General features: G+C 41.1%; 1 protein-coding gene, 1 long non-coding RNA gene and 1 other non-coding gene across 4 annotated transcripts; 1 reads left to right on the forward strand and 2 right to left on the reverse strand.

Moving 5' to 3' along the window:
• Positions 1-40,421: 40,421 nt before the first annotated feature.
• Sobp (sine oculis binding protein homolog) lies at positions 40,422-217,377 on the reverse strand. 2 transcript variants are annotated; one of them, XM_070010952.1, is made up of 7 exons: positions 216,977-217,375; positions 198,977-199,115; positions 196,911-197,096; positions 170,371-170,522; positions 113,488-113,583; positions 61,825-63,777; positions 40,422-42,328 (listed from the first exon to the last, which is right to left on the reverse strand). In XM_070010952.1, exons 1-6 carry the CDS (start codon positions 217,070-217,072, stop codon positions 61,828-61,830), a joined length of 2,619 nt encoding a protein of 872 aa, XP_069867053.1. In that variant the 5' UTR covers positions 217,073-217,375; the 3' UTR covers positions 40,422-42,328; positions 61,825-61,827. The 2 variants fall into 2 exon arrangements, with proteins under 2 accessions (XP_069867053.1, XP_069867054.1); XM_070010953.1 differs by lacking the exon at positions 113,488-113,583 and having other exon boundaries at positions 216,977-217,377.
• Positions 174,639-174,771, reverse strand: LOC138819542 (small nucleolar RNA SNORA48). Its single transcript, XR_011369471.1, has one exon. It is a non-coding gene; the product is annotated as a small nucleolar RNA SNORA48 (small nucleolar RNA).
• LOC138819436 (uncharacterized) lies at positions 216,868-229,901 on the forward strand. Its single transcript, XR_011369434.1, has 4 exons — positions 216,868-217,009; positions 219,260-219,357; positions 227,196-227,334; positions 227,860-229,901. It is a non-coding gene; the product is annotated as an uncharacterized lncRNA (long non-coding RNA).
• The last annotated feature ends 12,178 nt before the right edge of the window (positions 229,902-242,079 follow it).

Here is a 242,079-nt window from a genome sequence, read left to right on the forward strand (position 1 = left end):
ACTTTGGCAAAGGCAAATGCTCTTCCTTAATGCAACATCTTTAGAGATGGCGATGAGGGGAACGAATCCCGGAACGGGTAGAAGAGAACTCATGACTCTTGTTAGCCAAGTATGGATCAGAGAGGGCTGTGGCCTGAGCAGGTCTCAGATGGTGAGGGGGGCTGGGTAGGATCTTATCTCCTGTGCTGGGATCAGCTGCCCTATGCTGAACCTAATCCTCACACCTCCAGAACAGCCATGGGTAGGTCTTCATGGTGACACTCTCCATCAGTATAGAAAAAGAAATATTCCATGCCAAGCTGTGGGGCTCATTTTCATCATCCACATTTTAAAAAGCACACCATAGCAAAAATCTTTGTTAGATACACAAATGGTGGCTGGACACATAGTGTGATGGAGGGGTCGATGCCCCACACAGCGGCTCTCCAACCCAGTGCTACCATTTCCTGTGAAGCCTGTAGGCCAGAGTGCCTGGGCCCAGCATAGGCCAGCTCTGACTTTTTAAAAATCTCACCTGCTGGTTGTCACTGGCTCACACCAGTCATCCTTAGCTGCTCAGGAGGCTGAGACCTAACAAGCAAGGTTTGAAGCAAGCCCCTGGCAGGAAAGTCCATGAGACTCTTATCTCCAATTAACCAGCAAAAAAGCCAAGTGTGGAGCTGTGACTCAAGTGGTAGAGCATCTGCGTTGAGCAAAAAGATTAAGAGACAGCCCCTAAGCCCTGAGTTCAAGCCCCAAGGCCAGCATGTGTGCGTGCACACACGCACACACATTTGCGCACATGCACATACACGTGTGTGCACACATTCACGGGCACACAAATCTCACCATTCATAAAATGAATGCTGCCAGAAAAAAGAATAAGTTGCCTGTTTTTGCACTCAAATGCAGTTAGCAGACACCAGATTATTGGAACCATACTGCAACTAATTTTTATCCCTCTTAGAAAGCTTGTCAAACCAGTCAGCTAAATCACTTCCCAAATGTACAGTGCACCAGGCCATTTCCCTAAACAGACCTTGCAGGGTCAGGCCCGAGAGGTCAGCCTGGCCCCAGGGAGCGCTACTAGAAGGGCCTGGCACTGACAGATGTGTATTTGTTATTCTATTGAGGTCACTTTGTTTCAGGTTGTGTGAATAAGGATGTAGCTTTGCATAATTCCAAATTAAAGTGTGTGCATGTTCCCGTTCCAAACATTTCCAATTACACTTGTCTGTTAAACACTTGAAAAAAAAATCAAGAGAAAATTCTATTGCCTGAGGCATTTTCAGTATATTCTGAAGGACGCATTTCTTTTGCAGGGTTTAGTAAAAGATGTGGGGTTTGTGTTGGGGCGTGTGTGTGTGTGTGTGTGTGTGTGTGTGTGTGTGTGTGTGTGTGTGTGTGTGTGTGTGTGTGTGTGTGACTGTCTGTCTGAGGGCCCCTGTATTTTCTGACATTTTTACATCTACTTGATTTAAAACATCTCGATTTTTTGACATGGAAGTAGACCCCACTCCAGTCTACCTAGCCCCCTCCTACACCAGCAGTGGGTGCCTAAAGGCAGCTGGCAGCCCAGGATGGTTCTAGGGGTTCTCTGCCCACCTCAGCCAGCTAACTGGACATGCCAAACCTGGGATCCTGGCCACCAATGAGAAGCCTCACTGGGGAGCAGGTGGGAAGAGGTGTGTCTGGGCCTGGTTTGGTCCCAGCACAGGCCACCCTGGGCTCCCTATGCTCTCTTCCTCCAGGCTGCCAGCCAGTTTCATGGTCTGTAGAAAAGATGCAGTGGAAAACTCAGAAGGGTGTCTGAGACAACTGGCTAAGCTGGCTTCCTTGAGAAGGGAACCATGCATTTCCTGTGAAAACAGCAACTGTCTTTACCCATGATGCACAAGAATCTATTTTTGTATGTATGTGCTATATGGAAGATTTCTCTTTTAATTAAAATTATGTTTTAAATTGTTTTAGCAGACTTCTGTCAACTCTCTGAAGAAAAGTAGAAACATCCGTTAGTGAGCAGGGGTTGGGATTTAGTTGTTGTCAGAAGGTCCTGAAAGATGAAAGTCTGCTCTCTTTCTACAGAAAGAGATCTTGGTATGCATGAGGAGCAGGTGTGCTCCAAAGGGCTCCTTTTCAACTTGCCCAATGGGGTGGAGCTCACATTTTTATCTACACCTTGGGTAATAAGGATGGGATTGTGAGGAGTAGAAGAATTGGGGGGAGGCCAGTGATGGGGTTTGAACTCAGTGCCTTGTGGTTGGTATGCAGACAGCACTAATGAAGCCACACACACACCCTAAACCTATTTCTTTTTCTTTTTTCTTTATTTTTTCAGGTAGGTTCTTAAATTTTTGCCCAGGACTAGGCTCAGACTGTGATCCTCCTATCTATGCTTCCTTTATGGCTTCCTGATGGCAGATCCAGCTTATTGATAGAGTTAGGGAAATCTTACTCTTTTTTTTTTTGCCCAGGCTGGCCTTGAACTGTGATTCTCCATATTTCCACTTCCCAAATAACTTAGATTACAAGCAGAGCTGCCTAACTTTATCTCTTAAAAAAAACTGCAACATTTTAAGAAGGTGGTATGTGTGCAAATCTGTTGGTCTGACTGTCTTTCCCCCCTATAAACATACTGTTGAGCACTGAGCACTTGGTTTGGCTCTCCTGCTGTCTTGCTATGGGCTTAGAGTCCCTGTGGCATTCAAAGGTCCACACTGAGGGCCCCTGGGGGGAATCCAGCAGATGGTGAGACTTCCAGAGGCATAAACATTCCTGTTTTCTTTTTGCCATGTTAAACCCTGCAGCAGCATCTGCCCAGCCGCCCCCTCCTGGGCCTGCTTGCTCCTGGAGAGCCTGGAGCAGAAGAACCTAAGCAGCCTCAGCTCTCTCTCTGCCTGGCCTCATCCAAGACCAGCCCTTCATGGACAATTGGAAGCTGCATTTTTGGCCATGTAGCATTTACTTGAAAGAAACTTACTTTGTATTTATTGCCACCAGTTAAAGATTATGGAGACAAGTCTGCTAACAATTTGCTTTGTGTAATTTGTCCTAATGCTAATAAGCAACAGCTGGGACACTTCCTGTGGTAAATTCCTTTGTGGTTTGGTTACAGTGGTATCATCCCATGCGGACTCCGCCAAAATTCTGTGTTGAGAAGAGCTCTAACTGGGGTGCTCCCAGCTTCAGGAAATTTCCCCTGGCCAGGCAAGTAGAGGATTTGCTTCCCCCAAACCTGGGACTCCTGACCCACGTATCGCCTATCAACAGCATGATCTTTGATTTCCTCCAGGGAAAGGCCCCGGGCAGGAAGAGGTTAAGGACACCTGTCCCCAGGTGTGCTGGTCCAGAATTGGTGCTGAGAGGGTGAGGGGCTAGGAGGATGAAAGTAGAGACACATCCTTGAGGTAAGAGGTGGCTCAGCAGTCATTGAACAACTCCACTGGACAGCAGATCCTACATGTACCACTTGCTGTCTCTGTTACCCTTTCAGGCTCTGCTCCACAGCTCAGCCATGTGGTCTGTGCCTTAGCCTTGGCTTTGCATCATCCATCCGAGCCCAGGGCACTCCCAAAGCCTCTCTTCTCTAACAGCTCACTTGAAATAGGAGGTCCACATCAAGTGTCATTTGCTGACGACTTTCCCTTCCCTTCCCTTCCCTTCCCTTCCCTTCCCTTCCCTTCCCTTCCCTTCCCTCCCCTTCTCTTTCTTTCTTTCTTTGCCAGTCCTGGGGTTTGAACTCAGGATCTAGATGCTGTTTCTGACCCTGAGCTATTTGATCAAGGCTAGTGCTCTACCACTCGAGCTACAGCTCCACTTCTGGCTTTTTTTTTTGAGTAGCTGGTTGGAGATAAGAGTCTCACAGACTTTCCTGGCCTGGGCTGGTTTCAAACTGAAATTCTCAGCCTCCTGAGTAGCTAGGATTATAGGCATGAGCCACCAGCCCTTGGCCCAAAGGCCACTTACATCAATCAGCAAGGCAGCATCCTCAAAGCTCACAATGCCTCCCTCTCCCCACCTGCCAACTGCGGCTTCCCAGAGTCCTGAGGAGCTGCAGTGTCTGACCCCTGCCCTGGAGGGAGTTCCTTTCCTTAGGAAGTGGCTCACTTGGATAACAGCTTCTCCGAGACGCACAGTTGAATCAGACAGGACATTTGAGATGATGTCAATTTGGAAATCTTTCTCCCTTTGACAGAGATCATTCATACATTTACCAAACCGCATGATCCAAACTGATTCTGGCCGGTGGTTCTGGCATTCGTTCCCGGAGTTCTGACTGGAAGAGGGGCTGACTACTCTATGTTCAGGTGAAGCTCACCAGATTCAACAAATCCATCACACTTGTGATTTTTTTTTTTAATAATCCTACTTTTTAAAAAGACAATCTCACTTGGAGCCAAAGGTGGCAGAGGTAATCCAGAAGGATTTTCAGTATCATTAAGAATACGAACTCTCAAGTGAATGCATGGAAGGCATGGCCCTATGTCTCATGAACGGCTTTGAAAAAACCAAAACACTGCATTGTTGAGACCCTGTATCTTAACTGTCTGCATCTGTGAGAGAATGAGCCAAGGAAGCTGTGCTCCCCACAAAGCCAAGTTCTGATTGAAGACAGCAAAGTAAATGCTGTCTGTTGTGAATTTATGGGAGAGATGCAGGACGCAGTGCCGAAACCCACACCCAGGTTAGGCCTTGTGCTCCTGGGTGTGGACCAGCAAGCATGTGTGTGTGATGACCAGAACGGCAGTGAGAACTGGGAAAGGTTACAGCCAATTGCACAGGGAAACTTGTTTTCTGGAGTGTTGCCTTCCATTAAGAAGAGCTATCTGCTGGGCACTGGTGGCCCATCTTTGTAATTCTAGCTATTCAGGCGGCTGAGATAAGACAGTCATGGTTTGAAGTCAGTCCAAGTAGAAAAGTCCAAGAGATTCTTTATTTCCAATTAACCAGCCAAAAAGGCAGCCTGGAGATATTGCTCAAGTGAAAGAGCACCAGCCATGAACAAGAAAGCTGTAAGAGAATGTACAAAACTCTCTGAGTTCAAACTCTGGTCAGGAACAGTAGAAAAAAAGAAAGAAAGAAAAGAAGGAAGGAAGGAAGGAAAGAAGGAAGAAGAAAAGAAGGAAGCAAGCTAGCTATCTAAGGCCGGATTTGGTGGCTCTACTTCCATCTGTAATAGCTACTTGGGAGTCAAGATAGGAGGATCCTGGTTTGCCCAGGCAAACTCTTAGTGAGGCATACTATCTCAAAATACAAAGCAGTGGTGGTGGTACACACTTGTGAGTCTAGTTACTCAGGAGGCAGATGTAAGAGGCTCTAAGTCTGAGACGATCCCTGGACAAAATCATAGCATCCTATCTATTTGTAAAGTGACTATAGAAAAAAGGTCTGGAAGCCTGGTTCAGGTGGTAGAGACTTTGGGTTCAGGAAATGCTCCATCACTATGACTACTTCTCTCCCTCCTCCTCTTCCTCCTCCTCCTCCTTCTACTTTTTGTCTTCCTTTTTCCAGTTGTGAGCCTTGAACTCAAGGCCTGGGCATTGGCCCTGAGCTTTTTCACTCAAGGCTAGCCCTCTACCATTTTGAGCCACAGCTCCACTTCCAGTTTTCTGGTGGTTAAGTAGGTATAAGGGTCTCAGGAACTTTCCTCCCTGGGCTGGCCTCAAACCTTGATCCTCAGGTCTCAGCCTCCTGAGTAAAGCTTGGATTACAGTTGTGAGCCACTGGTACTAAGCTGCTTATTACCTTTTTCTTTGCTTTACCTGTTCTTGGTCTTCACCCCTGTCCCTTTTTTGTACATATTCAATGTATTTTTCTTTTAATTTAATTTAATTTTTATTATTATTATAAAAGTGATGTACAGAGGGGTTACAGTTACATATGTAAGGTAATGAGTACTTTCTTTTTGGACAATGTCACCCCTTCTTTTCCTCTCTCCCAGTTTTCCCCTCCCATTCCCACCCACAAGTTGAATAGTTTATTTTCAACATAGTGTCCCCTGAGTACCACTGCTGCATTTGTTCACCCTTTGCCCCTCCATTTCTATGTAGTTTCCATTCTTGAGGACAGTTTCAAAACAGGGTACTTCTCTTCCCCACCCCTCCCCGTAATGGTGGCACAGGAGCCTAGACAAAGAATCTCGTGATTGGGTTTTTAATTTTGCAACATAATACCAAACTTTGTGTTTCACCTCTAATGAAATTACCTTTGAAGCTTGGACATGTGTTCCAAGGATGTTGTCATTGCTCAGGTATTTTTAATACATTGTTTTCAGGATTGTCTTTAAGAGGTAGCACACACAAAAATTTTATTAGAAGGCCTCCTCCTCCCCCTCCTCCCCCTCCTCCCCCTCCTCCTCCAACTCCTCTTCTTCTTCTCCCCTCCTCTTCCTCCTCCTTCTTCCCCCTCCTCCTCCTCTCCTCCCCCTCCTCCTTTTCTCCTCCTCTTCCTCCTCCTTCTTTACTTTTTGAACAAGCTAGGCCATTGGGCTCCCATCTGGTAAACAGCAAGGACATCACATTGAAGTTTAACATGATCTGCCCTTGTACTCATGTTCAGCTTCTTACTTGGTACCAATGCTCCACAATGACAGCCATAACTCACTTTTTAACTGGAGCAGGCCTCTCATGTTTGGGGCTGTGATGTATAGACTACTGGGCGGGCAACAGTATTTAGATGTGTCACATTTAGCATATTCGCTATGAAGTAAGCTCATTGCTCTGTCTGTGGGTACAGTAAACCGAGGAGGTTGTGTTTTGCAAACACAGAGATTAGTGCACCTCTAGGAGCCCCACAAACCCAGAGCCAGGAGGAAGAAACTTGGGGGAGAACCGCATGGCTCATCTCTAGGTAGAAACTTGGAGAGAGTGGGGCCTTCTCCAACCATTCCCAGAGGTTCCCCATTCTTCTGTGTGGGGTGGGGGTGAGGGACATCATGGGACACAGCAAATGAAATACTCTCCAAATCACATCCCCTAGGGCTTTCTCTGGGCCCACATTTAAAAGGATGGGTCGTTGGGGTGATTTTTTTTTTCTATCCATCATGGGGCTTGACCTCTGGGCCTAGGTGCTGTCCCTCAGCTCTTCAGCTCAAGTCAAGTGCTCTATCACTTGAGCCCCAGCGCCACTTCCGGTTTTCTGGTGGTTAACTGGAGATAAGAGTCTCACGGACTTTCCTGCTCAGGCTGGCTTTGAACTGCCATCCTCAGATCTCAGCCTCCTCAGTAGCTAGGATTACAGGTGTGAGCCACCGGCGCCCGCCTGGGGAGGGGGTAGATTTTTTAAAGCACTGTTAGTTCCTTTCCTGACAGTAGAGGTGATGGAGCTTTGCTGTGGCAGTGTCTTCTCTGATTTAGGATTTCTAACTTCTGTCTGATCTTCTCTCCTAAACCCAGAGCCAATCAGCGCCACATCCTCATGCTTCCTTTTAACTTTTCCTCTCCAACTCATCCTTCTGCTCTCCACGTTTCTTTCTTTTCCCTTGATTATTTTCCTCCATTCTCCCTGTCTCCCCTCCCTGGCTCAGCTGATTCCTGTCTGGCTTCCATCAACCCATTGTCAACTGCTCCCAGCATGCTTGTCTCTGTCCAGCTTCTTACCCAGTCTCCACTTGCCCTTTCTTTTTTTTTGAGGGGGGGAGTCGGGGGTCTGGTCGTGGGGCCTGAACTCTGGGCCTGGGCGCTGTCCCTCAGCTCTTCAGCTCAAGGCTAGCACTCTACCACTTGAGCCATAGCGCCACTTCCAGCTTTTTTCTTTTTGCTTATGTGGTGCTGAGGAATCGAACCCAGGGCCTCAGGCATGCAAGGCAAGCGCTCTACCACTGAGCCATCTTCCCAGCCCCTCCACTCACCCTTTTTTATTCTACTCCTGTCACTCTATGCTAAGATGTGAACAATACTCATACCTTCTGATCGTCCTGTTCTGGGCTCACCCTGAAGTCTCACATCCAGCACAATCCCCATCCCACTAGGAGTCCCCTCTGTCTCGGCCCTTCCTGTCTCACCAAGGCCTGGATGTGCCATTTCTCCTGCAGTCTGCAAGGGCCCCAGCATCCAGGAGGATTGTGAGCATCCTACCGTTACAGAACACACACCAGTGGCCAGCCCTGCTCAGCCCTCTGAAATGTTATTTTTACAGCACTTTTTAGAGTAGAAGACAGACTAATGCCTCAGAGTAGTAGAGGAGGATCCAATTCTTGACTTCCCCAAATGACACGCTATCTGTGCACAGTATGCTCAGTGTTCAGGTGCTGCTCCAATTCCTAGTGTATTTAACATTCGTGTAGCATTCCCAAATCTAGATTATAATCTCTAGAGTGGTCCATATTAACTGGAGTGTGCAAATACTGAGACCTAGAATCTGAATATCTGTGGTTATTCTTTATGGATTCAAGCTTTTCGCATCAGATTTAATAATGGGGACATTTTTATGTGGACATTGACCTGGATTAAACCAGAAGAAGAGGGGAGGGAAGGAGAGGGAAAGAGAGGGAGAAGAACTTAGGTCATGCCCCAAACATGGGACAATGACTTAACATCAGAAGTATTTCTGGGGTGAGGTTTTGGTTTTAGACATTTACTATTCTCCTGAGATTGTGAGGTATTAAGTGGCTTGAGTCTGAAGATGACGAGAAAGTTCCCAAAGGAAAATGTGGTTTGGAGGAGGGAGAAAGGCCACAAAATTATGGAAAAGGAAGCTGCATGTCTGTTCCTCACCCAGCACAACCACACATCCTCAAGGTCTTTCTAGAAGTCAAACTTGTCCTTTCTCAGTACCTCAAAGTTTTTTTTTCTATTCAAGTGTGGAAACTTGGGGTGGGGAGGGTTGAATTCCTTTCCTATCCATTGTGTCCTAAGCCACAATATTTAATTTCCAGACAATATCCAGCCTTATCTTGGTCACTTGAAGATTTTTTTTAAAAACGAATTCCTCTCATCCTCAAGAAAATTTAAACCATCAGTTGCTTTATACAACAAACATTTCCATTGTATAGTCATTGGTTGAGATTTTTAGTCATTGGTTGAGATTTTTAAAAATTTCTCTCTATACCTACCTGGACGTGATTTTGTATTAATAAAATTAATAAAGATTTTCTACTTGAAATGCATTGGAGGATACATTTACTCTTTATTTTATATACACAAGAAAACCAAATAAATTGATCCAATAAAATCTTTCCAGCCATACTCATCTTTGGCGGCAATTTTTTGTTGGTTTCACTAACAGTGCAACTTGGATTGTTAAATGCCATTGCAATATCTCCAGAGCTTCCGGAAGTTGAAAGATGTGTTGCACTAGCTCTGTGAGGCTGTGTCCGTGACTAGCCCCAGGCTAGACCAGGAGCCATGTGGATAAGTGGAAAGGAGTCGTCCACTCCATGAGTGGAGGGAGGGTGACAGAAATGCCAGGACTTTTCGTTTTGTAACTTGCCAGGGGTTTATTTGCAGAATCTGTCTTTCAACTCAGCCTTAAATTAATCTCTTCTTTATTCCATCTCACCTGCCTCTGTGCCCACTTGGAAAGCTTCCAGCTCTCAGTCCCAGGGGAGACCCAGCTGGCCTGCTCCCTGGGCAGAGGCTTGCTTTCATCCTGCCGTACATGGAGCGGCCAGAAACCCACGGGACAGATAGCTCAGCCCTGTATCAGTTGGAGAGAAACAGGGTTCAGTCCATTCCCTTCCTTCTACCTAGATGCTCAATTCCTGCCTTCTAATTAAAGACTTGAAAAGTGTGTGTGTGTGTGTGTGTGTGTGTGTGTGTGTGTGTGTGTGTGTGTGTGTTATGCACTTCTGTTTGCATGCCTCTGCTGTACATGGGTTAGGGACTAGAGATAAAAATCATCCAATGAAAGTTTGTGTGCCATTTGCTTGTGCTGGGTAACGTGTGTGAGCAGAGCCTGGAGAATGAACATGCCCAGATATCCTAATCACATAGAATGTCACTGAGTACTCATTTTGCATGGACACAGTGGCGCTCTGGAGCCTTAGTTCAAATTTCATGTTTTTAAATTGAGAACCACTTGGAGGAGAGTAGAACTCCTCTATTAGGAAATGATGGGGTTTTAGATACTAGTTATTATTTTTTAATACTAATGAATCTAAATTGGCAGACTATACAGCAGTGAATAGTTCTCATTACAGTCATGAGCAGGAAATTAAAACAAAAATTGTGCCCTTCCTGGACCTTGAACTCAGGGCCTGGGTGCTATCCCTGAGCTTTTCTGCTCAGGGCATGGCACTCTATCACTTGAGCCACAGCTCTACTTCCAGCTTTTTGGTAGCTAATTAGATATAAGAATCTCAGAGGGACTGGGAAGGTAGCTCAGTGGTAGAGCGCTTGCCTTGCAAGCATGAGGCCCTGGGTTCTATTCCTCAGCACCACAGAAGCAAAAAGAAAAAAGCCAAAGTGGTGCTGTGGCTCAAGTGGTAGAGTGCTCGCCTTGAGCTGAAGAGCTGAGGGACAGTGCCCAGGCCCAGAGTTCAGGCCCCACGACCAGACCCTCTCCCCCTCCCCCCCCCAAAAAAAGAATCTCACAGACTTTCTTAGGCTGGCTTTGAATGTTGATTCTTAAATCTCAGCCTCCTGAGTAGCTAGGATTACAGGTATGAGCTGCCAGCAACTGGTGAGTGATTTTCATTGGAGAGAAAGAACAGTAAAGCTTGTCACCTGGGGAAAAAGCCTCTTCTTAATTTTTGCTCTTTGCAAGCATTATGCAATCAGTGTTTCTAAATACTGGGATGATCTGCTCACCTTGTGCTGTTCCTATGTAATTGTGTCACATAATGGGAAATCGTAATAGGCAATTTGGTTTTGTAATTTGGTTTGCAAAGCATGCAAACATAAGATAACTAGGTTACATGCAAATGGGCATTACACAAAGGTACAGAAAGCAAGAGGGAAAAGAGATGGTGTCCAAACTTAGAAACAGCATGAGGATTCTATTCCTCCTGTGCCTCAAAATACAAAGTTTATTAAAGTTATTTATCCTATACTTTAATTTCATCCCATTTTATCCCTGCAGATATTTTCATCTGTGTATGAACACATGTATCACTACTACATGTATTTAAATTTTTCTCATTTGTGATAAGCAAGCTGTGAGTACACTTGTTCTTTAGGAGTCTTTTATGGGCGTACTGTTTTTATAACACACAGTATTTTGGTATAGAGGCTATGATCAAAAGACACCACATCAAAATGCGCTTTTAATTTTTCAAGACTTGTTGTTTCCTAGCCTTTTCCTTTAGGAAAATTCGTTCATTATTTAGAAATCTGTTTTCGTGGGCTTTGTTGTGGCATTTTCTTAGAGACTGGGGGGTATGTTACAGTGAGATGTGCAGGGTATGATCAAATAAATACTTCTGGTCCTAATTTTAATAGCTCAATGGAGTTTTGGGCTTTGGGTTTTTTTTGGTTGGTTGTAGGGCTTGAACCCCAGGCCTAGGTGCTGTCCCAAAGCTCTTTTTGCTAAAGGCTAGCGTTCTACCACTTTGAGTCACATCCCCACTTCTGGTTCTGGTAGTTAATTGGAATTAAAAATCTCACAGACTTTCCTCCTCCAGCTGGCTTTGAACTGTAATCCTCAGCCTCTTGAGTAGCTAGGATTACAGGCATGAGCCGCCAATGCCCGGCTTTTTTTTTAAATAATGCTTTTTAGTACTATGTTTAAGGGACTGGCATGTCACCCCATGTCCCAAAATCTTAAGATTTCAAGATGATGCAGGGTTTTTTTTTTCCTAGTCATGCTATAAAAAGTATTTCTGTATTTTAAATAAAAAATACCTGAGCTTGTGTAATTTTTATGTGGTCAATGTCCTGGGTGTCTGCTGGCTGGAAGGCCACTCTTACTGGCTGGCTGCTGATTAGAGGCACCATACTGGCTCAGGTACTATTTCTTGCTCATCTATGAAGTATCTGTCCTCTGACTCTGACTGTACTATTGCAGCCTATGGCCACAAAGGGGCAGCACCAGGTAGGGAAGGAAGGTGAAATTTGCCTTGGGGGGAGGGGTACAGCAGAGTGTGGAACTTTGGGTAAATTGGGGCCAGTCACTCCTCCACAGTCAGTAATCAAGGGCACGAAGGCCTACCTGTGTGCTGGTCAGACAGAAGCTTACAGTGAATTACAGGGTTTGTCATGTCCTTTGATGCCCATGAGTGCTAGAATCCTACTCCACTAATTCTCATCATGTTAGTCCATGGGACTGTAGTATGAGGTTCATGGTTGCTCAGGTTTTCGATCCTGCTCTATGTTTGACCTGCTAAACTCCTCTGTCCTCTCCCTTGAGCTTAAGCAGTGATTCCGGAGAAGGGTAACCCCATTCTCAGTGACAACAAATCAATGGGGAAAGAGAGAGCTGCCCATGCCAGGCCAGTGTTCTTACAGCTGAGCGCCGCTGGCAAAGAGGCCTAGAGGCAGCTCTTGGGGAGCACTGAGGTACAGATTCCCAACTCCCCCAGACTCTCTGCCCTTGTAACCCCTATGGGCACAGGTGGCTCACACATGTGATCCTAGCTACTCAGGAGGCTGAGATCTGAGAATCGCAGTTCAAAGCCACCCCGGGCAGGAAAGTCAATGAGACTCTTATCTCCAGTTAACCACCAGAAAACTGAAGGTGGTGCTGTGCCTCAAGTGGTAGAATGCTAGCTTTGAGCTGAAGAGCTGAGAGACAGCGCCCAGGCCCAGAGTTCAAGACCCATGACCGGCCAAAAAAACCACAAACAAAACAAAACCCCAAAACCAAACAACAACAACAAAACCATCTAAAAATACGAGCATTACTACTAGAACTCTGCCTCCAACCAAACCATTTCCAAATTTATATTATTCCTACTTTCCTCTGGCACAGGTCCAAATCAGACAGGTAGCCTTTCTGGTGCATCACCCACCACAGGAAACAATCTCCCAAGAAAACCTGTGTGCTGGTGCCCTCTCACCCCTAGCCTGACACACTCCATCTCCAGCCCACTGGGACCACACAGCTCAGCAAACCCAGCTCCCACTCCTACTTGTTCTCAGTACAGGCATGCAAATGGCAGTTCCCAACCTCGGAAGAAAAAGTTGGAAGGAAACCCTGAAGGTTGCATTTCCTTCCATCTTTTTAAAATTCAAATCTGAAGGTTGACTTGGCTACCTGGGATCCTGAACTCTCTCAGCCTAGAAAGGCAAGAGGATGTTTTATGAAGAAGGGAGGCATCCTGTCCTGGAAAGAATTGTGAAAGTGGGGCTCTGGTGACTCATGTCTGTAATTGTAGCTATTCAGGAGGCTGAGATCTGAGAATTGCAGTACGAAGTCAACCTGGGCAGGAAAGGCTATGAGACTCTTATTTCCAATAAACCACCAGAAAACCAGATGTGGACCTGTGGCTCAAAGTAGTAGAGCACTGGCCTTGAGCACTAAAGCTCAGGGACTGCACCCAAGCCCTGAGTTCAAGCTCCAGCACTGGCACCACAACAATGATGGTGACAGCAATAACAACAACAACAACTGTAAAGTGTGACTGAGAGACAGCTTGGCACAGAGAGCATGCCAGGCACGTTTGCAACTGAGACACAGGTAGGTGCACCTAAACCTGTTTGCACATGTATATGAAATGTCTCCTAGCCTCTGAGAAAGAGAGAGAGAAAGACAGAGACAGAGAAACAGAGAGAGAGAGAGAATGGTTTCATTGTAGACAAGCTGGCCTCAAATTCCAGTCCTCCTGCCTTAACCTCCCTAGTGCTATGAAGACAGGTGTGTTCCACTATACCTGGCTTTCTTCTGTGTGTTAATGTTAGCAGATTAAAAAAAAAACAAACAGAAGCCACAAATGAGTTTTTGTCTTGGATTTCTCACTGGCTAGCAGATGGCCTTGGGGAAGTCACTGATAGTGTCCAGTCCTTTCCCAGGGAATTGGACTAAACAAAGTTCACATATTCCCAACACTACCCTAGCCCACCCTCAAAGCCCCCAGGTCAATCACTTTGTAGTAGAATGGGTCATTTCTGAGTAGATCCTCTTTTCATGATTTTAGGAGCTCAAAGCAATAAGACCCATTCGGCCTCTGAAGGGAAGACGCGCAATAGAGCAGTGAATGATGGCATGCGGAAGAGGTCTCTGTCCTGAGAATCTAAGCAGGATTCTTAAGCGCAGAATGGAGTAGATTTTCTTAGATAAGTTACCAGAAAAGAAAATTTCCCGTCTACCATGTGAGTGAGTAGCCATGAAATCTCTGTAACTGCAGCCCAGGATGAGCACCGAGGGTCCTACCTTCAGATCTTGAAGAACTTCCATTCATTTTAGTGCTCAATGAACTTGCACATTTCCCCATTATGCTTTCATAAAAAGATCATTTTTTAAAGTAGAATTGCTTTTCTCCCTGAACTCTTCACCAAGGTTGCTCCACTATCCATCTAGGAACAGCTCCTAACTTATTGTCAACCTATTAGTGGAAGCAATAAAAAATATTTGAAAGATGAAGGTTATTTGACTGAAAAATATTTCTGTCAAATCCCTTGGATTTGGGGAGCTGGAGGAGCCATCTGACAGTAGCTCTTTCTTTTGCTACTTGGATCTGACAGTAGCTCTTTTGCTACTTGGATCTGACAGTAGCTCTTTTGCTACTTTGAGAGTCAGGTTTTGCAACATTGTTTTGTTAGCAACAGTTGATTAACTGTGAATCCCATTAATAAGGTTATCACTCTTAGCAAAAGCTGCAAATGACAGTTTCTTTCTCTCCAGGCTGAAGATAACATCCTTAAAATTTTGCATCTGCAAGTAGTATCTCATTAGCAGAAACCGGGTAAGCAGAAGCCGTACACTGAACAAGCCATTCATGTGTAGTTCGGGCTGATGTTTTTAATCCAAAAAAAAAAAAAATTAAAGTCATGTTAGCATGCCCCTTCCTTCCTTCCGGTCAATTGGTGCTGGTTTGGACTCTGAGTCAGAAAGTGGTAGGAAAAGGGAGTCATGTCTGTGAAGAGTACGTTTATTTACCAAGTCACTGCCGACTCTATTTCCCTCTGCTCCTCAGCCTTGGAGCAGACCCTGGAAAGTCAGTTTCCATAAAGCCACTTCCATCCATCCGCCCTGATGACTCTTACTCGCCATTTTATTACAGGGCTGACCATGCCAGCATGCGTGTGTCCCCACCCTCTCTTCTCCTCTCCCCACCCCTTCTCCTGCTCATGTGTGAGTTCCGTGGCCTCAGTTGCCAGGAGTCTGCACTTGAGATGTATTCCTCTGTGTGCACTTCTATTATTCACCTGCCCCTGCCCCTTCCCCAGGGACAGCGGAGAGAGCAAAATCCCAGAGAAGGACCGGATGGTGCTGAACTCCTACTCAGATGGCCCATTGCCCCATGGGGTGTGATCTAAGGAGGGGACCAGGCACCCACAGGAAGTGCTGCTGGTCTCCTTGGAGAGGGAAACAAGGGAAGCTGCTCACAGAGGGCCAGCACAGGATGGAGGCTCTTGGAAGAAAGAGATCTGAGAACCCGGGGTGCATACCACACAGAGGCCTGAGCCCCAGGGTGGGAGGGGGGGGAGCCTGGTGGGCCCAGCCTGCCCTCCCAGCTGCCAGCCCCCCCTAGCAGACCTGCCCTTCCAGTCCAACCGTCCTTGGTGGTTTTATTTTTTTTTATTTTATTTGTGAACATACTGTACAGAGGGGTTACAATTACATGGGCAGGATAATGCGTACATTTCTTACCAAGCATTGCAGCCTCCTCCTTTTGTTTACCCTTCACATCCCTTCCCAACCTCCCCCCTCCCCCCCCAATGGTTTTATTTTTTTTATTTTATTTTTTTGTCGGTTGTGGGGCCTGAACTCTGGGCCTGGGCACTGTCCCTCAGCTCTTCAGCTCAAAGCTAAGTGCTCTACCACTTGAGCCACAGATCCATTTCCGACATTTTCTGCTGATGTGGTGCTAAGGAATCAAACCCAGGGCCTCATGCATGCAAGGCAAGCGCTCTACCACTGAGCCACCTTCCCAGCCCATGGTTTAATTTTTAATTTTTGTTTTTTTGGCTTGAAGAGTTCCAGAGGGGATGCATTTGACATGTGTCTTCTGGTGTGCATGCAGTGTGTATGTGTGAATGCTTTACCTCATCCAAGCTGCGGGCGCCATGTTCCCTCGTCCCTGGCCTCTCCTGGCCCCTCCTAAGCTGCATCCTCCAGTCTCAGCCTGTGTGAGATGGGCATAGAATTCCCCTCGGGAGGGAGGGGCGTGGCGTTCTCTGGCCGTGTACTCCCTCCCACGTGTCCACTCAAGTCCTTTCCCCCTTCTGGGTGCACCTCTACCTCCTCCCTTCACTTGGCTCTTGAAGCACTTCGTCCCCAGGTTTTTTATTCCCTCCTCTTGCCTTCCACTCCCACAGAGAAGTGAGAACAGCTCCGTACATGTCTTACAGCCTTACATTTTCCACCAGAAAACACGTTTCCTAGGGCCGTAGTGCCTTGTGAAAATTCCTTCCAAACCCGTCTCCTGGAAACAGCGTGGCAGATGAAAGATTTCTTCCTCAAAATGAAACACTTTTAAAGAGGCATCTAGTAAATGTTCTGGAAATCCCCAATGGCCCTCTGTGTGCACTGGGCCAGGGTAGGAGGCTGCTGGGGAGAGGCTCTGGGCCTGGGGAAAGGGCAGGGACACAGGACATTGGGCTTCCATCCTGCCCCCCACAGGCAGGTGTGAGTGCTTGAGCGGCGTGGCTCACCGGAGTGGTGGCTGGCGGCATCTCATGTGCGAGGTGTGGGGCTCCCCCACCTGTCATTCTCAGAGCACAGAATTTGATTTATGACTCGAGAAACTGGTCAGCATTCTGGAGGTGATTCCAAGCTGTGATTTCTCATCTGGATTCCTAGTGTTTGATTATGCAGCTGGGCCACGTCCCTTCTAAAAGCAACTTTATTGATGTGAGCCCAGCCCCCTGTGGCGGTTCACTGAACTTGTGGAGCACAGTGGAGTCTGAGGGGGGAAACTCCTGGGCAAGGCCCACAGAGAATCAGGCCTGGGAGAGTAGCTGGCCCGCTCTGGCTGAGCCAGTGCCAGGAGGAGGCAGCAGAAGAGAGCCGAGGAGGCCAGGCTCAGACACAGCTCCTGGCCCATTCCTCAGAGACCCCACTGGGAGCTAGCACAGGGAGGATAGCTCAGACAGGTCACAAAGCAAAGCAGGGCTGCGCGAGGCCTGTCTGTGAGACGCGTGGTGTACCCGGGATGACAGAAGGTCAGGTGGTCTGGTCTTAAGAGAGGACCCAACTCAGCACAGATCTGAAGGGCAGGATGGGAAGACTTCCTCTGTTCACTACCTTTGGGTCCTCCAAAGAGGGTCACCATGTCCCCTTTATCTCCAGAGCCTGGGGGGGGGGTTTCTGGCATTGCTCCCTCTGATCACTGTCCTGTGGCTGCAAGCCTGGCCCTGCCCTCCCTTAGAGTCTATCCTGTCACTGCAGAGTGGCACTGAGGACCATTGCAAGCATGGCTGGCCTGAGTTCCTTCAAGACCCACAGCCCAAAGAAGAGCACGCCGTCCAGGAGAGTCCTTATCTCCTCCTCCTCCCTCTGCCTAGTTTCTGAGGCTGTTGTGGAGTCAGCTCACTCACCGGGCCTGCTGCCTCACTTGAGGATGGAAGGGATGAGGGCGGGCCTGTGGCTCTGATGGGAGAGTGGGGGGTGACAGGCCAGACCCCAGACTCCAATGCCCTCTTCACCTAGCTCTCCTTACTTTTACCTATGTTGTGGGAGGCCTCAGACTTCTGCTTAACTGGATAACTGGTTAACAGGAGAAAGGATACACACACGTACCCATGCCACCCCACAAGAAAGTGAAGGATGGCCAGATGGCTTCAAGTACCTGCATCAGAGGAGAGAAGGAAGAGGGAGCTGTAGACACTTTTAGAGGGCAAGTGAGTGATTTGTGAGGAGATGGAAGGGCTCACAGAACAGACAATACCTGGGATGAAGCGTGCCTGAGTCTGGAGGTGTTTGGATTCTAGTTGATGGTGACACGCACTGGTTACCGGAGGCAGGTGAGCTCTCTGGACACAGGGTTTGCAGCAAGAGTCATCTTCCCAGCATCCATCACTACTGCGATGAGTCATTACCACCACCACCATCACCACCATATCATCATCATCCTCACCACCATTACCATCATCATCACCATGATCATCTCCACCACCACATCAGCAGTAGCTACACTTGTATTTTATCTAGTGCGTTTAGGGAAAGGGAGTGTAGAATTATCTCCTGACCGGCACTTGGAGCTCATAGGGAAGGGTCTGAAGGATGGAGAAATACCTCTATCTCTGTCTTTATAATCTCTATTTCTAATGATAAATTATATATTGTAACTTATATAAGATATATAACCTTATATATACCAATAATTTATATATAATACACAATTATTTATATGCTATATATATATATCCCCCAATAAAACACACACACACACACACACACACATACACACACACTTCATTTTTATCCCCAGTCACAGGAAATATCTTCAAGCAGACTAAGCTCCAAGCTCTAGGAAAGCCCTTTATATAGAGCCCAAACAAACCCCTTTCTTATTAATCACCTTCATAAAAGGTCACAGGACTTCCTGAGGTACCAGTCTATCCATTGACCCAGACTTGGCCAATTGCATTTTTCACTATTATCCACAGAAGGCAAATCGAATTTATAGGCAGCACTCAGATCCTCCCAAAGAAAGGACTTGCCTTTGAACAATTAAAAAGTATGAAGGGCAGTCAATGTCAAATGAACATCATGGTGAATAATAGTATTATTAATCCAGAAGTTCAATGTATTTGCCAATGGGTGAGACAGTTCCAAGTGGTCACTTGGCATAAAACCACCAGTGGGCCCCATGGAGAACATCCTGGATGAAGGGACTTGGCATTCAGGGAGAGTAGGGTTCAGATCCTATCTTCTTCTTCAAGCCTTGTGGCTTTGAACCAGAGACAGCCTCATTAGCCTTTTAACGTCCAGTGTGAACATGATAGTCAGGAGTGTCATAGGAAGATAACAGACCAAAATTCTTGCGCATCCTCCACGGTCCCAGAGGAGTCACCAGCTCGCAGGGTCTAAGCTGCTGGTACAACCAGAACTCTTCCTATCTATGACTATGAAGTATACAAGTTCCCAGGGAGCATGTGCAAAGCCATCAGGGAAGGGTTTCCCTCTGGATCAAAATTCAGGTTCATTTCCTACTCTGAACTAGTCCTTGCTTGTTAGCCAGTAACTTCCTACTCAGCGTGCTCAGATTTAATATTATTTCTGGGTACAGCTATGAGTTTCCAGATGAGATTGGCATTTCCATCAATGGACTGGGTATAAAAGATGGCTGTCTTAATGTGAAAGACCATGAACTAATCCCTTGAGGGCCTGCTAGATCTCTGTCTCTGTCTCTGTCTATCTCTCTCTCTTCTCTGTGTGTGTGTGTGTGTGTGTGTGTGTGTGTGTGTGTGTGTGTGTGTGTGTGTGTGTGTGTGTGTGTGTACGTGCAAGTCTTAGGGCCTGAACTCATAGCCTTGTCTCTGACCCTTAGCTTTTTTGCTCTAGGCTTGTGCTCTGCCACTAAGCCACTGCTCCACTTCTGGCTGTTTGGTGATTAATTTGAGATAAGAATCTCATGGACTTGGAAGTGGCGCTGTAGCTCAAGTGGTAGAGCGCTCGCCTTGAGCTGAAGAGCTGAGGGACAGCGCCCAGGCCCAGAGTTCAAGCCCCACGACTGACAAAAAAAAAAAAAAAGAATCTCATGGACTTTCCTACTTGGCTGGCGTTGAAGTGTGACCCATAGATCTCAGCCTCCTGAGTAGCTAAGATTACAGGCATGAGCCACCAGTGACCCAGCTAGATCCATTCTTCTTTTGTAGGTGGTGGTAGGGTGTTATGAGAAAGGGTTTAAGCAAGGCAGCCTTAGGAGAATCCATGACATCAGCATGGAAGAGCAGTTCTGAAAAAGAAGCAAGGAGGTTGTCACCTGAGGGAAAGAGGAAGGTAGGCTGGGAACAGCAATCAATGTGTCCCCCAAAGATGTGACATACAAGGCTCTTCCTCTCTCTCTACCCAGTCTCCTGAGAAGCATGGTGGCTTCTCCAATGAAGAGTGTCCTCCCCTGAGTGCCACCTTATTCTCAGGATGTGTGGGTGGCATGTTAGATGTGGGAATAGCAAAATGACAGGGGTTCTTCCAGCTGTTTGGTAGGTTGCTGAGTTCATCTAAAATTGTGAAAGCTCCTCCTCCAACTCCTCCCCCTCCAACTCTCCGTCCTCCTCTTTCTCCCTGTTCTCCTCTCCCTCCCTAGCACATATTCCTCTCCTTGTTTTTCTGTGCTTTCTTCCTAAAGGCAACAGCTTTCATGCCCATACCATTCTCTAGCAATAATTTTAACTACATTCCTTTCTTCTTAAGAACAAATCCTTGAATTCAAGGATGACAGACAAAAAAAGCATGTACTGATAGGCAATACACAAAAGTCTGAGATAAGTCATACCAAACAGAACCCAGCACAATACTGGGCTGTTGACATTTGACATTTTTCACTTACAAAAACACAGTGATTTCATGTATTTCAATCTACTTAAAATATGTTACTACCAAATTGGACTTATCGTAGAGATACAAACATAGGTTAACATTTCATATTATCATTTTCTTTTTCTTTTTTTTTGGTCAGGCATGGGGCTTGAACTGTGGGCCTGGGCGCTGTCTCTCAGCTCTTCAGCTCAAGGCGAGCGCTCTATCACTTGAGCCACAGAGCCACTTCCAGTTTTCGAGTGGTTTATTGGAGATAAGAGTCTCATGGACTTTCCTGTCCTGGTTGGCTTTGAACCTAGATCCTCAGATCTCAGCCTCTTGAGTAGCTAGGATTACAGGCGTGAGCCACCAGCACCCAGCTCATATTATCATTTTAATATTTCATGTTATTATCTCAGTAGATGATAGACTTAAAATATAATTTAATAATTCAAGATTAAGTTTTTAAACAAATTGGGAATAGAAGGATATTTATTAACTCAATAAAGGATATTTCATCAAGGACTGGGCATGGTGGCTCATACCTGTAATCCCAATGCCATGAAAGGCAAAGGTAGGAAGATATGGTCCAAGACTTGTTAGGGAAAAAGTGTGGGATCCTATCTGACTCTAAGGAGACTCTATGAAACCCAAAGAATAAAAGACTAAGGGTGTAGTTCATGTGGTAGAACATTTGCTTAGCAGCCATAAAACCTTGAATTCAAATCCAGTATCACACAAAGAGAGTATTTTATCTAACTTAAATCATAGAATAGTAAAACTATTCTTTTTGGGAAGTAAATTGCTTATGGATGGCGAAAGCTAGGTTTCTCTCCTGGAGAGAAAAGGAAATTGCAGATAATGGAAGGGAAGCCCAGAATGAGCTATACACTTTATATGAATTGCAATCAGAAACAACAGTATGTACGCATATTGAGTTTACTAAATATGCAATAGATAGCTATGATATGATTGTGGATACATGCACCTAGTGGCTTGGTGCTACATGTATTTCCGGCTCTGTTTGCGAAGAGACTGAGAAGCGTTCCAGTTCTAATGAGCATATACATCACCAAGATCTTGGTTTTGAAATTCCATTCTCCAATACAGAGGACTGATGCTCCTTGAAAAACTGATGCTCTTGAGTTTAGGTGGCGTGCAGAGAAAATATAGATGACCACAGGACATGTTACATTACCATAAAGTAAGAAAATAACAACAACAAGAAAGAATGAGAGTGCATCAAAGTGACATAAAAACCAACCAGAAAGGGGCTGGGAAGGTGGCTCAGTGGTAGAGCGCTTGCCTTGCATGCCTGAGGCCCTGGGTTCGATTCCTCAGCACCACATAAGCAAAAAGAAAAAAAGTCAGAAGAGGCGCTGTGGCTCAAGTGGTAGAGCTCTAGCCTTGAGCTGAAGAGCTGAGGGACAGCGCCCAGGCCCAGAGTTCAGGCCCCACAACCGGACCAAAAAAAAAAACAAACCCAACCAGAAAGAGTGCTTATGGCCAAGATGGGAAAATTCTAGCAAACATAGAAATAATGTAGTATATCCCAAAATGCAAAAAAAAAAAAAAATACACAAGTCCATGCACCTGTAATCCTAGCTATTCAGGAGGCTGAGATCTGAGGATTGTGGTTTGAAGCCAGTCCAGACAGAAAAGTCCCTGTGAGACTTTTATCTCCAATTAACCACTCAAAAATGGACATGAAGCTGTGGCTTAAAGTGGTACAGCACTAGCCTTGAGCAAAGGTACTAAGGGACAGTGCCCAGGTCCTGAGTTCATGCCCCATGATGGACAAAAAGAAAAAGAAAAAAAAAAGCAATTATTAGATGAAAAACAAATAGGAAAGAGAAGTTTTCTTCACAGAAGCATTTTACATAATATATGTAACTGTTTCATAAGCTTTATAAGAGGTAGGACATGATACTCTGTCCACCCCTTCATCCTTGCTATTTACACGTACACACACACACACACACACACACACACACACACACACACACACACACACACACACACACACTCGAGATGGAAAAGAGAAGGCTGTTTCAAGGAGATAACCCCTAGCAAGCATTTCCCTAGGTGACCAAGGTTAATTTCCCCAGCAATACATCATGGTGAGGGCTTAGGAACCATGCCGGTTCCTAAGTGTGATCTAGTGTGATGTGATGAGAGGGCATTTCACTTCTGTTATTCCTCTGAAAAATCCATAACCCTAGTCTATTTATGAGCAAACCCCAAAGGAAGGGGCATTCTACAGAATAGCTCTTCTTCCTCAGAACTGTCAAGGTCATAAAAAAAAAAAAGAATTAAAAAAAAATGTCATAGGACACTGAAGAGACATGGTCAATAAATCCATCCCAATGTGGCATCTTGAGTTAAATCCTGGGACAGAAAAAAGGTGGAGAAATAGGTGAAATTAAAATACAAGGTGAAGAAATAGGTGAAATCAGAATAAGGTTTAGAGTTTTTGTTGTTGTTGTTTTTGTCAGTTGTAGGGCTTGAACTCGGCTTGGGCGCTGTCCCTTGGCTCTTCAGCTCAAGGTGAACGCTCTATCGCTTGAACCATAGCACCCTTCCAGTTTTCTAGTGGTTTATTGGATATAAGAGTCTCATGAACTTTCCTGCCTGGGCTGGCTTTGAACCTCGATCCTCAGATCTCAGCCTACTGAGTAGCTAGGATTACAGGCATGAGCCACCAGCTCCAGGAAAAGTTTAGAGTTTTGCTAATATTCGTATACCAGGGCTTACTGGCTTAGTTTTAACATAAGTACTATGTTATCCAGGCTGATAAAAATGGGGAAACTGAGTGAGGAGTAAATGGAAATTCTGTAACCTATCTTGTAACTTCTCAGAAAGTCTAAAATTATTCCAAAACAAAGCACTTACACAAAAAAAATTCTTTAAAATCAGGAAAAGTAGGAGGGTGAACTCAAGATGCTATTCAAAACCTCAAGGGAGATGGAGCTAGAAGGAATCATGTTGAGCGAGGTAAGCCAAGAACGAAGAGACAAACAGTACATGGTCTCCCTGATAAGTGGATGATAAATCCAAAATGTTAGGTGATATGACAAAACTAACAGGACTTAAGAAACAAAGAACTCCCACTCATCTGGTTGAACCACTACCAAATATCCCCATGCTGCTGATCACATATATGGTATATAACATGTGAGCACCGTTATATATTACAGACTGTGATAGACAATTTGCTCCAGGAAAGTTAGAATGAACTTGTGACTTTAAACAAGCATCATTATTCCACAATACTGTGAATTACCAGAAATTAAGTAATCACTTAATCACAATCAAAAAAAAAAAAAAGAACCTTGGGGAAGGGAGGGAGGGAGGGGATGGTAGGGGGAAAACAATGGAGGGGGTAACAATGCTCAAGAGGAAGTGTACTCATTACCTCACTCATGTAACTGTAACACTCTGTATAGTATCTTTACAATAAAAAAATTAAACAAACAAACAAACAAACAAACAAAAAAACCTCAAGGGAAAAAAAAACTGTGTCAGGATCAATAACAGAAAAAAAAACTAAAATGGACATTAATTGATAAGAGATGATTGTTTACATAAAAACACATAAATAACAGACAAACTTATAGTAAATCTTTGGTTAGTTACTGTCAATGGGCACACATACAAATATTTGCCTACATACCAGCAAGAATGTAAATATATAGAAAATATACTCTTTAAAAATCCATGTGTTTTCAAGAAAGATATATTTAATTTTATCTTATTTTTGTGTGTGCTAGTCCTTCAGCTTGCTATCCCTAAGTTTCCTTTGCTCATGGCTAGAACGCTACAGTTTGGGCCACAGCTCCATTTCTATAATTTCTTTTAAATGCATCTAACATAAGTTGCCCAAAGTCTTTACAGAGAAACTTTAATTGAAAAATCTAGTAAATGGAAAGGTAAAAAAAAAAAATCTGGTAAATGGAAAGGTACACCATGTTCATGGATGGCAGAGCAACATTTTCCAGATGAGATATTTTCACTCTCTTTGCCGTCATCCCTGCATGGTACGCCTGTGCTTTGGACACCATCACTGTAAAAGTGGTGAGCAGGTGAGTCTTGAGTTGGTCCTGTAATTGGTAAATATTTTTGCCTCAGCTGAATTCTATGTTTTTAACAGAAGAGCAAAGGAGAAACAGTTGCTCCTTTTAAAAAATTGTTCGGGACCAAAAGTCTCCTTTATTCTGGGATTTGGCCAGCCAGGACCTCATAAATAACCGCTCCAATGGGGGAAAAATGCTTTCATTCATTTCTACGAGTTTATAAATCAGTATGTTACTCAGTTATCCCTGACTTCATCTCATATTTTACTCCAACAGTCTGCTGCTGGGGATAGTGTCCTGCAGGAAAAACTTACATTGTGAAATGTGTATTTCATCGTCTTCCAATATGGAAAAGCAGACTCAGTCAAGGAAGATTGAGTATCCACTGCCAGCTTTCCACTTGGACACAAGCCATGGCAAAGCATCCAGGAATAATCGAGTTGGAAGATGACTCTATCAGGCTGGGCTGTAAGTGTATGGCTGGCAGCTCACATTGGAGACTCCACATGACCTGCTCTAAGAAGTCAACCTCGTCCTGCTTCAGGGTCTGCGCCTCTTGCTTGCAAGAAGCTCTGTGACACAGTCCCACGCCTGCATCCATGTGTATGTCACACCTTCTAATTTGCAAATCACTATCTCACTTGAGTCATATAGTAACCCTGAGACATTTGCTACTTGAAAAGGGGAGACAGGGAAAAGCAACCCACGTAGCTGCTAGGCAGCTAGTAGCAGACACGCAAAAATGTACTTCTGTATTTTTAAAAATCAGTCCTGAACTTTTCTGTTCTCTGACACCCCAACATCTTTGTTTCCTATAGTGTTCTGTCTAAATTCTCCTGCCTGCACTGACCTCTTCAGCCGAAGTCTAGACATGGTTAAGGTGCTCAACAGAAGCTATTTTATTTATCTGAAAGCAGAGAAAGGCCTGAGCTAATCCACACAGGAAGGGGAGGGGTGGGTCTTTTGAAAACTTAATCATTGTGATCCTATTTATAAGAAAAATTGTCTCTCCAAACTAGGAATTTCAAAGTGTAGCCAGCAACCCTCTTCTATGCATATTGAAACACCCATGCACAGTTACCACCTGGCCAGCCCACTGCTGACACCTGGTGGCTGAGATATACAGTTCCTGCCCATTTCCTGCCACAGAATCACACACAGCCAAGGAGAATTAGTGCTAGGAACCACCAGCCCTCCTTTCCTTCTGGGGTCCCCTGATAGCCTCCTTCTCCTAACTCAAAGTGGGGTTTGCTCAGCAGGGTCTGTTGAGCTTGCTGTGGGCTGTAGCTGCCCAGGCCCTGCCAAGCCAGGGTGGCAGACATAGGTCCCTCTAGGGGGCATCTGCTGCCCAAGGCAGCAGCCAGCACCCAGCAGTCTTGAAACAATGGACAGATGCGATAGGATTTGCTAATAAAAACACATATGAACCAGACACCTGAATAATAGGTCTCCTTGTCTCGCTGTCTCTGTTGTCACAAAGTATGATGAGCTTCAGAAGGGGATCTGGGAAACCCTTCTAGAAATGGAGCATAGAGCAACCCCCTTTTGTGAAGACTATTGAAGAAAATAACACTTTCCAGGCAGAAATCTCCAAGGACCTTGCTCCTGGCAGCAAGAGAGTACCTGGTGTTTTAAAGAGTCACCACTAGCCATAATGGGAAGTGAGGCCTGAGGCCTCACTATGGACCTACTTAGTTGTGACACCTAACTGTGGAGAATCTTGTCATCATTATTTATATAAGGTGTGCAATGATTTTAGTTCAAGGTGTTTTGTTTTTTAATAATCCTAGCAGAGACGTCAGTGTGGCTGTGATTAGCTTCATTAGTTAGCTTCCTTAAGAATTCATGGTTCTATCTGAAGGCAGCATGTTCTCCCATTGTACAAAGAATCCATGAGTCAAGAAGCAGGTCATTTAAGAAGCAGGGCACTTAATTTCAAGTCTTCTGTGTTCTCACTTAAAATATTAACAATTCTGGATTTGGTACAGTGTGGTATGTGATCATGCATGCATTGTGATCACATGGTCTAATTAAAAGATTACAAAGTCACTGGCCTGAGATCTAGGGTTTGTGTGCTCATCCAGTTTTCAAGGAACTCTTATGCTCACATACTTTAGAATCATGAAATAAAGTGGAATAGGACCCAAGATTACTGAGGCCCATTATGTATGAGGAAGCTACATGAGATCTTTGCCCGGAAGAAGTCCACATCCCTGATGAGAACAGAGGTCAGTGAACAAAAAGATGGAGGGAGTCCATGCTAGCCAGGAAGGAGAGGGCGGGCAACTCTCCTCTGGTATCACCTGGAAGGCTTCCCAGAGCTGGGGGACAGGAGTGGAGCGTGGAAAGCTGGGTTCCCCAGATACACAGAGCACTGCTGAGAGGGAGGGAGGGAATGGGTCTGCAGACATCACCACTAGCATGTGACATTGTGCCTTCTGTCCCAGGCCTGTCTAAAGCCTGCCCTGACACACAAGCCAACGTCTGTAAGAGGAGAGGGACAAGCTAAGGATTAGCCTGTGGTTTCCATTTGATCCAAAAATGGATCCAACACTGGTAATCCCATCGTCTTCTTTCCAAAGAAGTAAGAGGTCAGGTGTCCCAGGAAGGTCCACGGACTCCTGGGCCACGTCATTGTGGTTCACATGTGGAAAGGGCCAGGGAGCCACCAGTCAGGAGCTTCTACACCAGTCAGCCTAGAATTTTGCGTCAGCATATTACTTTCTCAATAAAGGTCTTTAAAAAAATAATGGTGTTTTTCTTCTTGTTTCTTGTTACCCATTTCCTTTCCTTTTCTTTAACTGTCTAATATTTAAAAGTATTTCCAATAGCATTTGGGAAAATGTGCCAGTACAACACTTTTATTTGCCTATTCCATGGGTGGTAGTCCATGGTCTTAAGTGTGCCTTCTCCTTCTCAGCGTGAGTTCTGCTCCTGTATATGTTGCATTCAAAATAGCCATCATCCAGCCAGGCACCAGGGGCTCATGCCTGTAATCCTAGTTATTCAAGAGGTTGAGATCTACGCATTTTGATTTTAAGCCAGACTGGGAAGGAAAGTCAGTGAGACTCTTATCTCTGATTAACTACCAAAAAGGAAGAAATAAAACTGTGGCTTAAGTGGTAGAGTGCCAGCCTTGAGTGAAAAAGTTCAGGGTCAGTGCTCAGACCCTGAGTTCAAGCACTAAGACTGGCACAAAAAATAATAATAAAGTGGTGAGAAATATTAATAAGGATTAAACTTAAAAGATTATTATAACTGTGGCATTATATTGTGAGGGGCTGTTCATACAGTATGTGAAAACTGTATCTGATTTAGAAAAGAATTCTTTTGCATCATTGATGAATGAACAGTTCCAATCTATGTCTTAGTCATTTTATTTCCATCTTATGCATTAACATATAAAGAAATAGTGCTCACTATATGCCAGAACTAGAGTCCTTCAGCATTTGTCATCAAATACAGTTCCCAGAATTTAGCAAAAAAAAAAAAAATCACCAAATGAGCTAAGCATTAATAGGCTCTGGAACTTGTAATGAAGAGGTGCACATTCCATTATTGCTTGCAAAATGTGTGTTATACATCCTGTGTGTTATACATCCTTGATGACAGTACATTTGTAACAACTTACATACATATGTGCATGCACACAGTTTCACCAGGAGAGTCCAGAGTTAAACACTGATTGCCATACCATCAGTCTTCTCCAAATTTGACATCTGTGGAACAAAGCTCACACCTATTAGGGCAGCTAAAGACTGAGTTAAATTGCTGTGGGGGCAACTGGAAGGAGCACCAGGTTGAGAGCCCACAACGAGCCCAGGTTCTCATTTTGACATTGCCACTCCCGTGCTGCCTGTCGCTGTGAAGCCTTCCTTACACCTTGGCTCCTCTATGCAGTAGACAATATCATCAAGGTCCTTCTGCCTCTCAGATGTCATGATTTATGCCCATATGAGCAGGAAACAATTTTGAAGATTTGGTAGTAGGAATATACTAATCTAAGGAATCATCCCAATTGTAAGGGTACAATCCACGGGAGGCAGATGCTTGGGGAGTCCAGAGCATGGATGGCCATGTACCAGGTCCTCAGGAAAGGGGTCATGGAACTTATACAGAAGCCCACTGGACATCTGTTGTTAAGACCTGTATTTTTGATCTGAGACATGATGGTAAGTAAAATTTAAGTCATTGTCTTTCTATTTTTCTATTGTATGAAGTCTCAAATTGAAGAACCCTCTGGAAATGATGCACTTTAGTGTACAGTGTCATCTTGGATTACACAATGTCATTAGTGATTTAAATGCCCTTTTATGCCTAGACTTTCAATAGTGATTCCATGAAATGTGGTAGCCAAAGGGAAGGTAAAAGCTTCACTCATACAGAGTGTCTTTATGGGTGGCTCATGCCTGCAGTGCTAGCTATTCAGGAGGCTAAGGTCTGAGGATCACAGTTCAAAGTGAGCCCAGGTGGGAAACTCTATGAGACTCTCATCTCCAATTTATCACCAAAAAGCCAGACACAGAGCTGTGGCTCAAGTGGTAGAGTGTCTGCCTTGAGGGAAAAAAAAAAGCTAAGGGACAGAGGGGGGCAGGAGAAAAAGAGAGTAAGAAACAGAAAGAGGAGAGAGAAAAAGAAGGAAAGAAGGAAAGAAAGAAAGAAAGAAAGAAAGAAAGAAAGAAAGAAAGAAAGAAAGAAAGAAAGAATGAATGAAAAAGAAAGAAAAAGGAAAGAAGCAAGAGTGTCTTCCAAACTGTGCAGGTTTGAGGTAACATGATTCTGACTGTGAGGATGTGTGAAATGTACTAAACATGCTCCTCCTGAAGCAAGGGTACGGCTGCCCCGGTCCCCAGTCCCTGCTGCTTCCTCCAGACTCAGCCTTTTCCACTCCACGCAGCAGCTTCTCTCCTCTTGCCGTAAGAACAGAGCCAGCACCTGAACCTCTCAGACCTACATGGCACCCCTCACAGTATTATAATTAAAACACAGAAAGCCCTTTTAAAGCTTACAGAATTCCACTGTAGTCTTTACAATGTTGTACAGGAAATAGTTACGCAGGGAGGGCCCTGAGCCTGGGTAGCTGATTAATTACACTGCACAGGAAGTATAGGCCTCCATCTCTGCCCAATGGGAAAATCCACTTTCAATTCTGACCTCAATACGGAAGTTTCTCTTCCTGCCAAAAGGAGTGAAGTACATGGTCCCCACCCTCACAGCACAGCGGAACCAAAAAACCAGAGCACAGAGAGAAGGCGCCCATGACCAACAAAACTTGGTCTGTGGACAAAGCAGGCAGTTTGATGGAGGTAATTTGGATCCTTGGTATAGGAAAAGAGCTATTATCATGTACTCATGCTGAAAGGCAGAGTAGGGGCTGGGAAGGTGGCTCAGTGGTAGAGCACTTGCCTTGCAAGCCTGAGGCCCTGGGTTCGATTCCTCAGCACCACATAAGCAAAAAGAAAAAAGCCTGAAGTGGCGCTGTGGCTCAAGTGGTAGAGCGCTAGCCTTGAGGTGAAGAGCTGAGGGACAGCGCCAGGCCCAGAGTTCAGGCCCCACAACCGGACCCAAAAAAGAAAAAAAGAAAGAAAGAAAGGCAGAGTTAAGTCTAGGAAACGAAAACTTGCTAGCAAACACAGAAAAAGGTCCCCAAAGTCTAGAAGAGTCTAGACACATCAGATTATACTGCTTATAGGGCTCTTAGACAATGGGGGACACTATACAAAAGTCCACTGGACATTTTTCACTCTGTATTTTCAATCTGAGATATGATTTTCAACTATGTAGTTCTTGGGTTGGGATGTAGCTCAATGCAAAGTACTTGCCTAGCAAGTTCAATATCCTGGGTTCAATCCCCCATCCCCCAAACAAAAAGTTATAAAGTTCTTTTTCTGTAGTCCCAAGTTGAAGTCCTATTTCCTCTGGAAATGGTTTTAGTTTGACAGCTGTCCCAGGGACCTTGGTGCTTAGGATGAGCAGCCCCATCCCCTTCCACGGGAGGAGGTTTGTTCCATCTATGTGCATGTGTGCATGCACTCAGCCAAGGTCCAGTCAGGAAACAGAAAGCTCCCCGGGCTTTCATGAAGGGAAGGCAATGAAGGGAATTGGTGAGAAACAACAGAGGGCCATGGAATAACCTTGGGGGAAGAGGCCACTGGGGAGGCTGCAGCTCCTAGGGTCTTTCCAGAGGGATATAGAGACACTAGGAAAAGGGGCTTCTGCTTAGATGTCTGAGACACAGAGAATAAGGGCAAGAGAGGAAAAGAAATACCTTCTCCCCAGGCTTCCTTTGACTGAATTCAGCCAGGTTCCATCCCTGCCTCCAGTAGGGAATGGTGATCAAGCAACGGAGAGCAAATAGGCCCAAGGCCAAGCACACTGCCACTTAATCTATAACACCTACCAAGAATAGATGTTACAGCCTCCTTATCATAATGGAGACAAAGCCTCAGAGACATTACAGACCAACCAACATAGCTAACAGCACACAGCAGTAAATGGTGGAGCTGAGACAGAAACTTACCTCTTCCATCTGTCCACCCACACTCTGACCACTCTCCCTGTTTGGCCTTATAGTAGTGTGGGGGCAGAGATGTCTACTGAGACAGCATGGCATTTCCAAGCTGCTTCTATGGTGGGCATCTTTAACCTCCTGTTCCTTCTTGTGCCAGGAGCTAGTCAGGGTGCCACATGGTGCTCTGGCATGAGGGGAGGCTGTCATGGGCCAGGACTTCTGGAGGGTCTTGCCCAACCTCCCTGAGCCTCCATTAAAGGCCTCTGCATGCTCTTCAGAAGGACAGAGCAATGGGCCAATGTATTGGCTGTGCCAACTAATTATCTAGCCCTCCTTCTGCTCCCTGGAAGACCCAGCCCTGCTGGACAGGCGCATTTTGTGTTCCTGATGTCAGATGGCCTGTTCCTCTCTCAGTGGAGCTGGTATTTGGTGGATCCTTCAGGCTCCCATTTGGCTCATAAAATACAAACATCTGCTGGGGTTCTGGTTGGCCTGTGGCAGGCCTCAGTGTGGAGAGCAATGGAGAAAAAGGCAAGCAGAGGCAAAGGGGATGGGTGGGGGGAGGGGAGCCTTTCTGAGGGAGGGAGTTAGACACAATATGATAAGGGAGCTTTTACCAAGCCAGAGCCCCAATGCTTCCCTTCCCCTCCTCCTCCCCCCCCCAAAAAATAAAAAATAAAAAAGAACGCAAAGGAAAGTGACGATGAGTTTTCCCTGAGTTGTGTTGGAAAGCCTGAGGTAGAATCTGTGGATGCTTTTCCTCCATTGCTTTGCTTCCTCCAACTGTTCCTTTTCTCACCAGTTGGCTATTATTTTCCAACGCGTTTTGATAATTACTTTATCAATCACAAACGATAAACAAAAGCCTAAAAATACATGAGTGAGTGAATTTCTAGCACCAACAGTACTCTGATTTTTAGGATTTTTTTTTTTTTTACAAAGATGCTTAGGAAAGTATAAGGGCTCCAGTCATTGCCAGTCTAGTTGAGTGACTAGCCTGCTGGGTCCTCCTGCACTCCCATTCTGTGCAGGGCTGAAGGACTTCCATGAGGCAAGAAAACAACAGCTAAGCAAAATAACACCCTATAATCTTGCCTAAGGCCTCATCCTTATTATATCACCCCCGTGCCTCTGATTTGCTCATTAAATCCACAGATGATTGACTCACGAGTTGAGAGAACTTTTTTTCCTACCTACCTCCCCTCTTTAAAAAGTGATATTAGGAGAGTTTGTATCATTTCAATTGTTTAGAAAGAAAAAAGTGCCAGTTACTGAATGAAGACAGCTCATATTTCTGAAACCAGCTGTGGTCTGGTTGCACCCGGTGAGAAGCTGGGCTGAAAGCAGTCCATTAGTCCCCGGTGCATCTCACAGAGGGGCCCAGCTGCAAGGCTCGGCACGAGACCTGGACATGCTCCTGGGCCCTGAAGTGCCACTGAGGCACCGACCGCCGCTTCTGCCTGGATTCTAAGCCCATGAGGGGAATCTCCCTAACCACAGGTCCCATCCCACCTCACCTCAGTCCCTGCCCCAGTTTCTATTTCCCGGAGTAACAGCTGTCTATCCACGTGTGGGAATCCGCTGTGGCTCTTCTCTCCTATCAACAGCACAGGGCTAACAGGTTTACAGACTGCTCCCAACAACCCATAGCAGGTCATATAGGGCTCTCAGACCTTAAGGAAACCATCTAATTTATAGCTGCTCACGTAAAAACCATCAGGAGAGTCATGAAATGATTCTCCATATGGTGCCCAGAAGCTTCCAAAAACTGTATGAAAAAGGGGCTTGGAAGGAGACAAGGAGGGTGCAAGCCAAGTGTTTGTGGCAACCTGGAAAAGACACTCCTCCCCTGTCCCCTCCTCCCTGAGTCCCGGGGTGGCCTGGAGGATCAGTCTGTGACAGTCCCAGGCCAGGCCACAGGGTCACCGACATTGGCTGCTTCGATGTTTCCATTAACCAAGCTTATGTTTTCTAGCATAAGTGAACTCTACAGTTACATCGTGTGGAAGCTTCAGGACGTGGTTTGCCAAATGGAAAAACATTTGGAGGTTGGGAAAATATCTTGCACATAAATTACTGAAGGCAAAGAGAATCTAAAAGAGGGATGAAACCAGAAGCCAAGGAAAAGCCAGGAGGGTGCCAAAGTCAAAATGGAGTGAGCCGGAGACAGAGAAAACAATGTAATGATCTCTCTTAATGACCTGCCTTCAGACAGAAAGACAAGTTTCTAAGCCGTGTTTGAGTCTTGTAAACGCCATGTGCCTATTTCCCTATTGGGAAATAGCTTTTAAATGGCTAGATCAAGCCCCATTTTTCATTCTATCTGAGCAGTGCTCTCCATTGATTATGTTAAGTGCTGGTCACCCTAAGAAGCACAAAAAGCTCATTGTCTTTGACTGTGGCAAAGGCCAGTTACACACTTGTTAATTTCCTGATTTATGACACTGAAGGATGGAACTGAGAGGGTGCTTCCTCTCTGTCTCTGTCTCTCTTTCTCTCTCCTGTCTCTATCTCTCTCTGTCTCCCTCTTGCCCTCTCTTTTTGGTAGTAGTGGTGGAAACTATTAAAACAGAGTCAGACCAGGAAGTTTGTGATAAAGAAAAGCCAGGCTCTCGTCTGACATCCAATCTCTCTCTTGGCTTAAGTAAACTTGCTCCTTCAAGGCCTGCCATCAACAGAGTCCGGCTCACATTTCACCACTAAATCTGAGTCAACAATCTCTAATCTGGACACTGGATTCGGAATCCAGGCTCAGGTTGCACTTGGAAGCTGACAGCAGGGACGAGAACAGAGAAAAATACGCTCTTTGTTTCTGGTTTGATCGTCCCCAATGAGCAAGCTGAGGTCATGTGTCGTTTGCTGTCATCAACAAGATAAAAGTTTGCACCTCTCTGGCCCTGAAATGTCTCTTCTGCCATTTCTATGAAGGCCAAGAAGCTCTCTGTCTCTGGATTGGAGGGCCAAGTTTGAGGAGAGCTTAGATTTGGAGTCCTTTTCATCTTTCTGACATATGATACCGTGACATAGGCAGTCCTTGCAGGGTTGCTATGCAGATATACAATTTCTGAAAAGTTACACCCGGAAAATGAAAACCCTGGGCTGGATTAGCATTTCACAAAGAACAAGGAGAAAATGTGTAGCAGTTAGGTTAAAAAGCTAAAAATAAAAGGGAAAAAAAGGGGGGAGGGGGCAAAGTGAATTGAAGTTTCATGAAAACACTTTTTTTTTTAAGGATCAATATGTATAAAAGCTTCTAATTTAGCTACCTCATGTCTGTCTGCATGAGATCGGACACTGAGAGCCACGTGGTGACCACAGGGAAGAAAAGCCACATGGGGTCCAGGAGTCCTGGGGAATATGACATTAAAAGGGTCCTGCATTAAAAGTGTGACATTCAATAGGGTCCTGCTGTTATAAAACAGCACTTTTTCTTTGTTTAGCCTATGATTGCTTTCCTTGTTTTAAATCTTGTAATAACTCTTCCCTTTGGTTTAATTAAACCTAGAAAGGAGGGGAGAATACCATATAATTGGTAGGTTCTAGTTCCACATGCTTCTTGCCATCTATCTTCTCTCTCCAAAGGTCAGAGCTCACTCACAGACTTGATTTTCCCCTTAAACACACACACACACACACACACACACACACACACACATGTATATATATATATATATATATATATATATATATATATATATATATATATTTTTTTTTTTTTTTTTTTTTTTTTTTTTGGGTCCGGTCATGGGGCCTGAACTCTGGGCCTGGGAGCTCTCCCTCAGCTCCTCAGCTCAAGGCTAATGCTCTACCACTTGAGCAAGAGTGCCACTTCTGGCTTTTTTCTTTTTTTTTTTGATTATGTGGTGCTGAGGAATAGAACCCAGGGCCTGGAGCATGCAAGGCAAGCGCTCTACCACTGAGCCACCTTCCCAGCCCACATGTATTTTTTTATCAAGCATTTCCAACACTATTTAAAAAAAAAAATACAGGGTCTCACTATGTAGCACAGGCTGGCCTCAAACTCACAGCCTTCCTGCCTCAGCCACATGCTAGGATTATAGGGGGAAACAGTAGGCCCAGAATGGAAGTGAGAAATTTTTGTTATATGGGACATTTAAGTGGACTATTTGTGTTTTTATGGGACATGGGGTGGGGAATAATTTGAGGTTTTTCCTTTTTTAAAAAAAAATTGTGTCCATCCTAGTGCTAGAACTTGGGACCTGGGCACTATCCTTAAGTGTTTTGGGTTTTTTTTTTGTGGTTTTTTTGTTTATTTTTGTTCAAAGCTAGCACTCTATCACTTGAGGCACAGCTCCACTTTTTTTTTTTTGTTTTGTTTTTGATGGATCACTGGACATAAAAGCCTCAGAGACTTTCCTGTCTGGACTGGCTTCAAATGGTGATATTCAAATCTCAGCCTCTTGAGCAGCTAGAATTACAGGTGTGATACTGACACCCAGTTGAGGTTTTCATTTTTATCCCAAAGCCCAAATGTCTTCCCATGGAGGAGGTGTATAGGCTGCTTCTCCAGTGTCCTTGTGTGAGCTGGGGCTGTCCATGCGGTGCAAGTTTGAGGGACCCTCACCTGCTGCTCAGAACATCAGAACTTCCAGCACTTCCAACTATAGCCAGTCTGAAGGGAAACCTAGGGCAGGACATTGAAAAGGAGATTTGAAGGACAGAAGATTCTAAGGAGCATCAAGCATTCAGTAACCATTGCTCAAACTGTAAATGAGAGGCAGAGGGACCAAGAAATCTGCACATCAAACCACTTGGCCCATCCACCCAGCTGTGTGCTGGGATCAGGAATGCAGAGAGGCATTAGCCTGGGTGGAAATAAGTACAGAAAAGAGCTGTGGGAAAGTCCCCAGAACACTCACCATGGTTAGGCTAGAAAGCTGGGGATATTTGCAAAGAAGAGTCCTCGTTTAGGACAGGAATTTATTGGAGATCTATTAGGTAAAGAAGAGGCAGGTAGTTAACTTTCTGCACTTTGGGATGTGGGAACCACTTCTGCATTCCATGTTGCTTCCAGGATTGCTCTGGTTACTGTCAAAGGTAAGCTCAGGGACTGGTGGAACAAGGCCTGGTCCCACAAACCCACTCTCTCCTTCACAGATGCAGGCATGCACTCTACCGCAGGAGGAAAGTCCCCGATGTGTCTGTCTACCTCATTGCTCTTGCAGGCTTGGCCACTGAGCCTCCTGCTCAGTTTGCTCATCTGTGAAATGGGAATGATAGTACTACCTCAACGCTGTGAGACATTAATGCAAATTACAGCCAAGTGCACTTAGTAGCTTTGGATACACGTTAGTAAGATCAACAGCGTTGTCCACTCCTTCTTGGAGGGCTCTGATATCTGCTGAGGAGAAATCTAAATCTGCATGTGAGCACCAAGGAGGAGAGAGAACCTTGTCTGACCATAGAGGTCAGAATGCACTGACATCCTCAAGGCATGTGTTCCACTGGCTGATTCTGGTTTCAACTGGGCTCTGAGCTGAGCTGAGCTGTGCTGAGCTGTGCTGAGCTGAGCTGAGTAGAGCTGAGCAGAGCGGAGCAGATACAGGTCTTTCTGCAGCCATCAAAGGAGCACATGATGTGGGGCATAGGGCTCCAACCTTTGCTCTACAGCTTCCTAAGAGGCCTCTGCTGGTCACTTACCCGGTCCAAGTTGCATTTTCCTTTTCCAGAATCCAGGCTCACACTGCCTAAAGCATGCAGCTCTGTAAGAAGTGGCTGAGGTGGTCTGAGTAAATGTGGTGGCCTTGGGCAGATAAAGGCTTAACTCTTCTGTCCATCTGTCCAATAATCTGGTCTGCTCGTCATCCAGGGCTCAGGGACACATCCCCAAAGTGACTGACCGTGGGACTTAGATTCAGCCCCAGCTCTCGGGATAATGAGGCCTCAGGAGCTCCACCACGGCAACTTCGTCACATCCCTTCACCCACCCAACAAATGCCATGGAGCAAGGCCAGTCTGTAGCTCAAAAGACCCAGAACAATGGAAATTGGACAAAATCACTGGTCCCATGTGTCCCTTTCTCTATTTGCCAGGAAATGTGACATGGATGCCGAAGTGCTTCATGCATCTCACTCTCTTCTCTGGGCGGTTGGCACAGGTCCCTGACCCATGCTCCTCAAACATTACCTGTTGACAAAGTGACAGGTATCTACTTTGTCTTGTCCAGAATTAGGTGTCAGAAGTAGCCATCATTTCCAAACATGATATGAGGTCAAAAATGTCTCTGTCTCATGGTATGGACACCAGTGAAAGATATGACTTCTGCTTTTCAGCCAGAACTGGACCCTGTGGGGCAGCTCAGCCTGGAGCTCACTGAGAGGCTGTATCTTGGTCAGAGAAGCCCATCACCCTCATGACTGTTTTTGGGGCTATGAAATGGGGATGATGAGGATGATGGTGGTTCCTCACTGAGTGATCCCCTAACACACAAGCCACTTTCACAGTAAGTCCCTCCCTTACTAGCGCATGGCACATGGTAATAACTGTTCGTATCACCCGCAGTCAAGAAGAGAGATGAATAGGCACTTTCTAGCTCTGTAGGCTAATTTGCCCTCTACTAATGTGTTCAGGAGTCAAGATTCAAGAGTCATGGCTTGGGCTTTTCTGGGTGGAAATGTGTGATAGTCCTGTGACCTGGATTCAGTGTTCAGCAGAGGGACACAGGGGCAGAGACTAATGCTGACCCCTTCACAGTGGACCTCCCTCCTTTAAACACCAGAAATAAAAGAGAAGAAAAGAAAGAAAAGAGGCTTTCTGCATTAGAGATACATAGCTCTGTGTTTCAGGGCTTACCATGCTCTTTCAACATCACACCAGATCATCAATTGCTCTACCATTTTCAGTTTCAAGGGTGTCTAATAGCTCTTGGAGGAGGCAAAGTTAGGCTGGCCACTGAGTCTGCCTCTGTGGAGCCTTGGTGATATAGGAAGACTGTTTTAGAACAGTACCAGAATGGCCTTGCTCCATTTAAACGGAAGGTATAGACCCCAAAGGAGACACCATCAGTTGTACCCCCAGTGAAATCGCCTTGGTTTTATGAAGGGGTAGCTTGGAAAGTGTACCTTGGAGGGAGTAGCTTTGTTAATAGTAACAATAATAATAGTTCATGATGATAATGACTGAGCCTTTAAATGTGCTGGGCCTTACAAACAAGAAGCAAATAAGCCACCATCTAAAAAAAAAGAAAAAGACACCATCTGCACCCTCAAGGACTTTGCAAACTAGTAAAGGGCAGGGACATGGGCAGGGCTGAATAAGCAGTGTGACTTGTGTTGCAGAAATCATCATGGAGGGAGGAAGGACTGGCTCCAAGAAACTGGGCTGCAGGAATTGCCCAGGGATGAGGAAGACAGAGGCAGCTCCATGTACGATGGCACAAGATGGGGAGAGAGCAGGCCATCAGGAATCAGTTCCTAATTCCCGTGGTGTGTGGGCGAGGCTAACAGCCAGGAGAGGGCGTGGACAAGCCTAGAGGCAGCCAGGGTCAGAGCCTCAGTCCTGGCCTCTGGCAGTGCTCTGTGGGCTGCACAGCTGGCACCGAGGCCCTGCTTGCAGCTCCAGCTGCCCTTCCATACCAGGGAACACCCTACAAAGGAGTGTGGCTCTGCAGAGCTGTGACGCCAACCTCCAGTGGTGTGATTACATAAACCCTAGAAAACATCCAGTCAGAATGCTGATGAGACCAGGCAGGGGTCCGTCCTGAGTACAACCCATCCTCCCATTAATCATCAGATAATGCACACCGACGCCATGAGCTTTACTTTGCTCTGGTCTCCCTCGGCAGAGGACTTGGACCTTGTGTTCTATGTGGGTTTGACAACTGCCAAGACAAACCTAGCCTGATTCAAGCCTCAGGAAATGAAGGGTCTTTGGGGCTTCCCCACATCTAATAAGGTGCTTTTTGGCAAAATGCCTCCCAACACTCACCCTCTGGCTTAACCCAAAATGAGGGGTCACTTTAGGATAAAACCAACTGACTGCCATAAATTTAATGGAAGTAAAAATGGCTCTTTATGAAGATGTCAGCAGCTTTTCTCTGGGTCAGGTGTAAGGCCTGTGGTCTGGTCCCGAACCTCCTGGGTTTGCAACTCACCTGACATGTGGCCATGGATGATTACTAAGTGCACTGAGCTCTGGGTTATTTGTATGAAATACAGGAAAAAGGAAGGCCTTCTTCTTAGGCTTGCTGTGAAAATTAAGTGAGACTGCTATTTATATGTGACCCCGTGCTAGCTTTTGCTTCCACAACTGTTCTATTTCTCTTTACGTGTGGTTTTGATGCCCAAGAGAGTGGCACATTCAGCCATCAGCAGAAGGGGCAGAAGAAAAGGGTGCTGATGGCTAATGAGATGCTGCAGACTCTTTTCTTGTGGAAACAAAGGCACCTTTTGTTTCCAGTAGGGTCAAAATGTTTGCTTGACAATCCTGGACTACAGACAAAAGCAAGATTGATATCCTGGATGACTGTCTGTATGGTCAAGTTCAGATACATAATGCTATCAGGGACTTTGTACCAGACAGCCACGTGGGAGGTGCTTTGGCCCCTGGCACATCCTTTCTGGGCCTGCTTCAGCTAGGTTCACATGGTGTCACTATCACGAACATAACATGCACCAGGAAGCTTGTGGTAGAAAGAAACTGGGTCTCTAGAATCTATGAGATGTTCATTCGCCAGGAGCTGCAGGTGGTGTCTAAGATTTTAACCCATTTATCTTTTGACAAGTGAAATCACTAAGTGCAGGACTCTGGACAAAGTTGGTCTACTTTTCTAGACTTTAGTTTTTTTCAGCTGTAGAAACAGAAGACTGGCCTAGATTTACATTGATTATAACTGGTATCCGTGTACGTTCCACTTTTGGAATTTTCTGTATAACTCATGTAACAAACAAACACAAACCTAGTCCTTCCATGACAAGCTGTGACAAAGGCCTCTCCTGGCCCATGGGGGTGAGGCAGGGTTTGAAATGAGTGGGATGTTTAGGGGATGTTTATATTCATCAGACGATGCTTTTGATTCCAAGCTTCAGAACTGAAAAGCCCAGGACACTTGGAAAGGACAATGGCCTTGGGCCTCTTGGTCCAAGAACTCTTTGAACACCCACCAGGCTGTCAGCAACGATTGTGATTGGCTAACTGGCCTCTGGCACAGATGGTATGGGTGCTGGTCTGCAGAGATGCGTGCCCCACAGCAGCTGAGGGAGGGTCAGAATGCCCCTTGCATCTCATCATCTTTCTTCAAATGCCTCTGGGAAGAGAAATAAGCACTTTGTATAATGCGGAAAATAACAACCATAGTCATAATAATGAGAAAAGCCAAATAAGCACATGTAAGTGCATTTTTTTTCCTTCGAGATTTATTTTTGTTTGATGAATCTGACACCAGTCAGGGAGAGGGGAGAATGTTGTGGCCCAGCAGGACAATGGGCACCCAGAGGGGGGCTGCTGCTTCCTGCTTTGGTGAGTTGGGTGATGTTGGGGTTGGTTGATTGGTTGTGGATGTTTTTTTCTTTTGTTCATGTTTATAAATCTCTCCCAGGCCTTGCGAGCTTTCCCTCCCTCCCGCCTCCCTTCCCCTGCCCCCAAATTTCATTTTTAAAAAGCGAGCTTGCTCGCCAGGTGTGTCCCCCAAGCTCTCGCAGCTCTAATAAATAAGGAGCACCTGTAAAACAGTAGCTTGACTTGTTAAGTGACTGTACAAAGGAGAATATAGAAATACAGTATGTACACGCATCCATGGCCCCAGTGGCGCAAGGTCGATGTGACTCACCAGGGACCTGCCCTCCCACGGTGAACTGCCCAGGCTCCACAGCCTGGGGGGGGGGTAACCTGGACCCCTCCAGAGGGAACAATTGCTTTTGAGTTAGTAAACAGATACACTGAATCACAAGGTGATTTTTTTTAAGTTTTCTTCTCTCTCTCTTTCTCTCGCTCGCTCTCCTTTTTTCTTTTTTTTTTTCTTAATTTTTTCTTTTTTTTCTCTGTACTCATCAGACTGGGGTACTCCACAACTGTCTCACCAACTCAGTGCCAGTACACATGCTCTAGAGGACTCTGGACTTGCAGCTACGACTGTACAAGTGCACACAAGTAAATCTACCCTGTTATCCTCCACCCACTGATTGAGGATCCAATTGCACATTTCTCTTAACCATGACAGGAGAAAGCAAACAGTGAAACAGAATCACAGGCAATCTTTCTCACTTTCTCTCGTTTTTCATTGGTTTGTCCATACCATTCTAATTATCACGAAAGGGCTCTGGTAGAGAGAGATTGTCTCACTGACTTCCTGGATCACCGAAAACCATCACGGTTGAAATTTCATCCGAGTCTTTCGTGTCGCCCAGCAAATATTCCCCCCTCGGATTATTTTACACCTTGAGGGTATTTTGGTCTTCAGTTCAACACTCTTGCTCTGTTCCCAAATGGGGCGCTATTTAGGGGAATTTCAAGAGAAAGCTGAGAAGAATAAACATTTACCGAGTTCTCTTGGCATTCAGTCTCTGAAAAAAACCACAGTATAAACTATCCATGCTGCTTCTTACATCTGTCAAATCGAAAATTAAAAGCCATAAAAGTGTAACACTGAAAATATGGCATCAAAAAGGAGAAAGGTGGCCTTTGTAAAAATAACAAGAAAAGTATATTAGCCAATAAAATATTCTAACTCTTCATTTAAAAGTGCATCCTGGGCTGGACAGAGATGAATCTGAAGTATCAGGACTCCAACACCATCCCTCCCCACCATCAAAACGTGAACAGCATCGGTCCAAAACCATACAATGCAAATCACAATTTTTAGTGTAGCAGCAAAACCACAGCAGTTTTTAAAAAGATTTTAAAAAAGATTTTTCTTTTCCAATCCGTATCATCTTCCAGGAGTCTTGAAGATGGGGCGGGGAGAATACCTACATTGGTCCTTGTGGCTTGTTGGTGTTTTGTTGTGTTGTGTGTGTGTTTTTTTTTAAACCAGGGCGAAATCCCTAAGTTCCTCTGGGGAGAAGCAGAGCTGACGGCAGCAGGAAGGCTGGGCCTGCTTGCTGGGTCCAAGACGTGCTGGCTTCTCTGGGCTGGAGGCCACCGAGGGAGGGCTGCTTCCTCTGAGATGCTTAATGACAGGAAGCGTCTTTATTTGCTTGACTTTTAGCCAGAGGGGGTGGTGAGCTGACCAGCTGGTGTCATTGGATGGCGTGTCATGGTTTACTCCGCACCCTCTCCATGCAAGGTACCCTGGGAATGCTCATTCCTGGGAAAAGAGAAAGGGCCATCAGAATGCACTGGGCCAAGTCTTCTGTTGCCCCCCATTCCCTGCCCAGCGGAGGGGAGCTTGGCCTGAGCCAGGGAGCACCCTCCCCAACCAACAAGAACCCCCACAACAAAGGCAAGGCAACATAGCATGATTTCAACATGACTTTCATTCATGGCCTGCTCTGGACAGTCCTGCCAGCTTTGTGTGAGGAAATGAAACCTGAACCCTCTTTGGAATACCATAATGACAGGCTGTGCCACGCCCTCAACAAAGACCACAGCATCCTTTACCACTCAGTCCCCAGGACTGCAGGCTTAACCAGTGCATAGTCTTGCTAGTCCCCAAGGTCACTCTATAGCCAGTCAAGGACACTCCCCTACTCCCACTCCCATGCCTGAGTTCCAGACCACACCCTGGCACTCCATGTTGCAGATCTGGTATTTTTTTGTGTTTAAAAAAGACCAAGAGATTCACTTTGTAGCAAAGAAAAAGTTACAGTGGATACCATAGCGCTTTCTTTACAAGATTCCTGCAGAGGTGATTAAGCTGGGAGAAAGGCTTGTCTCTCTCTGTAAACCTTACCTGTTAAAGGTGAATCATATCCATCCATTCACAACCAAATCAAACAGGAGTACAGGACTAGAGGACAATAAACCAGACAGGCCTCATGTTGATCAAGGGAAGAAGGTGTAAATAGACTGTTTCAAATCTGTTTTTGGGAACACTTGTCTCCACATTCACCATAGACCTGAGGTTCTGCCTTTTTGTCCTTACTGGTTTGATTTACAACCAGAACCTTGGTCTGAAATACAGCCTCCTTAGGACCATTGGGGATTCCCAGGAAGCAACCACCTGGAAGTCTGCCCAATGAACTGTGAGATCCCTGAGGTCTGGGACTGCAGTGTCTTGCATATTGTCAGGGAATCAGGAGTCCAGACCCTCACAGGTGCTTGACACACGCTGGCAAAATAAATCAGAGCTCTTTTCCATAGTCTTCAAATCGTCTTCTACCCTTTTTTTTTTCCCTTTCCAGCCAATAAATGGGGAATCAGAAATGTGAATGGGTGATATGTGAGGTGGACTTGTAAACATCTTTACAACTATTCAGAACACTGAGCAATCATTTCAGAAAGGTGATAGAATTTAGGACTTGAAGGGACCCCAGAGACAACAGACTACACTTTCCTCATTTTAGAGGGTCTGGAAACTGGCTCAGGGTGTTTGTAACATGAATTTAGCACATGAGAGAGGAGGTCAAATGCCCATTGGGAGGGACTAAGTAGAAGCTTGTGTTTTGAACCCTGCTATCCAAATCCTGGTGTTAACGGCAACGATAATAATCATCAGCCAAAAACAAGGTTTGAAAATCTCAATGTGCACGACAGGAAATGCCTGAGTTCCCCAAATCACATTAAATCACCAGATCAGTGTGCATTTAATATGTATATTAAATAACCAAAGTGAAAATGCAAAACACCACAAATATGCGTTGGGGGTGGAATTACAAGGCCATAGAAACCTTTCCATTTGGCATGGTCAGACTTACTTGGAGATGGGGGTATTTATCTCTGAATAAAGAACTCCAGTGCTCTCTCTCTTTCTCTATGTATATCTTTTGAGAATGAAGGACAAAGAAAGAAGAGATAGAAGAACAAAGCCATCACGAAACAAAGGATGGGAAAGGAGATGCAGAAATGACAGCTGGGAGGAAGACATATGGGTAGCTTCTTCTGGAGCTAAGTTTCTGCAGAGGGAGGGAATTCATCCCCACCTCTGGGCCTGAGACCAAGAGTGACCACATCTTGGAGTCCAAAGGGGCCTCCAAATTCTTTCTTTAAAAGGGAAGATGGGGGGAAAAAAGGTGTTTAACATTTTCTTCCAGTGATTGGGAAACAACACCATTTTTAATTGCTCACTTAAAAAGTGCCATTGCTTTTCCAATGAGCTTTTTTTTTTTAAATGTAATACTACCAAAAGGAAAAAAAGAGTATCTCTCAGATAAGTTTCTTTGTATTCAAATCACCTTTGGACAAAGGCCAAACATGTCCGGCATAATCCTGCTTGGAAAAAAAATTTCCAGGCTTTCATAAGAGGCTGGGAAAACGGGATTATAATAAGAGCCATTCTGGAACCTTAACTACAGCATTTGCCATCCCAAACACTATAATAATCATTATTATTCTCTGGTATCTATTATTGTCTGGTAAATAATATGTGTTTTCCCCAAAAGTTCTAAAGGGTGCAGCTGCACGCCGCTCTATTTTTTGCAGCCCCACTCCCCAAAGCCTCCTCACACAGAGCTTATTTTAAGAGAACCACAGAGTAGACCATTTGTGCCCATCCTTTCCTCTCACTGTAAACTTGCCATGCCTGGGACATTCCCGAAGGCCAGATGGTGGCAGTACAAGCCCCTTTCTGCTGGGAACTTTTGAGGAGGGGGTAGTTCTGAAGCCAGCCTCCTCAGTTCTACTGGTTCTGGCAGGTTCAGAGTGGTCTCCTTGTTGGTGACAGGGACAGAGACTTCAGAATCAGTAACAATGAAGACCGAAGTTTGGGCTACACTTTCTTGATATTTGTGATGGGATCAATGGAAACCAACAAGACAGAGAGGAAGTGACCTTTGGGCTTTAGGAAGTTGGTCTTGGCACCTGCCACCCAGAGGGGCTCTATGGAAACACGCGCCCTCTCCACTTCAGTGTCCTCACCTGTACAAAAAGGAAGTGACTCCAGTGAGACAGATGAGAGTCCAGGGCCAGCATGCCCCTCACTGTGTGACCTCAGGCCCATTCCTTCCTGACCTCTCCCCAAGTCCTCTCCCTGAAATGTGGGCTTGGGTGAGGCTTCCAATGATATCTTCTATGTACCACGTGCTGTGGTAAGGGCTCTGACAAAAGCCAGTCTCAAATATGTAGTATCATCAGCTTGGGCAGCTGGATATTAATATGTTGCCAATATATAAGGAAGTCTACTAATGTCTGGATTTTTGAGCCCAACATTTCACTTAATTTTGTTCTATTAATCTGACATGAGCACACATATGCTCATATCCTCTCTCTCACACACACACATAAACACACATTCAGATATTTCTAGGAGAGAATTTTGGAGTGCCCCTGGATGCAAGAGGCAGGATAACTCACCTCTGATGCATACATAATCCCATGCAAACAAGCCCATATCTTGTACCATGCATATGCCATATATAAGCCTAATACCATTATGCATGGTCTTTATGGGGCACAGGTGGTCAACTGTCTTCAGAATTCCAGGTCTGCCTACCCCTTTTGGCCAGAGGAATGACATGCCCTCTTAAGAAATTATCAGCACACAAGAGTGCTGAGTATTTTCCCATTCCATCAGGGAAGCATTGCTAAGAATGTGATTTTCTTATTCATCTTACGTTATCACAAAGATTGCCCAGAGAACAAAAGTGTACCTGTGAATTGATTTTTTAAAATTCTGTAAAATATCCAAGAAACCAGCTCCCAAAGTAAATGTAGATCCTGAGAACAAATAACAACCCAACCTAGACCTTCTGTGATGTGATACCACCTCTACCTAGAAGCTTGCCTCTGTCAATCTATTCCATGTCCCACCTTTTACTGCCTTTCTCAACTACACTAGTGATTTGCATCATCAAGATCCGGTAGGTCTGTCCTGTCTCCCACATTCAGAAGGCAAGCTCCCTTGTTTATCATATTTACTCCCAGGGGTCTAAAACCCTGTGGCATCAACTCTATCAATTCAAGAAATGCCTGTTGCCAAGTGAACTTGCCTTTGTCCAATTACCCCAGTCCTAGCAGAGATCCACTCAGTTGGGCACGACTGCCCATCACTTATCACAGTTAAATACAGCTATTACGTGCTGGCTGTGGCAACGCTGTTTATCTAGGACAATAATGAGTCCCTGAGGACGAGACTACTCTCAGGTAGCCACAGCTATTCTAGGACACTTACAAGGGCAGAGCCCCATGGTCAATGAACAGAGCCGCCTGCAGCAGCTGATAAACCCTGAGTGTGATGCCAGATAGTGGTCCCCCACTAAGTCCATCCAGGAAGGGTACAGCTTTGCCAAAAGGTGCTTCTCACTTCCTTGACAACCATTGCTTTAGGAAGAGTTTTGAAATGGCTTTGAACAGAATGGAAACATTTTACTTTTGCAGTAAATGACATCTTTTTGTTTGTTTAGGTTCTGGATTTCAACTCAAAGCCTTGTGCTTACAAGGCAGGTGCTCTATCACTTGAGCCACAACCCCAGTCCTTTTTGCTCCTTTGAGAGAGGCAGGCATTTATGCCCAGGCTTACCTAGATCTTGATCCTATTATTTACATTTTCTGAGTAGCTAAGATGACAGGCATGCTCAAGCGTTCCTAACTTTTTCATAGGATCTCACAAATGTTTTGCCCAGGATGGCTTAAAACTACCATCTTCCTGATCTCAGCCTCCTAAGTAGTTATGATTATAGGTGTAAGCCACCACACCCATCAGCACCTCTATGCTTAGAGTTCATTAATTAATGCAAATGATTGAAGAATAGCCCTTCTTTCTAGTATGCTGTGATAGGAAGTGATCGCTGGTAATGAGAGGGTGAGGGGCTGAGGGTTAGCTTCTGCTTGGCTTGGGGCAGGGCTCTGTCTGAATTGCAGCTTTGTCTCCATGGTGCCACTCATCCTGTGGCACTGATAAGCCAAGGCTCATGCATATTTAAGAGCTGTTTAACCACATATAAGGCTTTGCTTAATACTTTTTTTTTTAGAAAGTTTGCTCCTTTAGCTATTTCTCATTTTATTCTTTAATCACAACCATACAAGACCCCTCCCCACTGTTATAACTATCTTTAATTTGTTTTACACATGAAATTTTTGTTTTTCTTTGCTTAATTGGTTCTGTATGTTATATGGAGAGGCCTGAATGTCCCAACAAGTGGTCATTGCTATTTCTTAGTGGCCTCTACAAGTTCCTGAGTGACAAAAGAACTTTGAGCCACAGAAGCCCCTCTGAGCCTCCCTACCTGAAATTCTTTCTGGAACCTAAGTGTATAGGTGAAGAAAAAGACCCCTTTTTAAAAATACCGAGGGATTTCAGGCAAACAGTGTATACTTTTCTTAGAAACATACTGACGTAGGTGGCTATGCCCAGTCTCTCAAAAGAAAAACAAGATAAAGACTTACATGATAAGTTAACGTGAAGTAGAAAGTCTGAAAGAGAAAGCCTGGAGGCTTGCGCCACTGGCTTTCAGGACTAAGCACTTCTTCCTGCGGTTAAGAAAGCTTCAGTCTTCAAAGCAAGGTGGCAGATGTGATCAAGCACCTCTTCATGACAATTATGGCACTAGGCATTTTCTGTGCTACTTCCAGTTGAAAACAAGTAAATTTTGTACTTATTTCTCACACGTGTTTACTTCACAGAAACAAGGCTACTGAAGTGTTTAGTACTGTCTCCATTTACAGACAAACTCCTTGCCAGAAAAGTCAAGTTTTTCTAGCTGAAGATCACCAGCTAAAAAGAAGTAAACATAGCTGGAAATCCAGTTTCCAGAACCCCAAAGTCCAGGCTCCTTCAGGAGAGGGCTGTCTGCAGTCCATATTCATGTCCTCCCTCTTTTACCTTGACAGTGGGCAAGTCACAAAGTCAGAACTGTAAGGGGAAATGTGCAGAGCCTAGCTCTCCTCCTTCCTCCCTCCCTCCCTTCCTCCCTTCCTCCTTCCTTCTTCCTTCCTTCCTTCCTTCCTTCCTTCCTTCCTTCCTTCCTTCCTTCCTTCTCTCCTTCCTTCCTTCTTTGCTTCCTTGCTTCCTTCCTTGCTTCCCATCTTTCCTGGCAGAATTAGGGTTTGAAACTAAGGGCCTCATCATATTTGCTAGTCAGGTATTCTACCATACCATCAGTTCTTTTTACATTATTTTATTTTTCAGTCTAGCAGTTTTTTGTCCAGGGATGGCCTGGGACTGTGATCCTCCTTCCTTGCTTCTCTTATAGCTGGGATTACAGGCATGTGTCACTAGTACCAGCCAAAAGAGTATTTTCACTCAAACTTTATCGAATACTCCAACTAGCTGCTATGTGTTCACATGACCCAGCAGGTCCCTGCTCCCCACTCCCCATCTGTCACTACAGCAGCAGGTGTTACTGGGTCCCTGCTGGTGTGGGAGAGGCCAAGGTACAGAGAAAAAGCCAGAGTGATATTCTTCTGATTTCTACCACATCATCTCTCAAGACAAAGTACCCAGATGTTTGAGTTTATTTCTGTTATCTGAACACAGGCATTTTACATGACAAAGAAAAAACCCCATAGGATCAAGGCAGATTTGTGTGGCAAGTAGCAGACTTTAAGATTTTTATGTGAGGTTTGCAAAAGCAGTCTTTCCCATACTCATTCTTTACAACCAGCCCATTAGTAGAAAGAAAACTTCATACCAGTGGAAACACCATTGTAAAAAGTAGCAGCAGGAATATTGACTTCTCCTCTAAATGGTGAAAGAGATAGGGTGTGTGTTTAATGGCCACTTTCTACAGTTTTTCAGTCCCTGAGCCCAGATGTTCAGGTGTGTCTACTTCTTTCCTGAAACCAACTGCAGGATGTGAAACAGACATGCATGTTGGCAAAATGTGACACTGGTCTTTGGCATGAACTAACTCCAAGTCGGATGAGGCCTTGGGTTCTAATCCTTGCTGTACCACTTAGCAACCTTGATCATTTGGTCTTTCCAGTTACAGCTCTTCTACTTGAAAATAAAATGGAATGGGAGATTTTTTTAACGTGGGATTTTCTGGGGTATGGCTGTGGCTCAACCAATAGAGAATCTGCCTAACAAGCAGGAAGCCCTGACTTCCAAGCCTGCTACTGCCAGAAACAACAGCAAGAAGAAGATGCAGGAGAGATTTTATGAGGGTTTCTGGAATGGCTTTTCCAGCATTTGAGTTAAACAACATGTTTCATGACTTTCCCAGAAGCCGTTCTGGGCTGTGGGGCCACCAGGACAATTCTTATAATAGGTACCTAATCTGGGTGCTGCCAGGTAGCTCCCAGGCATTTTACCTTATGATATTCATGGGGTTATTATCTTCATTTTATATATATATATAATCTTCATTTTGTATATATCTATATTTATCTGTATATCTGTATTTATCTGTATATCTATATTTATCTCCATGTATGTATATATACATATATATATGTAACATACACAATGGTTTTGCATGGAGATTCTGAATTAGACTACTCATCAAGTCACAGCTGCTGATTATTGGTCACATGAACAGGTAAACTCTTCACTTCTACATGACTCAGTCTCCTTTATCTGTAAACTGGGTTTATAAATGAAATCCTACAGTATTATTGTCAGTATATAGTATATGGAACACTGTCTACCTAGACAGTGTTCCAATATTAGTTGATATAATTATCTAATGAATAAATGCAGGACTTAGAACCCTGCCTAACTCCATATATCTGGTTAAGAGAAAATTTCTTCAAATCCAGACAGTTTCACTATAGCCCTGTGTGCGTCCCCCAGGGCATGTGGCCTTTCTAACAGGCTGGTAACTACCATTCCTAGGGACATACCATACAGCCAAACTTTACATATCATTTATCCATTCCTCATGGCAATCTTGTGATGACTCACAACATAGTCACCAGGGTTCAAAGAAGTTAAGTCACTTTCTCCCTCACCTAGTAAATGACTCTACTGGGATCTGAACCCAGGCCAACTCTACTGCAGAGCACAGATTCTTTTTCCACTGAACCATACTTTCACCTCTCTGCTCTACCAGGAGTCTATCGTCACCATAAATGGAACTTCATGAAGTCTACCTAGAAGTGAAAAATGATAAAAAGAATGTCCCCAAGGGTGCCCTTAAAAATACCTGCAGGTCCTGGGAGGCTCTAATTCTGCTTCCAACAAAATGTCTGTGGAAGCTAGAGAAAACAAACTACTTGGGCCTTCCTGCTGCTTTTTCATCCTCAGATAGAGAGCTGAGCATCTATGAGACCTCTCTGCAGCATCTTCATGTCTTTGGTCAGGAAGTCCACTGCTAGGAGACTACCAATCAGCCTTTGTGTAGCTCCCAATATTCTTGCCCCCCCCTGCCCCCCTCCACAAATAAGACAAAGCTATCAGGTAACATTTTGCACCAAGCTCTTCCCCACCCCACTGGCCTCAGCTCAGAGCTGTCGGCTGGTCAAGAGGAGGCACCTGTTTCCATGACAACCAGGGTTGCCAGCATCCCTTCATTGTGCGGGGAACCATCTGTGGGCTGATGGCTGTGAGGTTTTCTTCCACTGTCGGCTGTGATGTCTCCTTTTCTCATGGTGGGACAAGGAAGTTCTTCTATTGTCCTGCTACAATGGCTTTACATACTTAAGACACAGACGAGGCACTAACGCCTCTCACCCTCTACCAATAAGGTTCTAAAATGTTTACACTCCACTGCTGGTAATTAGCCTGTCATCAGAACGCCATGATCAGCTTTAGCAAAGCCAGTCTTTCCTCACTTCCTCTCTGTCTGTGAGCAGCTGCTAAAGTAATTTTCCTCACACACAAATTTCATCCTGTCACTCCTCTGCTCCAGGTTACAGTGATGGAGCCTCATGTCTCAAGGACCAATACTTCCACCTCCTGTCCCACTTTGCTCTTCTCCAGCCTCATGCTCTTTGTCCTCTGTAGCTTAACTCTTTGCTTGACCAAGTAAAACTGGAAGGTCACCCAGCCTGTCCTTTGTTGCATCTGTGCCTTGTCACATCTTGCTTCCTCCCTCATTCCTCCACTCCTGACTGCCAGCCACGTCCCTCTTCCGGAAGAACCTAACTCAGAATTCATCTGCTGTAAGGAACACACCAAGGTAGTTCTTGCACAGAGACACTTCTCATTCACATGCTTGACAAATGCCCGTGCACGCGTTCGGCCAGTCCCTCGGCCAGACGCTGTTACAACATGAGAAATTGGTGCCTGGTCCCTCCTCCGTGAGGCCTGGTGTCTGCTGTTATCAGTTTGCAGCTGCTTCATGACGATTCTAAAAGTGACCTTGAGTCTTTCACAACTCTCTAGTGCCTCAAAATAAGGATCTGTGCAACACTTTCTCCCATTTGTGTGTGGGGGGGAGGGGTGGTGTATGCGCGTGTGCGCGCACCAGTACTCTGGGTCTGGACACTGTACCTTAGCTTTGTCGCCACAAGGCTGGTACTCTACCATTTAAGGCACAGCTCCATTTCTGGATTTTTTGTAGTTTATTGGAGGTAAGAGTCTCACAGACTTTCCTGCCCAGGCTAGCTTCAAAAAGCAATTCTCAGGTCACAGCCTCCTGGGTAGCTAGGATTACAGGCATGAGTCACTGGTACCCAGCACTCTTTCCCCTTTATAGTGTTCTCTCTCCTCCATACTCCTCCCTCCCCCTATGTCTTACTAATACAACAACTATGCAAAGTCAGTGTTAGGGCTGGGAAGGTGGCTCAGTGGTACAGTGCTTGCCTTGCATGCCTGAGGCCCTGGGTTTGATTCCCCAGCACCACATAAGCAAAAAGAAAAAAAAGCCGGAAGTGGTGCTGTGGCTCAAGTGGTAGAGCGCTAGCCCTGAGCTGAAGAGCTGAGGGACAGCGCCCAAACCCAGAATTCAGGCCTCACTACCGGACTCCCCCCCCCCCAAAAATGTAGAACTTCGGGCTGGGAAGGTGGCTCAGTGGTAGAGCGCTTGCCTTGCATGCCTGAGGCCCTGGGTTCGATTCCTCAGTACCACATAAGCAAAAAGAAAAAAGGGGCTGGGAAGGTGGCTCAGTGGTAAAGTGCTTGCCTTGTATGCATGAGGCCCTGGGTTCAATTCCTCAGCACCACATAAGCAAAAAAGCTGGAAGTGGCGCTGTGGCTCAAGTGGTAGAGTGCTCGCCTTAAGTTGAAGAGCTGAAGGACAGCGCCCAGGCCCAGAGTTCAGGCCCTACAACCAGCCAAAAAACAAAACAAAACAAAACAAAACAAAACAAAACAGAAAAAATCTGAAAGTGGCGCTGTGGCTCAAGTGGTAGAGCGCTAGCCTTGAGCTGAAGACCTGAGGGACAGCGCCCAGGCCCAGAATTCAGGCCCCACGACCGGACCCCCCCCCCCAAAAAAAAAGTCAATGTTAGGTATTAGTGTAAAATTGGTATATTACCCTCTACTGCCTCCTCTAGTTTAAATAAGAGTAATAGTTTATTACGTTCTATGGGTTGAAATATATGAATTAGGTATAAATTAAGGAGTAATAGCTGGGTGAGGTTGCTCAAGCCTGTAATCCTAACTACTTGGGAGGTGAAGATCAGGAGATTAAGGTTCAAGGCTAGCGGTGGTAGGAGGTGGAGTGAGCTGTAGAGACTCCATCTCAACCAAGGGCTGTGTATGATATGAGGGCCTGTTCTCTTAGCAATTTAGGCAAACACAAATAGGGGCATTGTAGTCAGGCTGGCCCAGACAAAAAGGGCATTTTTGAGACCTTGTCTCAAAAATAACACAAACAAGCTCAGGAACTGGCTTAAGTGGTAGAGTACTGACCAACCAAATGTGAGGTCTGAGTTCAATCTGCAGTATTGCCACACACATGAAAAAGATTGTTAGGAACCAAATATAGTACTTTAAAATATTCACACACAGAGCTGACACAGAATAAAGTGATCAAGCTGATCAGGCAGAGAGAAGGGTTGTCAAAATCAGGACAAAAACACTGTGGCAAATGAACCATGCAACTGGTGGGCAGGGATAGGAAGGGAAACTGAGGGAAAACAAAGGAAAGGGTGACATAGTCCAAAAAGAATTGTACTCATGGGGCTGGGAAGGTGGCTCAGTGGTAGAGCGCTTGCCTTGCATGCTTGAGGCCCTGGGTTCAATTCCTCAAAAACCGGAAGTGGCACTGTGGCTCAAGTGCTAGAGCGCTAGCTTTGAGCTGAAGAGCTGAGGGATAGCACCCAGGCCCAGAGTTCAGGCCCCACGACCGGACCCCAAAAAAAAAAAAAAGAATTGTACTCATTACCTTACTCGTGAAATGGTAACCTCTCTGTACAATACCTTAATATTAACAATAAAATATTTTAAAAGATCAGAAATAATCTGGAACCAGTGATCCTCAATTTCAGTGCAAGGTTATAATGTTTTTCTACCAAAAAAATTTCAGTGTTTCAATTAGTATTTCAGATTCACATCACTCAAACCTTGAGGAAAATGAAAATAGCCCTTGAGGCCAATATTTATGATGCCATTATATTAATTGGGAGGAATGGGGGTGGGGTGGATCTGGGTATATTTTTGGTTTGGCAAAATCTAGAATATTTGGCATTTGGCTAAAACCAAACTTTATTTTGCCAAAGCACTTTGGTCTTAATTTTAAACCCCATATGATTTTAAGAGAAATTGAATCTATATGTTTCTGACTCATTTACACTTAGCTCATGAAAATGTTGTTTGGTAGGTGTTATTAGATGTCAGATCAAGTTCCGGAGCCTTCTTATACCTTTTATCCCATGGTTCTTACCAAAGCATTGCATTTTGCTACACATAAAAGAGTTTGAGCCCCAGAGGCCTGTAATCAGCTTGAGATTTATAACCTCTGAAGTGTAAATGGATTCTGAGTTTGGAAAGAGTTTTCTCTCTCTTTTTCATGAGTATATACACAGGCTCGTATGTACTACGATAAGGCAGGTTCTTATGTCTGGAGTTCCAAGATGGCTGAAAGATGAACAATAAGGAATTCATTTTATACACCAAACTGTCCTTACATACCAACAAACTGTCCTTAAGACACTCTGGAGGAAAATTATAATACTATAAATTCACATGGACACAAACTAAGATAGAATACGTTAATGGGAAGCTTGCTAATTATTCTTAGAATGAGAAATAAGTGGTTTGAGTTAGAACATTTTACCTTTAGAATCCCAAGGAATTTTTTTAATCACAGGCGATCACTCCTGTTTAGAACTTATTATACATTTTTTAAAAGAAGCTGAATCAACTAAAATGACATTTGAATGAAAACCAGAAGAGCAAGAAGAACGTGCTGTCTGCTGTACTGATTTAACCCGTCAGTAAGATGAAGCCCTCAAATGGTGATCAGATACCACTCAATTATAGTACTCTAGTGGGAGAGGGATTTTGGATAAAGTACTTAAAAATAACTTATAAATATTTAAAGTACAAGCATCTAACAAATCATAATGACAAAGTTTTACATTTAACCACATAGATTCCAAGTATCTTGAAATTACTCTAAATAGGGGTTTAAAATATCAAAAGGGATTGTTGATGGGAAGCAGAAATTCACAGAGAAACTTAAGACCGATCATTCTTGCTCCCACAACACCCAATCTGAACCAGTTTTAAAGTATGCATGTGTAGATTTCTCTAGAAAAAAATATCATGTTACAGTCTGAACTTCCAAAACAAGAGTAGAAGGGTGAAATATAGGGTTTCTCCCTTCTCTCACCAAATGCCCTTTAGCCACTTTGCTCCTAGATAATTTGTTATTGTAGGTTGGCTCAAATTTAAGACAGTAACATTTTAGCAACACTTAGAGAACTAAGCCAGCTGCAAGGAGGATAACATTACATATTGAGACACATGTTATATGGGAATGTCATTCATTTTCAATACCAAAAACATTCTAGGAAAACAAGCCATGCAAATGAGGGAGAGATACACTTTTTAATTGTGTTTTTAGGACCTTAAGTCCAAGTCCATATGAATAAAACCATAAAGCGTATTTCTCTCCTTTATGCATTAAACATTATAAATCACATTCTTACTTTCTTTTCACCCAAAACAATCTGTCATCTAAGACAGGTGTGTGTGTGTGTGTGTGTCTGTGGTAGTGGGTAATGAAACAACTGGCGCTGTGGCACAGCCAAGTGTCTAGTTGAAAATGAAGCTGGAAATGCAAAGCTTTCATTTGCCACAGCCTGTGCAGTGCATGGAAAGCACTTCTGCCTGTGTCTCACCATGATTCTGGGTACATGGTACATCTGCACAGAGTGCTTGTTTGTTTGTTTATTTTATTTTTAGATTGTGATAATTTATTCCTGGGAGTGGCAAACTTAGATTGCTGGGACAGTGAGGGGAGGGAGAGAATGAGCGGGAAAAAGGGAACAGCTGACACTAAGCAAAGAAATGTGCATATCACCCAATGTGGAAGAAATAACTGTATTGTCAAAGCTCATAGAATTCATAAACTTTATAGACCATGATAAAGACAATTTGCCCCATGAAGGTTAGAATGTGTTTGTGACTTTAACTAAGTAACTATCTCACAATACTGTGAAATTTATGTAATCACTTAATCACAATAAAAAATTGCTATAAAAATGATTTGAACTGGAAAAAATGGTAAACTTTTTATCAAAATATAAAAGCAGTAACATTTTCTAAAAAAAAGAGAGAGAGAGATTGCTAGGATATCTTGTCTAACTTCTTTCTAACTAAGGAATAATTAGTTATACGCTCAGGGACTATTTTAAAGCACTAGAGTCCAAATCCCAAGGGTTTTCTGTTGCTGATATTGTTCTTATTGTCACTGTCATTTGGTTTTGGTCCAATCATTGTTCACTAGAATCTCTTAAGTGAACCTTGAAGTAACTTGTGTGCATGCTGTCTCTCTTGGTTGATGGGTGTGTGTCTTCAATGCTGATCATATCCTTTTCTCTCAAGCCTAGTGCTCTGGAAATCCACAAATCTAGAGAAGATCTCTACTTGGTTAGTATACAGAGCTGGCATCTGACTGGTATTTACTCCTCTTCCTTGACAACAGGACTTCATTAAACATAGCTAGTGCTGAACTATTTATCTCTTTAACCTGGTTAGTTTCTTCAGGTGAATCCTCCTTATGCCTTTTGAGGGATATAAAAAAGCTTAAACACACAGAATGTATTACCTTAACATCTACCCCCCACCCCCGACACACACACCACTAAAAGATACAAAGGAATTCTATGCAGGTCACAGTGAAGGAATGGAATTGCCACCCCTTCTCCACTCCTTTGGTACCATATCTTCAATAGAAGAGGCTGAGCAAAGGCATGGTATAGGAGCAGAGGTAAGTGTTCCCTATACGGATTAAGTGTTCCATGCTGCTGTGTGTTTGGTCCCTCAGTCATCTCCACTCCTCTGCAAGGCCTGTCTGCATGAAAGTAGGTGTAAGTGATTGAACCATGATGTTCGCTCAGTGTAGCAAGGAATACCCCATTGGAAAGCAGTCATGGAGCTGATTTCCAAAGCCTTTATGGCTTATTAATAACTGGTCAAACGCCTCTCCCTTCCCAAGTGTACTCTCTCAGGTGAAGATGCACTCTGGGGAGATGGGGGGGATGGGCAGCATTCTCAGACATCACCCCCTTAGTGCCCCAGTGTTTACTGATCTGCCCACTTGATTTTAACTGGTCTGTTCTCAGCCTCATTGACAGGGAAGACCATTTTCTCACAGAATCATGCTCTCTCCCCATGCAGAACAAAATCTGATGCTAGGAAAAATGATTGTTTTTTTTTTTTTGCTTCATTTTTCTTTGTCACCATATGCCTTTGCTAGACTTGGTAATTTGAATTTTTTGCATTGTGTCCCTAAGGCACATATAGCTGCAGTGGTGGTTTTGCAATATTAGATACACAGCAAGAATCTCCCCTCCCTGCAAAAAGAAAAATAGGACTGAGATATAGTTCAGTGGTAGAGCACTTGCCCAGCATGCTCAAGGCTTTGGGTTTGAACCCTACAACTGTGTGTGTGAGGGGAAATTGCCAAAAATAAATAGCGACTTCAAGAGAAATTTACAAGTAATTCAGCTTTCTCAGAAGAACAAGGAATAATGCCAACTGAGATATTGCTCATTAAAAATGTAAGATAATCCTTTAGAGATGCAGAGTCTACTTTCTTTGAAGCCAAAACTCTTCTCAAGAAAATGCTTGCATATCTAAAGCACACGAAACTTTCCATGAAACCTGAGAGGCAGTTGCTGAAAGCTATCCATGGAGACCAGCTTTGAGGAGATGCCCTAGAAGGTCTGGAGCTTATAGCAAGACCAGCATTGTGCCTGCTGGAGCCTGATGGGTCTGTCTTGCTAGTGTGTGGACAGAATGTTTCTTCTACTTTATCAGAGTCCCAGCCCAGCTGAAATTTTAGAAGGTTATGGCTATGTCTGAAAGTAAAAAATACCTGGCCACATGTATCATTTCATATTCTACCACATTTTTAGTGACATAAGTATAAGTCATATGCTTTCACATGCAAATTTGCATCAGTGGATATAGACCCAGCAGCTCACTGGATATGAACCGTTGGGTCTTTCTTCTACAAGAGATCACAGCCAGCTCTATCGTGGGCACACCCCACTCACAAATGTGCATGCCACCAATCTGGTGGCTTCCCAGTGGTTCTTTGAAGTACTTTTGTCTGCATCCTTGTAGAGACAGGCTAATCTTTAACTTAGGGACTGCCACTGGTGAACACTTCTAATCATCAAATATAGGAACAATAATTAACTCAGATCTGGCCTAGGAGCTGAGTACATCCCATGTGCGCTGATTCCCTCTTGGTACTGTTTTTCTTGCTTTAAAAACAAGCATCCATCAGCGTTGTTTTTGAATGTATAGATTTTGTTTCCAATCTTCTCCTAGTCAGTCTGGTCTCTTGGGCTTCTCAACTTAGAAACTAAATTGGCAAAAAAAGTTAACTTGTCACCTCCATCCTTTGGGCCTCAATGAAGCAAATCCTTTACCTTGACACAGTTGTTGAAAGGATCATGATTCCAGGACTACACTAAACTCCAAGAAGCCAAAAATTATAGTTGGCTCCTCCAGTTTCCTCTAAAAACGTAAAATTGAATCTCTACCACTGAGGCCAGAGGAGCATCTTTTTATGTATGTTTCTATGGTTCTAGAAATACAAGAAATTAGGGAGCCACAAAAGTGGGAAGCTGTATAGTCCCAAAAGGATGGGGGTGAAAGAGTTACTCTAGCATACATTGTTTTCCATTGATGATTTAACTGAGAGAGAACATACTATTTCCCGGAAAATTGAGAAGGGAGAGTATTGTCTGTTGATTATCTTCAAACATTTGCAAATGGTTTCTCTAAACTTCCCAATGTACCATAAACAAGTATAACGTACAGAAATTCAGAAAATGTACAAATACAAACAGTTATCCCTCAATCTCCCAAGCAAAGACAAAGAAGGGAATATTTCATTTATAAGTGGAATTCTTTGTGGATACTATAGTTTAGGAAATGTTTATACATTGCTTTTCTTATTATTTGGATTTTTTTCTAGTAACAGAAGCTGCAGAATTGGTATTTTAAATCTTAAAAGTTAAAGATTAAAGGGAAATTTATAAACTTTGAAAATTAACTAAACTTCATTAGTTCTGAATCTGGGTGAAACATCTACCCATTGAAAACATTTGTAGTCATATCAACAAACAAGAATGAATAAGGTCAGGTATCCAGGAACTTCATAAAATGGAAGAAAGGGCTTAGAATTTTCAAAAATCTAACAAATACAAACGACTTCTGTGAAGGCAGCTGTAGCTAGGGGTGGCTAATTTCAAGATACAATCAGTTTTGGATCTATTTTAAATGTTTCCTTTTTAAATAATTATCATACAGTATGAAAAAGGTAGACATGGGGAGAGGAATGACAACTACTGACCAATGTTACTGGAAGACTCACCCATGATAAATCCTACAATGAATCACCAGAAAGCACACAAAAAAATGGCTCAACGGCACCTTACTACCACATCTCAGCCTCTTTTCACTTGCCACCAAAGAATATATACCATTAAAGCAAAGCACAAAGGTAATGCAATCCTTAGTTAGTGGATGCTTTCTGCTTTCCCCAGCTATATGAATGCCTGGGTTTCTGAAGGCCTAGAAGAAAAATAGCACCACATATGCCCAGAAGAGTAAATGTAGCTCCGGAATCAGGAAGGGTCAGGGTGTGAATGAATTATGGCAGGCTGAGCTGTGCTGTGAGCTGACACGGAACTACTGAGGGCAAGAGGGGGTGTGATGTACTGGGGAAGAGATGGTTCTTCTCCACTCTTAAATCTCTTGCCCTGTCACCTCCCTGCAGCCAGTAGAGCCTGAGTATTTCTGACTTTAGAGAGAAACTGTAATTTCCTGGGGGACCTATCCTAACAAGAGCTCTCCAGTCTCAAGAGAAATCAGGCAATTTTGTCATGGCATCTTCTAAAGTTGGCTGAAGCCAAGTTAATAGTTTTAGTGATGATGCTGGCCCATGTATGAGACCCTTTCCTGATTATTTATTCAGAAACAGACCATCTAAGGGGCCATCATGTATCTTAGGCTTTTGTAAGCTTACGTTCCCATGCTACTTCTAGGCTGCCATGACTACTCTTACCCCAACCGTGGTAGTAAAATCTTTCACCCTTCCATTTTTCCTTTAACACTATTTGAGTGAGATGCTAGGATGTGTTTTGAATGACAATTCCCTATCCTTTCTCACTTGCACAAGGTGGTCACTTTTTTTGGTCACGTACCTTCTCATTACTCAAAGCTTTGTCAACCAGATTAAATTCCTCGTGTGAACAAATCAGGGGCATTTTCAACAGAAGTGAGTGTGAGGAGACTAAGGCCATCCGTGTTCAATCAGCAGAACTTACCAACATGAAATCAAGAAGGATGGTGAACTCATGGTTTAGTATGTTGCCCTCACTGACCAAGCTATCAGAGGAAAAGAAAACCTCCAACGATGGTTCTGAGAAACTCTCCTTGCACCACTCACATATCCCACTCAAACATCTGGGGCTGAAATTAGGTATCCATGTAAATGCATCTACTTAAGACAGGTGCTGGCCCCTCCACACAGCTCCTGGCTTTTATGTTCGACCCTCAGAAAGCAATGGCTTAGTGCATTATGGTGTGCTGCTGTCAGTAAAAACAAAACAACAACAAAAAGAATTAAAAAGTGAAGAGTTGGGGAAATCGGTGGTAAGGGTTCAATTCAGCTGTGTTTTCTGTGTTTCAAGAACTTTCTCCCAAAGCAAGTGAATTGGATAAAAGCATTTCAGTAATTAAAGTAACCAAGGAACCGATCCACGTATTCTCCTTCAGTAATGTAAAGAAAACGTAACTGGAGTTAGACCACCTGGATTTGACTCACAACTCTGCTTCCTAACCTGGTAATCTGAAAGGTTATGTAATTTGTTTCTTCTTAATCAGTGGAATGAAGAAAACTGTTTTATGAATCCAGCTTCAAATACTACTAAAAGTCAGAGCCTCACACACACACATGAGCAATGCCTCATCCTACCTCATTTCCCCCAGCCTTCCTTCCTCCCTGTCTTGAGGGCAGCCGCACCACCCTAATTCTCCTTCGCTCCCACCCAGGAAGGAGCAGTGTACAAGTTAAATGCTAAATGAATGCTCATTTCTCCTCTTCTTCTCCATCTACAATTGACAACTGAATTTTGGCTGTTCACTTGCCCACTTGGGTAGAAGAGAGTTCACTCTCGGGGACCCAGTACACAGGTCTGAACCGAACACAGGTTCCCCTATTTGTCAACTCTGACCTGGGCAAAATTTCTAAGATACATCTTTCTCCTTGGTAATAATGTGTTCCCATGCCTGTTCCATATGGTTGGCAAGAGAGGACAAATGAAGCCACATCTGGCTACAGAGGCATACATTCGTTTCCTATTGCCCCCTCTGCCCTCCCCCCACCAATGCTGAAGCTTCTGACTCACTTCCAATAATTGGATTCCCCCCCCCCCCCGCCGCCCTTTTCAGGTGCACTCTCTAACTGCTTCTTTCCTTCAGTTTCCACGTGTTTGCAGTGAGCATCGCAGCAGTTGAGTCCCCTGAGTCCCCCCATCCCCCACCCCCCAAAGGGGAGAAGGCAAAGATGGCCAGTGAAGCCTGGAGCCTGCCTACAGTTTAGAGCAGAGCTGACAGAAGAGACACTGCGCTCAGTAGCTAAGCGCCAAAGATGGCTGTAGCACCTTGCCAGGCTACAGTGGCTTTGTGACCTGGGTTCAGTTGGCATCTGATGGTTATCAATAAAATTTGGCAAGTTAGGACAGTCTTGTCAATGAGGCTACCCGCTGCAGGCGGGCTCCAGCTCATGGATCCCCTGGGCCTTCCTCCACTGCCCGGTAACCTCACGACTGAACGGCTAGATTTCCCAAATGACCTCGCCTTCCTTCCCACATCCTCCTATTCCCCAGCAGGGTGAATCACAGAGATGTGACCCTAATCATAAAATAAGAGGCATGGAAGACAAAACGTTTCAATTAAGGTTCAGGCGTCCAGGAGCTTTGTCTTCAGGTGAGCTTGGGCTCTTAATGAGCTGTAAAAAAAAAACAACGTGAACGTGGATGATCACACAAGTGTACGGTAAAACACATGAGGGTGTTTTTGTGTTTTCAAATCGTATTCACACCACTCTGGGATCTCGTATTCACACATCTCTGCCTGGAAAGAAGCAAGGCAAGGTGCCCCGGCAGGAGCAGTGCCCCGGCGGACATACAAACCTTTTACTTATTCTGATTTCTAATTCGGAGGCACCTCCTTTTGAGCGGCGGCTCCAGGTCCTCGGGCCCGGCGCTGAGCATGGGCGAGGAGATGATGCACGGCGCCAGGCCAGTCTTCTCCGCGGGTTTTGGCACTGGCTGGATCACGCAGCCGGTCTTGGGCAGCATGCGCAGGGCGTAGGCGTGGTCCTCGTCCGCGGGGTTATTCAGGTTCGGGTCCGATTTGTCGCCCCCCGCCAGGGCCTCCTCCCCGATCAGCTTCTTGGCCGCCTCCCCGTCCAGGTGGCAGTTGGACGCACAGTTGTTCTCCTTGACCGACTCCAGCTCGCTCACGGCCGGCTCCTCGGGCGACAGCAGCTTCCTGGGCGGCCCGGGCGGCGGCGGCGGGGGCGGCGGCGGCGGCGGCTGCTCCGGCGGCGGCTCCGCGCCCTTGGCGCCCTCGGCCGCGGCGCTGCGCGTGCCGTTCACGATGACGTTGCAGGCCGCGGCGGCCTCGGGGCCCGCGGGAGCGCCCGGGCCCGGGTCGCCGGCGGCGGGCGGGCTGCAGTGGCCGTCCCTGCAGCCGCCGCAGGTCCTGCGCTCCGCCGCGCCCGGCTCGCGCTCCGCCTTGACGTGCGCGTGCAGCGCGCGGTGGATCACGTTGTGCAGCCGGGCCCGGTGGCCCACCGTCAGGTCGATGACCCCGTCCTGTGGGCCCTGCAGCACGCCCGGGAAGCCGGGCTGGCCGCCCGCGCCCGGAGGGCTGCCTCCACGCCGGGTCAGGTCCACCACCTCGCTCCGGCCGGGCTCCGCGGGCGCCAGGCTCAGGGCCTGGCCCGAGCAGCCGGGCGGCGAGTCCGAGGACTTGGACGAGCCCTGCTTGGAGTCCCGGGGGGACAAGGAGCGTCCTCCGGGCTTGCCTCCGGCCGCCGAGGAGTCGCCCGGGGCGCTCGGAATGAAGCTCTCCCCGTTGCTGGAGAATCCGTTGGGGGGCTTGGAATCATTGACGTGGGGGATGGGGATGGGGATGGGGATGGGCACGGGCAGGGGCACGATCACCGGGTATGGCACGAGCAGGGTGGGGGGCGGCACCAGGGGCGCGAGCGACGGCAGCCCGAAATTCATCATCTGGGGCACGGGCATCGGGCCATTTGGCATCATGCTTACCGGCGGGAAGGGAAGACTCGGCAAGGGGGCGCCCGGGGGCGGCGGGGGCAGCAGGCCCGGAGGGTTCCCAGGCATGGTGGGCGTGCTTGGGGGGTGGATGTGGGGCGATAGCATGGGTCGGTGCATAGGACTGGAAGTGGGGCCCAGGTTCCTGGGGCCGCCGGGTGGGGGCCCAATGCCAGGAAGCATGGGGTTGGACAGTGGGCTGTTGGGGTTGGAGGCGTGGTGCGGTGGCCCGCGGATGAAGGGCGGGCGGATCTGCTGCATGATCTGCTGCTCCATGAAGATGGGCAGCGGCACCGGGCCGCGGTTGGTCATCACCATAGGAGGGCTGCGGGGAGGGACGCCCAGGGGAGGTCCGATGCTAGCAGGCGGCTGCACAGAGACAGGAGGGAGGTTCGGAGTCTCGCTGATGGGGATAGACTTGGGCACCGGCGTGGGGATTTTAGTGACAGAGCAGTTGGCTGTGTCAGATGGAGAGACGGTGGTGGACGTGGATGGGCCAGGGCCTTGGCTTTGGACAGCGGCAGCCACCGGGGAGGGAGCCTTCCTCCGAGCATCAGTTAGGGGGATATTCCAAGAGTCTGGAGTGAGCAGCTGCACCCCGGTGCCTTCTGCTTTATTTTCCATGGGCGGGTGTAATGTGCTGCACAGCCCAGCTGGAAGATTGGCCTGTGTCTCTTTGTAGAAAATGTCCATTTTGTATTGGTTGAGGCATTTTGCACTGCAGAACTGAAGCCTTCTTTCCCCGTCCCCAAAATCCAGGTATTCTTTTGTGTGTCTTATGTGCTTACACCAGTCACATACCTACAACACAAGCAATTAAAAAAAAAAAAACACAACAGGTGAGATAAGCGATTTCCTTGGGTAGATGGGAGTTTCAGGTTTCACATCAATGTTGGTTCACACTTTATCATAATTTCTCAAATAGGCTGAAGTGTTTCCTTCTGAAAGGTAAAATTCTGAGATGTCTGTGAAATGACGGGCTTTATAAATACTAACTTCAGAATAGCAATAATCACAATCTCTTTTTTCAGGAAATTGAATTGTTCCTTTTAAAACATGCCTTAAAAAGAGCTCTGATTTAAAAGAAAAAAACAAAAGGAGTGTATCTAGTAGTGCAAATTCCTGCCCCCACAGTCAGAGGCTCACTGTAAACACAAATCTGAACAGTTTGGGAGGAACGGTTTCTCCAGAAAGTTCAGTGGGCATGGCACATAACCCCTTAAAATTCTCCTCAGGCAAAATCACTCCACACTGCTGTGTCCAATAATGCAGTTGGAAGGGGTGTGCTGTGTTAACCAATAACACAGAGCACTGAACACCATTATGTCTGGCTTCCAAGGAGAAACTTGGACTTGGTCATGAAGTCTGTGTGAGGTTTAGCTATTCCCAACCTGTGATGTTGCAGCAAACTAGAATTATTTTTTGAGCTGTTTGCCCACTCTTTCTCAGTAGTCAGAATTTTTGGTGACATTTCTTGGCAGGCAGTCTTATTTAACAACTTTTCAAACACCAGAGAACATTTTCCAAAAGTTGTTATGGTTTTTTTCTCCCTTCTTCATATCTATGGCTGGCAAAAGAAAGACATCACCAAATTTACTTTAAAGTTGGGCTGCAGAACTAATTAAAGACTGAGAGCTTTTCCCAATTGGAAATCACTAGACATCAAAGTTCAAAAAATAGTCATTCTCGGCTTCAGAACCCATTACTTTGGAGAAATTATTGTGATTTCATTAACACATTAATTTTGCAACACCATCAGCTCTCACAGATGGTGAAGACATGATCTACAATTCAAATATGACTCTTGTTTGCACAAATGTCTTTCCTTCATATGGCATTTTAAACAAGAATTAATATGAGTAATCTTGCCATAGCTATAAACAGATAAACAGATGTCAAAATTTTCAATAGCTCTTTCAGTGTCTTCTTTTGACAGAATTTTACACACACAATCTTTTTTTCTTTTTCTTTTTTATTTATTTTTGTCATTTTCTTAGTATTCAAATCATATACCACCAGAAGAAGAATTGAGAAATACAGTGCAATCATGAATTTCTAAAACTCCATTTCTTTCCCAGTAAATCAGTGGTTCCAATATTGTTCTAAATGGGACCCCATTTTTAAAGAGAATGTCTGTTCTGTTGGTGGTGTTGGTGTTGTTGTTGTGTGTGTTTAACTATCATAAAGTGGTATAATTAAAAGATGATAAATTTTAATAATGATTGGTCATATAAACAACATAAAAACAACATATGCTGGGCATTTGATTACTCATCTCATTTAACTCTCAGCTTTCCTTGACTGTAAACAGGGTGGCGTTCTAGTTTGGGAATGTGGGCCAATATTCTCATGGCAGATGTGGGTCTGTGTGTAAACTTTTTCTCACTTAAAAAAATTCTAACTGATATTTACAGGTAATAACCTTCACAGTGTGAGATTTAATAAAATGTACTTACTGACACCCATTAGTTTTCTGTTTGGTCTCGTACAAGTTGCCCTTTCAAAATACTTCTTAAAAGCTTTGAGGAGAGTGATGATTAGAAAATTATTCTTTCAACTTAGTTATCAATGCTGTTGCAGTCACTTAATGTGGTTAAACAAATTGATGAAGCCAGGCACCTGTGCCTCACACCTGTAATCCTAGCTACTCTGGAGGCTAAGATCTGGGGATTCATGGTTCAAAACCAGCCCAGAAGGAAAGTCTTATCCCCAATTAACTACCAAAAATAGCTGGAAGTTGAGGTATGGCTCAAGTGGTAGAGTGCTAGACTTGAGCATGAAAGGTCAGAAACTGGGTCCAAACCCTGAGTTCAAGCCCCAGGATGAACATATACACACCAAAAAGTGAATAGTGTCAATGCTCATATCTGCCTATTGTTCACTACACTCTTTTGAGTTCCTCTTGAATTGCCTATGTGGTCTATCACACCTTAAATTTTTCATCTAGGTGAAGTAAACTAGTAGTGTGCTATTTTATTAAAGTTAACAGTAATGATGTGGCATTTGAATTCCATTGTGAAATAAAACCACATACTTTTATTTAAATATTAGGTATCTGTAGAAAGGCTAAAATATAAATATCCAAGCTTAAAGTAAGGGATAAAATATATCTGCTTTACTCATAGATTAGAAAAAAATCATCAATAAACTAATTAAAATAAGATGCCAAATTTTCTGGCATATTTCTTTTGGATCTTATTCTTCAACCATAAGGGGGAAGAGTTTTCTGAGATCATTAATTGGCTTTTAAATTGCCAAATTGAATATTTTTGCCTCCAGAGGATTCCTATTTCCTGAAGCTAAATAAATATTTTCATGTGGAGTGAAAATAATAATAATGTAAATATAACTTAAACATTCTCCCTTCCTTCCCTTCATTTTCAATAATTTATTGGCAGATAAGGAATGCTCATAGATCTATCCCAATTATGAAATGAGAATTCTTCAGCAAATACTATCTATTTCCACGTAAAAGAATAGCAGGTATTAAAGTTAAAATAAACCCCTATTTTCCTATTAACGCAAAAGCCTAATGTTGGTACTTGATTTTCTGTAGCACCCCAAATGACATGGTAGCATACCACCTCACCTTATTGCATTTCAGTTCACAAGATGGCCTGAAAATACAGCCAAGCAATCTTCCTGATGAAGCAAAAACTTATTAGAAGGGGGGAAAAAAACTGTTGCTTAAGAAATAATGAATCAAGTCTGTCATACAGTACTCATCGTTTAAGATGAGGTCAATGAATTTATGGCACAAATGGCTATATCATGTGAGGCAATAAAACATAGTATCATCATTCATTCTCCATCTAACTAATGACACACTTCTTATAATTAAAGATTTCATCATAAGAGCCTGAGCTGATTACTTAAGATGTGATAATTGGGCAAAAATATACACTGTCTCTATCTCTTTCTTTAATAAAACAACACTTGCATAATGGTGGTTTTCTGGATTGTAGTATGGGGGGGTATCTCTTTTTCTACTGTTAGCTTTACATTTTATTTATTTATTTAATTTTCACTTTCAGAGGCATCTTCCCCCCCCCCTTATTATGGCAAGAAACACCAAATTTCCTCTAGATATTTTCAAAAGCAAAGATGGAGTACAGAGCTTAGCTTCCTGGTCCCTGCAATGTTTTGTTTCTGTTGGAATCTGGCCTTTTTTGGTTCCCCTCCTCTCCCTAACAGGTCCCAGATTGGACAGAGGCTGCTGTTGTTTAACGATGCCAATCTGGGGCCCAAGCAATCAGCCAATGCAATGCCACTGAGCAGGACAGCTGAAATGCTTCGTATCACAAATACATAATGTATCGCCAAGAAGACAAAAAGATCACAGAGAAGATAAACAAATGTGTGCTCCATTCAACCCTAAAACAGTGGTCCTCCAAAAAGATTAAATTTACCTTCCTGGGATGTGTCCAATTTTAAACAACAGGATGAACATTTCCTTTAGTCCATTTAGAGTATTTATATTTTAGTGGCTGGCTGCCAGAGTAGTACTTATAAGCTCAGTGGCCTGATGGATTCACTCCTTTCCTGTGAAATAAATGTGTGGCAACCTACACCACTAAGCTGCTCAAAAGCCACTGCCTCAGCAGAAATATCACTCGTCTTGATACCAACAAACTCAAAGGCAGGACTTCTGGTTCCTATAACTCTTTCCATCTTGTATTTCCCCTGGAAAGAAAGCACGCTATTCATACTGGCAACTGAACCTTCATTTTTATATAAACGTCCGAAGTCAAAGCCAAAGTATGCCATGAGGTTACCCACATGGACACAATACATATATACATTCTACCTGGCTTAAGAGAAGATTCGGGTAACTGGTGGGGGGGGAGAGGGTGGGGGGAAGGGAGGGGCAGGGTTTCTAATTAACACATTAATCAGCTGTCAGCTGTGGGAGTAAAGTTCATCCTTTAATGGAACCTACTGCTGCCTTCTGAGTGGTAATCTGGCACCAGGCAATATTTAATTAAGAAAGTCTATTGTAGAATCCTTTCTTCTCTGGACAAAGACTTTCCCAGCAGTGGAACAGTAAAAAGATATTAGCACCTCCTTGAATGCCATCAGCAATTTGAAAAACAAAAGAAAACATCTTCCTAAGCTCTGACTTTCCACTAATACAACGGCCAGGCAACAGCTCAGGAGCTGTAGCTCCTTAAATGCAATCGTATTTTGTCAGGAGGGCGATGGGAAGGTTAAATGTGGCATTGATCTTGTAGTCTGAGCCAACTCAGAGAATCATGAGCTATTGGAGAATGGTGTGAGGGAGGATTGAGATATAGAGGTGAAGGTGCCTAGGGTTTTAAAGGATTAGAAGTCTGCCCGATCTGTACAGTCACCTCACAGCAGGAATTGAGGATCCTATAGAATGACCACACGTGAGCATCTGCTCCCAGACTCCTCTGGAGTGCCAGGGTCCTAGTGTCTAATGTTCCTTTAGATCCTGACACTGCCTTTAGGAGAGTCCTAGTTCAGTGTACCTGAGTGACAAAATAGGCTATGGATATCCTATGGGGTTTGGAATCTGGAACCGCTGGTGTTAAGTCTGGGCTTCACTACAACCTTATGAATAGCTCAGCTTCAGTTTTTGCATCTGTAAAATGGAGCTAATAGTAACATTGGGAGCCATGCATAAGACTAAGCTTGTTCTTCCCAGGTTATTTTTTTAATCCCCAGCCTGTCCCCTTCATGGTTGTGGGGAGGAGGCTGCTCTGTCAGTGTGAGGAGGGAAAAGAAGACTGCTTTCTTATGAAGCTCTGTGTCTTTCAGAGAAAAACAGGATGCTTCTTTCTGGACAAACTCATGCTGTGTCTCACAGACACCAGGTCTCTGTTTCTCAGGAGCCTCGGCCCCTGAGGTCACAGGAGTGCTGTCTGCAATGAAAAAGAAGCCAGCTGATAGTACCATGTACCGTCCCCACTTCCCATTATCCCGGGAAGCCTCTGCTCAGAGCCTGCGGAGCCCTCTTCTTTCCCATTGCCCATCACTCTCTAACTCAGAAGAAGCTTCACAAGCAGTGTGGCTGCCTGGAGATGTGTGTTAGAACCATTATGATGAGTAATTCCTCTTAAGCTCAACTTCTGTTTGAATAGTGGAAGCCATGGAAGCCATAAACTGTACTATTCATGTTTTATTAAGAAACAGAGCTGATGGATGGCCTGCTTGACTCATTCCATAGCAGAACTGTCTACCAAAAGAGGGGCTAGATAGAGCCAAGGAATCAGAGGTCTTTCAGACAGATGACCCCACCCTGCCATGGTAGAAGGTATATGTAAGGAAGGGCCTCCAAAACCAGAGGTGGGGGTGATGATGCCCACAAGTCCAGGTTTTCTTGCAACGCTGGAACTATGACTGAAGGAATGGAAAAAATGACCTGGACATAAACATGCGAAGCCATACAGAAACCAGGAGAGACTCTTAGAAACGGCAAGGGATTTTTCTTCAGAAAACCAAACTTGTGAAGTTTACCTGTAAAATAAGAAATTGTCCATGGGTTTAGATTCCAACATGATAATACTTGCTCGTGGTTTTGTTTCTTGAAAGGCTTTTTTATTTTTTGAAGTGTTCTTGCTCTCTTCTCTCCCTCTTTCCTTTCTTCCTTCCCTCCCTTTTTTACCCTTCCCTCTCTCTTTAAATAAAAGTTGGAACTCAACAAGAAGTCAAAGAGCATCTTTGTTAGAACAGAAAACCTCATTAGGAAACTGCCCTGTAGAAGCCTTACACAATGATTCAAGTTCTACTTATCTTGTAATTTTCAGGAGGATTCCACAAGGTCTAACCAGGTCACTGGAGCAGATCCTTCTCTAAAGCAGAGTGAAAATGGGCCTGGTTCACAGGATCTCAGTGAGTTTTAACCAATGGATCCTGACTGACCCAAGGCTCTGATTCAACAGCCAGAGTAGGATGAATATTCAGTGACCGCTGGGCTATCCTGGCAGCCACACAGCATGAATCTGAAGAAGGTGCCTTTCCTTTGGCTCTGGGGTCTGTTGCCTATTCGTGTGCCATCATTACAGAATGTCTGCAGAAGTACAACTTATATCTCTACAATAGCAGTCAAATACCAGAAAGACCTGTCTACCTGGTGCCAAATGTCTGCCTTTCTGGTACCCAGTTCTGTGGCTCTGAGAGGACCAGAAATTGGCTGAAGAGAGCATGGTGCCATGAGAGTCAGCCCTGATAGGAACCTGAGGACATCTTCATCTTCTCCTCTAACCCTCCAGAGACATAAGACCTACTATGACCTCAGGTGCTCAGCTACAAAATGAATCCATTACTAGTGACAGAACAGAGGAGGAAGAAAGGAAATCAGCAAGTGACTACAGATACAGAAAGTATGGCACATAGAAGCAGTGGGTTTTTCCATCTGCTGAGTAAGACATAGCATGAACTTTTATCTAGGGCTCACTGTGCATCAGGCATTGGGGGACAGAACTGGTAAGATGTGGTCCCTCCCCCTAAGGCAGTGTAGGATCTTCTACAGGCAACAGAAGGGATAGTGAAAGATTTTTGGTTTTAGTTAGTCATCTCTGTTTCCAGCTGAAATGTAAGAAGAAACAGCGTGTCTATTTGTAATGCTTTTGTTTGGTTTATGCCAGTCCTGGGGCTTGAACTCAGGATCTGGGTGCTGTCTCTGAGCTTTCTTGCTCAAGGATAGAGCTCTATCACTTGAGCCATAGCACCACTTCCATTTTTTGTTTTTGTTTTGCTTTGTTTTGGTTGGTTGGTTTTTGTTTTGGTTTGGATTTTTTTTTTCTGGTGTGGTTAATTGGAAATAAGAGTCTTACAAACTTTAGGGGCTGGCTTCCTATTGTGATTCTCAGATCTCAAGCTCCTGAGTAGTAGGATTACAGGTGTGAGCTACAAGTGCCCAGCTTTGTAATGCTTTTATGTACTGAGCTGTGTTGGTGCAAGTATTGGGCTGAAGGACCATTTGAAATATCTGCCCTCCAAGTGTTCAAATACAGTGACTTACTGCAAGTGGAAGAAATTGGCACATTGCTCTCTCCCTGCAATTCTGTTCCTCCAGAAACAGATATGCACTAAGATCAAAGTTGAACTAACAGATTTTCTTTCTTTTTGGTGATACTTGGTTTCAACTCAGGGCTTCATGCTTGCTTGGCTTGCTTGCTTGATTGGTACTCTATCATTTGAGCCACACCTCCACCTGTGCTTCTTGCTGGTTATTTTGGAGATGTAATATCACGGACTTTTTTGTCCAGGCTATCTTTGAACTATAATCCTCCAAATCTCAGACATGTAGGTAGGATTTCTGGCGTGAGCCACCAGCTCCCAGCTTAAACTAACCATTGTCAGTTTTATGTTTTTGTTTTTGTTGTTGTTTTTTCAACTGAAAGTTACTCTTACTATTTTACTCACAACATCAAAATTTCCTTTGCTTTTCTAATACCATCTTTGGAAACTCTTTTTCAAATAGCATATCTGACTGTTTTCAGATGAATATTTACCTCGCTTACATTAACTCTCTTTGTTTTCCAAATGAAAACAAATAGTCTTTTTGAAATATATCTTTGGTCTCATTTCTGTTTTTCTCTTTTTATTATATAAAGGTATAGTTGCATTAGAAATTTCATTATTTGTGATTATAGGAGCCCTTCCTAGCCTGGAAAAGCTGTAGATTGGGGCTCTGGATATCCTTGTATATAAAGGAGATCTGATGTGCTGGATGTAAAGTGTGCAGCTGGGACCGGTGGTAGTGTTTGCTGGGTGCATATGTGGTAGGATGAGGCACCCAAAGCCAAGTGAAGTGTGTACTGGGTGCCTGGCTTTTGTCTGTGGTCACTGCATTCCTTCCTACATGCACACTTTTTTTTTTTTTTTAAAGAAAATGGTAGTTTTAGCTCCACAACATCATTAATCATACATCAATAGCTGGACTGTTTGAAGTGAGTGCTGCTAGGATGGATGATATCTGAAGCAATCTTTTTCCTGAGGTGTTATATGAACCTGCTTCCCGGCCTCCTCACCACTGGCTGTACCATGGCAATGGCAGCACCACTGGAACACATGAGACAGAGCTGCAGGTGGCCTGGGTCACAGGCACGGCTTGGAAGAATTAATACCCTTTAGCGAACTTGCACTGTATCACTATTGCAGCCCACTATCCAAAGTACAGGGGCTGCTCTTGGTATCATCTCATTCACTCATCAGCTCTACACAGATGGCTTAGAATCTGCCAGGCCTCTAAGGGTTTTACTCACATTGCTTCATTCAATCCTCTTTAATGGTTTCTTACACGTTGTGTTGCTCTATACTCTATGCCACAGACCAAACCTACCTATGGATGCTCCAAGTTCCCCACTTCTGGTGCCCATATCTGCCCATCTTCATAGTTCTCCACAATAAACTGCTGAAAGTCATGGTTCTTATTATAATGCCTCCTGCCAGCCCCAATTTGATGTGATGCTTGCACTATATAAGCACCAGCAACCATGCTCATTCAGCATGCTACATGAATTACCTCACTTAATCTCTACCTTATATGAATACCTGGGTTCTAGACAGGTTAAACAACTTGCTCCAGGTAACAGATGGCAAATCCAGATTCTTAGTGCTTCTGCTTAAAATTCCACTTCATCCACTGTAAAGATTGTTCTTGCTTTTCTATTTTGTTCCTGCATTTCCCATGAAAACTACAGGATTAATGCAGTTGACTAATGTTTGACAAAAAAAATGCTCAGAAAAGTTCCTGGATCATAGAATCTTTACAACTTGAAGGAACTTCACAGGTTGAACCCAATCTATCTTCTACAAGCCTGTTTTCCTCTACACACAGGTCACCTACTAGGTGGCACCCAACCTCCCCCAAACAGGGACATCCATCTATTGCCAGCCCCACAGCCAATGCCTGACTCACACCACTGGTCTTTCTCTTCTGCACAGACCTTCCAGTTGAGATAGTATTTCAGAGTTCTTTGCTGCATGAGACCAACTGTTTTGTTGTATAACAATGCTGATTATTATGCAGTTTAACCATTCTACTGCCTTGTCACCTCTACCTACTGATGCAGTTCTGTTCTCCAGGGTCTCCAAGCATAGATCTAACTCCTGTTCCAAACTTTGGCCTCTCCAAACCTTTTTTTTTAAGCCATTATGTCTCCTCTCGCTTGTTACTTGTAAACATCCCAGTTTTTGCACTCAAGTCTCTGGGAGACTTAGTTCCCAGAGCCTCCATCCTGGACATGACATTGAGAGTAACTGCCATTTTATTTTATTTTTTTTTGGGTCCGGTCGTGGGGCCTGAACTCTGGGCCTGGGCGTTGTCTCTCAGCTCTTCAGCTCAAGGCTAGTGCTCTACCAGTTGGGCCACAGCGCCACTTCCAGCTTTTTTTCTTTTTGCTTATGTGGTGCTGAGGAATTGAACCCAGGGCCTCAGGCATGCAAGGCAAGCGCTCTACCACTGAGCTACCTTCCCAGCCCCGAGTAACTGCCTTTTGCCTAGGCATATATTTCACCTGGTAATATTCCATACCAGCACCACCAAACACCATCTCTGCTTTAAAAAAATTAGTCTCATAATGGGGACTGAACAAAGGGCCTTGTGCATGCTAGCAAGTGCTCTTTTTTGAGTTACAGTCCCAGTTAGTCATAATGCCCGTTTAAAGAGAGGAGACTAGCACAAGGTCCATCAGGATTGCCTTCTCCCTAATGTAGAACATTAGACCCTTGTAAATGCTACCCAAGCAGGCCATGTGTTTTTTAACCATCACTTCTCACTGTTATAATCACTGATTGGCAATTGTTACATGCCAAAGTGTGAAGATTTCATTTGCTTTATCTTTCTTCATAGTTCACTTGAAAGTGAGAAAATAAAGGTTCCAAATAAATCATATAGTTTCTCTAAGTTCATACATCCTAAAAAGAATGGAGCCAAGACTCAGATCTGGAACTTCTACCTTGCTTTAGAATGTTGCTAAATCTACTTTTCCAAATTCCAGGAAATGTGGCCGATCATCTCCAGCATTTGTGTCTCTCTGCCGCTGTGTATTCCAAGACCACTTCTCTCCATCCGCTTACCAAGTAGCAGGACCCTCGATCAAGCAGAATTGTGTTCCAAGTAGGATTCCTCCCAAGTTGCTTCTCTCTCTTCTTACAAGTTTCCAGAATTTTCAACTGGTCTGCATGCTTGATTTATAACTTTCCAGTGCTAGGAATCACACCTAGGTTGTTGCTAGCCTGTAATATTAGCCACTTAGGAGATGGAGGTCAATAGTATCACAAAAGTTCATGAAACCCTATTTTTTAAAAACAAAGCTGGGTATGATAGCATGCCTGTCACCCCAGCTATGCAGGAAGGGTAGGTGGGAAAACTTCAGTCCAGGCTGGCCAGGACATAAACATGAAACTCTGCTTAAGGTTTCTTGATGAGGGCCTTGTCTCTCAATTCATTTTTCCCAATTTTCAATAACTACCTCAGACTTTCATCCTGTACTTTGGAAGCAGTATGGTCTAGTGAGGCAAGGCTCAGAAGCCCCACATCCTGCCCACCCTGAAACTTTGGGTTCTGCTTTTATGACCTTGGGCCCCCTCCCTACCTTCAAAGTCTGCTGTGAGGATCAAACAAACAGTGCCAATAGGAATGCTCCAAAAGATATAAAGTGCCATATAAATATAGGCTCCCAATTTAATAAGCATAAATGTACAGTAATAACACTTCATAGATTAAAAAAAAATCCAGGGTCAACTGGTTTGCCTCATACTGTTATTCATTATGCTGCTATAAAATCTGTTACAAAAGAAAAAGAAAAATCCACTAGGATGAATTTTCCTATGATGTGTACTTCAAAGTAAAAAGTATGCCACAAAATACAACCCAGAAACCCAAATCAGCAAAACATTTAACCTCCCCCCCACCCATTCTCCACTGTGTTTCCAATGGCTGCAGTGTTTGACAGCAACATAATTGCAGTAATGAGGAGGTTTTTCTGGCCAGACTATGGTCTTCAGTTCACTGTGGATGTTTTAGCCCTAGGCTCAGCTTCAGGCCAGCACCAGTCACTGGGGCTAGAGTCACCAATGAAATCCCTTATGCTCAGCCACACACAAATGTGACATTTATGGCATCTGGTGCACTATGTTGCAAGCTCATAATGATTACACACCTGGGGAGAAAGAATACCCTGTGTTGTCCATTGTCTTCCTATTCTAGCTAATTAGAAACTGTGTTTTAGTGACTGCTTAGTAATCCAGGAGGGCTGGGCTGGACTGCTTTGGCTCTCTTTGGATCTACATGTTGATTCCTTTGTCTCTGAGAAGTGCCTTGGCTGTTTGTAGACTATTGGTTTGCTTGCCTGTCTTTAACCTTTGTCTTAGGAATTTAGCCATTCTGTGCTGCTGAATTCTAAATCCTAAATTTTCAAACAGCCATTTTGCCTGGCTGTAAACTAACATGTCCCGAATGCTAGGGTTCTACACTGTACATCTTATGCATCTCTAGCTTCATCAAGCAAATCCTGAGGCCAGCCCAACCTAATCTCACCCAGGCTGAATGCCTGAATGGCTGAGTGGTGTGAAACAAGACAACCTGGAATACAGACACATGCTTGTATTATTTACACAAACCTTTTAGAGCTGCCTTTTTCGAAAGCCTTCAAGTAACTCAATAGTCACTATCATAACATTATTCACCAGGAGTCCATAAAAAGACTGGCCACCAGATCAAGAAAATCTGTGTGTGTGTGTGTGTGTGTGTGTGTGTGTGTGTGTGTGTGTGTGTGTGTGTGTGTGTATGTGTGTGTGTTTGTGCTGGTAATGGGTCCTTGAACTCAGGGCTTCATGCTCTTGCTTGGATTTTTTTTCTCTAGGCTGGCATTATATCATTTGAGCTACACCTCTACTACTAGCTTTTTGGTGATTAACTTTAGATAAGAGTCTCACAGACTTTTCTGCCTGGGCTGTCTTCAAACTGAAATCTTCAGATCTCAGCTTCTTGAGTAGCTAGGATTACAGTTGTAAGCCATAAGTACCAGCTCAGATAATATATCTTGTTTTAGAGAAAAGCAAATTAGGCTAGCAACAGTGATATATTGTCAGTATTTGGGTAAAAACCTCTATCTCCTAACCTTTATTATGCCAATTCTATCATTTGTTGGTCTGTTCTGAAGAAGGAAATTAAATGCAGAAGTTGGCCCACCTAAACTCTTGGCTTCTGGGTCAAGAAACTAGTGACAAGGCTGCCTAGTCCTGTGCACTGAATAAGAGACACAAAAAAGTAGGACTTGGGAAATAACCTAAAAATGTGAGACTGGCCCTTTCTTTTAGTGTTTATATCTAAAAAGTGAAGTAAAAGGAAGGAATGGTTCTACACGGTCATATCAAGTTTGACATGCCTTTGATACAGACTGATGTGTGCAAAAGTGGGAGGAACAGGAAAGGAAAGACAGAAGGGGAGGCAAAGAATGGCATATTGACTCTCTTTGTGTCAGTTCAGAACCCATTGAACACTAACTGTTGGTTGGGTGCCAGTGGCTCATGTTTATTATCTGAGTTACTTGGAAGACTGAGATCTGAAGATTGTGGTTCAAAGCCAGCCTGGGCAGGAAAGTTCAAGAGACTTTTATCTTCAATAAAACAAACAACAACAACAAAAAAACAGAAAAGCTGAAAGTGGAGCCCTGGTTCAGGGGCTTGAGCCAAAGAAGCTCAGGGATAACACTCAGGCTCTGAGTTCAAGCCCCAGGACAGGCACCAAACAAACAAAACAAAACTGATTGTCTACTCCAGCCACAGCCTGTGGCCCAATGACCTCCTTGGCCATAGCTAACTGGACATAAGACACTAATGTAGGCTCTGCCTAAGAGACAGAGAAACTCAGTGAACCAACTAGAATTTCCTCTTTGGGAAGTTTGAATCAAAGTAACACCAGCAGCCTAAGTAGTGGTAGAGATAGTTATTATGGGCACAAGGCCGGAGGACCACAAAGGAAAGACAGAAACCATAGGCCAGCAGAGATCATAAGTCAGAATGGTCAGAAGGAGCAGGAAGAAGCTGGAATCAAAGCTTGTGCTAAATCAAGAAGCACCAATGCCCACTCCTTAGGGCTTGGTTACTAGCACTGTGGTACTTTCACTGCTAAAACAACAGCCTGAGATCCATGAGGAAGTAGCAATGGCTATTCCCATCTTCCTGGTTCCCTTTAGCCTTTTTTTTTTTTTAGCCATTTAACAAAACAGATTATGAACACAATATATCTTGATCAATGTTATCCCTTTCAACGTAATGCCAAGCCTCTATAACTTTAGGAAGAGTAAAAGTCCAACCCAACTTGGCATACTTCCCCAGTTTTAATCCTGCCAAGTGTCACTTTTTGATTAAAGGCAAGGAAAATCTAGGAAGGGGCAGTGATTTCAAGGGCCTATAATAATTCTACAATACTTCCTCCTTGTAGCACATTAACCTGTGCCCTGCTATTAGTACCCAGGACAGACTCAGGCAGGCCCTGTGGCAACTCAGACACAAGGATTGAGAAGCCATGTCTTCTGAAAGTTCAGAAGCAAAAGAGTGACACCAGGCCTTGCCTTTGGGGATGCCAGCCCTACCGTTTCTGAGGATCTCTGCAGCAAAATGTGGATGCTTCATGGAGTCCTTTCTTGTGGTTAAACTCACTGTACCTGCCCTATCCTCTACAACTGCTCCCGTCTCAACTTTCTACTGTATAAAGGGTTTGCCGAGAAACACTCCTTCCCACAATGATCTGCCTCCTGGGAAGGATGTCATGGTAAAGAAGTTTAAAAGTGTTGTACACCCTATGCTCCTCTTTGGAGATTCTCAATGCACATGGCCATGCTTAAGCCTCTGAAACTCTGCAGAAAAGAAACATGCTTTACTTCATTCATCCAGAGTACCCTCAATTGTTCAAAAGTAGAACCTTTTCTTCTAGTAAGAAAGTACTTGTGGGAAATCCTACTTTAGTGATCTGGATATAAGGCAAGGGAATCTTACCACTTTTCCTTTGAGTAAAGCTTTTTCATATGGTTCTGAGTCTTTACGCCCCCAGAAAACCATGCTACCCATAGTAAGTTCCACTGTGAAATATCAGCTGTAACTGAACTGTAGGAGACGGTGAAGGTGAGTCCCATGCTTGGCCCTTCTACAAACTCGCAGATGCTGTCCTGCCAGGAATCAAGGTTACTGGTCTCCTTGTGGCACTTTTCTCAGCCTCACAGCTCCCGCCCCCCACACCTCCGATCATCTTCCCGTGCTCAGAGGTCTAGGGCCTATTACATTTCACCCTGTGGTTTCAGCTTCTGCAGTCACTACAAACTCAATTTCTGTCCTCTCAGTTCCAGTTACCCCACGTAGCCACACAGCCAGAGTGCCCGACAGGATGTCATGAATATTGTTACCTACGGTGTGACCTTCCAAACCCCAAGGCTCCACCCAAGAGCATTTTAGGTCATACCAGTGCATTTTCTGCATGTCAGATGAATTCACCAGAAACCAGCAGCTGCATTCCAGCATGTTCTTCGTGTGCTCTTGAAACACACTACCAAAACCACAAATGGCATATCAAAATTTTCATATTTATACATCAAGGACCAGTCTTACCTATCCTGCTGAATAAAAACATAAAATCAAGAAATACTACCACAATTGGGCTTGCTGGCACACTGATTTTGAAATTTAATTTGTCTACAACTGTTTATTCTAATCTTATGTATTCAGATCATTTTATCTCTTCTGTTGGCTATTCTCCATCACAGGCCTCCAGGAAAATTCATCCCTTTCAAGAGTAAGAGATTCACATGCCCAAAAGGGCCAAAAGAACTATGCTACTAAAAGGAATGGGGTGACCAGCTAACCCTGGATGATATACTGCCCTCCCTTTCTTTGTAGTGCCAGGGATCAAGTTCAGGGCATCGCACATGCTAGGTAAGCACTTTACCGCTGAATTACCACCTTCAGTCCTGAAAGTATGCTTCTAATCAGACACTTGCATCCTGCAACATATACTTCATGGCTCGACACTCCCAAAGGTGCCTGGATACACTTGGCCTTGTGGTTTCTAGGTGCTACTCTAACTTGCCAAGTTCTACCTGTTTTAGTTGGGAGTCATCGGATGCCCTTCTAAGCCTAAAAACAAGTAGTTATTTGCTTATTGGTTTGACTTAAAGCATTGCAATAATAAAGCCTAAAAACAAGTAGTTATTTGCTTATTGGTTTGACTTAAAGCATTGCAATAATTATCTAATGAAAAGCATAAAACTTCCTAAGCTGCCCATATCTGTGTCATTGAACATTTTGAGACCCTGGACTGGCCTGTGATCGTCACACTGAACTGTGGAGTAAGCAGGCTCATCAGCTAATTGTGCTTTTGCTGATCACCAGTGCGATGTGAGAGACGAATTTGGATTCGAATTCCATTACGAGTTTTTAATAATTAAACATTACATGTTTGGAGCTTCATTCTTCTGTATTACTTTTAAAATATTAATCTATTTACATCATCTGGACTTCCCGCAGTTTGACATGCAGTAAATGGGAGTCCCACTGAGATAGACAACCGTGCTCTCAGCTTAAGACATCTTTGATGTTCACTGCCAATATAAATGACACTAACCCTCTGTTCGACCCAATCTTGTACAATTATTACCCCACCTGTGTAAAGGTGGCTTGTTCCATTTTGTTTTCAACATAGTCACACGTTTCTCAATATTACTAAGTTTTAAATAAGCAGGAATCCAAATTAATCTTTTGAGTTTTATCATGCCCTTAAAATCATGGGGGTATCCTGCCCTTTTCAGACTCAGGCTAAGAAATTGTCTATGGAGGGCATGTGAGGGTTTCCTTGGATGTTAACCCACACTGTGGTGAGACTACAGCATAAAAATTCAAAACCCAGGAACACACACGAGATCCTCATTAGGGATAACCCTGTTTCACAGAGCTCGTGGCTGCATGGACTTCCCAGATGCTCACAGATGGATTTCCTTCTGGGTGAACATTGTGGTTTTCTAGCACATCCTTCCTCTTCCCATTTAATCATCTCTGTCAGAATCGAGCACAAGCACTGGTCTACCAACTCCCTGGACAGCCCTCTCTAGTTCTGGCCCCTGTTCACTCTGTCCAGGCTCAAACTCACAGCATCTTGAGCCCCTACATGAAGCTTTGGAAATGCCAGATATAAACTGTGCTACCCAAGAAGGCAGCCTGAAGTCAGACTTAAAGGAATACGTAAAGGATAGTAGGCCAGTCCCGACAGTCAACAGCTGGCTAAATTAAGTGACAGAGCTGACACTACCCGTGTCCAAGGCTCCAGAGATTCCAGACCCCACTGTTTGTGCAGTCAAGGTCATCAGCAGACCACATCTGCACTTGGCCCCTTGCAGAGAGTTCCATGAACAATCTCCAATTTGGTTTCAATTTAAGAATTTCATTCCCTTTTAAGACAAAGCTAGCAGCACAGACCAGCCATGTTATAATGCTGTTTTAAAGAGCAAAACACCATTTTACTTAATGAAAAAAGATGTAGGATTCAAAGTGGAAAATTACATGGGAGCTCCGCTTGTAATAGAAAAAGAGCCTAACCAGCTGCCCACCCCTGTGACCACAGAGGAAACAACATGTACCCAAACCCCCTAGGGGCCTACACACAAGAATCTCCTCCAAAAGTCAGCATGTCTTCCTATTGTTTTACCTCTCAATGTTCATGGATGGCTTATGAAAAATCTCAGCACCACTCTATTTCTGTATCAGAAGGAGATTGTACCCCAACTAGGCAATGCAGACCCAACCCAAGAAATGCATGGTGCCAGAGGTCTGGAGTAGAAAGGGCCTAACACTGTGGTTGAGGCTCCTAGGATGTGGGTGTGTTTTTTCCTCCATGGAAAAGTTGGCTATACTCCTCTTTGAAAAGGACAAGCAAGATTCCTAGAGTCTGTGAGGGCTGCATGCCAAAGATGGCAACTTCTTTGAACCCAGAGTTTCAAAAGCCTTCCTCCCTCTCATCCAATGACCAGAATTGATTTCATCCACCCCCCTCCCCCTTCTCATCCTCCAGAGGCAGGACTGACAAACAGGAGAAGTCAGGCCTGTCCAACCCCAGAGCAGGTGGAAACTCTCCCCTCATTCAGATTTCCCTCTTGGGAAACACACTATCCTTTTGAACAATTCCTGATTTGAAAAAAAAAAATTTTTTTTAAAGCAAGCACATAGTAACAGTGGATGGAAACAATGCAGAAGGAGACTGCCCACTGAGCTTTTCACATTTATAAGACAGACTCCAGGCAAGCAGAGAAAGCCAGGGCTCTCCCAAGGGCTGTGGTTTCCTCAAGGGGATTATCTCAGCCTTTGTCCTTCTATTTTCAAGTGTCTTGGAAAACACAGACTAACAATCCCTAGAAAATACCTAAAAGCTTAATAAGTCTATCGGAAGTAGCCTACTAATATTCAGTCTAAATCTTTCCTTAATTTTATTCCATTACTCCTACCCTAATTATACCCTTTGGGTTGAGCTAAATAAATTCTTTCCTTCCTTAGTGTTTACATCTTTCAGATGTCTGAAGACCATGATCGTGCCAACCACCCAAACCCTCAGACCTCACTAGTGTAAGCCATAGGGGATGTGAAGAAGGGTAACACAAACAGTTCCTATGTGTGGCTCACACGCCTCTGACTGTAGCTACATCTTTCCTGCTTTGTTAACACCCAAGATCCTTACTTATGGAGTGGCTCCATTTTGACTTTTTGAATTCGGCATAAAAAAGGAAATGCCAACAGGTCATACTATCATCAGGAAACATTTAAATTGATGTTCTCACTGAATTTATAATAATCAGAAAGAGACATAGCCCACGTAGTCATTAATGGAATATTTCAGCAATGATAGTCAGTGGTTTCTTAAAAGGAAAGGCATTCTTTAAGCAAGTAATAGGATAGATTCACAACAAAATCCTCTTTGATGCCGGTTTTGCATTCAGCAAATAATAATTGATCAACTTCTGGAAGCTCAAAGCCATACTGCCTTGGAATTGAACTGACCCTGCTACTGTGCACATGGTTGGTCATCTGACTCTTCTATGACACATCTGCCATCTGAAGCTCGCTAGTTCACAAGTGTGCCCACTCTACTTCTGATACTGAGAACTACCTTCCTGCAGCACAACCCCCAGCCTGGTCTCCTCTCTCTCAGAGCACGACTATACCCTTCTCCACATGGTAGTCTTTCACACACCTGGCAAGAACATTTGTGCTCCTTGGCCTTTCTGTCCCAAGTGTGTGGGGGGAGGGAGGACATTCACTTTCCCTGTCCTTAAGGCATCCTGACGTCCAGAGCATCATGGGCAAGGCTGCTCTGCCTCATTCCTCCATATCATGCTCCACATGTGGCACAAGATGAGACCCTGCATCTCAGGACAAGAGCTGGACTCACAGGAGATAACATGTGGGTGGTTATTGAAAAGATCTTCCTTTCCTGTTCCCCAGGAATGATATTCTACCTTTATACTCTCATTCCTTTACATTAAAATACTACCTATCCAGAGTCCCCTGTTAAAACACTGCAGCCAGCATGAGTTTACTCAGCAATTTTCAGTTTTGAACTTATACCTGGATTCTCATCTTGATTTTGTCATCCTACCTTTCAACAGCATGCAAGATTTTTAAGCAAATTATTTAAGGAAGGAGTTAGTTAGGAAGAGGTATTTGGACTTAGAAAGACATAACAATCATCAAACATCAGATAAGTGTCTATGAACTTACAACAAATACATTTTTACTTCCCCCTTTCTTCTTACTCTACAACTCTCAAAAAGCAGACTTGATTTCTAGATAAGAGTGTGGGAGGCAGAGATCTGTAGATCACTGTTTTAAGCTAACCCAGGCAAAAAGTTCAAGAGTTCCTATCACAACAGAAAAAAAAATTGGGTGTTGTGTGCATGCCTGTCATCCCAGCTATAGCAGGAAACATAAACTAGAAGGACTGAAGCCCAAGCCAATCCAGACAAACAGTAAGACCCCATCTAAAAATGACCAGAACAAAGAAGGCAGGAAGTATAGCTCAAGTGGTAGTGCATCTGTCCCCGAAGGTAGAGCAAGCCAAGCCCTGAGTTCAAACTCTAGGAATATGGTACGTTACTACCAGAGATAGTATCTCACCTGTCAGAGAACAACACAAAACACCTGAGTTGAGGTTTAGACACTCAACAATTCAAACTGTAAATTTGTTTTGTTTTTGTGGTGCTAGGGATCAAACTCAAATACCTTTTGCATGCTATTTTGCATTTTTCTTTCTTACGTATGCATGTGTGTGACACTGGAGAGCAAACCCAGGGTACTGCACACACTAGGCAAGTGTTCTATCACTGAGCTACATCGTTATCCTTGGCTAATAGATATTGTATTTATTTTTCTTTTTTAGATACCAGGGTTTGAACTCAGGTCCTTGGCACTCTACCACTTGAGCCATACCTCAAGCTCTGCTTTTTGCTGGTTTGGAGATCTCAAAGATTTTTTTTCTTTCTTTAAAAAAAAAACTGGTGATACTAGGGTTAATCTTAGCCTCGGACTTTCTTGGTATATCCTCAGGCATCCACCTCTTCCTTAACAATGCTTTTTATATGTTTTTGCTTATTTATTTGTGCATTTATAGTACAGGGGTTTAACGCTGGGTATCATATCAATTTGAAAGTCCCATTCTCAGGCCATCTATTAGTAAAGCCTCTTTTGGGGAGGGGACCAGTGCTGGGGCTGGGTGCTGTCTCTGAGCTTTTGTGCTCAAGGCTAGCATTCTACCACTTGAGCCACAGTTCTACTTTCAGTTTTTTGGCTAATTGGGGAAACGAGTCTCACAGACTTTCCTGCCTGGGCTGACTTTGAACCACAATTCTCAGATCTCATCCTTCTGAGAATCTAGGATTACAGGTATGAGCCACTGGTACCTGGCAAAGTTTCCTATTTATTTATTATGTTACTAAATTTTAACTTGAGATTTCACCACAGGCTTGCTAGGCAGAAACTCCTTCTCCTCATCTAAAATCCCCACAATTCTAATTCCAAGGGATTATTTTTTTTTAGGGGATTGTACCAGATTGCCTTGATGACACGTGCAAGAAAAATAAACACACACACAGTTGTTATAATATCTTGAAAGAGCTGAGTTGGTAGTTTATTCCCACCCCAACCCCAGAGGTCTGTCCCCCCCGAAGGCCAGGCAAGCCCTCTGTCACTAGGAGAGAGGCGGTTCTCCCAAGCCCCTGGCTTTTCTACTTTTTATTGCTAATGTTCTTTTCTACCTGGCTTGGCCTCAAACCTCAATCTTCCCAATCTCAATAAACCAGTGCCAGGCTTATTGTGTATTTTTAATCAATATTTTCTTGCCAGACGTGAGGAACATTATGTCCTAAAGACCATAGAAGGCCTTCAAAAATCATTAGGTATGTGAAGGACAGATACAAATTCCCTTTCTATGTTTTTCATTGGCCTGTCTGCTTATCTAGATAATTTTGTAAGGCCTAAGAATGTGGTTGCAAATATCCAGATGGCACTAAGTAGAAACAAAGTTTCCAACTTCTGTCAGCTATCCCACTGAAATATTTTGAAGCATCACCTTTGAAATAAGGTTAAAAAAAACCCTAAATGGAAAGACATTTGTTTTTTCTGGATCTTGACTGAGAACCTTTTTGAAATTATAACTACTGATTTCAGCAGCAGCAGCAATGAAATGTAAGCAGCCACAGCCTGGCTCCTGGCTGGAATGGAGAAGCTGCAGTAGGCACACAGCTGTCTCTACCTAGTATGAGTTTCCACACAAAGACAATTCCAGGGCTCTGGGCCAGGGCTTCTCATGCTTGAGTGTGCATGGGTCACCTGCACGCTTATGTTCAATGCAGCATGATTTACAACCATCCAGGGGTAGAAACAACCCAAGTGTCCATCAATAGGATGTGGTTTATCCACATCTTTATATATCTTTATACAATAAATACTATTCAGCTATTAAACTACTGATTTATGCTACAGTGTGGATGAGCCTTGAAAATACTGTAATGAATGAAATAAGCTCAACACAAAAGATTACATGTGACGCCACTTGCATGAAATCTCTAGAGCAGGCCGGCAAATTCTTAGAGACAGAAAGTAAATTAAAGACTACCAGCAGCTAAGGGTTAGGGCGAGTAAGGAGTTATTGGTTAATCATGACTGAGTTTCTGTCTGGGATGATGGTAAAATTTTGGCAACAGACAGTGGTGATGTCTGTACAACACTGGGATTGTCACCAAGCTGTTACACTTACAATAAGTCCTATGTTACATTTTTAAACTACAATTTAAGTAATTTTAACCCACAGATTCCTGTCCCCTCATGCTCATTGTTTCTGATTTAGTGGGTATGGGTGGAGCATAAGAATGTATAGTTCTAACCAGCTCCCAGATGATTCTGATGCTTTGGGAACTAGATTTTGCTACCACTGCTCTGTATCTGCAACTGGGATGCTAACCAAAACCCTTCAAACTCTTTTCTTGCCTGTTTTGCTGATTGTTTAGAAAAGCTAACACTTCTATGCATGTGTAGCAATAACACAGCTGAAAAAAAAGTGGCTGAATTTGTCATTTGCACTCAGGCCTACTGGAAGTTATCAGCTTCACCCTGTGGGCACCTCCCTCTTTCTGTTCATTCAGTCCTGAGCCACTGCTGGCCAGCAAGAATGCTGATCATTGACACCTACCAGGGAAGAAGGAAGTGTAAGTCAGAATGAGCAGTGGCTGAGTGGAGAGGTTATCATCCAGGCTTTGTCCTCAGAAGTCTCATCCTCAAATTCAAAGTCCCTTTATTAAAAGTAGATTCTTTCCTAGTAGACCTTAGAAAAAGTGCTTGCCACTTGGAGTTTCAAATTGTGTGCCAGGCCTCCTGATATTGATCTGGGCCAGATACTCAGACAGGGCACCAAGGATGCAATGCAGATGTCTCATTTGGGGTCTGCAAAGCTGCTCCAAAGCTCATGTTTCTGGGATTCTCTTCTTTGACGTTCTTGAGTTCACCTCAAGTTCACTGGTTTTCCCAATGGTATTACTTAACTTCTTCAAATTTAACATATTTTTATTCGTGCTCACTCGAGTGTTATATTTCTACACATGCACGCCTAATTGAGCAGAGTGTGCTGGACATTTTCCCTACAGAGGTAATGCTGTATTGCTTTCCCACCCAGAAAGAACAGCACCCCATCATCACCATTAAGCATCCTGATGTCAAGGGCTGACGTGTAAATATTCATGACAACACAGGTGAACCCACTGCTGGCCAGCTGGACATCACATGGAACTGATCTTCCCACCAGGCTGGGGGAAGGTGATAGCTTTTACTCAGCAAGCAGATAGCATGGGTTTTCCCCCCGCCCCCAATGTGCAGGGCTGTCATGTTCAAATATAAAAACATTGCTTATAGTCAAATGCTAGTGACAGCAGCCTGTGGCGTCTATCACAGTTTGCACTCTTACTCCTACTAAAAATAGGCTTGCTTTTTCTAAATTCCTTTAAATTCCACATCTGCAGGAAGTTTTTTGTTGCCTTTGCAGGCCTTTTTCTTTCTTTCCTGAAGATTACTGTTCTTCAGCTTTCCAGGACCCCCTCCTTCTGCCCCTCTCCAGGAAAATGCCATTCAGAGTAATAATAAACACCCCAGGCTCGCATGGTCCCACAAAGCTTCACGTGGATTCTCAGTTGTTATCACAGTCTCGCCTCTTAAGTCTTTAGTGCAGAGAGAACTAGGCAGCCACGGGGGCAGAATCATTTGACCTTTAAAAGTTAAAGGACTGGCTGGGCAGGTTGGAAAGCAAGGATGGAGGATAGGCCCCTGGGCTGGGACTCTCCAGGCAGCACCTGTAAGCAGACAGCCACTTCCTCCAGTGTGCCAGAGTCATTTTGTTTTCCAGGTATTAAATTCACACACTACAAATGGTAACCACGGTAATGATGCATTAATTTAAAAATTACCAGTGGAGCAAATGTTCAACTCTTCTCAAAGCAAGGATGCAATTGCTTTTTAAAAATTCTCTCTCTCCTGCCCACAGAGTATAGTACAGTGGTGTGTGTGTGTGTGTGTGTGTGTGTGTGTGTGTGTGTGTGCTTGTGCTTGTGCTCCTGTGGAGTAGGGAGGGAGCAAAGGTCAGAGGAGGGAAAGGGGAAGGGAGAGGGGAGAGGAGGATGGGGGGGAGATATGGGGGAAATAATCAGATGGGATTGTAACAAATGACAATATTGCTTTAGATATATTCAGAACTATCCAGACAATCATGTTTGCCGTAAGAACTGAATGCCTTAAATGCTACAAACATATCCCAACACAGAGAACCATTTGAAAAGCCTGTTTTTCCTTAGCCCTTTGCCCTCATCCCCTGAGGAGTCAGGGGATGAGGCTGCTCTCATGACGACCATGTGGCACTAACCAGGGATTCCTAAGAGAATGCTTCCCCTCATCCCCTCCAACCACTGTTGTCTCACTCCACGGCTCTGTGGGCAGTCTTCTAGGAGTTAAGAAGGGATCTGGTCATCAGATCTTTTACAGGAAACAACCCAGAGGGTCCCACAATCGAAAGAAAGAACAACTCTGCAGCCAGTACAGGAAGATCCGAGACAGCTCTGAACCAAATAAGCATTTCAGGAAGGAAAATTAAATCTGTCTCATTCCTCAGCTGCTCTCATCTCCCCCTGAGGGCCTGACACTTGGCAGGTGCTTGCTGGAGAAGGTTTCCTGAAGTGTTTCCATGGAGTATGAAACCTACATGGCAGGACAGGCAGCCTTCAACTGGTAGAGGAGATGTGACCAAGAAATGGCTATGCCTGACTTCCAGCCAGGTTCTGGTGGCTCACGCCTATAATCCTAGCTACTCAAGAGGCTGAGATCTGAGGACTGTAGTTCAAAGCCAGCCGGGGTAAGAAGCCAGCCAATGAGACTCTTATCTCCCATTAACTGCCAAAAAGCCAGATGTGGACATATGTCTCAAATGGTAGAGTGCTAGCCTTGAGCAAAATAAAAGCTCAAGGACAGTGCCCAGGCAGAGCTCAAACTCCAACATCGGTACAAACTGCCTCCCCCCAAAACATAAAACTAAGTTCCAATGATGTGAGTTCCATTTGGACCCCAATTTGGCCTATGATAACTGGAAATTTGTATTTATGGTATGTGTACTCATGAAATTGAAACTTATTAAGACTGAGTTATAGAGTGCTACATGACTGGAGCAGAGGACATGTGGGGAGCTGCAATGGCTGGGGTAAATGTCTCTCAGTGACCTTGTTTAAAGGCTTGATCCCAAGATGGTGCTATGAGAGGAGATGGGACCTTCAAGAGGTGAAGGCTAATGAGAGATCTTTTGGTCAATGGGGGTGTGCCTTTGAAGGAGATTGTGGGATTCCCCCACCTCTTCTTCTTCCATTCCCTTCCACTCCTGAATAATGACGTGAGGAGTTTTCTCCTACCACACTCCACCTTTTCTCTTTATAAGCTAATTATCTTAGGTCTTTCATCATGGTGACAGAAAATGAACTCAAGTCTTGACTCCATTGCCCAGTTCTAACTTAGCAATTCCTTCGCAGCTTAGTTCTTCCCTGGGGCCAGAGACAGTCTTGGGGGAATAGAACTTCCCCTGCCCCCAGGCCTTCCCAGATGCTCTGTTCTCTTTGTCCCCGGATTCCTTTTGCCTAATGGTACAAGGCTGCAAGACCACCCAGGCTTCCTTGTTTATAAGAGATGTTAGATGTTGAGATGTCCCTCACAACAGCCCACACACACCTCTCTGAAGTGGTAGTCTTTAAGAAGTGATGAGGTAGCACAATGGGTGCAAAGATAGCCACAGATGTAAGGGAAGAGTATAGTAGAATGCTTATTTATTGTTAATCATTTCTCTTTGTGTGAGAATTCATAATGTGCCTTAAGGTATTAGAGCAGCTATATATGTACACACATGTACATGTGTGCTCAAACTTATATTTTTCTGTTGGAGCATGTGATTAAAAAAATACCACTAAGATTACAGGTCTAAGAGACACACTCTGACCTCAGTGTCACACGCTGAGACAGCAACAGAGAAGGAAGGGTATGAATACCTAGAAAAGCAGCAGCTAATGAATGACACTTCCCAGGCTTTTCTTTGAATGTCACTTGTTTTTGCATCAGGCTGCGGAGTTTCTTGATGCCAAATCTAATATAGACCCACTGATTGTCAGTCTTGAATCCCACGTGAGCTCTTCTTCCTTGGGACCTCTCTTCCCACCTTTTATCCTTTGCTCAAAGTACAGGTCACTGTAATTGCTGTCCCATGAATGTCCTACGTGTCTCAAGCACAGGGTTTGCCTGAACACCTTGTATGTCAGGTGGGAACCTGGGAACCTGGGAAACATAATCAAAACTTTCATTTTTGAGAGATGTCCCATTTTGGGGGCATCTCTGGGCACTGTGTTTGAGTGTCTTTAGATTCCATAGGTAGCCAAAGCTCAAGTAATGCTGCTACGTTGTTTTAATTCCTAAACCAGTCCCTTGAAATATTTTTGCTTAAACCTAATTCTGAAATTACTATTTATTATCACTGCCATTAGAAAAAAACAAAAAGAAAAAAAACCACTGTAACGACACACAGCTAGGGAAGACATGTTAACAGAAGAAAAAGATAAAGCTTTTCCAAGGACATTTGGGGGCCTCACATCTCCACAAAGTAGACATAGCATCCTTTTTTTTTTCTTGTCACCATGCTCCAGTCCATATGTTACCATTTAGGAATCCCTGAGATGAAAGGGAGCGACAAGCACAAGGAATTTCAACCAAATCACTGACAACATTTTATTCTCCTGAATAAATGAGGGAGAGGCAAATGCACTGCTGAATAAAACCATGATGTAGATGTAAGCTGTGGGTCCCACGTCTCCTTCCTCAGTCTATCTTCCCCTTGATTATCTGTCCTTCCTCACAGAGCCCTATTCACAGGCCAAGGGAACTCAAAAGGTTCATCCTCATACAGATTTTTCCCTTTGTATTTAAAATAAAAGATAGTGACATCTAATAGTGGAATTTCACAAGTGGACAACTCATCTCTTGGGCTGAGTATCCCTCAAATCATAGTATATTCGTGAATATAAATTGATCTACCTCTCTCCAAAGCCATATAAAGAGGTCTTGTTAAGACCTTGGGTTGACACACCAAGTCTCACACCTGATCAGGGATAAAGTTCTCTAGGCAACCTTGTGAAGTACTGATATGAAATGTGAATAGTCTATCATTTAAACTAAAAACAATGTTATGCCCAGAAAACAGGATTATGCTGATGACATTTCGTATGCCGAATCCAGAAAACCTCAGGCCACATACTGCCCGCATGCACACAGAAGTCTAGTGAACTACACATACTCAGCTTTCTGAGCTCAGCAGAACTGATTTTTGTTCTAAAGCACGTTCAGATTCCCAAGTGCTAGCATATGCTTACTACAATAGGTGCCAAATGCCAAATGTGTAAGGGAAAAAAAGTAGGAAACTCTTAAATGGGAAAAATTACATTCATTAAACTTAATTTTTTTCTGCAACAATGCCAGCATTCGACATCAACAGCAAAGCCAGAGGGGCCAGCTGGAACTACACCAGTGTTCCCAGGGGGCTAAATGATAACAGACCAGAATATTTCATGTTGGGCCAGTCCCAGAAATTCCAGGTGGCCATAGACATGATCCTTTAAGTTACTGTCCACTTCCTGTTGTGCAACAAATTGTCACCAATCGCTTGAAAAGAATCAAGATACATTATCAGACAATGTGTGTTCTGTTGCAGGTGGGATATGTAAAACAGACCAGGAAGTGGTCTGGCACCCAAGTCATCCTGATGATTTATAGTGACAGCATTTAAAACCAGGTGTCCTGGAAAATGTACAGGAGCCATATCAGTATCATCACTCAGAACACGTCCCTGGGACTGGGCTTAAGGTCAGATGCTCACCAGCCTAAATGCCTCGTCACACATACCTTCTTCCTAGTTCCCTTTCTCAGTGTAGACAAAGAGACTTTTTGCCCAGAATATATAAGAGCCAAGGCCTCAGCTCTGCCACATGGAGAATGTTCAGTGTACATGCAAGATGGTGACAAGCTCCAAGATGGGCACCCCTACAGGTGGCTGCTGTGAAGTCATGAGACAAAGGTGTTGGACAGTCCCTGGTTACCCTTCCCAAATTCATGCTCATTTGTGTTTGTGTGTGTACACTCCACAGTGACAGAGCCCAGTGAAGCTGTCCCAAAGTACAGGATAAGTATCAATCATCATACCCTTGCCCAGAGTTTCTCAAACTTCAGTGCACCCACAAACACCCAAGGGAGCTTGTTGTATGCAGTACTGCCTCAGGAGCAAAGGGTAGGGCTCAAGATTCTGCATTCCTAGCAAAGGCTCAGGCAGTGTCCATGCTGTGGGTGGGCGAACCACATTTTGAGCACTGAGGGGTTACTCAAAAAGACAGTATGAGGTTGTAATACCAGCCCATAGACTACAGGGTCTGGAAGAATGATCTGTTTACTTGAATCAGACAGTCTAAGAGCCACACCAAGATGCTAAACTTCCTACTTGCTGGGACCTTCTCAGAGATTGAGGCTAGTGGCTCTAAAACTCAGCATCTGAGGACACACTGTTTATAAGCTGGACCAGCTGAACATGCAATCAAACTACTTGTTTTCTCTCCCAGACCACTGGAAGAAGTCCTAATGCTCTGATTTTGTGTAAATGTGTTTCTTCTTTGTATTTTCCCCTGGAGTTAGAAGCCTTTGACACTGAACTATGGTGGACAATCTCTTGGTAGGACAGAGCAGTTAGTCAAGCCAGTGGCAGTGATCCATACACTCCACCACCTGTTGGGCACCCAGTTCTGCCCTGCTGCTCCAACATAGGTCTGCAACCCAGGCTGTCTGGTCTTTAACACTCTGACAAACATGTCAGCTCTATTTTGACTTGCTCTATTCCCATCAACACATTAGAAAGGAAATAATGTCACATGGGATATATGAGAACAAAAAAGGACATGCACGCAGAGACTACAGAAAGCACAGGCTATCTGGCTGATGGCTGGTTGGTATGGCTAAGAAGTTAAGGGAAGTTTGAGCAAGGAGACTGAGCATGAAGAGAGGAAGGAAGAGGGAGTGGGAGAAGAGAGAGGGTTCAGAAGAAGCTGAGAGGGGCTGGGTCCTTTAGGGAAATGTAACCAAGGAGAAATTCCTGGGTCCAGGTGGCCAAAGAAATTTTAGGAACTGGAATGTCATGTTTAATTTGTAAGTTTTTCACAGTGCCATGATATAAAAGCTTTTCACTAACTTGAACCTTCAGCAAAAGTTGCTGCATGCACATGCACACACACGTGAGGACTTGCACACATGCCAGGGTCTGGCTTAGAGATCTAAAATATCAAACTCACAGGCTCCAAAGTGCTGGCACAATTTGCGGGCCTGGGTCCAGACACCTTACAGGGCCAAGTTGGAACATGTCATTTTACCACACAGCTCTAGGGGGCGCCCTCACAGGCATGCTGTAATACAGGTTAAAAGAGCCTGTCTATTCCCTATCCCCATCCCTTTTAGTTCCAAAGGCAAGGAGGGTAGGCAGATGACAAGAGGAGCAAAAGTGTAGTGGGGGTAAAGTAACTGCGTTGAGCTTAGAGATATCAGACTCTATTGTCCTCAAATGAGACCCCCATCCATAAAGGCAGTGGCTGTATCTTGTATGATATGAACAGTGAAATAAAATTACACCACAGGACAGTAGCTTCAGCACACAAAACAGAATTAACCGAATTCCACAGTAAAAGGACTTGTCTCACACAGAGAGGCTGTACTATCTGTTAACAGGCACTCTGGGATGACAAAACCAACGAACAAGCAGCAAAGGAATGCTGATAGAGCACTAGTCAATTCTGCTCAGACAGCTTGACTATTTATTTGTGGACCTGTTGGTTTTAGTTTATGACTTTATATTTTTTGTGCACTATAGATGGCAAAAATGACTACCAGTTCACACAATAAGGATTAAAAATGTCAATAATTCATGGTGTCCTCAAAAGACTGACCCAGTTTCCGAATGGCAGGCTGCTTTGAATCCATTTGAGGACCACGGATTTATGAAAACAATTGGGAAGGTTATACAAATCTTTGGACATGTGGCCATCGCTCTGTAGCCAACCCATCTGTGTCTGCTATGGGTATAATGCTCCTAACAGGGGATCCCCCAAATACACCCCCATTACATCCCAGCCCAGAAAATAAAACAAAAGGTTCCCAATACCATCTCATGTGCTCAACCCAAATCGATCTCCTTCCCCTCTGGCTTCTTAAAGAGGGGTTGGGGAAATCAGGAACCTAAGAATAGAGAAGCCTAAACATCATCTACCTTGCTTTTCCAGAAACTCTCAAGGTCTCAATCTCTTGAATCTCTGCACAAAGGAGCTGGGTGTGACACACTAGCTTGATGCACCTCTCCAAGCATACAGGCTTGGTTTGTGTCACGACAGCCCCTCCCCCGCCTTTTTTTTTTTTTTTAAATTTTCTATTACTTGGTACTTAAACTGCTTTTGAGACAGTTTTCCACTGTGTTTTAAAAGCCAGTCCTGGCATGTCTGTAAACATCAGTTCATATTCCTGGAATAAATCTTTTTTTGTGTTCCATCCTACTACCCACAGGGGTACAGATGGCATGTTTTATGTGGCGGCCACTATTTACAATTCAGCCCCATGGAGGCCTATGAGATGCCACAAATGGAGCCCACACAAGAAGACAGCCCCTTGGGCAGAGACATTTGTCCTGACAGACCAGGAGTGCCAGGAAAGGCCACACCCTAAAAGTACACGGGGTGCCTCTGTCCATGACACACATCCTCTGTTCAGGGCCAGTGGGTCCTGGGCATCTCCAGAAGACTCACTGGGAGGCAAACTCTGCCCAAATGATGGGGGGGGGGGAGCAGGCATGGATGGCTAGTGGCTGTATGCTGGAAAACAGCGGACAAAATGCTCAAAATTGGCTGTAGAATTTTAAACATCAACAAAGCAAATCCGTCCCTACCAAAAGGACTCACCACATTCATTTGCATGTTCATGAGCATCTGCTAGCTGAGTATCAATGTCTCCCACCTTTTATCCTGATGGACAGCCCTTAATCACAGTGGATTTGACCTTGCCAGCACCTTACTGACTGGACAATGGACTGGAAGTAGGGGGCTTACTTGTGGGGGAGAAGGGTGGGAAGGGGAGGAGGACCCCTTTGCACTGAAGAATACTCTAAGGAAGCTGCTGCTGCCTCTGTCTCACACTAAGATAGCATTTGCCGAAAATGTCAACAGATTGCTTCTTGATTTTGAGCTGTGCAGACATCAAAAGCTTGTTTTAACAGAGCAGTTTGCGTAAAGTCACTTGGTTGGCTTAGGCATTTAGAATGTCTCTGACTGTATGATTTGGATTAAGAGGTTCTCTGCGGGTTTTACTGGGTTAGCATAATCAGAACATAACTGAAATAGACCCTTTTGCATAACCAGAGTCTTCATATTGTTAATGTAGAGAAATTTGCCCTTTTTGGAGAGTTTTTCTTTTCTTTTCTTTTCTTTTCTTCTTCTTCTTCTTCTTCTTCTTCTTCTTCTTCTTCTTCTTCTTCTTCTTCTTCTTCTTCTTCTTCTTCTTCTTCTTCTTCTTCTTCTTCCTTTCTTTCTTTCTTCTTTCTTCTTCTTCTTTTTTTTTTTTTTTTAACATGGCTTAGTTGCTATGCAGAGGCTTAGTGCTCCTGCACGGGGATCAGTTCCAGACTTTGGTTTGATTTGAAACAAGCCAAGCAAATTTTCCCGAATGTGATTTCAAAAGGTTTTCCTGTTTCTCTCATCAGGAGATTGAAGGAAGCTGAGAGGCAAGTCACCATTTGTGTTCCAATAATGCTGGCCTGATTTTCTCAAGTATTTGGTATGATTCAGTAGACACAGCTCTCGTGGGCGACCCATGCTCCTCCCCAATAGAGTGCAATAGCTCTCCAAGCAGGACCCAGTCTCAGGAAGTTAATTTCAAAGGCAGATGGCTGGTAAATGTAGATAAAGCTTCCTCATTTCACTTTCCTCTTCTTTCTAGCTTTCCTTTTCCCTTCTTCTCTCTGTACCACACTGACTAAATGTGACTCAGAAAGTTAATGGCAATTGCTCTCATCTTAATTTAGGAGACAGAATAAGAGAAAGAGAGAAAGAGAGAAATGAGTGTAATTTGCAGATTGGAGCAGAGGTCATTACAGGTGTGTTATATTAGTGTATTCATGAGCCTCCTAGGACAGGCGTGCTGAGCTATCCAATAACTTTCTTAATGTGTAATTACATACCACTGAACTATAATTGATTAATTGAAAAGAGAATGTAGGCAGATGTGAGGGCAAGACTTCTGCTGCTCATTAAATGAATATGTCCTTGCTTCTCTTTAATAAGTTAAGTGGAACTACTCAAAAGCAATTAAGTCAGCAGTGAAATTCATTAAATTTTTAAGTAATCATTGGTATTAAATCCTGTAATAAAATTCAAGATTTTGCATAGATCTGTTTCAAAAAGAAGTATGATAATTCTCTAATGATAATTCTGCTGGGCCAATTTAGCAGAATGAGAGTTCCAGAGAAAACTATATCTTGGACTCACTAATAAACATGGTGAAAATCATGATGGGGTGAGGGAGAGGAGGAGGGGTTCTGGATGATCTGCCTCACATTCTAGAACACCAGAATAATTGTGTCCCTGCAACATAGGAATGTAGAAATATTTCCAAAGTAATTCTGTCATTTAAAATCTTAATCTAAATTGTTCACCAGTGGCTCATGCCTGAAATCCTAGCTACTCAGGAAGCTGAGATCTGAAGATCACAGTTCAAAGCCCAGGGCAGGAAAGTCCATGAGACTCTTATCTCCAATTAATCTTAATCTAAATGGGTAACATTGTTAATACTTATTTTTTAATCTAATGCCTTGAGTACTTGATACTTTTTCTAGTAGTTACATCCAACATAAAAATGGATACAGGAGCCAGGAACTAGTGGCTCACACCTGTAATCCTAGCTACTCAGAGACTATGATATAAGACTTGTGGTTCAAATTTAACCTAGGTAGAAAAGTCTGTGAGACTCTTCAATTAGCTACCAAAAAAAAAAAAAAAAAAAGCTGAAAATGGAGCTGTGGTTCAAGTGGTAGAGCATTAGCCTTGAGCAAAAAATGCTGGCAGCAGTGTTCAGGCTCTGAATTCAAACCTCAGGACCCTCCTTCCTCCAACACAACATTAAAGAATACAGACAATTGAGTACAGTTTTTTTCTAGTCCCTATTTGTTTCAGAAAACAACCTGCACTGTTGGTTGTGGGGAGATTCTTAGGTGTGTCTTAGTTTAGGGGTGAGGCCACAGATAGTTCCCAGAGCCCAAGAGCCAAGACTCAGAAATGTCAGAGAGGAACTCAACTCAGCCAACTGAGCCTCATTCCAGACATTCCTCATACTCTTTAGACACTGGCGAGACCTTGCAGTCTGAGCCCAGGGTGGAGACTTGCCATACCAGTATGGCCTGTTCATTCGTTCATTTAGTATTTTTTGAGCATCAAAGCCTGTATCAAGAGGCTTTTCTGCACATACACAGTTCAATGATATAACTATATAGTTTCATATTATAAGGTAAACGTATAGTGATTTTATAAAAACTGGGGCGGGGGACCACAGGGAGTCAGTCAGAAATCTAGTCTGTTCTGTATCTCTTCAAGATAATATTGAGTTTTGCACAATACACTTTCAAGAAAAGCTTGCTGACTGAATGACAGAAGGAATCAATGCCATGGACTCCTTCAAGAGCATGATATTGTGGGAACTTGCAGAGTCTATTTAACTTAAGGAAGCAGTGGAGAATAAGTGGCCAGGATAAGCTAAAGGGATGGCTCTGATGGCAGCTGAGCGTGCAGAACTGATTTCTGAGCCTGGGCCTCAGCACCAACCACCATCACCCTTAATACTCCTCTCACTGCTTTCTTAAAATCTAAAGCCATGAATTTTGTTCATTTCTCTTTGAATGGTAGATTCAACCACACACTAAAACAACAACAACAACAAAAAACCCTGTATTCTAAAACCTACACATAATTTTGTAGGATTTATTTTGCAATCTAAAAAAGTAATCCTTGTAGTTTCATGGTTTGTCAGGCTCACACTTTGATGAAGGACAAGCCAATCTACCAGATGCAGGGCTGTAAGCTGCTAGTTCTTCAAGGTACCAGTCACATTGTGGACCTCATGAGAGAAATCCATACCACAACCCCAACCTGACACAGAAGAGAGAGGTGTGTGACTCTTACCATTCCTGTAAGGAGGAGAAAACAATATTTTATATACATTCTAACTCCTGCTGAGAAACGAAGTCTGGTCCTTTTCGTGTAATTCTAGAAAATATAGCTAAAGCTAAAACTAAATTAGGCTAAATAGGTATATTATGATCAGAAAGAAAAAAGCCAGGGCAGAGGAAAAATATTAGGTCTCATGTTCAGTTTGCATGTTTTCTTGTCACTAAGGGCACTACATTGTCTGGCAGTTCATTTTCGTATTAAACAGGACCTTGATAATCTGTGCATGAACAGACAAACTATGTTAAAGAGCAGTTCTAATCAATGGAGATGCTCTTCAGTTTTTACAGGTTCACTAAATGACACTTTGCTCACCTTATTTTGGATTTCTGTTTCTTTTTTTTATTTTTATGACTATAATCAAGTCCCAAATATATTCTAGAGACACCACAGGAAAACTAATTCTTATCAAATCAATAATCAGGAGCCCAATGATATCTTTTAAAGGTTATCAATATATAAATAAAGAAGATTGGCCAAAAAGTAGATGATTGTGTTCACTTTTAAAAGAAAAATGGAGCCTATATTTCTTTGGGTCTGGCTTACTTCACTTAATATGATTTTTTTTCCAAGTCAGACCCAAAGAAACATAGGCTTCTCATTTGTAATAATTAATATAAGTCTATGATAGTCCTAGCAGAGGATCATAATAGCTCAATAGCTATGAACATGTGACCATATAAAATGATTCTAATCAAAATTAACTCCAAGATAGGGAAAAAGAAGTTTTTTTATGTTGTTTTTTTTTAATGTATTGTGGGAAGTTATTTCTTTTTTCATTTGTCCCCCCCCACCCACCCAGCCCCACGCATTGGTTTATCCCTTTATCCCGTTATCACTGTTTTTTATTTTGGTACCCTGTGTCTTGTATATATTTTTATCTGATTTGGGGAAAGGAAGGATAATAACAAAAAGGTGAGACAAAGACAAAAGGTGAACCAATGTAACAGTATAATGATACTCACAAGATACTATGTTGGAAATGAGCTTTATCACTTGGAGGGGAGTCCGGGGAGAGGGAAAGTGGGAGAAATGAGGGAGGGGGTAACAGTGTTTGACAAGAAATGTACTGATGATCTTACTTATGTAACTGAAACCCTTTCGGACATCCCTTTCAATAAAATAAAATTTAAAAAAAAGGAAAAATGGAATTTCAAGTAGGTAATTAAGAATAATCTGTGAGTATAGTATCATGAGAAATTTAATGTGGTGGATTGACTAGTAAATCCTTTTTTGTGTTTTTTGTTTGTTTGTTTGTTTTTTGGTTGGGGCTTGAACTCTGGGCCTGTGTGCTGTCCCTCAGCTCTTTAGCTCAAGGCAAGTGCTGTACCACTTGAACCACAGCACCATTTCTGGTTTTCTGGGGTTTATTGGAGATAAAAGTTTCATGGACTTTCCAGCCCAGCTGGCTTTCAACAGTGATCCTCAGATCTCAGCCTCCTGAGTAGCTAGGATTACTGGCACCCGGCTTTTTTGTGAGTTTTTAAAATTAAAATAATATAGTCTAATAATTTAGTATAATATTCTACCATAGTAAAGCCAGTCAACTAAATAAAATGTTTTTCTTTTGATGAAGGCCTTGAAATGCTTAGGTAGGTTATTGGATGAATACTAATTCTCCATTCAGAGTCCTGAACATGTTTAAGGGTAAAGAGTAAAATAAATCCATGTAATCAGAAGTTAATTATCATGGCATTCTCTTGTGAATTTTTTTTGGGGGGGGGGGTCAGTCATGGAGCCTGGGAGCTGTCCCTCAGCTCTTCAGCTCAAGGCTAGCACTCTACCACTTGACCCACAGCGCCACACCCCATTTTCTGGTGGTTAATTGGAGATAAGAGTCTCGGACTTTCCTGCCCAGGCTGGCTTTGAACTGTGATCCTCAGATCTCAGCTCCCGAGTAGCTAGAGTTACAGGCGTGAGCCACCAGCACCCGGTAATTAGGATTTTTTTTAAACCAAGAATTCTAAGTACTGGCTGGGCATGGTAGCTCATATCCATACTACCAGCTACTCAGGAGGCAGAGATGAACAGGTTTGAGGTTTAAGGACAGCCAGAGCAAAATGTTACTGAGATCTCATCTCAACAAATAAGCTGGGTACGGTGGTGAACATAAGTGATCCCAGCTACACAGGGGGCTGTAGGTAGGAGGATAGTGATTTGAGACTGGCCCTAGGCAAAAACTTGAAATACTATCTAAAAAGTGGCCAGGCTACTCAGGAGACTGAGATCTGAGGATAACAGTTCAAAACCATCAAGGGCTGGAAAGTCTAGGAGTCTCTTATCTCTAATTAACCTAGCAAAAATCTGGAAGTAGAACTGTGGCTCAAGTGGCAAAACACCAGCCTTGTGTGAAAAAAATAAGGGACAGTGCCCTGAGTTCAAACCCACTACCAGCACACACACAAAAAAGTAACTAAAGCAAAAAAGGGCTGGGATCTACCTCAAGTGATAGAGTGACCGAGGACCAAGCACAGGGGGATGGGTTCATACCCCACAGAATAAAAGACAAAAAGAGGGGGAACTATTCATGTAAATTTTGTTAGTATTTCTTTCCTTCTCTTAAAAGTTTAAAAGAGGTAAATAAGAGAGATTTACCTCCTTCTACTGAGTTCTTACTCTATATGAAATATGTGTCATCTCTTTTTTAAGTTTGTTTAAGACAAAGCCTTATCATGTAGCCCAGGCTGATCTTGAACTCATAATTCTGTTTCACCCTCTTGGGTACTAGGATTACAAGTGTGTGTCACTATACCTGGCTATACGTATTATCTTTTTAACCTTTACAGTAACCCTAAGTGGCGTATAGAAACTGACCTTTCCCAGGGCACAAAGCCAATAAACCCACAACCCCCAAGTGAACCCCATTTGCATGTTTCTCGGTGTGAGCACTACAAGGTCTCTGTGCAATTTCCAGGGGAAGGGGTTGTTGCTTTCCTGTTGATGGAGATCCTATCCTCTTTAATTAATCCAAATTTAGGAACCTGTTTTTCCTAGCTTGTATTTTTACAGTTTAAATCACAGTGCTCCCTGAATCATTCTAGATCACAAATATTTTTAAACTGCATACAACTAGTGACTTCATTAAGACTGTTACTCAAATTCTAAATTTACAACAAAATTGGCTTGAGATGAAATCTTTGCAGTTATTTATATTAAGATGGTCATAAGAATTTGATAACCAATATTTTTGGACAGTCATTTGCAGTCTCTTTCTTGACTTTCCATCTGTGAGAGGTCTTTATCCTCATCCAGTGTGCCTGAACCGCTCTAACCAGCTTCTAGAACATTCCTTGTCCTCTCCTCCCATCTGGAAAAACACATCTTTCGTAATAGTACTTCCTGGCTGGTGTATGTACTTCAGATCTCTATATCCTAAAACACCAAATGTAAAATTAGCTGTGTGGTGCTCACTGTTTTTTAACTATCTGAACACCATCTACTGAGTTAATTCTGTTCTCCCTACTCAGAAAGACAAGAGCCCAGGCATCTCTTCCCCTTCCCCACTGCTCATGATGCTCTCATCCCTCACCATCCTTCCATGCCATTTTTCTCTGGCATGCCCTTCCATAGCCATCTAGCCTCCAGGACCAATCTAGTCTCATCTCCCCTGAGGACCTGTTCTTGATAACTCCAGCCCATCATTTCACCCCCTTTACATTGCCCTTTACTTTTTCATTACACACAGACATCTTTTAGTATGCATTTTTATTCTCTAATCACCATACTGTCCTGTCTGGTACTTCACTGCACAATGGAATCCATTTTTCATACAAGTCTAGTTTGTTTGTAAACTCTTTATGAGAAGAATCCATATTTTATACTTAGCACTGTAAAAAGGGTTTTAAATCCTACAGTGGGGTGGTAATAGGCCCCCCCCATAAATGCATATTGATTGAAAGACAAATACCTTTAAAATTCACACACACACACACACACACATACACACACACACACACACTCTACTACTACTACTACTATTACTACTACTACCTATTCTTATGTTAATTCCATTTCTAGGATGTGTCTGTGACACTAAATACCCAGATTTTTAAAAGGTTTTAAATCTTAACAGGCATTGCATTGCATTATAGACATGGTTTTTATGCTGTGTATACAAAAGAATAAATTAGCGATATAAGAAACTATTCAGAGCAAATAAACCAGGAGACTATATCCCTTGAGAAAAGGTATTTTGGGTTTGAATTATCAAGACCGGCTGTTTCCATTGATGCAGCTCAATTTTCAACTTGGCTGATTTGATGACAGTCAGACACTGTTTAAAAATCGAAATGCATGAAGACTAAGGGAAAATGAAAATAAAAATTTCACTGCAACCTGACTTTTCCATGCTATTTATTTTTATATATTCATATGTGAATGTCAAATTAAAAGAGAAAAATATTAAACAAATGTTTGAGATGAGTTAAATGCCACAGTGTCATAAATACTTGAGTAATGCCTTAGTTTATTTTCATTTCCTTTATATACATATCCACATTTCTACATGGTATATATAAATTTAACTTCTTGTATTGTGGTTTATATCTATGCAGTAATGTTATACATAGTCAAACTTCAAACTATAGTAAATATATAAATACCTCTCTAATCTAAAAATAGTATTTAGTTTCTTGTGAAGGTCTTCACACATTTGTGAGACAACTGGAAATTAGAAATTACCACAGGTCGAAATGGCTATAAATCGAGAACCCCCTGAATATTTCATTTATTTTAGCCTTCTCTTGGCCTATGGTCAACCTTTTTTTTTTTTTTTTTGTCTGTGTTGGACTTAAACTCAAGGCCCGGGCTTTGTCCCCTAGCTCTTCTGCTCAAGGCTAGCACTCTACCACTTTGAACCACAACTACACTTGTGGTTTCTGAGTGGTTAATTGGAGATAAAAGTCTCACTGGGACTTTTCTGGCTGGACTGGCTTTGAATCATGATCCTCAGATCTCAGCCTCCTGAGTAGTTAGGATTACAGGTATGAGCCACTGACACCTGGTTCACTCAACATTTAAATAATGCCTTCTTCCCAACTCAGACACAGCCACTTAAAAATGTTACAAATAAATACTTGAGTATTTCACACAGCTAATTTTGAATTATAATCTGTAATGAAGTTAAAAAATGTGGGCACTAGCGAGGGGAGATAAGAAAGAGCAATAGAAAAAAAAAAAGAAAGAGCAATAGAGGGGGTGAAGATGATTAAAGTACATTATGAATGTAAAGAAACACCACAGTGATACCCCTTGCTTTATGTAGTTAGTATAGACAAATGAAAAACAATTGTTTTAAGTTTGAAGTATAATTTTACCTACAGTACAACCAGATATCCTAAGTGTATATTATAAAACTGTCTAGTATAGGAAATACACTTAAAGATAGATTGGGGCCTTCTCCAAGAGAAGTTGGTAATGGTTATGATGAGGAGAGACAAGGGCACCTAATTTATAAAATTATGTTATCCTAATGCATCCTACAGAATTTTCTTTTGAGAGAGACAGAGAACATTGCCCCTCTTCCAATGTAAATTTGTGAATTTCCAAAAGAAACATAGAGTGGTATAACACTACATAGAGTAGTATAACACTAGCAATTTTCTATCTAAGCAAGGTAAAAGTATGATTTATTTCAAGCCCAGCTTAGGTAAGGTCTCTCTTAATTGGCTCAGCATTTCGCTTACAAAAATGAACATTGCTAGATACAGTGGCTCACACCTGTAATCCAAGCTACATATAAGACATAGTATGGGTTTGGCTCTAGCCGAAAGTGTTGAAAGCATGGCTCATGTGGCAGAGTGCCCGCCTACTAAGTGTAAAGCCTTGGGTTCAAATCCCAATACTGCTCCACCCCCCTAAGAGGGAGAGAGACAGAGAGAGAGAGAGAGAATAAGACAGAGAGAGAGAGAGAGAGAGAGAGAGAGAGAGAGAGAGAGAGAGAGAGAGAGAGAGAGAGAGAGAGAGAGAGAGAGATGGAGAGACAGAGAGAGACAGAGACAGAGACAGAGGAGGAAGGAGAGGAGTCATGTATTAGCTCCAATGATGGTAAACTGTACAGCAGTAAAACACTCAGCCAAGCTAACCACAAAGGCTAACTCCCAGCTCTACAGCAGCAGCACCACCAGCAGCTATACAGTCCAGAACCAACTTTTTTTTTTTTGAGGGGGAGTTCTTTTGAGACAGGGTCTTGAATATAGTACAGGCTGGCCTTGAACTCATGATGTGGCCCAGATTGGCCACCCAGGTGCTGGAATTCAGGAGTGCACCATTGTGCTCAGAACCAAGTTTTAAACATTTCCTTTTTAGTTAGACTAAAATCTGGGAGCTAGGTTATTGCATGCAGTCATTTAACAAATAACCCTTGAGCACCTACCACCTACCTCCACAGTTCATTGAACCTATATCACCACTGGTTGTTAAGATGCCATTATTTTAATAGCACTAGGGAGACAGCACTGACAATTAAATGATGACAGGTCATCAATTATAATGTGACTCCCATTTCTGAGTTGTAAAATGTTGGGCTGGGGAACACATCTTAGAAGCCACAAAAACAATGTGGTGTGAAGCAAGCACTGCATCGGGGATCCAGCAGTGAACAGGGGAGACAGAGCTCCTGACTCACAGAGCTCACAGCCATGGGAGCCTTCTCTGGATTAGAGAATGGAACTGTCCTCTGAAAGAGGACTCAGTGCCTGGGTGTACATAAACATCCAACAGAAGAGAGCTTCTTCATGCCAAGAGAGCTCCCAGGAAAGACTGCTTCTGTAAACTAGAGTCATCAATGGACAAAAAAGAAAAAAAACTACCCAACCAGGAAAGACATTTGGAGTCAAAATGCAATGAGAAACTACACTATTATAAAGTCTTGTTTTCCAAGACCTGCTCATTTACAGCTTAATCTTGGGCTGCTATCTTCCTTCTTCCCTTTTAAAATTCCTTCTCACCACCTCCATCACCCCACACCCCCATATCCAATTTCCTTCCTCCCAGATCACTGACATATGTCATTTTTCTCAACTCCAAACATTTTTATACCTTTTCCCATTTTCTCCCAAGATAATTTCATTCACTTGCTCTTTTAACTATAAACCAAGAATATGGCTGAATATGATTAATTTAGTTCTGTGTGGTTACTTGTGCACTTTTACATTGATAATGGATATCCTATCCAGTTTCCTGGCTTGGCTTGATACATGACCTATGGTTTTCTGGAAGTCATTGGTGACAAACTCTCTTCAGTATTTTAGGAAATTGTTCAGTTCTAGCAATTAAAGAGAGGAAGCAGAATGTAACAGACACCTGACACCCATATGCTACCTTATGGCCCAAACTCTCAAAGGGAATAAATCAGTTCACTGAGGAATACAACTCTACTAAACCAAAAATAGCTGAAATCATTTTTAACAAGCTAAATAGACAGTTTATAGATTGGGATATCTTTGCCAGTTATACATCAAACAATGGACTAATATCCAAAATATACAAAGATCTTAAGAAACTAAGCCCTCAAAGAATCAACAACCCAATAAATAAATGGGCATATAAGCTAAATGCATATTTCTCAGAAGAAGTAAAAATGGCCAATAGACATGTGAAGAAATTCTCAACACCTCTGGAAATGCAAATCAAATAACATTGAGATTACATCTCACTCAGAATGACCATCAATAATACAAACAATTGGAAAATAGGGGAGAAAAAAGGAAGGTGTGATACTGAACAAGAAGCATTGTATTTATAACCTGATATATGGAATTGTAACCTTCTGTACCACAGGGTTACTGCATAATAATAACCATTATTTATTATTATGACAATAATAATAAAATAAAAACAATAACAGATGCTGGTGCAGATAGTTCCCACTGTTGGTAGGATTATAAACTTGTTCAATCACTCACTCTGCAAAGCAGTTGCAGATTCCTCAAAAAACTAAACATAGAAGCACTCTATGATCCAATAATTTTACCTCTGGGCATTTATCCAAAAGATTACAAACTAGGATATAGTAAAGCCACCAGCACAATCATATTCATTGCAGCACCATTTACCATAGCCTAAGAACAGAAACATCCTAGATGCCCTGCAATAGACAAATAGATCAAGAAAATATGGTATATATATATATATTTATTTATTTACATGTACACATATATGTATATTTACCATATATACATATACATACCACATATATATGTGTACATATACATATATGTATACCATATGGAATTTTACTTATCCATTAAGAAGAATGATACTATATCATTTCCAAAAAGGGGATGGGCCTGGAAAAAAAATGTTAAGTGAAGTAATTCAGATCCAAAGAGACAAAAGACAAATGTTTTCTTTCATATGTGGAAGCTAGAACTAATTTATAAATGTACTAGTAACCACTTTGAAGTTGCGTATAAATGTACACAAATGTATTAATTGAAATATGATATTTTCTGGAGAGAGTTCAAATTGTGCAATTCATTAAAAAGGCTAACATAGTCCAACAAAATGGTTATTTGAAAGGTGGGGGATAAATAAGGCCAACAAGAGCAGGCATACAAATGAAGAGAGGAAGGGGGAGAACGCAGTCATAAAATCAATGCATATCCTACAAAATTCAGAAAATGGAATGGAGGGGTAGGGTTGGGAGAGATGGGGAAGAATGATAAAAGGGGTGAAATCAGAAAGAAAAGATACATACTTTGGCTTGATTTCCCACAATTTATTATGTATTGGGAATTCTCCAACATTGATGTACCTTACTAATAGCTTACTCATAGATGTTCTTTGAGGCCTCAAAAGTTGACCAAGAATTTTTATTATAAAAATGATTCCAAACTAATTTCTTAATTACTTCAATCCTAGAGCTTGAAGTCTTTCTCTGGCCCCAGGGTAAAAAAATAAATAAATTATAAGACTTGCCCTAACCTGAGAAGGCAAGAGCAGTGCTGGCCTGCTCTCAGGACTGGGTATGTGGTTAGAGATGTGAGTCAGACCCCAGCTTTGGACCTGGCCACTGGATCACATCCCATCTCTTGAGGCAAGAAATGCATTTTCATAAGCGAAAACAACATCATCTACTTAGCAAGTTTAGATGAGAACAAAGGCCTATAAAGACCAAGTATGGGACTGGTTCACTGGAGAGTGCTCACGCAGAATAGTTGTCTCCTTTATATACACTATCAGGGGCCCGTTCATTGCTAATGAAGGTAATATTCTGATACAGATTAAATTTTCCTTTTTTTTTTTTTTTTGGACAGGGTCTTGATATGTAGTCTGGCTGACCTGAAATTCACTCAGTAGGCCCAGGTTGGCCTCTAATGAACAAATCCACCTTCCAAATGTTAGGATTACAATCACCGTTGAAGCCAATCTTCTAAGACGAATAATTTTACTATTACATGTTTAGGCAGGATGAAGAGGTCTCAGATTATGTAGAGCATATTCCTTGAGAGTTGTTTTTTTTGAAGGTTAGCTCCATGAATTAACTGTTTGTTTCTAACCTTATTCACAAGGAAACTGCACATGAAAAACTTTCAGATAATATATTAACTAATCCTATTAACTAGGTAGTCTTTGATGTGCCTGAAAGTAAGCAATTTTGGAGTAATAGTCATAATCATAGTAATAGTGATTAATTGGCAAATGCGTTTCCTAAGCTTTTTACAGGACCTTATTTATTTTTTATTTTTGCTTAAACTCAGGCCTAGGTTCTGTTCCTGAGCTTTTTTGCCCAAGGCTAGCACTCTACCACTTTGAGCCACAGCTTCACTTCTAATTTTTGAGTGCTTAATTGGAGATTAGTCTCTCACGTGGACTTTTGTGCCCTGGCTGGCTTCAAACTGCAACCCTCAGCTCTCAGCCTCCTGAGTAGCTAGGATTACAGGTGTGAGCTACCAGCACCCAGCTGATCTCATTTATTTAGACCTCACACACCAACCTTGTCAGATAGCTACTATTGTTATAGCCAAGGGCACAGATACAGAGATTCAATAATTTGCTCGAGGCCAAATAGCCAGTGGGTGGAGTTGCAGAAACCAAACTGAGAAAAACTGTTTTAACAGCCCACATTTTTTACTACAATACTAGAATAATCTTTTAGATTCTTCTTCAAAAATACTGTTTGGACACGACTACTATTTATTGAGCTTTTGCTATGTTTCAGGCATATGAAGTGCTTCAGATATATATGATCCTGTTTACTCTCCAAAACAATACTAATGAGATGGTTAGGTACTATATTTATCCTTGTATTGATAGAGACACTAGAAAGCAAGAAAGTTACCTGGTGAACAGCTGACATATATGAAAAGCAAAGGTTAGGACTTTGCTGTTATCTACCAAGCCACAAGGTGTGATTAGAAAAAACACATAGTCTCAGAGCTCTCTCCAGCTGTAAGAACTACTGGATGTACTGTGTCAGAAGCCAGAGTGAAAAACAAATCATTGTGCCTCAGACCTTCATGTGTTTGAAGCTAGAAAAGCAAACATCCACTAGTCTTCAACAAAGAAGCCTTCTAGGAAACAAGGGCCTCCAATCTAATAAAATTTCTTACCATCAAAAGCCCCTGTATTGGAGCAGACATTTCCTAGGTTACTTTTTCCACAAACAAACTAAAGAGTTAAAATAGGGTTTGCATGGTTGGGTAATCCACTTTGCACAAGGAGGAGGAAAGGGCCTAAACCACAAGACTATGACAAAAATGGGAGGAAAGAGGGGAGAGAGAGAGAGAGAGAGAGAGAGAGAGAGAGAGAGAGAGAGAGAGAGAGAGAGAGAGAGAGAGAGAGAGAGAGAGAGAGAGAGAGAAACATGTATGGAGAACAAAGAGAAGCCATGGCAGATGCAATAGGACAACTCAAGTAGCATCCACGTGTTTTGCTTGTGTTAACATAAAAATAATTGCTGGAGAGTCTAATTATGCCACTCCTGTTGGAATGACTAGAAATGGCATAGTCCAAGATTGATACTTTTATTCCCAGAGTGTGCTATTTGTCTAACAAAAATAATTCAGATCACTATGGGAGCACAAGACTAGCCACAGACTCCATAAATCTGGAGGGAAGATGGGGATAATGGTGAAAAAAGCCAGCTTTCTCTAGACAGCAAATAGATCACCCTACACCTCGGGACTATTACAATTACTATTTCATGGGATACAGTACAATATACATGCATATGTCCTATGATGTGTTTTTTACTATGATAAGAGTTTGTGTGTGTCACCATGAATTCGGACTTTCTATGACTGTGCTGTTCAGCTATAACATAAAAGTAACCATCTACATTCAAGTTGAATTTACAGCCTTTGGTTGGAAGAACAGTATTAAAGGGAACATATTACACCTATTTTGAAAAGCCTATTAAGTGTCAAATGAAATGTGGCAGTCCTTATCACCCTTTTAGGGTTCTCATGCTCTAGCAGGAAAGTTCTAGCAGTGTCAAATACAATGGCAATCCAGAATTTCCCTTTCATTGCTGAGATGGGCTAACATGTATTTATGGATTGAGCTTGCCTACAAGGAGATCTAGCCTTATGTTAAAAACAGATACATTTAGAGGCTGGGAGCAAAGAAGATTCGAGCCAACTCAGGTACTGTGCCCTTTACCTTTATGGCTTTCTGAATGTGTCTGACTGTCTGAAACTTACAGACTAAGAGCAGTATACAACCAATAGTCATTTGTTTTATGCATACATAACTCCCCAGATCCAACTCCCAATTGAGTTGGTATCAATGAAATCTCTAGCTAGAGAAGAGGAAGCTAAATTTTTTCTAAATCCTTCCCTTCTAAAAGAAAAACATATGCTCGTAATACTCTATCAAAAGAAGAAGGAGATAGAGGAAAAAGGGAAGCAAGATTAATCTTGAGTTGGTAATTCTTGAAACTGAGTTAAAGATACATGGGGGTACATTATACAATTCTTACTGCTCTAATTTTGTCTATGCTAAAAATAACTTTCCACAAATCTGCCACCAAATAGAACTATTCAGATGCAGACTCAACAGGATGATGCAGTTATTGGGACCCTTTGCAAATGGACTTGCCTGCCTGTCGACACTTTAGGTACTGTACAGTTGGCCAACTAAAATGCTAACCAAGGTGTAAAGCACCTGGCCTGCAATTTTCTACCTCTGGGCCTTTGCCCATTATATTTTCCTTTGCTTGAATTATCCCTTCCCTCACATGCCAGATGGAGCTATAAAAGTCTAACTCTTATAAAGCCTAGGGCAAAGGTATCCTCCTTTTGATCTTCAATGGCTGCACAAAGAAATAATCTCATCCTGCTCTTTATACCAGAACTTTGCTCATACTCTTGGGACACCACTCACTAAGTAGTAACATTCACAATCATAAGAAGAATAACTGCAGTTAATCTGGACTGACTATGTTAATCTGGTTTGCTATGTGCCAAGTGCTTTAAATATGTCATCATTTTCAATCCTTACAATAACTTCTAAAGTTACTGCCTTTTCTTATCACATATTTTACAGATGAAGATCGGAAGCTCAGAGAGGAGAGATCCAATAGGTCAACTATAAATCCAATGTGTTCTCAGATCAGATAGATCATGAAAATTTTGAAGACTTTTTATGGTCCTCAGTTATGAAGTCTAAGTTGGGCAACCTTTTGACCTTTTCACCTGAGAACTCACATGAGGAATACTACCATTCTGCATATACTTGCTCTTTCTACTAACTTATAAGCTCCTCAAGAAAGTGAGTATCTCTTTTTCTATCTCATGTCTCCATCTGCATTGTTTAATACAGCCTTATGTATAGAAGATGCCTGGGAAAGTGTTATTAACTGAATACCTCATTAATACAGACATTCCCACAGCTGAAGGAGTATAGCAAGTCTTCTAATTCCACCGGCCTGCCTCCACAAAGAAGTGAGGTAGAAAATGGCCCACAGAACAGCCAAAGCTCTCTCCTCCCCATCATCTCTGTTTACAAGGCCACAAAACAAAAATAGTTTTCATCTTCTCCTTACACTGGCATTGTAAGTGACCAGAAAGAATTCTTTTCTGTGCTATTTTTATTTAGTCTCCCAGCTGCGGGCTCCCTCCCACTCTCTCTGCAAAACACTTACCCTTATCAGCCCCAGGAAAAGCCATAGGGATTTGGGGCAATGACTTGGGAATCTGAAACTGAGAGCAAACTGATTTTCTCTTCTTTTATTTCTTTCAGGATTTCCTAGTCCTGGTTTCTCTTGAGCTGAACAGTATTACACTAGATGCTGGTATTCTGTGCTTCTAGTCTGGCCTTCCTCCCCAACACAGGTATTTTCTAGATGGGGTCTAAGAAAATGTGGGAAGCAGGCTCAGTGGTGTTTATTTTCTTCTCCCAAACCTCTCAACATCCCTCTTCTTTTAGCCGTAGGTCTTTTCCCTCCAAGGACCCATCTTATGCCCTATTTCTATAAGGACTTACCATTACCAAACTTTCAAGAATTGAAAATGAACCGGCTGATGAAAAGATGTGAACTCAAAATGGGCTTAAGGACCTCCGATCTCTCTAGCTCCTAATCCAATCCCACTTACTATAAACAATTTGTTTAGGGAAATAACAATAAAATAACAATAAAAAGATTAACAATGGAGTTAGTACAATTTCTAACTAAGGAGTCTTGGCCATCAAGCTAGATATCTTGTCATCTGTGTTGTAGATTAAGTATAAAGGCAAATATTACAGTTTGGGATAGCTTACAAGAAATCTACAGTTGCATGGCAGATTTTCCTATCAGTCAAGGCTTTCTTTGTGGGTACTTTCTGATTGTACACATACTTGTGCATTCCAGGCACTGATTTTACTTTGCTTTTCTTTAGGTTACTTAATATTCCTGCCTCTTCCAAGGAGCAGAGGGAGAGGAAGGCAGAGACATCCAAGAGTTAATAATAAAGTTGAGATAATGTCTTGACTACCTGGTCAGGGCACTCTCTGTCAGTGCCTGAGGCCATATCTGGAGACATGTGGTTATGTGCTCCAGATCAGCTGGGATCCCAGAAGAACTCTGTAGCCTCAATGCTTTCTCCTTCTTTCCCAACTGGCAGCTGTTCTGACTACAGTGAGCCATGCTAAAAGATGGCAGAACCACCCTTGAGCTAAAAAGGCACTTTGGAGTAGAACTTGCAATCTTCTCTGACAGATTCTCTCAAAATCTGCTCTAAGCTACACTAAGAAAACTCCAAGGACTTCCTATTTCTCTCTTCAGAATGAACAAATCTTTTTTTTTTTTTCTCACACGGAAGCATATAACTTCTCAAGGCTTCATAAGAGCCAAATGCCATCACGTCTCCTGTAGCTGAAAAAAAACTTAAATTTCTCCTTGGAGAAATAAGCATACTTGTGTTTTGTCTTTACTCTTCTTTTTCTTTTATCACAGGAAAATATGCTGAACAAAATAAAAGCACTTTAACAGTAACTAGGAGGATGAAGATTGTACCAAATCTGTCTAAAATACTGCCAACACGATGTTCTGTGTAAGCACAGCAATGATAAAACATCTATTTCCTCTAAAAATAAGTGGAAATGATGTTCACATATATTTTTTTACTTCCTTCAGTATAAATTGACCATAACTGGGATTCAAAAAATAGAAATAAATAAATCGAAAATAGAAAAAAACAATTGAAAATACAAAAATTAATAGAAAAAATTAAATATGGCACATCAGGCTCAACAATTTCTCTTTAACAATGGAAGCTACCCCACCAAAGCATTCTGATTCTCAAAACATAGCATAAATGGCTCTCTGACCTAGCCACAATTATGGAGAGAAAGATTAAAACTGAAATGAAAAGGGTTTCTCCAGAACAGGCAACACTAATGGGCAGTTGAAGAGCCCCTAAAATAAAATACCAGGTGAGTTAGCTTTTGACTCAAAAGATGGCATGTATTATAAGCAGTGAAACTGCTGGTGGATTGGTGGGTCTAGGAACTGCTCTTACAAGAAAGTAGCCCTATTGTACCTATGGAGACTGTGGCCAGGAATAGAAGGCTCTTGCTGTCAACATCTAGCTTCTGTGGCTAGAAAGGGTAAGACCTGTATTTTTCTCTCTTCTGCTGCTCTTTGGACCCTTTGTTTCTAATGAACAGTTGGTATTAGAACTGAATCCAAAGGCTATTACACATGGGACTTCCTAGTGCAGAGGCCTGGCAGAGCTAAACTGAATCTGGCCAAAAAACTGAACAGAAATTAAACTACCTCAAAATATAACAACTGAGCATCCTCATTCTCTTCCCCTGTTTTCATTTAGTTGTAGCAAATGTTTTGCTTTAAATGCAATTGAAAAGGAAAAGAACATTTAGGGACAACATAGCTAGATTCCTCACAAAGCTTCGCTTTTCAAAAGCAGCGCTTGAAGCTCTAAATAAATGACAATTCATTTTCTGTTTACTTTAGGTAAACAGAAAATGCATTGCGGAGCACTCATTTTCAAAAGCTAATCAAGAACATTAGGTCCCAACAGATTCATTTAATAGAAATATAATAGGCATTCCTACTCGCTTTTCATCTTGTCTCGCTGTAAATGCTAAAATGAACAGCAAATTAACCCTGCGTTGGAACCGAGTTTGTGTCACAGCTGATGCCCTCTTTCTCACGATTCGTAAACAGCCCCCCATTCTGTCACTGCTTTGACTCCTTATGCAGAGGAGAGACGACCAGGCTTGGCAAGGGACTCGAGCAATACTTGAACTCTAAAGGGAGTACTGCGTGTCAAGTCTGCTATCTTTTCTAGCAGAACAAAATATTACAACAGTTGTCTCCTACAATAGTGCACAATTAGGATGTAGGAGGAGGGGTGGGGTGAGGTTTTTGTTGTTTGTTTGTTTTCCCAAAGCTACATATATCAAGTGTCTTTATATTTTTAACTTTACTAGCCATTCTCCAAGAGGCTTCTTATAAACTACTATATAAAACAAGCTGATAAATACAGGGCCATTCAAGCTCTATCATCAGAAAAGATTTGCAAACAGTTTGAGACCTTATAATTAATAGTCAGTGATATCAAAATTAGCATTTAGAACTCTATACAGGAAAAAACTATAATATTTCATAAATTATGTTATCACGAACAAACCCTTTCAAAAACTGTTTTCACTGTGCTAAAGTAACATTCTAGACTTGTTGTAAGTATATTATTCTTACAAGTAGTTCGCAGTTATTCTTGAAGGCAAGCCTTGGAGTTTCCTTAGCATAGTGCTGCTGGGGAAAATTTTCAGCATGTCCATCTTCATCTCTAGCCTGAAGGGAAATATAATGGCCTATTTAGGGACTTACAAATAATGGAAGAAGAAAAAAAAAGCTAAAAGCATAACAGCTCAGATCATTAAACAAACGGGAATCCAGAAATAACAACATCATTAAGAAGTTTGTTTAAATACGCAGTACGCCTTTTAGATATCAAAATTTGGGATTTTTTTTCTTTACGTTGTTTAGTCTTAACGTGCAAATTCACTTGTGGGGTAATATTTAAAATAGCATAAAGCAAACCCAAATCAACTAATTTTGTTGGAAATTACCACCACTTTACTCTTCTAGTGCACAACACACTGTTCATTGCACATTTAAGATTATATGACATACATACGTATTTAAACTTTTTTTGGCATGCTTAAGCAATCTCTAGATAATGCACTTTTAAGAAATTCTAATAGCAAGGCCATAAGAAAAGCAATTTGCATCATTATATCTTGCATTGTAATACTATTAGAGATAAACTGATTCCTCTCAATTTTTAAACAAAGATCTGAAAGGAGCGATGATCTAGTAAGAACAATGATTCTTCAATCAAATGCAGTAAAAACTAGATTTAATTAAGAAGCTGCATTAAAGTTACTGGTTATTTTGATCTACACTGTTAATTAAGAAAGCTGAAGTTTAAATGGAGACATTAACAGAACCCATTAGCAATACCACTGGCATACAGTCTTCTCTTTCTAATCTCCATCCATTTCTGGTTTGGAGTTGGCATGCAGGCAGAGGTAGGTAGAAGGGGCGTGTCTGCAGCACACTCATTAGACCATTCATTAGAGTGACACTTGCACTCTGGCTCTGCTCTCATCTCTTCTTAGTCCTAACTGCTCTCTCTCTCTCTCTCTCTCTCTCTCTCTCTCTCTCTCTCTCTCTCTCTCTCTCTCTCTCTCTCTCTCTCTCTCTCTCTCTCTCTCTTTCTCTCTCTCTCTCTTTCCTGGCCTCCTGAAATTCACAGCTGAGCTGTCTCCCTCACATATGGCTTGCATATAATTATGCATATTCCATTTTGCACTGCATTAAAATGATGAGCTCCTGGCTCCCTGCCAGCTGATTTTTAAAAGCCCCAGTGAAGTTGGAAAAAGGAGAGAAACACAGGGAGAGGCACAGGAAGCAGCAGGTAGTTCTGTCTGCTGTCTCTTTAGATAAAATGTATGTCTGGCACCAAGGGAACAGCTGAGAACTACCTGTTGTGATGTATGGGCTGAGGGGGCGAAAGACAATGCTCATAGTCGGTGGCATACAGATGACAATGCTTATGGGTTGTTTTCCTTCTGCCCTGCTGAGTGGCACTCAGATGTCCCCAGCTACCCATGGAATGTCATTTTAGAGAGGCATAGATGTTTTGCACACATGAGAATGAATCGTTTATTTTTAATAAAGATCTCTGCTACTTATTGCAGGGAGGAAGCGGGATGGAATTTGGTTGTGGAATGTCATAGGCAGTAATAGTTGAATTTGTGGGGGGATTGAGATCATTCTGCCTTCATTTCAGTTTTGAGATTTTTGAACATCTCTGGGACTTGGTGCCTTTTTATTGTGCCCTTTTCCCTTATCAAATCAGAGTAAAATAAAAATGACATTACAGGATTGGCAATGTGTGACGGGGGGGGGGGGAAAGTGAGTGTTGTGCATGTCCAGTGGCTGTCAAGATGACTGAAACCAGCAATGGTTTTTCTCAGAGCTCCAGAACTACTCTTCAGTTACTTTTTTTTTTTGTCAGTCGTGGGGCTTGAACTCTGGGTTTAGGTGCTGTCCTTGTACTCTTCAGCTCAAGGTGAGCGCTCTACTGCTTGAGCCACAGTGCCACTTCTGGTTTTCTAGTGATTTATTGGAGATAAGATTCTCAGGGACTTTCCTGCCTGGGCTGGCTTTGAATCGCAATCCTCAGATCTCAGCCTCCTGAGTAGCTAGGATTACAGGTGTGAGCCACTGGCGCCCGTATTCTGCAGTTACTTTTGAGTGCAGGACCACATAGTTCGAAGAAGACCCATTTTAAACCCTAGCTGGTGGAGGGATCAGTGGAGTGTAGAAACAAAAAGAGATTTTAAGAAAGCTGTAAGCTACATGTAAATGGAGTGTACAATATTAGATTCTTCTTAACAAAAACTTCAAGCCACTGTGAGAAGTCTAGGTCTTTTAAAGGAAGGGATTCTATTTCCTCATTCAAATTCTACCATGTCCATCCTGTGATTTACTTTTAGCTGACACTTTACGAACATTTAAGTGAAGGGAAAAAAAATGTCAGGATAGTACGTAGATCCTGCCATAAACAATTCTGTAGAAAAATGCCACCTCAAAATATGTTAAATTCCATTTATGTTTTTGGTTGGTCATGGGGCTTGAACTCTGGGCATGGGCACTGTCCTTCAGCTCTTCAGCTCAAGGCAAGTGCTCTACCACTTGAGCCACAGCACCACTTCCAGTTTTCTGGTGGTTAATTGAGATAAGTCTCATGGACTTTCCTGCTTGGGCTGGCTTTGAACCACAATTCTCAGATCTCAGCTGCCTTAGTAGCTAGGATTATATGCGTGAGCCACCCATGCCCGGAAAATATGTTAAATTCTGTGGTAGGTTTATTATATTCCTGATGAACCATGATACATATGCTTGTAAGACCGATTTGCATAGAGTTTACAAGGGCTACTATTTACATATGTATGCCTATATTCAATATATATATGTGTATCTTGTGTATAAATATTCATAAGGTAGAATATGTTTATTATGCATGTTCTATGTATACACATTCATACACACCAGATGCCTAAGGCTATTTTCAACATTAGTTGCAAAAATACATTTATTCTGCTTACATGTTAAGGTGCTCACAATGCTTTTCATGCATTTAAAGCACAAAAATATCCCATTATCTAAGATTTGAATGTGCTTTATAAGTTTCATATAAAGCCTCATAATTTCTGAGGTTATATTAAGCAGCAGTGGAAAAGAAAGGAGAGGAGGACTGGAGGAGACTGGAAAGTAAAGAGAGGAAGCCAGAAACTTGCTTCTTTTCTGAGCTGTTATGTTCACATCTGCATCAAACTCTCATGGCCCTGGGCCCTTTGACACCTAAACTGACTCCAGAGTCCAAGAAATTATCTCTTCTCGCTGTTGTCTGTTCCCATCAATGGCACAGAAATGGAAAGTACACAAAGTTCAAGGAGCTCAGACCATTGCTGACACACATCTGACCAGTGTAACCTATTTTTTGTTCTGAAGTTTTATAATGTAAAATTTTGAATCACTATTATAGAACTAAGTGTATATACTGAGGTATTCATCTGAGGCAATAATTCTCTATCGTGGCTACATATTAGAATCATGGGCGATGTTTTCTCTTTTAACCTAGTGGTCCCCTACCTTCCAGGATTCTGATTTAATTGGTACAGAGTGTGGTCTGGACATGAGTATTTTTGTGCTTAAGAAAAAAAAAAATCCCAGGTGATTGCAATGGACACACAGGGCTGGGAACTACTGATGTAAGAAGAGAATCCACAGGTATCCATAGAACGAATACTGGACAGAACTACTGTTGTGCTAGGAGGACTTGGATTTGACCCCCAAGGTGGCTCTTATCCTAAAGATTCAAGACCTCATCTGAAGAGCTGCAATATTTCTCATTATCTTTCTCTTTGTTTCTTAGTGTGTGGTATGACAAAGACTTGAAGAAAGGCCTTCAAAAAGGCCTTCTTGAATCTTTCTAATTAAAACCAGCATGTCCCTTCTGCTCTCTCTTGACTTGTCACAGTTGCAGTGCTGCAGCCATTGGTGTGATTTCTCTCTCGCCCCGAGCTGCAAGCTCAGGGAGGACAGAGCTGGTTATAGTTCCCACCATTGTCTCTAGCCAGTGCTTGTGCCTAGTGAGTATCCTTAAAGAAAGAGTTCTAGCATCATTCCACAGCTACTTTAAGGAAGCTCAGAGAGGAATGAATAACAGCTGCCTTCAGTGTGTTGGAAACAACTTTGTGTCTGTCAATGTCTGTCCTTCAGCGAACAGACGGGTAGGAGCTCTGCCCAGCACCAGGTGTCTGAGGGCCATGTTATATTGAACCTATACAAATCTCCTTAACTTTTAATCATTTTGGAATGTTTTATAACCTCTTATATATTGAGGACAGTGGCTTATTCTACATCTGCCTCATTTGGGGTGCCAGACAATGACTTAACGGGGAGAAGAGGGGTTACACAGAGAGAGCCAATTCCCCCTGAAGGGCGGGGCATGTGCACACTGAAACTGTTTAGAATCACTGGCTCATGATAATAACATAAGGCAGACCAACTTTTAGCCAGTTTTATGATTGTTTTTTAAATTCACTCCAGACTATGCATTCTTTAATTGCTTGCCTAAAGTAGACCACCCTACTGGTGGCTCTTGGCACCCAATTGAGCCGGGAGAACTGTATTAATGTCTGACTTTGTTCTGGGGCATGACAAGTTTTGAAAGAAGGAATCTCAAGACACTTCATCATGAACTAAGTCTCTCCATGTGTCTTATTCACAACAGCTTTATCCCAAGGAATGTGCTAGATATTTACACCACTACTGGGAAATGCAAATAGAAGGCATTCTTTGTGCATTTTACAACAAATATGTAATGACAAATGTGAGTGTCAGGCCAAAGGTACTTTTGTCATCTGTTGTTCTAAGAAAATTTCACTTTTTGCCATGACAGGAAAAAAAAAATCCATCACTGAAACTACAAGGGAATTTCCCATCTTTGTTGACAATCATGCATGTTTGCTTGCTTTTGTTTTTGTTTTTGTTTTGAGACAGCATCTTGCTATATAACCCAGGTTTGTCTTTACCTTCTACCTCTTGAATGTTGGGGTTACAGGTGTGAGCCACTATACCAAGTTGCATGCATCAATTTTCATGCCATGTCTAGCTTTAATGTAAATATTAGGTTACATTAATAATTTAGGCTAATTGTCTATTTCAAAACCTCTGTCTCTAACTTTATAGTTACTTCTTTGCCTATGAATCAATACTTTTTTTTTGACAATAAACTTCAATTCTTTGAAAAACCTACTTCTTCCTTTGGGGCAAGATCAGCAATTCTTTCTCTTCTGGACAACACCTTTAGAGAAGATGGAACATTTTAGAAACAAATCCATTTGTCTATCCCAGAAAAGTGCCATGTCTCTGGCTCAACAGAAGAATTAACATTGTTGTCATATAAGTGGAAAGAAAATTAAGCTTCAGAGTTATGCTTTCCTGTGATGAATGGGAGCATTTAGTTGGGTGTTATTATGATGTCAGGATTTCTTTAGAAAACAGGAACAGTTTTACCTGAAGTCAGAGCCAGGGCAGTGAGGCAGAGGGTCCCAACTCAGCCTTCCTAAACTGCAGCAGATACAGCTGTGGCACCCTACAGTCATTACCAGACTTAGAAACACCAAAAATAGTACATCTCAACGTTGTGGGAACAGGTTTAGAGATGAGGGTTTATACAGAAAAATAAAGACAAATCTTAATTTCATAGTTTATAACTACTTTTTGGACCAGAAGTAATATAGTTTCTTTCTAAAATTGAAGGTAAAGAACGAAGATACCATTTTAGTGAATGCTTGGAGCTTTGTTTTCTGGTAGTCCGTTTCTAGTCTACCTGTCCTTTCTCAAATGCTTACACACATGGTCTTCAGGAAGCTCAGAGAGGAATAAACAACAGCTACACGTACTGCATTTTGGTGTGTTTTGAACACATTTGTGAAGGCAAGGTCGGCTAGTGTCTGTTCTTCAGGGAACACCTAGGAGCTCTGTCCAGACAAGGCTGCCCCTGGCTGTCATGACACAGAAGGTCTCAGGGTGGCTTCTTGTTCTCCCTTGAGTTACTTACAACCTAGTTGCTCTCATCACAGTAGCACAGATCCTCCTGACTGAATACACAATTCTGGGTTTCTTGTCTTGTATATCATTTTTTAAATTGTATGTATTGGTTATGTCTGTATTCAGACAAATGTTCCTTTAGGAAGCCATCCGTGAACATTTCCTCCCAGTTCTAATCTGAGCTCTGTGCCCTCAGTCTCCGTATATATTTTCATTCTAACTAACTAACTATTGCATTGTATATTGCATTGTATAGTGACCATCAGTGTTTGTTCTGCTTCTTCCCCTCAACCCAACTTCCGTGAATCATCAGGGTCAATGAGTGTAAAACTGGGTTCTGTTCACCTGTAAATCTCCAGAACCTGGTCTAGCATATCACATATTATTAGAGATCAATGAATGAATGGCCAAACAAATGAATAGGTTGCTGTTCTTGAACTCTAATACTAAACTTTCTACTGAACAGGACTCAGTCCTGAACTAGTGGGTTCTTTCCATATTTGAGTCTCAGCATTCTTAACTGGACCTTCTCTTACTAATCCAACTGCCCAACACTTGTTCCTCCCATTTAGATGCTAAGGTGTGAGATTCACTGAAAATCTTGTGCTTGATTTGGACTTTGGCCAATAATCATTTTGCCCCACATCTTTCTCTTCTCTTCCTCACTGGCCTGACGCTCTAATCTTTCCTAACGATAAATCCATTCCTGGGTGAGATTAACCAACCAGTTACCATGTTCCCTGTTTCAGATATCTCACTTTTTCCTAGTGCCCTGGGACACTCTGGGACATCTCTATGCAACTTGTCATGATTATGACTAATCTTCTCTCTTCTACAGACTGGAAACTCCAGCAGCATATATTACATAGAAAGCCCTAGCCATCTTTATATTAATACACAAGCCTGAAAATATACATTGACCAGATTCACTAACCACATTTGTGCCTTAAGCCTAGGTCATAGTACTTCATTCTTCTCTACTTTGAACTGCCTATCTATACAAGAAGATATCCCTGCAGTTTGAATTGGGTATGCATGCAGCTCACACAGACAGTCTTCTCCTGGACAGAGGACTCCTACCTAGCATCAGAATCACCCCTCTGGAAAGTCTCTGGGAACCTGGGAACACTCAAAGCTGGGCCAAGGCACCTGTTCAGTTTACATTACCACCATCTTCGCACCAGGACCCCTTACCCTGTCTCTCAGCTGCTTGTTGAAGATTGCCTGTGGGGGTTGCTTCAACATAGCTGATTTGTTTTGTTCTTTTAACAAAATGTATTTAAATTCCTATTTAATATGTAGCCTGAAGGAGAAGCTGTTTTCCCAGGTGAAGTTCTTCCTAATTAAGCCTCCATCCTCCTCAACCAGCCAGCAGACAGGCTCTGTCCATACCTCTCCAGCCTCCTCTGACAGCCCACACACCTCTGATGGATGCAAAGAATTTATTTGCAGCAGCTATTTTCACTCCATGCAAACCTTTATATATATCATAAATTTTTAATATCCAATTTGGAGTCTTCAAAGAATAATGGTAACAAATATGCGACATGAAGATAATGGGAATTGAATCATGTTTACGGCTTCCCCCAGCATCTCCTTAAAGATGTCGGGTCAGAGCCACTCAGAGCTGCACACGTGTGGGGCTGATCTTGGACCTGATTAATGGCTGCCCTTACTCAGGGGCCCTAATGGATTACACAGCAGTTACCGCAAAAGATTCCACATCAGCCTGAAATACAGCTGCTATATGAACTAAAATATGTCATGCTCGTCCCAGCACATTAAAATGGTATCTGGGATAATCAGAACGGTTCTGAAAAATCTGTTTTACTTTCTATTTTTAAATCCATTTTTCCTTTATTGGACAGCTGGCTCTTTGGCATTTATTTTCCACTGGTCTTTGTCAGGTCATCCAAGTGTCTTTGTTTGCTAGTAATTGTTATTTCAAAGTGTCCATAGGTAAGGCCCAGCAGCTGGAAAATGCAGCTCTTTTCTATTCTTCTTTGCTAAAGCCACACCACCATCACACCCTGGCAGCTTCTGATTATTCTAGGACCTTTAATCCACAGTGGATTATCTCAGCTCCTTGATGGCTCCCCTCCCCCTACCTCTCTCCCCCGCCCACTGCCTGCCTTTTGGCTTCTTCACTATTCATTTGCATCTATTACCCAGGGACCTGTGGGGGAAAACAAAAGGCAGGGAAACACAAATGATTCCACTCTGCTACCGGTTGGCACCCATAAAATGCTTAAATAATTGGCCTAATCGAGACATTCAGTTAATTCCTTTTATTCCTGTTTTCTGAAATCACTAGGCAGAGAGGGTTGGGCTCCTCGCTTATATACAGACTTCACCATGGACTTGAAAAATAAGAGAAAATATGAAACAGGCAAGAGCTGCAAGAGGATTCCAGAACCCCATCTGCAAGGTTAGAAAAGGATCCAGGCATTATGGAGGAGATTCAGCATGTACAGATGTTCCCTTCATCCCCCCCATCCCCCCGCCCCCCGCCCGGAAAGAGCCTGGACTCAAATAGGATAAGGAAATATAGTACTAACCAGATTGGGATACTGCTCTGGATATTATCAGGAATTAATAATAATAGCTAAGTACTTTATATTTATTAACACATTTAATACACATACCCTTTCCCCATACCTATGAGACAGTTATTATCATCTCTTTATATATATATATATGCATATATATTCATATATGTATATACCTGTGCCATATATATAGACATGGCACAGATTTCTAGTTTTGTTTACACAAACTCACACAGCTAACACGTGGTAAGACCGGGATCCAAACCCAGGCAGTCTGGCTCCAGAGTCCCATTCTGTCTCCTGATAGTTTACTAGTTAGTTGGATAGTGAATCAATGTGTAGTAACTTAGAAATTCTGGTGTCATTAAATTTAAAAGATATTATTACTGGGTGCTGGTGGCTCATGCCTGTAATCCTAGATACTGGAGGCTGAGATCTGAGGATTTCAGTTCAAAGCCAGTCCAGGCAGGAACGTTCATGCAACTCCTATCTCCAATTAACCACCAGAAAACCAGAAGTGACACTGTGGCTCAAGTGGTATAGTGCTAGCCTTGACTGAAGAGACCCAAGCCCAGAGTTCAAGACCCATGAAAGCCAAAAAAATGTTTTTAATATATTATTAACAAGAGAGGTTTTCATAATTCTTGGATCTTGCATTCCAAGACTGAAAACACTAAGGAAATTGGGAAAGGAAGGTGGTATTGACAAATAGAAGCATGAGTGGAATCTGCAAAGATCAAGGGGAAACAGCAAGTGTCAGTATGTCTCCAGCACAGCCCAAGGGAGATAGAACTTCAGAATTCATAAAATTAATCCCTCATCTTTGTCCTGACTCTTTTTGGATAACTTCGGGCCATCAATTATGACCTAGGTCCCTAAATATCACAAAAGACATGTTTATGGAACCCATTCAACTATTCATACCCCTTTAATAATTTCATAAATTTCTAAAGGCATCACCAATATAATTTTTAGGAATTCATCCTGTAGGTGATTACAAAGGGCATGTGTTATTTTTCTCACTCATTTCTGTCAACTTGACAAATAAGGCAGATTGGAACTTTGTTCAACGTAAGTCAGTTCATCAAGACATTGAATACTTAGGGTGAATTAGTGACATTGAGCCCCCGAAGTTGCCTTGCTGAGAACAAGCCTGGCCTGGAGTAACTGTAAAAGGGGATACAGGAGAATGTAGAAGTTCAGAGAGCCAAAGGCCAGCTTCTAGCCTCAGCCAAATCCACAATGCCCTCCATTACCAAAACAGAGAGAGACAGTAATGGAGTTCTGAGCATGCTGACAGCAAATTAGCTCAGTGGGTGTGAGTCATATGATGCAAGAGCCTTGGGTCATGGTCTTGCACACATTCATTTTCTCTGTGTCATAGTCACAAAACATACCATAATTGTGACCTGTCGTGGCACATATGTACAGGTCTTAGCAAAGGGGAGAGAAGCACGGGAAAACATGGGAGAGGATGGGGATGAATCACTACACATTTCTCACCACTGTGGAAGAAACAACTCAAAGGACATACCCTGATGAGGGTGGTCACAGATAGTATGAGTCATAAAATGAGACACATAGGTCCTTAAATTTGTTTCTAAATCTGAGATCAAGGTCTATCATTTCAGAACTAGCAGCAATACTTGTCAAAGGCATGATGTCACAACTGCAATTTGTAATAAGAGCTCAGCACTAAGACCAATTTCTTCTCTCCCCAACAGCTAGAAATGCTATAATCAAGATTATAAACAAGGTCTGGATATGATAGACTTGTCTATATGTTTAGGTTCCTAAGCTAAGCCTCAGTCTACCCCAGCCCTGGGTGTCCACCAACCAATACATCGGGCCTGAACAGATGACCCATCATTGCACTCCAGTTGCTGGTTCCTTACCTGCTGCAGCTTTGAGTCCACTTTCCCTCCATCTCCAACTCTCAAACCACATCCTGAGTGTGGTTCTGCCCATGGGCCCCTTATTTATGTAGTTGGGTTAGTTAGAGCTTGCCATTCCCCATAGATGTGGCCTTGATTCTATCACTGGCCTGGTATCCCCCTCTACTCACAGCTCTAACCTGGGACATTTTACAGTCAACAACCTATAATCAAGTCCAAAGTACAATTTATCTTAAAAATAAAATTTCCTTAGAAAGAAAGGGAGTATTGCACATGAAATCTAAAATTGTTCTGAACACAAAAAAATAAAGCCCAGAAGTGGGATAAAGTCTTGACTTCTACTGTACATTGTGAACATAAATGTTCTAGCCATCAAGTAGTAATGCTGTGATTTATGCCAGCGGATGTAAGAAAAGGAGAAAGATGGGGTGATACATCCATTGGCTTTACCCCCTGGGTCTTTCAGAGTGTGAAGCCCGGATGTAATTCTGAACATGCTGATCTTCCTGACAGCTTCAATTACGATCCATGTGCCACTTGACCTGTTAATGGGGCGTCATCAGACTTAAAGAGGGAAAATGCCTAAATTATCCTGTTTTCAAACCCAGGACCAATCAGCCCCATTGAGGAGCCAAATGTAAAGATGGCGGCAAAGGGGCTTCATAAGTAATGACCTCTGCTCAAATGATACTCTCTGGAGTCCTAATTTTAAGTCTTAGCCACTCTGCTGATGATGAATGGCGGTAATAAAAGGTAGAACTATAGCATGTTTAAATTGGGAACAATCATTTAGCAGAATTTGACTGAGCCTTAGGGATGGGCCTGTTGAAGCAAAGTATCAGCCTAAGGTCTATTTCTGGGTGACAACTTTAGTTAGTGCTTGCCCCTCTCATCCTCCTTATTATTGTTGTTGTTGTTATTACATTTCAAGGAAGTGTATTTGGGGACAAAAGCCCAAGTAAAGAAAGGTAAAAGGGCCTGAGTTTCCACATCCCTTCTCGGCATAAATTAGGAACAAGGTGTGGCTCTCTACCACACAGTGAGAAGCCTAGCCCCTTCTTTGCTCCATTCTTTCCTTTATCCAACACTTCTGGTTGACCAAATCCCAATACTATCCCAGTTCCTTTGAATTCTGGTATCCAAACTGCCCATTTTTCTAGCTAGTACCCACCAGAAAAAAAAAAGGTTCCCATCCCTCAGACTGAACCCCACTAGGAAAGCTTCATCACTTCCCAAACTTTCCAATTCAATGATTGCTTCATAAGCTGTCACCAGGCACAAAGGAAAAACTCAATACAGAAGTTACTTTGACAACAATAACAAGATGTCACAAGTTTCCAAGGCCAGATACATTCTATCTTCATTCTATCTTCATTTCAGGAAACTGAAATGTAGGGAAGCCAAGTAACTTGTCCTATACTCAAGAGCTTCAAAATGCAAGCTGGGCATGGCAGCATATATTTCTAATACCAGCTACTTGAAGGTTGAGGCCAGAGGATTATGTGTTTGAGGCCAGCCTGGAAAAAGTTAGTAAGACCCTATCTTAGAAGCAAAATACAAACGAAAGGGCTGAGGTGTGACTCTAGAGGCAGAGCACTTGCCTAGCATGTTTTATTCCTGGACTGAATCTTTAGTAAGAAGTGAAGAGGGGAGAAATAAAGAAAAGAAACAACCAAAAAAACTCCAAAAGGCAAAGAAAGCAGGCTCTGAATGCAATGTCATGATATCAGGTGTGGGCTCCTGAACCCTATGAGCGCACAGTCAACAGAAGACAGCTTGGTGATGAGAGCAACAGAAAATGCATCTATTACTAGAGGAAGGCAGAGATGCCGTGGCTCAAATGCTCATGTCCTAGTAGATCCTTGTGGGAGAAGGAAATCTTGTCCTCTGGTCTTTTCCTGTGGTGACTGAGCAGTGATGCCCCACACAGTTCAAACAGATGAGTGCCTAGGAAGTCAGCATCTCACCAAGGACCCTCATGTTAATCTACTAGGCAGAAAGAGCCCAGGCCAAAGAGAGAACAGACAATAGCTTAAGCCACCGTGATAAGAAACGGCTCTGCACTTGAGGTATAGGTAGAAATGGGGGAGGCAAGACATAGACTATAGATGGAAAGAGGAATTTCCTGGGAAGCTGTGTGCAAGGAACCCTGGTAAAGATGAGAAAAACAGGCTCCTGATGTTGACACACTGCCCATAGGGAGTCATAGTTTGAAATCTTCTCTTTCAGGTTTAAGGTAGGAGTGAGAACTCAAATCTTTTCTCTGGTATCTGGAGAGATCAAGATATCTTTTTAAGGACATAAGATTCTAGATACATCAACCATTTTTTTAAAGCCTAAGCCGAGAATGGAAAACCACTATGTTTAGTAAAAGGGAAATAAAAACTTCTCATTAAATTATTACTAATGGTTAGCTTTCCCTTATTAATAAACACAAGCAGAATTTACGTGTAAGCAAGTATCCAAATATTACAGATATTTTCATTAATTCCTTTGTCATGTAGGATGGGAGACCTTGTCTTTGAATTGTAAACGTTTTGGGCAAAACTGGAGTGTACAACACTCCATATTTATACAAAATACTGTGTATGGCGAGGGAAGTTTACATTTCTCTTGTTCTCCATTCATTCATGGAATTTGTCATCATTTATTGAGCACCTACTATGTGCCCAGCAAGGAGTAGGTAACTAGATAGCTAAGCACCTAAAACAAGCAGTATTCTGTTCACATGTTCACATTTTAATTTTTAAAATTTTATAATAATGATGAAACAAATGGTACCCTGCACAAAGTATCATATGTTGTATATATCTAAGTTAAGACTTAGATTTAAAATAATTACAATTTTGTAAGGGTAAACTGAAGTGAACTGTACAAGGTGCCAGCAGATAATATCTTTATAAACAGATTAGAATCATGAGAAAAACAAAACAAAACAAAGCAAGAAACAGTGAGATCAAATTCTTAAGAGCCAAGCACCCCATGTGCCACTTGGTTGAGGGGTACAAAGAGGGATAAAGTACAAAGAAAGCCACTTTGTGTCAACCAACTGGAGTTTGATTCCTGGTGCCACCACTGATGGTGTAGGGGTAAGGGCAGAAATCTAAACATCCGTAAAAACTGGGGAGTAACATCCAGTTCAGAAACCTGGCCAGGTGCTAGTGGCTCAGGCCTGTAATCCTACCTACGCAAGAAGCTGAGATCTGAGGATCACTATTTGAAGTCAGCCTGGGCAGGGAAGTCCATGAGTGTTTATCTCCAATTAACCAGCAAATATCTGGAAGTGGTGCCTTGGCTTAAGTAGAGCACTAGCCTTGAGTAGAAAAATAATTAGAAAAGCTAAAGGACAGTGGCCAGGTTCTCAACCCCCATTACTAGCACAGAAAGAGATGGGGCAAGAGAAAAAGAAACATTTGTTGCAAGGATTAAGTCCTCCATATATCCCCTGTGAGCCCTGGCACAGAGTAAGTACTTGGTATATGACAGTTACTTAAATCTCACAAATCTGCCTTTTTTTCCTACAGAGAAACTTCCACTTTCAGGACTGCAATAGGGATTCACTATCATTTCTTATCATTCAAGTCTTGATTCAAAATAAGTTGCATACAGCTAGAAGAGAAGTTCAGCAGCCAAAGGCAAATGCCAATCAAAAGATAATGGTAAAAGTTAGGGAACTTCAGAAAGGCATGAACATTACATTAACACTATCCTACCCCCTCCACACACTCTGGATATAGTCAAGATATAATATAGTCATTTATTTATCCTTTCTGCCATCTGACTGTCCATTTTGCTCCCTGCAAATAAAGCATCCTTTCTGTGTACTTTTCATCTCTTCATTGTCTACGTGTTTCCTATGTAGCTTCTAAGTCAGCAAACATCCCCACCTTCAGACAGCTCCCAAGTGAGCAGCCCACGGATGGCCTTCACCACAAATCTGTGGAAAAACTCAAGCAAGAATTTACTCATCTTAATCTTCTTGATTTTTGGACATGCCATCTCCCTTTATTCTGTATATTCCAGCTTGTTACCCTGCCTATCTTTGCTCCTAAGTCAATAACGAAGTTTATCTTCATGGCTTGCAGATTTAAGCACTCAGCAGAGGTAGCGGCATACAGACATGGAATACACATCTCTTTTCCAAACTGAAGAGCATCATCAAATATACAAAGCCAAAAAAAAAGGAGAGAATAAACTCCTGAACAATTAGATATTCTGTTCACCATTTAAAAAACATAAGGTTTGCAAATGGACAAAAAAAAAAATTTTGGTGCAAGTACTAGGCTTGAACTTAGGACCTGGGTGCTATACCTTAACTACTTGAGCCAGAACTCTTCTTTTATTTTTTTTAAGGTAGGGGGAGTTGGTTTAGTTGGGGATAAAGAGTCTCAAGGATTTTTCTGCCCAGGCTAACTTCAAATCTTAATCCTCAAATCTCAGCCTCCTGAGTAGCTAGGATTACAGGCATGAGTCACCATCTGCTGGGCTAGCAGATATGTTCTTATCTAAAAGAACTAGAGCCTTTCTTTTTTAACTGAACACTGCCTCTTTTGTTGGGTCTGTATTCAGTTTAGAATCTGGTTCAAAATTGCTGTCTTTGGGGTTTGTTTTTTTTATTTTTAATGTGGTCATCCCTATCTTTCTGACATTATATATATATATATATATATATTTATTTATTTATTTATTTTTACAATCCCGAGGTATAGCTCATCATTTCTGCTCATTTCTCCTGCATAAGTGAGAGCAGTCGCCTCTCCCTTGGTCACCTGATCAATGTGAAAAGGCTTTCTTTTATTTTACTGTCTTATTTCACCTTAAGTAAAATGTCTTCCTGTACCAAACATCTTGATATCTACTTTTTCCCACTCTTTGGCTTGCCATGGGAAGCTGCTCTACAGGTACATTATAATGTATATGCTTATTTGCCTCTTTATATGACATCCTGCCCTCCTGTGCTTTGGAGTCTGATGTCTGTGAAGATATAATCAAAATGAAATTGTATTAGTTTAGATTAGCATCTGTGGCAGCAATTCCTATAAATGATACAGACAAGGCAGTAGCTATAATGTCTGTCTTATTTCAAGGTAAAAATGAAAAATGACATCTTTGATGGAGAAGACTCCACGGAGACCTGAGTAGAAATGAGGCCTGTTCCATTGCTCACAGACAGCTCTCTTTCCCATCATATGGCTGACAGGTGTGTAATCATGTTCCTTAGTCACAGTTTGTGCTAAAATAACCAATTACCAAATGAATGAGAATTGAGCTCCAACGTGACTGTCGCCACCCCTGCAAAGTGACAATGTGTCATCCAAAGCACAGGGAGGCTCTGACTGGTTTCTTTTTGGCCACTGATGCTCTCCACGGCTGTGAGAAGCCCCTCCCACTAGTGAATTCAATAAAATGCAGGGTACTCTTTTGCCCCTGGCTTTTAGAATGTAGATGGCAACAGACCACAATGGTCAGTCAGCTTCCTAGGAAACACAATATTATCTCTATCATTTTTTGTCTGATCTTTTCAGAGCACATCACTCTCAGTTCTCTCTCTCTCTCTCTCTCTCTCTCTCTCTCTCTTTCTCTCTCTCTCCCTCCCTCCCTCTCCCTCTCCCTCTCCTTCTGTCTTCCTTCCCACCTTCCCCTGAGGTTTGAACTCGGGCCTCATGCTTGCTTGTCTGGTGCCCTGCATTTGTTCATTAATTGAAGATAGAGTCTCATGGACTTTTTCTGCCTGGACTGGCATCGAATCACAATTCTCTGGAGCACAGCATCCTAAGTAGCTAGGATTACAGGTGTGAGCCACTGGTGTCACTTTTCATGGAGAATCACTGCTATCTCTCTGCTCACTTTGCTTTCCTAGTGAACAGACAGTATCTGTCATCAGCATGCTCTTTCCTGTGGAGTAAACATAGCCATCTATTAGACCCCATAGAGACAAAGGACAAAGATAAAATCCAAGAATCCTGCTATTCCAAGTGTATCTTTGCCAGGCAAGGAATTCCCTAGCCCTACTGGTCAGGAAAGGTATGATAGCACACAGGTAGCCTAAGGATCTTCAGAAGTCCTAGGATGCAGGTATAGGCAAGAACACTGAGTTCTTTAGCATGCATGAAAAACACAAACATCCCATTTTCTATTGATGCAAAGAGTATTTGTTAAGATGCTAGGGAAAGAAGCCTACAAGTTAACTGAAAGTCAAAAACAAAGGGGAAATACAGAATAAAGTAGAGATATTCACAATGGACTGATTGCAATAGCACTGTTGTTCTGCTTATGGAGATCTTCTTCAAATATAGACCAACCTGTCCCCTTTGTCAGACACATCCTGGAAGCCCACCTCCCAGCCTGGTGGCTGATGTAAAAGGAAGTGGCTGCCCTATGGCTTTGTTCTCCTTCCCTAAGAAATGCACATGGTACCCACACCTCAGCAGAGTTAGAGAGAGACTGTGGTCATCATGTGACAATGACAATGAGACTCAAAAGATTTTTAATTATGTGTCTACTGACACATAATTAAAGATGTCTACTGACATCTTTTGGTCAGAGAAAAAAAAGAACATTAAAAGTTTTCAGCAAAGCAGGAGGGAGTGAAGTTCACATTTTAATCAGCCATCAACATCAAAGTAGAAATTCTCTGGATTGATTTATTTAGGCTAAAAGGTGTGGAGGGGAGTGGAAGTATGATTTTTTCATATCCCCCAGTCTTTTTGTTTTGTTTTTGCTGGTCATGGGGCCTGAACTCCCAGTCTTTTTGTTTTGTTTTGTTTTTGCTGGTCGTGGGGCCTGAACTCTAGGCCTGGGCACTGCCACTAGGCTCTTAGCTCAAGGCTAGCACTCTCCCACTTGAGCCACAGCACTACTTCTGGCTTTTTCTGCTTATGTGGTGCTGAGGAATCAAACCCAGGGCCTCATGCATGCGAGGCAAGCACTCTACCACTGAGCCACCTTCCCAGCCCCGTCCCCCAGTCTTTTTTTCTTCTTACCATGAAATCATTCTTATTGTGAAAGATATTCCACTGGAAGAACAATATTACGTCCCTGTGGAAATGTTTTATAAGCTATGCTTTTTTGGGAAATGAAGGACAACAAATGTTTAGGGGGAAGAAAACACAGTGAGTGGTTTCTTCATTCCTGTGGAACTGATGAGTTTTTAAGACCAGTCTTGTTATACTCATTAACATAAATGTTAATTATCCCATCTCTTCTCTCCTCCTTCACGTTCTACTGGGACTCTATGCTTGCCTTAACCATGGCTGGCATAGTGGGCCAAGGCTGCGGGAGGATGACAGTAGGTCTGTGTATTAGGGGAAAGTAGAAAACTATGTGAGACATGGGCTGAAAAGGGAGACAAGAACGCAGGTGGCTACTGAACACCCAGGTCTTCACTCCAGGTGAGGTGAGGCCTGGTGCCGCATTATGTACAGGTTGTCTCTCCTCCACATATTCACATGCTTCTGGCAACTTTGGCAGTCGCACCTCGAGTGAAAAGCACACTACTTAGCACATATGGTGGAAAGAATCTTGTACATCAGTCGAATGCATACTGTACTACATACACATTCTGTTTTATCTCCAGGCCCAGCCGTGCTGCAAACACTTACAAATTGGGAAACCTTCTGTGCAGTAAAAAATATGGACAGGAGAAGCTAGACTGTGACTTATAAGATGCAACACCAGCCAAAAAAAGCCAAAGTAAGAAAAAGTTTAGGCATGTGCTTCTATTCATTGCAACAAAGGCAGCTCCTCAAGCTGCGGCCTGGGAGACAGCCTTCGCCTTGCCCCCTTCATCTGTGCTTTCAAGCCCAGTGGTGGGCCTGCCTTTCATGCACAACACAACGCTATCTGGGAACCTGTGCCTACATCTTCTGCTGCTTTCTTTCAAGTAGTGTTTGGAAATTACAGGGAAAAACAATTTAGTGACATTTCTAGATTTACCTTGGTAAGGGGCAGGAAAGACACTGTTACCTTTGTCCTCTGATTCTGAGGTCTTCGGCCACGTCGTGCAGTGGAATGCCTGTGCCCTTCCAGAATCACGGGCATCATTTTTCATTCCCTAAATGTTTCTAAAAGCCACATCTGATACTGCTCACAATCCAGAACTCCCCGAATATTTGGGACATAAAGGGGTAAAAGTGGCACATTATGCTGACCTTTCTTCCTTTTCCACTCTTCCCTGTCCTATCAATCCTGATTTAAAAAAAACTATTCTTAGATTAGGAAAGTGACATAAAAATCCTTCTGCAATTCAAATAATGGATCTTCATTTCTTTTCTGTTAGCCTTACGTATGTTAAGGGAAAAGGGCATGGAAGTTTAAAGATTTGTGTTAATAAATGGGGACAGCTTTATAGGGGCAGAGGCATGAAGGTTTCTAGTGTTCTTTTTCAGCCTGCTGAGAATGTTTTTTCCTGTCGCACAAGTGAAGAAACCAAGGTCTAGCCAGGGTACTGCACTGAAACTCAGAACAAGAATTATAATTCAGGATTCTTCACAAGATACTGCCTGGTTAAAGTAGAAAGAAAAAGGGCAGAGGGTACCCAGAGAAATGCCCAGCAATGTCCAACCACCTGCTGACAGCTCCATTTCATCCAAGGACACTTTTTTTTTTGTCTCGTGCCTACAATGTTGGAAGTTCTAAAGTAGCAGCAGGCTTAATAATGCTGAAGTGTGTGTTGCTCCTAACCTAATTTATTCTGTGTGTGGAATGCATGATTTTGTTCCTATGTTGTTTAGAATCATATCCTCTCACAAACGTTGAAGTGATGGAAGTTAACCCCAATCTTAGAGTTGCCTGAGGCATGCTTGGGCTTATTTGAGTCAGTTGTTCATTTTCAATATGGTTTTAGTTTGTGGGATTTCTAGCAACATTAAAATACATATTTAAAAGATGGTGTTTTATAAAGACTCCACAGGCCACTTTACCATACTCCCCACTGTTGAACACTAGCATTGTCCAGATTTATTTTTTTTGTTGTGCTTTTTGTGGCTGTTTTATTTTAATGCATTGAAATATACAAAAAATAAAAAGTCAGTAACTGGAAATGATTCTTGCTATTTAACTATCTGTTCACAATAGTATGTGATAATTATTACCAGTATATATAAAATTCTTAATGGAGATTTCTAAGCAGGCTCTATAAGCTAATGGAAAAGAAATATTACAGGCTTGGATAAAATCTCAAGTTCTTAAAAGGGATCATTAACAAGGTCACAAGCAAACCAGTTGAGCTTAAATTCTGCCCTTCTTTCCATACACCCATCTGGACAAGGAATGACAGCTACTAGAGAGTCTCACGGCTACTTCCAGTCTCTTACTTCTCTCTTGGGAATCTCCTTTGCAGGCCAGGCCTATCAGTTAAGGACATACCTTTGGCATCACAGTTCACCTTTTAACTAGCAATCATTTTTGACATTATGTCCTTCCTGGAGGAAAGAAATTATTTCCTCAAAGTCTATATTCTTGGGCATTTCAATCCCTATTATTTTATTTTGTTTCATCAAAATTCTTGCACATTTTGCTAACTCAATTCTGGAATTGGATTGCATTGCATCCTTTTTTTTTTTTTTTTTTTGGTGGGTCATGGGGCTTGAACTCTGGACCTGACGCTGTCCCTCAGCTCTTCAGCTCAAGGCTAGCACTCTACCACTTGAACTACAGCTCCATTTCTGGTTTTCTTGTGGTTTATTGGAGATAAGAGTTTCATGGACTTTCTTGCCCAGGCTGGCTTTGAATTGCGATCCTCAGATCTCGGCCTCCTGAGTAGCTAGGATTACTGGTGTGAGCCACCAGCACCTGGCTTGGATTGCATCTTTAATGGACAGTATATTCAATTAACAGCCTAGTGTTCTCCTAGAGGAACTTCTTAAACTTCATTTTATTTCATTTCTTAAAATGTCATCTATGGGAATCATGGGAAAGAGACACATGTGATCTAGTCTCCTCTCTCAAAGAATTTTTTGTCTGGTTAAGGTTAAACATATACACATTCAAAGGAAATAAAAAGGTGGCAGTTGCTTATTTAAATATGTGTCCTGCTGGCTAAGGCAATGCTGCTAGCTGCCTGAATATGCTACAGTAGTTAGAAGAGGATGAGATTGTAGCTGATTTCCCTAGTTGGATTTCAGTGGGAGATTCTCAGTACTTTTTAGGAACCTGTCCATTTTTCAATTGCATACTCAAGAAGCAAAACTAAAGAGAAAGAAAAACTACTCTAGATTTTGGATCAGAACCACAAATCTGGTTATGGTTATTAAGTCCTAACCTTTTGCCATCTTTTCAAGGTGCTTGTTGCTGTTTTTTATCTGCTCTGGTCACGGCCACTTTCCCTTTCCTCTATAAAATTAGGAAATGCATGAGAGTGAATTCTTCTGAAACACAAAAGACTCAAAACTTTTGACCAGCCTTGATGCCTGCCACAGTGCCAGATATATATGCCCAGTAATATCAAGCAGAACACCTGAGATATCAATAATTGTGTCTGCCTACCACAGCCCCTTCAAACAGACTGTCTAGCCATTTTGTACTACATAACCCAACCTAAGCAGACTGCACCACAGTTGGCCATATGAACCAAGGACCACAACTAGATATGATGTGTCCTGATGCAGAATGATGAACTGACTCAATCAAATGTGCTCTCTTAGGAGCCAGAGACTGCAAGAAGATGGAAGCTGAACTGAGAGGTCACCGTATTGAGAAGATCAAGGCAGTTAATGATGGATTTGTAAAGGCTGAAGTGATGAAGACCAGAAGCTATGGTGGAGCAAAGAACTGTGCTCTGGTGCTCAGAGCAAATGGCCAAAGAAAACCTGAGGTCTCATGAGAGAAGGAGATGTAGAAAGAAGCTAAGTCCTGAACTACCTTCTGGGTCCAAGTCCAAACCACTTTCTGAAGAACTTGGCTAAAGTAGACAGCTATTTCTGTCCTCAAATTCACTCCAATATCTTCCCTTTCAAGAGTCTGGATGATTACTTCTTTATCTACTCAAGTGAACAGGGAAAGTGACTACTACAGGTTAGAGAGCCGCAACCAGTGACAAGCAGGAGGAATTACAACTATCAAGTTTTCATCACAAAATTCCAGTGTCTGAGTCAGATAGGCTGGACACTGAACTGAATCTTAGAGAGGAAAGCAGGGGTGAGAAGGATTTCTGCTTTGCCAGAGAAGCCATCAGTATTAACAATCAGAACATTTTCCTTCATCACCTGAAATCACCACCGAATACATGGATTAAACAGTGTTGGCTACTCAGTTACCAGTGGAGCCTGAATGGATTCTATTATGATGGTAAATCAGCTGATTAGTTCACAGTCTTTTACCCTTCAGTGTGTCTGCCATTTCTAATTTCTAAGAGTGGCAGATGTCAGCTCCCTGAGCTAGGGACAATTTTTAAAAATCTGTTTGTACACACAGACTCACACAAACTGAGCTGCAATGTGCTGGGGAAAAGGACAAGATTATGCCTGAGCATGGCTTCAACTGCTCTCCCTGCTCAGGAGGGTGGAATGAACTGGATATTTTCCCTCTCCAATTTGTTCTGGTGTTTCCTATACTGTTCCTGGTATGGAACATGATTTGAAAGCTGCAGAGACTGGTCAGTTAATCTGTAGGTTCACTTTGTTTTTCCCGTCTGGCTTGCTACCAAGATTAGGCATATATTCTACAACTTAATAGGACCTGGGTTTTTTGTTTGTTTGTTTGTTTGTTTGTTTTAATGTTTGCTTTTTAATTAATAGCCAAAGTTCTAAGGAGTAAAGAGAGTCACACCATAGAGATGTGTCCCTTCTCCTTGAGCTCCACACTCAACCACCCCTCATCTATCTGGTCCAAGCCTTAGCCCTAGATCCTTAGGAATCTAGAGTGGAAAAATTCACTGTATCCAGATGTCCATATGGGAAGGAGGTCAGTTTAAGGACTCTCTCTCTCTCTCTCACTTTCTTTCTTTCTCTATCTCTCTCACATGCACACACACACACACACACACACACACACACACACACACACACACATATTCACACACAAATACATCTAAAACACCACCATGACAAGGATAATGTGGCTTTGGATGGACCAGTCCTCTAAGAGCAGTCTTGTGCAGACAAATTCATAGCAGATCAAGATAAAGGAGACCTAAGAGAGACTCAAGAACCAATGGATAACCAGATCCTGTTACTACTCACCTATTGCTTACTGATTACCTATTTTGCTTTATGAAATATCACCAAGTCTTGAGAAGATGCTCACTTGGGGGTGTCTTAATCCTTCAAATGACAAGGAGATTTTACTCCATGACAGCATGAGTTAAAATGCCATAGATAGATCAGGATATGTAATCCAAACCAGAGAAAAAATATTAACCATCTCAAAATTTGTACTGCAGACCATCTAAACCTCAGTTTTCAAAAGTCCTCTCTTCTTCCCCTCTTTGTTTTGATCTGCTGCCCTTTCAGGCAGTGGTGCTGTTTTCTTGAGCAAACCAAAGGCAGTTTGTTTCTGAGTTAAATGTCACTTCAGTATTTCCCCGAGTGAGATGTTTGAACCAGTTTATGGGTTTCCTAAGCAACAGAGAAATGCTGGAAAAATATTTGGTATCTCAGGTCTGCAAGTTGCCTTAAACTTTGGCTCTTCAAAGCAAATGAAACCGATAGATTGGCTATTTCAGTCTCTTAACAGTTTCAAGTTGGAAGTAAAGGATTAGCCTAAAAGCACAGAACTCTGAAAACTGGGCTCCTGAAGCCACACCACTTGGGTTTTGTGCCTCCGGTTTTAATACTGGAGTATTCTGGTGATAGTAAAAGAAATGGTCACTGCACAAATTCAGAATCATGGCACAATGGTCAACAACTTGTATGAGGAGGGAAGTGAGACTCCCCAGCCAAACAAAAAATTCTGTAGGAAAATTCCTGTGGGAACCCGGATTAAGCCCTGAAGGCTGAGATTTGATTAACCTTCTTGTAGCATGTGTAACGACAAATGTTATTGGTCATAAAATTATCCAGCCCTTATTAAAACACAGCTGCAGCTCAGGGCTCAGTGACCTCCTGGGGGAGAGATTTCCATAAGATAGTGATAGACTTCATGGAAGGAGAATGCCTTCCTAGCATCAAAACTACAGGAGAGTGTTTTACACTTTAATGAGGAGTTCTTGAAAGAGACCAGGCTTCTTCATATTAAAAGCTTTAAGAAATAGAAGGGCCAGATTACATTCAGTCTGCTACTTGGTAGGCAGCCAGCCTAGAGCTCACACTATGGATATAGCTTCCTCTACAGGGAGATGCACACACTCTTACGTGTGCCGAGTCACATTCACACAGACATACCTATTTTGCATCCAAATGTTCCTATTTCTCTTCATCTTATATAATCATAGAAGTTCAGGATTTGAAGGAAACAGTGTCCCTCTGGGTCCAACTACCTATCTGGTATCATCATTCAGGAGAATGATATGAAAATGAAAAGTCGTTCCTTGACTTTGGAAGTATTCCCAAGGTACTACGCAACAATCTGGGATGTTATTAAAAGCCTCTAAGGCCAATGGGACTGATTCCTTCCAGGCTGCTCTTTGTCTCAGGTTGCAATGGCCTCCTTGAGTTTTCCTGGGTCATGTTCATGGGAAGTGTGGTCCTATATGCTAAATACCATTGGGGGCAGGGGCTCATTAAGTGATGCTCTGTTGTCTAGTATAGGTTTTACATCTTTTAAGGAATAAAATAAGAACAAACTGTGTATTCTTATTCTGCAGTTATTTCTGTGCTATCTATATATTACTTTGAGCTACTAAACTGATTTTTACAATGGTTCCCCCTTTGTGAAATTTTTGATCTGTTCCTAGAAATTCTATCCTAAAGTTAGAATGTTTGTCCAGTTTAATTTCTCCCAAATCAATCAATTTATATCTGCTGAGAAAGTCAGAATGGTCAGAATGACTAAAAGTTGTGTTTCCTTAGGGTGTATATTTACTGTTAAAAAATCATCACATACATAAATTTCCTAATGACAAGTTTTTTCCTCAAATCACGTAAAGCTTTCTTGTGAAATTGTTTTAAACCATCAATTGTTTGGTTCATCAAACTCTTATGATAAATTATTCTTATTTTTATATTCTTGCATATAAATCTTCTATTAACACTTAACCACTCTTAAATTTTTATTATGAATTTTAAAAATATATGGAAAAGCAGAGATACTAGTGAATTCGCAAATTCTCATCACTCAGCATTAAAAATTATCAAGATTTTTACCCCATTTACTTTGCCTACTTCCCCCTTCATTTTGTCCTTCCTGAGTAGCCTGAGTCATTATGTCATCTCACAAAGAGCAGTATGCACCGTGTTTGATACATTTTTTCCATAATTTTATGCTATTTTATTTTCCTTCTGAATGTTTTAGGCTTCTCCCTCAGGTAAATCATCTCAGAATGTACAATTCCTTCTTCAAGGCATCTCAATATCCCAATATGTCACAGTCACACTTTGTACTGGGGGCGACAGAATGGATATATATAGATATATAGATATAGATAGATATAGATAGATAGATAGATAGATAGATAGATAGATAGATAGATAGATAGATAGATAGATAGATATGGGACACACACATATTTGCCTTCAAATAAGAACACTCATCTGTACCATGAAATATAAACTTCAAGTTGTGATTTTAAAATCTTTTATTATTACAAATATAAAAAGTATTTGGAGAAGACAGGTGGATAAGCTCACCAAACAACTCATCAAAAATATACTGTTGTCATAGTCTCATAGCACCATGTATCCAATGACTTGCTAGCATCTGAAGACAATATTTTTTTAATTAACCTCTAAAAGGCTTCCGTTTAGTGTACCATCATTATATGAAATTCCGTATTTAAGAACCAGGAGCCATTAATAGGCAAGTGTGTAATGATTTTGTAACATTTCAGTCAAAAGATTACACGATTTTAATGATCTCTTTTGAATAGCACAGAAATCCCAGACGAAGAAGAAACAGAAATGTATGACACACCATTGAAGGGATCTATTTCTCTCTGTTGTTCTTACTTCTTTTTAAACTATCAAGCTGTAATAATTATTCAGTCTAAGCAGCCCCCAGAAAATGAAACAGCCCTTAGACAGCTGTCAAGGCTCAGTCTTCCGGAAGCTTTGATTTTAATGAAACTCATTAAGGAAAGAAATTAACAGAAAATATCATAATTTGTCTTGTTTCAGAAAACTAAACAGAAACAAAGGACTTCTTAACCTGACAAGGAATCTGACCAGCCAAGCTCCTTCATTATACACAGAGCCTCCCACCAGGCAGTTCTGCACCAGCTCAGAAGAAGGAAAGAGAAACAGCCTTTTTCCAAGGAAGTGGCCCAGCCCAGCCCAGAGCAACTTCCTGCCTCAAGTTCATAGAGATGGCCTCTTCAATCAGACAAGGGTTTTCGGAACACTGTTAACACTGCTACCAAACATCTAAGGAAACAATAGGGTATGGAAAATAGTGTCCATTAAAAGAATATGGTTGTAGAAATTATGTGCTTATCTGGCTGAAAATTTCTTGCCTCTTAATTTCTCTCTAGATAATACTAAAACCTATAGCTTATCTTTTTGTTGTTACCATTGGGATTTTTTTTGTTTTGTTTATTTATTTATTTATTTTTGAGACAGGATCTTGCTATATTGCCCAGGTTGGATTCATTATCCTGTTTCTGCCTCCTCAGTACTAGATTTCAGGTATGTACTGCCATGCACAGAAAAAAAATTATTTAAATAAACCCATGAATTATATGTTCTTTGCTTCCCTTTCTGTAATATTTTCCAGCAAAAAAATTTAGTTGCCATGTTTCAAACTAAGAAGAAACATCTACTTACACTTCTACTATCTTGAGTGCCCTCCAAATGTGACCCAAACCATCACATTGACAGGTTCTGAATAGCTTGACTTGGATATGATTAGATTCCACATAGATTTAATTGCCATCTTACCTTGATGGGTTAGATATTCTCCCGGAGATAGACCTTTCCCTAAGAGAAAGCCTCAGAAGTGGTTATGAAAATAAAAGTAAGTATATTATTGACATGGGTCTTGCTGTTGCTTCCCAACTAGAAGCATGCATTTCTAAATCTCTCAGAACTAAGGGATGGGGGCAAGGCTCAGTGATAAAATACTTACTTAGCACGTGTGATGCCCTGGGTCCATTTCCCCAGTACCACAGAAAAAGAAAGGAAGGAGCTGGGCATGTTGATTCAAGCCTATCAATCTAGCTAGTTAAGAGATAGGAATCAAGGAAACCTGGCCTGATGCCCGCTTAGACAAGAAAAAAAATGTTTGTGAGACTCTATCTTGATCAATGGGGCTGTAGTGGCACATATCTGTCATCCTAAGCTACAGAGAAAGAACAATGGCTTGGTACTGTGGCATGCACCAGTTATCCTAGTAACAAAGGAAAGCAAAAATAGAAGGATCACAGGCCAGGCAAGGCCAGTTTGGGCATACACAAGACCCTCTCTCAAAAATAACTGACCCAAAAAGGGACTAGTAGTGTGGCCCAAGAGATATAGATCAATGTCTTGAGTTCAAAGCCTCAGAACTGAAAAAAAAGGAAGGAAGGAAAGACAAGAAGGGAATAAAAAATTTTGGCAGGGATTTAGGCTGTGTTAATAAGAGGCAGAGTGCTGAGAAGAATAGAGTGGGGGCTATATAAGACCGAGCTACTCTCAGTGGCCAGGACAATCACTTTTCAGTCTGGTGCAGGGATACTCAGAAGAGACCTGAGTCTATCCCCAGCCTACTCATCACAGCCTGTCTGACTTAAGTAAATTATTGAACATCTCTGAGTCTCCATTAAGCTATGTGCAATATGAAATGGGGAGGCTAATAACTTTTTCATCAGGACATTATGAAGTTTAAACAACATGAAGCATTTAATCCAGTGTCTAGTAGATTGAAATGTGAATATCCATAGGTGAGTAGGTAAGGTGCTAAAAAGCTACTATTTGGGGTCAGGAAGGCTCTTGAGTCCAAGTATTTGGAAAAGAAAGCCAAGAACTTGAGGAAAGAACTGTGGAGTGAGTGGAGGGTAGCTCCTGGAAGGGAGGCAGACAGGATGCCAGAGTCACTCTTGGCTAATCTGACACCTTGGCTCTACATTGTCCTGTAAGGTAGATCTCTAGGAAAATCCTCAAATCTTTCCTTGGCTAATCCTACCTTTACCTCAAGAATCTAAACAGGAGACACAGCATATAGTCCATCTATATACCAATTGGGATGGAGGATCTTAGTTGAGGCTCCTAAAATCCTTTTTAAAAAAACAGATAGGTAAAGTAAAATCAGAGCCCTACTAAGCAAGTAGGGACCACATTAGTCTAGAGAAAAATCATGAAAGGTTCTTCTGGACACATAGCATTGTTTCTACAGTAAAAAGGTCATTTTGAATTAGCCATTTTTGACCTTTTCTGGGTTCCATCTGATATGCACTGGGGCATGAGACAGCCCCTTCCCCACTGATGCTCCTTACCCAATTAGGTTTAAAACAGTGATGGGCAACGCACATCCACAGTTCCTTTTAAAGGGAGAGATAGACACATAGCACAAACGCATTGAATGACTAAAGCCTGAGATTTCTAGTTTAGAGAAATCTCTAAACTAGAATGAATGAACTAGAGTTCATTTGCTGTGAGGTTCAAACCACACGTGGATGGTATTAAAGGAAAATAATCAGATTTGTGTCACCCAAACGTCATTCAAATTCATTCTCTCATACAATTAAAAAAAGAGAGATTTCATAGGACAATACCACTGAATGGTTGAGATTATGATAATTATTCCTCCTCCTGCAAACCCAGAAGACTAATTAGTTAATCTACAAAGATTCAGTATAACCCAGTGATTCAGTGACAAAGCTGTGTAGATGGGTGATCAGGAGATTAAAAAACCTTAATCTGATTGAGGATCTCAGTACTTCAGACAGGATTATGCACACATTATAGTTCTTGATTTATTTTAATAACTCCTCTTCTTCTCATTGTTCAACTGTTTTTATTATCTTAAAGTAAAATTCAATCTTAACTTTAAAATCTCTGGTCCATTTAGAGTCTTTATGCTAAAATATCTGTATAATAAAAAAAAAAGAAATTATGTAGTTTTTACTAGTGTAGTTTTTACTTTTCAGACCCCTTATTTGCTGTGTGGATTCCCAGGTTCAAAAGATAAACCCACATTTGGTATAAATGAGGTTATCTACTACATGATAAGCTAACTTAAAACATCTATCTCATTTGACAAACAAATTAATATTCCTTTTAGTGATCCATTTCAAAAAGCCAGGCTTATGCTCCTGGATTGGAAGGATCAACATCGTGAAAATGGCAATACTTCCCAAGGCTATCTACAAATTCAATGTGATACCTATTAATATTCCAACCTCATTCTTCAAGGAAATAGAAGAGGCAATCCAAAAATTCATATGGAACAATAAAAGACCCCGAATAGCAAAAAACGATCCTTAACAGAAAGAACAGTCCTGGAGGAATATCAATACCAAATTTCAAACTCTACTACCAAGCCATGGTAATCAAAACAGCTTGGTATTGGCACAAGAAGAGACCATGGGACCAATGGAATAGAATGGAAAACCTAGAAAAAAAACCTATACTCACCTAATCTTCGATAAGGGAGCTAAAAAAAATAGAATGGAAGAAAGACAGCCTCTTCAGTAAATGGTGCTGGCAAAATTGGTTACTCACTTGTAGGAAACTAAAGCTAGATCCTTATATATCACCCTGCACCAGAATCAACTCCAAATGGATCAAAGACGTTGGAGTCAAAGCAAATACCCTGAAAACATTACTGGACAGAATAGGAGAACCCCTAAGTCTCCTGGCCATAGGCCGGAATTTTCTTAATAGAGACCCAGAAACACAACAAATCAAAGTAAGGTTGGACAAATGAAGTTGTAGAGCTTCTGCATGGCAAAGGACATAGCTAGCAAGATCAATAGAAAGCCCACAGATTGGGAAATGTTCACTAGCCATATAACAGACAAGGGTCTCATATCTAAAATATACCTGGAACTCAAAAAAATAAATCCCTCCGGGTACCAGTGGCTCACCCCTGTAATCCTAGTTACTCAGGAGGCTGAGATCTGAGGATCACAGTTCAAAGCCAGCCCAGGCAGGAAAGTCCGTGAGACTCTTTAATAAACCACTAGAAACCAGGAAGTGGAACTGTGGCTCAAGCGGTAGAGCACTCATCTTGACCTGAAGAGCGCAGGGACAGCACCCAAGCCCAGAGTTCAAGCCCCACTACCGACCAAAAAATTTTTTTAATAAAAAAAATAAATAAATCCCCAACGACAAATCCTCAAAGAAACAAATGCCCAATAAATAAGTGGGCTAAAGACTTACAGAGAAACTTCTCTGAAGAGAAAATAAGAATGGCCAATAGACACATGAAGAAATGCTCAACTTCTCTAGCCATAAAAGAAATGCAAATCAAAACAACATTGAGATACCACCTCACCCCAGTTAGAATGGCTATAATCAAGAACTCTAATAACAACAGATGCTAGAGGGGATGTGGACAGAAGGGAACCCTATTGCATTGTTGGTGAGAGTGTAAACTTGTTCAACCACTTTGGAAAGTAGTATGGAGGTTCCTCAAAAGACTACACATAGAGCTCCCCTATGACCCAGCAATCCCACTTTTGGGCATTTCCCAAATGATCACAAACAAGACCATACTAAAGCTACCAGCACAACTATGTTTATTGCAGCATTATTTACCATAGCTAAGATATGGAACCAACCCAGATGCCTCTCAGTAGATGAATGGATCAAGAAAATGTGGTATATATACACAATAGAATTCTATGCCTCCATCAGAAAGAATGACCTTGCCCCATTTGTTAGGAAATGGAAAGACTTGGAAAAAATTATATTAAGTGAAGTAAGCCAGGCTCAAAGAAACATAGGTCCCATGGTTTCCCTTATTTGCAACAACTAGTATATGTCTGAGTCAAGCAGGTCAGATAAGTTGATGTTAGGGAAATAAACCCTAAGATATGTATTCAAATGTTTTTTCTTTCATGTGATTGTTTCTAGCATATTTATAAGATGATTTCTTTGTTGCTTTCTATGTCCCTCCCCCATGGTATAACCCCTGCTTTCACTGTATTTGATGTTGGTATAATTTGTGGAGGGGAAGGGCAAAAACAAATCGTTAAAACAGGGATACAGGTGGACCCATTACAACAATGAGATGTACAAGTCGTTATGTTGTAAAACGACCTTTACAACTTTGGGGGGGGGGAGGATTGGGTGGGGGAAGGTGGGGGGAGGGTGGGAAGGGATGGGAAGGGGAAACAAAGAGGAGGCAACAATGCTTGATAAAAAATGTACTTGTTATCTTGCCCATGTAATTGTAACTCCTCTGTACGGTATTCTCACAATAAAAAAAAAAGAAAAAAGAAAATGTGGTATATGTACCCAATGGAATTCTATGCCTCCATCAGAAAGAATGACATTGCCCCATTTGTTAGGAAATGGAAAGACTTGGTAAAAATTATTTTAAGTGAAGTAAGCCAGGCTCAAAGAAACATAGGTCCCATGGTTTCCCTTATTTGCAATAACTAGTATATATCTGAGACAATCAGAAAAGGTCAGACAAGATGATGTTAAGCGAAATGAACCCAAGATAAGGACACAAGGGTTTTTTCCTTTCTTGCTATTGTTTCTAACATATTTATAAGGTACCGTGTGATTTTTTTGCTTGCTTTGTATGTCCCTCCCCCACCGTATAACCCGTTTTCACTGTATTTGATGTTAATATAATTTGGGGAGTGGCAGGGAAAAAACAAATTGACCCACTGGAACAATGAGATGTACAAGATGCACAAGATGTACAAGACGCTATGTCGAAAAATGAACTTTACAATTTACGCAAGGGGGCATGGGTGGGGGTGGGATGTAGTTGTAGAAATGGGAGGGAAGGGATGCTAGGGGAAAAACAAAGGAGGACGCAATAATGCTTGATAAGAAATGTACTCATTACCTTGCTCATGTGATTGTAACCCCTCTGTACAGTATTTTCACAATAACAAATCTTATTTTTTTAAAAAGCCAGGCCTCTTTTATTCATTTCCTCATTTGGCTTGAACCTAGTATTTTCATTCATTCAATGAATATTTATCAAGAATTTCTTTGTATAGTGTATGCAGCTTTCAACAATGGGACTATGACAGTGAACAAGAACAAAAAATACTATTTCATGGGGTTTTTATAATGGTAAACACAAAATGGAAAAATAAATATCCATAAAGCATATTATGTCAATAGAATCATTTGCTGTGGAAAGAAGCAGTTGAGTTCATAGAGTAATGGAGCTGTTAATCGAAATAGCTACTTGGTGAGTAAAGTAACATGGAATCAAATTCCAATATCACTAGAGTAACTTTAAAATATTCTTTTGCTTCCCTCTGTGCTATGAATTAGCATGCTAGAACTAACACACTAGGCATGATTTTCTGCAGCTTTACTCATTAACTCTATGTCATTTATTAATTTATTCTAGGAAGAACTTGTATTAAAGATACTATGGATTGCCACAAGCTGCCCTATGCCTTTGCTATAAAACAACTAGATCCTTTTTTTTTGGTGGGGGGGGGAGGGAGGAGTCCGGTTGTAGGGCCTGAACTCTGGGCCTGGGGGCTGTCCCTCAGCTCTTCAGCTCAAGGCTAGCGCTCTACCACTTGAGCCACAGTGCCACTTCCAGCTTTTTTCTTTTTGCTTATGTGGTGCTGAGGAATCGAACCCAGGGCCTCATGCATGCAAGGCAAGCACTCTACCACTGAGCCACCTTCCCAGCCCCACAACTAGATCTTTAAGAAAACAGAAAGTTCATTTCTAAAGTATTTCTTTTTCTCTCATCTGAAGTGAATTTCATCAACAGTTTCAGCATGTCAATAAGTACTCAGTTCTAAAATTGTCAGGAAGGTCAAATGAAGCTGAAAATAAATACAGCCAGCAAGTATTTCTTCTAGTCACCAGTTTTGTGGAATTTAATTTGGTAATTTTTTTCCTATGTGTTAGTCTCCGAAGTATGTGAGGATTGATCTTATTAATCAGGAACATGAGTCTAAAATGTTTAAATTTTTCATTTTTGTCTAGATGCAATGAATGTCAACACAATATGGAAATGAGAACTTATTCACAAATTGCACAGTAATCTTTTGCTGATCCTCCTTAATAAAAACGAATGGGAAGAGTTGCAATGACACACAAGACAAAGGATAACCTAGAAACAGCAATGGAACATGCACAATCAAAAATCCCCTCCATAACCAGCCTCAGCCAACTCAAGGCTCTCTCAAGCGCTACAATTTTGAATGAGGATGGTGATGAGCAATGTCCTGTGTTGGTATAAAATTCAATCTGTGACTAATCAAGTGTTATCTACACAAACTCACACCAAATGCAGTGAAATCTGTTTGAAGTCCACCTACTTTGCACTCAATGTCCATCTACTGAAAACTTCTATAATAATTTTCAAATGTTTGGCTTCTTTTAACCAAGACTGATATGCAACTAAAGTATGTCAGATACATTTTAATTTGTGGTTCATTTGGCCTCTCTCAAAAGAGTAGCCATTAACTCTTTTCAAATGACTATGTCTTCAATGTATTTTAGTATTTTGAGCAAAAACTGCTATTCCTGTGGCAGAAATAGATTCCTGCTTAGACAAAGCAAGCCCATTGTTCACAGAAGCACTAATATTTAGACCTGTGTGTGTGTGTGTGTGTGTGTGTGTGTGTGTGTATACTATATACTTGCTTTAAAAATCACGTCTTTAATTACTTTAATTACTTTTAATTACTTTAATTACTTATGCACATGAAGTTTTATGTTTTCATTTTCTATTTATCTCAAAGGAAAAATGCTAAAATATGAAATATATTTTCTATCCTTTAGTTTTAACTGTTTTGTATACATAGTATGTCTATTTCATTCACAAAGTAGTCACTGTACTAACAAAATGAATGTATAAAAGTGTTGGTAAAGATTGGAGAGGATTATTTGAAATCTGGAGACCTATGAATGCCTTATAAATTATAAATTATGATTTAAATGTACATTTTTACTGCTGTTATTGATGACGTTATCAATTTCCTTTGAGACTTATATTTTTTTTAATATTATTTTATTTTATTTGAGAACATACTGTACAGAGGGGCTACAATTACATGGGCAGGATAATGCATACATTTCTTACCAAGCATTGCAGCCTCCTCCTTTGTTTACCCTTCACCTCCCTTCCCAGCCTCCCCCCTCCCCCCACCCAATTATACCCCCCTCCCGCCCCCCCACCGACATTGTAATGCTGTTTTTGACATGACATTTTGTACTTCTCATTGTTGCAACAGGTCCACCTGAATCCTTAAACGACTTGTTTGCCCCCATCTCCTCCACATGTTATACTGACATCAAATATAGTGAAAACGGGGGTTACACTGTGGGGGAGGGACATACAAAGCAACAAAGAAATAATCTTATAAATGCGTTAGAAACATATGCATGAAAGAAACGAAAACATTAAAATACATATTTAAGGGTTCATTTTCCTAACATCACATTATCTGACCTTTTCTGCTTGACTCATACCTATACTAGATATTGCAAATAAGGGAAACCATGGGACCTATGCTTCTTTGGGCCTGGCTTACTTCACTTAATATAATTTTTTCCAAGCCTTTCCATTTCCTAACAAATGGGGAAATGTCATTCTTTCTGATGGAGGCATAGAATTCCATTGTGTATATATACCACATTTTCTTGATCCATTCATCTACTGAGGGGCATCTGGGTTGGTTCCATATCTTAGCTATGGTAAATAATGCTGCAATAAACATAGTTGTGCTGGTAGCTTTAGTGTGGTCTTGTTTGTAAACATTTGGGTAAATGCCCAAAAGTGGGATTGCTGGATCATAGGGGAGATCTATGTGAAGTCTTTTGAGGAACCTCCATACTGCTTTCCAAAGTGGTTGAACAAGTTTACATTCCCACCAACAATGAAGTAAGGTTCCTTTCTGTCCACATCCCCTCCAGCATCTGTTGTTGTTAGAGTTCTTGATTTTTGCTGTTCTAACTGGAGTGAGGTGATATCTCAATGTTGTTTTGATTTGCATTTCTTTTATGGCTAGGGATGTTGAACAAATTTTCTGAATAGAGACCCGGAAGCACAACAAATCAAAGAAAGGTTGGACAAATGGGATTGCATACGGTTGCAGAGCTTCTGCAGGGCAAATGACATAGCTAGCAAGATCAATAGAAAGCCCACCGATTGGGAGAAGATCTTTACTAGCCATACAACGGACAAGGGTCTCATATCTAAAATATACTTGGAACTCAAAAAATTAAACCACCCAACAACAAATCCTCAAAGAAACAACTGCCCAATAAATAAATGGGCGAAAGACTTAAAGAGAAGCTTCTCTGAAGAAGAAAGAAGGATGGCCAAGAGACTTATATATTATGTAGAGCAACAGTTTTGTAAATTACCACATGGCTCTCTTTTATCAGTCTTCTGATTTTCAGATTTCCAGCTAGACACATCAGTTCTAAGGTCTGACTAGGCTCTGTCTCACCCAGGAAGAAGGTTCAAACAAGTTCAATGTCTACAGCTGCTGAAAGGTCTGTCTAGTCTGATTATTTACATGCTACCTCTTATATGATTTTTCCCGTCTCAAAGTTAAGGCTTATCGACGAGCTTGTGCCACTTGCTTTGTTAGGCACAAATTAAAGTGCTCTAGATATATAATTAATTCATGCCATTTTGCCAAGGCAATTCACGAAGAAAGAGCATTGGGAAACCATACCATTACCTCCTGTGATAGCTCCAAATTACATTCAGTCGTTTTCAAGATCTCAGGTGTGATGGATTAGAGGAGTCTCCAAAACATGTCTAAGATGATAGAAATCCTGCTGCTATGTGCATTATGAGATTCCAGGTAGGCTGATTTGTATATGTGTGTAGAAGAAGGCTCTGGGATAATAGAAAACCTTTTACTACATGGAGATTTGGGAGAGGCCATCATTAGGTCATTCAGCATATCAAGGACAATGCCTTGATTTACTGGGTTAGCTACAGAGTGTGCATTTCTGCCTTTTATAAATGACCAACCACTGACTGGGCTCATTAGACACCATCCTTACTCAAGACCATCTTCTAACACAGGCTGCCCAGGCCCTATTGTAACATCCCTATTACTTTAACAAGGAAAGCTGTGGTCTGGTTTCTGCAACTTGTCACAGAACTCTCGGGTCAAGTGTAAATGCATATTATAGAGCACTTTCTGGCATGCATTGTTAAAGTCCTCATTAAAAGGCCCCAAAAGTCTTCCTTGGTACAATAGGAAAATGATTGCAAATTCTCTTACCCTCAACATGACAAATGTTACTGTTTATTAAATCTCGTGTTTTGTAAATTTGATACTGCCTGGCTTATAGAGGAAGGATAGTTTTCTTAAGAAAAGCAAAGCAAATCAGGAGAACTCCCTTTCACAGTAAGAAGACAATTCTAGGATTAGAAGACACAACAGGATTGCTAACCAATTGCAGTTCTGTCTGGGTCATGCGCTATCTGTAGCAGGAAGAAGCAAGATGGCAGATGCCCTGGGTTATTTTAATTAATTTAATCATGTGACTAATTGGTCTCTGCTGGGTTTCTGTGGTAACTGCTTCCTAAGTGCTGATGGGCAATTGTGTTAAATGTAGCTTGGAATCCGCATGTAGGGCGCAGAGCCTTGGAGAGCAGCGAGGAGAGCTGTGCAGCTGCGCTTGGAAGGTGCCCTGCTGGGCCTCTGATTGTCTGAGTGAGTGCGGAGCGCATACAGCTGCACCATCCTCTGAAAAACCTTCCTTTTTGAAGGAACACTGCTTACCTACCTGTGGGGGCAAGAACTCACTGTGGACACATGAAAATAATCTGTGATCAAAGAATATCCAGATTCAGCAAGGAAATGAGAATTTAATAGAGAGAAGTCTCTTCTAAAAAGACATTGGGATGGGGAGAAGGAAAATTAAGGATACTCTTCAGCAAATAATCTGCAGCCCCGAAGCTGTCATGTGTTATTCATGGCTGTCCAAATGATACTAATAAGCCATCCGTTTGAATGCCTTGCAGGGTTTATCTTTTTTTTTTTCTTTACTCATTTACAATGCCATCTCGTCCTTGTCACTGAGAAGGTGCGTGGGAGAATGAGTGGGTGGATGGCCAGTTTTAGAGCACAGTCTACTTCAAACAGATGGAAGGAAAATGACTTCCAAATTTTCTCATGAACTGGGATATGTTTGTGTTTGCGCAATGCATGCTAGCACCTGTGCAAAGAAAAAAAATGTAATCACAGATTTTCCTCAGAAGGGATTGAAAAAGAAAAAGTAAGAAGTAAATTCACTAACCGCAACACAAAGATGTTGCTGTACTTGAGTGAGCCATTCTATCTGCAGCTCAGGCTCTCAGAACAATAGTTTCTCACCACCCACCCTATCTTGACACAATACAGAAAGAACTGCTAATGCTTGAACCATCCAGAAACTCAGGTCTATTGGAATGATGGCACAAGTGATGCTTTTTTTCCAGAGAAAGGGTGGGAGGCAGCAAGACAGTGGTGCTGCTTTCTGTGACAGATGCCACAAGACCCCAGAGTAGCCATTCTGCAGCCTATGTGTTCCAGATGCCTGCAAAGCAGCAGCTCCAATGGATGCCACCCCTACTTCCCTTACCAGCTCTCCCAGACAAGAAGAGATGTCCTGGTAAATTAGGCTAAATTGGCTTCATCTGAAATCTTCACATTAGAGATGAACATTTAATGGGCTGACAGTTTAAATTCCTTTCAGAGGTGGCAAAGAGTCCTGTTAAGCATTACAATGCATCTGACAGGACATTCAGGCAGCAAGCATTACTTAATCCAACATCTTACTAAGACAGGGAGCTTCCCACTCTTCTCCATTATGTCTCTGTAATGCTAAAGGAAGAATTCTCTCCATAACATCACCAGTTTTGTGACTTTAATACCACCCATTTCAAGAAGTGAATGTCTAAAACTGAACCAACTGCTGAAAAGGGGTGTCATTTGCTTCAGAAGTCCTACACAGGTATGAACATCACCCATCATTCATCCTAATCCATCATCATCATTTTCCTAATCCTGTAAGTTTTATTAATGGATGGTTACTCTGAAAATATGCCCGGGACACCAAGCTGTACCAGTAACACCTCCATTCCTTCCTTCCCTGGTCTTGACCAGCTTTCTCTCATATTGACAGAAATAGAGCTCACCTGTACCTGCTCCAACCCTTTACTCCAGGCCACAAAGGTCAGAAGACCTTCCATTGTGTCTTTCTGGTGTAAGGAAAAAAGAGCCTGTTTATACAAAAGCCGATAAGGAGCCAAGTTTTCCCACTAGGATGCAAAGTCTAAACTCCAGAGAGTTCATAAACGGATTTCACAAAGTCCATAAGCCCCATGAAATTATCTGTAAAATTTCTTCTACACATCTATTCCCTTAAGAAAAGGGCCAATCTGACACGTTTTACAGATTATCAAAGAAGGCCATAATTCAAACAAAATGATGAGAACCGCTACCTCAGACAATTGCCTATATGGGGTTATAACTCTATCTATCTATCCAACCTCTAATGTGGCTTTGAGAATCCAATTATTGAAGTGTGAAAGCTTTGCACTATCATTTCTTTACCATCTCAGTTTAAAATAGTCATCCATTCTTCCTCTTTGCTAGACAAGTTACCCCATCCCCATCCCCACAAACAACTCCCCTGATGTTGGCCAATACTTGGAGAGGATGAGCCTGAGGCCATTATGAGCAGCACAGGCCCTAGGATTTTTTTTTTTTTTGTGAAAATACTGTACAGAGGGGTTACAGTTACATGGGCAAGATAATGAGTAAGTACATTTCTTATCAAGCATTATAGCCTCCTCCTTTGTTTCCCCTTCCCATCCCTTCCCATCCTCCCCCTCAACCCGCCCACCCCACCGAATCCTCCTATTCCCCTCCCCCTCACCAAAGTTGTAAAGTTCGTTTTTCCACATAAAGACTTGTACATCTTATTGTTGTAATGGCTCCACGTGTATCCCTGTTTTAACGATTTGTTTTTGCCCTTCTCCTCCACAAATTATACCAACATCAAATACAGTGAAAGCAGGGGTTATACCATGGGGGAGGGACATAGAAAGCAACAAAGAAATCATCTTATAAATACGTTAGGAACAATCACATGAAAGAAAAAAACATTTGAATACATATCTTAGGGTTTATTTCCCTAACATCAACTTATCTGACCTTTTCTGCTTGACTCAGACATATACTAGTTGTTGCAAATAAGGGAAACCATGGGACCTGTGTTTCTTTGAGCCTGGCTTACTTCACTTAATATAATTTTTTCCAAGTCCTTCCATTTCCTAACAAATGGGGCAATGTCATTCTTTCTGATGGAGGCATAGAATTCTATTGTGTATATATACCACATTTTCTTGATCCATTCATCTACTGAGGGGCATCTGGGTTGGTTCCATATCTTAGCTATGGTAAATAATGCTGCAATAAACATAGTCGTGCTGGTAGCTTTAGTATGGTCTTGTTTGTGATCATTTGGGTAAATGCCCAGAAGTGGGATTGCTGGGTCATAGGAGAGCTCTATGTGTAGTCTTTTGAGGAACCTCCATACTGCTTTCCAAAGTGGTTGAACAAGTTTACACTCCCACCAACAATGCAGTAAGGTTCCCTTCTGGCCACATCCCCTCCAGCATCTGTTGTTATTAGAGTTCTTGATTATAGCCATTCTAACTGGGGTGAGGTGGTATCTCAATGTTGTTTTGATTTGCATTTCTTTTATGGCTAGAGAGGTTGAGCATTTCTTTTTATTTGACTGTGGCATAAAGAAGTCCAGTGCAAACATAGTGATGGTCTATCCATTCATTCAGTTCTTCACCATCTTTGGCTCCAAGGTCAGAACCACAGTATGAAGCTGTTTGGAAAGCTGCTCTACCTCACTATTTGATGTTCCTCCACCCCCACAGTTTTTCTTACCTTTTCCCCCTCCTCACTAAGTCATCTCTGCCTTTCTTTGTTTCATTATCACTTGATAAGAGCTTGACATAACACATTTTCAAATTAGAGCATTCTCTTTTCTGTTGATCCATCAAGACCAGTCTTTTTTTTTAAATAAATAAAGAAGCAGCCTTTGATATTTTAGAGGATAGAGATGATTCTATTAAGAGAGTGCATAATGTAAGTTTAGAATAATCAATAACACCTTGACTTAATTAACATGGTGAGATTACAGTTAAGACCAAGGACAACCCAATAATGAGAATTAATTGTCCACAATGACATCTCATAACCAATAAGTCTCTTTAGCTAGTATTTTAAAAATAGGTGTTGACCTATTAGAGAGTACCATTCAGCAACTTTTAATGAAATACAACAAAACAGTACATTACATAGAAAAGTCAGTATTATCTCATCGAACGTTTTCAGTTTTAATAGATATGCCCTATTTTTTGTGTTCCAAAACTCAAACATTTCTCCCATTTTAGCACTTATGAAATCATGATACATTTTATATTCTTGTTAGCCAGGTTATAGTTATGACATCACTGTGTGAAAATCTGTTAACACTGTCTGGCAAAACCAAGAAAATGCCAGCATCAAAGTAACTTAGAATCAATGAAAGAGAATGTAAGTATACATGCATGCATGTATACAAAATTACAAAGCAAAATGAATTTCTTACTACATGTTCATGGTAAATAAAAGTTTTGAAAAATGACATACTGAGCCATTTTATAAAGTTCATATGTACAGTTACTAAACAGTTATAATCCCAGAAGACTGGGATTTCTGTACTGTTCATGCAATCTTAATTACAATTCTCCTTCTCTTCTGAACTGAGAGCACTCATCAGAGCTGATGCATCTGTTATGTATGTGTCCCTCACTAACTGAGTGAATGATCCCCGAAAGTCACCTTCTTTTTAGGACCACAGTTTTTCTCATCCATAGCAGAAAGAAGTTGAAGTGCTCTCGTATCACTTTACATTTTAACAGCAGGCATTAAAATCTTCAGAGTCCACTGGCCTCAGCATTTCTATAACCCTAAGCCCTACCTGTCAATCTCTCTACTTCTGCCTCCTTTAGTCCTTGCAGGTTTGTTCATAAAACTATCCAAAGACAAAATGATGTCAAAATCACTTTTAAAGTCATGTTACATTGTTTCAAGTATTCCTATAAAGTTTAAAATGCTTCAAAATGTTAAAATGCAATGCAGAAATTACACTAAGCATTTTACATTTTTTTAAGGTGTGACTTATGAGGTCCTCATTCTTAACTCACTTCCATTTTTGGGCCTTGTTGTCCTTAGCTTTCATATACCCAGCACATTTCCCAAATTTACATTTTGGTCTCCAACTCAGCATGCATTCACTGATACCTAGGGCCTGGTCCCCTGGGCTGGGAAAGTCAACCAGGTCCAGGTAAGTCAAGTCCTTGGTTCTGCTCACATACACATGTTGCAACATGCCTCACATCCTACCATTTACTTGTAGGACTCTCCTATTCAACTATAGGAGCCTTAGAGGCAAGCCTCCCTCCTTATTCAACTTTGAATCCCTACAAAGACGCATCCCTTTGTATGATTGGCAAGCTGTGAATGTTCCATGCTTGCTGAACAAATGAGTAAGTGAATAAAAGTAGGGCAGGAGGTCAACTTCCCCATAAGCAGAGACATTCTTAAAAGAATAGGCAGAAATTTTTGAAATGTGCTTGTATGTGTAAGTATGCACACACATATGCATGTATTTGTAGATGCCCACATTGGTACTGGGGCTTGAACTAAGTGCTTCATACTTTCACATAACTTACTTCATTATGGCTAGCACTTGACCACTTGAGTCACATCTCCAGTCCCAGACAGACATTCTTCAAGCAGAAACAACACAGATTTCATAACTCCACAGCACTCATCCCTGGGACAATCCTAACCTCTGGAAATACCAATGAACAGCTGAGTCATATATTTATTACAAAGATACTGATCTGTACATATAACTGCATCCTCCGTTTTCTCTCCAGCCCTTTCTCCTCCACATATTCCAGTAGCTTAGCTCGAGTCAAAGAGTGTGGGCCAAACTATTCCTGACTCTGCCTAGCAATTATCTCTAGCTGGTCATTCTAGCCTTTGAATCCAAAAGGGATTACCCTAAATAGAGGCAACCAATTTTCCTAACCCTCTCTAGGAATGGAGAATAGAGTCCCCCAAAGTGGGCTTTCCAGGGAGAGCCCATCCCTCCATAGCTGGTTTAGTGCAACAACACGGCCATGGAAATCATTGACAGGCCCTTGATTAGGGAACAGGGGATGGTGGCCTCACTGTGGCAGACATTTTATTCAATATATCAGTCCTTCTTCCCACAAACATAAAGAAAAAGAATTTGGAGTCTGTATCACTTTTAGTAGCCATTGGCCAAACATTTAAGAAATATTTGGCTCTAAAAATATCAAATATCTCCTTATCTAGAGCAGAATTACATGATCATAAAGGATTAAATTAAATTTATTTACTATGTGCTAGATCACTGAAGAAGATATGTAAAGAAAGTGAGCAAAGAAGGTCGAATAAGAGAGGGAGTTGTGCCCGTGGGAGATGGAAATGTTAACTCCAGCTCCATCTTCATTTACTTTTGTGCATTTAATTTTCTTCTTCCCTCATATTGAATGCTAATACCATTCTAAGCGAAGGCATCTAAACTTTTTGTCCCATTCTTTCTGAATTTGCAGTTAATTCTGATGGTCTTGATTTAAACTTCAATATATCATATATCTAAATAATTTCTATGAGTTCTGTGCTAGAATTTGGTAGTGCGTCTCTTTGTAATTAATCATCTGAAGTTTTTCTTTTTTAAGGAAACTAAAAATGATTTCATTGATACAAGACTCTTTCTGGTGCCAAAGAGCATAAGATTGGGGATTTTTCTTTTAAGTCAGAATTGACTTGAAATGTGTTTTGAAGTTCCATACAGCAGTGATGTCCACCTTCTTCAAATCTGTGTCACAAATTACTTAGTGTTCTCTCTCAATGGGACCACCTTAACCAAAAGTAAGTCATGGACCTGGGATGTGAGCCTACCTTCTCTCTCTTCTATTCACCTGAAATAGTAGACATCATCTCTCATCCACTGTGCAGTACAAATGTTTCCCCCACAAGGCTAAGGTGTTAGAGGTGTAGTGCCCAGGGTGGTGCTATTGGGAAGTGGTGAGCCAGGATAAACCTCTCTTCATTATAAAATGATTAGCTCAGGTATTTGTAATACAGATGGAAAGCTGACAAATACAAAGGGAAAATATTTTCCCTACCCAGAAATTCATGAACTTGAACCCCGAAGCATGACATCTGAATATCTTAACTTCAAGAGCAGGAACAGCATGAAACTGCTATCCATGATGCAACTCGCTTGCATTTCCAGGGCTGCCTCTGTGAATTAATATATGCACTGTACGTTAAACCATCTGCCACAGAGTTTGACCTGGTCTTTTTCTCTGAGGTGGTCAACTGCAAAGGTTACCCACTGAATGTAATAGACAGGGCACACTTAAAAAACATTTATCTTGACCAGGTCTTTTGTTTTATCGTTGGTTCTTTTGTGTGTTTGCAACCCTTTGTTTCCCATATTTGTATAAGCTTGAAGTTTAATTAAAATATATTTATTACCCAATGTCAACTCTTATAAAGTCTAGCATTAATCCTTTATAAAAAGCAAGTTAAAGAATGAATTACGTGTTTCCTGTTTAAAAAAAAGGATGTATCTTGATTACCACCATTTTGTTTGACATACTTTTTAGCCCATTTTTAAACATTTTTAATGTAGTCAAGCATTTAAAAGTTGCTTTAAAAAAAATTCTAGGCAGGCAACACAATGTGCTCCCTACAAACTAGACCACATTCCTGTTTCTGGAGATGCTGACAGAGTATGAATGTTAAAACTTTCTACTTTCTTGTGATAGTTGACAGCTAACTGAATGGAATTGTATCTGGTGTCAGGTTACATTATATTTATAACACAGAGCAGGTTAGCTCCTTATATATTGGGGAGGTCAGATTCTTCAAATGAAAGCAACTTAGAGAAAGTAGTATAGTCCTATCTTTCCTATAAATTTATTTCCAAATAAGTAATCAGTACATTAAGAAAGACTACTCAAAACATATGCCCTTGAGATGGTACACTATCAATTTATCTGTACTATGAGGAATATCATCTACCCCTTACTCAGTTTCTTAACCCAAGGAAAGGCTTTATTCCTTGTCTTCAGCTGTTTATTTTCCTCAAGGCCTCTGTGGAGGAAATTAGCCAAACTCTAAATGAATTACTTGGACTTCTGAAAATCCAAACAACTTACCTTACTTTTCACAAGGCTACATTTGGCCATTTTTTATTTGGGCTTATATTTCATGTTCACTCAAGACACAAGTGCTGTTGTTTCTCAAATGGTGATCGCTGTCCTGTCCTGTCATTCTCCAGAGCTTGGGTTTTCTCAAAATGATTCTAATAGAAGCTCACCAATCTCAGATGCTTTGTGCAGGCAAAGCAGGTAAGCATCTTTGGAGGACTGAATCCACCATGTGTTCTCGGGTACCTCCAAAGAAGCTAAATATTCTCTATCCCAATTATTTCTCAGGTCTCAGGTATGCTTACTATTTTGAACAATATGTCAGCAGCATTTATTTCTGACACACACTTGGGATCCTCTATGGCACTTCATCTTTTTAGACTGGCTTTAGCTGGTATTTCTTGAAGACTCAAATCACTGTTGAAATTTGCACATATCTCAAAAAAACCTGTTTGACATCAAAACACAATAGAAGGGAGATAGCCTTCTGATAGCCAATGCACATGAAGACATTGGCTTCTCTATTTCTACTTGCTTTTTTTTCTTTCTGTCCATTGTGGGGCTTGAACTCTGGGCCTGAGTGCTGTTCCTCAGCTCTTCAGCTCAAGGCAAGCACTCTACCACTAGAGCCACAGCACCACTTGCAGTTTTCTGGTGGTTAATTGGAGATAAGAGTCTCATGGACTTTCCTGCTGGGGCTGGCTTTAAACTGAAATTCTCAGATCTCAGCCTCCTGAGTAGCTAGGATTACAGGCATGAGCCACCAGCATCCAGCTCTGCTTGCTTTTGGAAATGTCATCTGTTTGCCCTCTGCACTTCCCATTGGTCTTTAATATATCTTCTGAGTTTTCTGAGACAGATTTTTCACTTTTCTAAAGGATGCTTTTTTAGCACTAATAAAACTTTCATACTTGTCTGCTTAATCACACCAGCTTTACTGTCCTCTTTTTACTTTTTGTTTTTGGCTCAGAGGTATATGAACCATCTGTGCCTCTAAAACAGTTTGCTTAAATAGCCTCCAGGCAGATTTTATGGTTTTTAAGTTTTTTACTTTAACCTTCAGCCTGCTGTTAGCCATTTTCATCACAGTTTTAAAATCAGCCTCTTTTGGAAACGACTGCCACTACGTGTGGTTTCAGGAGCTACTGGAACTGGAGAGGGGCTGCCACCTCCAGCTGAACTGGAAGTACCTACTAGGCTCATAGCCACCTGAGGCAGGTGCAGGTGTGGCTACTTAGTAGGGGCTAGATCTTCCAACTGGCATCCTGAAGAGCTGTGTAGGCAACTCTGATTTAGAATATCCATTTGCCATTGAATACTGATGGCTCACGCCTGTAATCCTAGCCACTCAGGAATCTGAGATCTAAGGATCGTGGTTCAGAGCCAGCCCAGGCAGAAAAGTCCATGAGACTCTTATCCAAAAAGCCAAAAGTAGAAGCTATGGCTCAAGTGACATAACACTAGCCTTGAGCACTAGCCTTAGGAACAGCACCCATGCCCTTAGTTCAAAAGCCCCAGGACCAGAACCAAAAATAAAATATAAAATTAAATTAAATTAAAATATTTACATGCACTTCTCCCAGGGAGAAGATGTTATCTCTCAGGGAGATAACATCTCAATTACGTCTTGCCTGTTTATTTAATACATACCTACATAGTTGTCTATATGTTCCTGGGCACTAAAATTAGATACCAGACTGAAACAAAGAATACAAAGAAAGCAAGGAGAATCTGTACCTTCCCACCACACCATACTGCCACGAGAATTGCCCCGTCATCTTGCCTGTAGACTTGCTGTGCTGTTGCCATGTGATCACAGTTATCTGGTCCAGGGACCTGAATGGCAGTCAGCATTTCTCTATCCTGGAAAGCATCATAGCCAAACTTCCTGTCTACCCTTATATGAATATTAATACAGCTCTATAGCTCTCTCTAAATGTGAAAAAAAAGACTTCCCTTCTCTATACCCCATGGGGAAGGAAGGCTGAGCATGTGCTATGAGGTTTTGTTTTTCCTTCAAAAACCACATTTGTCAGACAGTAATTACTGCATACTATTCTCTCTCAAATCAAAGCATTTTAGCCCATATTTTCTCTGTGGTCCCTGTTGCTTTTTTGATCATTGAAAACACTTGAGCTCTTACTGTTATTGTTTTTATTATTTCTTTACAAAGTGTTCCTACCTTTAAGAGTTATGAGCTGTTAATATACTACTTGAAATGAATTAGCATTAATGTGCTAACATCATGATCCATGGAGCTGAGTAAAAAGTCAGGGATGAGAGGCCAACAGACAAGCAACAATCCCCAAGAGAAGGTAAAAATAAATGAATTTCCAGACAAATGGGTAAACGGAGCTATGACTTGGGGAAATACTTTATTTGCTCAATTTTTTTCTTATTTGAAAGCAAAGTGCTACTTTTTTACAAAACCTTGAAATTAGTGAAGAAGATAAATCAATGCCAGAATTAGAAATCACTCGTCTGTGCCCTCAATCCAGTAAGCCTCCCTTCCTTCTTTCCTTACTTAACAGTTCTTGATCCTTCAGATCTTAGATTTAGTGCACCTTCCCCAGAGAAACTTCCAGACCTTCTGATTAGTCAAACCCCCTGGTTGGAACTCTCCTGACAATGGGCCTATACCATCATAGCACTTGACTTAGTACCAGCTTCCCTCTGTTAATATATATGTTTGAATATATGTCCCCAAAACAGACTGTAAGCTTCATGAGGGCAGGAAACAGGTTGTTGTTAGCAACTCTAAATCCAGTGACTGCCACAGTTCCTGACTCATAGTAGCTGTTCAACAAATATTGGTTGAATAAATACATAGATTAATTAATATTGTGAAAGCAGCGACTTTCAAAATTGGTTGTTTTTCTTTTGGCCACCTGAGCTTGACATTCAGCTTCAGAGTAAATCACAGTTCTTTCCCCTCTGCTTAGCACATTGTTTCCAGCTATAGAATAGAGGATTTCTGTGGATGAGGCAGTGAGCTCTTGATGGATAATAACAGTCTCATCTTGTCAAACATCTAGTCCAAAGTGTTTGCCTTTTACTGTCCAATATGGTCCTTGACCAATCTCTCCCAGGCTATTTACGTGAATGAAAGTACATATAGAAGGAAATACCAGGAGAGCCAAGGAAGGGGTAGCATTGTCCAAAAAGAAATGTATTCTTGACTTATGTAACTGTAACCCTCCATATATCACCTTTATAATAACATCAAAAAATGGTAATAACAAAAACTAATAATACAAAAAAGTACATATAGGCAGGCAACAAGTTTCAACTGTACCATTGTTATTATCCATAGATAGAGATATCTAATATCTAACCACAAATTGTTTCGGTTCTATATAGTCCAATATCCTATAGTCCAAAAAGAGTAGACAGCGTCAAAACTAGTCTAGTATCAGTAGTCAGTCACGTATCTCCTGGTACTAGAGCCAACATTCTAAAAATTGGGTTTCTCAAACAGCTAGTAGAAGAAGTAGCTCAACTAAGCAGCCTAGAATAAGTGCTAAGTTCATTTCTATCTTTCAATCTACACTTGGATTCCAGATTAGTTCTACATAATAAGGATAGGCATGATACATTCATTGTGTAAAGAATTCAACTTGAGATCACCTCTCTTTTTTCCAAAATGAGATTTTGCCTGTACCTATCATCAGCTATCACTCTTATCATATCCTTTTTTCAATAGTTCCCAGACTTTAATTCTCGTAGTTCCCCTTCCCCATGAAGCCCATAGGATTTAGAGGAAAATGAGGTCAACAATAACATCAGAGGGAAGTCCTCATTGGCTCAAAATAATGAGAACATTATATTGCCTTGATCGCAGTCCCACATTCAAGCATAAATATGAGATATAAGCACAGACAATAAGGATCAATTCCAAGACTATTTTCTGACATGCTAGGACAAAAGCACTTATTCCTTCAGATCTGACCAAGGAAGCATATCACCTTGACTACTCTAACAAGCCACCCTATGAACCTTTAGGAAGCTTGCCTTGGAACACAGCCAACACTATACAAAGATAGAAAGAAATGGCACCACAGTACTACCCCTAAGTATATATTAACTCAGGACCTTGTAAGTCCATAAGAGAAAAAAATGTCTTTTATTATTTGAGCCAGTTTGAGTTGACCATTCTGTTACTTGCATTCAAAATTTTGATACACTTTATAAGTAACTATCAAACTATGACTTACTTTCAGGTAACAAAAACTTCAAATCAACCTTTCTGCCCAAATACGGATCCTTCAAAGATACCATTGCCTTTTCAGCGTGCTATCTCTAAGAGCTTGAAAAGACCTATAGATGTGATAGGTCTCCTACACAAAAGCTGTGTTCGAAGTGAAGTTTGCTTTTAATGCTCAACCTCCCTACTAGGGATAGGGATAGACAGGCCCTATCTATGCTATAGAAAAAAATCACTGTTGAAATATTTAACCAACAATATCTACCTTGGTTCCTTTCTTCTCATTCCATAACCTTCTCTTATTGAAAAGAGAGAGAGAGAGAAGCACTAAATTGGTTCACCATGCTTTTGCTACTGAGAAAATGTTCATAACTACTAATAAATAATTCAGAGAATAAGGTATTTTTACTTTTCTATTACCAGACACACCTAACTTTGATGGGAATTCTGACATCTTTCTTACTGTGCAAATCTACTTTATATGCAGGATCTTAAATGTTTTACTCTCTTAAAGTAAGTCCAATAAACAATAAATACCATGTAATTTCACCACTTTGCATAACAACTTCCAGTAGCTGCCATCAGCTTATTATGATATCTAAATTTTCACCTCTCCATGATTGGGCCCTACTCAGAGCCTCATGTTCACTTGGCTTGCTTGTTTAGCTGGTGCTTTAATACTTGAGCCATGTCTCCAGTCCTACTCTGCTAATTATTTTGGAAAAAGAGTCTCATGGACTTTTCTGCCTGGGATGGCTTCTAAAACATGGTCCTCTAGATCACAGGTTCCTGAGTACCAAGGACTACAGTGGTGAACCACCAGCACCCATCTAAGATAGTTTTCTTTTTAAAAACTTGGCTAAAACAGGTAAATTTCTCTTGTCTTTCATATTGACAGTACAAATACAGAACATACAGGTGATCACAGGAGGTATCAGAGCCTTCAAAGAACCTTAGAAAAGAAAATTGAATATGTGGTCATAAAACTACTTACCACATTTTAAATGAACATTTTTCTATCAAGATGGACTCTGTAAAAGGGTGACAATGATCAGGATACACTGTACTCATAAACTGACATGTTGAAGTGAAACTCCTTTGAGCAGCTACTTTAAAATGTAAAGATAGACTATACAATAAGATAACATTTATTGGATCCACATAGGAATCACCATGTTCTCACAGAGTATTTGGCAAGAGGCCTGTTTAGGAAAATTTTACTGCAGAACTCCTATACCAACTGAGTCCCCCAAATATGCTTATGGTAGTAGAATCTAGCTCTTAATGCTAATTAGCTAATTAAGAAAGTTAAACATTAAGAAATTAAAACATAGGTAATTTTTAAAATAATTTTAATATTTTAAAAGAAAATGTACATTTGTGGGATTCAATTGGATGCAAAATCTTTCATTTATATCATAAATTCTACTATTTCTGTGGAAAAATAACCATTTCAAAGTCAAAGCAGTTGTTTTCTACAATTAAAAGCAATTAAATACTTTTAAATACTTTTTAGCATACTGATAAAGGAATTCTCCTTCATGTCTCCAAATCTCTCTCATAATTCACTATGTTTCCAAAGCACATTTGGAAGTAAAAAGAATTCATATCTACTAACTATATTTCCTCTATTTGAAGATGAATTAAGCAGAAAATACATTAATATCTGAATTTTTAATAGAGTGGTTAACCCTTACCATAGAAAACTAATGAGGAATATTTTAACATGGAAGCATTAATCAGGGCTCTCCAACCCTATGTAATTTGACATTTTTAAGGACTTAATCATGAGAGGATTTAATTCTCTTATTCTCTTATTTACTTTTCAGCATGAGGTGAGTTGCAAAAGCTATCATATGTTAGGATAAATGTAATTCCTGAAGGAAACCTTGCTTTGAATAACATGCCATAGCTTAAAAATAGTCTTCATAGAAGTATCACTACTAAAACCATGTTATCCTTTGGGTCAAACTTAAGTTTTCAAACATTAAGCAAGTATCAACACAGACTTGATGAGTCCCAGAGCCTGAATCACGCTAGCCCTCTGTTATGAGACAACACAAATTTTGGGAGGTTGTGAATACAGGATACAGACTTCCAACCCCATCCATTGATTATTTCTATCTTTGCTAAAGACTACAGGAGTTTCATTTAACTAGAGTGCTCAGTACATGGCAGCAGAGTCCAAGCATCTTTTATGGATTAATGATTGATCTGCCGTCTTGGGCTTACTGCTGTACCCAGTCTTGGCCCAAAGCCTATGTTTACAGAGAATGCAACAGACTGATGCTTGTAACTCCAAAGCCATTCTGTCAGCAAACATTAGACTCCACTGTGTGCACAGCCACCCTACAAGTAAATTGTAACAGGGAATTTCTGGAATTTACAAACTACTGAGGCAGAAATTCAACTGTACTCTGCAGCAAGGTTTTCTTTGTTCCTTCCCAATTTGTGATAATACAAACTAAGCGCAAATAGTGCAAAGAACAAAGAAGTAAATGTGGCTTCTCCAGTTGATACTTTCACTTATGTGTACAAAATCTGTCCAGGGGTATTGAAAAAGTGGAAAACTAAAAATTAATGGCAGGTATGCTTATAGCCTGGATCTGCTGTCTATAGCCCTCTTGCATGTACTAGGTTTTAGAACCAGACATCTCAGATGTGTATAAGAGAGATTTTGGACTCAATCCATTAATCAAGGCAAGCTACCTGACCTCTACTGCATGCACTTATTTGGATATTCAACATGTTAAACACAGCTTGAATTAACAGAGTATCACTCATCAATCCCAGAAAAATGCATAATCATTTTCTTTTGTTTTCTCTGGACAGCTCATCCAAAACTCCTCAAATCCTCTCCCTTTTCTGGTTATTAATAAGATATCATAGTGCCTTCCTTTTTAAGTCAGGCACAAGAGTAACTCAGTGCTGACTACAGCCTGGAATGAGCATATGAAAACAACCCTTGAGATCATTCTTTTAATGCTCACTCTTCATACTGAACAATGTTAGAGGCAAGGTGAGAAATTTGGCAATGCAAGTGACAGAATCAATAAGGAAGAATGTTCAACTCAAATAAATAGATCCCTTCCCAATCATTTGTTTACTGAACTGTGGGCTGCCCACATAGACAGTTAGACTATGGACCCCAAACCTGAACATTCATCACTCTGTAGCAGCAGCAGTCACCAGGACACAATGTCGCTGATGCAATCTGACACTGTGGTTAATGTTAAAAGGGATCGTGCCTCTCAGATGGATTGGATAATTACCGGCAGTTCAGATGAGAAAAAGTTGATTTAAGTGAATAGCATTAGCTATCACCAGGATGCCTAGAGATTTACTGTGTCTGAAATTAACATTCCAGCATACATGGCCATAGGCCTGTGTATTGATCCTCAAATGACTGGATTCTGATCAATGAAAGTCTTCCTACATTCCTTCCACTCATTGGAAAGAAATCTTGGACACACAATGGGACTGGCAGGTAGTTAGACTTTTGATCATTTCCTCCCTTTCAATTTAAAATATCTAATAACACACATTCTGGGTAACAGATTAGAATTACCTCTCTGCTCCCATGCACACATACTGTACAATTTCCCCAAATGAAGGGCATTAAAAAAACAAAACAAAAAAAATGGAAGTGTCTGCTAATACTTTCTTTTAGTACAAACCCATCTGCCCCATTCTGTTTGTGTTCCAGGTAAGTTAGATCAGTATTCCTCAAATAGTATTCAAATGTTTGTATAAATATGAAGCTCGCATACCCTAATGTCTGATGGCTTCCTACACAGTGAGTTCCACCCACCTGCAGAAGTATAGCTCTCACTGGCTTTCCTCAAGAGTCTGTGTTTTATACTTGAAGCTGACCTACACCTTACTTCACCAGTCAGAACTTTCCTTCACTTTCCCCATTCCCAATGCATTTCCCAGAGCTAACATTTTTCCTCCTCTGCTATTGCTTTCCACAGACTCTCACAGAAGCCCAACAATATTCCATTCCATATGTCAAAATATGAGATAACAAGAAAACAGTTTGGTTTGTTGTTCTTTTCCCAGAGCTTCCTAAGGACACCCCGGTTTGCCATGTCTGGCGGGAACTCAGCCACTGACCTGCAAACTAAAGCCTTGGGATAAGAAGACCACATCATATGCAAGGCCTTGAGCAGGCCTACATCACTGTTCCAACAGACACTGCAGAGTTAAGGCCACCATCCTGCAGGCCAAGGTTTAAGTAGACAGACCCACCAGGCTTGCTGGCACCCAATAAAAGCAAGAGGACCCTGGGCCCACTGGCCTCATTTACTTGTGGATGAAGAATATGTACAAGCAACTAACAAAGTAAGCCTGAGGCCTGAACTTCAGGTAATCAGAAGACATTAATTGCAAGTAATTTCTTAATGCCCTCTCCAACCTTCATGAATGATAGCTATTTTGCAAATTAAATCTTATAGGTGTTTAAAGGGAAAAAAGTAGACAGGTTAATCACTGAATTACATGCTAATTGTTGCTTTTTTTTTTGCACCACTATATTCTATAATTAAGTTTGAAACCAAGAAATCTTACCTAGAATATATCCAAGTTTAATCAAAAGACAAATACTCTATGTCTAAGTAAAATATAATTCCAACTATCATGAAAATACATAATAATTAGCAATGAGATCTTCCAAAAGAGATCTCTAAATAAAAGATTGCTATTTCCAGAATATAGTTGGACAGTAAAAGAAATGCTTATTATAATACAACATTTTCCTCTTGAATATCTGTGATTATTTCAATTATTTGGAAAGCATCCTTTGCAAATGTTTCTGTCTATATAATCCTCTTTTTTGAAATAAACACTCATATCCACATCTGTGTATATCCCTGTAAGTAATTTCTACATCGTCTACTGGGAATAGCAATGTTGTAATATGAAGATGTACTTCTATTTATAATAGGATGGGGAAGCAAAATGTTGATGCTCCTAGGAATTTGTGTTTATTCCTAAGTAATCAATGCTATTCATCTTCAGAACATTACAAACTTTAGGTATGAAAATAATCATCCTTTTCCTTGCCTATGTTGGCCATTTTGCTTGTTTTTGACTACCTGTTTGAGTTCTGGATATTAGTTTAGACAACAGGATCTTTCCTATGCAAATGGAAAAAGATCAAATACAGTCTAGGTGGAAATGAGTATTTGTGGAATTGTTACTCTCATTTTAAAGAGATAATAGTTACAGAGTATATCTTCAACACCTATATTGTGCAAAGTAAAATTAGTGTCAAAAGATTTGGGCAGTTCTGCAACTCTTGCAAAACTGCTAAGGCCTTGCAACTTTCTAACTCCTAGGAAGGCTAACCAGTGAGTTAAAGGTGTTCTTAGGTCTTTCTGTACCTTAAAAAGGTACAGGTACAGCAGGTCATAAAAATGTCTCAAAAGGGGCCTGTGAAAAGAATAAGTCCCCTGAAAATCCTCTGGTGTCTCAAATAATGAGATTGATATCCCATTGTTCACCCAATGCTCATACATTTCATAAGCTTTCCCCCTCCACAGACTCTGGTTCAAAACTTTTGAGCCAGCAAGTGAGCCTTATGGAAATCAGGACTCTGCCATATATTATGCATTACCACTATACATTTCTCAGAGCAACATCCTGAAATGTGTAAACTTGTAGTTAGTTAGATTCCTTATGAATACAGCTGTGACTCACAGGTCTCTCCCAGCAGTTTTTAGCAGAATCAGTTTGCAAAATGCCTATGTACTTGTAGCAATCCAAATGTCTCTTAAGCAGAAATTTAAATTCAGTTTAAGAAATACATCCTACATGCTATAAGGGGTTAGCCTGGCTTCCATTGCTCATACCTTACTTCATAGTGCCAGGGTTTGTGAGAGATGTGACATTTTCAGCCTATTCCATTCAACAGAAGGAAGGCTTCAGAAAGAAATAAAATTTAAACAGTTCATTTCAATGGATCTTCATTTTGTGAGATGGACTATTTTTTGTCCTTGGTTTTTGTTGTTGTTGTTGTTCACTTGTTTTTGTGTGTGTGTGTGTTGTTGTTGTTGTTGTTGTTTGTAGCAAAGCAATGTCTGCCTCTCTACCCAAATCTCTGTGATGGGAAAGTGCAGTACCACAGGCACAGCTGTCCCATGTATATTCACAAATGCAGGTGTTGCTTAGACACAAAAGAGAGGTCAGTGGAATGCTACTCCTAATTAGCTACCTTTTCTACTAGGATTTTCCTTTGTAAAGTTATGCATGCAATTGGGGTTCAACGTAGAGACCATTTTTAGAACCCAGCATGCTATCCAGCAACAAATGGCTGCCATTACAAGCATAATTTGCAGCATAGTTAATTTTACATGGTTTTAAAAGTCTACACTATACCTAAAATAAAATTCTATTCTGCACAGGTACCATTTACTCTATAATCTATCTAGTTTCAATATTTAAAACTACAAAATTTAACAAGGAAAAAAGGCTTGTTATAGAGAAGAATGTTTCCTTTTTGCCAAGATTAAGACCACAACTATAATGATGAGGACTAAGGACTTTGTTAAATGATACAAGAAAAGAAGTAACTATTTGTTATTGTCTTCAGTGGGAACACTTTGGAGCTTATTACTGCAGTTCTTAGTAATGGCAGGGTAGAGGCTGGTCTAATATGAGCCATTAAGAAATCTAAGCCTTAAATGAAATGACCACAAAATACTATCAGTTAACAGAAATGCAGCAGCTGTACATGTTTATTGTAATGCAATATAATATTGTTTCTGAGATGGGCACTCATAAAATTAAAAAATAAAGAATACAGCAGGTGATGTGACAAGCTTATTTCTCTATTTGAAAAGAAAATGAACAGGCATAGCATGGCAAGTGCTGGAATGTAAAAATAAGAGTGAAGATGACAGAGAAGATAGGTATTGTATGTGTACTAATGAGCGACAGAAAAGCAGGCAGCCACCGGCTTAACAGAAAACATTTGAAACTCCTAGTTTTTGCAAAAGGCCAAAGACCTACCCCAGTAGCTCCTGGCAGAAAGTAAAATTTGACATCCCTCCTCCCACTGTTGATTTTACCTATTGTAAGTATTCCAAATACTATGTCTTAACCTGGCTCCCAGTTGTCCATTTTTCAAAAGTACATACTATGGAAGTTTAAATTCAGTTTGACCTTAAACTTTATAATGACATTTTAAAGTCTACATATTATATCATATTCTAGACTGTCTTTCCAAATGGTATGAAGTGCCTTTCTTCAAAAGCTTACTACAAAGTAAAATCATTTTGCAAATTGTAATATATACTGACAGGGTTGTGACAAATGTATCTTGCTTGATTTTATTCACTACAGGCAGCCCATCAAGATTCAGACCCTTAACCCTTCCGTATTATAGAAAGACAAAAAGCCCTGTTCTATAGCCATCTTCTGTGATGGAATGCAAACTATTTTGTTGTGGTAAGGAGGGCTTTGAAGAAGAAAGCTCTAGACCCACTCCTGGGATTGTTAGCCCTGTGTTCAGCATTCAAAATGGAAGCCTCAGGGTCTTGGAGATCATTTTAATCCCCCCATATTAAAACAAAACGTGTCTCTCTTGTGTCACTTTTTCCCAACCTCTCCCCAGCCTCACTGGCCCTTCCTGAGGGAAAGTGAGCGATTGCCTGTCCTCAAAGAATTCCAGAAACCATTTCCTTACTTGCCTCCCTGTTCCGGTGAAGATTATGAGTCTAATTCTTTGAGACTGCTACTAAAATTCCACCCCGCTGAATTCTGCAGCCTAATTCTTTTGGCATTATGGTTTTTGGCAGGATGAATGTGACCCAAATTTGCAGGAAATAATTTACTGCAACAGTGCTTCTTGCAAAGTAGTGAGACCATGATTAGCATTTTCAAGACCGCAAATATGAGACTTTAAAATAGTAAGTGTTTACTTCATGAAAAGATAAATTTGGATCTTGTATTATTGAAATGGAAATGCTTAGCAAAATGTGCATGGATTTATGAATTAAGGATGTTTTACAGATCAATGAAAAGTAACCAAGCACTAGCAATTTACTTTAGTATTTGGTGGCAAAATGCTATAACAGTTCTTTGAGATCTAAAAATTTAGGGGTGTATGTGTGGCATGTGTGTGTGTGCGTGTGTGTGTCTGTGTCTGTGTGCACGTGTGTGTGTGACTGAAAAACAGCATACATCCCACTTTTCACCAACGGTGACTAATACTATTCAAAAAGGACATTTTCAGAGCTAGGATAACTTAAAACAAAAGAAAACAATTCTATAATTATGGCTGTTCCTGTGTTTCCCCACCAGGCTTCTCACAAATGTCTAGCCGTGTAGTATATGTTAGCTGACATCTTCATAATGTCCACATTATTCGAGATTTGATTTTTTTTTTAATTTGGCATTTTTCTTAACTAAAATTTGTGAAGCAGGCTTTGGAAAGAGCAGCAGCAATATTCCCACTGAGAACAAGAATTAAACGTAGGGGGAATAAAGCTTTCTAACCAGGCTTCTGCTGCTAGTGTTTTGGCTCTTACAAGACAGATCTGCCACTTCGCTCCCGTGGGCTCTTAAGTGTGCCCTGTCCTGCTGGAAAGGCATCTCTTGATAGGGACATAGCTGTGATCCTGGTGTCCTCCCCGGATTCACTCACCCTCTCAGAATTCAAACACAAGCCAAGAGAAGCAGAAGAACAGGTTACTCGTTAGAAAAGGATTCCTTAATTCCAAAAGGTTAAGCATGACAGAGGAGGAAACCGACAGAACAAGAGGACAAATGCACACGTGAAAGGGCCCAGCATCTCAGGCTATTGGCTAGGAGGCGCATGCGCACGCGGCAGGTGGCCACGTGGCCTCTAAGTTGGGCTTACCTTGTTCCTTTTGAAGTAGGCTCGCCGGCAGGCCGCAAAGCACTTCTCGCTGCAGAAGCTTTTCACCTCGCTCCCCATACTCAGGGAATAGCGCTTGATTCCCACTTTCTGGCACCAGGCACACATTATTTGTACATTTGACACATCATCTTCTATAATAAAAGTATAAGAAAAATGTTCATATCAGAAGCAAACATCCCTTTAAACTTAGACACATCCTGAATCTCAGAGCTCCCAGGGTCTGATTGAAGTTTCCAGACCTCACCATTTTTTAGACGAAATGGATAGCCAGCTCTTTGGGGAAAGAGGGGCTGGAGAAGGCCAAGTTCTTTTTCATTTGTTTCTGTCCTTTCTCACACTTTTAACTTTCTTTCCTTTTTTCCTTCCTTGGTTCCTTCCTTCCCTCCCTCGTTTACTTATTTACTTAGGTTCCTACGATTTAAAAACAAAACAAATAAACAAAAACACAGCATGACTGCAAAGCCACAAGTGATCCTAGGATGTCTCAGCCTAGTTTCAATGGGCGTGATTAAAGATGCCCCAGGAATAAAGCAATGCAACTTGTAAAATAAATGGCCCTTTTCTTCAAAGGGCCTGCTGAAGTTCTACCAGATCTGTACCAGGTGGGACAGTCTCTCAAGTGCTAACCTACAAACTCATGTGAATCTTGACAGCAGGCTGGCCTTCACTGACACCTTCCCTACTGCTATATAGTGATATGGAAAGCTGTTTATCTTACAATATAATGATTCCCCAGACATGTGTGTAGACTAAGAAAGAAATTTGTGAGTGGCTGATTCTGGTCATTGAAAGGGGCAAGCCTGGCTTCCTGAGCAGTCTCCTTTGAAGCAGCCTTCCAGTGTTGGGTATCTACAGGGAGAACAGGCCTGATTTCAATTCCCCAGCATGTGATGTGGTTCCAGGTCCCTGGGTGGAGGGATAGTAATGAGAATGAGGGTGTCAGATCATTCTCAGCCAGACTGAGGGTTTTTCCCAGCTAGTATGCAAAGTGATTTTAGATGGTAAGATAATATTTCTAATATTTAAAGTAGTGCCTGTCATTTCCTCTGTACGCGAGGACAACAAATTTAATAGGCACAATGATATCATAATGACCATAATATCATACTCATTACTATTTAAAACAAAAGTGGGTTTTCAAAGAAAATCAGTTAATAAAATACATTGAGTAAATCAGACTGCAGGCAGTAAGGAGTTATGACAAAATTGGGATGGTAATGTTTAAATGGCTGGAGTTAGGGAAGCATTGGCCTCCTTTAGGAGAAAGAAGTATTTTCTTGCTGTCTTCTGGGGATGTGCTGTATCTTTAGTGTTCTCTAGCCTCTGTGTGTGTGTGTGTGTGTGTGCGCGTGCGCGCGCGTGTGTGCGTGTGTGCATGTGAGTGTGTGCACATTCATGTGTTGCCACTATTAATCACAGCTTTTCTTCCTTTACAGATTTGTTTTTGTTCGAATCCAGATTCATGCTCCAGACATGAATGGTAATCACAAAATTCCCAACAAGCTCTGATTTAGTGTTGCCTGATTTCTGAATAAATCCCCCAAAGACTAATTGCTAAGCAAGGCCTGGTCCATGAGTTGTTGACATATTCATGGTTCATAGAGTCTGTCATGCAATCACTCCATTTCCAGGGAAAAGATTTGGTTTGAGGCAGTATGGTCATCAGCCTGCAAAATTAGAAGCAAACTAATTTGTAATGCAGTGATATGGCTCTTTCCTCCTGAGTAGCACCACACAGAACTATATGCAGCACTTTCTTTACATTAGTGGAATACATACTGTCATTTTAATGGCTTTTCCTATTTCATAAATTATATATTTTGATCTATTATTATCCAATAACTGTAAAATTACCTTCAATATTAGGCATTTTTATGACATAACTTCCTTTAAACAAAGTCATTATAGGGATTCAAATATAAAGCAATTACTGTATTAATAACTGTTGCAATGAAAGAAAGCTTTTATTTATATTTTGTATGATTTCTAGTACAGAACCTATAGTTATTTTACATGATATTGCCAAAGCTCTAATACTCTATCTTAGAGTATGTTGGAGTTTTTCTTAAATCAGATTAGAAACAGCATAGTTTAAAATAATTGTCCATCATTACTAAACTAACTAGCCCTAACAGTTTCTGTTATTTGCCTTAAAAAAAAGATGATAAAGTAAAACTCTCCCAAATGAGCCAGTGGCAGTAACCTTGACTCTGGTGAAATCTGTTAAAAAAATTATGGGGAAAATCATTTGGTCTCACAGTTTAATAAGGCCCCACTTCCCAAGGGACCATAGACAACCTGTATTAAATTCTCCCCATCGATTCTTCCTTTAGAGTCTGGCTGGGGAAACAAAACATGAGATGTTTCTGGTCCTAGATGGTTTGCCTATGAAAGACTAAAACTGAGATGAGAAAGGGTAGAAACAAAGTTCTTAGAAGGCCTGGGGGGTGGACACTTGGGCCAAAGGGCATCTCTTAGCTTCTCAAGCTCTATGCCATCATCACCAGGCCACTTGTCACTTTTTAAAAAGATGCAAGGATACTTTCTTACAACAGTCCTAATAAGTAAACGGAACAAATGAAGAAAAAAGGAGTAGAATTTTAAAGCACAACAGTCATATAAATCATTCTTACTGCAAAGGAACAATATGGAAAGATGTGGCAAAAGAATTGTGTCCTTTAGTTGGTGAAAGTCTTAAAATGACAGCACAAATCAGCATTCCCATCCATTTTTTCATACAGTCCTAGTTCATACAGACACACATTTTGGAAAACTTCATTACATTTCTCCTTTTCTGCCATCAAACTTATCAATAGCTAATTCCCCCCCCCCCCAGAAAAAACAGATTGATAAAGTGAGTATTTCAAAAGTTCAAGAGAAAGCATTTTCAGGTATCTCATATGTTCTAGTTTTATAAGTCATTTATATTAATATTATACTTAAGAAACTAGAAGATAATTGTGATCATCTAAACCTTTTATATGGTCAAATTCTGTCAGCCACCAAAATACAACTCAAATTCTGCCACTGGGTAAGGCAGAGTACCCCATATTTTAATATTACTGTCCCTAGACAACTAAACTTTTCATAAAAAATTAAAGCCAAAGGAGTAAGTTCAACTACATCGTCTCTTATTCTTTTGTTTTGTTTTTTTTTTTTTTTTTTGGTCAGGTCGTGGGGTCTGAACTTTGGGCCTGAACTCTGGGCCTGGGTGCTGTCCCTCAGCTCTTCAGCTCAAGGCTAGCGCTCTACCACTTGAGCCACAGCGCCACTCCGGCTTTTTTTTTTTTTTTTTTTTTTTTTTGCTTTATGTGGTACTGAGGAATCAAACCCAGGGCTTCATGCATGCAAGGCAAGCGCTCTACCAATGAGCCACCTTCCCAGCCCCATCTTCTCTTATTCTTAACTGAAACCTGGTAATAATATGCATGCCTCTTACTGGCAAGATAGAAAACCCTGGCAATTTAGCTTTTCAAACTTGATGTGCTGATCTACTATCTTTGTTTAGGCTAAAGGTCTATGCCATTACAACCTTCAGATTATCTCAAGAAGGACATACAGTTTTACATTATATCATCTTATGGCCTGTGTGTTTTTCATACTGAATGTAACAACAAATGAAAAATATTTATATCATTAAATAGCATTCCCAAATCCATTAACATAATACAATAAAATTTCCATATGCTATGATACAAATATGCACCAGTCAAAATATGCATGTTTCAATTAATCATGTAAAGTTTGTACCACTTTTTTAGGATTTAATTAAGCAGAATTTTTAGAGCATTTTCTTTCTACTGCAATGTTCAAAGAACTACAGAATATTTTTCTATTTTATACTGCAGAAGGAAAGGTCCAGATTAATTACTCTGAAATGAAATCAAAATTGTGTTTATTATAGAATAGAGATCAAGTATTTCTGGTATGTCTTGCTGAAGGTGCCTGAGAAACTGTCTTATCTGGTGAATTTTTAAAATAAGGATGGCTATTGGTCAGTGATTTTGGAGCATTTGAATAGCATCTATAAACATACAACTTATTTGACCACAGCCCCCAAAATATCAGGAAAGCCTTAATGGATCTGAAGCAATTAAATTCTAAGTTTAATTACAATCGTCATGGGAGTCTAAGACTGGGGGAATTCTGAAAGAATTGTTGGTGATGTTATCAGTTCCTAGAACGCACACATCTAGATCATTTCATGACCTGAAATATTTTTTTTTATTTTTTTATTTTTCTTTTACATGTGTGTCCAAGGCATGAACCAGGCAAAGGCACAGATCAAAAGCCATGCTGGGATAAACATGGGATTGTTTTGCCCCTGGCTAATATAAGATAAGCACCATGAAGTTGATGCCACTTTGCCCAGAACAGGCAGGACCTGAAATATATTTGAGACAAGTTACAAAGCAGTCTCAGGACACTCCTGTATCTTTCCAATGTCATGAAATGAAAGGATAGCCTGAGCAGCATTCTGTCAGTCTGTTTGTTAGGACAGTTAAACTGAACATAATAAAGGGGTTGGGAAGATAGGTCAGTAGTAGAGAGTTTACTTAGCAGACCCCAGGCTCAGTCTCTAATACTACAAACAGACCCAAAATAAAATTAATTAATTGAAATTTGAAAAAAGCAAAAAGACGTCATCTGGAAGACGGGCAAGAAGGTAGAGATTAATCTTGCTTCTTTGCAGTCCTTCTGCAAAGAAAGAAATTCCTTCTTGGATTAATTCATTTCCAGATATTAAGGCAGTCCAACTTAGAAATCTCTACAGAAACCTCCAGGATTTTCTGTAAATTCCCTGTGTTCTTGAGGTGAACACACAAGGCAATCTGGAGTAAAGTTGGACCACTGAACTAAAAGGAAAATCATCATAGCTGGCCATTATTTAGTTATTAGTGGGTGCCAGCCACATAAACATTATTGTTATTCACTATCATTTAACCTTAATCACAAGCAGACAGGTGCTAATGTTATCCCCAGGATCAGGTGGAAAAGTGAGTTTAGAGGTAATATGCTCCAACTCAGCAAGTACAAACCAAGGCCAGATATCTAACCCCAGAGTCAAGCTTTTGGCCACTGACTCTTAAAAGACAAGGGATTCTAAGTGTATGAGTTTACATACCATCTACAGAACTTGCCTTCATGAAAAGGGCTAAAAGCCATCACAGATTCTGCTATTTACAAAGCTCACTGTTCAGTCACATGCCAGTAGACCAAGGAAATTGAAATCAAAAAGGTCAATATGCCTTTGACAAGACAGTTATGTATAGTTGTTGACTGGTTTTCAAAAAAATAAAGTCCCATGGCATAAGCCTTAATTCTTTAACTATGAAAAATGGACCTACTATAAACATCCCACCTGAACTTGCACAAGCCAGTGCTACTTAAATGTAAAATGATAAAAACAGAATGAGTACTATTTGGATCTCGGACAGTAATTATGCTAACCAAAGGCTAGTTGTTTCAGTGTGTTTTATTTGTAGAACTGGTATTTGAACTCAGGGCCTTCCACTTGGTAGATTGGCTGCCTACCACTGAGTCACACTTTCAATCTTTTATTATTTATTCATTTATTTAGTTATTAGGGGCATAGTTACATTTTTGCTAGCACTGACCTAGGATGTAATCTTACCTATGCTTCCTGTGTATACGAGATTACAAATCCATGTCACTACAGCAGATTTATTAGTTGGGATGGGGTGCCTTGTGAAAGTTAGGACATAGCCTTGAACCACTCATTATCCTCCTGAGTACCTGGAATAATAGGTATGTGCCACTGCACGCAGTTCCTGCCCTCTTTAAGAGGGGGGAAACTAGGGAAGGGAAGGGGAACAACAAAATGGTGAGACAAAGGGCAAAGGGGGAACCCATACAACAGTGATACTCACAAGACAATCTGTTGGAAATGATCTGTACAACTTGCGGGGAGGTATATAGGGGGTAGGGTAAGAGGGAGAACAACAAGGAAAGGGGTAACAAGCGAGACATGAATGTACTCTCTTACTTATGTAATTATAACCACCTCTGTAATCACCTTAACAATACATTTTTTATTAAAAAGAGGGAGCAAATCACTAGAGAACATGAATGTTTTCTATGTAGATGAAGTTGGAGATCACCTACATTGCTCTCCCTCAATTGCTCATTAAGATTAAATTCTACCATAAGAGAATCATTTTCTTTGGTTGTGTGTGTGTGTGTGTGTGTGTGTGTGTGTGTGTGTGTGTGTGTGTGTGTGTGCGTGTGTGTGTGTGTGTGTGCATGTGTGTGTATGCACATGCACATGCATACATGTATGCAAAACCAAAGGCTTGAACTCAGGGCCTGGGTACTGTTCTTGTGTTTTGTTTTGTTTTTTTTTTTGGGTCCGGTCGTGGGCCTGAACTCTGGGCCTGGGCGCTGCCCCTCAGCTCTTCAGCTCAAGGTTAGCGCCCTACCACTTGAGCCACAGCGCCACTTCCGGCTTTTTTCTTTTTGCTTATATGGTGCTGAGGAATCGAACCCAGGGCATCAGGCATGCAAGGCAAGCGCTCTACCACTGAGCCACCTTCCCAGCCCCTGTTCTTGTGTTTTGAGGCTCAAGACTAGTTCTCTACCACTTTAGCCACAGCATCACTTCCAGCACTGTAGTGGTTAATTGGAGGTAGGATACTCATAGACCTTTCTGCCCAGGCTGGTTTTGAACCATGATCCTCAGATCTCAGCCTCCTAAGTAGCTAGGTTTACAGGTATGAGCCATCAGCGCCCAGCAGTTATCTCTTATATTCCATTAAAATCCAAATTTCTGAAAGTAAGTATGCACAAAACGTATTTAAAAAATAATGATTTCTATGTTAGAATGAGTGATTCTTCCTGAAGAAAAAGTTTTCAATGAGAAAGCAGAGTATAAGAGGCCTCTGGTAACTAGTGAGCTAATGTCTAGAGTCAGAAGGACCCTGAGGGAAGTCAATGATACCAAAGTGGACACTATCTGATCACAATGCACAACAATGTCAACAATTCTCAGTGCCATTTGAGTGAATATAAAGCAAAATGACATTGGATGGGTAGGGAAGTACAGCATAAAGCTAGGGGTTGCTGGAAAAGAAAACCAATAGCAGATCCACTTAGGAAAGTCTAAAGGATGTGACTTTTAAAAAAATAAATATTAGCCGGGCGCTGGTGGCTCACGCCTGTAATCCTAGCTACTCAGGAGGCTGAGATCTGAGGATCACGGTTCAAAGCCAGCCCGGGCAGGAGAGACCGTGAGACTCCTATCTCCAATAAAACCACCAGAAAACCGCAAGTGGCGCTGTAGCTCAAGTGGTAGAGCGCTCGCCTTGAGCTGAAGAGCTAAGGGACAACGCCCAGGCCCAGAGTTCAAGCCCCACGACCGACAAAAAAAAAAAAAAAAAAAAAAAAAAAAAAAAATATTAGTACACTGTTTTGCGAACTTGGGTGACTACTTCTTGACAGTATGGCTGAGCATAGAGATATGGAGATAGGCATGAGTTAAGGGGCAATAGTATTCATTCTGTACTCAGTTTTCTCTTCATATCATATAAATCTTTGCCTCTTATTAATATTGACATTCTAATTGGGAGATTCAGGAAGTCACTCCAGAATAATACTGCCCACCCTAATTACAGCTGTGGTGAGGATCAAATGGGAGAAGGTTTATACTTTCCTGTATCCAAATAAACCTTTCTTAGAATTGCTGCCAAGCAGAGTCATAGAAAAGGTAAGTGTCTGCTGTGTGCAGTCTAGAGAATTCTGTTGTCTAGGCACCTGACTCTTTAACCATTTCCCCCCTATAGGTGACATCTATGGAACCACCCTGAATTTGAGGAACAATCCAGGAACTAGTTAGATCTCACTAACTCCAATTAAAAGTAAAGTCATTATAATTAACAAAACCTTACAGTTATTCGTTTTTAAAAAGTACTTGACTCAAATTAATAGCTGAAAAGATGTTGCCAAATATATCACTGCACTGCTAGATATTCTGTAATTAATAGATGAGATTTCTTTGTAATTATTACATTAGCAATCCACACATGGGTAGATCTTCCTGAGAAGTTTGCTCTTTCAGGAGTATCAGAGTAACAACTAAAAATGTCTTCCATCATGGTAACTATCAAAAATTCTGAAATGGTAGAATCTGAAATAATAAAATATTATTGCACTATTTCTCATTAAAAAGATAGCTATAATTAAATGATAAAGATCTGTACAACCACATGAGTCTTTGTAGTTCCTAAAATATCCCTAATTTTCTATGAAATATAGGCTTGAAGCAATTTCAAGCAAGTAAGTAACTCACAGCCCCCTAAATATTGTAGTATTTGTTCCAAAATCTAATGTCTATAAATAAACTAAAAGTTGGTTGCGAAGAAATGAGCATTTATGACCCAACATTAGAGAAAAGAATACAATTTAAATTTTTAGTTTTCTAATTAAACTTTTGAAGCCAATCTTTAATTGTTAACGTATTATTCTATGTCAATATAGAGATACCAAGAGTATAATTCCAGAAATAATAACCAAATATTTATACACAGGTCCTTGCACTAGGTAACTGGTTCGAGATTTTAACTAGAATAGCACATGGTTCTGCTTGCAATAAAGATAGAAAAGTGTATGCCAATAGGATCTGAGCAAGACATTTACTGAATATCATTTCACGATCGGGAGGAAGGAGGTGCATTTTTATTGAGTAGGTTACATAAGACTAATGAATATTCCTCAATAGGACAACACAAGATTATAAATGTGTTGAGGCACATCACTCCAAAGGGATGGATCAGAATTCTAAATGACTGAAATCTAGCCCTATGTCTAGAAATCACCAAAAGCAACATAGGAATAGGATCTGGGTCTCATTCAACCTATGTGTTCAGTGACAACCCATGCTGAATAAATAAATGTATAGATAAGTTAACTAATTAATTAGTATAATTGATTCAAAGCAAATGGGATAAGGTCCTGACCCTACAGAATGACAATAGAAATGAACAAGACAGTCTAAGACAATTATAAATATGTGAGGATAAAGGTGATCCAGAAATAATTTGAATTAGAATTTATCTTCCTGTCTTTCTTGACAAAACAGATCAGAGACAAGTTCAGTGAGTTCTTGGAGAAAATGACACTGGAATCAAATTTAGACAAAATGAAGTTTCTATCTAGACACCATCCCAGAATCCAAACAAAGAAGGGAAATAAAAGGATAAACTATAAATTCACAAAATAGTATGTAAGTTAAACATCCCTAATATGAAAGCCTCAAATCCAAAATGTCTAAGATCTGAAACTTTCTGAGAAACAATATGATCCAAAATTCCCTGAGGTCACAACTAAAACACAAGTATAATAAAACTGTGGTATAAAATTACGTTCCATTTATGAATATATGTTAAATATAAATGTATTTCATTCTAGACTCTGGTTTCACTTTTTTTTTTTTGGGTCCGGTCCTGGGGCCTGAACTCTGGGCCTGGGCACTGTCCCTCAGCTCTTCAGCTCAAGGCTAGTGCTCTACCACTTGAGCCACAGTTGCCACTTCTGGCTTTTTTCTTTTTGCTTATGTGGTGCTGAGGAATCGAACCCAGGGCCTCATGCATGCAAGGCAAGCGCTCTACCACTGAGCCACCTTCCCAGCCCCTCTGGCTTCACTTTTAAGATACCATATTATTTATATGCAAATATAACCAAATCTGAAAAAACTCTAAAACATTTTTGGTCTCAAGCATTTCTGAAGGATACTCAATGTGCAATTCTCTTATGAATAGCATAAGAATATCATATTTATGAATATCATAAACTAGGATTCTTTAACATGACACTACTAAGTATAAGTGGCTCTGGCTTCCTAAAATGAATTTGAAAATCTCCACATAATTGAATGGACTAGCCAGTGAGTGGGGCTCCTTCTATAAGTCTCCTCGACCACTAGGTCTCTGCTTCTCTCTTCTTTGCTCTAGAGAAGCTGTCTTTCTATGCATTCACCCTAACAAACTTGAATAGAAAGGGGAAAGGTTGAACTTTACAATAAATTCGACAGGCAATATTTCCCAAAGTACATTCCACAAAGCACTAAGCACATGAGGTACTTAAATGTCTGTATTTTTTTAAGCCCCATGGCTAAATACGTTGAGAAAACACCAGGCTAAACAAAGTTGAACAACAGGCTTTTTCTTGCAGGACATTTTGGTTCCACCAATAAATAATTAAGGACCTTTTAAGAAGGAGATAAGATGTTCTAAATTTCACATATTTGACCAGGAGCATGTCTTTTCAGAGGGACTTCCTAAGACTGAACTTCTGAAGAAGTCTCACTGGGACTCACTGCTCTACTGCCCTACATTTACACTAAGGCAAAAACATTTCCATTTGGGTCATTAATTATCAAGAAGGTTTCTCCTCTTTTGCCCAGAATTGAATCTTCAGTTGCCAGAAACATCCTTTTTTGTCTGCACTGGCAGAAAGACAGCCATGTGGTCAGTGCTGGGCATAATGACTGACACCAGAGTGACCAAAGACACCAAAGACACCCACGGTCACAAAGTCCCATCATGCTATATGCAGCAAATACCGAGCCAGGCAACCGTTGCCTGTAAAAATGGAGAAAAATGGCACAAATCAATAAGAAGGCAAAAGGATGTATGTAATACTGCTCTTTTTTTTTTTTTTTTGGTCGGTTGTGGGGCCTGAACTCTGGGCCTGAGCACTGTCCCTCAGCTCTTTAGCTCAAGGCTAGTGCCCTACCACTTGAGCCACAGCGCCACTTCCGGCTTTTTTCTTTTTGCTTATGTGATGCTGAGGAATCGAACCCAGGGCCTCAGGCATGCAAGGCAAGCGCTCTACCACTGAGCCAACTTCCCAGCCCCTGTAATACTGCTCTTAACAGACTAAATAAGTCATATTCACTGGGTGGCTGCCACAGACAAGAAGCTAAATAAAAATCTGTCCCCATTCCTGAGCCTTGGATCTGATCTAAATGATCTGGGATAATGATGATGTAATGATGGCTTTATTCACTACTGAACCTGTCATGATTATGAACAAGAGAGTCCAGTTTTTTAAGAAAAAAAAAGTATGACAATAAGTCCATTGCTGCTAGGAAAGCAATTCTGAGCCACTGTCCTGCTTCAAGGTACACCATCTCCAAAGAAGTACAAATGGCAGTATATTAGGACTGAAGGGTCAAGCTGCCTTGTATAGAATCTTAGAGCAAGAAAACCATTGTTAAAAGAGCCAAGATGAACTGGCTGGAACACTGAGCAAGAGTAAATTCTCATAGTAGCTCATGAGCTACTATGTCTAATTGCCTCCCAAACATCTTAGCAGCTCATGTCCAAAGCTACATACACACTCTTCTCCATAATCAGGTCCCTTCACCTTGTTTTCCATTCAAGTACCAAGCTTTTATATTCTACCCAGTAATCTACTGGTATTCTGGTATTCTACCTGGCTCTTTCCTTCCTCTTAACCTTATACTGAATAATCATTGGTCTTCTTAAATATTTTTATAATATACTCACTCATTCACTCAGTGGTTACCAAGTCTGTTTTTGTGCCACGCAGTGTTCTAGGAATAGCAATAATTCACTGAGTTTGTTGCTCTCCATCCCAGTAAAATCACCAAAACCTCTTGCCCATATTATCCATGGCCTCCAAAAATACTTCTGTCAGTTTATTCCTTTCACACTGCACCCAAGGAATCCCAAACATAAACTTAATCACATAAACTACCGCCCATGCAAAACCCTTTGGTATTGACATCCATTGCCCTCAAAAAGAAGGTGAAACTCCTTGCCATGATCTCCATGGATTGTATGGCCTCAGATAAGCTTCTTAACCTATCTATGCTCTGGGGTTCCTTGACTCAAGAGTCTTTACATGTTCTGCTTCCTAACCTACCACCCCTAAATTCTTGAGCAATTAATTCCTTTTATTATACCTTAAACTTTATCCCAGAGAGGCCTTCCCTGTTTCCAAAACTGAAGGAATCTCACGGCACACTTTCATACTTAAATTTATTTACTTATTTATATGTTTAATGTGGTTGAGGCCAAGCAGACTGTTAGGCAGATAGAAAGGAATCACATTTACCTTGCTCACTAGGATAAAACATGACCTGAGGTCTCAGCCTAAGTAAGAGAATAGTCAGCAACCTTACTAAGTGTATCTTGGGTGGATGGATAATGAGGGTGAGATAGAAGGAGAAAGTTGGGGGCACCATCTTTGGTAATCACTCAGAACAAAGTTGTTTTGGAGGGAAGTACCAGTGAAAGGCTCCAGAACAGAAAAGGGTTATTATTTCCACTCTCCTTGGCCAAGTCCACAAACTAAGTCAGCTTAATTTAACAGCAACTTTGAAAAGTCAGCATTCGGAATATCCCTAGAATAACAAGAATTTCCAGAAATGCGAGCATCCTCTAACAAGCAAACGAAGGCACAGCTGATATTTCCTCCTACTTCCTTTTAGCATCTTAGTCCTTGGTGACTTGAACATGGTATGCAAAAAGCATCATCCTAACTAGATCATAACCCCCCCCCCAAAAAAAGTTCAGATAATGGTAAGAAGAGCCTCAGACTTTCTAAGGAGTCACCGTGTCATTTAGAATGCATGATAACATGGTATTTTCACTTCTAAAGTGAGTAGTTCTGCTCCTGGGTCCACAATTAATGCAACTGAGGGATTTGAAATCATTTAGCCTCTCTATATATCATTTTATCATCTGTAAAAAAGAGTGTTCCGCTAGATGTGCTTGTGTGTTCCTTCTAAATAAAACTCTAGGATCCTGAATTTCTGAAATAACAAAATCCATTTAAAGAAGTATAAGAATAGCATATTGGCTCCTCCTTTCTTCTTTATCTTAAATCCCTCACTTAATCTGTCTCCTTCTGTATGGCCACAATTGGCCCTTACCCTTACTATAAGAGGCTTATTAGAAAATTCTTTTTTTTTTAAATTGTGAAAATACTGTACAGAGGGGTTACAATTACATGGGCAAGGTAATGAGTACATTTCTTATCAAGCATTGTAGCCTCCTCCTTTGTTTCCCCTTCCCATCCCTTCCTCCCTCTGCCCACCCACCTAGCCCTCCTCTCCTCCCCCACACCAAAGTTGTAAAGTTCGCTTTCGACATAAGGACTTGTATGTCTCATTGTATCCCTATTTAAACGATTTGTTTTTTCCTTTCCCCTCCACAAATTATAACAACATCAAATACAGTGAAAGCAGGGGTTATACCATGGGGAGGGACATACAAAGCAACAAAGAAATAATCTTATAAATATGTTAGAAACAATCGCATGAAAGAAAAAAAACATTTAAATACATATCGTAGGGTTCATTTCCCTATCCTTGGCACAGGCCGAAATTTTCTTAATAGAGACCCAGAAACACAACAAATCAAAGAAAGGTTGGACAAATGGGATTGCATGAAATTGCAGAGCTTCTGCATGGCAAAGGACATAGAAAATTCTTTGGATGCTTGGACAATTTGGGAATTAGTCCTTTTTGAGCACAGCAATATTTGCACCACCAATAATCCAGTGCTCTTATTTGCTTTTGTTATACATTAATTCTGAACTTTGAATGGAAAAGGCAATAAAAAGGATCACAAACAAGAGCATACTAAAGCTACCAGCACAACTAAGTTTATTGCAGCATTATTTACCATAGCCAAGATATGGAACCAACCCAGATGCCCCTCAGTAGATGAATGGATCAAGAGAATGTGATACACACACACACACACACACACACACACACACACACACACACACACACACACACACACACACACACACACACACACACACACACTGGAATTCCATGCTTCCATCAGAAAGAATGACATCGCCCCATTTGTTAGGAAATGGAAAGACCTGGAAAAAATTATATTAAGTGAGGTAAGCCAGGCCCAAAGAAACATAGGTCCCATGGTTTTCCTTATTTTCAATAACTAGTACATGTCTGGAACAAGTAGAAAAGGCCAGATAAGATGATGTTAAGCAAAATAAACCCCAAGATAAGGTCACGAGTGGTTTTTCTTGCTTGCTATTGTTTCTAACATATTTATAAGGTACCATGTGATATTTTTTTGCTTTCTATGTCCCTCCCCAACAGCATAACCCGTTTTCACTGTATTTGATGTTGGTATAATTTGGGGAAGGGAAGGGAAAAAACAAAGTGTTTCAATAGGGATACAGGTTGACCCACTGCAACAATGAGATGTACAAAACGCTATGTTGAAAAAACGAACTTTACAATTTAGGCGGGGGCGGGGGGGGGAATGGGAGGAAAGGGATGGTAGAGGAAAAACAAAGAAGGAGAAGGCAACAATGCTTGATAAATAATGTACTCATTGGGGCTGGGAAGGTGGCTCAGTGGTAGAGTGCTTGCCTTGCATGCATGAGGCCCTGGGTTCGATTCCTCAGCACCACATAAGCAAAAAGAAAAAAGCTGAAAGTGGCGCTGTGGCTCAAGTGGTAGAGTGCTAGCCTTGAGCTGAAGAGCTGATGGACAGCACCCAGGCCCAGAGTTCAGACCCAAAAAAAAGAAAGAAAGAAAAAAAAAAGAAAGAAAGAAATGTACTCATTACCTTGCTCATGTAACTGTAACCCCTCTGTACAGTATTTTTACAATAAAAAACTTATTTTAAAAAAATTCTCTTCCATTAACTACTGGTGTTTTTCTGTGAGTTTCCATACTTATGGTATTTTTATCCTGAGTGTCCCAGAAAACGGAATCTGAGACAAAGACATAAGCATGTAAGAGTGAAGGGCAAAGGGAGCGAACCTGGAGAAGAGGAAGAACCAGCAAAAGCATGTGCTACTGAGTTGGCCACTGCTAAGGGAGACCAATATTCTACCACACCTACAATTCTTTGGAGTCAATAGAATATAGGTCTTAACTGTCTTCCCAGGAACAAAAGAAGGATGAATTGATCATTAGCTCTCATCCTCTATCAATCCAGTTTTAACAAATGTCCACATGGGATGCCCATATTACTAAGTGAGAAAAGCTTTACAGCAGGGAAACTAAAGACATAGCCACACAACTGTGGCAAGGTGTTTTCAGACTGCACATGTCCAAACCAGTGAAAGTACTATGGTAGAACCTAGAGTAGGAGATGGAGCCAAGGATTTGGAGGGGTACACAAAGGTATCTCATGCACAGTGCTGTTATCACTGTAGAGCACAATTTCTCAAGCATAGCACTGCTGGTATTCTGGCTAGACAATTTGTGGTGGGCTGTCCTGGGCATCAGAATCCCTGGACTCTGTCCACTAGATACCAGTAACACTCCCTTTTCTACTTGTGGCACAAAAACAAATGAACTCTACCAAATGTTTCCTGGGGGAGCAAAGTTAACCCAATAAGAACCCCAGGTGTAGAAGTATCTGCATTCTACTTTTGTCACACACCCTCAGTTTCTCTCCACTTGGCACCATATCAAGGTCTCTCTCAAGTAGAACACCATGGGAAATACAAGCCTTGTTGCTATAACTTAATGATTCATCATAATTCATTGTATTTAGCTAGATGGTAATTCCACACTAATGGGAAATGATGAGATTCTGGGATTCTACTCAAGTTCAGAAGGATAAGAATGACAAAATTACATTCTGGGGCTTAGTAGCTTAAATTATAAACTATGGGTCTCTAATTCAGGCATTCTTAACATTTTTTGAGATAAAAAATCTTTTTGAGAAAAAGGGACTAGCTTTCTACTTAACTTATGCATATATGACACACACACAACTTCACATTCCCCTTCAAGACTCACAGTCACCCACCTCAGGCCACATGAGGGACCATAGGAGGTTACATTAACTATTGCTGGTGAATGTTTGAGTTGTTTCTAGTTTTTCACTATTACAAACATAAGCTACTACAAATATTCTTGTGCAAATGCTCAGTTTGCTTTGAGTACATATCAACCTATGATAGTGTATATGAGTGCCCAGCATTAATAGATACTGCCAGTTAACTCTGAGGAGTAATTAGATTGATTTGCACTTTATCAGCAATGCATAAGAATCTTATTTGCTTTATGTCCTTCTCAGCCCTTGGAGCGTCAGACCTTTCCATTTCAGTAATTCTAATGTGTGAATTGTTGTCTCATTCTGATTTTAAATTTGATAGCCCTAATTATTAGTGAAATTGTACCTTTTTAACTTGTTCATTGACCCTTTAGATTATTTTGTGTGTGTGAAGTGTTTAGATTTTCTTGCTCATTTTCCTATTGGTGGTTTTGGTTTTTTTAAATTTATAATAGATTATATATATATATATATATATATACATATATATACATATATATATTCATATTTGTTGGTTGTGGGGCCTAAACTCTGGGCCTGGGTACTGTCCCTCAGCTCTTCAGCTCAAGGCTACTGTTCTACCTCTTGAGCTACAATGTCACTTCCGGTTTTCTGATGGTTAACTGGAGAGAGTCTCACATACTTTCCTTCCCCAGCTGGCTTTTAACTGCGATCCTCAGATCTCAGCCTTCTTAGTAGGTAGGATTACAGGCGTGAGCCACCATGCACAGCTGATTTTATATTTTTTTAATGAGACCTTTGCTATAATATGTGTTACAAGCATCATCTCCCACACAGTGATTGTTCTTTCTATTCTTTCAGACAAAGAAATATTTGAGATAAAGTCTCAATAAATAAACCAGGCTGAACTTGAACTCCTAGTTCTCTTGCTTTAGCATGGACCACCATACCTGGGTTGAAAGACAGCTTTTAATGGAAATGCTTCATTTTAATAGAGTCTTTATGATGAGAGCTTTCATTCACAGTTTAAGAAAGAGTGGCCTACCCACAATCATGAATCAATTCCCCTGGGTTCTCATCTAGAAGCTCACATACATTTAGAATTGACTTTTGTGAACAATGTCAAGTACAGGACCAATATATATTCTTTTCTATAAGCACATTTATTGAAAATGTTTCCCTGTCATCATTACTACTTACAGTGTCATGTTTGCTGTCACATACTAAATGTTTGTGTCACCTAAATTTCTGATGTTGTGGCCCTGGCCCCTAATGTGCTGATATTTGGAAAGGGGATTTTTAAGAGATAATGATTTGATGAGGTCCTGAGAGTAGGGCTCTCACACTGGGACCAGAGGCCCTTACAAGAACAGACAACAGATAAGAGTCATGAATGGTGGCACATACCTATAATCTCAGCTACAATGGTGATGTGGATAAAGGATCAAGGTCAAGGCTAACCCCAAGCAACAATGACAAACTCTATCCAGAAAAATAGTTAAGGCCAAAAGGGTTAGGTCTTGGCTCAAGAGGTAAGTGGTAGAGTACTTACCTAGCAAGCATGAGGCCCAAAGCCAAAAAGGAAAGAATCTCTCTCTCTCTCTCTCTCTCTCTCTCTTTCTCTCTCTCTCTCTCTCTCTCTCTCTCTCTCTCTCTCTCTCTCTCTCTTTCTCTCTCTCTCTCACACACACACACACACACTCACACACACACTCACACACACTCACACACACACAGAGGAAGACAGAGCAAGAAGGCAATCATCTCCAACCCAAACAGAAAGCCCTCACCGCACACAAGTTCTGCTAAGACTTTAGTCTTGGACTTCTAATCTCCAGAACTACAAGAAAATAAATTTTAGTTGTTTAATATCTTTGTAATATCAATAAACTGTTTATATTTGCTTCTGGACTCTCGCCATAGAATATCTGTGTATTGTTGAGTGATTTTTTTCAGAATTAAACATTTAGATCAATTTAGAAAGAATCTGCCTCTTAAATATTCAGTCTCTAGTCTGCAAAATATTCTGTTAGATTTTTTTCCTCGGTATTTGACACTATTTTAAATAGTATTTTGTATTTTTAATTGTTTGTAGCTTGTATATAAAAGTATAATTGATCTGAGGGTATGGCTTGTGTTTAAAGACCTAAATAAACGCTCATCAATTGTAATAGTTTACTTATAGATTCAGGTTATGGGAGTTATACAAATAATGATGTCCTTACTTTTAAAATCTTTCTTCTAGCTTTATATTGCCTTACTGCATTTACTGTGGAATCCAGTACAAAACTGAATACAAGTGGAAGAAGTGGTTACCTTTATCTCATACTTGATTTCAAGGGGAAAGCTTTCCATTTTTCCTCATGAAGTATATCTGCTGGAGCTTTTTGGTAGATATCTCTTGTCAAATTAAGGATGTTCTAGTTTATTCTTATTTTACCAACAGTTTTTAATCATCTATTACAGTAAATGCTGTCAAATTATTTTTCTGCATCTATTAAGAAGATTTATAGGGTTTTTTAACATCGTTCTGTTAATATGACAAATTATAATGACAGATATTTGAAATATAAACTAAACCAACCTTGCATTCCTAGAAAAAATCCAAATTAGTTATGCTTTATTACCATTTTAACTAGCCTGGGTTTATTATAGTTTTACTTAGGAGTTTTTACATCAGCATTCATGATGAACAATTTTCAATTTAATGTAACCCAATTAAATTATCATTTTCTTTACTTACAATGCCCTTGGCATGTATTGTAATCAATATTATGACTGGATCATAAAACGAGCAGAAATGTTTCTTCTTTTTCTATTTTCTACAATAGTTTTTCTAAGTTTTATTTAATTGTTTTCCTGTTTTGCTATGTTTTTAGTTGATGTAGGACCAACTACTTATGTTTTCTATTTCTATTTCTTTTAGTACCTGGTTTGGTAGGCTGGATTAAAAATAACATTTTTTTTCTCTGGCAGAAATTCTAAGAATTACTTCCAGTCATCATTAGTTATGGGTAAATAAAAATGATTAGATCTGAAGTAGTATTTTTTATTTATTCACATGTTATTTAGAAATATAAATTTTTCATTTTATCTTTTTAAAAAGTTAGATCCATCATTTCAAGTCACTCACTTGTTCAGAGAAAAAATTAACAATAATTATCTGGGTGCTGATGGTTCACACCTGTGATCCTACCTACTCAGGAGGCTGAGATCTGAGGATCAAGGTTCAAAGCCAGCCCAGGCAGGAAAGTCTATGAGACTCTTATCTCCAATTAACCATTAGGAAATTAGAAGTGGTGCTGTGGTTCAAAGTAGCAAAAATGCTCATGGACAGTGCCCCAGCCCCAAGTTCAAGACCCATGACCAACAAAGAAAAAAAGAAGTTATTCTAAGTGACAGAAATCTTCTACCAGGATTTTTACAGCTGTAATTGCACACATAGGTAAATTTGCTTTAAATTATTCAATCAATTAACAAGTTCATATTAAAGCATACTATAATATACCCTTCCAAATAATAAAATCAGGTAACTTACAAGTCACAAAATCAGGATTTCATTAATATAAACTATAGATTGCCAAAATGAACTACATCACTATGTAGACAGGATGGAAGATTCTAATCCCAGATTATACAGGCAACAAGCAGAATAGTGTCCTTAGCAGCCTAGGTTAGTAATTCTTGGTTAATGCTCTATCAGTCTTTCCATCACATTATTCAAATTATGCCTTCCTTTTAGAATTAAGAAAAATCAAACATGCTCAAATTTATCTTACAGAACCTTTGATTATATAAGGAAAGATGAAGTAGGACATCCTATATCATAGCAGCCAAAATTTTTAGATTCCATTTAGTGTCTTTTTTTTTGTCACAATGAAAGTCAAAAGATTCCCCCTCCCCCATTCAGGGATTTGAACTCAGGATCTTGCACTGTTCCTTGGTTTGCTTGTTCATAGCTAATGCTCTACCACTTGAGCCATGACTCCAGTTTAGTATTTTTGCTAGTTAATTAGAGATAAGAGTCTCGGAGATATTCTGCCTAAGCTAGTTTCCAACTATGGCCCTCAGATCTTACCTTCTTGAGTAGTTAGGCCTGTATAGTGCCTCAGTTGTACAGTTCTTGATTATCTGTCTAGGGACTTTCTGCTACTCTTCTTCAATAGCCTTTTTACTCCTATCTTTCACACTCCAAATGCAGATAAAGTTACGCAGTCCAAAGTCATACTTGAATGATCCTGATTTTATGGCAACTACATTTAAAGTTCTTGTAGTCAGAGATGATATACAATCATATTATTACTACAGCATAAAAACATTCAGTAAATAACTAATGGACTGAAAGACTGATGTGTTTTGGATAATCTATAGGTTGTGAATATGTCAAACACAATGGATCCAATATCAGTTCTGCTACTTATCATTTATATGCCCTCAGCCAACTGCTTACTTTCTCTTTTTCAGTTTCCCCCATAGTAAAATAGGGTTAATAACAGCATCCTCAAAGAGTTGTTGTGAAAATTAAATGATATAGCCTATGAGCACAATGCCTGGCCCATAATAATTATTCAAGTATTAAGTAAGATGAGATTGTTTCATGTTATTATCTACTCCTTTTCCTGCCATTCATCATAATTCCTCCTATCGCTATCCTAAGTGATTTGGAAAACTAAGAGTTCACTGAGCCTCTTTTCTTTTCTCTTTTTTTTTTTTGAGAAATGTATCTGGTGCATAAATAGAAGTCATCCAAATCCTATTAACTCTAGGTAATTTTATTTAATAATCATATTCTGAGTTGGACAAATAAATAAGTGCCAAAGTAATTTTGATTAAGTCTTGTTTTTTCAATGGCTGTTTGGAATACATCATTCATATGCAAGCTCCAAGAATATTGAATAACAGATAAAATAAATAATGACCATAATGCAAACCACATTCAGATTCCCAGTTCCTTGCAAGTAACAACTCCATGTAAGAATTATAAGAGCCAAAATGTAACATGCTTATTAACTGCGGGTTAGTCCTCTATATACATAGGGCTTAGCATATCATGTGGATGTTTCCATATTCTCAGTTAAGCTAATTGTTCCTTGGAGCCCAGTTCTTATAACCCCTAAGGAATTTCAAGATTTGCCTGAAAAAATAGATCATATTTCCATGACTATGCCTGAACACAAATTGGGAAAGCTGAGTGCAAACCATTCTGGAGGACAGGAAATGGTCATTGTTTTCAAAGAAAGGCAAAATATTTCTGCACACAGGAAATCAAACTGGTCTAAGGAGATTGCTCTCATCTTCCTCCTCCACACAATCCATGTGCACCATGTGGATAGCCCCATATCTTACCCTACCCTTGGGAACATGGTGAGGAATAAGAATTTCATTTGTGGTAAAAGGCATTTTATTCAAAACTGCCATATAAATGCATCAAGAGAAGTACATTTCTTCCTTTTTTTACACATTTCATTTCATTTTAAAGTATTCAGGAATTTACAGGGATTCTGGACTCAGAACAGGCAAGCTGTAAGACTCTGGGGAAACCTGTCAGAAGACTTCTATCTACAACATGGTTTCTTAAATACACAAGGTTTCCTGCAGTAGTGAAGCTTTAACTACAAATTTTTGCTTCAGCCTTCCTTTGTGAACAAAAATAATTGCACCAATAGTTTCACTGGATTTTTTTTAATTGTTGGGAGTAAAATGTTACAGAACAAGCCTGAGATTGGGAGAAAATTTTCCTACTGTTGTCTGTAACTGGGCCATAAGCTCCTATCCTGATTCCTTTGGCTAGAGGTCAGCAAGGTAGGGAATGCCAAACCTTCCCAACCACTGCAGAAGACTAACATCCTGCGAGTGGAGCCAAGTGCTAATATGACACTTATAAGGTGCTAAATATCATTACAAGGTCTTGGTAAAAATGCCTTTATTCAGAAATCTACTTCAAATGCTTTGCTTCCATCATCAAACCTCAAGAGAGCAGGCAGGCACAAGTGTTTTAGTGGAGACTTAGTATATAGCATGATCATACTATATGTTATCTGATACCCTTTCTAGACACAATGCTCTCCAAAGTGCTAAAGGGCCAAACTTATATTAAAAAATCTCTAATATAGCCAGTTTCTGGTGGCTCATGTCTATAATCCTAACTATTCAGGAGGCTGAGATCTGAGGGTGGTGGATCCAAGCCCTTAGGACTCTTATCTCCAATTAACTACCAAAAAGCCAGAAATGGTGCTGTGACTTAAAGTGGTAGAGTAGCCTTAAGTTCAATGCCCAGGACAAGCTTGCGTACACGCACAGCCACACCCACACCCACACACAAACTCTAGTATGAAAGGAATTACAGAAAGGTGACAATATTGAACACTCAAAATTCTTCCTAATATTTTTTTCTACTTCAGTTTTTGAAAATTAGAGAAAATTTTCATATTTTGAACTAAAAGAGTAAAGGTATATTTGCACCAGAGTTGGTCAATGCTTTTATTATTTTCTAATATTCTTGTAACAGTTTTTAAATGGCTTCTCTGCTGCTTATTCTAATCACTGCCTCCAGTCTGCAGAAAAGCCTGTGGTTATTATTTAAAGATCAGGGTAATTCCCTTCACCAAATGTGGGGGGAAAGCAAAGCAAAGTCAGGGCTATTATCCTGTGTTCATAACAAGTCTATTACCATAGTAATACCTATGATGTCACAGATGGTACACCAAGGCTCAAGAGGCCATCTAGGGGGACAGAGGGGAGGGAAGGGCAGCTTAGTCTAGGAAGATGAACACAAACATACAAGGCCAAAGCTGGGTCAGTTCTGTGGTAAGCATCAAAACACAGGGAACTTCCCTTCTCCAGTAAAAATGGGTAGTAAGACCAAAAAAGCAGTTCCCTAGGCCCAGCTACACCCACACTTCTGTATGCAGCTGTGCAAAAGAAGCAAATGTGTTATCACTGTGTTCCCAGTCACAAGTATTCCACTGGGCCCACCAGCAGCCAAGCCATGAATGGGATCCAGTGGTGAGCCTGCTATGAGCACATGTAGCACCAGTGCCTGACCAGATGGAATGTTTGTACTCTACAAAAAAAGCTGTTGTCAAATGACGATAAGGACTTAAAAACCAAGCTAGGATTTTACCACCATCAGACTAACAGGTTCATAAAGTTAGCAAAGGACTCATCAAATCTCGTAATGATGTGGTCTTTCAAAAATATTTTTTAGGCTGGGTGCCAGTGATTCATGCTTATAATCCTACTACTTGGGAGGCTGAGGTCTGAGGATCACGGTTTGAGGCCAGCCCTAGCAGGAAAGTCCATGAGACTCATCTCCAATAAACTACTCAGAAAAAGCTGAAGGTGGTGCTGCGGCTCAAATACTAGAGCACAAAGACTACAGCACAAAGAGGCTCAGGGACAGTGCCTAGACTCAGAGTTCAAGCCCCAGAATTGGCACCAAAACAAAAAACAAACAAAACAACAAAAAAAGCTTTTTCAGGAAGAAACTATACCTCCTTGTCACCAGGGAACCTGGAAGTAGTATGTTAATAAGCATTATTATTCTGATAGTCTAGGAAAGTTTTGTAGGAGTATGCTAAAAAGGCAACTTTATATCAAAAGAATATTGGATTTGGAGTCAGAAGACTTTAGTAGTAGTCCTAACTCAAGTACTTAGAAGCTGTATGACCTTAAGAACTTTAGTTCTTGAATTTCAGTTCATTAATGATAATTTCCCAAGACTGAAGTAAAGAATGCAATGAGTTTCAAAAACTATAAAGAATGTCACACAAACATAAGGAATTATTACTAGCATGTTCACATAGCTTGCAGTACAACAGGAATAATTTGGGCTTTAACATAAGAATGCAAAGCATACACATAATCCTCATCTTTCCTTTCCTGAGAGGAAGACATTAACAAAGATATAGTTGTAAATTATCTAGGAGCTGATTAGCAGAACATTAACTTCTGGCCACTGTGCCCTTTATTAGTTCCCTTAAAGAACACACATTACCCCATATAAGACAGGAAAATTGACAAGAAATGTACAATTCGTTGGCCTTGAGAACAACTGTTGAAGTTTTAGCAAAGGAACAGTTAAAATGATTAATTAATGAAAACTTTTGATAATGACTTATCCACAAAGAGTAAGAGCAACGGAATCCTCACTTTACTGTCAAGGAAGCTGTGGTCAAGGTCAGACAATTTGGCATCACTCCAGACAAAACACTTGTATTTTCTCAATGAACAATAAAGCAAACAAAACAGTAACATTTCCTCAGTAAATCATTTAACTAATGTGTAGAATAAGAATTTAACTTCAGTCAATCATTCAACCAATATTGCTGTACCAAAGCACTCTTACTTTGCCCTTATTTTTTTCTTAGCTTCTTCTTGGGGCATCACAGGACACCTTACTAAGTCAAATGCCTGACTTTGAAGCTCTAGTCACCTTCCTTTTACCATAAGACTCAGATAACCTTATCCTAGCACAAGCATCAGAAAGCTGTGGGTAAAACCCTGCAGCTGCCTTTTGTGTGAGTAAGGTTTGATTGTAAGACAGTCACACCCATTGGTTTATGCACTATGTATGGTTGCCATCATACTACAGCAACAGAGTTCTGTAGCTTCATTAGCGATCGTATGGCCTGCAAAGCCCCAAGTACTATCTGCCCTCTGTCCTAGATGCATGACTAAACCAGAATTTATCTCTCTGTTAAAAGTGCCTAGAAAGCAGAAAACTTTTCTGTCTTTGTCTTGTCATATGAAACCTCATGGTAGAAAGAGTCAAAGTTTTGAGCAGATACAGAAAATTAAAGACGTCCTTTCCTACATTTTGTTTTCCACAGATGAGTGCCTTGGAGTTCCACAGAAGACAGCATAAAACCACTGGTATTCGGTTACTCTGGCTTCTAATTCCTCTGGGTTCCTACAGTTAAGACTTCCAAAGCTCGATTTTTGGCCTCTATCCTTTTGCCTATTTATTTCCTGATCTGATGTGGAATTAGAGTTAAATAGGAGCTGTGTGCTTGAATTCTATGTGGCTGGCTCAGCAGGAAACACCAGGGCAGGTTTTTTGGCATGCCAAACTCACGTTAGCTTCAGCTATGCTAATTTCTAAAGCTGTTTGCTTTGCTCAAATAAATCTTAGAGATGAATTTGCATTTGGATGCACACTTTTTTATGCACAAATTATATACCTGATAACTCTAGGGCAGAATTAGGACTGAAAAGAGGAAAAAGAAGTATGGTGCTTGCTACATGGCAGGTATTATGTGAGGGGCTTTACATACATTTCCTCATCTCACTTCCAACAGCCCTATAAAGCAGGTCTGTGACCCCCATTTTACATTTCAGAAAACAAATGAGGAGCATTGATGTTCAGAACTGGTATGTGACAAAACCTGGATTGACACCCAGTCTTTCTGGTCTACTACTTGGTCATACTACCTTAAATTCCTGCTCATCATCACTCTTTACCTAAGCCCCAGAACACACAGTTAAACATAAATTCTACATTTACAAACTCAGCTACATTTTTGCCCAAGTTGACCTATGCAAAAGATATCTTTGCTCTTTTAGAGATAAATTTGGGCCTCTCTGTATCACAAAATAAATAATAGAGGCACTAATAAGGCAAACTTTATATGATACACCAATTACTTTAGTATTTAGTAGAAAAATACAATTATAAGTGACTTTAATACATGTAAAACCTTTAGTGTGAAAGGAAATTTTTATTTTTTAAATGTAGTAGGACAAGAAGAAAATGTGGCTACAAGTATGAAGGAAAGTATCAGACTTAGAATACAATGTAAGCATATCTATATTATAACATCCATACACACACACACACACACACACATATAATACAAACCAGGAACTTTTTCTGTATAGGTCTTCACTGTTGATAGAAACATAATCAAATACCTATCTTTCCTTATAAGTAAGCATTTGCTTTAATATGCTAAAATAAGTATTATTATTGTAATCACAATTAAGCATCCTTTTACAATTCCAACATTTTACAGCATGCAGAGACAACAATGTTAACTTTTCCCTCTGTGTGAAATGTACCATAACCTAGCTTACAATATTATATGCTCAGAACCTATTGCCATCTAGATCTAACACAGTGCCATCTAATTTTCTGGAAATATAAAAGAACTGATTACATTTTCATGCAATTGGAATTCAGATCTCCATCTTTTTTAAGTTCTCAAGGACAGCTTTCCAGGAATTAGAAAGAACTCTGTGGAGATGATGCATAATGTAAATTGTTTCTTGAATGGATTTAAAGAAAAACATGTTGAGGAACATGCATGCCACATGTCCTTGTACAAAATTACTCCTTTTCTCAGAAACCCCAGGAGACCATGCCCTCCATATGTACCACCCAGCTCAACCACAGTTACCTTCTTCTCTTGCTAACCAGCCATCATATATACTTGTTTTTTTAAAAAAAACAACAGAAATATTTCCTTGTTTTCAGAAAGAAGAAGAATGACTTCAGAGAAGGAAATAATTTTTGCAAGCTGGTAATAGAAAAGGTTTACAGTTATTTGAAAGCCTAAGTATTAACAGAGAGAGAATTTTCCCAACAATAACAGTAATATTTTAAATAATATCTACCATGATATCTCTTATCTACAGAATTCTTAAAACATTCTTTATCTAAGTTGTAATAGTTATTAATAAGACAGTTAAAATAGCTGTCTAGGAATCATCATCAATGGGAACCCCAGTGGTGCTTACCTGCTGGTGGCTTTATGAAAGGTGGCGGAATTAAAGGTACAATAATAGGCACATTGCCATGATCCTTTGACCCTGCGGGTGAGTCACTGAGTCCATTTCCAGTGGCAAGCCCTGAATAGCTTGTGCTTATATTGTATGGTGAAATAACACTGTCCTCAGGTAATTTTGGTTTTGGCAAAGAATTTTCTGTAAGAGAAAACAAAATTATATGACATATGACAAAATAGCTTACTTATCAGACTGAAGATTTTTCCTCATTTCCTTGAGTGAAATGATTGTCTACTGGAAAAAAAAATCCTTGTAAACCTTTAAACATCTTACCAGAACTCCATAGTCAGTTCTGGAACTTTCTGGTCTTGTTGTCAACACTTTCCAATGAATTCCTTTATAATTTGCTCCACTATGATAGCTAATATCCAAGCTGAATCATGGTGAGGAATTTTAACACTATATTTCCATAAAAAAAATTAAAAGGCAATTAACCTTTTCCATGTATAAGTAATATACAGTAAAAATCACTTCCTAGCTTCCAGGAGAAAAGTCTGAAGAATGCACCCCGGCATTGTAACTCCCACTGTATTACAAACTCAGACTATAATATAAGCAAAGATGATGACCTAGAAGAAAACTGCCATTCACTAGGTATTGATAAAGCCCACTAAAAATTATTGAAAATGAAAATAAAGAAACCTTTGTGCATAGTATCCTTATAAGCAAATGATCGCCCAAAAAAAAAAGCCTCAACCACAAAAAACATAGCAGTCATTCTTTCCATGTTCCCCAGAGCCAAAGATAATTACCTATGTTATTAGTTTATAGAATATACACTCGTGACTTGCATTTTTAGTTACAGTGAGATTGATTATACTATTTTCCTAGCATGATGTGTTCAATGTCATAGCAAACTTAACATAAAATCTGTCATGTACATCCAGTTCCACATGCCTGCAGGACAGCTCATTTACATTTTGCTGCATATATAAGGGGGGGAAAGTGCTATCTTAAAGTCTGGAAACAAAATGCTTGAGCAGGTATTGTGCCAATAAATTTGGATGTAATATAAATACTGAACAAATTGCCAATGATGATGCACAATTAGTTTTACCCACATTTTATTAAAATTCCTCAAATGAACTGCTTTTTCACATGTTCCTTCTCTTTTCGCTTCCAAACAAATGTTCATTTCAAATTTAGGTTCATTAATTCAGTAGTCATACAAGCTTTTGCATTAGATATCAGAGAATGCTGTCTACTAGTAGAATCAGTATAAATTCTATTCTGTCATTCCTCTTTATGTACCACTCTTTAGCTGGGCTTTCATAAATACTCTTATAGGAAAGTACAAGGTCTAATCTACTACTCTCTTTCTCCTCTTACCCTACTGAAGGGTTTGGTGGTAGGGAAAGAGTGAAAACTTCAAGTACTAAATGTAAATAGGGCTTTGGAATTCTTACCCTAAATCAAGGGAGAAGGGTCACCCAAACAACAGTGACTCTTTCTGAAAATGCACACCTACCATTGGCACCTAACAGAAAATCCCAGCTCCCAGCAGTTGATCATATGCAAAAAAGACAAAGGAAACTGGGGGTCAGCAGTATTTGTCTCTTTTTATAAACTTATGGGCAGATCACCATATTTAAGGTTCTAAGCCTCCGTTTAGTTTTTTCACTGTTGGAAGGAGATGAAGTTATGTATATTTTTGTTTATGTTGTCCTCTTATATTGTGTAGAATATACATTTAAACCAACCACAGAGGCTGGGAAGGTGGCTCAGTGGTAGAGTGTTTGGCTTGCATACATGAGGCCCTGGGTTCAATTCCTTAGCACCACATAAGCAGAAAAAGCCAGAAGTGGAGCTGTGGCTCAAGTACTAGAGCACTAGCCTTGAGCTGAAGAGCTGAGGGACAGCACCCAGGCCCATAGTTCAGACCCCACAACCAACAAAACAAACAAACAAACAAACTCACAGGCATAGTCAACAAAATGAGTCCAAAAGTAAATCAATTCTGGAAGGCTGAGATAGTTAATCCTACTTTGCACTAACAAAGGGACATTGAATGTCATTACCTTTGAGAACAGAAATGTGCTGCCGGCTCTCCCCATCTGTAGGATAGCTCCTGAATTCTATATCTTCACCATCTTTTAATTCAACCTTATCATAGCCATACCAGCCAAGGAGTTCATTCATGGTATTTTCTGCAAAATTCTGAAAGAGAAGCATAAACTACAACTTACTTCTATAATCAATAATTATTTTAAAAGAATTCCATTTAGTGCTATCCCTGTCCCGCTTTCCCTAGAGGAGTGCTCATTTTACAAATCATGTTCAAAATTCAACGCATTTAAATCACAGAATGACTCGTCCAATTATCACAAGTCTTCAGAGATTTACAATTTAAAGATAATAAGTACAAGATATTTGCCAGTTTTCCTTGCAAATAAAAAGTCTTATTTTAGCATATTCTTCTGCAAAACCTGTTTCCCACGCTAACAAAAATACTGAAAGGAAAAGCATAAAAATAGCTAAGAAAAAATTTTGAAAATGTAAACAATTATTTTGTATTTCAGATTAGACTTATTATCTGATTCAGGTGTTATTTATTAACATGACTTCTCATCTCTGACAAAGCAAAATTTCAACAAAGAAAAATAATTCATCACTTGACAACCACTACCCCATATAGAAAGCTGAATAGGTTACAAGTTTCCCCTTCCAATTTTTCCCTTTGTAAAAATATTCTTAATTAATGTTTAAATGCTTTATTAATTTTACAAGGTCACTATGATTGTCTTTTAACATTCCGAGCCAGTCCAAATTTTGGATAATGCATGAAATCACTTTATGAACTATAAATGTGGGATATTATTACTGTTATTATAGATATCAAAGTTTTAAAGGGATAGGTATAGTTGAACAGATTGGATACCTTATACCCAGGGACCATTTTTATTAACTTATCTGGGAGCAAAATATAGTCCTGTGTGTATTACTGATCTCATCACAGTTATGCTCCAGTGTGCCTTAACTTGTCCAGCAGGGTGCCATGAACCTCCTAGCTTGAACTAGGAAAACTATATATTCTAACCATCTCTGTGGCTCAGAGAACCTTTTATTCTTCTTCTTAGAACATGTTATTTCTGAAGTACACTGGGATGTATAATCTATATACCTGAAACAAAGCAGAAAGTCTATAGGCCAAAGTGTGCACAGACTCAATGTGTTGAGTCCCATGTTTTCTTGAATTTCATGACTTTAAATTTCAGCAAGGATTGCAAATCAATAAATCAATAAATCAATAAATGATATTGCACTACTGGCTCCACAAAAGAAACCTGGCATTTTAAACCACCCACAGGATGCTATTTATTTATTTGTTTATTTAGGTTTTGTTTTATTTTTGCTTTACTGCCTGTGTAAGATCTAAGAAACAACTGGGTCAATCTGTGTTGGTATAGTATACTAGCAAACTTTTTAAAAATCCAGATAGATTGATTCAGTGTTACCATCTACAAGGCCAAGTCAGCTATATCATGCTTTAGTGAGGCATGTATTCTCTCTGATGACTGGTCATGTCCGCATTAAATAGGCATTCATGAATGCTCACAGATGATATGATTAATAGGAAAAATAAGCTCAGTGACTTCAGGAATACCACTAAGGAGGACTGGGCTAAATGCTGCTCTACTCAATCAAAAGTGATCCCTTTAATGAGGCATCACTCTCTGCTAATACCTGATTTCTTTCACTCTGCTCAGTGCCTGACTACAGAATGACACAAAGCGCACAAATTGAGATCCTCTTTCAGTGGTCTGGCAGTAGAAATCTCCAAGGGTGAAGCTTATGTTGCATAGATAAAACAATTCCCAACAGCATTTAAAAGCCAAGTGTGCCAGGTACTGGTGGCTCATGCCTGTAATCCTAGCTATTCAGCAGGTTGAGATCTGAGAATCACGATTCAAAGCCAGCCCCAGTAGGAAAATCTGTGAGACTCCTACCTCCCAATTAACCACCAGAAATCCACAAGTGGTGCTGTGGCTCAAAGTGGTAGAACACTAACTTTGAGCAAATTTGAGCAAAAGAGCTCAGGGACAGCGCCCATATCCAGAGTTCAACCCCACAGCCAACAAAAACAAACAAACAAACAAAAAGCCAAGTGCAAGCCATCCTTTTGGTCAATGTGCTATCTTGCCCCAATCTCTAAAAGAACTCTGCTAACAAGAGAGATAATCTTTTACATAGTAACCTCTGCCTGCTACATGTTTTGTATATTATTCCTATCCCAACACCAACTTTCTCTAGATCTAACTTCTGAAGTCACACAAAGTTTACAGATGTATAACTCATAAAGCAACCTTCCAGCCTTGTCTTAGTCCAGCTGCAAATTCATTCATCCTCTCAGAATCAACTCTAGGACGAGATCCAGAATTCTCAGATACTTGAAGAAAAACTGAAACCTCAACTGAATCATTAACACCAAATTCATACCATTTGGGTATCTTAACTGATCAGTTTATTTTATAGTTTCTGCTGAAAATTCAGAGGCTTCATGGAGCAATCAATATGAATTTGATTTATGCCATGCATGCTGAGTTACTATGTGTCAGGGGAAAAAACTTTAAAACATTTTGTTTCTTGTCATTTAAAATAAACACTTTACCATTTTAATATGTGACTGCAAATGCAGAAAACAAGAGGTTTATAAAGGCACAAGTCTTAAACCTTTCATGAAGAAAGAAAGCAAATGCCAAAGTTTGCTGTAATATGGGTACAAAATGAAAGGCTATAACATCTGTCATATACACTATATTATATTAAGAAACCAAAGAAACTCAAGGAATAATTAAATTTTAAATTTTTCTAAATAGAGTCTGATGGCATATATCTTATGGGCTCATTATGGCATAAAACTCAAGCAATGAAATAGATTTTTATAGTATTATTTAAGAACTATACTATGTCCTAGAAAATGCAAATTCACTGTTTACAGTCTATAAAAGTTTCAAGTCTTTCTGGTAAAGAACTACAGTGTGTGTGTGTGTGTGTGTGTGTGTGTGTGTGTGTGTGTGTGTGTGTGTGTGTGTGTGTGTACACGTCCCTGGGCACTGTCACTGAGCCCTTTGTTTTTGCTCAAGGCTAGTGCTCTACCACTTGATCCACAGCTCCACTTTAGACTCTTTGGTAGTTAACTGAAAATCAGAGTCTCATGGACTTTCCTGTCCAGACTGGCTTCAAACTACAATCCTCAGATCTCAGCCTCCTAAATAGCTAGAATTGCAAGTATGAACCACCAGCACCTGGCTCCAACAATTCAAGCATTTTATATATTACTTCTTAAATTTAAAAGTTTTTTTTAAAGAGTAAACTTTATTCAATCTACACAAGTGTCAGCTTCTTGCACAAAGAATTTCATAACCTGATTTTTTTCATATCACTGCTTTTTATTTATGTATTTATTTTTATTGTAAAGATGCTGTACAGAAGCGTTACAGTTATATGCGTACGGTAATGAGTACATTTCTTGTCGAACATTGTTACCCACTCCTTTTTCTCCCACTATCCCTTCCCTCCCCCACTTTTCCTCTCCCCCTACCCTACTCCTCCCCCACCCCCTCACCCCAACCCCCAGAGTTGTAAAGTTCATTTCCCACATAGTGTCTTGTGAGTGTTGTTGTTGCAATGGGTCACCCTTTGTCCTTCTTTCAGTATTTGTTATTCCCCTTCCCTTCCCCAAATCAGATACATGTATATACAAGACACACGGTACCAGAATCAAAGACAGTGAATGACAGGGATAAACCAATGGAAAAATAAAAAATAAATAAAATAAGAAGAACTAAATATAGTACATTGGCAACAACAAAGTCAACAACAACAAAAAAAGACCTGTTGTTTCCATGTCTTGGAGTTCATTTCAATTAGCATCATTTTGTATGGTCATATGTATATAGCTATTGAGCTATTATGATTCTCTGCAAGGACTATCCTAGGCATATACTAATTATTACAAATGAGGGAAACAGGGCTGGGAAGGTGGCTCAGTGGTAGAGTGCTTGCATTGCATGTATGAGGCCCTGGGTTCGATTCCTCAGTACCACATAAGCAGAAAAAAGCTGGAAGTGGTGCTGTAGCTCAAGTGGTAGAGTGCTAGCCTTGAGCTGAAGAGCTGAGGGATAGTGCCCAGGCCCAGAGCTCAGGCCCCACGACCGACCAAAAAAAAAATACAAAACAACAACAACAAAAAAAAACCAAATGAGGGAAACCATAGAGCCTATGTTTCTTTGGGTTTGGCTTACTTCACTTAATATGATTTTTTTCCCCAAACTTTCCATTTCCTTACAAAAGGGGGTGATGTCATTCTTTCTGATAGAAGCATAAAATTCCATTGTGTATATATACCACATTTTCTTAATCCATTCATCTATTGAGGGGCATCTGGGTTGGTTCCATATCTTAGCTATGGTAAATAATGTTGCAATGAACATAGTTGTGCTGGTAGCTTTAGTGTGGCCTTGCTTGTGATCATTTGCATAAATGTCCAGGAGTGGAATTGCTGGATCATAGAGGAGTTATATGTTTAGTCTTTTGTGGAACCTCCATACTGCTTTCCAGAGTGGTTGAATCAGTTTACATTCCCACCAACAGTGTAATAGTCTTCCCTTCTGGCCACATCCCCACCAGCATCTGTTATTATTTGTTTTCTTAATAATAACCATTTTAACTGGAGTAAGGTGGAATCTCAATATGGTTTTGATATGCATTTCTTTATGGCTAGCAATGTTGAACATTTCTTTCCGTGTCTGTTGGCCATTCTTATTTCCTCTCCAAAGAAGTCTCTTTTTAATTCTTTAGTCCACTTATTAGTGGGGTGGTTGTTTCTTTGTAGATTTGTTATTGGAAGGGTTAATTTTTTTAGCCCTAAGTATATGACACCCTTGTCTGTTGTATAATTAGTGAATATCTTAGCAGTCTGTGGGCTTTCTATTTATCTTGCTAGCTATGTCCTTTGCCATGCAGAAGCTCTGCAGTTTAATGTGATCCCATTTATCTAGCCTTTCTTTAAGGTATTGTGTTTCTGGATCTTTATTTAGGAAGTTTCAACTTGTGCTGAGGACCCCTAGCATATCCCCTATCCCTTCCTGTAATATTTTTACCTCTATGATGAAAACTTAAAAAATGAAATTAAAGCAGATTTAAGGAAGTGGGAAAACCTCCCATGCTCCTAGATTGGGAGAACTAACATGGTGAAAATGGCAATACTGCCCAAAGCTATCTACAAATTCAATGCAATACCTATTAATATCTCAACAACATTCTTTAATGAAATAGAAGACCCCGAATAGCAAAAACAATCCTTAGCGGGAAGAACAGTGGTATAGCAATACCAAAGTTCAAACACTATTATAAAGCTATAGTTATAAAAAACAGCTTGTTACTGGCATAGGAGCAGGCCTGAGGACCAATGGAAGAGAACTGAAGACCCACACATGAGCCCACAGACCTAAGGCCACCTAATCTTTGATAAGGGAGCCAAAATTATCAGATGGAAGAAAGGCAGCCTCTTCAACAAATGGTGCTGGAAGAATTGGCTATATACATGTAGAAAATTTAAGTTAGATTCTTATATATCACTCTGCACCAGAATCAATTCCAAATAGATCAAATACCTCGAGGTACAACCTGACTTCTTAACCACCACCTACCTTCCATTACACAATGAAGCCTCTTGAATGCTGGAGGCAACTTCTGCATCCTTACCTGAGTTTTCACCTGTGAGAATCTCTTGCAGCTCCTTGAAGGAGGGAAGTTGTTGACACCTTCATGTCACTGTGCTAGTCTTGACATCAATAATCATATCTTATTTTATCTATCTCATAGTTATATTGTTTATTTTATTACCTTTAAGTAGTTTTACAAATATCAATGTATCAGTTTATGAGTACAATCATCTTGATTAATGTGAGCCCAAAAATAATTTTATACTTAAAAGTTATTCCTTTCTTACATTTTTGTTTATTTTTTTAAGTGAAGAAAAAGCAATGAGTTAAAATCCAGAAACACTTTTAAGGTAAAAATGCTCAGTAATAACAGAAGCTATTAGCCTGGCACTGGTGGCTCATGCCTATAATTCTAGCTATTCAGGATTCTGAGATCCCAGGATAAAGATTTGAAGCAGCCTGGGCAGAAAAATCTCTGAATTCTCGTTAACCGGCAAAAAGCCAGAAGTAGAAGTGGGGCTCAGTAGTAAAGCACTAGCCTTGAGTGGAAAAAGCTAAGAAAGAGTATAAGACCCTGATTTTAAGTCCTACAAATAAGTAAAATAAAATCAAATAAGACAAGCTACTATGCCAAGGGGTATCTTCATGCATTTCTCCTTAAGAGTTAGGACAAGAAACTGAAACAAAAAAAAATTGTTTAAAGTTCCTCCCACCTTTAGGATTCTATGAACTTCTATTTATATGAAAAATGAAGTAACTTTTACAATGAAATTTCAAAATTTATAGTGATCACACATCATGAATTTTACTGAGGAGTCATTATTTCAAATACCTTATCATTGCTCCTATAAAACACCAAAATGTGCTAGAAATTGCAATATTTTGGCATCCAAATTACATCTTGGAGACTGCCTCTTGCCATTGGAAGTGACACAAAAATCCTCTCATATCTTGTGGTCCAATTTGGGTTTGGAAAACAGGTCAATAAAATTATAATGATAATATCTAATACTCTTAAAGCACTTGCAGTACATCCACATCCTTTAATTCTCTTGTTCCTCCAGTAATCTTATGTGTTAGGGATGTAGTCACCTAGATAGCATCCTCATTTTACAAAATAAGAGCATCAAGAAGGTAAGAGATAGTCATTGCAGCCGAGCGCCAGTGGCTCACGCCTGTAATCCTAGCTACTCAGGAGGCTGAGATCTGAGAATCACCGTTCAAAGCCAGCCCAGGCAGTAAGACTCCTATCTCCAATAAACCACTAGAAAACCAGAAGTGGCGCTGTGGCTCAAGCAGTAGAATGCTTGCCTTGAGCTGAAGAGTGCAGGGACAGTGCCCAAGCCCAGAGTTCAAGCCCCATGACTGACAAAAAAAAAAAAAAAAAAAAAAAAAGATAGGCATTGCGTATTCTTCGAGACAAGTCATAACTAAAATAATTATCTTTTTTTCTATTATAAATTCAGTACAAGCCAATGTGTCAGTAACTCTAAACAAGTAACTTCCTCATACCAAAGATTTGCAAAGAAGTCATACTACAAGATGTCAATATCAGAGAGAGAGAGACTTCTAAGAGAGACTTCACATTTCCTATTTTGAAACTTTGCTTATTTTTAGATTTGATCATTGGTCCCCTATTATTATTGTTATTATTAAGGAAGGAATGATCAAAATTCAGAATTGGCATTAAATCTTTGCCAAATGCAGTGGCTCAAGCTTATATTCCAAATACTAGCTACTCAAGAGGATGAGATCCAGAGGATCAAATTCAAAGCCACCCAGAGTAGAAATGTTTGTGAGACTCAGTCTCCAAAATAACAACAAAAAAGGCAGGACTGGAGTTGTAGTAGCTCAAGTAATAGAGTGCCATCTGTAAGCAAGTAAGCTGAGCAGGTGTAGGACCCTGAGTTCAAACCCCAGTACCACAAGGAAAGAAAGAACGAAAGAAAGAACAAAAGAAAGAATGAAAGGAAGGAAGGAAGGAAGGAAGGAGATGGAGGGAAGGAGGGAGGGAAGGGGAAGAAGGAAAGAAAAGAAAGAGAAAAAGAGAAAGGAAGGAAGGAAAGAAGGAAGGAAGGAAGGAAGGAAGGAAGGAAGGAAGGAAGGGAAGGAGGGAGGGAGGGAGGCTGGGAGGAAGGAAGGAAGGAAGGAAGGAAGGAAGGAAGGAAGGAAGGAAGGAAGGAAGGAAGGAGGGAGGGAGGGAGGGAGGGAGAGGGGGAAGAGAGAGAAGAAGGGAGGGAGAGAGAGAGGGAGGGGAAGAGGGAGAAAAGAAGAGAGTAAGGGAGGAAAAAGAAAGAAAAGAAACAACCCAAAAAGGGGCTGGAGACATGGCTCAAATGGTAGATGACCTGCTCAGCAACTCTTATATGTTAGATGCCTTGAGTTATAAAATAAAACTGACTTTCATTTTGCAACTTTTTGACATCATAGCTAATTCTAATTACTTTGTACTTGTAATTACCTAGTCCCCTACCTTTTCCTCAACCTCTTCCATTTCTTTCTCTTCTGTGCTTCCTACAAAAGACCACAATCTTAACATTTAGCCTGAAAGCTTGCTCTGTTCCAATCAATCAATCAAAGACAGATATGCAGAAGTGAAAATTGACTATTTCTTCACTTTTCCTGTGTTCTTTCCATACCAGCAAAACTTAATTTTGTTACATCTTGATTAACAGGACATTCCTTAGACAACCTGCTTATTCAATTGGTAGTACCATACAAATGTCAAAGATCAACTTAAAAAAAAAATTGTGTGCCTGTCCTGGGGCTTCAGGGCCTGGGCACTATCTTTGAGCTTCTTTTGCTCAAAGCTAGCCCTCTATCACTGGAGCCACAACGTCACTTGTGACTAGAGCCACAACACCACTTGTGGCTTTTTCTGTGTAGTTTATTGGAAATAAGACTCTCATGGTGCTGGTGTCTCATACCTGTAATCCTAGGTACTCAGGAAGCTGAGATTTGAGGATGGCAGTTCAAAGTCAGCTTGGGCAGAAAAGCCCCTTTTGGGATTGTTTCTTTTCTTTCCTTATCCTCTCTTCTTTTCTTTATTTCTCCCTCTTTCTCCTCCTTTTTTTTTTTTTTTTTTTTTTTTTTTGGTGGTTCTGAACTCTTTTTTTTTGGGGGGGGGGGTCTGGTCGTGGTGCTGAGGAATCGAACCCAGGGCCTCATGCATGCAAGGCAAGCATTCTACCACTGAACCAACTTCCCAGCCCCTGGGTTTGAACTCTTATCTCCAATTAACCACCAGAAAACCAGAAGTAGCACAATGGTTCAAAGTAGTTGAAAGCTAGCCTTGAGCAAAAAGAGCTCAAGGACAGCCCCCAGGCTGTGAGTTCAAACCCCACAGCAGACAATAACAACAACAACAACTACAAAAAGTCTCATGAACAGTTGAACACTGATGGTTCATGCCTCTAATCCTACCTACTCAGGATGCTAAGATCTGAGGATCATTGTTCGAAGCCAGCCCAGGTAAGAAGACTATGAGAGTCTCTTATCTCCATTTAAACAACAGAAAACTGCAAGTGGAGCGGTACTCAAATTGGTAGAACATGAGCATTGAGCAGAAAAACTCAGAGATAGCACCCAGGTCCTGAGTTCAAGTCCTATAACCAGCAACAACAAGTCTCATGGACTTTCCTGCTTGGGCTGGTTTTGAAACTCAATCTTCAGCTCTTACCCTCCTGAGTAGCTAGGATTACGGGTGTAAGCTACCAGCAGCTGGCCTAATCTAAGCTATTTTTAAATGAACATTTCACCAGAGAAATAATGGTTGATTTTAAGCACAGTTAAAATAGCAACAATTCAGAAAATACCTTTAAAACAAAAATATTTCAAGGCCTTGAAAAGGACTGGGAATTTTATTTATCATGAAAATATCAAAAAGCTATTATAAGATAGGTAAGTACCAGACCTTGAAAAACTTAATGTCAATATGTTTGCAAACTTGTGTCTTATCCAGGGAAGTAAGAAATATTCAAGGAGCTCCCAATCATTTACTTAAATGAGGGAAAGTTTTCCCTTCCTCTTCCCATAAACGTAATTCCCATTTTTACTCCAAGTGGCAGTTCTTGTAAATAAAGTATGGCAACAACATCTACCCAAATATACTGTGCATTACTTAAGGATAAAAATTTTTCATTTCTCTTTTTTGCTTTTTGTTTTTTGTGTTTTAAACTCAAGGACTAGGCACTGTCCTGAGTTGGGTTTTTGGTTTGTTTTCTCTCTCAAGGTTAGCTCTTACCACTTGAGTCATAGCTCTACTTCCAGCCTTTTGCTGGTCAACTGCAAATAAGAGTCTCACAGACATTCCTTCCTGATTGGCATTGAACCATGATCTTCAAATCTCAGCCTCCTGAGTAGCATCCATCTCCTATTTCATTTTAAGACTTACCTAGCATAACATCTAACAGTTAGAATGTACTCTACAGATATGCTAATTCATTCAGATATATTCACAAATACAAAAAAAAATGTATAAATACAGAGAAATGGCTAATGAAATTCAGAAAAACCTTGTTCCAACAATAAATATATGAAAACTTTAAAAAGTATCATAAGTAACATCAGTGAGTTCTGGCATACTACTGAGAAGTTGATATGACTTTTAGCAAAGGTAATATGACTCAACGCATTAAGATTCTACGAAATTTACATACCATTTGACTCAGCAACTTTATTTCTTGGCAATTTGAGGAACTATCCTAAGGAAGTAAGTACAGAAATACACATGTACAGGAATATCTATCTTGGTGTTTTCTTAGAAACAAACTATCTAATGCCAAACAATAGGAACTCGGTTAAATAAATTACAATTTAGGGGCTGGGAAGGTGGCTCAGTGGTAGAGTGCTTGCCTTGCATGTATGAGGTCCTGAATTCGATGCCTCAGTACCACATAAGCAGAGAAAGCCAGAAGTGGTGCTGTGGCTCTAGTGGTAGAGCCCTAGCCTTGAGCTGAAGAGCTGAGGGACAGCACCCAGGCCCAGAGTTCAAGCCCCATGATGGACAAAATATATATATATATATATATATATATATATATATATATATATATACATATATAGCTTAGTCATATAATAGAATACTCTTTCTTCACTAAAATTTATGCTGAAGATTAAAAAAATTAGTGCTATGGAAAACTATTAACAATAATAGGTTTTAAAAGAAAAGTTAGGTATGAGATGATTTTTGTTTTTTAAAACTGTGTGTTATACATAGAAAAGGACAAGGAAAGACATACATCAGAGTATTGACCCTAAGTGCTTCTGAGTGGGAAAATTATGGTCTTTGTTTTTCTTTCTGTTATTACTATTGCTTATTCTGCTATTTATGTCATGTTTGTGTATACCTTTGTAAAAATAAGAAGCAAGTTTTAATTAAAAATTAACATAGTCTCTGCTACATCAGTCATACTCACAATTATAATGACAATACAAAAAATCTGTCAGTTATGTTATTTAACTTCAAAACATTCTGACATGTACTATCCAACATGTAGAAAACATAAGAAATACTTTCAAACAGAAAGGAAACTCCTGTGAACAATTCACAAGGTAGGAGGAAGAAAAAACTACTAGCATCTATGCTTGTTATGAATAATGGAATGGTAGTTATTTTATTTTAATTTTTTTCTCTGCTTTGTCATGTCCATGCATTCTAATTCCGGAGCAAACCTCTATGAAGCTTTATTGGACTCACAAAGAGCAATAAGAAAGGAAATATGCAGAAGAGAGGCAGAGCCTTGTTCAAGTCCCAAAGTAAAGCTAACAACTGAACTTGGTAAGAAGTCAGTTTCCAGCTCTGCTCCTAGGCCTGGCCCAGTGCTACGTCTAAGTTTTCTCCTTTAACACAGACCCAGTAGACCAATTTTGTTTTATGGTTATGCCAAGAAAAAGATCATGAAGTAAAATTTAGAGACTGCAAGAGAAATATTTGAAGAGGCCTTCACAGATTACAAAGTACTTCCACATTCATGTTCCCACTAAATCAGATGGTATACAAGTAGAATAAGCCAGTCCCGAAAAATGACCCATTAGGAGGTCATCACCCTGCATGCATGAAATAATAAGGGGGGGCCTAGATTGGCCGAGTTTATGCTTTGGGCCTGCCATTTTTACCTATGACTGTCTAGCTTGAAAGCCCTTGCAGATGATCACAGTGTTGAGTTTTGGGTCACTTTATAGCATTTTCATCAGCTATAACACAAAGATTTTAATGCAGGACAAAAAGCAGAGGATACAGTATACCACCAATCCCCAACTGGAACAGACCTGAAAAAGTATTGTTTTGAGTGATAGATTCCAAACTCAATGGCTATCTAACTGGCCTAGGAAATCAAAATCATGTGCTTCTAATTTTAAAAAATCTTGTGATACAGAGCACACAATCATATGCCCACATTTTAATCTACTGCCAAGACATCAACTGTCCTAAAGGAGTCAAAGGAATAATATGAAATTAAGGGTCCTAGGCTGAGCCAACACTATGGCAGGAATGGCAGGTGTACAGCTGCGTGCAGCTGTGTCCTTTCACAGCTGCAGCACTGCCCTAAAAATTACCAAGACATAGTTTTCCTGTCATCACTGCTGCCCTTAAAGCTGTTCAGAATTCCACTGGTCTCTTAGTTATATAAGAGACATTAACTCCCATCAGTCTACAGATCCTAAAGTATACATTCAGCAAATCTCACGTGGCACAAGCATTCAAGTCTGTTTATGTTTCAAGTGACACTACCAAGATAAAGTATTCTATTTTCCTCCCTTCTACCCTTTCCCTTTCAGGAAAATATTCACTAATTTTATTAGCTTAAGAATACAAGTCTGCCTTGTACCAGTGGCTCATCCTAATTACTAGAGGCTGGGATACAAGGATTGTGGTTTGAAGCCGACCTGGACAGAAAAGTCTTATCTACAATTAACCACTAAAAATGCCAGAATTAGAGGGGTGGCTCAAATGGTAGAGTGCTAGTCTTGAACAAAAAAAAGCTCAGGGATAGCATCCAGGCCATGAATTCAAACCCCAGAACTGACACAAAAGAAGGAGGTGAAGGAGAAGAAGAAGGAGAAGGAGAAGAGAGAAGGAGAAAAGAAGGAAGGAGGAAGAGGAGAAGGAAAAGGAGGAAAAGAAGGAGGAGAAGTAGAAAGAGAAGGAGAAGATGATAATGACAGACAATGAAGAGACATTTCTCAGAAGACTTCAAGCTATAAAAACTTTGGTCATACTAGCAAGATAATCTTTTCTTGGGAGTCTCCTTTTTAGAGAGCCACCAACAAACCCTCAGTGCTCCTTTTTGAGGCCCTGATTTTGACTTTCAGTTTAAAACTCTGTTACCTCTTGGTTTCTATAAGTCTGTCTTTCACACAAGCAGAGTAGGGCTTGGCTCCTCAGAGCAGTCTTGGCAAGCACAGAGGCAGGAAACGCAGAAGGGAACGAGTCTGTCAGACTCATTTTCTTCTAGTTCAAATGTTTATTTCAGATTTGGTAGGAAGTGGAGAGGTTCCTTTCCATTTCCTTGTCTCTGGAACCTGTGAGAGAGAATGGTGCTCTACGGTACATCAGAATCAGAGGCTCACAGATGGTGAAAGAGAGTCTACCCAGAAACCTCTGATGGAATAGAGCACAATGCATAGCTCTCCAAGTCCTCTCAGGACTGTCTCTTATGGGTTTAGCCTGAGCTGGACAATGGATGGCAATGACAAGGGCACAGGAACATCCCATACCTGCTGCCAAAGAGCAAGGTCCTTGTCCTGATTTTATTAGCCCCTAACCCTGTCATGTTTTGCACCTGAAGCTGTCATTCAGCAAGAAAGGTCTGATACAATTTGTGAATGTCTCAGTGGGATGTGCTTCCAGGCCTGTTTTTTAAGTTCCTTGATGCATTTAACAAACATAACAGGGTAGCATTTCAGCAGCAAATCTTAAAATATAACTGATTAAATAATGAGATCATTTCAATCTTAAATATGTTGAATTTTACAATTCTCACTCTGTTTTCTCTAATTCTTTTTAAACATCAAGCTACTTAACTCACTGCAGTTGCCTTATTGTCTATGCAATTGACATAGGTCATTTTTAATGCCAAATGGAGACCATCAGTAGACCAAACTAGAAAATCTTGTGGTAAGTTTCCTACTAAACTTTACCAGATGTGCCTGCCTCAAACTGCAGGCAACAGGACCAAAGCATAAATTTAGGTACAAATTACTTACTGAGAATATCTGTAGACAGAAACTTCCTCTAGTAAAGGTAAGACTCTGTGACAGTTAGCATAGACTATCCTGTAGTTTAGTAGTTGATAAAGAAGCCAAATATTATAAGTACATTAATTATGGTTTGTTTAGGAAAGTTTCCAGGACAGTGTAGTTGATCCGATCACATTAGCTTTGTCAGAGTTTAAAAAGATAAAAACCTGACTCATTATCTCTATTCACACTTTACACTTTTTGAGTTGTATTGTTCAGGATATACTGATGACAGTTCACTAAGATCTTTGGGTGCAAACTACATATCCTTAAATGCAACTAGCATTTATGCTTGAACATACGTTTACACATTCACTAACACAAACTAGTTTGTATATTATGTCTACCATGTTCTAGAAGAACTCATGAAACTAACCCTTCCATATGATGGGATTCCTCTGTGATATACATTTATTATGACACATGTATGCTAACAGTATAGCAAGGACATACACCACAGTAGATTAAATCCCAATATTCACTTTAGAAACCAAAAACAGGAAGTGGAACTGTGGCTCAAGTGGTAGAGTGCTAGCCTTGAGCTGAAGAGCTCAAGGACAGTGCCCAGGCCCAGAGTTCAAGCCCCATAACTGACAAAATTTTTTTATAGAAACCAAAAATTGTCAAAATGTAAATTACATTGCCATTGGATGTTTTAAAATCCTCTCTACTGTGTTGTGTCAACACAACAAAACAATGTTTTTTTAATCAAAAATCAGAAAAGTAGGAAAGATTAAGAGACAGTGTAAAGGTCATAAAGAGACAAATATTTCTACTTCAAGATACTGTCACTGGAGTATACCAGAAGCAAGCTATGCCAAGTCATGTACTTTCCACACACAAAATTATATTGTATCAAATTTAAATTTGTTACAACTGCCATGTACATTATACCAGTGATAACGAAAATGTAACTCAATATCTGATCTAGTGAAACAGCAACCAACATTAGCTCCCAGCCACATGAAGACAATCTCCAATGCCATTACTGATGTCAGCTAAACTTCAGCCAGTATGTCTTCTCCAACCACCTTTTACATAAATATGTGACTATCTCAATTAGGAAATCTTGAAGGAAGTATCTGAGATGAAGCAAATTTGTTGCTCATTCTCAGTGCTTTGCCTTTGCTGTACTTAAAATAGATACTTGTACCAATGTCCTTTCTGTTACCACAAGGGGAAAAAAAAATCACATACACTCCAGTGTTTTTTCTTTCAGCTCACAGAGAAGCAACTGGATCCAACCAGTGTTGAAACCTGAGTAGGTCACTGTACACCATGATAAAATTCCCTAATCCCTGAGCCAAATCTCCCTAAGGGAGGCCTCCTCCTGATCCTTCACTTCCCAGGCTGACTTTTCCATTCCCTCTCTCCTCTTTTCCCCTTTCATTTCCCCTACCTTCAAGCCTTGATATGTGATCCGACGTGGGGGCTCAGATTTCCGTTTTTACAGCTTAGGCCTCGCTAGCTGTATACATTCCTTTCTTTCTGCTGGGCAGTGATTACTTACCAGGGCTTAGTTTACACTGGTCCAGATGAAAGCCGTTCAGATGAAGGCAAACACAGCCAGGCAGTTCCAGCGGCACCGATAGGAAGCTGCACAAGGCTACATTGTACTCAGGGTGACATTTTGTTGCACACATTTTTATACAGGGTAACCAACTTGTTATGTTACCCTACACTTCATGTTCAGGGACATGGAAGGGTAATAATAGCATGAAGTGAAGGGAGGAGTTTTGTGTCTGTAATTATTAATATCAAAAGCAGAAAAATATTAATGAGCTTAAAATAACCCTTTGGACTTTGAGGAAACACTTTAAATAAGGATTCTTGGTGCTATTATATTAGAGGACTGCCTACAAAACAGTTGCACTAGACACATTGGCATCATGTGCAGGAACATGACTGAAAATTCTGGCCAGGGGTCTCTCACATTGTTCTAACCCAGAGAGAAATACCGAACCTATAGGCAATTGAATTATTTCCTGTATAAAACTTCTTGTTTAATGCTACACTGCATCGAAATGATGAGGATTAAAACTTCAAATAGTAAGTGGTGATTTGGAAGAAAAATATAACATTTTTTTTCAAGAGGAAATTCTGCACACCAAGGTTAATTCCATACTTAGTCCCGCAGCATTGGCTAAAAATTGTGTAATTTTTCCCCTTCATACAATGTTGTTTTTGTTTCTTCCTCACCAGTTCAGACAAACATCTGTTATACTGTAGAAGGACAACTATCTCCCAAACCGCGGAGTACTGCCTGCAGCCAAAGTCAACAACACGAGCCCCAAGCATGGAGCACAGTCAGCCATTATATCCAGCCGGGATAACATTTCACATGTTTTGATTAAAATTAGCTAATTTGTAATTCTAGAACCTATGAAACTTAAAAGCTGCCATCCATATAGATCACATTAGGCGGTGTTTTAAAGGGCCAGTGCATGCTGTGATTTCCTAGTGGCCTTCACCTCTCTCCTCTTCTCCTATACCCTCAATTTAAAATGACATGGAAAAGTAATCTGTAAATGCCGGACTGGAGGGAAGGAAGGGCAAGTGAGGGAAACTGGTTATTGTAGACTGAATTCCACCCTCGTGGAAAGAAAACAACTTTTTACTAGTCTTTTGGTTGGTTTTGGGTTTTTTTTTTTTTAAATCAATGGTGGTTTCCATTACAGTGACTGGCATTAATTTCCAAGCAAATCTTCCTTATTTCTCTTTTGGCTCCATCCTGCACCTTATGCTTGAAGAAGTTTCTCACCCCGAAATACAAACTCGAATTCCAAAAATTAGCATGCTACTGACATTTCTAGGCGGAAGGTAAGGCTAAGCATATGCACCCAGGTACACAAAAACGGGTGTACACCCATCTGTCCCCTTTTAAGTGTGAGCTTCATACGAGGCACCGTCACAGAATATGCTTGTCCTAACCAAGACGACGTTAAAACGCAGTTTAAAAAAAAAAAATGACCTAGTAGCATGGCGTTTTAAAATCCAGTTTGTCTTTCCAGTAGAAACTTCACCAAACCTGACACGATCACCTAGCAGCCCGCGGGTTGTATTCAGAAGATGAGGAACACCGAGAAGACAGAAAACCCGCTACTTTTTTCAACTCGACAAAAGAAAAATGGACAAAATAAAAATCAAGAGAAACCTGTGAAATCAACAGAGAATAAAATCATCGCCCAGGCTAACCCTCGCAACTTCGCAGAATCTAATAAAGGAGTGGGGGCGACAAGGGGAGGTAAGCGGGGTGCTCTTGGGCAATCGCTTCCAAACACGCACAGCTGGCGCGCGAGGCCGCTGCGCTCGCCACCTCTGGGGCACCGCTGGCCTGGCCGGGAGCCCGGCCTCGGCCGGCTGAGCGGACTCCGGGCCGGCCTTCCTGAACAATGGGCAAGCGCTGGCGAAGGCCGCCCCTCCGACGAAAATCGAGCGTTCAGCGGGACCGTGGGCGGGTGTGGGAGGGGGGTGCTGACCCAGGAAGCGGGGCGGGCAGAGACACGCGCTCGGGTGGAGACAGCAGAGCACCCAGGCGGGCGCGGGCGGGGCGATCCGGGCGGGCAGGACCGTCCCAGACCCGCGCCGCCCAGGCCGCCACAGAGCGGGCACTGACAACCGCTACACGGTCACCCTTGGCGACTTGGGACGAAGCGACATCACCAAGCAGGCAGATGTACTAGGGAGAGGGGGTGGCATCGAGCTCTCCCCGAGGTGCCTCGGCCGGGCGGCTCTCAACTTTGGAAGGGTCCGAAGGATGGTTTTACCCTGGGAAAGCCTGTCCGTCATGCCCAGCCACCACTGGAGCCCCTGGGGCCCCGTCCCTGAAACAAATCTGTGCCGACCCGGGGTTTGTACCGTTAAGTAGTATGTGGTCTCTCCCTACCCCCCCCCGCCCCCGCCCTCATCAAATCTGAGCTTGGCACATTTCGGGGAAGCAACCCGCGAGTTGGCTTCTGCTCTGCACCTGGAGGAGGAGCCGAGGCGTTCCGGGCATCCCAGAGAAACTGACAAGCGCGCCCCTGGATCCCCCCAAATCCGCACAACAGCCCAGAAGGAGCGGACGGAAGAAAGAGCTCGGTCTTCCCAACCCCCGAGGTCCAAAAATACCTTCATTTCCTCATTGATCTCCCTTTTCACTGGGTGAGCCGGTTTCCTGCTCCTTTTATTTTCCGGAGGTCTCCCTTCTTTCTCCATTTCTGCCATGTTTTTGTGTCTGGTTTCTGTGGAGATGAAATGGCTGCTGCCGCCGCCGGCGGTGGCGGTGGTGGTGGTGGTGGTGGTGGTAGTGGTGGCGGTGGTGGAGGTGGTGCTGATGGTGGCAAAGCTGGCGGAGGTAGCGGTGCTGGCGGGGCCGGGCCGGGCCGGGAGGGAGGGGGAGAGGCGGGCGCTGGAGACGCGGGGTCTCTTCTAGCGGCGGAGACCGTCAGTGGCTGTCAGAGGGAAAGGTAGCTCGGGGAGTCTCGGGGATGCCGCCGCCGCCGCTCCGGCTCCTGCTGCCGCCGCCGCCGCCGCCGCCAACACCGCCGCTGCCGCCGCTGCCCGCGCCGCCGCCGCCGCCGCTGCTGCCGCTCCCGCCGCCGCCGCCGCCGCTGCTGCCGCCGGGCTGCATCCTCGGGGCCCCACGGAGTCGTCAGCCATCTTCCGTCGCTCTGTCCGTCTGCATGGACGAGGGGAACGCGGGCTCAACGAGGAGAGAGCTGCTCTGGGCGTGCGTGCGTGGATGTGTGTGTGCGCCCGGCAGAGCGCGCCAGCCCCGGCGCCCAGCGCCTCCCGCGAGCCGAGCCGGGGGCGGGCCGGGGGCCGGCGCGGGGAGGGGGGAGGGGGAGGAGCAGGACGGGAACGGGGGAGGTGGGGGGGCTAGCACAGCCCCCCGCTCCCGAGAGGGCGTGGCTTCCACCGTCACTGGGTACGCGGATGCTGCGCGGCTCCGGGGGCTGCTCTCGGCCGCCTGCTCATCCGCGGCGGGCAACGGCGGTTCGCGGCGCCCCTCGCGGCCACCACCTCTCCGCGACGTCTCCCGTGCGTCGCTGTCGCCGCCGGCTCCGACCCCGGCCCTTTCTCCTGAACTCCGGGATGTGGGCTTCGGGTGGTAGGGGGGGAGCGGTTGGAGTTGGCTTTAGAGCCAGTCCTAGTCGCGGCTAAAGGAAAAATGAATGGGAGGTGAAGGGAGTAGGTCGAGCCATGAAAGGGCGCGGGGACGCGAGGGCGCCACGCGAGAGGGCCGCTGCAGGGACGGCCGGCTGCGCTCGCCGCCTCCGACTGCAGCGCCAGAGGCTCGGGAGAAGGAAACCACAGGTTTGACCCAACCCTCAGCTGTCAGGATATGTCCCCATCCTGGGGCCACAGCCGAGCGCCCCGAGGCTGGAACCCCCTTAGGAGAGGTCCGCGACCTGTCTGGGTGGCCTTTAAAGAGGCGCGCCCTTCCACTGCTCAGCCGGAAAGCGCTTGCCTTGGAAAGAATGACTTAGAAGTAGGACATCTCGGCCTTCAGCCTGCGTCTGCTCCCCCCCACCCTTCTGTTTCTCTCTTTCCCTCTCTCCTCCCCCCTCCTCCCCTTAGCTTCCGCACACACGGATGTCCCGCTACAAGTAACATCTTTACCGCGTGACCCCGCGCGCCCCCTTATGAAGGTGCCCTAGCCTTAACCCGAACGAGGGGACGTAGTGGGTGGGTGCTGCTGGGAGCGCAGGGTCCCGCGGAGATCCCTTCCCCAGGAGTCGGGGGCCCTCGCCACGCCCGGCGGGACCTTCTCCCCACCCGATTCCACTCTCCCCACGACCCGCGTTCCGGAGCAGTGCGAGTCCCCTCGATCCACGCCCGGGGCCAAGGTCCGGTTGCATCCGTCCCTCGGTCTGGATTGAAACATTGGCACGAACCTGGTCTTGAAGCTTGGGCGAGAGCCGCGGCACCGAGCGCTCCCGCACGCTGCAGGGCACCATTGAAGCTCCTAGCCCAGCTTTCCCGCGCCGCGGCACTTTGTAATTACCTGACACAATGTGATATGGGGGTGTCCATTGTTCCACTGCCAGTTACTGTGGAGTGTTCATTATGACAGCGGTGGAACTTAAAATTACACATTTTTTTTCAAAGAATGAATTCAGTGTGTGTATGGGGGAGGGATGAGTAAGCTTTCCCCTAAAACCTCAGTTCGGCCTGTCAGATGAGGCTCAGGGGGGGACCACATTGCCCAATTTGCGTTTTAGCGTTGTTCGTTTCTTAAATGTCAATTAGGGGTATTTGAGAGCGTGGTCGAGAGGGCTTAGCACCTCCACGTTGCCTGGTTTGCATCTTAGCATCATTCTGTTTGCATATATGCCCAACTCCTTTGGGAGTGTCCTCAGAAAGGCTGAGCACCTCCTCTTGCCTCTTTTCTTCCTTTCCCGGTACCAGGGGAGCGAGAAGAAGCCGCACCCCGCTCTGCGTGGCGGTGTACATCCCAGGCAATCCAGGAGGCCTAAGCGGAGCCCGCTCGCGCCAGCACCGAGTCGGTGAGAAACTCTTGCGTCCAGGAAAGTTAAAAATCCCTGGGGCTGTAAGCAAGCAGAGATGTAGAAGAATCAAGAGAATAGGATGAAGACTTTGGAGTACTTTAAAGAACAGCGATTTCCCGGTAGCATCTGGAGTGGAGGTATACGGGATAGAGCTCCGTAAATCCTCCGAGCGAGCCGTGTCACAGCCCGCGGTGACTTGGGAACACCCACGATGAGCCACGTGGGCTGCATGGCTGTGAAGCCAAGCCCAAACCTGTTTGCATCACTACACCTCCTCTCTTGATCCCCTTGGGGGGACAGCGGCCATTGGGCGGGGGATGAGGAGTGTGTCCCTTAAGGTAACTGCTGGGAGGGAGAGAGAAAGGAACCTTGGGCTTTTAAAGCTAAATTCATCCTAAAACATTTGACAAATAATATGTGAGTTGGAGTAGGTTTTTCCCCTTAGACTTGGGGAAATAGAAAACTTTTTGGATTTATGAATATTTTAAACTGTAGAAAGATACGTTGTTAACTGAACCAAAACGAAAGGGCTTTTGTGGTGTATTGTGGGAGTGGGGGGAAGTTTTGCTTTTGTTTTTTCTTTTAGAAACATGGAAGTCCCTCTGTTTCTTTTGGTGCCACCACTATTACAATTGGTTCACTGTTGTTCAGCTGATATCAAATAACAAGTTATATACCCAAATCTTAGGATACAGTTTCACAAGAATAAAGTAAACAGAGAATATGAACTATAGCCCAGAGTTATATGCTGAAGCAGCTACACTTCCTTTGGAGAAGCTGACTAAAGAAAACAGTGCGGGCATTTAGGAATTTAATTTTTAAAATGTATTAATCAGCCACCTGTTCCTTTGCAAATACATCTTCTCCAGAAAATTGAGGTAAAAAGGTTGTATTTGGACACAGAATGCTTATCCTTAGTGACAAGGAAACTAAGCATATATGAGGCAAACTTTAGTTGTAGAATGGACTTCAGAAGTAGGATTGTTGCAGTGTCAATGGCTAAATTCTTTCAAATGAACTACAGATGAAGACAGTTTTATTAAAAGTTGGTACTTTATGAATTTGAAATTTCAAGCAAAATAGTGTTCATAGTCTGTAAGAATATTGTGCCACATAGGCAGGAACCATACATAAATACGTTGCGGAAGAGCCACACTCTGCTACAGTGACTTACCCTTATGACCCGGCTCATTCTTCCTCTCTCCCACTCATCTTTTCTCTACCACTCTTCCCTTCCCTCTCCTCTCCATCCTCATCCATCTAGCTCTCTCTCTCACACACACACAATATACACCCTAAGTTCTGAATGTACAAAATTTGCCCTTAATTTTCCTTTCATTACCCCTGCCAGTCACCAAGATGCAGCACAAGGATTGTTCATATATATGAATATATATGAATATATATTCTTCAAGACTGCTCTTGATGATCATTTTAGCCTTTTGATTCACCTAGAAAACTTATCAGAAAATAGATGGGAAGTCTCTGGGGTGATCTCTTTTGACCAGATCCCCTTTGGATCTGTCTCTCTGTTATCTCCAAGAATTAATTAGTGCACTCTAAAAATATTTTCCTGCCAGTTGCCAGTGGCTCATGCCTGTAATCCTAGCTACTCAGGAGACTGAGATCTGAGGATCATGGTTCAAATCCAGCCTGGGCAGGAAAAAGTCTATTTAGACTCTTATTTCTAATCAACTACTCAGAAAAAAAAAAGCCTAAAATGGCACTGTGACTCAAGAGGTAGAGTGCTAGCCTTGAGTCAAAGAAGCTCATGGACAATGCCAAGCCCAGCGTTCAAGCCCCAGGACCAGCAAAACAAATGAATGAATGAATGAATAAATAAATAAATAAATAAATAGAATATTTTCTTGTATATCATCTGAAATTAGTGTTCATCTTGAACAAGTTCTGAGATCTAGCCAAAGTTCAGAATTAAAGCACACATAAAATGGAGGAACAAATGCAGTAATAGTAATTCACTAGGCATTGTGTTGAAAGTGAACTATACAACTTGTGGGTGGGGACAGGAAGGGAAAATGGGGAGAAAGCAAGGGAAGGGGTGACATTGTCCCAAAAGAAATGCACTAATTATCTGACTTACGTAACCCCTCTGTATATCACCTTTATAATAACAAGAAAAAGTTAAAATTTTTAAAAATATATTTCTATGCTGAACACATAGGAATTATCTCACTTAGTATTCACAAAATCCTTTGAGGTCATGTTAATTATCCCCATTTCAAAGATAAAGAAGCTAAAGATTACACAAGTTACTAAAACACATGCCAGTAAGTACTAAGACTTGAATTCATAACTTCCTGCCCAACTCCAGCTTTGGAGCTCTTAACAGTATGCTAATCTGATTTAGTGAATTTCTTTAACAATCTGTATGTTATTTAATCTGAGGCCCACATTTCACATTTTAACATATCTGAAATTAAGATGCATCTTACATTGAATTCTTATCATATCAAATACATCTCTCCTCCCAATGGTATATAAATTCACAGCATATTTCCCCATCAGTGGTGTATTAGGTTTTATTGGGTTGTGCTGAAATAACAAGTCTTAGGAAAAGCTCAGAGACTTAAAACAACAAAGGTCCCTAATTCCTGCTCAAACACAGTCAGCTAAGGATCTCTGTGACTCTCTAGAGTGGCCTAGCTTCCATTTTATGGCTCGGTAGTGCACTTCTATACTATACCAGCATAATTCCATAATCATTACCCCAGGAGATGACAAAGCCCAGGAAAACCTCATTGGCAATCACATGTTCCAACTTGGTGGGTCACATTTGCCATCTCTATCTTTAATCTGTTGTCTAGAATTAGTTACAAAGACCTCATCAACTCCATGGGAAGCTGGGAAATTTATCTTTCCAAGTCCCACAAAGGAGAGGAGAACTAGCGAAGAATTTAAAGTTCCCACCAAAGCCATTTTCAGTCCCTTGAAATAGGTCACTAGAAGCCATCAATATATCAGACATCTGTGCAGTAATTGGCTTGTAACTCCTTATATTCCACTTTTTTTTTTTTTTTGGTCAGTCATGGGGCTTGAACTCTGGGCCTGGGAGTCTCATGGATTTTCCTGCCTGGGCTGGCTTTGAGCTATGAACCTCAGATCTTAGCCTCATAAGTAAGTAGGATTACAGGTGTGAGCCACTGGCACCTGGTCTATATTCCACTTCTAAAACATGCTTTCAAAATCTATGCTTGTATCTAATTGCAAAAAAAACAAAATTCTAGAATGAACTTCAAAAGGACAGAAACAGCATAACTAATGCAGGGGCTTTAATTGGGGAGCAATAGTTGGGCTTCTAAGGGTTTGAAACCTCCTGAAATTATGTACAAAACTTTCATTGCATATTTTTTTCTGGAGAATGAGTACATAACTTTATGTGATTTTTCAGCTGGGACTTATGATTTATTCATTTATAAATATATGTTGAGGGCCCAGGCACTTTCTGGATGCTTGGAATCCAGCAGCAAACATGGCAGGCAAGTTCCCACATCTCACCAAGTATGTAGCCCAGACAGTGAACAAATGAAGAAATAACAGAGAGGAGAATTTGAAATCCAGATAGGTGACATAAAAGAAAAATGTAGTCGGGCACCAGTGGCTTATGCTTATTTGTAATCCTTGCTATTCAGGAGGCTAAGATCTGAAGATTGCAGTTCAAAGTCATTCTGGGCAGGCAAGTCTATGAGACTCTTATCTCCAACTACCAGAAAAACCAAAAGTGGTGCTGTGGCTCAAAATGATGGAGGCACTAGCCTTGAACAAAAGAGCTCAGGGACAGTGCCCAAACTAACAAAAAAGAAAGAATGAAAGAACAATGTGATACAGATACAACATAAGGACAGAAGAAGGTGGTTGCTGTAGCAAAAATGGTCTAAAGAGATTTCTATGAAGAAAAATTTGACTGAAATAGCAACCACTTTATAGAGATGTTAGAACCCTGGAGAAAATGTTTGGGTCACAATGTTAAAGTTGCTGAAGAATGGGTATGCTCAGCATATCTGAGAACTTGAAAGATATCTATAGTGCAGAGCATGGAGAAAGTGGTAGGAATAGTGGCAGGAACGTAAAGCCAGATGATATGGAATCTGTAAAGGACCAGGTTTCATTTTAAGATCATTGTTGACAAGTACAGAGTGGAAAGACACCTGCTTTGCATGGAAAGACCCAAGTTTCCTTCTGTCTAGTATTTACATTTGTGGGTCACTTGCCAATGATTCAGGTCACACCTCTTCTTGCTGCTCCAGGGATACTTTCTCCCCCTAGGTAAAGATTATAGCCACATCTAAGCCAGGTGCTGGTGGCTCATGCCTGTAATTCTAGCTACTCAGGAGGCTGAGATCTGAGGATTGAGGTTTGAAATCAGCTCAGGCAGGAAAGTCTGTGAGACTCTTATCCTCAATTTACCACCTAAAGAGCAGAAGTGGAAGCTGTGGCTCAAAGTAGGAGAGTGCTAGCCTTGAGCAAAAACAGTTTATGGATGGTCCCCAGGCCCTGAGTTCAGGCCCAGAACCAAGCTCCCCCAAAAGACTACAACCATGCCAATAGACTGGGAAGGGGGAAATTCCCTATGTCACAGAGATGAAAGGAACTTCTAGTCAATAGTAGCATCTTATAGACTTTAGACATATAACATTTTATAGACCTTAAAGTCTATATGAGGGACTTCATTATTTTAGGGAAGCATCAAATATGTCACCTATAATTTCTTCATTTGTGAGATAAGAATTTTAATTTCTATTAATAATTTTGTGATGACCACATAGTCTGTTGTAGTGATTTGCAAATCAAGCAGCACAGGTTTCTATAAACAAGTATGCATTATCTGCTCTTCTGAAGATCATCAGTACTTTGCGCTAGCTTTAGATTGATATGTGCAGACTAATACAGATACATGTCAATTAAAGAAAATCTGACATATGAGGAATAACCATCTTCAAATGCATGTACAATACAGTCAGATAACTTTCATTTACAAAGATAAACATTCATATATACTTGCAAGAATATTCCACCCCTACTTATTGAAGCAAACCTACCAGCACCTATAAATTCAAGGAAAAATGGAAAGTTAGGATTTTTAATTCTTATCCATCAAAGCAGAAAACAAATTAGAGTATTTACTCCAAATATCTCAATGCCCAAGTGGTAAGCCTGGGAAAATAAATGTGAAGACTACTCAGTGAGAACAAAGGTTATTTATTTAGAGCAAGAGAGTCAGCCACTGCCACTTGTACTTGGCAGAAATTCAAAGGCAGGTATGGGAGTAGGAAAGCTTCATGGTAGAAAAAATATTTCAAGTGTATTCTGTTTGGCATAGAGAAACTAGAGAAGGCTAATCAAATGGTAAGCTGATTAGAAGTAGGCCATCCTACATGATTGGTTTGGCATATATGTAGTTTTTTCTGGTTGGTAATGAATTAGAAGAATGAATAATAAAAAACTGTAAAGCTAACCAAGTCCAGAAGAGCTTGGTGCCTTGCACCTGTAATCCCAGCTACTTGAGAGACAATAAAAAGAGTATCACACTTGGAGGTTAGCTTAAAAAATAACCTAAAGCAAAAAGGGCTGGAAGCATGCCCCAAATGACAGAATACCTGCCTAGCAAGTGTTAGGTTTTGAGTTTAAACCCCAGTACCAAAAGAAAAGAAAAGAAAAGAAAGAAAGGGGGAGGGAGGGAAGAAGGGAGAGAAGAAGGAAAGAAGGAAGGAAGGAAGGAAGGAAGGAAGGAAGGAAGGAAGGAAGGAAGGAAGGAAGGAAGGAAGGAAGGAAGGAAGGAAGAAAGGAAGGAAGGAGAGACAAAGATAAAGATCGAGTCTGAACTCTTCTGATGTTCTTGTGGCAGCCAGAGATAGTGGTTTGACTTTTCTGGCTTTTTGATGCAGCTCACAGGTGTAAGTTCTATTGTCATATGTGGTCTGGCCATTATCCATTTGTACAATCAGTCTGTCAAGCCATGACTAGAAAATAATTTAGGTCAGCCAACTGAGAAGAAATTAGATCAAAGACTAGGTGTAGGGCAGCTCCCCTTTGTGGTAATATAATATTTTGATATACTAAACAGTATTTTGTTTTGTTTATACCTACTAATTCCTTCCTAATCCATGCATTCTTTCCTTCAAATTAGACTTTGGCATCCATTGCTTAAGGATAAGGATATTATCAAAGAAACTCACAGATAAACGTGAGTTGTCCATGACTTTTAAGTTTTAAACTGACTTGTATTGTTGTAGGTAAAGAAAACAGAAGCCACATTTTTAAAGATTAAATAGGAGTCTTTATTAAAAGGCCAGTGACTGCATGGTGGACTCCTATCTCAAAGACCAGCAGCCAGCAAATACATTTAACACTGTTAGGAAACTAATCCATGAAGGCCAGAGAAGAAAGAAAGAATGAAACGATGCCAACAAACCAATTCAGCTCCAATGGAGAGCTGAAGTGGGATGCCAAGGTGACTAGAGAAGAGCCAGGAGGCAGGAGACAGTTCATGAACACAGAGACATATAGGATAGTATAATGGTGCCTGAGCTGGTTCTAGCCTAAATAGGGTCAGGTCAGGGGGGGCAGTGTCACAGGAAACCAGAGTCCTAGGCACTGGACTGACAGGTTTAGTAACCTATCATCCAAGTGCTTAGCCCTGCCTCCAGAGATTCAGGCAGCCCATCACCTGGAGGAGGAGGCTTCACCTTCCCCATCAGGGAGACAAGATACCAGACCCTACCATCCACCATGTGGCCACATTGGTCAGGTCTGATCTCCCCACTTCAGTATAATCCAAGGTAGAGACAATAGTTTAAGAGAAACCTTTTTTTCACTGAGGTTTGATAATCCTAGATTCCTGCTAGATGAAAAATTCAGATTGTGAAGTCTAGATTGTGAAGTCTAGTAGATGTTGAAAAGGAAATGATAAAAGAAATGTCCCATCGCACACTGGTGGCTCACGCCTGTAATCCTAGCTACTCAGGAGGCTGAGATCTGAGGATCATGGTTCAAAGCCAGCCCAGGCAGGACAGTCCACATGACACTCTTATCTCCAATAAACCACTAGAAAACCGGAAGTGGCACTGCGGCTCAAGCAGCAGAGCCTATCTTTGAAGAGCTGAGGGACAGCATACAAGCTAGGAGTTCAAGCCCCATGACCCACAAGAAAAAAAGAAAAAAAGAAAGAAGGAAGGAAGGAAGGAAGGAAGGAAGGAAGGAAGGAAGGAAGGAAGGAAGGAATTCCCCAATCCAGAAAGAGATCAAAATTCTACAAGGTTGAGAAAAAGAAGCAGCAGATGAGGAAAGGAATTTAGACACAGGAAAGAGCCTCACTCTATTTTTGTTTTCTTAAGAGTGCTGGGAATAAAACTCAACTCCTTGCCCATGCTAGGCAAGCACTGTACCCCTGGGCTATGTTCTGAGCCTTTGGAGCTTCACTATAGATTGCCACACATGGGGTAGGTAGGTGTCAGGGTTAAGTTAGAGTGCTTACCTCATGTGTGCAAGGCTGTCAGTTAAACTTAAGCACTGCAAAATAAAATTCTGGTGAATAGAAACCTTAACTTAATATCTGAGTTATCTTGAAATACCATTGCCTGCTTTTATGATAGCCACTAATGAAGTTGTCTTTGTAGACTTCCAGTAGTATTATTTCCTTCATATATACAATCAGATGCTATTGAAATTATAAAATCTCTCACAATCCTGTGCTGAGCTAAAGTATTGATTATTGAGTACTGAGTTTCTTCCAGGAGCCAAATGTTTTGCACACATTATGTCAATCATTTCTCACAACTACCCTTGAGAGAATTAATGTTCCCCATTTCCCACCTTAGGCAAAGTGCTGAACACTGGGTCCACTAGGAAGAAGTAGATCAAGCAGAAAAGCCCTGGGTTTGCCAATACCTGCACAAGTAGATGTCCTGTACTACACCATTGCTCATCTCTTCTCAGCCCTTTAACATGGCAGAAGTGGTAAATAATTTCTTCCTTATTATAATTTATACATGGCTGTTATAGAAATCAAAGCAGCCATTATAAAATATTCAACCTTTCAAAATAAGATACTGCATTTTAATATTCTACAACCAAATATGGTATTCTGTAAATGGGTACAGAGGATTGATATCTATGTTTTGACCTACCTCCTTTGAGAAATGTTACATGTAGTAAAAACCATTTTTCTGTCACAGAAAATTTGTCTCCAATGTGCTGTTGGGCCATAAGTTGTCTCTTTATTACATCCCAGAGGGAGGAAGTTGAGTGGAAAAGATTCTGCAATTTAACTATAAGAAGACATTATATATTTCAGTGGAAGAAAGATCCATCAAAAGCAATGTAGATAGATTAAAGATACAATAATAAGTTGTGAGATACAGGCTGTATATTTATGTTTTTAAAATTACATTAAAGCTATTATGTGTGTATACCAGATGCAAAAAGATTCTTCCTACAAGTTTTGTCCTTTCACGTGATGCTGATCTCCTGTCTGTGTCCTAGAGGTGAAGGAGAACAGATGGACAATCAGAGAAAGGAAATTCAGCTTCAATGGCCTGGAGGATGTGCCCTGAATAAAAATCTTAGGGTGAACAGTAGAGAAAAGTGCTGGAGTCTTAAACTGGAAGACAACACAAAACAAAAACAAAACCCAGCCTGGAGAATACAACACAACACAGAATATGCATTGGGTGTTCTTTTCATGTGGTGAGCCATAGAGTACAGGATCAATTATGTAGAGTTTCAGTAATAATAATTTACTATTTATCAAATGCTTTTTTAAACACCAGGACTGAGCTGAGTACTTTGTAGGGATTGCCTTATTCACTCTGCACAACGACTATAACACAGTTATTGCTATAGTTCCAATTTACAGATGAAAAATGAGGAGTTAAAGAGATGATGGAATGAATAAACATGAAATTATTTAAAAAAGAGATGATGGATTTGCAAGAGGATACACACCTACTAAATGGCCAAGAACCCTCCTCCAAAGTCTAGTATTCTCTCTCTCTGCTCCCTTGTAGTACTAACGGTACTGGTCAGGAATTTTGCAATAATAATGTTGTCAAGTAACTAAATAAATAAATAAAGCTGGGACTACCCCACCACTGAGCATATATTAAAGGAACTAAAACCACTATGTGAGATATCTGTATTCATATTTGTTGTACCACTATTTGTAATATCCAGATAAGAACTCGATCTAGGTGGTGAAGAATAAAGAAAATGTAGTACATATACAACAAAATAGCCTTCAGTCATAAAAAGTGAAGTTCTGGCCAAGTTTACAGGCTCATGCCTGTAATTCTGGCTACTCAGGAGTCTGAGATCTGAGGATTGCAGTTCAAAGCCAGCCCAGGCAGGAAAGCCCATGCGACTCTTATCTCCAACTAATCACCAGAAAACTGAGAGTGGTGCTGTGACTGAAGTGGTAGAGCACTCACCTTGAGCTGAAGAGCTCAGAGATAGCACCCAGGCCTGAGTTCAAGCCCCACGACCAACCTCCCCCCGCAAAAAAAAAAAAAAAAGGAAATTCTGACATTTACAGCAACATGGATTGGCCCAAAGGACATAATGTTGATTGGAATAAGTCTGATATGCAAAGACAAATACTGTGTGCTCTTACTCACAGTTGGGATCTAAAAAGTTCATCTCAAATAGAGGATAGAATAGTGTTTACTAGAGCTGGGGGTGGGGAGGAAGATATACAAACACAGGTACAAGAATAACTTCTCATGTTTGACATATAGCACAGTGTGATAACAGTGTTTGACAATTAATTGAGAAGCCCAGTATAGCTAATAGAGAGGATACAAGAAATGATAAATATCTGAAGTGATGGATATGCTAATTCTGATCTGATTATTACCTTCTGTGTGCATGTACTGAAATATCACACTGAAGCTCCTAAATATGGTCAGTAACGGTGTGCCAATTACAAATAAATGTAGTTTTTTAATGGGAAGATAAGGCTTAGGGAGTCTGTAGACTCCAGGTGATTGGGAGAGCAAGCTTAGGAAATAAGCAGGCACTGAGAGGCTCATGAAGACTGTATTCAAGGGGTTGCCATTTCTGCTACTGCAGCCCCTCACTTCCTAGGAACCACCACTAGACATACTATGTTGCCCAACAAGCCACCCCAGAGGCCATTCCTTCATTTCAGAGACACAGCCTGGGTGAGAGGGTTTATTGCCAGATATCTGGAGCTTTGATCTATATGCAACAATATGAGAGAGAGTGAGATTTGAACTGTTTGGATTCCACAGAGGAATGTGAAGTCCTAAAACCCAACTAGACTCAACCAACTAAGGACCCAAGAGAATATTATAGAATCTTCCCAGACTATCCACTGTAGTCACTTTATAGCAAATCATTCCACTAGAAAAGTAAATGTAGGTCTGTGAATACATTTGAAAAGTCAGGCCAAGGCTGAATTATGCAAACATTAAATATTACAAATCAAACTCTACTGACCTAGAAATGCTTCCTAATAGACATATTTGCAATTTCTAAGTGCAAACTTTAAAAGGCAAATTTGGAAATCCATATGCTAATCATCAATTAATTAGGATGTTTAGGGAATGAAATGTTCTCGTTAACTTTTCATTTCTAACTGGTTGTGATTAAGCCTTTTAAAAAAGATCTACAAACCTTTATATTTCAGAGGCTGCCAGTGAAATTCTTAATAACATATTTGGATTGTGAAGGTTTTGCAATAATCAGAATTATTAATACTATCACATGGGGTTATAAAGTACAGAGCCTATGGACTAGGCTGACTGTATATAAATCCCAGGGCATGTGCTCTGTGCACACTTCATTAACCAAACTTCTGTTGTGTTTGCTCAGCTTCTGTTCATTTCAATGAGTATGTTATTTGGATCCCACTAAATATAAACACAGGATCAGGCACTCTGAATGTGAACATAAGTAATAAAAGTATTTCAAAAGTAAGATGGGAATTTAAAAAATATGACTGGTTCTGAGAGAGGACTAGAGGTGGTGACCAATTGAGTTGGGATTTGAAGAATGATGAGTAAGAGATTGCCAGGTGAGGAAGAGAAGAGAAGGAACATTTTAGGCAGGAGGAATAAAATGAAGAAAAATATCAAGGTGTAAAAGTACACAGGGAAGAGTGAATAATTCAGTGTGCATATGATGAACACATGAAAGGGGATTATCAGGTCATCCCATTCTGACTGTGAATGGCCTCAAATCCCATCTTAAAGAACATGAATGCACTATTTCTGGAAGTCCATGGAACCCAATGAGTCTTAAAATACAGCAGTGAGGGATGGATGCATAAAGGGCTGTTTTGATCCCACCAGGACAAAAACAAATAAATACAATAAAATAAAGATAAATAAATAAGATCTCATCACAGAACGTGAGATAAGATCAACCTGACAACAGGGAAAGTGCAGAACAGATAAGAAGCAGGAAATTACATAAAAGGGTTTGCATCTGGGAGCTGGTGGCTCATGCCGGTAATCCTAGCTATAATCCTAGCTACTTGGAGGCTGAGATCTGAGGATTACGGTTTCAAGCCAGCCTGCCAGAGAAAGTCCATGAGACTCTTATCTCAATTAACTACCTAAAAAGCAGGAAGTTGAGCTGTGGCTCTAAAGGTAGAGAACTAGCTTTGAGCACAAAAAAGCTCAGGCCCAGAGTTTCAGCCCCAGGACCAACACAAAAAGAAAGGGTTTGCAATAGTCCACAAGGTAATAAATAAATGTTTAGACTAATACAGAAGTCATTGAGATTTTTGGTTTTTTTGCCCAGACTCCTTATTGATGAAATCTATAAGAATTATTTGAATATGGAGGTTGAATAAATTAATATATTGAATATTGGAGTTCACTGCATAATAACATCTCATTTTGCAAATGCAAAACAATAATTACATTTGTATTAGCTCATGGAATATTTGTTTCCAATTTTGATTGATCACCTCCCCACCCTAGACCTATTGAAGTAGATTGTCTGGAAATGAATATAAGTAATCTATATTTTTAAAATTCCCCAGGGCTCCTGATAATAAACCAATTTGAGAAAGCACTGCCATGGAGGATGCAAAAAAACTCCAAAAAACAAAAATAAAAACACCCAGCAACAAAAACAGCCTAAATAAATTGTTGCAAGTATGAAAACAGAACAATGGAACCTCCTAGAATTGTATTAGGAAGGAGGCAAGAGGTGTGAGAGGTGGTGTATTGGTTAGAATACATTGTGTACATGCATAGAAAAGACACCGTGAAATCCCCCTTGTAAGCTAATGTATGCTAAGAAGAAAGAAAAGGAAAATGATACTCAATAACACAAGATCAATAATATGTCCTTTCTGCTCTATCTCTGAGACGTACCCTGACTCTGACCACTTCTCTCCAACTCCACTTTGCAAAGTGGAATACATTTCTCTAGCCCTAAACACATCAATTAATTGATGAAACTTAAAAACAGTCACCTATCTGGGCTCCCTGTTTCCATTTTTGCCCCTGTGCAATACATTTTCCACAAAGCAGCTAAAACAACTATTTCAGATACAAAACAGATTGTTTTGTTCTAATGGTTTAATATCATGCCATGATGGTTCTAAAGTAAGTTCATAATATTCTTATGGATATTATACAGGCCATAGTAAATTCATAATAAATCGTCAATAAGTTCATAATATTCTTCCCTTAAAAAAGTAAAACCTTCCCTTTGATGGGCTATATTAGTGACTGGCTTCTAAGAAATTACATGATGTACAAGTTAGGAGAAAGAAAGAAAACTGGGTTTCTTCCCTCCTTCTCTCTTTTGTGGATCACTTACTCAGAGGTGGTCAGCTGCCATGTCTTGAGGGCACTTAAGCCACTGGAGAGATGCATATGGAAGGAACTGAAGCATCACATACTCACACCCTTTCTCCCCATCCATCTCCTCAGCCTCAGCCAATAGCTTGACCAATGATTTAACTTCAAAGGCCCGAGAGAACCTACCCCACCACATTTCCCAATTTTATGACCCATGGAAACAATGAGGAAATAAATATTAATTTTTAAGCATCTAGATTTGAGGAAAAACTTATAAAGCAATAATAGATAACTGTATACTTACTTTAATATAATCAAAGGCCTGCTAGGCCCTACATGGTCAGGATTCTGTCTAGCTTCCTAAGTTTACCACTTACTTTGTGAAAGAGTATTTGCTAGCACCTAACAACTCTCTGTCTTGTCTATATCTCTGTCCCTGTCTCTCTTTCTTGGTTAAATTAGAAATTGAGTCAGGATACACAATGGAATTCTATGCCTCCATCAGAAAGAATGACATTTCCCCATTTGTTAGGAAATGGAAAGGTTTGGAAAAAATTATATTAAGTGAAGTAAGCCAGGCCCAAAGAAGCATAGGTCCCATGGTTTCCCTTATTTGCAATATCTAGTATAGGTATGAGTCAAGCGGAAAAGGTCAGATAATGTGATGTTAGGAAAATTAACCCTTAAATATGTATTTTAATGTTTTCGTTTCTTTCATGCATGTGTTTCTAACGCATTTATAAGATTATTTCTTTGTTGCTTTGTATGTCCCTCCCCCACAGTGTAACCCCCGCTTTCACTATATTTGATGTCAGTATAACATGTGGAGGAGATGGGGACAAACAAGTCGTTTAAGGATTCAGGTGGACCTGTTGCAACAATGAGAAGTACAAAATGTCATGTCAAAACCAGCTTTACAATGTCGGTGTGGGGGGGAGAGGGGGGTATAACTGGGTGGGGGGGAGGGGGGAGGCTGGGAAGGGAGGTGAAGGGTAAACAAAGGAGGAGGCTCCAATGCTAGGTAAGAAATGTATGCATTATCCTGCCCATGTAATTGTAGCCCCTCTGTACAGTATGTTCTCAAATAAAATAAAATAAAATTAAAAAAAAAAGAAATTGAGTCAGGAGAGTTTATCCAGTTACATTAAGTCAAGCTAATTATTATATTTCCTAACTTCCTTTTCAGCTACATACAACAAATGATACAGTTCTGGCCAGTATAATATTCATAAGATCGGGGCTGGGAAGGTGACTCAGTGGCAGAGTGCTTGCCTTGCATGCATGAGGCCCTGGGTTCATTTCCTCAGCACCACATAAGTAGAAAAAGCAGAAGTGGCACTGTGGCTCAAGTGGTAGAGCACTAGCCTTGAGCTGAAGAGCTGAGGGACAGTGTCCAGGCCCAGAGTTCAGGCCCCACACCAACAACAACAACAAAAAAATCATAAGATCAAAAATCTTGCTGCTTTATTTCCTGCTGAATTTCCAATACCAACAAAGTAGATTCACATAGCAGATATTCTGTAAGTCTCTGTTGTGTGAATAAACAAATTAATGAATTTATAACTGAGGACGCAAAGAACTTAGTTCTTACCCATAATTCAGCCTCCTTTACATACATAGATAACAGTAATGACTGAACCAAGGATTAACATATGCCAAAAAGTCTCTTTTATCTCTATTATCAAGTGTTCTACTTGAAGGAGAAAACACACACACACACACACACACACACACACACACACAAACACCCCAAGCTAATCTGTGCTTATAGTCTTTAAAATGCAACTTTTAAAAAGAAACAAAAATATTGTGTCTACAGAACAGATTCTCTTAAACCCCGATATAGTTTATTACTTTGATTCTCACATGCCAACTATTGTGAAACACACCATTGTTTTGTGTACCATGAGAAAAGGAAAAGGCTGCCATAATGGATTTTGCTATTGTTCCCAATTTCAGTCTTCTTTCCCAGCCTTTCCCAGCCTTGCAGTGGGTAGAGCCCACATCTGCACTCCATTGCCAAGCCTGGCCATGTGACTTGCTTTTACCAATTGAATGTGACAATGACCACATCCAAGCAGCTTTACATGTGTTTGCAAGGTTTAAATCAGCTTTTGCTCCTTCCCAAAACAGTCCCAGATTGTGGCTAGTCCTTCCACCTGGGTTCTAGAATAACATATGCAGCTGTGCAGAGCTAAGCTCCGCCCAGCCAAAATCAACCCCAGAATAAGCTATTGGAGCCAGGGTCAACCCACAGTCCTTGCATAAAGTGTATGAAAAATAGATGTCATTGAAAGTCACTGAGATATTGATAACTACATCAAACATGATGACAATTAAACTACTACATGTAGTTTAACTACAAGGTAAGTTGAACCTTGATTTTAGAGATGTTGAAATGTGAACAATAGCATGCCTGTAATCCTAGCTACTCAGGAGGCTGAGATCTGACGATTGCAGTTCCTGCCTGGGCAGGAAGGTCTGTGAGACTCTTATTGCCAATTAACCACCAGAAAAGTGGAAGTGGTGCTGTAGCTCAAGTGGTAGAATGCTAGCCTTGAGCCAAAGAGCTCAGGGACAGTGGGCCGGCCCAGAGTTCAAGCCCCATGACAGACAAAAAAGAAAATCAATAACAAGTTATGTTTCAGTATTAGATATATCTCATGCCCAATATTGTTACAGACAATATTGTTATCCTATGTTACAGACAAGATGATGATATTTATAATGAGATTTTTTTCTTGGTAAGTACATATCCCTTTTAACATATTGCATACAACAGTGCAGCTCAGGTATAACTGAAATGGAAACTAAAAATATAAAGGAAATAAAGTTCAAGCCTATGAGAAAGTTTTGCTGTGACTTTTCATTACATCTCATCTAACCCACTCTTCTACTAACACATAGGATTTTTGTACGTATGTGTGTCATTGCCTGGGCACTGTCCCTGAGCTATTTTTTAACCCCTCTCAGTCTAGCTCTCTACCACTTGATCCACACCTTCACTTTTGGCATTTTGGTGGTTAATTGAAGAGTCTCATAGACCTTTCTGCCTGTGCTGGCTTTGAACCATGATCTTCAGATCTCAGCCCCCTGAGTAGCTAGAATTACAGACATGAGCCACTGGTGTCCAGCTACTCATATAATTTTTTTATATCCCAAAGGACTTCTTGGACTGTTCTTTCCTCTCCTCCTCTCTCTCTTTCATACACACATACACTTTCCATACTCTGTTGACCTATTTGGGGAAACCAGAAAATCAATATAGCAAAAGTGACAGTAACTACTGGAGTAAACATCAGATAAAATGTATGAGCGCATCCTTGTCAACTAGGTTTTCATATCCTCAAGCTAAATAAGAGACTGAATAGGATGAAGGTTGGAAGGGGTGAAAGCCCAGGAACTGACACCTAAAGAGAGATGTAAACATCTACCAGATCAAATACCACCTAGTGTCAGGACAAGAGCTCTGTGGAAGCTAGTGAGGGCCTTGCTCACTGGGGATGGTCTAAACTGTGTTATTAATTTATCATAATGCATAATTTTTACTTACCAAAGTAAAATAGAAATAAGGATATGCAACAATAATATTAAACATAACTGAGCAGAAAATTGACTATATACCTCATACTATACTACATAATTTTCATAAATTATCTCATTTTGTACTTCACAATAATTTTATTTATTTTTCTGTCATAAAGCTTTGTAACAGCTTGCTACTGTTGGCTCACACTTATAATTCTAGATACTTGGGAGGCAGAGATCAGGAGGATAGTGGTTTGAGACCAACTTGGGCAAAACATTCAAGAGTCTCCATCTCAACAAATAACTGGGCTCTGTGGCATATACTTGTCATCCCATATACATGGGAGGCTGAGTAGGATAAGGCTCTCCTGTGCAAGAAAAAAAACTTACAAGACCCTGTCTCAACACCACCACCAAAAATAGCTGGTGTGGTAGTACATGCCTGTCATCCCAGAGACTGTAGGTTGTATAACTAAGAAGATTGCAGTTCAAGCTAGCCTAGGCCGAAAGTGTGACACTATCTCAAAAACAAAACACCGGAGAAAAATGGACTGAAGATGTGGCTTAAGTAGTAGAGTACCTATCCTAGCAAGTAGAAATCCCTGAGTGTAAACCCCAATATCACCCCCCAAAATAAAGAAAATTAAATAAAATAAAGCTTGATAGTTCAATGTGGTGGCTCAAGCCTATAATTCAAGCTACTTGGAAGTGAGATGGTGATTCAAGGCATCCTGAGGAAAAAAAACAAGTTCATCAGTCTTCATTTCAACCAACTGCTGGACTTAGAGGCATGTGCTTATCTCCCAGAGATGCAGGGAAGCACAAATTGGAGGATCACAGACAGCCAAACTTGAGCATAAATCAAGACAACATCTCAAAAACTAGCCATACGAAAAGGGCTGGTGGAGTTGCTCGAGTGGTAGAGTTGCTTCCACCAAGTTCAAACTGAACACCACTAATTAAACAAATAAATAAATAGCTTTGCAACACATTACTCAGGAAACAAAAAGTTACAGCAATAATTATTTTTTATAAATCTACAAGCAACGAGGTTTGTATGAACTAAGCTGAGCTCTGCTACCTAGCTCTTCCTGAGGTTGTGGGCAGAATCAGATCTGACTCCAGGGTGTGTGTTGGGTTCAGGTCTGTTCCACCTGTCTCTGATCCTACAAACCGCTACCTGAGGTATCTTCTTCTCCTGGTACTAACAGAAGTGGAGGAAAGCAACTGGAAGTACTTTCACTTCTATCTGAATTCTATGACAAAGACCAATAGTGATAAGAATTAATATTCTACCTCAAGGGAGATAGAAATGGATATCTACAGAGATATAATCAAATATATTAATGGATGTAGGTTTTTGTGCCCATTTTACAGGTGAAGAAATGAAGGCATAGAAAGGCTCTAGAAGAAATTGCCAAAAAAAAGAAATAGTGATAATTTTGTAATAAATCAGTGCTGAGCAAAAAGAAGTAGACAAGATAAAACCCTAATTTGAGATTCTGATCAATGAAGACTTTTTCTCATTAGCTATAAAAGGGCATATTGCAGGAATCCACAGGATGTGGGTTCATTTATTTTTAGAATCCCCTCATACAAACATACTAACATTTTATCTGCTTAAATACTATCTCTGTTACTTATTTCCTATCCACCTACTTTGAGAGAAAAAAAAATCTTGTTCCAGTAATTATGAGTAATCTATAAAGTATCTCTTTGTAGAAACACTTAGGGGCTGTATTAGAAGTCTTGTTAAATCAACATTTAAGACAATGATGCCTAATAAAAACATTAGGTCCAGGCTTTAAGGGGTATGCAAGTGACCCAGTAAGAAAAAAAAGAATTCTGAGAATGGAGGTACAATTGTCACACACAAGTCCTTAGGAAATACTTTTAAGAAAGAGCAAGGACGGTGTTGGCTTATGGGCAGCAGCCTCCACACCCAGAAGACATTTAAAGACAGACATTCTGGCCACATTCATCAGCTCCAGGATCTTGCAATGCCCACAGATACACTATTGGTTGAACTCCTTCTGCTTCTTACAACACAGCCACTTTATAAAGATTATTTTTTTCTTTCTTCTGGAGCCAAAGAATCTGATATATGTAACAGAATCTCAAGTCAGTTTATAGACCTACTGTGAGACTTCCATTTCTCATTTTAGCTCATTCTATTATTACAATGATTTCAGTGTCATGTTGCAGCTGTAGTCACTTCTTTTTATAGCTAGTATAATAGCTGTAATAGCTTCTATAATATAAAGCAAAATGTTTACAGTGTGTGTGTGTGTGTGTGTGTGTGTGTGTGTGTGTGTGTGTGTGTGTGTGTGTGTGTGTGCAGGTTCACTCGTGCATACCTTGGAGTCTGAACTCAGGGCTTGGATACTGTCGCTGGGCTTTTTTTGGGTTTTCCCTTTTTTTTTTTTTCAATCAAGGCTAGCACTCTAGCCACAGCTCCATGTTAGGATTTTTGGTGGTTAATTAACCATAGGAGTCTCATGGACTTTCCTACTTGGGCTGGCTTTGGGTTCCTTAGTAGATAGAATTACAGGCATGAGTCACTGGCTCTTGATTTAAATAAGTCAACTATGTAAAGATATTTCTGAGACCATTAAAATTTTTGGTAAAAAAAATTTTAGGTGGAATTGTTATGGAGTTACTTGTTCTTTATAAAGAAGTCTTTATTTCTGATAAATTCTGAAATATTTATAGACAAAATTTTGTTATTTGTACTTGAGAATTGCTTCAAAACATTCCAGCATTGTTAATTGTTAATGTTAAATGTTAATTGCTGAAATGGGGTAACCAGTACAAAAAGGGCTCATTGTATAAAGTTTAAAAAGTGAAAAACAAACTACACAGGACTCTAGGCATCCACACACAGTGAGACCAAAGGAATATACTCTTAGGAGAGGAACACAAAAGCACAATGCCTGTGTGCATCTGATCATACAAAATAGTATTTATTGAAATGAACTGCAGGAAATGGAAACAAGAGGTTTCTTTCCTTGTTGCAATTTTCATTTTCTTTTCTTTTTGTCTTGTTTGTTTTTATATGTCTTTGGGAGTGTAAAGGGAAGCACAAAAATGGAGGAACAAAGGATGAACAAATGCAGCAGTGGTGCTCATTTGACACTATGCTGAAAGTGAACTACATTTTCATGGTGGGGATGGGAGGGAAAAACTGGGAGAGTATGAGGGAAGAGGTGACAGTGTCCCAGAAGAAATGGACTCATTACCTGACTTATGTAACCACAACCCCTCTGTTCATCACCTTTATAATAACAATTTACAAGGTTTTTTAAAAAGTGAAAAACACCATGGAAAATGTAATTTAAAAGATGTCTTCAATTGGCTTATGTTCCTGAATCTCAGGGTTACTCTCAGGGTTACAACAGATGTATTGTGGATGAAAACAACTAACAGGCATATAGATTGTTATTTATGGTACAATTTTGCATAACTTGATTTGTGAAATTATAAGATGGATATTAAAAATTTATAATAAACCTGTTTCACACACACACATCAAGGTATCTTCAATAATGAATAGATTTCTTTTAAAAATAAAATTAAAGGCCCGATACTGGTGACTCACGCCTGTAATCCTAGCTACTCAGGAGGCTGAGACCTGAAGAATGCAATTCAAAATAAGCCAGGGAAGAAAAGTCCCCATGAGGGCTGGGAAGGTGGCTTAGTGGTAGAATGCTTGTCTTGCATGGATGAGGCTCTGGCTTTGATTCTTCAGTACCACATAAGCAGAAAAAAGCTGGAAGTGGTGCTGTGGCTCAAGTGGTAGAGTGCTAGCCTTGAGCTGAAGAGCTCAAGGGATAGCACCCAGGCCCAGAGTTCAGGCCCCACGACTGACCAAAAAAAGAAGAAGAAAGAAAAGTCCCCATGAGACTTAGCTCTAATTAACCACTCAAAAACTGGAAGTGGCATTGTGGCTCAACGTGGTAGAGCATTAGCATTGAGTAAAAGAGCTCAGGGACAGTACCCAGGCCTCAACTACTTGAAGATAATAATAATAATAATAATAGTAATAATGATCATGTAAAACCACTTGGTTTGTAGTTAGAACATACTTCCTTTAAATAATGGAGAATGATGAGAGATGTTATAAAGTTACTAGGTGCTAGGCACTTCTCTAAGTACCTTATATTTATGAGTTCATACTAATTTTAAGAATTACCCATTGATATAGGCATTATTGTTTTTCACATTTTACAAATAAGCAAACTATAGTAGTAAGAATTTATAGAATTTTCCCAATGTTGTACTTGTGGTTAATACCAAAGCTGGAATTCAAACACAAGGCATCTGGTTCCTGTGTCTGATTTCTTAATCACTGAGCTCTGTCACTATTCATGGAAAGAGTAATTTTTGTAAAGTTATTCTTTGTTTAGACTTTGGAAACTTGGTCTCTTTTATTGTCAGAAAAGCAAAGCAATTCTTACTGCTTTTGACATCAACATCATCCTTTTATTTTGTCATGCACTTCAAACCTATTACTCTCATCATAGTCATACCCACCCTATAATGTTCTTACATATTTATTACAGATGTTTGTTTATGGCATGATTTCAAAGAACCGAAGACATAAGAGTACACTCTTCTGAGTGATTTAAACCAGGACAATTTTGAGAAACAACTCTGATACTGTAGTCGCTGAGAATGACATCTCTTATGTAGATGTTAGCCTCTGGGAAAGTTTGATTGTAGAATAGAATCATGATGTGCCCTAATCACCTGATTTGCTCAGAAGATCCTTAGCAAAATCCTTAGCAGCCCGTAAAATTGATACCACTGTTTCTATATTGCCAAGGTTAATAATATATTCCCTTTCTTTTTTTATATATAGTTTTATCTGAAAAAAGTTTTGGGTTTTGTTTGCTTGTTTTTGTGCAGGGCTTGAATTCAGGGCATGGGAGCTGTCCCAGAGCAGTTTTGCTCAAGGTTAGTGCTTTATCACTTGAGCCACAGCCCCACTTTTGGCTTTTTTGGTGGTTAATTGAAGATTAACCTACTCAGGCTGGCTTTGAACTGAGATTCCCAGATCCCAGTCTCCTGAGTAGCTAGGATCGCAGGCATGAGACACTGGTGCCTGGTGGGGGGAGCAGGGAGGGAGAGTTTTTAAATGTTAATTAGCCTATGGGCTACATCATAATAGCCTTTGAATATAATTACTTTAATTTAGGCGTTTTTTTTTCTATTTCTAGAATGGAATTAGGATGAGTCTACATCCAAATTCAAATGGATTTATTTAACTGGATTGGTCCTTGAATTTATAAACAAAAAGGCAATATTGAGTTTTCCAATAAGTTGGAAAAAAGGATTCCATAGGATTAACAGGTCATCTACATTAATGTTTGTTCATCTTTTGATATATCTATCCTTAAATAAATATTTCCCCATTTTTAGAGGAAAACAGCATTTAATACAGACAAGAGATAGGTAATTTAGGGGTTTTATATTTTTTTGCTACAGGCTGTAAGTTAGTGATACAATGCCTTGATGATGCTATAATTTGTATTTCTACATATGTAATCGATGTATTTGTTACATGTATAGGCTCCCATTTACTTATTATTATCTATATGTGCATTATATACAACAAATGACTTCTTCATACAGAATTATCATCATTTGCCAGAATTCAAGGAAATGAAAGAAGAGACACACAGAGATAGAGAGATCAAGAAAGAAAAGAAATAAGACTAGATTGTGGGGCTGGGAAGGTGGCTCAGTGGTAGAGCGCTTGCCTTGCATGCATGAGGCCCTGGGTTCGATTCCTCAGCACCACATAAGCAAAAAGAAAAAACCCAGAAGTGGTGCTGTGGCTCAAGTGGTAGAGCACTAGCCTTGAGCTGAAGAGCTGAGGGACAGCACCCAGGCCCAGAGTTCAGGCCCCACGACCAGACCTCCCCCCCCCAAAAAAAAAATAAAATAAAAAATTAATTAAAAAAAGACTAGATTGTAATTTTTCTACAGTAGTTTTTTAAACCTGGCTACATGTTAGAATTCCAGCCCAATGTGGGCATTGTTGGCTGACACCTGTAATCCCAGCTACTCAGGAAGATGAGATCTGAGGATCAAGGTTTAAAGCCTTGAGACTCATGCACATAAATACATGGGAGACTCTTATCTTCAGTTAACAAGCAAAAATCAGGAACTGGTAGAGTACCAGCCATGAAGCCCTAAGTTCAAGCCCCAGTACGCCCAAGGATAGGAGGAGTACTTGACAAATACTGTTACCTGTTACTCAAACCCTGAGGGTTTTATTAATGACTATTTTCCTAAGAAGTGTTTTGGCAGCAATGGAGAGCTAGCTGGATTTTACTGAGGAGACATTCTCTTGATTATTTGCTTCCTGATCATCTCATGCATAAGATATAAT

Source organism: Dipodomys merriami, unplaced genomic scaffold, assembly GCF_024711535.1.
Source record: "Dipodomys merriami isolate MVZ:Mamm:240054 unplaced genomic scaffold, mDipMer1.0.p SCAF_8, whole genome shotgun sequence".
In the NCBI taxonomy this organism is placed as follows: domain Eukaryota; kingdom Metazoa; phylum Chordata; class Mammalia; order Rodentia; family Heteromyidae; genus Dipodomys; species Dipodomys merriami.

What these genes read in the sequence shown, in the direction of transcription:
- Sobp (XM_070010952.1), bottom strand. Translation starts at nt 217,072, where the DNA reads ATGGCAGAAATGGAGAAAGAAGGGAGACCTCCGGAAAATAAAAGGAGC. An exon ending in AGATCAATGAGGAAATGAAG is followed by an intron (nt 199,116 to 216,976) that starts GTATTTTTGGAC and finishes CTTCTCTTTCAG; the next exon opens with AATTTTGCAGAAAATACCAT. An exon ending in CCTACTTCAAAAGGAACAAG is followed by an intron (nt 113,584 to 170,370) that starts GTAAGCCCAACT and finishes ATTTCCCTTCAG; the next exon opens with GCTAGAGATGAAGATGGACA.